Genomic DNA, 288,358 nt, shown 5'->3' with positions numbered 1-288,358 from the left:
TGCAGATCTTATTCAGGTGAGTGATTTTTTTTAAAGTAAGAGAGTTAAAGGATAATATGTTAAATGCAAGTCATTGCACATTTAAAATGGAAAATAGTGAGTGCATTACACACATCCACATATCAAGCATGTCTCAAAAAGCTTTAGAGTGTTGTGTTCCAACTAACTCAACATACCCTAGATTTTATGTTAACTTTTTTTTTTCGACTTCGTGTTTTCGAAAAAATTTGCCACATTCTATCATATTTGCAAATTGAATTTTTACATTAAAGATATATGTTTCAAATAGTTTCTTCTCATCGAGCATCATCGTGAAAAATAGCTTGTGTTTATTAAAAAAAAGTTACGAACAAAAACGTGTTGATGTCATACTAACCATATTTTGTAGACGTTAGTGGAAACAAATGACTTTGCCTTAATGGATTTAGTTGTTTTTATACGAGCGGATTGATCTAGCAATTAACGCGTTATGATTTGTAAAAGACTTTCGAATGTCCAAAAACGATTACGATAATCCTCTTACTAAATTGATTTAAATAACGTTGTTAAAGTGTTGTATTGCATTAACCTTAAATCACTCTTGACATAATGTTTAACAGCTAGCGGTGTTGCGTTTCGTCAATAAACGAAAAACATTGATATAACTCGGCATGCGTATTAAAATGAATGTTAATGGATTTGTGCAACATTAATATGCGTTTTTCCGTCAACTTGATGCTATAAAGCATATACAAAATGCACATGAAATCACACGACGCGAACATGTGGTTTGACAGACTTTATTTAATTTAAAACAAGTGCTCATTATTTTACCATGCGTCATTCAATTGCAGAACAGCAACAGTTTAGAAATCCTCATTCTTCGCGGGAACAAACTTAGCGAATCTGGTGTGCAGTTGGGGAAAGCAATAAGTGAGTCGCTACTTTGAGCAGGTTATTTGAATAAGGAGAGTTTTGAATATACGATATAAAATAATCCAGCCAATATCTAGCAGCGTCTGAACAAAAATCATAGTCCACATTCATGTAAACATGCCATAACATGCCTAAAAGCAGCTCATGTGAAAACTGCTCAAAACAATACGTGATATGATATCAAATTCAACCAAAGGTTTAGCGTGGCATTAATTGATACAATATGTGTTAATAATGCCGTACAATGGTCCCTTTCGACACTTTTCCATGCTGGAATTCATTATGTATTTAATTGTATGTATTTTTATTTCTCTTAATGTGGCCTTTTAATTGACAGGAAACATAAATACATGTTGTACTAGAACAAACATGTTTGTGTTACAGGTGAAAATACGATAATGAAATTTCTTGACCTCAGCTGGAACCATATTCGAGGAAATGGAGCAATCGGCATTGCCAAAGGGTTGGCGGTAGGTATGCGTAGGATTGATGACCAGTCCTTGACCAGTGGCCCCATGTCAATGACCCGGTAACATGGAATGTCTTTCAATTATATAACCTGAATAACGTCTGTACAGTTTATTAGACGGCGTTGTTTTTAAACGGCTTTGATGAAAACCAGTAAGAGACAATCTTAAATTTGGAAGCGTTGATACTGAATTAAATCTTATTCAGTTTCGTACCAATCTCATTTAACATGACTTGTGTGTCTATACATTTTACAACGACAATAGCTTTCTGTATTGTTTATTAAGAAATGACTGTCATACATTGTACAGAACAATGTTAGGCTAGAGACGCTGGTGCTGAGCTGGAACGGGTTTGGTTACGAAGGGTGTGTAGCCATGGGGAACGCCCTTGCAAATAACACAACTCTAAAGTCGCTCGACCTGGCTAACAACCGAATACATCAACAAGCTCTCTTTGAACTGATGAAGGGCCTAGAGAAGAACAAAACATTAGTGGTACTTAAGGTATGCAACCAATGCGTTGTTCGCATTATATCATTTAATGGCGTGCCATTAGCTGACGTATGTGCATATATTGACAAAAACAATGTCGTGAAAAAGAAACGATTATGAATCTCTATTCTTTTATCACTAACCATAATTGTTTTCAATTAACATACCCGCAAATTATTTTTTACACACCTAGTACGACGCTGTCAGTGTAAACTTTTATTTCATAAATTAAGCAAATGTGATGAAACTATGGTTTGTTGACTCTACATACATATAACGACAGCTTGGTGAAAACCCCATAACTGCTGCCATGACGAGCGTCTTGCTCGCCAAGATCCTGAAGGCGAAAGAGAGCAACCTGATGGAGCTTGACCTCCAGGTACGTGTGCCGTCTTGTGCCATCTTGCGTTAAAGATTGGAGTAAGAAAAAATGATAAACCTTAGATTTTGATCTCAGCTCTGTGGTTGTCGATGTTGTTTTTGTTGATTTTGGCTGCTGTTGTTTGTCTATTAAAAAAAATCTAATAAAATGTAATATAGTTGTTTCCATAAGACGATTTAGCAGTTTCGTTGTTGATTATCTATTAAGGATTAATAAATATATTTGTTGTCCCTATATATGTTTACATTTTGTATTGTCTTATGTAGTTATATATATGTATTCTAACTTTGAATTAGCATATTTATGAGATAACAATTCAAAATGTTTTCTAAATGACTTTCAACACCAAGCATAACAAAGTTTCATTTCAAGTTTAACCATAACAGTATTACACTAATTGAAAACGTAAAATGTTACCTTACCAACTGAATTTCTTCTTATAGTGGTGGATATAAGCCTCGCCTTGTGAACACGTTGCTTTATGCATATGCGTAAATTGTTGTTCTATATAAGCCTGCGCAGTCAACACAGGCTTATCAGAGTCGACTCTTTCCGATTTTATTTTACGTTTAAAAGGCTCTTCTTAATCAAATTTAAGCGGAAAAAGTCGTCCCTGATTAGCTACTTCATATTGTGACGAAATATAAGTACATGCATCTATATAATAAACGCGGATACAAACTGATATTTATTAAAGCTTTTCTTCGGTGGTGTACAGGGTGTAGTAGTAGACAAGGAGTTTGAAGGAATTCTGAAGCAAATACAGGACGAGCGACTGTTTTTCACGAACTACGAGAGATCCCTGCCTCTCCACAAGGGTCCGGTCAGAGAGATCGACCCCGAAAACGTGTTCAACGTGGATCCCATACGAATCCTGAAGTACATGAAGGAGCATCTGAAAACTATTCACCTCTTCCTAAAGGTGGGCATCGATGGAGAGCACAGGCTTAGCAAGGAGGAAATGAAATTCGCCTTTGAGGTACATTAATTGCGTACATTTGTTGAGATGTGAGTATAATGTGTGTAATTAATTTTAATTCGAAATCAATTGTTAGTACTATGCTTTATATGTTGAATAATAAATCGGCATAAGCATAACACATTATAAAAGTACAGGCATACACTCAGTTTCCTGTTTTTTTAAAGATGTAACAATTACATGATAGTTTTCTGATTTGCCCTATTAAACCTATAAAGGACAGACAGTAGAAGATTGGGTAATATTTAAGCTGTGTGATGTTGATCTCCGTTTGTAGCGAGACGGTTATCCCATAACTGACAGTGCTCTTCAGAAGGTTATGAAATACCTCACTGCGAACAAAGACAACCACGTAGAATTAATGTAAGTATTGTCTCACTGCGAACAAAGACAACCATGTAGATTCAATGTAAGTATTGTCTCACTGCGAACAAAGACAACCATGTAGAATTAATGTAAGTATTGTCTCACTGCGAACAAAGACAACCATGTAGAATTAATGTAAGTATTGTCTCACTGCGAACAAAGACAACCATGTAAAATTAATGTAAGTATTATTTGGCAATATTTAATATTTTCAATTTTCTGTTTAGCTAAGTATAGCAGGATACAATGAGACAATTTTAGTATTAATTTTAAAAACTTAACCATATGACTTCTTAAAATCAAAGTACTGACAGTACTGGTGTGACAATGCTTTTGAAGAGGATGGATATAAAACATCAATTTAAGTTTATCTATATCACCACAATTGTGTATTTTGATACGAACCTTTTGGGTACGATAAAAAATTTGGGTACGAAAATTTGGGTACCAAAAAAATTTGGTACGAACAAAGTTTGGGTACGAAACATTTTTGGTGCGAAAAAAAGTTTAGGGGTACGGTGAAGTAGTACCCGTAGGTAACTTGACCCATTGAGAGAAACTGGGGGGCGGGTCACATTCTTGTTCATTAAGTATGGCAATACCTTCATGATGATTCTCGAATGTAGGTATGAGCACATAGCCGGACCAGGTTAGCTCAATCGGAAGGGCACTTGACTATCCGAGTTCGCCCAGGAACATATGGATAATTTAACTAACCAAAGCGATATGACCTTATACATGTATATGCTGAAATCTAACAATCGAACGAAATATCAAACATGGTATGTACACTTCGGTGGTTGTGTAATTTCTGTTATAATATCGTATTCAATATGTAAATTTAAAATGATTGTGCCCGCACTTGAGTGTGTTGCATTGTTTGAGTCTATACGCGCCTAGGCTGCACCCAGTGTGTTATTTGTGTTTTTCCAAGGTTATGAGTTACCTCCGCGTTGAGGCTGCATAATGTTGGGACCCGGAGTGTGTCCAGCACTCCTACATAATAAGCTTAGATTGACGACAGTTGGGACGAATTTTGAATGATAGCTGCAATTGCCAACTATTTTTTGTACTGAAATACTTTTTAATTTTTGATATGGTCTTATGCTGCGGGGGGGGGGGGGGATAAGATTATCCGGAAAAAAACACATGTCCGGAATGGTGACCACAAAACAGACAAAAAATAACATTGCGCCGGGAGCGGGAATCGAACCGGTGTCGTAGAGGTGAAAAAAGCGAACGTGCTTACCACTGCGCTAGCGGAACGGACAACTACGCAAAAAAATGTTTTTTCATCTATATATATCAGAGCAGTGCAGCGTTTACAATTTGCAGGTTCGAAATTGTTCGCATTCTTTAGATTTGTGATCGCGTAAAAAGTTAATTTTACATGTTTTCATTCGCAATTTATTTACAAAATCGAGAACAAATATCAAACAAAATAGAGAAAATATATAGTTGTTTCAATGGTCCATAAAAATGTAATGGATGTAAAATTACTAATTTAAAATTAACGTTTTGATACACTTATTGAATCTGTTTTCCCATAATATGCTGTTCTATTAATATTTACCTTTATCAATGATAATCAGCGAGGTATGCCGATTAGAAAAATCGAGCTATCTCAATCGGACTGGCTCGGTCTTTTACATAGGTCGCCAATGTGAAGACTTTTTCAATGGTATGATAACTTAGACGATGCTTTGCAGCATCGTCAAAAACGTTGAGAAAAAAGTATCGAGGATGTACATTTGAATGTAATATACGTAGCACTTCACATTTAATTTGTTTTTCAGTGTGTTAATAACGTCTTTAGTTGTCAACATACAGTAAGATAAACAATATATATTTAAAATTAGACGCAAAAAATGTACAGAACAATCGTATCTATGTCAAATTAACCTTACATAATGCATCTAGGACTACACCCGGACAAGATGATATGACTCTATTGTAAGGGAGATTCCTCACTGTGCTCTATATTTTTGTCTGCTTCATACCTTAAGCTCACCTGATCCGAAGTGATCAAGGTAAGCTATTCTAATCAGTCGATGCACGGTGTTGTTATTGCTAATCATGTTAGTTACAAGAACAAGATGGTTGGGTGGGTTGTTTGTTCATTTTGCTGTTGCTGAGGATGGTGATTTTCTGTAGCTGAAGATGATGATTTTGAGAAAAATTAGGAAAATAAAAAAAAAAATGATTACAATAAATATGTACCAATTTATTTTATAATCATTAACAACAAATATATAACACAATGCACGGTGTGCAGTAACAACGTCTTGTTGCAAGCAAAGTGGTAACGAGCTTTGCGGTAGAAAAACAATTAAGGCTTCAAACCAAACTTTACAACAAACTGCAAATTCAAGGATCTCGGGTTCTATCTCCGATCACATACTTTTCTATGGTCGTATTCATCTACCTGCGAAGTAATCGGCAGTTACTAGTACACGTATGTGCACTTAGAACGTGTAAATTAGTTATCACAGGAAACGTGTGAATAGGTCAACTTATCGCATTTATATGACTGACTTACTGATAACAACGGCAAAACACCCAACTAAGCAAACAAAATAATTTTCAATACCGTATTTACGAAGTATGGACCGAATTTTGATTTCAAGTCATGTGAGGTAATACAAAATATTTCATCATATCATATCTTAGAAAGATATTATTATTACCATACACGTTATATTATAGTTATTGAATCATCCTAAAACCTGGTCATAATATTCATCTTTTCATCAAACGTTGGTGAAACCAGAATGTGTTTTAAACCAGATGACAAGTTTGAGCTTTAGACATTTTTTTTAAATTCTAAATGTGTCATCTTTTTACGATAAAACTAGGTCATTAAAATGAACTTGAATACATCTCTCGCAGTTCAAAACTGATTCATTTGAATAAAAAAACTTCTATGTTACCAGTTTAAAGTGATATTATGCGCATCTAACAGTAAATGCCATGTTTATAGGTGTCTATTGCAACCGTTGTTTATTTTTTGTGTTTTCACTTCATATACACTTATATTTGTTAGTGCAGCATCAACATACTAAAGCAATATCCCGGAAAGAAAAAAATAATGCATTTGAATATCAACCGTAGTTTCGTTTTGACAGCTGACGACAGAAATGATTCGATGTATATTGTGAATCTAAATTTAGTTTAAGTGCAGATTCGTTCACACGCAACATGAACACTAACTCCGATCCTAATTAAAAGACAGTTCCGCTCGAGTTAGAGGACTGTACAGTCATGTACAATATCGAATATAATGTTAGTCAATGCCGTAGCCAGACCCAAATTTAAGCCGAGGCAGTATCTTAGGTCCTTCTAGGGGGGTCCGGAGGCATGCCCCCCCACCCCCCGTAAATTTTTTTTATACCTAGAACGTCTCTGGTGCGTTTTAAAGGCCATTTAAACTACATTTTATACCTAAATTATCGGAATTGTGGACGCTACATATTACCGTTCGGTATCAATAAAGTTCATTGTCAATTTTATAGTCTAGTACCATAAACGGTGTTTGAAGTGACAATGATATAAAAACTTTACTACAGATAAAATAGTCATATACTTCATTCGAAGTCAGATAGAAGAAAGAAAAAATTGAGACGCAGCTCTCTCATACAAGCCATAGTATGTATATTGATAATAGAATTTTCTTTACATATTTATTATTGAAATACTAAATAAAATAGATCTACCTTATAATATGAAGGAACAGATCTATCAAACATTTTAGCGAATAATGTTTCATGAACATGTTTTATTATTCGTCAACTTTTAAATATCAATCTTATTGAACGCTTATTCAACTCTCCTGTCTCCAGTCGAATCCCACATTTGAAGATGTTTTTCGATCAACTGGAATGTGTTTATGCACAAACATTACAGCGATGCCATTTAGCCATTCCTCTTTCATAGTAGAACGTGTCCACGTTTTAAGCCTTCGCAATGTGCTAAAACTCCGCTCACATGTACAAGAACCAATACAAAATATTATTTCTTAAGTTAACATCAAATCAGCTTCCGCAAACTTGCTGTTGTAGTTCAAACAAATTCACCGTGAAAAAAATTCGTGGACGATTTGTTTTTCCATTTAGAGCTTGAAAGCACAAAAGGGCTCTTTAAAGAAATATTTAAAAGCATTAAATCAAACTCGTTTTCAATCATAAACACATAAAAAGGATCATTGATGGAATTTACTTAAACACGGACCTACTGGGATTCGAACCAACAATATAATAGTGACCAATGGATACAGAGTCTGACGCCTTGCCGATTGCGTCACAGGGGCATATTGCTTATCATGAGGAGTACAAATATTTAACTTAAATCAGTAAAGTTTTTCGCCATTTTTTTCAATTTTCTTGTGCAACATTTTGTTTTAGCATTGCGTCATCATTTTCTGTCAGTTGACATTTCTATCATCAACGTTCTATCATCAACTTCATTGACTATTAAAAAGAAAAGACTTGAACTTTATACCAAAAAAGTTTAATACGCGGGATATCATAATTTGAAAATTCGAATGTAAACAAAGATTCTTACCACCTGAAACGGTCCCGGATTAAACTCGACGCAAGCCATAAAGAGGAGAATTCCAATAAAGGCGAAAACGCCAATCACCCGAAGTGTGTCTAGGTCTAAAATAGACCCAGACCTGGCCGTAAAACACCCGATCCACGCTCGGTATGTTCCGATATCCACAATGATTGTAACATCGAAGTTTACACAATCGGGACTCCTCGGACAATTCCGCCATATCGGCGATCGTCTCTCGGGTGTATTTGGTGGAAGGATATGTCTAACGCCTCTAGGCGGAAGATATTACACCGAAAATATAGTTCGGGTTACACACAAACAAATTTGCACTAAATCAACCGATAATATAGATATATAAGGACTAATATCTTTAAGGAGTAATATAATAGTAAATTTATTAATGTTATTGTTTAAAATTAGATATTATTGCATGCAAAATATTCAAATTTTAATGAATTTTAAGAAAGCCAATTAGTTGTTTATTGAAGTGAAAACAACAACATTATTCAAACTTAAAAGAATCAGTATTTCTTAAATTATATTCATTGCAACATTGCTGATGTTCGGCTGCAGGCGACAAACTTTGAGATTTAATCAATATGTTTATGTTCTATACCATTAACAATCGTACAACACTGGACAGTGTTACAGAGAAAACTCTTCGGTGTAATATAAGAAATAGTAAACTCCACATTGGTCCCAATGGCATTATAGTGACCAGCCAGGCAGTCACAAACTGTATATGGACCATAGCCATACGGCCCTCAGTGGGGCTATTATCAGTATTTAAACACCTGAAAGATTTCATGGAATGGAATGTCTGGGGCTTGATTGAATTTGAAAAACGATTCTTTCTGTGCATTTGATGATGGTAACCCTACAGTACTTCTTGCAGATATTGTTTATATTTTATCCTAGGCATTTTAATTCCAGATGTTGTTATCCTGGCCAGGCAACTAGCTTTTCAAAGCCTTAAATAATCCAGTGCCATTAAAATTAGGGACAGTGTAACAATGTTCAGTTTGGTAATATTAATATATTAAAGCATAACTTTGCCCTTGGAAATGAACTCAATTCAGAATGGCCCCTCAAAATAAGACATACTGTATTGGAAATGTTAAAACTGAGCAGTGGTGTTGTTAAAATTTATATTATTTATCTTTTAAGAAACTTTAAGAAACATATCACAGGCATGCCCATGGTTTTGGGTCGGTACTCTTAAGATGGGAAACAAAAACACTAAATATGGTCGACAGTGCAGGCAACAATTGTAAAAAGATATTTTCCATCCCTGACTGCCATTACTGACATGAAGTAATTTAACTGTAATATGTCTGGAAACAGTGTCAGTCACACTTTTCTAAATATTGATTTATTCATACAAATGTATATATATGTCATACAAGTACAGATCATACAATACAGTCAATTTACAACATTTAACAATTGGAAAACAATTATCACAGGTTTTGGATCACAATGCAGTGATAGATCACATTTTGAATATCACAGTCAAAGTTAATCAGTTAAATTCAGTTACAAGTAACTAGTCAGTGTATTTAGCAGAGATCTGAAATAACAAGTAGTTACAAGATGTTGAAATCAAGACATGATATATATATACCACAGGATGTCCCATGAAAGTTTTGCAACTTATTTCCAATAGGGTCCTATATATGGGTGGCAAATGTACACAAATGGTGGCATTAATACACATAAACATATCATTCATTTAAATTTGAGATCAAATAGTAAATAGCATATATTATTAGAGAGCACTGGTTATACTATTATCTTGTTATCACATTTAGATGTATGTTTTCATGTAACATATTCGGGCCTACAGCTCAAAAAATGCTAGCTATGCCCCTGAAGAATCTTATTCTTGAGTTCACCTTTTTAATAATATTATTAACAATAGATGAAGCAGATAGGTCAGTGTCGAATATTGAACCAAGGTGTTCAACAGATGATTGAGAAACAATAGTGTGATCATTACATTTTACAGTAAAATTATAAAGTTTAGATATTTTCCTTTTGGAACCAAACACTATACATTCAGTTTTTCCAAGGTGTAAAGACAGTGTTGTTATCAACTAACCATTTAATACAATTTTCAAGTTCTTTACAAAAATCACTACTGATGATACTAGGATCTTTGTAAAAATAAAGGATGACACTTTTATCAGCATATAGAATAAGTTTACATAAATACAATAATCAAAAATCACTAATATGCTATATCAGTGTTAAGGCATTATGAAATGGAAATGGGTGTGACAAGTAACAAGAACCCTACACATTTACATAACAAAACATCTGATATCTACAATTACTGGATATAATATATATATGTTGAAAGTTAATATAAAGAGGGCAATACAAAAAAAATGTACAAAAGTAGTAATAAAGACAAAACAACCAGTTTACAATGTTAAGATTTATGCAGTTGTTGGCAATAAGAAAACAATTACCATTCTTAACTTTGAATTTTTCAAGTGTAAATACATGTATGTAAATCAGAACACAAGAATTTGTTTCCCGGTCACTTTGAGCAATGTAAGTGCCCAATGTTTACACTCAGTGAATTTGTAAAACCAACTTATATGTGCGAACTGTCTGTCCGAAAACTTAAACATTTCCTATAACTTTTGCAATATTGAAAGTAGCAACTTGGTATTTGGTATACATGTGTATCTCATGGAGCTGCACATTTTGAGTTCTGAAAGGTCAAGGTCATCCTTAAAGGTCAAATATATGGCTTCAAAGCAGCGCAATAGGGGGCATTATGTTTCTGACAAACACATCTCTCATTTTTACATGAAAAACCACAGACATTGTTGGAATTTGCCACATATTAGGCATTGTGTATACATTTTTAAACTCAATTTTCCACACAATGAAACAACTTTTTAAAAAGGCACCAACAAATGTTCCTCCATCCCCTTTGCACGCTAAACAAAGAATCAGTTTTTAGCTCCACTGGCCAAATTTGTTCAAATTATGCCCCTGGGTAAAATTTAACCCTGCCCCGGGGGTCACAAAATTGAACATATGCGTATATAAGGCCTATTTTCTGAAAACTTTAAAAACTTTTTGTCCATAACCATTGGGCCTAGGGCTACCAAATTTGGTATGTAGTGGCATCTTATAGTCCTCTACCAAGTTTGTCCAAATTATGCCCCTGGGGTCAAGTTTGACCCTGCCCCGAGGGTCACAACATTGCACATATGCTTATATAAGGCCTATTTTGTAAAAACTTAAAAAATTTCTTGTCCATATCCATTGGGCCTAGGGCTACCAAATTTGGTATGTAGTGGCATATAAAGTCCTCTACCAAGTTTGTTTAAATTATGCCCCTGGGGTCAAGTTTGACCCTGTTCCGGGGTTCACAAAATTGAATATACACTGTATGATTATAAAGTGCTTATTTTGTGAAAACTTTAAAAATCTTTTGTCCATATCCATTGGGCCTAGGGCTACCAAATTTGGTATGTAGTGACATCTTATAGTCCTCTACAAAGTTTGTTCAAATTATGCCCCTGGGGTCAAGTTTGACTCTGTCCCGAGTTTCACAAAATTGAACATATGCTTATATAAGGCCTATTTTGTGAAAACTTTAAAACTTCTTGTCCATAACTGTATGGCACAGGGCTACCAAATTTAGTATGAAGTGACATGTAATAGTTCTCTTCTTAATTTGTTCAAAGAATTCCCCTGGGTCAAATTTGAAACTGCCCCGGGGGTCACAAAATTGAATATATGCTTATAAAGTGCTTATTTTGTGAAAACTTCAAATATATTCTTGTCCATAGCCATTGGACCTAGGGCTACCAAATTTGGTATGTAATGACATCTCATAATCCTCTACCAAATTTGTTCAAATTATGCCCCTTGAGTCAAGTTTGACCCTGCGCCGAGGGTCACAACATTGAACATATGCTTATATAAGGCCTATTTTGTGAAAACTTTAAAAACTTCTTGTCCATAACTGTATAGCATAGGGCTACCATTTGGTATGTAGTGACATGTAATAGTTTAGTTTGTGCACATTATGCCCCTGGGGTCAAATTTGAAACTGCCCCGGGGGTCACAAAATTGAATGTATGCTTATAAAGGGCTAATTTTTTGTGAAATTTTAAAACCTTCTTGTCCATAACCATTGGGCCTAAGGCTACCAAATTTGGTATGTAGTGACATCTTATAGTTCTCTACCAAATTTGTTCAAATTTTATCCCTGGGGTCAAATTTGACCCTGCCCCGGGGGGTCACAAAATTGAACATATGCTTATATAAGGCCTATTTTGTGAAAACTTAAAAGAAAATTCTTGTCCATAACCATTAGGTCTAGGGCTACACAATTTGGTATGTAGTGACATGGTATAGTCCTATACTTAGTATGTTCAAATTATGCCACAGGGGTCAAATTTGACCCTGCCCTGGGGGCCACAAAATCGATTATATGCTAATATTAGGCCTATTTTGTGAAAAATTTAAATATCTTCTTGTCCTTAACCATAAGGCATAGGGCTACCAAATTTGGTATGTAGTAACGTCTAATAGTTTTCTACCAAGTTTGTTCAAATTATGCCCCTTGGGTCAAATTTGACCCTGCCCGGGGGGTCACAAAACTGAACATATGCTTATATAAGGCCTATTTTGTGAAAACTTAAAAGAAAATTCTTGTCCATAACCATTAGGTCTAGGGCTACACAATTTGGTATGTAGTGACATGGTATAGTCCTATACTATACCCTTATATGGGGCCTATTTTGTGAAAACTTTAAAAATCTTTTTGTTCATAACCATTGGGCTTAGGGCTCCCAAATTTGGTATGTAGTGGCATCTAATAAACCTCTACCAAATTTGTTCAAATAATGCCTCTGGGGTCAAATTTGACCCTGCCCCGGAGGTCACAAAATTGAATAAACGCTTATAAAGCGCCCATTTTGTGAAATCTTTAAAAAATCTTCTTGTCGAAAACCATTCGGACTACAGCCACCAAATTTGGTTTGCAGTAACATCTTATAGTCCTTTACCAAGTTTGTTCAAATTATGCCCTTTCGGTCAAATTTGACCCTGACCGGCGGTCACAAAATTGAACATTATATACGCTTATATCTTGCTTATTTTGTGAAAACTGTTAACATATTCTTATCATTAACTCTAGGACCTAGGGCTACCACATTTTGTATGTAGTGAGGTATAGTAGTCCTCTACAAAGTTTGCTCAAATTATGCTCCTGGGGTTAAATTTGACCCAGCCCAGGGGGTCACAAAAGTGTACATGTGCTTAAATAGGGCCTATATTTAAGTATTTGCACATGCCGAGAATACCGGTATTTGATTCAGCCTTTTTTTCAGCAGTTGAGCGATACAGGGCCATCGCGGCCCTCTTGTTTATAAGAATATGTCAAAATGGGCAAAAGTCAGGAACAATACTGTCAAAATGCCCTTTTAACAACTCTGGTGACATGCGGCTGTAGTATATTTTCTCTGTAAATTTACAGCGAAACACAAAATGTCATTATCATAAATGTATAGCTTACATGTATATAAATATGATACGAGGTCTTACCCGGTATTTATACAAATAAACCTGGATATTTATAAAAAACACCATCTCCCTTTAAAGTGTAAAGAGAGAAGGCATTTGTTCACCAGTAACATTATGTTCAGTACTGGTAAATTGCAAGCAACGAACATAAAAATTTAGTCCCCAATTCATCAAGTTTTTAAAAAGTTCCACTTTGCTTAAGTAATAATGCATCAATGTTGATTCTAAAGAAAAAGAGTAATCATTTATGCCTAAACTGTTCTGTTGTCCAGAAGCAAGGACGTCATACACAAGCTTTGCAACATTTATAGTTTTAGTTACTTAACAATCTAAAATGAATGTCCATTCTAAGTTTGCTGTTGTATTCTTCCCTCAAATCATACATGTTTGTTGCATAATTGAATGTTCATGTCCATGGATCACAATGTATATAGAAACAAACATTATTTTGAATTATCTTTCACAGTTATATAAAATATTAGGTTAATTTTGGGATACACTCAAGCAAATATTAACATTTGTCTCAAAATGAATCATCCTCTGAAGCCCCCGATGGGATTCAAACCCATACCTCTTTCCTCTGGAGAGGAAAGTATTCTATCTTAAAATACAAGGGCATGTAAGAGGAAAACGAGCAATTTCAAAGGGACGTTTTCACAAATAAGGCATGTATTGAAGTTTGTTATTAAATACTTTAAATTGATAAGTAAATATTTGAGCAAAATACCTCAATAAAAAAAAATTTAAAAAAAGAAAGGAAGTCTTCCTTAACTGGGCTCGATCCACTGACCCTTGGAGTAAAAGCTTAAACCAATGGGCCATCAGTGCTCCCATATAGTCAGTGGTTTATTTTATACTTTATATAAGCAATCCTTGTAATGTTACAAAATCTAACTATAACCACAGGGATCGTTAGGTAAAAAATACTCTATTATACTATATACATATATACAAGGGATACAACTGTCAAATTTCCTGCACAACATCATGGTCTGAACAAAAAATCGCTTCCAAAAGCAATAATTACACCAAAAAAACTGTATAACAATAGCTCAGACATTTATCTATCAGATAATAACTATGTTTATAGCAGTAAAAGTGTTCATAGTTGTGTTTGAAACGAAAGTTTCATGAAAAACGGTAAAATTTTCGAAATGCGACACAGGTGTGCACACCCACTTTTACACATTTTGTTTCATAATTTAATAATTACAGAGAAGTTGAGCAAATTTTACCTTGTTTTATTATCCATAGACACTTTATTAATCAAAGTAGACACCTTCCATAATTGCATGTAACTGCATATATGTAAAACAACGTAAATATTGCATTTGTTTACATTTCTACTATCTTCAAGGATTTGTATGCAATTTGTCAGGTAATGTCACGTGGAACGTGAATTGCTGGATTTATTACTGCAGTGGAATTTCAATCAATCAAATCGCATGTTAGAAATGAATGTGAACTATCCAAAATGAAAGTTAAACATTGTCATTGTGAAATTGAAGCAGATTGATATGAATTTCTTGCAAAATATGCTCACTTAATAGTAATAATGTTCTATTTTACTATGAAGAAAAACTATCCAAGGAATATGTACCAGCAAAAGAGCTTTATAACAAAGGAATACGAAAATTACTTCTAGAATTCTCAGTTTTCAGCTGTGCACACCTGTGTCCAAGTACGGATTTTGGAGCATTTTGAATGAAACTTTCTCTCTTAGTTCAATGAAAAGCTTGTACTTTATTGCCAAGTGTATTATTTTCTGAAAGATAAATGTCTTGGCTGTTGAAATACAGTTTAATTGGTGTATTTATTGCGTTTGGAAGCAAATTTTTCTCTATTGTTTACACCATGGTTGTGTGCAGGAATTTTCACAGTTGTATCCCTTGTATATATATTTAGTATAATAGAATATTTTTACTTAACGGTCCCTATGACTATAACATAAGAACTCTCCAAATTATTTTTTTCATTATACTCTATGCTATATTGATAATAGCTAAAGAAACTTCAGCGTACAGTTTACATAGTATTGACAGACCTATAAAGTCGCGCCATTCAAAAATGATAAAAAGCGACATTTAAAGTTATGGTAGCCAGAACTATATTGATAAATGCAAACATTGGATCTAAAAAGCTGCAATAAAAAAAAGAATAAAATTGAATACAAATATAAAAGTAACCCTCAAATGGGCTCGAGCCATTGACCCCATGGAGTAAAAGTCTATCAAGTTTATGTAAGCAATCCTCGTATCTCACAAAATATAACGAAAACAGTCGATTTAATTTTTAAATTTACTCGATGTCAATACTATAAGTACTCCTATCAGTATGTCAGTAATGGCATCTTTTAATTTTAACAAGTTTTTAAGTACGTTGTGGGAATTCACAGATCTACATTAAATTATTACTTAAAGAATGTTTTCTTAAAAAAGACGAGCTAAAACACACATTTAAATTTTTCCTCTTTACGAAGGGTCCGCCATCTTGTTTTCTAAAGTAGTTCCAAATCCAATATGACGGCCGCCTACGTACATCAGAGAGACGGTGTGGTGTAGCCCACTGTCCGATGCGTTCAGATTGAAGTTTACAGTGCGACGCTTTGTTTAATATACGGATTTTACTAATTATTTGCTGAGCCATTTGGCATCAATTGAAGTTATTAAAATGAAATAATTATCTGCCTCAACATGAACCAATTGTATTTAATGATAATATTTGTTTGTGAATATCATAGTGCATTAAATTCATTAAATTGCCTCAATTTCTTAAAATATAGATTTGATTCTTAGACATTAATTTTCCTTTTTTTCCTTGCTATCTCAACATTGCTCTGCAAATTTTAGCCTCGGTGTGCCTCAGCGTGGCTACGGCGCTGTTAGTAGCAAGATGAGTTGCAGATAATTTGTCAATACCACATTTTAACTTACCCTTTTGACCTGTTAATTCTTTTCAGCTAAATTCAACAGTGAAAAATGCCCATACCTTTAAATATTCGACGAGTGTTGTTTTTTAAACTCACGTGAGCGCAGTTATAGGGTTTGTTTTTCCTTGGTGCTGTGGTTAAGCTTATGCTTCATATGAGAATTTATAACTTCGCTTGTTAAATTTATACAGTCTTGTTTTGCTTTATATGTCGATGCAATAAGATTTCCTCTCTTAAAACGTATTTCGTTCCTTTTACTGTTGTGAAGATGATCGACCAGGCTTCCTTACTCTATGCTGTTATATTTCGTGCTGATATATTTAGATCATATTCCTATACTTGACAATTTCATATTAAGTGAACCATTTTACAAATTCTTGTAAGACATACAATGGACCTAGAACTTGCACTCTGCATATTTAAATATTGCAGGTATGTTTTCTTTAAAACAGTATGATAATGGTTATCATTAAATCTTATTGATTTGTAACATCGTTATGATCATCAGACATTTTAGCGAAGTACACTGCGTCCCTTGTCATTTGTTTCCTATATATGTCAAAATATATATTGTGCTGCATATAGAAATGTATCTGCCTATATTACTAATTAACATATGCAAAATGACATGGCTAAAAGTATTGTTTATTTTCAAAACAATATATACGTCGCTTTGTAAATACAAATTTAAATTAATAAAACTGTCAGTAAAAGTCATGTCATTGCGTTCAAGACAAAGCTTAATTAGTTTACTTTCTTCATTTAATTGTTTTCTGTTTATCAGGGAAGTTATTAAAGGCAAGCGACGGTTAAAACAAAGCCTGTTTAAAGATCAAGAAGAAGCCTTATTAGGAGAACAAGAAAAAGACAAGAAATCATCTCAACCGCTTGCGGTCGCGGATATCATTCCGCGAGAAGAGAAAATAACGCGGAAATTACCTCCTTTGAATGGACCTAAGATGAAATGAATTTGTCAAGTAAACATTTAATGTGAAAATATCAGTTAATCCATGGTCCCCGAATTTGAATTCGCAAAGGCTGGTCAGACTCTACACTGACCGCTGATGACACCACTAAACATAACGTGTTTAGATAGCGAACATTGTAGTCTACACTGACCGCTGATGACACCACTAAACATAACGTGTTTAGATAGCGAACATTGTAGTCTACACTGACCGCTGATGACACCGCTAAACATAACGTGTTTAGATAGCGAACATTGTAGTCTACACTGACCGCTGATGACACCGCTAAACATAACGTGTTTAGATAGCGAACATTGTAGTCTACACTGACCGCTGATGACACCACTAAACATAACGTGTTTAGATAGCGAACATTGTAGTCTACACTGACCGCTGATGACACCGCTAAACATAACGTGTTTAGATAGCGAACATTGTAGTCTACACTGACCGCTGATGACACCGCTAAACATAACGTGTTTAGATAGCGAACATTGTAGTCTACACTGACCGCTGATGACACCACTAAACATAACGTGTTTAGATAGCGAACATTGTAGTCTACACTGACCGCTGATGACACCGCTAAACATAACGTGTTTAGATAGCGAACATTGTAGTCTACACTGACCGCTGATGACACCGCTAAACATAACGTGTTTAGATAGCGAACATTGTAGTCTACACTGACCGCTGATGACACCGCTAAACATAACGTGTTTAGATAGCGAACATTGTAGTCTACACTGACCGCTGATGACACCACTAAACATAACGTGTTTAGATAGCGAACATTGTAGTCTACACTGACCGCTGATGACATCACTAAACATAACGTGTTTAGATAGCGAACATTGTAGTCTACACTGACCGCTGATGACACCGCTAAACATAACGTGTTTAGATAGCGAACATTGTAGTCTACACTGACCGCTGATGACACCGCTAAACATAACGTGTTTAGATAGCGAACATTGTAGTCTACACTGACCGCTGATGACATCACTAAACATAACGTGTTTAGATAGCGAACATTGTAGTCTACACTGACCGCTGATGACACCGCTAAACATAACGTGTTTAGATAGCGAACATTGTAGTCTACACTGACCGCTGATGACACCACTAAACATAACGTGTTTAGATAGCGAACATTGTAGTCTACACTGACCGCTGATGACATCACTAAACATAACGTGTTTAGATAGCGAACATTGTAGTCTACACTGACCGCTGATGACATCACTAAACATAACGTGTTTAGATAGCGAACATTGTAGTCTACACTGACCGCTGATGACATCACTAAACATAACGTGTTTAGATAGCGAACATTGTAGTCTACACTGACCGCTGATGACATCACTAAACATAACGTGTTTAGATAGCGAACATTGTAGTCTACACTGACCGCTGATGACATCACTAAACATAACGTGTTTAGATAGCGAACATTGTAGTCTACACTGACCGCTGATGACATCACTAAACATAACGTGTTTAGATAGCGAACATTGTAGTCTACACTGACCGCTGATGACATCACTAAACATAACGTGTTTAGATAGCGAACATTGTAGTCTACACTGACCGCTGATGACACCACTAAACATAACGTGTTTAGATAGCGAACAATGTAGCTCCTGACCAAACTGCGCGAAGGCAGAACGCATTTATAGATGACGCGGGTCATCTCTGATGATAATGATTGAATTGCTGTAACTACAGAAACAACCAAATAGAAGATTATCAACTTTAAATTCGCTGAAGTTGATATAAGTACAAATCGATTGTTATGCTTATCGTTGGAAAAAAACGTGTTTCGTTATTATGTGAAATTGTTGATTCTAATACATTTCGCGTTTTGTTTTCCTTCATTTGTTATATGGACATGAACAACTTCGACAACACCTGCTTCCTATCAACTTTATTCTGTCATAGACGTCCAGAAACGTTGTTTACAATAAGAACATCAACAAACAGTTTGCTTAATTTCATTTGTGTGCACATGTTTTCTTCAATTTTCAAATCGTGTTGTTTCATTTGAATGAAATATTACTGTTTAAGTATATACTTTTTTTAAACAAATATATAAAGTCACATTATTTTTCAGTGTCATGGCTTTCAATTTTACACTTATTCTAGTCGTTTAGCCTTTTATATGAATTTTTATGTCTCTATAATAATGCATATTGTATTGTTATTGTTCTTCACTTTCATATTGAGATCTATCGTTACATGATATCCACAATGAATCTGTTTCGTCGATTTTACACCATGTACAACATAGTTTGTTTATTTGTTGTATAAACAATGCATGCCCACCATTTTGTTTTCACCATTTAATGATTTCTCTGATATGCGATTTATAACTAAAATATGTTTCTATATGCGTTGTATGTGTGCAGTATACACAAATAAAAACGTGTAACAAAAAAAAATAGCATCGAACAGAGTTTCCTCTCATTATGTTGGTGGTGGTAATGATGGATCCAGTAACCCCATCTGTTCCAAAAGTAATTTTGACTGACCTGAAACAAAAATAATCTAAGTTTATTTTAAAATACCAGGGTGAACTGTAAATTAAACGCTTCTCTTATTTTCTTACTTATATAGTTAATCCGATAAATTATTTCTATGCACTGCAATTCTTTGCAAGCGATCTACGGACCAGACATTTTCTACTGCGTGTGCAGGTTAATTTTTTTTTAATTTTTCCTTACATACAAGTAAGTCAGAATGTCTGAATGCGTCAAGGTGTAATGTGTGTGACATTTTATTATTATATTTGTTATAATTAATCAACTAGCTCCATACTAGTACTTAGACTTATACACGTATCAGAAGCCTCGTAGTTGAAAACTGTTTTTGCTGCGAATATGTGTGTACTATGAACATTAAACGTTTGACCGATTATGGGAAACTAAACATGTGTGCCTCGTTCTGAAAACCCGGGCATGATGCATGTGCGAAAAAGTGGTCCCAGATTAGCCTGTGCAGTCCGCATAGGCTTATAAGGCATGATAATGTCCACTTGTATGGTATTTTTCGTTTAAAGGAAGTCTCTTCATAGTAAAAATCCAGATTAAGCTGAAAGCGTCGTCGCCGTATAACCTCTGCGGATTGCAGAGACTTATCTGGGCCGACGCTTTACTCACATACATTAAGCTCTAGTTTCCCAGAACCATGCTCCAATGTCGCCAAGCACCCTTACGATTGTTTTATTGGCTACTTTACAATTATATAGGCATTAGCGGATATTTTTTATTTCAGCACGATTTTTAACAAACAAGATTATTGTTAATTTATTATTGACATTAACTCACAACAGTATTAAAACTTAATTGTAGAATGAAATGTGAAGCAAACACATCACAGTATTAATAAAAGAAATACACTTGTTATTCGGTTATAACATTTAACTTCTACAGCTGAAGCCATTCACCAAAGGGTGAAAAAAAAGATGTATAAAAATAAATGATCGGTCCATTTCCATTAGATTGTGTATTTTAACAATAAAAGCAGTGGAAGTATCTCACAGAGATATGAAGCAGAACTATGAAATACTATTTAATGTATGCTTAATTTAAACAGGTTGAGACCCCAATAGCAAAGATATGCATTCTGATCAACGGACAAAATGGTGTCGTTTTATTTCGGAATTCTGCCCGAAGCTGTTTTTAAAATGAAAACCATACCTTTTTCGGCTTTTGTAGTGTATATGCATATGCGTATGGGTGATTTTGCAACAGTGTGCCTTTTTTCTCTTTCCGCGTTGAAATCCTGGCATAAACCATTTGAAGTGAAGTGCCTACTTTGAAGTGCAAACCATAATTATATGTATAATGCTTAATGCATTCTACATAGTATACATGCAAATACCTACCACTTTTTAAATGATGTCTCTTCTTCCATATTAAAGCACTCAACACGCTGGACAAATGTTGTAACGACTTTGAAAATAACACATGTATGTTATGAGAACTCTAAAAGCGTGTAAATTGCATTAATGTTATCAAGCACAACAAGCAATTAACAAGTCATTTTACACAAAAGCTCGAGGCCCATATATATCCTAAAGCACATACATTATTATTCAAAAGCACTCACATTAATATCCAAAAGCACTCTTATAAATATCCAAAAGCACTTATGTCCACTAGTCTGAACTACGTACATGCAAACAAAATCCATGTTCAAACTATACAGGGCGGAAAATTTAGCATATCAGGAATTTCCTATGGCGAATGTAATCCAAGATCTCATGCACTTAAGCTTAAATAAAAAAGTGTTTTTGTCTAGTCCCTAAATGCAGAACATTTGAGTTTCTACAAATATGTCGTCAATTAAATTATACAAAGTTTGACATAGAACAATCTTTAAGAGAACGTATGCACATGCTGGCTTATAAAAAAACATAAAAATATGAGTCGTGTTCTGAGAAAACTGGGCATAATGCATGTGCGTAAAATATCGTCCCAGATTAGCATGTGCAATCCGCACATGCTAATCAGGGACGACACTTTCCGCTTTAATGACATTTTTCGTTAAAATGAAGTCTCTTCTTAGCAAAATCCATTTAAGGCGGAAAGTGTCGTCCCTGATAAGCCTTATCGGACTGTACAGGCTAATCTGGGACGACACTTCATGCACATGCATTATGTCAAGTTTTCTCAGAACGCGACTCATATAATGGCATGTTTCTGACTGCCGTTGTGAAACAACGTCTATAAATTGAGTCTCCTTCTTCGAAAAATGGGTTTAACTCATGCGCGTAGTGTCATCCTAGATAAGCTTTGCAGTGGGTATAAGCTAATGATGGACAAATGTTCCGTTCTAATCGAATTAAAAGATGTCTATTTTAAAAAAGAATCAAGTTTATGCGGGAAGTGTTGTCTCTGATTAGCCTGTTCGGACTTCACATAATAATCTAGAATGGCACTTTACGCAAATGCATTAAGACCCGTTTTCTCAGAACGAGGCTCATTCAATCACGGTATCAGCTCAACTAATTTCTTTAATTCATCTATGAGTTCAAGTATTCATTGGCTGCCACTTTTTTAAGTTGTCCTGAATATGAGAAACGGCGGCAGTGGATCGCATTTCCTTGCGATGCTCTAGACTAATCGATAATTTCTGAGCTAGTTTCGACTCCCCGCCCTGTTTAACCAACTCTTGCATCATTTTTACGCTACGTTTGAAAGCCGGATTTCCTGACATCTTTTTCGCCATGAGTCGCGAGAGCTTGATGCGCACTCGGCCAATCTCCGTGTCCTCTATGTCAACATCGCCTTCTTGGGCCGCGTAGAACTTGCTCATCTTCTTTCTGTGTTCTGTCTGCGCAGCCATCAGTTCTCTTAAGAAAATCATATTGCATGCTACACAATGGTCGATAGTCTGAGATTATAGTTGAGCCTCGAATTGGGAAAACGGGGCTTAACGCTATACGTAGAGTGTCGTCCCAGATTAGCCTGTTCAGTCTGCACAGGCATATCAGGGACGACACTTCCCGCCTATACTTGATTATGGTTTAAAACTAACAAAACACAAAATTCCATACAAGCGAAAAGTGTCGTCTCTGATAAGCCTGTGCGGACTGCACAGGCGTATCTGGAAGGATAATATACGCACATGCATTTACCCCACTTTTGATATAGACTCATACTATAATTAACGAACTTGAGATGTCTCTGATAACCTTGCTGAGTGGAGTATTGCAGTATTAAAATGTTTACTATTTGTCTTAAATGAATACTGAAACAGCAAAACAGGTATTTCTTAGTTTTGAAACAAGTTTCATAGTGCTATTTTTTTAATGCTTTATAGTGCAACACGTTTTAACTAACTATTTAATACCTAATTTCAAACGACAACAAGCTCAATATCATCAATTAAACAGAAATTGTGTGTGCTTAAGTTTGTATTACGCTCAAATAATCAGTGGCTAACAGGACATCATTTTTATTTTTTACAAGTGCAATATCTGCTTCTTCACTGATGATGAAATAGTTGATACAAATAAATACTCTGCGAGTAACCAAAGTCGATTTCTCCATCACCATCGACGTCTAGTTTGTTAATGAGCATCTCGATACACTTGTCGCTGAGAGGAATGTTCACCATCTGCAATGAAAACAGTCATGTGTTGGCGGACGGTACACGGCGGCTGCACTGAGTAGTTGAAGAGAATTTGCAACGGACAATTCTAAGGAAATTAAAAAAAACTTCAAAGTATATACACATTTAGCTGTATATTGTTCATATATGGGTGAATAAATGGGTATGAGGGTGTATGACTTATACTCTGTACATACTATTTGAAGAAATAGATCTGTTCGAAAAACCGCCCAAGTATCTCTACGCAAATGATAAAAATTGGTCTTGACACTACGATTATTATTGAAATTAATAGTAGTTGTTCTATATATTACGTATGTATGAAAAATAGCCCAGCTAATACTTCTAAGATTTGTAAACGTCACCGAGATATTAGGGTTATTATATATGTTAATATACTCATAGGTACCTTTTCACGAACCACACCTCATTTTAACATTTTATTTTTCTACATTTCAGCACATGAAAAGAATGAATCAAAATCATAAGTCCAGTTCTTTATGAGCAATCAACTGACTATGAGCTTCTTGTACAACAGTTGTTAGTTTAAAATGCGTCTTGCAAAGTTGGAGTGCCACAATATACCATCCGTGACCGCGATACGATGTTTTCGAATGTCCATGTACAACAAGTCATAGTAAAGCGAAGAATAAATGATACGCACAACAGCACTGCTATATACCAAGTTTTCATATTATTTTCAACAAACTGAATACATGTGCACAAGGTATTCGGATCTGAACTGTAAAAAAGGGCAAGGAGTAACGTTTTGTTTTGGCGGCCATGACAGTTCTACATGATGTATTGTTGTAGGATACTTACGCAAATCAGCTTAATGTTGAATTTCGTTTTAATTCTATTGCATTTCAGCATGTTTCAGCATGTTTCATTAGTTCAAAAAGTATATTTGACAAGTCAAAGCTCATGAGTTCGAAAAATTGTTCGTCTGGCATAGAGTATTTTCGAGTTAATTCTTTATTATGACGTCGGGGTTTATGCAAATCAAATAAAAAGTATGTTCATAAAGTACATTCGAAAGCAAATGGTTCTTATCTTTTACAAAGCACGTGTAATAATCTCGTAACGGCTAAAAGACAAAACGTAGAACACGGTTTATTACAACACAATTGTTTAAGCGTTTTGAAAGACATATATATATACGACTAAACATTCTTTCAATGTCTCATTTTTTAATTGATTTGGGTGGCAGTATTGTTGCCGTAAAATACGCCGGTGTCAAAGGTGTCTTGTTCTGACAAAACTGGGCATAATGCATGTGCGTAAAGTGCCGTCCCAGATTAGCCTGTGCAGTCCGCACAGGCTAATCAGGGACGACACTTTCCGCTTAAACTTGATTTTCGGTAAGAAGGGACTTCCTTCAAACTAAAAATACCATAAAAGCGGAAAGTGTCGTCCCTGATTAGCCTGTGCGGACTGCACAGGCTAATCTGGGACGGCACTTTACGCACAAGCATTAAGCCCAGTTTTCTCAGAACAAGACACAAAAAATACTACACAAAACTCGTTCGTTAGCCATGTACGCACAGTCAATTCACGTACACCACTTTAAGCTGTTATCGTTCAAATGAAGTAGCTTCTTAACAATCAAGTCAGGGCGGAAACTTTCTTACGTGATTAACCTTTGTGTACTGCAACGGATAGCCTAAGAAGCAACTTTACGCACATGTATTTAACCAAGTTTTTCCAGATCTCGCTTTGATTAAACGTGTTACCCGGAGTCCATTGCGGATCTCTTCGTGATCGAGAGACTTGCTGCCGTCCTTGTCGAGCGCGGCAAAGAGGTCCATGAGCCGGAAACCCATCAGCTTGCCGAACTCAATGAGGACGATGATCGGATTCTCGTCCATTAACTGCTTCTCGTCGTCGTCGTCACCCCGCTTGTCTTGGCCCAGCACCTGAAGGGGTCACGGTTAATACCACAACCTTAGCGTAACAAAACAAATCTGCATCTTTTCAAGAAACGCTTGTCGTGGCCAAGCGCTGTCAGGGTCACATAAAAGGTCGCCGACTAAGTTATACAGGGGCAATTTTCCTGCAATCACGAGAACGCCTTACGACAGTACGGTGGACTGTACTGAGAGGTCATGTGACCTTCTGTAAGAGTCATCGTACATGTACTTAATATTGTCATTAAATCATGAAAGGTGCTTGCACTTTCCCTTGCATAAAACTTCCTAAATTATCACTCTGTTGTGGCAAGAGAGGCCCATGCCACGTGATGGAATTTAGAAAACTGTATGCAGAAGAAAGTTCTTACCATATTTTATTCCAATAGAATTTGAAAAGAGTTTGCCTTAGTTTGTACAGTAATCAAGTAATCACATAGACGCAAACGGATTCAGCGATTGTTTAGCAAATCGGATATTAAGAGTTTCGATTACTGTCAATAGGGTTTTAGTAGGTCCGGAAGAATGGGCATGGTGATCAAATAGCGTACACCAACCTCCGCGCAGAGATTTGAATGGAACCAGCATAGCTGGATCCAACCCCTGCCTTCATTACCAATCACATGATGATAGCCTAACCCCGTGGTACGATAATTTCACCGTTGTTTATTGGACTTTGTTTATTTAGGTAATGTATTTTAATTATGAACCTTAACTTATACACTATTTTCAAAATATAAAAGAAAATAATTCTGTTTTTTATCATGTTATACTCAAAACACAAAAATAAAATCTTATTAGAATTGTCTTGTGATGGCAGAGATTGAATGTGAGAGCAAGGAACGACAACAATGCATGCAGATTGAGCGTACGCAATCAATAAAGGCCGATTCGCCCAATATCTAGTCAACATTAAACTTGAAGCAGTAAATATTTCTTCAAAAATAAAAACTTTTTTCAAGTGCTTCAATGTCATATACTTGTACTTCATTTATCGGTACAATTACTCTTACGTTTAAAAATACTAGATGTTATAGTGGAAGTTTTGTTCTATTGATATATTCCGTAATTTGCACGTCGATAGAAAAACAGAAAATAAATCATTAATAAAAGCTGTTATAACTCACCTGTCCATAAACCACTTTGATTTCCTTCATAACCTCTAGCTCCCCAAGGAGAGCAATAAATGCGGGCTCGACTAGTTGGTCCTTCAAACAAACAGGTGTAGTTATATATGCATCTTACCATATAAATTGGGATGTAATTGTAAACATAATATATGTACACAATTATTTTAACGTAAAAAGGGACTTCGTAGATTTAAGTATATTTTATTAAAAGTCATTTTTACTTAACATGTAAAGTTTTGGGGGAAAATCCTATCATGTAGGATCGATAGGTACTTATGCAATATGATGTACATACTGTGAGATCCAGCTCTTTGATGGCAAGATTTTTCGTGTCTTTAATGAACTGTAGTAACATCATGGCACCGGCTGGAGTTATAGGATTCCAGCCTAACTGATATAAAAACGAGTTTATTATTTTTAATAATGTAAGAGAAATGAAGCTGATTTGTTCTCTGGTAAAACTGGGCTTAATGCATGCGCTTCAAGTGTCATAACAGATCAGCCCGTGCTGGGACGACACTTAGCGCTAAGGAAATAAGTCATGTTCTACCACAGCACGGTTTAAATGTATGTTTCAAATACAAAAACACAAACATACCTCTATATTAAATAATGCAAATAGTTTTGCACAAAATTTGATAGCCTACATAGGATTTTGAACAAGGTAAAATAATTCGACGAGAAAAAACTTATTTTTATCGCGTAAAACATCTTTTAGATTAGTTATTATTTTCATTCAGACTTTCTCTTTTTACAAGAATCACTTAAGAAAACATTTAATTTACCTTGCATATATCAACTTTTCTAAAACGCTGTAATAAATGTAATACAATGCCATATCTAAAATATCGTAATGAACAATTTTAAACTTGATCTTATTACACTTGTGTCAACCACCACGTCTACAACTGTATACACCACGTATGTCAACCACCACTTGTACAACTGTATCCAACACGTGTGTCAACCACCACGTCTACAACTGTATACACCACGTGGGTCAACCACCACCTCTACAACTGTATACACCACGTGGGTCAACCACCACGTGTACAACTGTATCCACCACGTGTGTCAACCACCACGTCTACAACTGTTTACACGACACCTACTCTGAGTATTTCCAGCGTGGAGTTCTTCCTCAAGCCTCCCATCAGTTTCTCCAGGCACTCCTTACTGATTCGATTGCACGTGAGGTCGAGCTCGATCAAAGTCTTGTTTTCCTCGAGCGCACGTGCAAGCGCCTTACATCCGTCCAGGTAGAAACCATTCCAGGCGAGATTAAGCTTCTTTAAACACGTGTTTTCCTGCAAGAGGCATTTGGTCGCACGAAGGAATAATAACGAATAAATGTAGTTTTCATTATGTATTTATTTTAATGTCGATTATTTCAATGGAAGGAAATTTCGAAGAATGGATAAAACCCATAATTAATTAATAAGTTAATTAATGATTTTAGTGATGCTTAGAAACAATTAAAAATACAACGATTATACCATTAAACTGTAGTAATCACTTGTGTTATTGGCTGCTAATATGTTTTCCTCATTCAAAAGAAACGTATACAAGTAATTGTACTACCTTTAAACTAAAATTGTATATTACTCATTCAAAATTTCAAATGGAAAGAATATACAATTTCTACGCAAAATCGCTTGCGTTAAGGTCAATTGCAATGATAAACACCGCATACATGTAACACAAAACTGACACTTCCTCCAATCAGATGTTACTCACCGCGAGCCCGTCGGCCACAAAGACGGCTCCTTCCCGCCGGAGGTGATTCCATGAGAGGTCAAGCGTCTCCATGGTGTCGTTCCATACAAGCGCCTCCCCGATCACCTCGCCGCCGGCCTCCCGCAACTGGTTGTGCGCTAGACTCAGGTGCTTCAGGTTCAACGTGTCCTGTGTAAACTTATTAACTTTAGCTCGAGTTCATCAAAAACCTAAGGCTAATTGAAACGTTCTCGTTTCCGATTCCTGGGTAGAACCAGTACTTGATGTCTTTTGGAGGAGATCTGATCCAAAGAACGTCCCACAATGGATATCAAATCCGTGAACTCCGGTCGATAGGCGGACACCACATCCACTACGCGACTAAGACCTCAAAAACATGCCCTGTGCGTGGCAATATTGGAAAAAATGATAAAAGGTAAGTTTATAATTCATTGTTTCAAACGTTTAACATTTGAACTTCTTAATTTATAATAGAGACATTAAAATTTTAAAGGATGTCCTTAATTTATGGTGTGCCGCGATACATATCTAATTTGATTCGTTACCAGTACTCCCATAACTAGTGTACATTTTGATTAAGTTAATAGTATGATGAACGTGGCAATATAAAGTGAAAAAAGACAAAATAACCATAACACGACGAAGGATTTAATAACACCTTATTTATTCGTGTATTTATTTCTAAGCTAATCGGGAATTATAAGTAGAATATTAACCGTGTTATCGACACTTCGGGTCTCAAAGATAAAGTTATTTACTAGCTTTGCTCTGGGAAAACCGGGTTTAATATGTGTGCGTAAAGTGTCGTCCCAGGTAAGCCTGTTTTAAGGTAGTCTGTTCTTAGTGAAAATCCAGTTTATGCGGAAAGTGTCATCCCTGACTAGCATGTGTGGAATGCAAGGATAATCTGGGACGACAATTGACGCACATGCATTAAATTGAGTTTTCAAAAAACGAAATTAATTTATAAGCATCATGTTATAATCTTCCATGGTCGTCTGATACACGAGTCATTACAATCGTTAAATAATATAAAGAAGTATTGATGCAAAGCATTAAAGGGCGTCGGGAATTTCAGTGTAAAAGGCACTCAATGAAGTTACATGGAACGATTTTTTTTGTACTGTAAATATTAATATATTGGCCGATTATTTTAAACAAAATAGAAAAAGATACTGGTATAACCATTATCTATGATTTTGTGTTATAACCCCCAAATAACTATTATCTATGATGTTGTGTTATAACCCACAAATAACAGTTATCTATGATTTTGTGTTGTAATCCCCAAATTATTCATAGTTCATTTTATTGACATTGGTTTCCTTTTTTACTGGCATCCGTGTGCAGTTTTCATTAATGGAACAGAACTGTGAAGGTCTTAAAAAATCTGCTTCATCTTGTAAGCGTAATTTCATATTTTTCTCAACTTCAAGGGGAGATGATTCTGAACTTATTCTTACGTTGCTCATTTACGCTAGGGGTTGAGTACTCATTGATATGAAAACACTGTAAAAGTTTTAATGTGTTTACGAACCCCCCACCCTCTCACACATATATTTCATGAGCATAATAAAAACAAAAAATGGTTACAATAAAACAGCATATTTATTTAAACTAAAATACATCAAAACAAAAAGTTAATATAGAACACAAATAAAATAATTTGATTCTACTGGAGCTCGAACCTTTGGCCTCTCACATGTGAATCGAGCGTGTAACCACTACACTACAAACCGCTTGAAAAATCACCTTCTAACTAAGATATTAATAAGCTATTAATAGTCGGTTTAAATGTAAACCCGGAAGTTTAAACGCTGGATAGTGAGCGGGGATAAAGATCCATACCTATGGGTCCATACCACTGGCAAGATACGGGTCAGGCCTTATATGTGGTTCTTAAAAAAAACTGTAGGAGAACTTGATAGTAATGAAACTGGGGTTGTGTGATGGTGCTCCTCATTGATAAGCGGCTGCTTCCTTTATCAAGACTCATTATTACAATTAATTACGCCTTTATTAGTAACTAGGTGGTTGTTAGGATAGTGAAACAAAGAACTTTTGTTTTTATACAAAACCACAAAGGTTCACCGGTTCGCGTATTTGCCCAGTCCCTATGATCTTTTATCATTGCCCAGTCCCTGTGATCAGTTAATAATTAAGAAAGAATTAGCTCTGCATTATTGGCAATAAATGTGGTTGTAAATGTAATAGTCACAAATGCAATACTTATTTACACTAATTTACACAAAAAATCACCACTATGCAAGATATTCTGACAACAAAAATATATACATTGATCCGTAAAATAACTTCTCCTCCCATAAGCGAAAAAAAAACGTAAATTACATACTAGTCTCCGCGCTTCAGTGCGACGCAAATAAAACTGCCTGCTTACCTCAATCAGTGGGCGGATAACTTCAGCGTCACACTCTCGCAAGCCGTTTCCTGCAAGAATTGCTTCCCATTACAATGCGGACAGTGGACCTTTCATGCAGTAGGTGACAGCAATATAAACAGACATGTTCACACATTGTTGAAATGACAGTGTTCCAACTTTTTGTAACAGGTTCAAAATGAAAAGACCACTTGGGAAACTGTAATTATTAATGACGTGGACACATGTTGAATCAACATAATATGATTGTTTTAGTTATTAAACGTTACACACGCGAAACGAGAATAATTTGAAATGCTTCTATTGTTTTCTTTAAGTTTTGTTCCAGCACGTGGAATAGTTATTTTAAATATCGACTTCATTGCAACGTATATCAGTTCGGATAGCTAAGTGGTTAATATCTATGTTATGGTGAAATTACTATGTCGATAAAGCGATGTCTGATTCGTTTTATTAAGCGTTACTAAATAAATATACAAATGTCATCAAATAGATAAGATTCACTTTAATTAATTTTGTCATAAAATATTTTTGTATCAGAAGCTGTATTTTCCGTTGATTTGACATATGCAAACCGCGGATGTATGCAACCATATATTTTTAGAAGTAAGACCTTGTTGCAGATAGATTTTGCCTGAAACACATGTATAAGTTAAAAATAATAAAATATATAGTGTTGATTGTATCGTTAATGACTTATCTACAAAAACATAAGGTTACTGTGCTTTAATATGTTTGTGTTTGTTGTGCCACTCTCCTGCAAAAGTTTAACCGATATAATTAATGGCTTAAAATGCTTATTGCTAATTGCTTATTTTGCCATTTTAATATATAATCATGCTTTCTCCCATGTTCTTCTTAAAATTTATTTACCATGTAAATAACACAATTATGTGTAAGCAATAAAAAAATAAACAGAGTGTATTCATCTGAAATATGCGTAAATGACTGATTACCTGAGATATTAAGACTGGTCACCGAGTCCTGCTGTTTTATGAGATCCACTAGATGTTTTACGCCATGAATCCCTAGATTGTTGAACTCCGTATTCTAAAAGCATACACGCTTGACAAGTCTACCAACATGGTTAGAAATAAATCATTTCAATGTCAGAAAGTGTCCATTATTGTGCCGTTATGTTTTGTAATGTTTTAACAACAATACTAGAAGTGAATTTTGTTGTTGCTGTTTTTGTTTAAAACGCGTAAAGCTAACCGGCCTAATACATTCTATCTGAAAAAAAGTTCGTTGTTAGACCGGCAACAAAAACTAAGATGTTGAATATGATAGATATATTTACATGAGAAATGTGTGAAAATGAAAAACTAACAATGTGTTTGACGAAATTGTTTTCCTGGAGCATGTCTGCAATGTACTCGGCACCTTTGGGCCCCATGTCGTTGTCACCTAGGTCGAGCGTCTCTAAAGAGGAATTGCCCTTAAATGGAAATATATTTAAAATCACATATACTTGATTAGTAGTTTATATATATAATCTACGATCAAAATGTGATAAAAAAAAAAAATACATTTTTTATTGGTGACCTCTGTTCTATTTATTCGTGTGTGTCTTTGTTATGCGCTTTTGAGTAAAAGCAGATTGAGGAGTTCTTCACTTTCCATTTAAGAGGAGTGCTGATAGCACGGGTTCACTCTCCTGATGGAGTTGTATTTATGTCCTTTTTGTTATAAATCATTCGTTTTATATAGTAAGTATATTAGTCTATTTTAATATCATAGTAAAAGGATGGCTTAATCACCAGTGAGAAGCCTAGCGGTTCGAATATAGTAGAATACGGGGCGAAAGTAAGCCTCTAAAATTTTAGAAAACGGAGCGGCGAAAGTAAGTGTCAAAAAGTATAGAAGAGCGAAAGGTTAATTAAAAGTGAACAGAAGTATCGAAAAAGTGGAGTACTGAGCGAAAGAAAGGGTATAAAACACAGAAACGTAACACAAAACTAAAAAGGAAAACATTGAAAAAACTGATCGCCGACACAAATTGATATTCATTATCATTCAAAATTTACAGTTAGAAAGATTCAACAAGTTATTACCACCAGAGCTACGTGCTTTTACTGAATCACTGGTCATTTGCCGGTGTCGCAAGACGCACTTGTCATTCCTCAGCGCGTTGTAAAAGTAGGCTACCGGATGTACGTTGTACTGGCGACATGCGCGCGAATACATTTCCTGGCAGTGTTCCAAAGGGTTATCGTGATGGGCCTCTTCTTCAGCTGTAAAAAAAAACACATCGTACATGAAGTCATATATGCTTATTACATCATTTGTATATGAAATGTTTATGAATGAGGTACAAATATGTGCCCTTGCGTAAAAACAAACATTACATTTGTGAAAATGTTATATGCTCGGATATACATTTACCAGTTGTCATTTTGTACTTGATTAATGATTATAAACGATCATACATTTTATTTAATAATCACACATTCTATACAAAATCATACGTTTTAGAGCAAAAGAATTAATTAGTTTATTCGAACAGCAATAATACAAAAACGGAGTGATGCAATATATTAAACTAAGAGAGTTTTAATGAAGCATTCAAAATTTTAGATATATTGGTCCACTTCGAGAGAAGAGTATGATTAAATGGAAAGGACTGATAATTCATGCATTAAAGAAAAAAGAGGAAATGTGAAATGTGATGCAAAACCCAGGCACCAAATAGAGTTTTGTGACTTACGTAACGTTGTCTTTTCTGCAAGTAAAAACTTGTCAATAAATTGTTTTAACTTCATAAGCATTTCAGGAATCAAATGTTTAACATACAATCAATTTTAGAAAAAAAGTTAATTCGCATTAAAAGATGCATGCACGTGTGCTTACAACGTATAATAATTATAAAGACCTCAAGTATCAGATCTCTTATAAATGGCAAAGTACTGTCAGTACAAAATCGTTGAACACAATTGATGAATGAGTTTTAAAACATAAACAACCAACTTTAAGGGTTGTTGTGAATTGTTTTTATAAACGATTTCAGATATTATGAACTGGGGTATTAATCATGGTCACGATCACTGAACATAGTTGTAAACTTATTATTATGCCGTGTAAAAACAGATCTTTATACAAAGAAGACATTATGTTACAGACACTTGTTGCAACAGAAGAACATCTATTCGAAGGGTGCTGTTTGATATTTAATAACAACAATAAAAAAAAGTATAAACATTTGTCTTTCCGATTAAATTATACTTCTATGAATAAAGGCGATATCGTTTACCCATTTTTATTTAAAAAGCACATGTACAATGTTTCTTCCCAGAAAAAGGTACTTAGTCATCAAAGAAACAAACTATTAATTTCCATATGTTATTTAATTATCAGACGAAACATTCGTAAACATACTCTCCCCATACCTCTTTAGAATCTAGCTCGTGCATAATCTCTGACAGTCTTCTCTCATCATTAGAAACCATATTTGTTACATCCACTACTTACTAAACAAAACATATCACGTAAAATATATTTGAGCCGCGCTCTGTGAAAAGGGGGTTGAATGCATTTGCGTGTTACAGGTCGATAATTGAATCATTTATAAATAAAATGTATAAATGCTTGAAATGATTTTGTTTTACTTTACATCACCTAATTTGTACAGTTCAGGTCCGGCTGTCAAGTTCATCGTATTCGTAGATGTACTTAGGTAGGTAGACATATACAGTATCAGGTAAACTAACATCTATATTTATCTTCACCTGTCCACCTGTCCACTCTCCTTTTGTTATGCTAATTTCCCTCTAGCGCTGACCAATCGTATGTATATAACATCAATCGTTGATGCTATGCCTTGTTGATGTTGTATACGTACGATGAACGGCCTTCTTGATATCCATTAAATATATATTATTTAAATATATATTTGTAGGTAAATTGCTTTAGTAACATTGTTTTATGTTTATGTATGTTTTTAGCCATTTTCATATTGTATTTTATGTAACATGTAAGTAAGATTGATTTACCTGTGCGACCTATATTCAAGTATTCATAACATCCATCGTCGCCATTGTTATTTATGTTTACATTGTCGTCAGGTATAGTATATAACATGAATCGTTGATGCTATGTCTTGTTGATGTTGTATACGTACGATGAACGGCCTTCTTGATATCCATTTAATATATAGTATTTAAATTTATCCTGTCACATGCCTTTAAATCAGCCCGATAACCAGGTAACCTAATATCCCAAAAGATATTAGGCTAGATGACCATGTGACCTCGAATATCCGTCAGTTACTATCCGCGCATGCGCACGCATTTACTATTTTCTATTAATAAAATATACTTTTTTTTCTATTAATATAATACCAAATACATGTAAAGAACTGTATGTTTAAACATTATTATTTAAACAGCATAATTACGCCTTTGTGTATTGAATTAATAACGAGTAACTCGATTTCTGTTTGTCTTAACAAGATGGAAGCTAACCTAAGCGCTTTGCCTGGCGTGACGTCACCATGTTTTTTTTCGCGCGTGATGTTTACCATATTTAATATTTAAACAAAAAATACTCGAAAACTAGATATTTTAGAAACATTTCAACGAATGTTGCAAATGTGACAGGATAAATAGAATAATAGGTTGGTGACGTGGATGGAGAATGGTTATCTGGCTCGTCGGTGTATCTTATCGGCTCACCTGATAAATTCCTCCGACCTACCAGATAACCATTCTCCATCCACGTCACCAACCTATTATTCTCTATATATATTTGCAGTTAGTTGTATTTTAGCTGCCGTCAGACCAGCCTAAAAGAACCACATACTGTAACACTGGCACCCAACGTAGTAAAGCTGGCAGGGGTAACGATACACAAGCATAGATGAATACAGACGCTGTATGGATATGAATACAGACGCACAGATCGGTACCGAGGTATTTTGTAGAAATACAACATGTACATGTACACATATGAACTGGAAGACAAGTGGGCCCTACATACCTTTATTCTGTCATAAACTGTGTGCACACGAGATCTAGTATAGCTAGCTAGCAGGATTGTCAGGATACCCAACGTTAACCCCGGGGATAGGATCGTTTTCGCATACTCACTATTCTACGGATGTTCTAAGGGATCAAAACTTTGGTGTGACACTACTTAAATCATAACAATTGAGTTATTTTATATAAACTCTATTTAGTTATTGGAGTTATTTCATATAAACTCTATTTAGTGTGTCATTGTGTTTATCATACACATAGTGATTAGTGTTATTCATATAGAAGTGGTAATATTGTTTTATTTGTGTGCATAATTGTCATTGTTTAAACTTATATGCAACCAACTCACTGACAGGTATATGCTCAGATTATATACACATGTAGATTAGTCATAAATTTTAAACTCCGTATAACAATAGATACCTGGCGGTCAGTCGGCTGTTTATAGGTCAGTGATCAACTGTCTGTCATAACATAGGAAGGTGTATTGTTGTGTGAATTACCCATTTTACCTTTGCACTTGTATTTATTTATTTTTTGTGTAGAACTATTACTTAATTATAGAACCATCAGCCACCAAATATCCCACTCTTTATTCTAGCCTATATCTATACGTCTTACACTCTTTATACTAACACTTTTCTAGAAAAAAACGATCTAGTAGAAATGTGTAGGAGTTACACCTAGCTTCATATATTATTTTATACAGATCACAGTATAGTTTTGCCTAGATTAGTCTGTAATCTAATATTAACCCATTGAAGAAAATAAATTATCTGAAAAAGGCCTGAGAAATAGAAACTGTACGCATGTAAATGCACATTATTTCATACAGTATTCATGCGTGAAACTTTTCATTTTTACACAGTATTCATTAGTTTGTAATTATGAAAGTGGTAGAGTAAATTAAAACAAAACGCTGTCAATGATTGGAATTCCATCGCGACGTTTGCACGGAGTTTTCGCGTATCGGTATACATTTTATAAATCGTTAAGTGACGTTTGCGATTTATAGATGTAAAGAAATTTCTTAGTCGGAAAAATTTCTTGGATTGAATCATTCTATACATAGATGGTGACGTCACTACGTTATTGTCACCTCTATACTTAGACGCATCACACACCTCCATTTGGAGGCATTTATGACTACGACACAAAGAAGTTCGCGGATGTATGAACAATTTGCTTTATAAGTAAACATTCATGTTATGATTTAAAAGTTAAGTATTATTTTGTTCATTCTTACGGTCTTATGTTAGTATCAATTAAAATTTTCGTTAGTTTTCAACAATTTCGCTCTTTATTCATTTTTTTTAAACTGTACTTTCACTTTCGGTTGTATAACAACATGTATCCTTTATTGACGAAAGTTTGCAATGAAAAAGCGTTTTCAAAACCGCCTAAAAAGTTTCAGAAGGTGTGTCTGATGCATGTTTTGAATAGACACAATGTCATAGCTATATTGCCGACTAGTATGGGAACAATTTGATATTTCAAGTGGCTCCATTTGCATTGCAAACGAAGTTCAAATTGACTTGTTCAGTTTGTTAAATTTTGACACCCTAATTATATATTTTTTTATAAGTTAGTACCTAATTTTTTTTTAATAATTGAGATCAATGAAAAATTTAGTAAAAGCACAGCATTGATGTTCTATGATGGTCATTTTTAGTGGAATAGTATGTTACAATAAAACAATTATAACTATTGTATTAATGAATTTAGATTAGGTGTCATCTTTAAATGGGGTAGTAATTTCATTATATGAGATTGGCACAGTATATAGTTAAAAAATAAATAACACTTTAATGACTTACCATAGTAAAATAAACTAGGATAGAATATGTTGCAGGTCATAAAATGTAAAACTGAAGTTGAAGAAGCTTCACAAATATTTAACACTGACAACACTGTTGAATTCCCCCCAAAAAAATCCTTCATATCTACCTGCCCTTGTTTTTTGGGGCAAATTTCAATATTATTAATATCATTGAGTTAAATTATTAAAGTATCAATACATTTTATTCCATTAGCTAATTATATTATTATATTATTAAATATCAATACATTTTGATTACATTAGCTAATTATATTATTAATAATGAAATACTTTGCAAGAAAAGTCCAATTCTGTTTTAATTAGTCTTAATAAGCTACTAGTAAAATTGAAAATATCAGTCACATCCAATAATTGGATTATATGCGTATGAATGCATATTTTTTTTTGACAGTTACATAGTACCCTATTTAATTGGATTAAAAACAACAAATTACTATAGTTCCACAACCCAGCCCAAGTTTACTCAGACTGAACTAATTCATCAATTGATCCTATTTAATTATATTAAAAACAACATGTGTAAGATTTTGAGAATATTTCCCATGTATTCCTCTAGTATTCCTCTAGGACACCAACATGCACTAACTAATAATTAACATGCACTCCTTAAACAGTTTAACAAAAATCATGAATGATTAATCCAAAGAAAACAACAAACAAGCTGCTTCATATAAAAAGTTAATTACATAAGATTACATAAGCAAAATAATCATTTCGATAATAAATCAAGATTATTCTTCAACCAAACCATTATAAATTTATTTAAAACTTAAATTTAAAACTAAAATGGGGGGAAATGTCTGGGGAGGGAACATCTTAGGATTGGGGGGGGGGGGGGGGCGTCCGGAAATACCTGCTAAGGGCGACAGTGTTGTTATTGTGTCTTTAGAAGAAAAATTACTCTTTGGTGTATACACATCCAGAAGCATTTCTGAGCATATCAATTGGAACAGCAATATTGAGTGCATTTGAAAGAGATATAACTGTGTCATGCATTGCTTTTGATGAAGCCCACATGGTCCTTTAATGGTAGCTTTCCTTTTAGGGAATTTTATACTTATTTTTTACTCTACAATCTAGCTCTCCTGTCCTAAAATGAGAAGTTTTATTATCCATCAGGTTTTGTGTTTGAACCTCACAAATTTTATAATACCGAAGTCCCATCATATACTAGTAATCATCATCACAATCAGCAGCAGCATTATCATATTCATCATCATCATCATCGTTAGCAGCAGCATCATTGTGTTGTATGATCAGAATTCAATACAAATACAAACACAACCATTACAACTCTTACTACTACTACAACTAATTAATTAAATATCTACTACAACAAGAACAACAACTACAACTACTACTGATATTACTTCTACTTCTACTAGTCTACTACTACTACTACTATTACTACTACTACTACTACTACTACTACTACTACTACTACTACTACTACTACTACTTCTGCTACTACTACTACTTCTTCTACTACTACTACTTCTACTACTACTACTACTACTACTACTACTTCTACTACTACTACTACTACTACTACTACTACTACTACTACTACTACTACTACTACTACTACTACAACTACAACAACTACTACTACTACTACTACTACTACTACTATTACTACTACTATTACTACTACTACTACTACTACTACTACCACCACCACCACCACTACTACTACAACTACTTCTTGGTACACCAGTACTTGTTGTCCATGGAGACGATAACGAGAACTCTCCCAGAGTATGGATCGAACCCACGCCCAGTGGACAACATTCTCTACACCACAGCGACCATGAATTAATATTTGACGCCATGTGCAATATAATTCACCTTATTACAAAAAACATGGAATTCACAAAATGACTGAAAATGCTTTAAAATAAATGCAAATTTGAAATTTGAAACAAAACAACCTAAGCAATACATAATAAGAAACACTATATTATTGAACACTGATACCATGAACATTTTAGGGTGTAACACCTTATGTACATGTACCAGACCTTTTATGTACTACCTGTACTTTGAAACTTTACGTACCTCCTACATAAAATATAGGTGTTATTGTCCATTCATTCACAGCAGTCCTAATGAATCAAGGTCATTCTCTTAACATGATTAAAGTCTTAAGATGGAAATAATTTGATTTTTTTACAGTTTGAACATTAAGGTCATTCTCTCTTCTCTTCAAAGTATCATATTATAATTTTACAATATAATACAAACATTTTAGACTTTATAATCCTTAGTCAGAATAAGATAAGAGACAAATGATTTTTTATAATTTACTTCAATTTCAGGTAAATCATTTATTAAGTACTACATGTACTTGGGCTAATAAATTATACTAAGACACTCAGTGACACTTAGACAATCTGACAAAAAATAAAATCTATGGCCAATATATAAGTCTAAATTCATAAATACTATCACACAAAATACATTTCATCAATAACACACATTCATATTAAATGAATTATCTCTATATATTATAAATATGGTACATAAAGTGTCAGATAGTGGTACATAAAGTGTTGGTACATAAACGGAGTGGTACGTGAGGTGTTACATTCAACATTTTTAAAATCAGTAAGCAATTTATGGACTTCATTGTTTTGCATATACGCAAAGCATATTTATTAAAAATTAAAACACACTGTTCATGGCTGTATCTTTTAATTTATACATGCATCAACTATTCTGGTTAGTAATACATTTTTAAAATTATATATAAACAAGAGCACCACATAATGGGTGCCAAGCTAGGCTGCGGTGCAGTTTTGAATAAATGATTTTTTATTTTATTTTTAAATTGAAGTTAGTGACCTTGACCTTTGACCTAGTGACCCCAAAATGGGTGTGGTGTGTAGAAATCATCAAGGTGCATATACATATAAAGTTTCAAAGTTATAGGTGGAAGCACTTTGATTTTAGAGCCGATGTAAAGGTTTTAGCACGACCCGGCCATCTGACGACGAGCTGTCCATGACAATACCTAGGGTTTTCCCTGAAAACAGCCGAGCTAAAATTGAGCATACAGTGTTTTTTTTCGTTCAAATATGGGTCCGGTAAGAGGACCCATTCCCAATTGAAAAATAGTATATTTTTTCCGCAAATGGGACATAAAAATTCCTAATGGAAGGTTTCCACACAAAAAAAATATTTTAATAATTATATAAACATGTAAATTATCTCAAAGTCAAGCTAAAAAAGTTGAACCTTAAAATATATCTTATTAAAATCACTATAATTATCAATTTCAAAGTATTTTTAATCATAAAAGCAACAATCTAAATCTCCCAAATTAACTCAAAAGAACACGTTATTTTCCAATTTAAAGGGACCCGGCCCCATTCCCCGCAATGGTGAAAAAAAAACACTGGCATATAAATTTAATGGAAAACATACAATATTATGTCAAGAAAAATAAAGCTGTAAAAATCTCACCTGCTTGTCTTTGATGTTGCAATTAGCACATTCAGCATTTTCAGTATCTACTAAATAAATATATGAAAGTGCCAAATGTGCAAGATACATTGCAAGGACGTCCTCCTCAAAATGTTAGATCCTATGGAGGTTTCGGCGAAACCCCAGTTCGGCGAATTGATTATAAATAGTAGGTGTTAAACCGGTTCGGCGAAATGATTTATAGTTGATCACGCCTTTACATAACTACTTAATAGGTGTGAATAGATCGATGTACGGCATTGCTATCACATTCAAATTGTATATTTTAATTAGCGATATTGTTTCACACTTATTATAAAGAACGCTTGGCTCAAGTGAGGCTGTCAAATTTCAACACCTGAAAACAGCTCACAGTTTGGTATCTAGTGATGAATATCATATTATGCTGACTACTATAAATGGTCGACATGGTCACTTATGTTTTATTCTAGCTATCACGGCGAATGAATACCCTTGTATAGAATGCTTGAAAAATGTGACTCGGCGTATGCACGCCGTAAGTTGTGACGGTTGTGGTCGGTGGCAGCATCGTAAATGCGACACCGGTATTACATCTGAGCAGTACCGCTTGATGTCAAGTGAACAACTGACCATGGAGTGGTCTTGTGTGGATTGTAATTTGGACAGTGAGGTTCGTCAATTGTCGTCAACGACAGTGTGTGACGAAATACCCCCTGATACAAGTATCCCTAATTCTCCAATCCGGGAACTGTCCCAAACATACACTGTCCGATCTGATGGTGACTTAGACGTAGTAGAACCAGAAGAGGATAGGATGGAAGAAGCGTCAAATACCATAGATGACCGGTCGTACGATATATCGAACCGAAATATTGAGCGACCACATGTGTTGCTTGATGAATCACTACCCGATCGACCACTTGATGATGTCATTCCCAACGCGGTACCAAAAACGTACGAAGTAGTGGAAAGTGGCAGTAAGCGTGGTGGTCGACTACTCGTGAGCAGTGACGGCTACACATACAACGCAAGGAAGACACAAAGTGGAAGAACGTACTGGACATGTAGTGTGAGAAATAAACAAGTAACATGCTTCGCTAGTGTAAAACAGTTTGGCGACATGTTTACAGCCAGTCTAAATGGACATACACATCCCGCAGATCCAGGGGCATATAAAAAAATCTAAGATCAGAACAACTGATGCCATCCAAGACGAAGATTGTTAAAAGCTATGCTCTCATGTATATTGAATTGTCTGTGTTGTATCATTTGCGAATTGATTGCCTTAGTACATGATTGCCTTAGTACATGTGTATGTGTAAATATATATAAATATTGTGTATTCCAAGTGTTTCATGTGTAATGTCTTTGCATATATAATGGTGAAACGTATAAGTAAATAAGGTAATTATGACTATTTTTTATGTATAGTCACTTGCAAGTAAATTTGTGTTAATGATGAACAATCGTTAAAAGGTATTTCAATAAAATATTACACTAAACACTGTTTTTCCTTTGGTTTATTCAACGATTAAATACTCATGCATACTGTTTAATTGCTCCTCGTGCGCTGATTTGAGCAATCAACTACAATAGTAATTGATCTGCTAATGGGCAACACAATAGTGTTTGCTAACACTTCGCCGACAATTTGAATGTGATAGCAATGTTGTACATCGATCTATTCACACCTATTTAGTAGTTATGTAAATATTCATAATCAACCATAAATCATTTCGCCGAACCGGTTTAACACCTACTATTTATAATCAATTCGCCGAACTTGTTTTTCGCCGAAACCTCCAGTAACCTTCGAACTCCATTTTATTTTATCCCTGATTATTCCTCTCACACAGTAGGCCTACATGTACGATTCCTTGTTATCTTCACAGCGTTTATTTTAAATCGTTTACGTTCTCAAATTTCAGCAGGTACTTATGAGACATGAGCAGACAAAATACTCAAGGCACAGGGCCAAATTTATGCAACAGAAATCCGAGCCCACCTATAAATACATCTGTTAGTGATCAGCTTGATTGCGCTTTTGACGTCTCATTAGATGATGTTTTTCGGAGCGTGAGAGATAGGTTACAGGGTTTGTCAAGTAGTATGTTCAACACTTCAGATGAGGATGAAAGTAACAAGCAGAGTAGCGCGGTACAAAGAGATGTAGAACACACTTGGAGGAAAGAGTTGGAGGAAAATGAGGTAACACTTCATGATAGTCGCGGTAGAGGACGAGATGTAGAACACAATTGGAGGAATGAGTTAGAGGAAAAAGAAGTTACACTTCAAGATAGAGAGAGGTTCTTAATGAATAGGGACCAATATATGCAAGCGAAAAAGAGGAAGCTAGAAGATTTTGAGAAAGCTATGCTCGACAGAATGAATAAGATAGAACAAGAATACACAATAAAGGAAGGAGAGATGAATGAGAAGGAATCAGAAATACATCTGCATATGAGAGATACAGAGAAAAGATTAAATGAAAGACTACAAGAGATGGAAATGAAACATAAGCGTAAAGAACAGGAATTGATAGACAAAGAAAGAAATATAGAGAGATTAAAGAACGAATGGCACGAGAAATTCCGACGCCTAAACCTTCTTCAGAGAATACAGGAAAATGTGATAAGAGATAGAGATACGCCATTACAACGGCATGACTACTCTTGCCACGAGCAGGAAAGCAAAAAAGAGAGTCCAAAGGACATGAATCATGAGACCTTCTTGAAAGAAGTCACAACAGAGAAGAAAGTTAAAATAGGTGGTGCCTATAGTAAGGAAGCAGATGCACACCGAGGTAAAGATATAGAAATCAAGCAACCGAAAGAGGCTACTGAAATAAAAGGTGTAGAAAGTGCAGATGAAACAAGAAAGAAATATGATGATAGAAATGACTTAAGATGTCGTGAGAAGTCAGAGGATCTAAAAAGCAAGTTGAATTTGACATCATTTTCGGGTATGGAGCCAGTACCTCGATATGAAGCCACTTTTGAAGAATGGAAGCAAGAAGTGGAATGTGTGAAGGCAATATATTCTGAGATGGATGTGTTGCAGGCTATAAGAAAAGCCTTAAAAGGACAAGTGAAACGAATTATGCTTCACCTTGGTCTTAATGCTTCGGTGCAGATGATAGAAATGAAACTAGAAGATGCATATGGAAACATAGCAAGTAGAGATAGCATCTTGTCCCATTTCTTTTTGGCAGAGCAGAAGGAGACCGAGTCGATAGTTGAGTGGGGTCTTTGGCTAGAAGAGAGATGCTTTTACAAGCAAGTAGAAAGACAGCAATAAATGCAAGCGAGAAAGAGGATATGCTGAAAAGGAAATTTTAGAGAGGGCTTCATAATGAAGAATTGAAGAATGCAACAAGAGTGCACTTTGAGGCAGACATTAGCTATGCAGATTTACAGAAGAAAGTAAGAGCTGAAGAGTTTGAAATAAAGATACAGAGAGAGAAGAAAATGAAAGGTATAGAGAAGCCGTCATACAAAGCTCGACAGTCTGTTATCAGTTCTTCTGATGACAATAGTGAAGAAACGATGAAACTGCTTATACAGAATATTGAGCAGTTGGATAAGAAGGTAGATGCACTCCAGAAAGAAAACGAGGAATTCAAGAGCAAAACAACTACTCCAGGAAATAGAGACAAATACTACAGACATTTTAGAGGCCGAGGGTATGCTAGAGGCAGAAACAATCGTGGTAGAGGAAGAGGAAGTGTTCAGTCTGAAAAGGAGCAAAAGAGTGAGGATACGAAGCCCGAAAAGTTCTCCACAAAAGGGGGCCTGGAGAACGTAGAGAGAAGACCTCCACCAAAGATTAACAGTTTTGACAGACTAATCGGACATTCAAATGAGAGCGAAGTAATTATAAATAGAAAACAATCATCTTGCCTGGTTGACACAGGATCTATGATCACCACAGTTAGTGAAGATTGGTACAAGCAACTAGACCCGTTACCAGAAATACACACCATAGAGGAATTCATAGTCCAAGGTCCTAATGGAAATAGTTTACCTTATATTGGTTATATCGAGGCAGTTGTCAATGTACCAGGAGTTTCCAATCATTATATTCTTGTACCTGTATGTGTTGTTCCGAATACATACTATAATTTGGAAGTCCCTGTTATTGTCGGAACCAATGTCCTGAAGTTCATACCACAGTCCGCTGAAGGAAACTAAAGGAGTAGTTGGAGAACAGCTGTTTCTTTTATCAATCACAGAAAGCCGATTGGAACAGTCCGCTCTACGAATGATAAAGAAATCAGCATACAACCCTTTGAATCAATTGTTTTATCGGGGTTTGTAAGGAAATCCGATACAGTGGATTCTGCAATAACGGAGCCATCTGAAAATGTATCCAGCCGGATCGGAATTTGTCCGCGAGTTGTTAAGCTTAACAATCCGCGTAAATCTTCGAATGTACCGGTTAAGATTTTTTAACATGTCGGCTAAACTGGTGAAGATTCTGCCGAAGTCTGTATTGTGTGAACTTCAAGAGGTAAAGGTGTTGCGAAAATGGGAACCTGGAGTGAATTCAGATGGAGTTCAAAGAGAACCCAACAAGCCTGAAAGTGAGGATCAGAAACAAGACTTCATTGAAAATCTTAACCTTAAGATAGATCATTTAGATCCTGATCAGCAGAGACAATTACAAGACCTGTGCTACAAGTGGAAAGATGTGTTTTCACAAGGTCCTTTGGATTTGGGAAACACGGATCTGGTTAAAAATGAAATTAAACTGGAAGACGAACGTCCATTTAAAGATCCGTATAGGAGGATTCCACCAGCTCTGTTTAACGAGGTCCGTTAACATCTGCAAGAGATGTTGAACATGGGAGCCATTCGTCCATCTTACAGTCCGTTCTCGTCAAATGTCGTGATTGTCAGAAAGATGGATGGATCAATACGATTCTGTATTGACTACCGGAAGCTTAACAATCGAACACACAAGGATGCATACGTAATCCCCAGGATTGACGACACACTCCATCTTCTTTCTGGCTCACAATATTTCACGACGCTCGACTTGAAAGCGGGATATTGGCAAGTGGATTTGGCGGAGGATGATAAAGAAAAGACTGCATTCCAGGTCGGCAATCTTGGCTTCTTTGAGTGCAACCGGATTCCGTTTGGTCTATGTAATGCCCCCGCGACCTTTCAAAGGTTGATGGAGCGTTGCATGGGCAAAATGAATCTCAAAGTATGCCTCATATATCTTGACGATAATATTATCTTCTCCTCGTCATTTTCGCAGCATTCGGAACGTTTGGAAGCTGTGTTCAGTCGACTCCATGCTGATAATTTGAAGCTTAAGGGTTCAAAGTGTGAGTTCCTCCAAAGCGAAGTCACCTACCTAGGGCACGTTGTGTCCAAGGACGGCATCAAGACCGACCCAGACAAGATAGATGCGGTTCGCAAATGGCCTGTCCCAACTAGTGTTAAGGAGGTACGGAGTTTCCTTGGATTCGCCGGCTATTTCCGTAAATTTGTCCCAGGGTTTGCCAGTATCGCATGGCCACTCAATGACCTGCTTGGTGGACCAATGACTGAGAAAACAAAAAAAAAACACCTAAAGTTTCAATTGTGTGGGGAGAGAAACAGCAGGCAGCGTTTGAGACCATCATTGAGAAGCTCTACACAGCACCAGTATTGGCATACGCGGATTACTCCAAGGCATTCATTTTGCATACTGATGCATCTATCAGTGGTCTTGGAGCAGTCTTAATACAGAGGCAAGATGACGGCACAGAGAGACCCATCGCATACGCCAGCAGGAGTCTCAAGCCCTCCGAACGGAACTACCATTCAGGTAGACTGGACTTTCTTGCACTTAAATGGGCAGTAACGGAGAAATTCCATGACTACTTGTATGGAGCGAAGTTCGAGGTGCTTTCGGATAATAATCACCTCACCTACGTCAAGACAACTGCCAAGCTCGATGCCACTGGTCACCGCTGGGAAGCTGCCTTAGCTAACTACAACTACGATATCAGCTATCGCAGTGGTAGGAAGAACACCGATGCAGATTTTTTGTCTCGTCAGAGGAGCAGTAGTGAAGACAAGCCAGATGACTTCAAGCAGGTTGATAGCGATGTGGTAAAGGCGATGCTCTGTGCCAGACATTGTTCTTATGCCTTATGCTTCGTCCGGATGCCAGCGAAGAGATGGATGATGATGATGACGAACCTGGAGATCTTCCTGTGGACGCCATTGAAACACATGCACTAAAATCACATGATTTGATCAAAGGGCAGGATGCGGATCCCACCATTTCGACAGTGAAGACTTGTGTTTCTCTGGGTACACGACCCAACCAAGTTCAGATGAAAAACTACTCTGTAGAGGCAAGGAAGTACCTCAGGAACTAGAAGCACCTGACTTTGAAGGAGGCAGTATTGTTCCACAGGACATCTATCCGAGGAGAGCCAGTGGATCAAGTTGTCCTTCCAAGGTCTGCAAGAGAGATCGTATTCAAGTCGTTGCATGACGACATGGGCCATCAATGACGGGATAGGACGCTTAGCCTATTCAAGGAGCGGTTCTATTGGCCGGGTATGGATGCTGACATTGCGTTGTGAGTGAGCCGCAAGGTGGCTCCGACTGTAGCGACTGGTTTGGTGAACATCACTTCTTCGGCCCCGATGGAATTAGTGTCTATTGACTACCTATCACTTGAGCCATCTAAGGGTGGGCATGAAAATGTACTAGTCATAATGGACCATTTCACACGTTTCGCTCAGGCCATACCCACCAAGAACAGCCCGAACCACAGCCTGAGTCCTTTACGATCACTTTTTCATGTATTACGGTTTCCCTGTTAGATTTCACAGCGACAGAGGCCAAAATTTTCTGTCCAAAGTGATACAGAGGTTGTGCAAGATCACAGGGATTAAAAGGTCAAGGACGACACCTTACCATGCCTAAGGAAATGGTCAGGTGGAGAGATACAACCAGACTCTTCTTCAGGTGCTTGGAACCCTATCAGATGAGAAGAAGAATGACTGGAAGTCATTTGTACCGAGCCTTGTCAACGCCTACATTGCGACGCGACATGAAAGCACAGGCTATTCATCGTATCAACTCATGTTTGATCGTCCACCTAGGTTGGCTGTAGATGCGTTCTTGGGGCTTAAATGACAGCACTGCAGCGGGACGTCACCGACCTACTACAATGCAGAAGTTGGAGAAGGTACTCTCGGAGGCATACAGTAAAGCTACTGATGCTGCACTCAGAAGTGGACACAGGGGGGAGAAGCACTATGATCGGAAAGTTCGGGAATATAAGCTACTACCTGGCGACCGTGTACTTGTGAGAAACGTCGGTCTGAAGGGAAAACACAAGTTAGCTAACATCTGGGAAGAGATGCCCTATGTGATTATCGCTCAACCGGATTCAGACCTTCCTGTTTTCGAAGTGCAGAAGGAAGATGGTCAAGGAAGAAAACGGCTTCTTCATAGAAACAATCTTCTACCATTTATCAACCTGCCTATTGAAGACATTGTAAGTGCCACGTCCAGCAAAGCAAATTCGAATATTGAGTCAGCTGAACAGGTCACAGATTGCGATGACTCCGAAGCAGTTTCTGTTAGTGACCATGCTTATTCTGATTCGTCTTCTTCGTCTGGGTCACGTGCACCGAGATATCGTCCTCCACATAGAAGACAGCCTGGTGAAACAGGGTTATTACCGCGTAGGACCTCACGACAGCGGAAACCAAGCAGAGTGATTACCTGTGGTGATTTTGTTGTTGGCCAGCAGAGAGGGTCAGTGACAGCAATAGGTGCAAGACAATGATAGTGTATTATATGTGATGATGTTTGGAGGAGATTACAACAGTACAGAACAGCAAAGTCACTTTTGGTTTATTTGTATTACCGTATTATTGAGCTGATTTATGTCAGTGTTGTAACATTTACATTTTGCAATTGTTATATGCACATTTTGACTTTTGTTTTATTTTTATTACCATAATATATTATTGAGCCGATTTATGTCAGTGTTGTAACATTTACATTTTGCAATTGTTATATGCACATTTTGACTTTTGTTTTATTTGTATTATCATAATATATTATTGAGCCGATTTATGTCAGTGTTGTAACATTTACATTTTGCAATTGTTGTATGCACATTTTGACTTATGTTTGTGTACTGTATTATTAAGATAGTATCTTGCAGTATTGTCAAATGAAATAGCGCATTTCTAGCTTGTCAGCTTCAGTTTAGATTGAAATTGTACCGTAAAGTAATGATATGCCGTTATGTTTGTGTGATTATTCATATGGAGTAATATAGCTGTAGTATTATAGCCAAGCATTAGTTTGATTGTAGCTATAGTATAGTGGTGTATGTTTGTAGGCATTTGACACTGCAGTACTGTATTGTAATGACACCTGGATGTTCAGGTTTCATTTGATGTATGCAAATGTGATTATGTATTTTGCTATTTTCATATGATAATTATCTGAATGCTTATTTGATCATGTTAGTATAACGCTTTTACTTGTGTACATTTATATATAGATGTCGAGGACACCATTTCTTCGGAGGAGGGAAATATGTTACAGGTCGAATCATGATTTTGTTTTACTTTACATCACCTAATGTATACAGTTCAGGTCCGTCCGTCAAGTTCATCGTATTCGTAGATGTACTTAGGCGTAGTAGACATATACAGTATCAGGTAAACTAACATCTATATTTATCTTCACCTGTCCACCTGTCCACTCTCCTTTGTTATGCTAATTCCCCTCTAGCGCTGACCAATCGTATGTATATAAGCCTTGTTGATGTTGTATACGTACGATGAACGGACTTCTTGATATCCATTAAATATATAGTTTTTAAATATATTTAAATATATATTTGCAGGTAAATTGCTTTAGTTACATTGTTTTATGTTTATGTATGTTTTTAGCCATTTTCATATTGTATTTTATGTAACATGTAAGTAAGATTGATTTACCTGTGCGACCTATATTCAAGTATTCATAACATCCATCGTCGCCATTGTTATTTATGTTTACATTGTTTACATTGTCGTCAGGTATAGTATATAACATGAATCGTTGATGCTAGGCCTTGTTGATGTTGTATACGTACGATGAACGGCCTTCTTGATATCAATTAAATATAGTATTTAAATATATATTTGCAGTTAGTTGTATTTTACCTGCCGTCAGACCAGCCTAAAAGAACCACATACTGTAACATGCGTATAGTGTCGTGTCAGATGTATGCAGTACGCACAGGCTAATCAGACACGGCAATTTCCGCCTTTCTGGTGTTTTTCGTTGTAAGAAAGTTTCGTCCGTGATCAGCCTGTGTGGACTCCCCAGGCTAATATTGGGCGACACTTTACGCACATGGATTAAACATCCTTTTCGCAGAACACGTCCATTTTGTTTGAACGCCGTTTTGGAAGACTAACAGTTCCTTGTGTGGATCTAAAACTGACAGCCCAGCAGACCATGCCTATGACGCAATGTTTTTGTCTTCATTACCGGTAATTACCGATCTGGCTGGGGTACTAAATGGCAAATATTTTGACATTCTTCCCACGATTGTGTGCCTGATAATAGAACTCGCAGTTGTACCATTATGCAAACTGTCTCGAAACCCCTGGATATCTCAAATCTTTTTCCACGATTACCTCATTACATGCAGCTCGTTCCTTTGTTAAGATTATCATATCTCTAATTATTTTTATTTACAGGTGAACCGTGTCTGATGTGCGATGAAGAATTATTTCTGTATGTTTCACATGCATTATGCCCAGTTTTCTCAGAACAAGACACACACACACACACACACACACACACACACACACACACACACACACACACACACACACACACACACACACACACACACACACACACACACACACACACACACACACACACACACACACACACACACACACACACACACACACACACACACACACACACACACACACACACACACACACACACACACACATATATGATAAATGGTAAAATAGTTTAAATACAGGTCACATATGATATGTGTGTGTGTGTGTCTTGTTCTGAGAAAACTGGGCATAATGCATGAGCGTAAAGTTTCGTTCCAGATTAGCCTGTGCAGTCTGTCAAATAATGATGAGAAATTGGGTGAAATATTTGGGTTTTCTTTATGTACGAAATATTGACAAGTATATCAGTAGCGAGTATGCATTAACAACAAAGGGGTTACAATGCTGTTGACACAAGCCTTAGGCTGTATTTGCATTATTTATTATTTGTACCACAACGCTCATTAACGTGTGCATACTTGAATAGTGACTTCTCCAGATTGTAATTCAGCCAATTAGAAATAAAGACACATAGAACACTGACCAATGGGATTCATAACTGAGTTTCACGGGCCAGATGTTAGAGGGAAACAAGACAGTTAGCGTTTAGACTTGGAGGTGTACGGATCAAGAAAGATACGATCATGTAGCTATCAGACTGTATTTGTATAACCGAAAATATTAAGTATGTTAGACATTAAATTGGACTAGAAACTGATACATGGTGTTGTTGAATATTTTATCCTGTATTATGCAGAGAAATTAACATAAATAGAGAGGGACCGACTTGTCCCATGCGCGGCACGAGAAAATGGGAGTTAATGCAAAACTCGTCATCTTGGCAATTCGCGCATGACGAGATATCGAATGATAGGCTACATACCGGTAATTTAAGAGTAATGAACATTGTTAGTAACTATGTGTCGTCTATGAACTATGAACGATTACGGGACACAGGACGTTAAATGGTGCTCGTGAACCAAGGATTCGAACAAAGAAATACTTCCACTTACGATTACGAAGCCATGAAAAACAACGCGAAGAAACTCCGTTTCGGCAACTTCTGTAACCAGTAACAACAACCGTGAGCCGGGAACAACGACATCAGACCGCACATATTCTGCAACTTCCGGTGAGTGACTGTTTTATTCCCTAACGCTTGTTTCAAAATGGCAAATCAAATAATTCCTGAGTTATTTCAAAATTTGAATGAACAAATTAAAGATGTTAAAACGGCCATAAGCACTCAGACTATTTCACAGGTTGTACAATCATTTGGAAATTCAAAAGAATTTAAAAATTGGATTAAAAATGTAGAAAAATATGGAACACTTACCAATTTAGATGAGAATAAATTAAAATTTGTTGCTTACCAATCTAGTAAAGGGCTTGTTAGTGATTACATACATCGTTTTTTGACTGACGATACGACAGGGACATGGACAGATTTAAAGGAACAGCTTAAATTAAGATTTGCAGAAATTCAAGACCCACAATACGCTTTCTCATTATTTAAGACGACTAAGCAAAGGACCGACGAAAATGTTCAAATATACGCTGAGCGACTTTTATCTCTTGCGACTGACGCATACGAAAATATTGAAGGAAATTTAGACTATAAAGAAAAACAGTTAGTAGAATTTTTTATCGACGGATTATCGCACGATTATTTGAGACTTAAATTAATGCGCGAAAATCATGCAACATTATCAAATGCTTTAAAAAGCGCTATACATGTGCAAAGTGTCAGAGCTAGGTTTGAGTTACGATCGCAAATAAATGGACTTGATAACATTACGACCGATAATATTCAGACAGATATCGATTATATTAGGTCATCTATTGTTTGCACATATTGCAAGAAACACGGTCATTCTATTGAAATCTGTCGCCGTAGGCAACGCGAGATAAGTGCATATACGGTAGGGCGGAAGGGTCATACGATAAATCAAAACGATAACAGGCGCAAGAACGAATATGACAAAAATTGGAAAGATAAAATTGATTGTTGGAATTGTGGTAAATAAGGACACTTTAGTAGAGAATGTACTCAAAGAAAAACGTACATTAAGCGAAAAAACTAGGAAATTCTTACCAAAAAGGGGTCTATGGTAAGAATGAAAAAGTCGAGACATATAATATCGCTTTGTGTGGTAGTCCAAATTCTTGTGTTATTTCAACAGGTGGTTATCAATTTAGGAGCTTGATAGACTCGGGCGCTGAAGTCAGCATCGTGAGTAAACGTACTTATGATATGTTAAAACACAAACCAGCACTGATAATAAAAAAAGTAAATCTAAAGTCGGTAAATGGAAATTTATTACATGTCCACGGAAGTGTAAAATTGAGATTCAAAATAGGGGGCATATATAAAGAGCACATGTTTTTTGTAGTAAGTAACATAAATAGAAATGTTATTTTAGGAAGAGACTTTTTACAAAATAATGGTGTCCGTTTATACTTTGATTTAGGATGTTTGAGGATTGATAACTGTTATGTACCTCTAGAAGAAGATGTACATCTTTCAACGATAGCGAGATTAACTAGACATACTGTGTTAAAACCACAAACTGCATATAGACTCTTTGCTCAAGCTAAAAGAAACTGCATACGTTCAAATACAAATTATGAATTCAATGGAATAAGCAATTCTTTCTTTGATAATGAACCCGGTTTAACAATTGTTAATTCAGTCGTCAAGACAACGCGTGATAGACAATTTCCCATTTTAATTATAAACAATACGCACAAAACAATAAGGCTTAGACGACACTGTGCCATAGGGCGAATAACTTCGGTAAATGATAATGAAATATGCTCAGTACAAGAAGTTATTAAAAATAATCAGCCGAAATCAGGTTTATCTAAAGATGAAATCTTATCAGATTTACGTGTAGATGAAAATCAAAAAGAAAATATTCTACCGATACTCTTAAAACACAGAACTCTCTTCACAAGGAATAATTTAGAATTAACACAAACTTCAGCGATAGAATTTACCATAGATACAGGGGATCATCCGCCCATTAAATTAAGGCCGTATCGAACACCATTAAACAATAAGGTATTCATAGATAAAGCCATCGACGAAATGCTAGACGCAAACATAATAAGTCCATCAAGAAGTCCGTGGAGCTTCCCTATTGTTTTAGTAGATAAAAAGAAAAAAAACCATGACTCAAACAAAGATAATAGAGACGAGAAAAGGTTTTGTGTTGATTTTAGACAATTAAACAAAATTACAAAACCAATTTCCTATCCATTACCATTAATAGATGATATATTGGCGTTATTAGGTAAAAGTAAATATTTCACCAGTTTAGATTTGATATCGGGATATTGGCAAATACCTATAAAGGAAGAGGACAGAGAAAAAACGGCTTTCGCTTCGGGATTCAGGGGTCTATTTCAATTTAATGTTATGCCCTTCGGTGCCTCCTCTGCCGGTGCTATATTTCAAGTATTGGCTAATAAAGTACTCAAAGGTTGTGAGAGCTTCGCTGTGGCGTATCTAGACGATATTCTAATATTTTCACCTGACTTGCAATCTCATTTATCACACGTAGATACAGTACTACAGAGTCTCAGTAAACATAACCTAAAGCTAAAACTATCAAAATGTCAATTCTTACAAAGAGAGACTAGATACCTAGGCTTCATCATAGATCAAAATGGTATAAGGCCGGATCCGTTAAAGGTAGAAGCGATCCGACAATTCCCTAGGCCAAAGTGCGTGCGCGATGTACGATCTATCTTAGGTGCTGCAGGATTTTATAGGAGATTCTGTCCGTCGTATTCAGAAGTAGTCGAGCCTCTCATTAATCTCACGAGAAAGAATGTCCCATTTAAATGGTCAAAACAATGCGAAGATAGTTTCCTACAATTAAAAGACTCATTTACGCAAATCCCTTATCTTTCATACCCTGATCCAAAAAAAGGTTATATTCTGTATACGGATGCATCTGATAAATGCGTCGGAGCCTGTTTGACTCAAAAATGCGACAGTAACGAGACCGGGGATTATGTGGGCGAAAAGCCGATATTTTTCATATCGCACAGATTAAGCCCCACGCAATGCAAATATAGTACTATTGAAAAAGAATGTTACAGCATATTTTACAGTCTAAGTAAATTGCACCATTATTTACACAATGCTGAATTTGTTATAAAGAGTGATCACAAGCCGCTTAAGTATTTATTAGAAAGTCCGATGCAAAACAAGAAAATACAATTATGGGCCTTAAGTATAGCGGGTTACAACTGCAAAATTGAATATATACCGGGAAAAAAGAATATTATTGCTGACTTTCTAAGCCGACCTCCAAAAACCAAAATAAAGAATAATCAATGCGATCAAACAGAACTAGAATTAGATATTAACGATAAACATTTGACGATTAGTTCGGAAATAAATGGACAAAACCAGACGCGCGAAATTAATGTAATTGACTCTACGCATATCGATCACAGGCAAATAATTGATAATATTATTACCCCGCGGCCACTTCCAGTCGACGACACAGCGTCGAATGATAACATATCAGGGCTTAATATGCAAATAGAACAAGGAAAAGACCCTCATATATCTGAGATTAAAGCGAGATTAAGATTAGGGAAACAGAACAAGAGTGAAGATGATAGATATTTAACGGTTGATGACATACTGTACTACATATCAAACGTAGATGAGGAACCTACTCTCAGGCTGTTTGTACCTAAACACCTGACTGATTCAGTTGTCAAGCAATACCATGATGAAAACGGACATCCTGGGTCTCAAAGGCTTTTCCAGACACTAAAAGAGAAATATTACTGGCCTAAAATGTTCAAAGAATTGAATGATTATGTATCTAAGTGCATTATATGTCAAAGTAGAAATTTAAAAGCAATTAAAGCTCCCATATCGTCAGATACCTCAATACCGCCGTTTCCGTTTTCAGTTGTTTCCATAGATATATGCGGTCCATACCCAACAACGCTTTCCGGAAATAGATATATAATATGTTTCGTAGATCAATTCTCAGGATACATAGAAGCTTTCGCATCGCCTGATAAATCTTCTGATAGCGTAATACACCTGTTAATGAACGAGATTTATTGCCGTCATAGTTGTCCTATAAGAATTATAACTGATAACGGAAAAGAATTCACAAGCACAGCTTTCACTGAAACATTAAATCAATGAACATTGACCACGTAAAGACGACAATATATCATCCCGCGTCTAATGGCATGAACGAGCGTTCACATGGGACTATGAACAATATACTATCAAAACGGGTTCAAGAAAATGTACAACAATGGGACGTACATTTAAACATGTCTTTAGCGGCAATGAGATTTTGTACATCCGAGACTTCGAAGCACACACCGTTCTTCTTACTTTTTAATAGAGACCCTATTCTTCCAATAGACAACTTGTTAAAGCCTAGACGTAAATATCACGGTGAAGATTATCATAAAATAATATTAGAAGAACAACACAAATCATTTAAAAAGGTATGTGCCCAAATTCAAAAATCGAAACGTAGACAAGCTGATTATGCGAATAAAAATACGAAAGATATTAAATTCGAAATCAATGACCCCGTTTACTACAAAAACTTTCAACGTACGAATAAATTAGACAGTAAATGGAGGCCATATTATCGTATAATCGAACAAAAGTCGCCGTTAACATACGTAATAAAAAATCAGTTAGACAACTCAACTATTAAAGTTCACGCTGATCAAATAAGACACGCAAATATCGATGAATGGCCAGTGATAAATCAACCGTTAACGCGCCCGATTAGAAAAGCAAATTTAGCCTTTGCGGACGACACATTATCTTCTGATAGCGATTCAAATAACTCAGTACATGGGTTACCTGTCATTACGCAACAGACCCGACAGATTAGAGATAATACGGACAACGAGGAAAATATTCCACTTGCGGAACTGCAAAAACATTTGAGAAACAAACAATTCGCGGATATACAGTAAAGCTCCAGTGAATCAGATACGATGCATTACAATAACGGTAATTCACAAAACTCACCTGTACGTAGGTTTGAAAATGATTCTTCAGACGATCAGATGCAAATTGACGCGGTAGCGTTAAAACACAAAAAACGAAAATTGACAAAAAAGACTTCACGTTCAAATAACGCAATGAAGAAAGCAATTTTCACGTGCCTTCAGACAATGGCTGAACACATGTAAATGAATGGACTACAAAATAAAGCGAGATAGATGTCGAGACTTAAAGACCCCAAAAAGTTTGTATATAGAGAAATATGTTTTGAATGTATATGTAGTATATATGTAAAAACAGGATTATAGAGGACGGTATCGTCCGATTTTGATAATGTATCGTCATTAGCATTGATTTACGGGTTTAGAATGAAATGAAAATGTCATATTTAAGTCTACGGGTGATATAATAGATATATTTCAGTAATATGTAACAAACAGAAAATATAAGAATCGTGACTCGCAAAATGCACATAAACAATAAGTAGGTACATTAAGTGAGAAAGAGCGACATTCCGATACGTTTTCCAGACGTGAATACAAATTGGCTTGTCAAATTAAATGGAGACCCGCGAATACAGAAGGCGTACAATCCGTAGGGATCGTCTGTCATCTGTCTATCAACGACAAGATACACACGTTTGACGCCCATTACTTGATGACAGGCGTGGGTCACGAATTAGACGAGTACGTAACGAAATTGGTATAAATAACCCTCAAAATAGGCGGACTCACTAAGTACGTTCGATTACATGACAAGCTTATGACAACGCAGTTGACAACGACATTAACCAACGCTAGCTTATGCCCTACAGCGCTCAGGTAAACAACATTTTAGGCATAAATAACATTTTAATACAGTTTGTAAATATCCTTAAAAGCAAAGCAGTGTACCTTTTATTAGTATAATGTAAAAGATACAACTATATTGCTATGATTCATTACAAATTTGATACTGATCGAATATGTAGTTTATTCTTTTCGTTTCTTTATAAGAATACCTACATTAAGACAAGGGATTTTGTTTGTAAATTTTTGTTCTCAAGTAAATAAAACATAATAAAGCACAATGCATTTCATTGAATAGACAAACGCGTATAGTTAAAATAAAACATCATAAATTTGCGTCATGAGAATCGCGTTCCTTTAGCACATTAATTTTATTTGGGTATATCTTATCATAGGTGTTAATAGTAATCTGAATGCTTATATAGCAAATTCCATTAATATGTAAATAAAAGGCCCGTTTATCATTTCATGTAATTGACCCTATAAGATTTGCCAATACGATACAAGTTAAGGAGAAAAGCAGCGCTCCTGACATCGTTGGCGTGGTTTGCCTGCAGCAACATGCGTTCATAACGCATTTGAGATCGTGATCAGATCTTAACACCCCGACAAAGAAGAAGAATATGTCATCGACATACCGATATCTTCGACGACGATGTATCCGTCGAGAATCAGATGACGTAACAGACGACTTCAATTAGGATCCAACATTGTCGACATGGATCCAAATTGTGAACCAGCATCAGTACCATACAACGAGTGGACTGTTAATGGACATTTCACGCGTCGTCGAAAATGATTTTTAAAGATACGATGATATGAATGGACTTGATGATGAAAAATCGCGCGTACTTTGTACATATATTAGGTGAACATTTTATCGTCTATGAACTTATATATATATGTGTGTTACCTTTATTACATGTACATAAACACTAATTATAATACTACAGTCATGAATGCAGACATTCTCCAGAACTATATATAATAAACGTTTGAAGTATTCTAAATCGTGCAACAGCCGAGGACCAACAACTTCTCCGACCGACCATCATCGTCTTCATTCGGAAGCCGTCGTTTCAATCGACTGCATGTTACCATCTACAACCAGATGTCAAATACTCTCCAACCGGACGTCTCATCTCTTCACCTAGACGCCACATCGCCTCCAGCGAAGATGTCAAAAAATGGACACTATTCGTATTGGATTTCCCAAACCAGTGACACATTCCACTTCATTGTGATTGACATTGACTTTTTAAATATTCCGACGTTTTATTATTTCAGCAGAAACATTCGATAAAAATTTCATTAATAATATGCAGATTTTCATCATATATATGTTTTAGTCACTGATGTTTTCATGTTTGCGTGTTTGATTTTCTACATCGTATGTATTAATATGTTTTCGTTTACTTCCATGCTTAAATTCTTAAAGATTTTTCTGTATCCTAAAATACATAAAAATCAAATTGAGAGGATAAGTTGTGTCAAATAATGATGAGAAATTGGGTGAAATATTTGGGTTTTCTTTATGTACGAAATATTGACAAGTATATCAGTAGCGAGTATGCATTAACAACAAAGGGGTTACAATGCTGTTGACACAAGCCTTAGGCTGTATTTGCATTATTTATTATTTGTACCACAACGCTCATTAACGTGTGCATACTTGAATAGTGACTTCTCCAGATTGTAATTCAGCCAATTAGAAATAAAGACACATAGAACACTCACCAATGGGATTCATAACTGAGTTTCACGGGCCAGATGTTAGAGGGAAACAAGACAGTTAGCGTTTAGACTTGGAGGTGTACGGATCGAGAAAGATACGATCATGTAGCTATCAGACTGTATTTGTATAACCGAAAATATTAAGTATGTTAGACATTAAATTGGACTAGAAACTGATACATGGTGTTGTTGAATATTTTATCCTGTATTATGCAGAGAAATTAACATAAATAGAGAGGGACCGACTTGTCCCATGCGCGGCACGAGAAAATGGGAGTTAATGCAAAACTCGTCATCTTGGCAATTCGCGCATGACGAGATATCGAATGATAGGCTACATACCGGTAATTTAAGAGTAATGAACATTGTTAGTAACTATGTGTCGTCTATGAACTATGAACGATTACGGGACAAGTCCTCACAGACTAATCAGGGACGACACTTTCCGCCTAAATTGGATTTTTGCTAAGAAGAGACTTCATTTAAACGAAAAATGTCATAAAAGCGGAAAGTGGCGTCCCTGATAAGCCTGTGCGAACTGCACAGGCTAGTCTTGGCCGACACTTTACGCACATGCATTATGCCCAGTTTTCTCAGAACACGACTCCATTTGTACTCATTCTTCCTGAGAGCGTTTATGCATCAACCGGTCACAATGTCGTTATGAAGTAAGCTATTTCAAACGTCTATGTTATTTTATATCCGTTATGAAAAATGTGATCCAACACATGTTCGAAACGCCGAAACATACAAAATTGCTGAATTTTGATGTTGAAAACGAATAACTTCTTTCGCAAAACATAAGAACTCGTAAAACAGTAATGTGATATGTGCAACGCTGATCATTTTATATCTTTTGACATTAAGACATATTCCTCATATAGGTTGTCAAAAGAACAATAAACTAACTGACATGTACCCTGTGCATGGACCGTGTATCCGTTTACAGCTAAATGGCATATAACTTGCGGATCTTTCGATAGCCAAAGATTATACGTATCATACCATCTAACAAAACAAGGGAACAACATATGAAAATACAGTCCCTATTTCTATTTATCAAATATTTGCAATGGTATATACATATTGCATTCTGGACTGAGATCATCATATAAGCGAAGATAGTTTTACGTTATCGTTGGGTATATTGTCGTTCGGTCGCCTCTTGATGTTTCATTCTAATAAACATTGTATATGGTTTTAGCATCAATATTTAGGTGTTTAAAGTAAAATTGTACGATTTTTATTTTTGTGAAATTGTAATACATTGATAAAAATATGTTACAATAACACAAAATAGGCAAGACAATTTATACATTGAAGACGAATTTCATAAAAAGCAGCAAAAACAAATTAGCGACCCGAGCCAATTGTAGCGAAGATATTTCGTACATATTTTCCTACAATAACCGAAGCATTCGTCTTTTTATTAGGATCGGGGTAAGTGTTCGTGTGTCATATGCATAGATATCGTTGCAGGAAATTAAAATGATCCGTAAAACTAAATTTAGATTCACATCGTACATGCATGATATACATGCCGGCGAATTCGACTGTACATACATTTTCGATTTCAGAAGTAAATATCTGGCTAATTTTGCATTTTTCGACACATGTTCTTCTTAACTTTTATTTTAATTAATATTGAAATATATGTATAATAAGTTTTTACACATTTTATATAAATTCATAAATATTTGACAAAATCGTACAGTCTCACTTTAATGCAACTAATCAATATTTTACTCCATTCAATGAATCAATCGTTAAAGCGTACACGCTGTGCAAACGCAGTATACGTAGGCAACAATAATTTCCAAAGAAAACTTTATTGTCCGTCCTACGGCGTCAAGAGATCTTCAAACGTTTGTCTATCAAACAAGAAGAACAGGTTTGAGTCTAGTGTTTTTAGTGTTTTATTTTTAACGAAGCACAATAAATCCATAAATCGTGAAACGTTTTTAATTAAACATATTGCGTTAACATTTTATCAACCGTTCTGCTGTATTGGTAAAAGTACAGATAAGTTCAAATTTCACTCTAACTTTACATACCAAATTTATCGATATGTACATGAAACAAAATAGTAAAATAAAAACGTAAAATATTAATGCACTCTTTAAAAAGTGTATAGGAAAAAAATGGCAAAAATGCAAATGTGTCGTGCTCTGTGAAAAAGGGGTTTACAGTATGTGCGAAAAGTGTCGTCCCAGATGAACATGTGCAGTCCACACAGGCCTATTAGGGACGGCACTGCGCCTTAACTGGATTTTTGCTTAGAAGAGACTTTCTTTAAACGAAAAATATCGTAAAGCGGAAAGTGTTAAAAATTAAAAAAAAGAGTTTGACTTATTTTTTTTGGTTTTGATATTTGGTTAACGAATGGACAATATTTAAGGGTTTGGGAAGGGATAACAGCTGGGGGAGAGGGGTAGCAGAGGTGTGGTAGCAACTAATGCCGAGTGCCTGTGTTTTGTTGTTCCCCTATCACAATGTCTGGTATGATTCGCATATTTAACTATGTAAATTATCGTAAAAAACACATTATCTAAATCATATTAATGAGGTGGTTAATATAAAACTGTGTTTGCTTACATTTCTAATGTTTCATTTTCCTATTTAAAGGCTTATAATGTAAAATAATAAATTGCATATGTATCGACACCAATCCATTTGAGAGATTTTTCTATTATGCCGGCGGATTGACCATTTTAAAAATGAAATAATCGTTCGTCAAACGCCAATGAAAATCCATGTGATGAATGGAACAGCGATATTTATTCTGTGGATAATTATAATCTCAAACTCTTGATTTTGTCCTAATTAATGGACAAAGTGGATTTGAAAAGCATTCTATACTTAAAATAACATTTTAGTGTGTAGGTTGATCTACAAGCCGTGGCTATTGGATAAGTTAATGATAAATTAATCATTATTTCAAATATTTTAACTGGACTAAAAAAATTAAATGAAAATCAATTTGGTCTTTATGTACAAACAATCACCGCCTTTTACGGAAACGGTCATAGCTATTTGTATCCATAAAATATCGTGGTTTCGGGATTTTCGAAATGCCTGGTATCCAAGAAACAACAGAACAGAACAGAACAGAATTTTTAAATAAAAAGCAGATGTGCAAAATGCATGACTTAATTATAAGGAAAGTGTTAAGTAAAACAGCTAAGGACTTTTCATACTGTAACTAACACAATGTTCTTAATATCACGTCAATGATGTAATCAGAAATAAATTAATTATTACAAATATTAGACAAGAAACTTCTTGCACCCTCCCAATGTTCCTAATCATTTCAAGACCTTAATCTGCAATGACCATGGAAAACATAATCAGTTCATCGTGTTCTACTTTGATTAACCTAGCTTGCTGGCTATCAGCAATCAGAATTTTTCTATCATTTCAACACCGGATCCATATTTGCAATAAAACATAAAGATAGGAAATATTTATACTATTTTGGGGGGTTGAGTTGTATTTTAAACAATCACCTATTGTGATATTTGGATAATATACAATAAAATTCTATTTCATATGCTGCAAAGCAATAAAATATACCCATGTTTACACCTATGTCTGATTATTTTGCGTTAAACTTTTATTTGAATACATCCGTATCCGAATATTTTCTATCCGGATTCTACACTTACAAATGTTTTTCAAGATATGCGTGATATGAGTATTTAACTAAATACGCTTACATGTTCCAATTTCAAATTACCTTTTTTTCTTTCACAGAAGATCACAAATATTCACACAAACTATCCAAAATAGGACTTTTATTCGTTGTTTGGTTGTTCATTCTAAATATACGCTATCAATGTAAGTTTGCTCTAGAAGTATTTCGACGTTATCAACACTGTGTCATTTGTTGCAGTGTACTATTACAAGGCTATTACATCTGTTCATTTAATCTTTGATGAAATCGGAAGGTAGCATTCAAATAAATGTTTTGTTTGTAATCTAAACGTTTGCGCCGATCGAACACTCCATTGTTGTTCATGCGTGACGTCATATAATTCTCGATACAAACCATAGTTTACCATTGGTCAATTTTCGATACATTTCGATACAAAAGCTGACGCTCATTGGATGAAATGTATCGAAATGTATCGAAATATTGACGTTAACCGGACAGCATAAAAAATTTATATGGTTCACACGCTTCCGTGTTACAGAGCGGACTTCATAACCACAGTATCACGTTTCACATAGTCATGGATGAGTGATTGCAACCATTTTAAGCAACTTTGTGTAAAATCTTAAGCTGTTCGTGAGAATAAAAAGAATACATATGTTGCGATTTAAATGGCTTTGAGTGTATACACAAATGACAATGGACGGTTATGTATTGTGTATAATCAACTAATTAAGTTTAGAATGAACCTCAAATGATTGCATGTGTGGTTCTAATTTAATACATTTGAATTTACTTCACAGAGCAGCGTTTTTCATCCCAGACAATCGACACATAATTCGACAAATCCGATTGATATTGATATTTTCTAACAACGACATTTACAATGCTAACCTTTAATAGGCATACAAACCAGGATGTAAAAGTACGTCTTACTGATTAGCGATACGAGTAAGCTGGCCCTCATGTATTGTCGCGTATGCGTCGAGAGTACTTGCAAAGAAAACACTTCACTGATAACAGTATCACCCGTAAAATAGATAAACATAAGCAATGACGTAAATTAAACACGTTAAGCAACTGGTTTAATAAAAGCTTGAAAGCGAAGTTCCATGACTCGATAACAACCTGTTATTCCTCTTGTTTAAAAAAGTAGTGTGAAACAACTCTTAAACTACTGTAAGAAAATAAAAGGTTTGAATGTCATTGCATCTGGTTATCCATTCTCACCTGTGACATGAAGTAAAATTCCAATTACTGGTCAGAACGATGTATTTGATCAACAACAAAAATCGTTCAATAATCTACGACAAACATTCAATCCACAATCTTTAAAATTCGCCAGAACTTGATTTATAAAATAAGTTTTATATTAATTTTCTGCATAGAGCAACTACTTAAAAAACGCTATCCGAGAGTCTTGCTTAAACTGATGTGTTACGTCGCTATTACAATTACGCCAATAATCATACGTCATAAATTTCGTTATTATTTTCATGAAAATCCAAAGGCAATTGTGATTTCTAGTGAACTATATTATAGGGATAATACACGTTTTCGAGGGCATGATCATCTGCGGGCGCTCGAAAAATCCGCTCCTGCCCGAGTGTGCAATAAATGTTAAAATGTGGTTACTGACCGATTATCTGCGACTCATCTTGCTACCAGTTGTTTATAAAAATATATTTTATATTCGATATTCTTACGTGACTCACCCAGTCCTCTAAGCCGAAATGATCCGTAAAACAAAATTATGTCTTTGTGTCGAATGAACGAATCTGCACTTAAACTAAATTTCGTATCACATCGTACATGCATGATCAGTTGTCAAACGAAAGTACGGTTGATATTCAAAAGCATTATTTTTCTCTTTCCGGGATATTGTTTTAGTATGTTGATGCTGCATTAACAAATATAAGAGTATATGAAGTGAAAACACCAAAAATAAACAACGGTTGCGATAGACACCTATAAACTGTAAGATGCCCATATCACTTTAAATGGCACGCATATTCTTTTTGAGAATAAGATTTGTTTGTTATGCACATTTCGAGTAAGAAGTGTTGCTCAGTAAGTATTGTTAACTTGACAAGGACGACATTTTAAATTAAATTTAAATGTATTTGTTTGCATGTATAGGTCCAATATTGTGGAAACGCATGCACTAAACAAAATATAATATTTACAGCACAAGGATAAAAAATATGACTATCATTCGCGTCCGCTATAAAACGAAGCTCTAGATCAAATAATAGAGATAAGACGAGACGTTTTTATTAAATGCAATCCCCGGTATGTTTACCTTTTGTCAAAAAGAACAAAAGATGAAACGTTTGACCTCCTTGAGACTGGATTGGCGTTTTCATCAAATATAAGTATAAAGGAAAAATCTATTACATGTGATATTTAACTTACCGTATCCATATGTTTCAGGTTCGTCTGTATCTCTTTACATTTAACACGATACTCTGCTTCCAATTGTTCGAGAATTTTACTGGTATGACCGCTCTCTCTCCGCTTGTGTTTGTCGTGAATTTTCTTTTGGTGAGCACTTACAATCTTCAGTGCATCGGAAATTGCATCTACGTGAACCTTTAGTTCCTATGTGTTCAGTGCGTATTTCCATCCACATCTCTGTACGCTATTGTTTAACATTGTTTTATTAAGTAATTAATGTCAATGGCAAAGTACCGTAAACACTGTTCTACAATTGAACAGTTACATCAACAACGCTAGTTCTACCCATTCAACTAAGCACTGGAACTACAACTATGCCTTTGTCAGTGATTTGTCTCATTAAAATGTAGTATAATTGATGATAATTTTTAAATTAAATATTGTTTTAAGCCTTTTAATTCTTTGAACATACGGACTAATTTGATTAAGAAAAACTGTAATGCCACTGAACATAAAGTATGTATGAGCAGGATGTCTACTGTAATAATTTTTAAAGCAACGTTGTTTTTAATGAATATGTTATTCTACTCACCTGCGAATACACATATTATACTACTTACAATTATATGTTTGGGATTTTAATGCGAAACTAATAATAAGTATAATCTTATAGCAGTGTATGACGTGTATGGCACATAATCAGTTTCAACATTCATTACTAGAGTTTTTGTTACATAAAAGGGATCTTTTCGCGGTTTGGTAAATTGACAAAATTGGAAAAAGTTGTCTCAGATTCGCAAATTTTCCGTTTAGTTATGATATTTGTGAGGAAACAGTATTACTGAACATTTGCCATGGTCTAATATAGCCATTATATGCATCTTTTGACGATATAAAAACCAAAAAATTATAAAGCGTTGCAACGCAAAACGATTGAATAATTTGGAGAGTTCTGTTGATGTCGTTTTAATTTGTGAAACTACGAAGATTGCTTATATGACGTATAAAATACGCATCTTATGTATGTTTGGCAGGATAGCTCAGTTGTCTAATGCGTTTTTACTTCAGGATTCCGAGGGTCACTGGTTCGAGCCCTGCTGCGGGCTACTTTTTTTCCTTTTTAAAATTTTATTTTTGATTTTTACTGGACCTTTTAAAATTCAGTGTTTACATTTATCAATATAAAGCATTAAATGACAAACTTCTAAACATGACAAAATCTGTGAAAAGGCCCCATTAATCATTAAAATAGCTTAAGGTTCATGGGGGGGGGGGGATAAAATTCATTAAAACTTCGCTTTGGTTTTTCTTCATTCAATGTGGTACAATATGGTCAAACTATATTAAGACGGATAGAACAACATAAACACATTTTTGACATTCAATATTTGTGTGCTTTATTCATATTTTGGTTTAAAACCAATACATTTTTACACTAATTTACAAAATCTCAATCTAAAGTTAGGAAGGATATGCACTACCTTAAGTTGAATAAATACAAAGCTATATACATATACAAGGTCAAGTTAGCAACATTTCACAGAAAATTATTGTCATAAAACAACAAATGAGTTTTTATTCAACTGACTTTTTTGAATAAATTTCCTAAACAAAGTTCTAAAAATAACTAAATCGTAACTACTTTTTAATATACAGGAATGGTGGATAATAAGAGTCACAATTCTATTTCAAAGGCTTAACAATTTAGTTATTTACCTGTCAACCAAATTGCAAATTTTAAACCATCTCAAATTGAAATAGATTGCAGACGACATATAAAATTGTAAAGGAATATAAAGAAAAAATTGGCAAACCGATTGATTTTATATTTCGATTCCTTCTACCCATTTTGAAAGCGTGGCCATCGCTGTGCTCCGTAGAAAAACGTGCAAAACAAATCGTTCGAAACCACGTGCAATGGTGAGAAAACCGGGTATGTGTATACACATACCTGAGATAACACATGCTTATTTTGACAGTTGTGTGGCAACTAGTAAAACAACTATTAACATCTATCAGCAAAAGATCGCACTAAATAACAGAAATGACCACGTAGAGATATCATCACTTACCCTATTTCAAATATTTTCCAGCTGAAAAATGTCCCCCACACGTCTTTTTTAGTTTATTTGTATTGTTTTTCTGGAGCCGAAGTGCATCTCACAGAATATCCATCCAACTTCCGTTGTTTTCACTTTCGTTATTAAAAACTCCGTTTAAAAGAATTATTTCTACCTTTAGATTGTTAAAACGATGTATTATTATATATTGTCAATAGAATAGTATACCGTGATGAATTTAAAGGAGTTACGTATTGATCTTTCTGTCAGTCTGTAAGCGTACTATTTTATGCGCAATAATATCTACATGTGATTCGACAACGATTGTAAACATTGGTGAAATGCTTTTTACATAGTTATTCTTTTGAGTGTTTATGAGGTCTGATCTCGCAGTTTGCAAACATCAACGGAAAGATTACAATCCAATGCATTTGTCATCGTCAACCGTTTGGAATGTCAATTAGGCGATGAGTGAGTTTTTAGCATGTTTTTTAATATTTTATTAATTTAAAAATGGTTGCCCCCATGGTGATGAAATGACATGTGTTCGAGTTTTGATATTTCTAGATATGTAAACTTTTTTTTACTATTTAAGCGTAACTTGCCCTCGTCAATGTCGATATTAATTACAAGTTATATAATTTTCCGCCGAAATACGTGGAATAAACATGATTCAGATTTTTGAAAATAATGTATATTTTATTGTTAAAATCGCTTTGTATTTTGATTGATTTTGTGGATGTTATGATACGTTGATGTACAAAATTGGTAGCAGTTTGAAGGAAAAACATCCTTTAAAGCATATATGTATACATTTTCAATGTGGCACTCTTCCTTTAGTCAAATTTGAGTTCAATGCTAGGGGTCCCAAATTTTTCAAAATGAAGCCTCTACATGAACCTTAACGTGTGTTATAGCTACATTATTTACAGCCATTAACTATTAAAATGTAACGTGTAATTCCATAAAGAAACTTACTTGATGCAAATGCCTTAGTGTATATGTAAAACAAACAAAACCTAATTCAATACTGTTTCTGTGTAGTAATTGTTAGAAATGCATGTTATTCCATGCAAGTTAGTTAGCCATTTTCTGAATTACATTCACAATAAATGTTTACTTTGGAACAAAAAATGACACTTTCCTCGCTCTATGTCTAATAAAAGTAGGTCACTGTGGTGTAATGGATATGGTGTCCGCCTAGCGACCGGGAGGTCACGGGTTCGATCCCCCATGGTAGCGTTCTTGAGATCTTCCTCAAAGACACCAAGTACTGGTTCTAGGCCCAGGAAACGGACTCGAGAGCGTTTATATAAGCCTTAGGCTTTCGATGCAATCGAGCTAAAATAAATAGGTTTAAACTAAACTAATAAAAGTAGTTTTTATATATTGCATAGATGTGAAATTGTATTCCCTTATCTCAATACTCTACAAATAGAAATGGCAATGTGTGTCGTGTTATCTTGTGACCCGACAAATGTAGACTGGAAATATTGCAATACTTGAATAAAATAAATACACTCACTGCGTTTGCAATATCTTCACACCATTGTCAATGTTATAAAGGTTTAAAATGCAAAGATGCTACTGCTCAGAAAACATATGTAGTTCATTTGTTAGAAAATTGTTTTTAACATTCAATTTGATTGGTTTAAATTATAAGAATGGCCAGTGGCTTATAGTAAGAATTATAGAAATAAGCATGTATTTTCTTTCTTAAAGATTGTGTTACAGTTTATTTGGTGTGTGTATGCTTTATGATGTAAACTTGTTCTATGTGGAGACCATGATGATTTATAGCATTTTTGACTGTTCTCGACCATGATGTTTATGTATTTGATATAATGATGTTCTGTTTAGATACCCGCATTGTACAGATCTGATTGGCAATACCATATTGAGGTACAGGTAAACTGTGATCAAAGTTTCACTTACATACCACATATTTAAGCGACCACACGTGTGCTCGGCAGTTTTCATGCGCCGATAAAGCATTTGAATAATCAATTCCTTTATATTTTAAAGTAAATGCTTAAAGCAGAGATGTGGATAGTTTATTGCATTTTCTATTTGTATGCTAAACACAGGATTATTCGTATTTAAGTGTAATGCATAAACCAAAGTATTTGAAGCATAGTCTCTCTATTGCTTTACCTACTGCATAACTATTTTTTTTATTCTATTATAAAATATATTTGACAGTCGTGTCTTTACTAGCATTGATGGACAACATTTGGATGGGACAGTGGGGTGTGTGGAAAGCATAGTAACATGTCCTGTTAAAGATATATAACAAACGAATGTATCATGTATAATAACATGAATGTGATTTTATCTATTTTAATTAAGGATTGTTCGTAGAAGGAAAAATACATAACCTAGTCTTTTTCTTGTGCAACTATTATTGTTACAAACAAAATGAACACACTTGATAATATACAAGTTCAGACCATGTCGTTTGTTTTGCCTCCGATCGCGTGATGATGAAACGAATACTTTATAAATAAAGAGTTGATTATGTTTACAGTTAATCAAATGTCCCTACGAAAACATCCAAAAGGAATTAAGATCGTGGTTATCCATATTACATGAAACCATTCCTACATTTATAATCCAATATTGAGATGACTAGAAACAGATGATTGAAGTAAGTCATTATTCAAATTAGAATATAAAAAAGCTCGCTTTAGTAATATAGCTTCTGAATGCGTTAGTTTAATACAATTTGTTTATTATTGCCTTAAGAACTGTCGGTACGTGCGTTCTTCATGCATTCGTGTCAAAGGTAACACTTAGAGGAGCCTTTTCACGTTTGGGTAAATTGACAAAATCGAAAAAAGTTGTTTCAGATTCGCAAATTTTCGTTTTAGTTATGATATTAGTGAGGAAGCAGTAATACTGAACATTTACCATGCTCTAAAATAGCCATTATATGCATCTTTTGACGATTTAAAAACCTGAAAATTATAAAGCGTTGCAACGCGAAACGAATTAATAATTTGGAGAGTTCTGTTGTTGTCGTTATATTTCGTGAAACTACGAGGATTGCTTATATAAAGTATCAAATACATCTAATAATGTATTAGGAAGGATGGCCGAGTGGTCCAAGTCGTTTTTACTTCATGACTCCAGGAGTCAGTGGTTCGAGCCCTGCTGAGGTTACCCTTTTTAAATTTTATTCTTGATTTTTTTATGACAAACTTCAAAACATGCCAAAATCTGTGAGACGGCCCCTTTAAAGGTTCCGGCAGGTAAGATACGATTGAAGAGCTCTAGACTCAATATCTGGGTATAATGGGTTCGATACCGAGCTCTGCTGAACAGTTTATACTGGATTGTTAAGGATAATATTTTCTCCTGATCTCAAATCTTATTTAAAATGATAAAATGTCATTTCTTGCATAAGCGTGTTTACCTAGTATTTATAAACCAACCTAAGTAACAAAATCACGTAAACACTGATTGCATATTGTTTATTTAAATAAAAGTACCCCAAGGTAGCATAAATCGAAATCTTTTGTCACTAGACAACACATTGTATTCTCAGTATCGATGATAGATAAATGCATACATGACACACAAAAACATTAAAATATATAAAACGTAAAGCAAGGCCACAACCGCGGTTTTAATAACGTTGATTCTTTATCGCATAATTGTTGCGCATATTAATACACATATAAAAGGGAAAAAACATGCTAAATATTTGTAAACAACCAGTTGCAAAATTATAATGAACAATAACACACTAACCTTAACCTCGTAGAAAAACGTTCGCCGGACATCGTGCAAATAAGCTGGACCAACATTGCAATTTATGTGTAGGCAGGAATTGTATTATTAACCTTTCATTCGATACAAATATGTCGTATTCCCACCAAATATTTGTAAAAAAAACAATGGGTTAAAACTGTAATTATCCACTTATCTCGTTCCGATATTGTTAACTTACATATAAGGTAAATACATGCGCATTCTTAACGGACAAAATTTGTTTAATTACTTAATACTTCAACTGTTAAAAAAATTCAATTGATTCAAAATAAAATGAAAACACATTTAGGTTAACACAAGAAAAGTAAATTACTTACATACTTCTACAACAAAAAAATATAAATATTACAAGCGAAGTATATGAATATGTTCAAGTTTATAAATACAGGGAAGGTAAACACAACACTGAATCTTGCACGTATACTTTTGAACACTGCAGTAACTGAAATCTAAAACGTAAAAAGGAAACACACCGTATTTGTTCGGGGTTTTTAACAATACAATATAAAAATATATAATTAGCTGGCATGACTAGCATGTAGTCGATGTAGACAGCGATTTTCTAATATAATATATTTTGTTATATTAATGAACAAAAATATTTGTCATAATACTTTACAGATTTACGTGACGATATATCTCAATATATCTTTCCCAATAATTTCTGCACACATCAAAGCTAAAGTATAGCGAAAGCATAATATTAACGCAATAAAACATCTGATTATATGTAGATAACGTTATTTTCGTTTTCAAATTACTTTTCTGTTGAATGCCTTTCGCCTGTGATTAACATGTTGTGTTGCTGTTAGACCGGTTTACATGTCGGGGCTTTTTGGGGACACGTAATGATCTTCTTTCATCCTTCATATGAGGTTGTGAACGTTCCAGATGTCCTAAAGACGACTGTTCTTTAAAATTTGGTTTAAATCCTTGCGGTTGAGTTACTGCATGACTACCTTGTGCAACTCCTTTGCTTAGCAGAGGACCTTTATCATGCAGATGGAGGGCAGGCCACACCTGTATGTTTTTTACTTACTTAGATTAAAGCAATTTTTATTTCAATTACCTGGAGTTAGATGATATAGGTTTATATTCGTTATTTGTTCGGTTGTAAACATAAACAATTTCACGAGTGATCAATACAATTCATAAAAAGAGGTTTAACAAGAAATGTGTCCACAGGACACGGTTGCCCCCAACTGTATCTTTGTCACTACATAAAAGTATAACTGTGTAAACGCTTGGTAGAAGTTATTAGCTTTTTTCAAATCCTAAACGCAGATTTCGAACCTAAACGCGGACCCTAAGTTCAAGGTCAAGGTCACAGGGGTCAAAATTTGTGTGCGTATGGAAAGGCCTTGTCCATATACACAAGCATGCCAAATATGAAATTGCTATCTGAAGCGACATAGAAGTTATGAGCATTTTTCGAAATCTTATGGCAAAGGCTTACGGACAGACGGACGGACAGACGAACGGACAGTCCGATCACTATATGCCCTCCTTCGGGGGCATAAAAATGTCTTAGAATATCAAAATAAATCAGAAAGCCACATAAACTAGAGAGCAAACAACATGCTTAATCCTTGAAATGCACTAAGTGACCCCGTGACCTAGTTTTTGACCCGGCATGACCCATATTCAAACTTGACCTAGATATTGTCTTAATACAACTTCTTACCAAGTGTAGTTAAGATCAGATGAAAACTACTTCAATTAGAGAGCGGACACCATGCTAAATCCTTGAAATGCACTAAGTGACCCAGTGACCTAGTTTTTGACCCGGCATGACCCATATTCGAACTTGACCTAGATAATGTCTTGATACAACTCCTGACCAAGTTTAGTAAAGATCAGATGAAAACTACTTCAATTAGAGAGCGGACACCATGCTAAATCCTTGAAATGCACTAAGTGACCCCGTGACCTAGTTTTTGACCCGGCATGACCCATATTCGAACTTGACCTAGATATTGTCTGGATACAACTTCTGACCAAGTTTGGTAAAGATCGGATGAAAACTATTTGAATTAGAGAGCGGACATGAAGTGTGACCGACCGACCGACCGACTGACCGACCGACCGACTGACCGACCGACCGACCGACCGACCGACAGACAGTGCAAAAACTATATACCCCCTTTTCTTCGAAATGGGGGCATAAAAATAAACATAGCAAAATTAATATAATGATCAGTATATATTTATTTGATATACATCGTCGTTAAGAAAGACAAAAACTTAATATTTAGCAAACGCAAGTTGTCAGTTCTGATCAATAAGTTAAATATGCTAATAAACGTACCGGTAGATACCATTATCAAATACAAGAGCACCGCCTTGCGGGTGCAGACCGCTCATCTATTTTCTTTTTAAAGGTGAAGGGACTCTCAATTTCAATCACAAAGGACGGAGGGGTGGATTGAAGAGGGGTGTATAGTGTGGGGGTGTGGACATTTATTACATTATTTTCCAAAAATGCGGAAAAAAAAATGCAAAAAAATAAAATAAAATTTTTCGGGGGTGGGGGGGTGTGTGGGGGAGGGGATTCTTGGGTGCGATGGTTGAACGGTTTTTAAAAAAATAAAATAATAAAAATAAATATTTGTGTTTTTTAACCGTTTAAAAAAAAACATTGGGGGTGGGTGGCGTGGGTGGGAGGGGGGGATAAAGTGTGAGGGTGTGGTGGTCATTTGTGAGATGATCTTAAAAAAAATATATAGGGGGGGATTCGGGGGGGAGGGCGAGGGGGATGGTTTGGGTGGAGTCTATTGTGGTATGTCAGGTAAGAGTAGTTTTGTCAAAGTATCAATCAAATCTAATCATAAATAAAGAAGCTATGGCAATTTTAGCAAAATTTTATAATTTAAGGTCATTCAAAGGTCTAGGTAAAATTCAACTTGCCAGATACAGTAACCTCATGATAGCATGAAAGTATTTGAAGTTTGAAAGCAATAGCCTTGATACTTTAGAAGTAAAGTGGATCGAAACACAAAATTTAACCATATATTCAAAGTTACTAAGTCAAAAAAGGGCCATAATTCCGTAAAAATGACAACCAGAGTTATGCAACTTGTCCTTTTACTGTACCCTTATGATAGTTTGCGAGTGTTCCAAGTATGAAAGCAATATCTATGATACTTTAGGGGTAAAGTGGACCAAAACACAAAACTTAACCAAATTTTCAATTTTATAAATATAAAGGGCCCATAATTCCGTCCAAATGCCAGTCAGAGTTACATAACTTTGCCTGCACAGTCTCCTTATGATAGTTAATAAGTGTTGCAAGTATGAAAGCAATCGCTTTGATACTGTAGGAATAAAGTGGACCTAAACACAAAACTAAACCAAATTTTCAATTTTCTAAGTATAAAAAGGGCACATAATTCTGTCAAAATGCCAGTCAGAGTTACATTACTTTGCCTGTACAGTCCCCTTATGATAGTTAGTAAGTGTTGCAAGTATGAAAGCAATAGCTTTGATACTTAAGGAATAAAATGGACCTAAACACAAAACTTAACCAAAATTTTCAATTTTCTAAGTATAAAAAGGGCACATAATTCTGTCAAAATACACGCAAGATTTATCTAACTTTGCCTGCCCAGTCCCCTCATGATAGTAAGTAAGTGTACCAAGTTTGAATGCAATAGCATTGATACTTTCTGAGAAAAGTGGACCTAAACGCAAAACTTAACCGGACGCCGACGCCAACGCCGACGCCAAGGTGATGACAATAGCTCATAATTTTTTTTCAAAAAATAGATGAGCTAATAAGATAAATTTAGCATATCAAACTCAGAGGCTCTCAACCAAACTCGTTAACACTTCAATGTGCCTTTCCATACAACTTACCAAGAACTCCACGTAAGGGCCTTTGGCGGTGTAGTCTTTGAACAGTGTTGTGTCAAACTTCTCTCCCGCGTTGAAGTTCATGAACAGAGGCGGATCCTGGACCGCGGCAAGCCAGCACACCTCCACACACCTGTTGTAGTAGGCACGCAGCTCATCGGAGTCTACATCTTTGGGCAACAGTTCCTAAATATATTGACCATGCGGATACAGTGAAAAAAGTATATTGATCAAACAAAGTTTTATCATGTGTGGCCAAATTTGCCTTTGTACCCATGAATTTAACATCAGGAAGGGCTACAATTGTTACTCACACAATGGCGTCTCTTTATTAGTGTCATTTATGAAAAATAATATTTAAAATTATGATCAATTACAATTTTTTCATTATTAACAAGCTGTTTTACGGCCAATTTGATATTAAAACGCTTACAACACTTAAGTTTGACATTGACCTTTGTGGTAGGGAGGAAACTTCTATATTTTAAGTTCAGGCAGTGACAGGCATTATCGAACAATCATAAGGCAAAATTGGACTTTGACCTTTACGCGTAACTTTGAACTCTGTGGTTGGCAGCGACATGTCGCCATATGATGGATTACATTTGTGCCAATGTATACAAAATCCATCCAAATATAGTAAAATTATGGCTGAGACATATATTTTCAAGATATTTCAAGAACATGTTGTAACATTTAATCACCGTTTTATGATGGTGGACATATGTGCATATGTTTTATAAAACATTTAGTCCATAACCATATATATTGCAAAGTTCTGTTTGAAACAAGTAATGTCCAACAGACAAGTTTACATACGGACAGACAGTGCCATAGTTATATACCAGCCTCTTCGAAAGAGGGCATAATAATAATCAAACCTCGAATAACACAATCTCAACAATTATACGCATAAGTCAACTGGACTATCATGTATAACAGCTACGTAAAAATGGGTAACATTAGTCCTTCTCATATTAATAAGCGTTGTCCCACATAATACAAGGGCTTAACTCATGACTAGAATGGAATTTATATTTTTCTAAGATTAAACTAAAAGTCATATTGTTTGAGCGCATGTGATTAAGATTTCAAGTCGGTTAAGTTCTGCCCAAATCTCATCTAGCTTGAGTCATATGTTTGGCTTTTAGACTGTTAACACGGTTTTCTAAGTTGCGCCTTGGTGACACAGTTTCAGGATGCACGTGACCCAGATTCAAACTCCGCATAGAAAATGTCAAGATAAAAATTCTTACTAAGTTTCATCAAGAGTGAGGTATTCATATAACATCTTCAGTGGAAACATTGACCTTGATTTGGGACGCACTTGACCTTGATTTTTACTTGATTTCGATACTTTCCAAATAAACATTTCAACCAAGAAACGGACTCCAGAGCGTTTATATAAGCCTAAGGTTTTCGATGCAATCGAGCTAAAATAAATAGGTTTTAACTAAGTTTCCTCAAGATTGAGTCATGAATGTTGCAATTTGATTGGTAACAAAGTTTTTCTGAGATTAGACCTGGGGTTTGGATGCGCGCGACCCAGATTAAAACTCGGTCGAATTAGTCTTTAGATAAATATTCGGACCTAAAACCAAAGCATACTAAACTTAAATTAACTTTGAATGGCACTGCTGCGTGCAACGTCAGTAACAAGAGCACCGCTTAGCGGGTGCAGACCGCGCATCTATTTTTCTTTTTAAAGGTGAAGGGACCTATCTCAATACTTCAATCAAAAAGGAAGGAGGCGTGGGGGTGGAGAGGGATGTATAGTGTGGGGGTTGGGTCATTTATAACATTATCTACCAAAAATATGAAAAAAAGTGGTTGGGATTCTTGGGTGGGATGGTTGGACGGTCTTTCAAAAATAAATATTTGTTTTTTAACCATGTTTAAAAAACAAATATTTTTTTATTTGGGTGGGGGGGGTCTGGGTCGGTGGAGGTATATAGTGAGGGTTTGGTCATTTATTAGATGATCTTTCAAAAATAAGACAAAATAGAAATTTTTTATTTTATTTATTATGGGGAAGGGGATTCTGGGGTGGCGCTTGGGGATGGTTTGGATGGAGTCTATTGTGAAATGTAAGGTAAGTGTGATCATAAATAAAGAAGTAATGGCAATTTAAGCAAAATGTAATCAGTTGACCTTGACCTTTTACCACTCAAAATGTGCAGCTCTATGAGATAAACATGCATGCCAAATATCAAGTTGCTATCTTCAACATTGCAAAAGTTATGGCCAATATTAAAGTTTGACGCAAACAAACCAACAAACCAACAAACAAACAGGGCAAAAACAATATGTCCCCCAGTATAGACTTGGGGACATAAAAATACAAACTATACTTTATGGTAATATGTAGTAAATATGTAAATATATAGGTGTTATCTTTTTAGAGCCAACATGCATTTCTATCACTTTAACTGGTTTGATAAATGAGGAATGACATTTTTATCGTCTGAAAATTTTGGGACCAATAACGGCTCTTTACTTGTATTTTCTATATCTAATAAAGAGGAATTGGGTCAACTCTAACCATCAATTTTCTTGGGTCAACTCTAACTATCAATTTTCGTAGTGTGTTACCCAGAAACAATTAACGCCCATAGTATGTTGAAATGACCTTAAGTGAAGTAAAATATCTCAGGCAAATGAGCGCATCACATTCGTACCATTATGCTGGAGACACAATCTTCACCACACAAAATTGAATTTTTTCATTTACGAGCACACTATTTCAAAGGTAACGGATTGTAAAACCGGTATCTATATAATCCAAGTTGGACTTATCTACTTTCCTAACATCTCATTTAGAGGCTATTCGGGATCTAGTGACAGTAACGTATGAATATTTATAAGGTATTTAATGAGATGGAGTTCGACAATGTATCTCGTCAATATAGACAAGACATGTCATTAAATAACCCAGCACAAATTCCCCTTTCTAAAGGAGTAAATAATGACCCCCCAGTGGCTTTTGTCAAGACCACAAAGTGTTGCGACAGCAAATGTGCCTCATTAGTGATTGTTGGTGAAATGAATAAACATGAAAGGAACTGACGACGACATCTATAAATCAGACACATTCATATTGTTTTGCATATAATTAAATTATTTTTGTAATGATTTCTTAATTTGTGAATGATAACTATGATAACTTTTTAATGTCTCAATGTATGACTTGCTATGCATTTATAAATTGTACCGTGTCATTCTTCGAAACAAATCAATTTGAATGACAAACTTGTTTTTAAAATACATACTGATTGTATGATATGTAAAACAAAGGGAGCTTTTAATTTCCTAAGGTGTTTTATCATCTGCTGTAGATCTTCCGGTAGGTAAACGTTGTTGGACCAAACATCGGGTTTTGTTTTCTGGAAGCACAAACAAACATGAGGACCATAGTGGACCTCTACCTGATTTGAAGGTAAACTAAATGTTGAAGAATTGGTTCTCTTTGATACAGATTCAAAGATTGCCTTGATACTTTCAACATAAACATTCTGCAAAAGTTTTACACAATTAAACCTAGCATTCAAACACACAATTAATCCAGATTCATAAAAATTCTGATCAAATTTATCACGATGACGGACGCCGAAAATAGACCACTTAAATTAGCTCACCTTCAGCACTTCAATTTAAGATGAGATAAAAAGTACATTTATATAATGTAGATGTAAAGTTGAATCATGCAGGTTGTCACAACAAGCAAGACCAACGTAAATCGGGTGCTGCTTATTAGACTAACGTTCATAATAATCAATTCAAAAGCTATATATTTATGAGTACGTTATACAATTTTGCATACAAATCGAAACAACAGCTGTGATGTTATGTTTTAAAGAGCGGGATATTTATGGGCTCGATGTGCAATTATCAAACAAAGAAACGTTTTGTACTTTATATGGCATACACAGACACCATCATAATACAACGTCCTGTAAAAATAAATGTACTCATAATGACAAATGTTTACAATGAAGACAAGTCTCATATCCAATTGTTAACTATACTAAAACATATTAGAGCTTTATGCTTTGCACGACACGTGTTCGTACCTAAACGTGTGCTTATATACACTGTAGAGAATGTTTCATAATAGATCTACACATAAATTCTTGTTTTTATGCTAAACTTTATTGACTTAAAACACACTATATGATCACAGATAAAGTTCGTCCTAACTTGTACAAAACAGTATACAAATAACCATGTGTTATTTTATATAAAAAACAACAGACGTCTACCCGATGTAAAAAAGTGTTTTTGAAGCAATTCAGTTTAGCCATTTGTTTCAATTACATTTATAATAAATTCTCCTTGCTCAAAACATCAAGTAAATATAAATTACGTGAAACAGTTTTACATCTCTGAAAAACACATGCATTTGAATGCAATATTGCTTCGTAGGCGATCCCGCAAGAGCGGAATACGAACACTTATTACTTCTCTACAAGGTATTTTAAAATAAAACCCATCCACAAATCCCGAAAAACCTGTGCGTTTTTCTCACTTAATTAATGGACACACAACTGCACAATATGATGTAACGCGGTATATTTATAGTGTCAGGTATCTGTTATAAATTCAACAAGTGTATTATTTTGATTTTGCATTTTAATATTTTTAAAGTATTACCTTTAAAACTTTGGCTGGAAGCTCAATTGCCGATTGAACTTGTTGAATGAAAACCTGCCAGCGGCTCATCTCTTGGCACTTTGAATTGATAGTCTGAATTCAAACAATTTTATTAGTTTGCATTTGATATCCATTATTAATAATTAGAATCATGTATCATGGTTTTCAATCGACTGTTTTTGGACATGATATTTCACGCATTGATACATTCACAGGAATTGTTCATTACTTTTAAGATATCCAGCAGGGTCTTTACTACATCCAATCCAGGATTACTCTTTTCCAAACTGTCAAACGCATCTGTCCACTCGTTGTCATACAGTTCGCTCATTTTCTCAGCAATCTTGGTTGGTCTGTTCACGTCACTCAGGTCAGCAATGTTCGGATTATTGTCGCGGATTTTGCTCGACTTAACGGCACTAAACAGATATTCACAAGCTATTTTCCACCTTTACATCTGCATAAAGATTTGATTAGAAAGTGCTAGGGCATTATCCTCATACTACTTATCTAATACCCTAGCACTTTCGACAATACGTTATCTCAGGGGCGTATACATATATGTGCTTACGATTCATCAGCGCGAATTCGCAATCAGGCAATTTTCTTGTTAAAAATATATAGTGTTCTATAAAAGGATGTATAATTAGTTAAATTAATTAACACTTTATATCATTAGAGCTAATGGTTTATTTAATGAAGTGTGCAGTACATACATTCAAGCTGCGTTAGGAATTATTTTATCCACGCACACTGTTTAGAATAGATATGCCTTTTTAATATTGGCATAAGTTCACATCCAGATAGTGAAATATCTATCATTTAACTCTTTTTTTTTGTTTTTTAGGAGTGGGGGTGGGGACCATTTTAAATTATATATCGACTTTATGTGTTATTTTCGTCATCAATATTCAATGTTAATGGACGTTTATATTAATAACTTAGCAATCATAAATAATTGTCCTTTGCACAAAAAAACATACAAAAAATCTCGCAGAAAAGTTCTTTGCATTTTATTTTATCATGATCATGACGTGTTTCTAGTCCAAACATTATTTCAAAGTAACTAATAACATTCCCAGGATATGACAAGATCAGCCAAAACAGATCCCCACCACCATACGGGGTTCTAAAGATAATCCTCAACAGAGTTGTTGTTTTTTTACACAATTTTGGGAATGGGGTCGGGTCTCTTTTGGATTGGAAAAAAATCGCGGCGTTTAGACTGAAATTTGGAAATAAGTTTTGTTGTAGTTTTGCTAAAAAAGCTCTAAATTGAAAATAAAAGTATAATATTTACTGAGGTTAAACTTATAAAGCTGCATAGAAGATGAACAAAATGTTGAGATCTAAATATTTATTTTTGTTATTTTATTTTCAAACCTTAAATTGGTAATGTTGAGGTCCTGTTTTGGACAAATGTATACTTTTATTTATTGGAAACGGGTCAAAATAGGGTTGGATCCTTATACTGTCGTGCCCATGTAGTGCTCTTAAATATATGTACCGTTCCATTAAGATAGATTCAGAATTGTCAAATTGATGGGGTCACACTTATTTGCTTAATAACATATACGGACATATACACCCATCTGATAAATGCCTTGTGTCACCCAATACGAAATCAAACACCATATAACTATGTAATTTTATTACAATATCTTTTGCATTCTTATGTTCTATGTGACATGTCAATCTGTAGGTGCAAAGACCCGTGTAAATTGATGATTAGCACTTAGCATAACCCATTAACTGATGTGAATTTGCATATATAATTATATATAAACTAACAATTAACTAACCTATATATATATATATATATATATTATATACAGAGAGAGAGAGGGGTTGGTTAATTGTTAATTTAATGAAGCAAAGTACTGCTACTCAACACTGTTGCTGGTCGATCAGCAGCTCTTCTTCCACCGACACTATCTCGTCTAGTGTATACTTGAACGCCTCGAGATTGCCGTGTTCCCTGTGCTACACCTTTGCTCAGAAGTGGTCCATCTTTGTGGAGATTGAGTGCAGGCCACACCTGAGAACGTTTGGTATTGAAAACTTTAGTTTATGCTTAAACCGGTTCTAATTGGCCTCAGTGGTACGTATAATTATCAGTGATAAGCAGCTTCAATCCGCCTCAAAAAGACAATGGGAGAGAGAATTTGAATTCTCTTATAAACAAACTTGAACTCGACAATGTGCTTACCAAGAACTCCACAAAAGGGCCTCTTGCGGTGTAGTCTTTGAACAGCGTTGTGTCAAAATTCACTCCCGGATTGAAGTTCATGAACATAGGCGGGTCCTGGACCGCAGCCAGCCAGCACACCTCGACACACCTATTGTAGTAGGCACGCAACTCATCGGAGTCAAAATCTTTGGGAACCAGTGCCTTAAAAATGATCACAGCATGAATACATTTATAATTCAGATAGTACCAAGTCATCCCAATTTCGAACGTTTATACTAGAATACATATTGATTTAAACTTACTTCGTTAAAAAGTTAACAAAAACGTAGGTTTCTGTTATTTTTGAAATGTGGAGAAATATATTAATCATCATATCCTTTGACCCTATATCATTGATTTCAATTTTAGCAATCAGCATGTCATACTAGCAAAGATATTATTATACCAAATCAATACTACACACTTAAACCAAAACTAAACCACTGATCAAAATCCACGAACAACATCTTTCTAGAATGTAATGCATATTAGACAGTACAAAGCTAACAGAAGAGAAACATAATATATATCGCTACAAAACCATAATCTTATTTCGTTCTCAAACTGTTCAACATGTGCATGAGCATATTATTTTTCTCTTTTGATTATTGTTTTTTCTCTAATTCAATAAGCTTTGGCATGTTTTTTCGTTAAGTGCGGCAATAATTTCATGATGATTCCCGAAAGTAGGTATGAGCACATGGTCGAATACGAATTGAATACGTGAGTTCGCCCATGAACACATGGTAAGGTTAACTAAATCTCCGCGATATGACCTAATATGTGTTTAAAACAGAAAACAATATCCAACAGACGAATGAATTAATAAACATAGTGTGTGCACTGATGTGGCTCTGTAATTTCTGTTTTAAAAGTTTATTATTAAAATATGCAAAATGAAAGAGCACGCACAAGATAGAGTTTAATAGTTATCGCACGACTATTATGCTGTTTATATACCATACTCGCTTTAACGTTTACAAATGGCAGGTTCGAAATAATTTGTTTTCTTTACGCTCATGATCGCGTTAAACGTTAATTATACACGTTTTCATTCGCAATTTATTTACAGAATCACGACAAATGTCAAATAGAATACAGAAAATGCAAAGTTGTTTCATTGATCTATACACATATAATGAATTGAATATAACTGATTTAAAATTAACGTTTTCAAACTATTATTAAATCATTTTCCCAGAATATGCTGTCCTATTTATAGCTGAGCTTCCTTTACCTTTATCAATGATAATCAGCGAGGTAAGCCGATTAGAAAAATCGAGCTATCTCAATCGGACTGGCTCGGTCTTTTAAATAGGTCGCCATTGTGAAGAATTTTTTCATGGTATGATAACTTAGACGAGCTGCTTCGCAGCATCGTCAAAAACAAAATATTGACGATATAACTGGTCTGCGGAAAAAAATCATATCATAGATGTGTAACATAGTCCGATAGGATGACAATTCATACACAAGTCCGATTAAATGTTCTTTTCTATTTTACTCAGCTAATTAAAAAGTCCGCAAAATATTTTGATTAATAAAATACATTCATTTCATTTCGAGATCGTAAAATATTAAAGTCCATTAGTTTAAATTACGGCGGGCGGCCAGACTCTAAGGGCCTTCCCCGCGATTCACAATTCAAATGAATCCTATGTACATGTGCATACGCTAGTTTAACTCTAGCTGCACTTTTTTGTACATACAGCATTGCTCTTTTTTATATTCAAAAAGACAAAAACCTATATTTCTACTAAATATATTAAGTTGGGATCCACACCATATGTATAATACCTTATTACATAAAAACTGTCATCTTCGAAGTCAAAATTTATCTACACAACCCATGTCGATTTCCCATTCTTGCATTTCATACGGCTGTTATTTAACCTTAGTCCGAATTTCATAACCATCAGCCGAGTCACAGCAGCTTTAATTATGTGTTTATCAATGTGTTTTTTAAACATGACCACTATACTACATAAATGCTCTTTTTTAACTGATTATTTATCGGATTAAGTTTATATTGAAACAAATGCAAACGATCATTATTTACGTGTATTATAAACCTTTGAAGGCACGCATTGTTTAACTTACTTTTAACTTAGTTGGTAACATTTTTATCACTTTCGATAAATTATTGTAACTAACACGCCCCTTAACCTGTTCACCATAATATGGTCTTGTAAAGTACTTACTGTTTGTATAATAGGCAGAGTAGTAGGGGCTCTGAGTTTTCTAAATTCTTTTATCTGTTGTTGAAATTCTTTCGTAAGGCGAATTTCATTGACTGGATGTGTCGATGGTTTGAGTTCCTGCATAAAGATGCGCTAAATAAATGAATATGATTTAGCCATGGCATTTGTAAGATATCACAAATTGTGCATAAAGATTGTGTGTTTTTCGAACTGTTAAATTGAAGTGAACTATGCATTCGTTCGGACGTGTATATTGACTGTCGGTATAAGTATACATGCTTTCATATTGTTTTTGCTTAGTATTAATCGATTTTGGTCAACCATCCCATGTAAGTCTTACCTGTAAAATCTTAGCTGGTAATTCGATTGCAGATTGAACGTGTCGAAAATAATCCTGCCAGGCCATCTCAATGCATTGTTCATTGATATTCTAAATAAAAATGTATACAAAACTTCATGAGTATTATTAATGTTTATAAATACCAATAATACTACTATTGCTTAAGTTTTTTAAACAATCGATACACAGGGTATTTGTTGGTTTCGTTATTGCTTTTGTACGTATTTATATGCACGCATTATCGTATAAAATATACATTACTTTAAATAAAATTATGTGTAAGGTTTAACATTTTTACACGTGTATTATCATACGGGGTTCAATTCAATCAATAATTATGTATGTTTTTGTCTTTTGTCAACCTTTTGGTTATATAAAGCGATCTTAAAATCCTGTCTGTAAGTCAATAGTGTTGTACGCACAATTGAGTTCACATCGGGTGCTCTCACACAAGGTTATTCGAGTACAAGGTTTTATAGCGCATGCGTTTTATTCAATTAACGCGAAAATTATTCAAAAACATAATTCAAACTACTCTAAAGAATGATACAATATTTCTTTAATTATTATGCATCAAAAACATCACACAATCGTAAAATATGCTATGATGGACGATGTTATCCATTTTTGTTTATCATACTTATTATGGTATAATATGCACTTTAATATTTACCGGGACAAGCAGAAACGTTACTATGGTAAATTGATAACCCATAACATAAATGTATATGTAGCTGTGTAATAAACTAAAATAATTTAAAGTGATTCTTATATTCATAAATGTTTAGTCTACTTCGACATGTAGCGTGCACTGAGCAAAGCAGTCTCTTCAAGATAGATTTCTGAACATCACTACTTAAAATGATAGCTTTCCTACGCATTCAAACCACTGCGGATCACATAATGTGACAAATTATCTTGAAGTATACGCTTGGCAGGGTTTGGGAGTTCTCTAAACATGTACTATGAACATTAAGAAAAAATGTCAATGCTAGATGTGATCTGGTAACATAGACTTAAGGAGATACAAAACGCTCTTTTAATTTTGTGTGACAAAATATTCCCTGTGAATTTTCCGAGACGATACCCGAGAACATTTACAAGCGAACGTGGGATTGGCTTCGGAAGTACGACGCAGTTCTCTTGAATAATCATTATGTTATTAATAAGCGGTGCTCGAGCGAAGATGTCCTGCTTTTATCGATTTAGCAAGGAAAAAAAGAAAAGAGAGCGTGCACTAATGCAAGTGTATGCGGTTCAATACTTAACTGTGTTATGCGTGCACAGATGCAAGTGTATGCGGTTCAATACCGTCCTGTGTAATGGATCTTCAATCTTTATCTTTAATTTGGATCGCACTTATCTGTGCATTTAATAAGGTCCGCGCGTTCGCTCGTAAATTGTCGCCGGAAATTCACATTGAATATATTGTCAAACAAACAATAAATTCGAACATCTTTCATCTCGTTAAATCTTTGATACCGTCTAACATCTAGCTTTGAAATTTTGGCGTTTGCTATAGGAAACACTGTGTTGTATGGATTTACTTCATTTTTTTTAATATTTAAAAAAAAAATTATGTTAATTTTGAGTGTTAATGTGGTTTAATCCTTCTAAGATTGTTTCAATTTTGTAATTAATTGGAAACCGGAAAGAGTATTTTCAGTGCAATAGTAGGCATAGACGGTAATGTGCAATGTTATTTTAAAGTAAAATCATATCAATGCGACAATAAATGCATAGTTATGAATTGAACATTACCTTTAATATGTTTACAAGAATCTGTACAACATCTATGTCAGGGTGACTTTTTTCCAAATTGTCAAACGCATCTGTCCACTCGTTGTCATACAGTTCGCTCATTTTCTCAGCAATCTTGGTTGGTCTGTTCACGTCAGCCAGGTCAGCAATGTTCGGATTATTATCACGGATTTTGCTTGATGCAACCACACTTATCCTAAAGGTATACAAATATCATATTTAATAAAAGTAATATTAAATTAATATTGCAAATGTATTTACTGATCAAAAATGTGCCGAAAACCAATGGATTAATATGAGGAAATATGCAACTATTGTGCGTTTTTTTAATAATTATATATCTTAAATCCACCATCCAGTAAAATAAAAATGAATCAAGAATGTCTAACCACTGCACATAAAAAAACATACTAAGCCCATGAAGTCAAATATAAAAGGTAGAATTAACCTGGTCAATACGTCATCTTTCTCAGCTTTTTCTTGTCTATTATTTCGTAACAGACGCGTATTTTCTCTCTCTCTCTCAAGCTCTGACAGTCTCTCTTTCAACCTATATATGTATAAACAGTAATGTATATTTAACAAAAAAAAAACAGTGATCACTATTTATATTTACTCTATTGAAACAAAAAATGCCTCTTTTGATGGAATGCCTGTATAGCAGGATGGCTCGGATATTTGTTTCTATATCTGCAAAACAACATTTTGAAGCGTGGTTACTTAATGTACAGGTTAAATAAAAACAAGAAATATATATTTTTTTTAAATATGGCGTTGATTGTGGTAGGTGTTTATTAACGATCAAAAGTTATATCTATGAGATCAAAATTAGCGAATGCCTTTTTTTCTGCGCAGTTCTTAGCTGCATCACACGCAAACCAATAACAACATGTTGAGCCAGATTTCGTGGCTTTTTTCGCCTTATAAGATATTATTACTCAGGTATATATATATTTACCGAATAGAAAATTACAAGAAGCATGAAAATAAATGAAAGCATATAGGTCAGCCGGCAACACTCGAATCTTATTCGAACGTTTTCTACTGCAATAAGTTTCAGGCCTACCGGAGGGAAATTTTATATTCCAATTGATTGGTCGCTTAAAAAGGTCAGGCTAAGGTGATAAGCTGGGGTAGACAGCTACGCCGAAAATATATCGATACACATAAAATTACCACGGGCCTTTTCTCGGTGTAACGGTTCTATGTTTTGTTCAATCAGGTGGACCATCGCAAATGGCGTTGATTTGTAAATCTGTGCAGCATAGTCATGGTGATTAAATGCTCCTAACAATCCTAGTATTGACGTCTCGCAAAGGAGGTTATTACAAATTGTTAACAACTGTCAGTGTGTTTATAAAAACTAATTTTGCGAGTATAGTTAAAGGGGCCTTTTCACAGATTTTGGCATTTTTTTAACTTATTCATTAAATGCTTTATATTGATAAATGTAAACATTGGATCGTAAAAGCTCCAGTAAAAAATCAAGAAAAAAGATTAAAAAAGGAAAAGAACATTGCCCGGAGCAGGTTTCGAACCAGTGACCCCTGGAGTCCTGCCAGAGTCCTGAAGTAAAAACGCTTTAGCCTACTGAGCTATTCCGCCGAGTACACCTTCTGGACGTATTTTATACCTTATATAAGCAATCTTCGTAGTTTCACAAAATTTAACGACAAAAACAGAACTCTCCAAATTATTCAATCGTTTCGCGTTGCAACGCTTTATAATTTTTAGGTTTTAAAATCGTCAAAAGATGCATATAATGGCTATATTAGAGCATGGTTAATGTTCAGTATTACTGTTTCCTCACAAATATCATAACTAAAACGAAAACTTACGAATCTGAAACAACTTTTTTCAATTTTGTCAATTTACCAAAGCGTGAAAAGATCCCTTTAATTCAAATCGAATTTAGACCAAAAACGCATGATAGAATACAGACATGAGGAAAGTTTAGTGACTTTCCAAAGTGTATGATATGTCGGGTTAGTGAAAAATAACAACGTTTCCTTGTACCCTTTGAGATTGTGTATGCAAATAAATAATGTTATTTTGATATTGATATGTCTTCGCTGTTTCTTAATTGGCTGCTATGGCACTCACGTTTAGGCTGATAATGTGACTTCTGTCTTGTAATGCCTGCTTTTACCTATTTCGTGCACATGCGTTATTTATTGCGAAACGTATTCAATACAAGTTGTTATTGAGATAAGCGTGTCGTTGAGTACAGTTTTTCTTTTCATAATCAATTTATTTTCTCCTACATTTAGATTTTTTGGATTAAAGTTGATATCGGAAAACACATGTAAGTTGAATGCCGCTTTCTACAATGCACCGTATAATTGGTCTCGATCGAAACGGGGTAAACTTGGTTTATGGTTTTGTTGCAAAAAATAGTAATACCTCTACATGTATTTAAAACACACTGCAGATGTGTCCGAGGTTATAATATGAGGTCACAGAGTAACTGATATTACTCTCACCTGCCATTAATTAGTAATTATGCCCTATTTGTATTCATAAATTACGGGTAAACGTTTTTGTGCAACGCCTGAAATGCTCTTTATCTTGCACAGTTATTATACATACTTAATAAACATATTTTCAACATTATACGGTGTTACCCAGTTACACTGTTCCTGTGTTAGCTGGTTGACTTATAACAAGTGCATATACATACGCCGGTAACTTAAAACTGACCAACTTTAATCCGAGAGAGCTGGCTGGGGCAGTGAATGGACGAAAAAATAATTGCATAACCAATCCGAATTTTGCCGGTCGGGAATCAATCACCCGATCGTCGAATTTGTAGCCCAGCGCCTAACCAACTAAGTTATTTTGTTATCAATTACACAATACACTAAATATGCATAAGAACCATGTCTTAAAACACCAAATATTGTAACGGTGATACAAATATGCCGTAACATTTCCAAAGTAAAAAATACCTGGTGAGTGCATAGTCTTTTTCAGCTTTTTCTTGTTTATAATTTCGCAAAAGATTTGCATTTTCGATTTGCAAATCTTTGATATCCTTTTCACGTTCTGACAGTTCCTTTCGCAACCTGTACATGAAAATTCAAAAATACTAGAGTGCATTATACTTTGAAAATACATGTTATTTTGATTCAATGTAATTATCCCCTTTTTGAAAAGCGTGGGGATATTGTGCTTATATCCGCCGTCCGTCTGTCTGTCTGTCTGTCCGTCCTGGCCAATATCTCCTCATACACTATAATCACTAGAACCTTGAAACGTACACACATGGTAGCTATGAGCACATGTGCGACCCTGCACTATTTGGAATTTTGAACTGACCCCTGGGTCAAAAGTTATGGGGGGTTGGGGTGGGGCCGGGTCAGAGATATTCACTCATTTTTATGCCCCCAGTAATGTGCATTGGCCATAACTTTTACAATATTGAAGATAGCAACTTGATATTTCGCGTGCATGTGTATCTCATGGAGCTGCACATTTTTAGTGATGAAAGGTCAAGGTCATCCTTCAAGTTCAAAAGTTAAAAAAACGAATCCAAGGGAAGTAACACGCTTTAAAGGGAGGTAAGTAATGAACCTGTCAAATGATATAAACAATTTAAATAAATCAAAGCGGCGCAGGAAGGGGCATTGTGTTTCTGAAAAACCCAAAGGTCAAAATACCAAATCCAAGGAAAGTAATAAGCTTTAAAGGGAGGTAAGTAATGAACCTGCCAAATGACATTTTTTTATAATTCAAAGCGGCGCAGGAGAGGGCATTGCGTTTCTGGCAAACACATCTATTGTTATATGTTATTTTACATAAACTTCTTCATTTCTACACCGATTCACTTCCAACTGATACTGAACATCTCTTATGACAATACGGTCAATCTCAATTATGCATGGCCCCATTACCAACCCTGGGGTGCCCCCTGGGTCAAACATGCGGCGTGGGGATATGCGTCGGCCTCTACCGCACCATTTCTAGTTACAACATGCGTTTAGAAACATAGCAAAATAAATTATATATACTTAGCATTTTCTCCCTTTAGCTCATCTTGGTGGTGTTGCCAACGTTCAACTTGATCTTTCAAACTGACGTACCTATAATTGGATTGACATTTCTAAATGCTATAAAGTATTACTTATTTATCAAAATTAATGCAATACATTTTACGTTTTAGTTTAACCTGTTATTTTCGATGTTCATGGCTTATTATTAGTTTTATATTCTCTAAAATAACAAAATCTGTATCATAACATTACTTGTAAAATTATACTTAACACATTTTAATCTGATGAAGTTTGCATAACATCAAAATTTATTGACTTCACAACTTATCATTTTGTATGAACTGTTCGATTCGCAAAAATTTACAATGTCATGATTGTATCCCTGTCTTCTTCAGCTTTTTTATGCTTTTCTCTCCACATTGTCACTTCCCAAGAACGATCTCCAGAATCTCTGAAAAAAACAACTATCGATTACGGTAGCACTTACAAATTGTGAAACAATACCTTCTTTACATTATCGATATTTTCTATTTGTGTGTGTGTTAGTAGAAGAAATATGTATTAATTTGACCTGGTGACCATAATTGGAACCCGACGTAGACACTGTCAAAAATAACACTATTGCCATGTTAAATCAAACCGAAAATTATGGCGTCTTGAGTGATAACGATATAAAACGACATGCGATGCAGAGCGCCAGACGGCAAACATACACTGACCACAACAATGTTTAAAACATTATTATGGAAAGAGAATGTACATTAATTAAAGGAATACAATTGAAACGACCCTGTGGTAAAACAGACAGAAGTTAAACGATCTCTAAAATAGCTAACTCAGTCTATACAGAATAAAAACAGTGCCTCTGTTTCTAATATCATATTATTAAAGATTTGTATGTTGAGATGTCGTTCGAGCCTATTGCAAAGGTTAATTCAGTTGAATCTAAAAAGTGTATGGTGCTCTTTCTTTTTGGCTTCTATGGGTACGACTTGAATGTTTACACATATTCTTGACGTCAAATTTAGTTTAATAAACATATCAGAACAATATAACATGAATTTTGTTTACAAGTGCGATTTTAACAAGTGGAAGATGCTTACGTTTTAAAGTACACAAATGCGTGCATTGTTTGTTTTGTGTTCAGCTTAAATATTAAAATGTTGTTAATTATTTTACAAAGCTACATCTGATTTGGATCAAATTCGTACGTTCTCATCAGGAAATGAAAACAAGGCAAACACAGTTAATGGTGCGGGCGGAACTAGAAATATACGCATGTTATAAGAATGCGGCATGCATGCGTTTTATAAGGACCGGGCATGTTATTCTTGTTTAAACCTTAAACCAAAATTTTAAAAAGCACCCTGACAAGAATTTAGGAATCAGACAAGAAGTTAGGAATAATAGTTATCGCTGTGTGGTGCTGAACATAAAATGTGCCGAAAATTGACGTTTTCACAAAGCCAATCGAGTTGAAAATGCATGCTTACCTTTGATCTTAATGACTTAATTAATATGTTTGGTAAAAACATGTATTTCCTGACTGATCCGTTCTCGAAAAGTTTGTTTATAGATACTTCCATTATGAAGTGTAGGCGTAATGGGTCGCTGCTTAATCAACAAGGACCTACACGATTTTAGAGTGAAAATAACGTACATATGCATTAAATCGATATACATATTGTGCATTAAAGCAATACACCTATTGTTGTGAATGGTTATGTTGGTTCATAAAAAAACAACAGTATAGTCAATTTAAAAGCGCACATTTGAAAGTAATTCAATTTCTATACCACCTCTTGCAACATTAATCTAATGACGTACTGTTCAGTGTATTACAATGGTCAAATTATAGAGATATTTTGAATGAGCATATGGTCTAGAACTGCTGTTGTCCGATATATACTCGTGATCCGTGGTAAAATATTTATCACTAAAAAGCAATATTCCTTACTGGTTTACTATACAAGATCTACAACAAATTGTATTTATTATGTACTACAAAAATACGTAGGTTTGTGTTCAGTAGGTTTTGTTTCATTGTAAGTATATTTTAACAACGATTCATAACAGGATCATATTTGTTAAACTGTGAAACAAAACAATTCATAATGAGAACTGTTTTGCAAGATACGAATTTACTTACTGTGAGGGTTTAGGTTTCTTTTCTTTTTTTATTTCAGATCTAAAGAAAGCTTGGCCTCTAAAAGATAATTTTAAAAAATCGCACATTTAAATGTATGTATGTGATTATGATCATCGTTCATTTATTCACTCTTCCAATATACAGTTTTGATAGTTTTATACTTTATTATTAAAGCAAAAATCTTTTTTTGTCTTGTTCACAAAAACACATATGCGTTTTCCATTTCTGACACGGACCAGTTAACTTTGTCTTAAAGGGACTGTCAACCACGACGACGAAGAAAAGAAAAGTTGTAAAATACCGTATTTTTTGCAATTATTAGTTTATAATGATTAAAAAATCACGACTGGTATATTACATTACTTGAAAAAAGTTCATATTTTCAGTATATTCAGTTATAAAATTTCGCGACGTGAATTCGAAAGTACATCGCGAAAATAGGTGACATAACGATGTACACACTACAAATAACGCAAGTAGATTTATCATTTTATATATAAAATATATACAATTCACTACGCATGCACAATTTGCATGCCTGGGTTTACCACGTGGCGATTATGATCAATCTACTGACGTTATTTATTGTTAACTGGTAGTTACCTGGTAGACATACGCAGTAAAATTTATTACCGAATACACTGAAAATATGAAAACTTAGCGACTTTTTTCAAGTTATGTAATATACAAGTCGTGATATTTTAATCAATATAAACTAATAATTGTAAAAAATACGGTATTTTACAACTTTTCTTTTCTTCGTCGTCGTGGTTGACAGTCCCTTTAATTAATTATTAATTGATTCGGTTTAATTTAAGCCGAGTAAAACCAAAAGGGCCATGCTTATTGTTGGCAAAGAATAAGACTCAACAAATGACATGTGGCAAATATCCATTGAAATTAAACACGGCGCTGGAATATCGATTTATTCATATACTAATGCCATAAAAACGTCTTAGAATTTATGATATGAAATATAAAATCAAAATAATTAAATAAAAAAGAAAACGCATTTGCTGTCGGGAAAATGCCGCGCAATATGTTCGCAGTAAAGTTAAACATGTTACATGTTTTTACTCGCGCATGCCCTCGAGAATAAATTTATTTTCTCAATTTACTTAGAAAAATAGTTAACGTTATTTCCCTGAGAGCAAACACATATCCTCTATATAGTTTAGGATGTCAACATCACAAAACTTCCTAACACCTGAAGAATATTTGGTGCAGAAATGACACCAACATTAATTTAAGCTCGCAAAAATCAAGGTTATTCGAAATTCAAAATTCATATGAACATAAACCACGAACATTGAATGGCAGCGTCTAACCCGTTATACTAATTATGATATAAGGACGCCATATAGACGGTCTTCATACCAAATTAAGGAGTTTAACCGCATCGAATAATTGATATCACGATTGAAATAATCCAACATTCATTCCAATATCTTACAAAATGCAAAAAACAACAACATATTAAACATACCTTTGCAGTTTTCCAGTTTCAGGTGCATCACGGTGTATAAGCTATAATAGAAAAATATTATAAATATAATAGAAAAATAATAGAAAAATATGTGAACACACAATGCCGCACCATAACCAAAAAAGCTCATACTAAAAATGAGTAAAATGTCGAACAGGCGTACATAATGATTGGGTAAACTAATGTCATGATATTATAAGTAAGCAATTAGTGAATCAAAGTTTTGAAAACAAATTAATATGGAAGAGTTAAGTTAAATAAACTATGTTATTAAAATTTTACTTGCACCAAAAATCAAACAATGTTTACTCTGAGAAATTCACAATGACCAAGTTAATCTACGCACCACGCCGATAACGACACGTTTACTCGTATATTGACACATTCATTTTCATCAGATATATTATGTGTATTTTTCTTTTAACTTTGTTCCTAGTAATTCTGATACAAGTACTGTTGCATTGATATTTATTGATATTGTATTAATACAAGAGGAATTCAAAATGGGCTTTCCACGGTTTACACTGTCTCAAGAAAATAGGATTTGGTTCTTTGGAACTATAAACCTGCTTTTCTTCCTTTGAATTTTATGTTTCAGCATTAAATTTTGGGTACTTAAATACGCATAGTTTTATTGGTGTCTATAACAGAACCATTAACATGTCTATGTGTCGTATGAGCAACTCTTCAATCATGCGTGCACATTCCATTATAACACGAATAAGTATTTGACTGCATAAAAAATGATATTCCATTGCATAAAGCTCTGACATCGATAATCTTCTGGTACCATTCTTCTGAGCTAATATCATTGGGGGTTTTCACGTGACAAACAAGCTCACCAATTGTTTGTCGATATGGCTTGAAAGTGAGTGGTATTTTAACAGCTAATACAAGTATTAAGGGTTATTTAACGGCGAAAAATAACTGTCTCGGTATGAACGTCGCCAGCGTGTTTGTCACGTGATTACCCCCTCGAAGTATACTCGTTTGTTATTCATCAACGCTTTATATGAGTTGAAAAATAATTATATCGACTTTACACACATAAAACGTAAGGCTGTTTTCAGGAAAATTATTGTTACGGCCATTCTACCCTCTACCTGTGTTTTTCAGTTACTGACACTTGTATTAGTAAACCAGCTTATCAATGAAAAAAGGACCGATTTGATAGCACTCAGATACTATAAAAAAGATGAAAACATCCACCTAAATAACGTTTTTTAATGTGCTTTGTCAATTGATGTCAATGACTTACGAGAGTTGAAGAGAGTTTAAAAGAAAATCAATAAAACCTTTACGTTTAACAAACAGTGAAACGTACATTTGTAATGGCCATACTAGCATCTTCCGCTTCCCTTATTTCTGATTGATAAGTTTCCTGGTACCTCCCGAGTCGCTTGCTTGTGTAGTTCTGACTACTATTTTGCCTAGTCTGCTTTTTTATCATCTCTGGATGAATCTTAGACAGTTGTTTGCTCGCATTATTCAGTCGGGCTGCGAGTAACTTAAACTTGTCTACATCTAAATCGTAATCGAATTCTGACCGTGTTCCAGTGTCTTGCTCCTGACGACTGAAATTAAAAAAAGATAACATACTATACGCATTTTACAAAATTATATAAAATGCATTCCAGAAAATGTTGTTCTCGCCTAAAATATTTCCACCACGTTACTTTAAGTTACGTCTAAACACCAATAACTTCATGCAAGGCATATAACTTTGAGTATGGCAAATAAAACATGCTGTATATATTCTGTTAAATTAATATAAAATTGAAACTGATTATATGCCATCAGATCAAATTAAGCACTAACTTTAAATCGAAAAACATAAAAATACTGTGAATAAAAATATATAAATCGAGACACTAAAGAACCATTCAATCGTGTGCTTGAACACAAACAATAATTTGCTATAGTGTAGTGCATATGTTGTCACTTCGATCCTGTAAACCATGGGCAGATCCTATACAATTTATACTGGATGTGCTGCTCTTTTAAAATCTACCCAGTTTCGATTGTGCTGATTTAAACTCAGTGTAGGTTTTGTTTCCGAAATAACAAGGCAATACGCTAGAAGGATATAATGGTATCCTTTTAACCAGTTTCCAGACCCAAAATATCGCAATATCATAACGGTACATTACTTCAGTTTCTTGTATACCTTATGATAAAATATGACATTTCTGCAGTGAAATAACAGCAGTGAAAATAAACAAATTGTTATTTTCACCGGTGAAAATAATCAATTTTCGGAACTGCTTTTAACCCTGTTTTCCTAGAGCAAGTCCAACAACACAGACATGTGCATCATGATTCCAGCCCTGATATCGTGCGGCAACCGTTCAAAAGGATTAGAATGATCCCCAGTGACAGTTATAGCGATTAATCTTGCTCATCAACACTTAAAACCAGTTAAAATAATCCTGTTTGTTGTTAATCCACGGGTTTAAACACTAAATTACGCAGTTGACAGATTGTAAAAATGGCGCACTGTATGAATAAAAATATGTCAAAATTTGCGCATTCCTACGACATCACGGACATGTACTGTTCAGTAAATGTTGTTACACTAGCAGTATTTTATGCGTAAATTTGTTTGCTTATTTTAGCAAGAGGCTGAGCAATAAAATGTTACAACCTTTCAGCTTTGTTTACTCGTAAACCATCAAATATTGGACTTTTTCTTTCTGCAGAGGATGATGCAAACACTACTGACATTTTGTGTATTGAAATGTATTGAGGCACGCCACAGGAGAAAGGGTGTTTTCTCAGCGAAATGGAAACAGCTGTCTATTATTTTCTTGAAAAAGGGGCATAATAGAAACAGAAAATGAGTCCATGTAAGTGTAAGATCGTTTTTTTATTTAACTCGTGATCATAGAAAAATAATATTTTCTATGATCACTCGTGAAATAACAAACGATCTTACAATGAAATGAACACATATCCTCTATATATTCATGAGTAAATGTGAGTGTTGTTAAAATATATCGGCAATTATTATCGATGACCTGTTTGTTTCATATTGAATGCTATAAGTTAAAAGCGGAATTCGATTCTTTTTTGTTCGTAAATGACCTTTTGATAACGATAATGTGGCATGTCGTCGGGTTTCGCCATAAATATAAGCAACTATTAAAACAATTCAATTTCCCTCTTTTTCGGGTGAATAGTTATTAAGTTACATTGTTACTGTTTATCCAGTATTTTCCGGACAGTAGTACCAGTATTTTCGATCCGTTTTGATATATTCGTATTTGTTACCTCTAACTGAATCGGGTCATTCGCTTTAAGTAGATTTCATTAAAATGCAACATAATAGGAATGCAATTTTTCTTTATCCAATATGATGTTTATGTTAATCGTCTTAAATGCAAGTAACGGATCGTCTGGTGAATAAACAATGCGTACACTAGCGCAATAAAACCCCAATGCAGGACCCACTCTTTAAGCTATCTGTAAAACCTAACGCAATCTGAGAGAAAACATTTATAAACCGCATCGATGTTAAAAAACGATTTTTATTGGCTTTCATTTATTATTACGTAACGCCCATGATAACGTCTTAAAATGTCAAGTATTTATTTTTCCGACGTCTTACTATTTCTATTACGTATTCAATATTGTTATAAATTGCCATCATTTTAATATAAAATGATTGCAGATTATTTATTTGATTTCTTGTCAAAAATTAAATAAGTGTTCAAAACACTTTGTTCGTTTTTTCCACCGTTTAAAAAATGTATGGAAAATACTTCTGTAATCGTGACAAAGACAGTGCTTGATGTATCCAATAGTTGAACTCTTTTTTACACATGCATGCTCACGTCACACTCGCGTTGTACATAAAAGCAAACAATTGATATGCAAACTTATGAAATCCGGCTAAAACAAAGGGATATTACGTCCATAAAATCGCGCAAACAAATATATTCATATATTCACATTATATATTCATACTGCCAAAAGTTTTTATATCGATCGTGCCTTAATTGCGATTCGAACTCACGTCTACAAAAATAGATTACCGGTACTTCCTAGTCTACTTTCGATTTCAGTCAACGTATTAATATATAAATACCTAAATTGCATTACATGTTTGTATACACGCTGAAGTTCATTCCAATGACAAACAAAAGAAACGATCTTAAGTTAAATTATACTCACGTTATCATTTGTATCGATCTGTGTTTTAAATAATTTTAACAAGACTAACAATACCTAAATCGAAAGTACGTTCTTTTTTTTAATTGCATCGTTATGCTGTTAAAATTTAAATACATCATAATAAAGAGCTTAACAGTGTGACCTGAATCCTCCTGTACGATCTTCATCAACCGAATGCTCATGTACTAATCGCATTTTTCCTTTAAAAGACATTACGTATCAAAAATAGTAATGTTCACACGTTAAAGCAAAATACGAATAGCCACTCAGTTATCAGACGACGGATTAGCTCCCCGGAACGGCTACACTACACTTACATCTCTTAGTTACGTTGGAATTCGCTAACTACTGGACATATTTACCTCCTCGTACGGGTAAACGGTAGAGACTGAATTTTCTTTAAAATTATTTTAGATAACTTTTGTTCATTCTTTTTTGTAATTCAATGTTATTTTCTAAAGATACATATTTAAAGGGTTCACAGATGTTTCTTTTTTTTGCAAAAAGTCATACACGTAATAAATAAACAAAACTGTAATATTTAGAATAGTTTTAATAATTATTATAACACATAAAATGATGAATTAAAATATGCGCTTGCCCTGGGTATCGAAACCGGGACCTCTAGAGAGTCAAAAGTAAATCGTTACGGTAGTATTATTAAACAGTCTTTTAACATGTGCGGCGAAGTTAGAACCCTACTCGTTTTATATGCTAAATTATCGACGAAAAGAATGTATTTATAATTTTTACTATTTTCATCAATAATTTTCATTAAGGAAAATTTATTTTAAGCATTTTTCTCATGCAGTATTGTTAATTTTCTTGTTTGAACATATTGCATACAACCTTTTATGAATATATGACATTTTTTTAAAAGTTATCTTTTTTTTTCTAAACTCGGGACCTGTTGACTTTGGCTTTTGGCGATTTCTTAAATTGGCTCAATTTAAACGACATTTATAAATGCTCTGTATATTAAACCAATTTTTTTCTGAAATGTACATGTATAAATAACTTAAACAATATTAACATCGATATGATCTGTAAGTTTAAATGTCATATTGATGTATTAAATCATTATTGAAATGCTAAATATTGTTTTGGTGTTAGTTTATCTTTGTTAATGTCGTGCTTAGCACAATATTAAAGCGAGAATAAACGATCTGTATAAATCAATTAAAATAAGATGAAACCATTAGAAATAACAACTATAATATACGTTAACACGAAGTAATTTAAAAATATCAACATAATTAGAGATTCATACGATTGCCAATAATTTCCGTTTTAACAGTCGCCCAAAACAAATTCACTTGGGAAATTTCCGTGTTAAAATTCGTTTTTACAATACGTAAACACAATTTCCGGTTATGCAAAAATACAAGTACATTTATTGTAATTGATTTTGTAGTATAATATGTCAAGTTTGTTATATTAAACATTCTTCGTTCAAGAAGTGTTTTTGTACGTTGCAATCTTTTTTATTGAAATTGTATATACTCGCATTTAAATTAAATATCACACATCTTGTTCAAGATAAGATCAAACTTGTTTCATTAAAATCAAAATTCGAAATACAAAACCATCACATTATATTAGAAGGATTTTATATGTTTTAAAGCAATAAGTCATATTTAAGACTAGTGCAGCATAACCAACAAATATTATATGTAATAGAAAAAGCTATATTATACGCATACATGCGATAACAGCGGTAAATTTAAAGTATTTAAATACTTAAGCTACGGTCTTGAATAATGACTTCTACCTTGGGGCTTGGATCTTGCGCATGGCACTTCAGATCATCATGCCTATTAATCATGTGCAGATTCATCTATGCTGGGGCACTTTATGTTCAAGACCAATTGTCAGGGGCTGATATACAGGCCTTGAACTTGGGCATAGGAACCTAAGGCGTTTGAACATTACCAAAACATGTGATATAACAGAAAGTATTCGTATAATTATGTATAAATATCAATGGTAGTCATTGTAACCTATGTTAACCCATTTATGCATAGCGTCTAGAAAAAAAGGCCTTGATGCGGCGTCTCATCAGGGTCTGCGCTGTTTGCTTAAAGGAATTTCTGCAAGAAATATTCTAAATATAGAAATAAATATACTAGACATACCTAACTTTGGAAATAAATTTATCCAATTTAGAAGGATGGGAGAGTCCACTAGGCATAAATGGGAGAACACGGTCAACAAAATATTTTCGCATATTAATTGTTTCGAAATTCGCGTTGCTTTAGCTGTAGCTTTCGAATAAATTTATTGTCCGAATAAGGGGGTGTACTTATGTGTGTAATTGATTGTATTACATATTCATGCATTTATAGGATTTAACTTAATGCAGTTTTTATTGAAACTACACAGATAGTTTGCTTTCCTAAAAGACACCTACAAAAAAATTAAATATCATCACTACGAAACGCCTCCCGAATTTAACTGCTGCCATGCACATGTTTGATGCGTGAAATACATAACAACATTTAAAGCAAATACCTACCTATAATATAAAAAAGATATTAAATAACGATTATGTTGTATTGATCACGCTCTGCTTAGAATAAGCGCAACTCTTGTGTATTAAGTTTCGCTCGATAAATACTATGTAGAAAATAACCTTCTCACGCTACTCTTCTCGGGTCCACGGGCGTTGTAGGATAATCAATTAATGAATTTGTGTACACTTTGTTTGGGATTCTAATCGATTTGTTTCCTTTACAGCTTATAGTACATCCTACCAAGTTGGTATCTTTTCGTTGAACAGGGAATAAAGCGGTGTAACTTAAATAATCGTTAAGTTTCCACGGGGCTCATGAAAGTATGGGTTTGAGTTTCCAGTAGACACTTACAGTATGTCCCCTCTTGTGTACATGTTAGATGTCCAGTTTTTCTTCGCTGATATGAGATCAAAGGGAAGAGATAGCTAGAATGTTGGTCTCCTTCATTTGACCCTTTTATCTGCTTTCGATTGATCCAAGCTCGCATTCGATTGATTTAGATCATCTGCCGTCCTGTTTGTTTTGCATAGCTAACTTGTCGCATGTTTCTCAGCAAAACCAAACCTCCATGAGCCTACTGAATAACAGATCGCTTGAAGAGCTCTGGTGGACTAAACTATATCTATACTGTACAGCAAGATCACCTGAAGAGTGGTTTTTAGGGAATCTGTATTTAGAACTAAACCAAAAGGTCGCGGCGGTTTGGTGAAAACTTTGTATTGTAATGGTGTGAAAAGCTCTTTCTGCCAAAGTTAATATGTCAATTCAAAGGCCGGAATGTTTGCCATAAAGGTATTTATATTAATTATATGATAAGAAGGAACACATTTTAACTGACACGTGTAGTTACACAGACCTCTACAATTGGAAACTATTCTGTTCCAATATTTATATTAGTGCATTGATCAATTATAGCAGAGTATTGAAATGAGCTGTTTGGTAATGAAAAGAGATCTGGCTTTTAAGTCACGTTAAGTCACTGCTGTTGTTATCTCGCAGTTATTAAGGAATACATACACGTGTTAACACAAGGACAATTACATCAATACATCGATCATTACAAGAAAATACACAGCTCACGCTCAAACTTGCAATTAGTGGTTTCATTCCAGACAATAATTGCATTTGAAATTAATGTATAATAATTATGCATTTTAAGCTGTTTTTCACGGTTCACACAACATTTATTTATACTATTTTATTCGAATATGTTCTATTCATTTCTTATTATTTCAGATTCAGTACCGTGTATTGTTGATGTTCCGTACCATAACTGTGGGACTATGCCCAGCAGTGTTCAAATTACCACATCATGCGCATAAAGTAGGACCGATCGTCCCCAAGACACTTCAGAAATGCCTATTTATATATTATATATATATATGATTCTTTTGGAAAACATCCGAAATCCAGGCGTTTGATAAATGTCGCGAGGACGATTGCACGAGTATATGTTTATATACAATTGTTTTTAAAATCTCAACTTGCTTTTGAAGCCATATTGATAAATGCCGTACCTTAGTACGTAACCGAAAAAGAAAACGCGTTATATGTTATGTTTTGATCGTTGAGTTAACCCGCAACTAACACATTATCATAGCGAAGAAATAAAGTGAAATCTCAGAACGAACACAAAAATAGTTCCTAATTTAGATTAGTTTCAGTCATATCACAGCGACCATTTAATCTAAACTAACATTTCTTTGGTAAGCCTGTCGGCCGGTCCGCATTCTAACGTTACTGACAACTGCGCTACTTAGGTCAGAGATGGTGGATGAAAACCACGAATGAAATGATAATTCGATCGTTTCATTAAATCAACTTAATTTCTGTTTATTTTTCGCGTTTAATGATTCAAACTAAAATACGCAAGCTTTAGTGTGCGCCTTAAGATGTCGTGTATTGTGACTTTATAAATATTAATTCATATGATTGCACCATTGTCGCTTATACCTCCGTACACTTCTTTACTTTCAAAACAGTCAGTTATTGCAAAACCCCGATATACGTTGTAAGATTGTACATGTGTTTTCCTCAAATAATTCAAAAAGACGTCATCCGTCAGGGAGAGGGTCCTGCTATCTGTTATGTGTGTCTATTTTTGTTCTATAAAATTGCATTTATAACTAAGCTTCAAGTTGTAAAGATATCATATGATTTCATTAATATCAACAGTTGAGCGTTATGCTATAAGATAAGTTTAACGGTCGTGGGCAAGGAAGAGCAGTGGAAGCAACACTGCGATTGCTTAAGCGGCATTGGGTCGTGAACACAGTCTACTGAAGACTAAAACTCCCAATTAAAGCACAACATTAAAGTAAATCAGAAGCGACTTGAAAAAGACAGGAGGAAGAAAATACGGTTGCGTTGCTCAGATATAACCCACATACATTGTCCGTTCTTGGCGTTCCGATACCATCTTCACACGTTCTAACCACGATCCTACGGCGTCAGTGGCAATGTTATCGCGTCTTGGATGACGGTAATAACGAGGTGTCAACGCAAGATCGATGTGTATTGCTGCTGTGAAAATTGTGCTGTAACTTTGCTTTACTATATAATTTTATTTAATTGTGTCATTGGTTTCTATTGATAAACCGGATGATTGAAACACGGACAAATATGAACCTTTAATTAACCTATTTGGTTAAAAAAAATTAATAACGATTCCCCCAAAGTTTGTCACTAGGCCATAGTGAACTGATTTAACTGTATCGTTTCACTGAGATTGAAATGACCGAGTTGTCGTCGAATTGTTTTCTCGTCTCCATCACTGCATTGCATGAAATAAAAAGTACATTTACTCAACAGAAACTAAAATATCCGGTTATGATCATTTATTCTATACGCTTGTATACAGTATACACGAATATATTTGTGATATGTTTTCATAATATTAAACGACTAAAAACGTACATTACAAAATAAAAAATATATCCCTCACAAACGTTTTGTTACATGCATGTATGAAGCGAAACTATAATTTGACATGATATTTTGTTTTGCAGGGGTTGCAAGTGATAGTAAGTTTACAAAAAGAAATAGTAATATTTGTTTTACTTAATAATACGTTTGTGAATACTTTACCGTTAAGTATTTTAAATGATTGTTTGTGAAAAGTTAACGTAAATACTGAAAACGATTCGAAACTTACATCAAATAGTTATGGTTGGTGGTAACATTTACAATTTTCTTTAAACAGTAAAACAATGCATTTACAGAATACAGGAGTCAAAACTTGAATATGTATGTCCCCATTTTTATAAAGCAAGAACAACTATTGCTTGTCACTATTAAACACAAGTAAAATTAGTAGTACCAACACTTGATTAAATGAATCATGTATCGCAGTCATTTTTTTTTAATAAGCTTATGTATGGCATTTCGCAAATTAGGTAATGCTGATTGAAAGACAGCTTATTCAAACTTGTACAGCAGTACATGGTCTTCATACTCAAATATACAAATTATTTTCTCTCACGTGTATGTGAATAACGACATAACATTATGCAACATAAAATTCAATTAAAAATATAGATACAAATCAACACAATCTATGACAAGAACACATATGTTCTATCGATGGGGTGATTAATATATATTAAACAGTATTAGAAGGGATCGTATTTCTTATAAATAAAGCTTTTTTATACATTTAAAAACATTTAAGATTACTTAAATATCACATGAAACTAATAACTAGTGGAATTAATATGCAAATGGGTTAGGATTAGATATTCGGATAATATATTTTTTTCTTAAATCAGTGTTACATCGGCATATTTGTAAATATAAAATGGTTTTCGTCTACTAAATCAACGGAATTAAAACATAAACAAGAACGTTCATTTCGTGCAATGTTGCTATGAGCATACCTGCAAGTGTGGATTCTCAACGGATGTGCAGAGAAATAAACGCAGACGTCTAGGAAGTAAGTCTTAATGTACTTCATATTCCAAAGAGGTTTTATAAAGTTCAAACATAAATTTATAATACAGAAATGTTATTTAGACACAACACACGGCAGAGCTAGGTCGGACGTCTATAATCGGCCCGCTGCCGACATAACGGCCCGAGGGCAATTATGCGGCTAGGACCGAATAAAGACATCCGGCCAAGCACTGCCGTGTGTTATTGTTTACATTACATATCATCCTATTTTGTTCCTTCACTTAAATTTAATTCAGAACCAGCCTTCATTTTCATTCAATTGATAACGCATTGTATTACGTATCTCATGTGACGTAATTTCTGTGACGAAACCCATCAGTTTTAGCGATACTGTCTGGATTTAAGAGACAACAAATCGGACATGGTGGTATGTTATTAAACAAAAATATTTTTTTAGCATTTAGCGAATCCAAAATGTTTTTCGGATTGTGTGTTTGTCATGCATTATTGGAAGCTTCGATAGATTTGTTTCATTGTAATCGCTCTGACAAATCATCGGATTCCGATTTCTGACAGTGGTTAGCATTCGATACAATCGTTTAAAAAATTATGATTTAAACTCAATATAGATAAACGGATGGAAACACAGAAATCGTAGTAGCACATGGTTGTTATTTCATTATAATCAGCATCGCATTAAAATTGTCGTCGCAATAAGCACCACACAGGAGAAAGTCTGTAAACCAACATCGGTTTCAATGTAGTACGTATTTAACACTGTTTTTGTGTGGTGTAATTCGCCAGACTTTTCTGTGGAATGCCTTGTGCGAGTGTTTAACATGTTGAGCTGCTGTTGGATCGTTCTACCTTTCGGGCCTGTTTGGGGACACGGAAAGAGCTAATTGCATCATATATTTGTGGTTGCGAAAAGACCCGTTGCCCTAAAGACGAACGTTCTTTAACTTTCATGATAAATCCCTGCTCTTCAGACACTGGACTTTCAACGCTCCCTTGCGCCACGCCTTTGCTCAACAGAGGGCCTTTATCATGCAGATGTAGGGAAGGCCACACCTTATTTAAAACATGAACATATTTTTAAGCTTAAAACGGTACATATGTATATACCTTTAATCAATGCCGATATTCATATTTAATGTCATGCGACGGTTATCCCCAAGTATATCATTTTTTTACAGTTGCTTAGAACTTGAATGTATTTGTTAATCGTTGTACATTCGCTTACAATTGATCAACCCAAACTCACGATAATAATAACACAAAAACGTATCAAAAAACTAAAAGCAAAATCTTTAAAAATGATTATACAGTGTAATGCTAAAATTGGAAAACATAAAAAATATATTGTGAAACGTCTTAAGTCAAATTTAAATACAATAGGTATGTCTCCCCTGATCCATAACATGTCTATGTTATGAAACTTAGCGAATATTAGATTTGCTAGTACCGTTTTCATGCAGGAATATTCTCACAGTAACTAATGTGCCTATCAACATTGCTTATATCCAAGCTTACCAAGAACTCCACAAAAGGGCCTCTTTCGGTGTAGTCCTTGAACAGCGTTGTGTCAAACTTGTCTCCCGGATTGAAGTTCATGAACAGAGGCGGATCCTGGACCGCGGCCAGCCAGCACACCTCCACACACCTGTTGTAGTAGGCACGCAACTTGTCGGACTCAACATTGTATGGAACCAGTGTCTGTAGGCGATAAAATTTTCAAATCGCAAAACTTTGTATCTCTTTCTAGATAGTACAAAACCCAATGCACTCACTGTGTTCGCGTAATTTCATCTATAAATCGATTTTATTACGAAATATTCCTATTTTTTTATTGAAGTCTACGTGAGTATACACACTATGTGTAATTTTGTAATGAGGTGATATTGACAAAGGTCAGTTAAATATTTCCATTAGCACTCACATTAGGGGACACTATATTTAATTAAATTCATTTGATATGACGATTAGTTTGTGTTCCTTATGCCATCGTTTATTATACTGTACCATATACAAAAGGCGAGTAGCGAACAAAACTAAACATACAATCTTAACTACCTATCATTCCGGAGTACGCTTCATTTTAATTTGAAGAAATACCAAGAAATATCTTCCATAAAAATGTAAATGGCATGTACTGAATTTAGCATAAAAACACGGAGAACGATAATGATACTCCTATCAAATACTATCAGCAAAATGTTACTGAAGAAGGTTCAACTTCATCCAACAAGAGGATGGGAGATTGCAAAACACCACTCGTTTATTCAAGCAGTGCAAACAAAAAGGTAATGTATCGACATGAAAGGAACTTAACATGATATCTATACATTAAACATATTCAAGTTGTTTTGCATATAATAACACTATTTTTGTAATGATTTCTTTTTTTTATGATAACTATGACAATTTTTGAGTGTCTCAATGTATGACTTCCTATACATTTATAAATCGTACCGTGGTATTCTTCGAAATAAATAAATGACAGTAACAAACTAGTTTTTAAAATACATACTGATTGTATAATATGTAAAACAGAGGGAGCTTTTAATTTCCTAAGGTGTTTTATCGTCTGCTGCAGATCTGTCGGTAGGTAAACGGTGTTGGACCAAACATCGGGTTTTGTTTTCTGGAAACACAACCAAACATTATGGCCATGGTGGACCTATATCTTTTTCCTGATTTGAAGCTAGACTAAATGTTGAAGAATTGGTGCTCTTTGACACAGATTCAAAGATTGCATTGATATTTTCAACATGAACATTCTGACCAAGTTTTAGCACAGTAAAACCTAGCATTTAAACACACATTTGATCCAGATTCAAACATGAAAACATAAACATTTTGATCAAATTTAGCACGATGACGGACGCCGAACATAGACCAACCAAATTAGCTCACCTTCAACACTTCGTTTTCTGATGAGCTTATGTATAGTTGCATCATGCCAGTTGTCACAACAAGCAAGACAAATGTAAATCGAATCTGAACAACAGCTATGATGATATGTTTTAAAAAGAGGGATATTTACTGCGTCGATTTGCACTTATCAGACAAAGAAACGTTTTGCATTTTATAAGGCATACACAGACACAATCCTAATGCACAGTTCTGTAAAAAAAATTAATGCACTCAAACTGGCAAATGTTTACAATGAAGAACATTCTCATATCTAAAAGTTATCAGTACTAAATAAATGTTAAAGCTTTATGCTTTGCACGACACGTTTCGTACCTCAACGTGTGCTTATATACAGTGTGTAGTTAATGTATTTTAATAGATCTACATCTAAATTGTTGCTTTTATGCTAAACATGATCAGCAGACAAAGTTCGTTTTGGCTTGTACAAAACTGTATACACATTACCATGTGTTCTTCACACAAAAAAACAGACGTCTACCCGATGTTGAAAAAGAGTGTTCGCAGCAATTCAGTTTTATCCATTTTTCCAATAACGGTTATTATAAATTCTCCATGCTCAAAACATAAACTTAATATTAATTACTTGAAACAGGTTTACATCTCTGAAAATCAACAACATGCATTTGAATGCAATATTGCCACGTAGGCGATCCCTGTGCGTTTTTGTCACGTAATTATGGACACACAACTCCACAATATGATGTAATGCGGTAAACTAATAGTATCAGTTATCTCTTATTAATTCAACATGTATATCATGTTCATTTTGCATTTTGATCTTTTAAAAGTATTACCTTTAAAACTTTGGCTGGTAGCTCTATTGCCGATTGAACTTGTTGAATGAAAACCTGCCAGCGGCTCATCTCTTGGCACTTTGAATTGATTGTCTGAAATAATAACAAATACATCAGTTTGCATTTAATATTTATAATTAATAATTAGAATCATGTATCATGGTTTTCAATTGACTGTTTTTGGACATGATATTTCACGCATTGATACATTCTCAGGAATTGTTCATTACTTTTAAGATATCCAGCAGGGTCTTTTCTATATCCAATCCAGGATTACTCTTCTCCAAACTGTCAAATGCATCAGTCCACTCGTTGTCATACAGTTCGCTCATCTTCTCAGCAATCTTGGTTGGCCTATTCACGTCACTCAGGTCAGGGATGTTCGGATTATTATCACGGGTTTTCATTGTTGAAACGGAGCATAATCTAAATTCATATAGCTGCAGGTCTATACGCACATATATTTAGAACTTGTATTTATATTCAAATATCACGTACAATATTTTAGATCTTAAATTCATCGAAACGTTCGACATTTCGACTCACCTGTTCGTCGTGGTCGGCTTATTTCAATTCTTTAATGTTTTCTTGCAAAAAATAGTAATACTTCTGCATGTATTTATAACAAATTACAGTCCGGGGTTATAATATGAGGTCACAGAGTAACTGATATTACTCTCACCTGCCATTAATTAGTAATTATGCCCTCTTTGTATTTATAAATTACCGGTTAACGTTCTTGTGCAACGCCTTAAAAGCTCTATTTCTTGCACAGTTATACAAAATACTTCATGAACATATTTTCAACATTATACGGTGTTGCCCAGTTACAATTTTCAAGGGTTAGCTGGTTTACTAATAGCAAGTACATATACATATGCCAGTAATTTACAACTGACCAGCTTTAATCTGAGATAGCGGGATTGGGGCAGTAAATAGACGAAGAAATACTTTTATAACCAATCCGAATGTTTCCGGTCGGGAATCGAACCCCAGATACACGCATTTGTAGCCCAGCTCTCTACCAACTTAGCTAGTGTCATGTTATCAATTACATAAGACAATTAAACAAATACCCAAGAATCAGGTCTTAAAACACCAAATAGTGTGTGGGTGATTCAAATATGACGTACAATTAACAAAGTAGAATATACCTGGTGAGTGCATCGTCTTTGTCAGCTTTTTCTTGTTTATAATTTTGCAAAAGACTTGCATTTTCACTTTGCAAATATTTGATTTCCTTTTCCCGCTCTGACAGTTCCTGTCGCAACCTGTACATGCACAATTATGAATACTTAAGTACATTTTACTTTGAAAATATATGTTATTTTGATGCAATTTAATGATAACATGCGTTTAGAAACATAGCAAAATAAATTATACATACTTAGCTTTTTCTCCCTTTAGATCATCCTGGCCTTTTTGCAAACGTTCAACTTGATCTTTCAAACTGAGGTACCTATAATTTGATTTAAATGTCTAAATGCTATAACGCATTACTTATTTATCAAAATTTATTAAATACATTTTTACGTTGTTTTACCTGTTTTTTCGGTGTTCATGGCTTATTATTATTTTTATTTTCTCTAAATTAACAATAACTGTATAATAATATAAATTGTGAAATTATACTAATTACAGATTAATCTGCTGAAATTTGCATAACATAAATATTTTTTAACTTAACAACTTATCATTTTGTATAAACTGTTCGAATCGCCAACATTTACAATGTCATGTTTCTATCCCTGTCCTCTTCCGCTTTTTTATGCCTTTCTCTCCATATTGTCACCTCCCATGAATGATCTCTAGAATCTCTGAATAAAACAACTATCGATTATGGAAGCACTTACAAAATGTGAAACAATGTCTTCGTTACAGTATCGATATTTCCTATTTACAATGTTAGTAGTAGAAAACGCCGTTATTTATTTGACCTGGTGGCCTTAATTGGAACTCGTCGTAGACCCGGTCAAAAATAACACTATTGCAAAGTTAAATCAAAATCAAAATTATTGCGCATTGAGTGAAAACGATATAAAACAAAACGCGATGCACAGCGCCAGACGGCAAACATACACTGACCACAACAATGTTTATAACATTATTATAGAAATAGAATGCACAGTCAAGGAATACAATTGAAACGACCCTGTGGTAAAACAGCCAGAAGTTAAACGATCTCTTGAATAGCAAACTCAGTCTATAAAGTATAAAAACAGTGCTTTTGTTTATAATTATAATATTATTGACGATTTGCATGTTGAGATGTCGTTTGAGCCAACTGCAAAGGTTAATTCGGATGAATCTTTAAACGTATGGTATTCTTTCTTTTTGGCTGCTATGAGTACGACTTGCATGTTTACACATATTCTTAACGTCAAATTGATTTTAAGAAATTAATCACAGCAATGTAACATAAATTTTGTTTCAAGGTGCGATTTTTACAAGTTGAAGAAGCTTACGCTTTAAAGTACACAAATGCGTGCATTGTTTGTTTTGTGTTCAGCTTGGATGTTAAAATGTTGTTTTGTAAAGGGCCACATGTGTGCTTAATTAATATAATTTGTTTTTAAATTATAATGCGCCCTATATTCCGTTTACTTATTTATTTAAATGTACACATTGTTATTTAATGACATGATAATAACTCCTCAACAAAAGTATCAGTAAAACTATTGTATGCTCCCAAACAGTGCGCTCTTTCCATGTACCGTACTGTTTAATTAAACGCTGTTTACAAAATCATATGAGTGTGTCAGATAATCAATCAAAGGGCACTTACGTTCTGAAAAAAGTTGTCGATGTTTGACCTGACATTGTGCATATCTACATTAAAGGGGTGTTTCAAGAAAACAATTATATAATGTAATTCATGCATGTACGAGATTTGAAGAGAAAACAAGTTATCGTTTAAAGAGCTTTAAATTATCCTCAGAAATTTTCAGATGAGCACAACAAAAAGACAATATGCTCATGTCCATCTTGTACGAAAAATCTTATATTTAGCATAATTATAATATATTATAATATTAATATTAAGTTTCATTAAAGTTCGTAACATTAGTTTGAAAATGTCATGTTGTTGTTTTTTTCAAAGGGATGCTTCGTATAAAAATTACATCCTTTAAGAATCATTTGTGAAAGAGGTAAAACGTGGACAGAAATCGTTTCTTAAAAACTCCTAGAAACGTCACTGGAGGGAATGACCTGGCAATATTAACATATCTACGATTAAAGGAGTCTGCAAACAAAGCAACATCTTATTTGGATCAAATTCTTACGTTCTCATGCGAAAATGAAAACAAGGCAAAAAATTGAGCGGGCGGAACTAGAAATATACGCATGTTCTACGAATGATGCATGTTACGTTCTTTAAAATTTATTTAGTAAGAACATTTTATAAGGACAGAACACGTTGCTCTTGTTTAATTCTTAAACCACAATTTAAAAAAAAAGCACCCAGACACGACCTTAGGAATCAGACAATAATATAAGGAACAATAGTTATTGATGCGTTGTACTTAACATAAAATGTGCCGAAAATTGACGTTTTCACGAAGCTAATCGAGTTGAAAATGCATGCTTACATTTGATCTTAATGACTTAATATGTTTGGTAAATAGTTCATGACTGATCCGTATTCGAAAAAAAGTTTTTTATAGATACTTCCGTTACAAAGTGTATGCGTAATGGGTGGCTGCTAAATCAACAAGGACCTACACTATTTCAGAGTGAAAATAGAGAGAGAGAGATTGGTTAATTGTTGATTTAATAAAGTACTGCTACTCAACACTGATTCTGGTCGATCAGCAGCTCTTCTTCCACCGACACTATCTTGTGTAGTGTAACCTTGAACGCCTCGAGATTGCAGTGTTCCTTGTGCTACCCCTTTGCTCAGAAGTGGTCCATCTTTGTGGAGATAGAGTGCAGGCCATACCTGAGGAGGTTTGGTATTGAAATCTCTTGTATATGCTAAAACCGGTTCTAGTTGGCCTCAGCGGTACTTATAAATATCAGTGATTAACAGCTTCAACCCGTCACAGAAAGAGAATGGGAGAGAGAATTTGAATTCTCTTATAAACAAATTTGAACTTGACAATGTGCTTACCAAGAACTCCACATACGGGCCTCTGGTGGTGTAGTCCTTGAACAGCGTTGTGTCAAACTTCGCTCCCGGGTTGAAGTTCATGAACAGAGGTGGATCCTGGACCGCGGCCAGCCAGCACACCTCTACACACTTGTTGTAGTAGGGACGCAGCTCATCAGAGTCACCATTTTTGGGCACTAGCAACTACAAATTTAATCAGTATATATACATGTATACATATATACAATTATAAAATACACACCGTAACCATTCATTCGCATTTTCATACAAGTATACATTTTAACTGCGACTTACTTAGATTAAAGTAACGAAACCGTATTTGTCTAATGTTAGTTAACGTTCGGATGTGGAGAAAACATAAATTAAGTGTTCATGAAGTTTTGGTACACGACCTTTAAATTAATATGCCTGTATTGCCGATAATTGGCTGCATAAATTTATATTTAACAAAAAGTGCAAACGATACATTTGTGATTGATGTATTCCCATTTGAGTGCTTGCACAATAGGTCCTACCTTTAAGTCATAACGCTAAATGTTGACCATATTACAATGATTCTTGTAACGGTAAAGTTATCTGTTTACTAAAATACACGTATGGGTTTAAATAATACTTACTCTTTGTATAATAGGAAGATTAATATGGACTCTGCGTTTCCTGAACTCTGTTATATACTGCTTCATTTCTTTCGTAAGGGCAACTTCATATTCTAAGCGCGTAAAAGGCTTGAATTCCTAGACAAAAAGAAATGATTGCATGTAAGTAATTCAATCATTGCATTTGAAGATTATCACAAAGTGTGCATATAAATGTGGTGTTTTTGTGCTGTACAATTACAGTCAAGCACGTATTACAGTAAAATGCATTCGTTCGGACATACATGTGCACAGTAAGATGGTTGATTAATGCTTTAACAAATATATGGCATATTATGAATCACCATTGTTGAACTCTATACGTAGCTCGTACCTGTAAAACTTTAGCTGGTAAATCTATTGCATATTGAACGCGTGGAAAGAAATCCTCCCATGCCATCTCAAGGCATTGTTCATAAATAACCTAGTATAAAATTTTTTATATACAAATCATATTTGTTGATTTCGGTATAAGCCGCATTTAATACAAAATAAAAAATATATATAATTTCAAAGATCACCATGTACACATAATTTATATAATAAATAACAGAGAGAAGAGCAAAAACAATAATTGACGATTTTTAACTTTGAATTGTAACGTAAATTGCTAGTTTCACAATGTCTATTCATGATGAATAATAATTGGAAATCATCAAAATATGTATAAGATAAAACAGCGCAGACAAAAATTAATTTACTTTATCCATGCACTTGCACTGTATTTTGACTATTTACCGACAACCAATGCATGGGACATAACGATCCGCAATTATATTTACATTCTCAAGGACTATAAACAATACAGAGCAAAAGCTAAAACTCTTGACCATTTACAACGATTTTTCAACTTAAACTTTGACCGAGAAGCTGATGTGTGAGAAAAGTAAACATACCCAGTAATTTTCACCGTTAATTTAAAATAAAACCATATCGGAAAGTAATTTTATAGAAAGCATGTCAACAAAAGAAAATCTAACCTTTAATATGTTAACAAGTTTCTGTACACTATCTATGCCAGGATGCCTTTTCTCTAAACTGTCAAACGCATCAGTCCACTCGTTGTCATAAAGCTCGCTCAATTGTTCAGCAATCTTGGTTGGCCTGTTCACGTCAATCAGGTAAGCGATGTTCGGTTTATCATCTAAGAATGTTTTCCTCACGGCACTTAAGCTAAAGTCAATTATAAACAAGTTGTTTTTTAAGTTTCATAAATTAATATTTCACTTTTTTTTACTAATTTGCTCATTTTCCGAATAATAATGGGTAACTAAGAGAAAATATGCATTTTGTGTGTATTTTTTTTTCAAAATTAAATAAAACTGATATCTACCGTCCAGTAAAATGACAATAAATCAACAGTGCATCGCTACATTCAAAGTATTAAGTCACTGAAGTTAACTATATATTGTAAAATTAACCTTGTCAATGCCTCATCTTTCTCTGCCTTTTCCTTCCGATAGTTTCGTAAGCGACTTGCGTTGTCGCTTTGCAAATCTCTAATTTCCTTTTCACGTTCGGACATTCTCATCCGTAACCTGTACAAGTGTGGATGTATGATGACATTTTACTTTGACATTTCATGTTATATAGACACAATTATACTGCTATATGAACATGAGGATAGATATGTAACAATCAAAATTACAAATACTTTGCATTGTCTTCCTTAAGTCGAGCCAGGTCTTGATTTAGACGTTCAACTTGATCTTTCAAACTGATGTACCTATAAAACAATGGAACGTTTAAAATGCAAAAATGCATTAATGATTTATCTAAATAAATGGAATAAATTAAACGTATTTACAGTGTCGTTTTACATGATATTTTTGTTTTATTTTGCCTTTTATAAGCTTATATGTTGCTTATATATCATCAAAAGAGTTATGAGGATTAATCTGCTGAAAACTGATTAACGACAATATCTATCAATTACAAGACTTATTATTTTGTATGAATTGTTCGATTCGCCAACGTTTACAATGCAACGTATTCATCCCTGTCCTCTTCCGCTTTTTTATGCTTTTCTCTCCACATTGTCACCTCCCATGAACGATCTCTAGAATCTCTGAAGCAAACAACAATCAAACCTTTACATACTGTTAATATTTAAAATCCCCCATAATTTATTTCTCTGTCTATCTACAGTGTATCTCGCTATGTACACGAGCAGAACTGCGTGTCCTTTTCGGCGTTTCTTAGTTGCACACCATTCAAGAAACAATTATACACAAATTAATGCAATAGTCCCTATAATAAGTAAATTAAAGGATATGTGTATTTTTGAAAGCAATTTTGTTAACCAATATTTGTACGAGACCGCTGCCTAATGTCACATACCAAGTATCAAGTAATTGGTCGTAAAGAAGAAAATTTTTAGTTATCTTGCTACACAAATCACATTGCTTATGGGGCATGTCAGGTTTTGACCCCAGGACATGATCGTAAAACAACTTGACAAATATCAAAGCTCTTTGACTTTGGGTTTTAGAGAAGAAGCATTTATTTATTATATTAACCAGATTTGTATGCTAACAGCACGTTACCCATGGCGCGTACGAAGACTTTACCCACGAGACACTAGAGGGCCACTTAACGATGCTTAGTACCAAGCTTTAAATCCCTGACCTTTGCGGTATTAGAGATGAATATTTTATACATTTATATACTCTAAAAGTCTATACGAATTTTGTGACCATTGTAACGAGACCTGTGTTAACCCCCAAGGCATAATTTGAACAAACTTAGTAAAGAACCACTAAATAATATTACACACAAAATATTCAACACCTGAACATGGCGGTTTTACCGCTATTAGTTTTAGGTATTTGTTATACAAGTCACTTTTGAGTTATACTCTTGTGAAAAGCATTTCGTTTCAATCTTGGTTAGCATGAATTGTTAAGATTCAAACTTCAAATTGTTGATAATAACATATTTTGAACCTTGAAGAGTAGTCTAGTCTAGCATGGACACATAATAGTATGTGCTAACAATCGAACTATATTTACTAGTGAAACTGATAACCGCACCTCAACAATTCGCTCGGGCAAATGTTCCTTATTTATTTAAATGATGGGAACAAGATATTGAAGAAAAATTCTGTTAAAGATAAACATTCTTTAAAAATAATGTTGCAAATATCATCCATATAAAAAGAAATCTAAAATTTAATCAAATTCAAATCATGGTTCGTGGTATCTTGCGCATATCTGGAAATAAACAAAAGCATAATTATGAATATTTCAGATCGTTAATTAACGGGAAGTAAGTTTCTATAAACCATGTTTGTCGATGATGGCCTGACCTGTTGCAAGTCTATCAATTGGAGTATTGCACATTTTAAATCATGTGGATCATTTGTGTATGAGATTTTTTGTTGAAACAAATTTTTATTTTAATACAGTAATATCTGGAAATTCCTTAAATAAAACGGCAAGACAATATGCCCATATCAATTTTGCTTTTATTAATGTTTATGGTATACATTTTGCAAAAGACTGATTTACATTCGTTATATTAAGATATTGTTTCAGATGTATCCTTTATTAGGTGTAAGCAAACTAGCATGCTGCTTATTATATATAAAATCCTAAATGACAGAGTTAAATAAAATATGTCCAAAGGTAAGTAAGATGTATGCTTGTAAGCAATAGAAATAGTGTTTTGAGTTTTATAATGGTCATCAGCAAACATAATTTAAACCTGAAAATCGTAAATTTAAGAGCATGTCTATAGCACCTATTTGAATGTAAATACGTTGTTGTACCATTGCTTGAATAAAATGGTCAACGTTTGAAGATATTTTGAATAAGCACATGCTGTATTATATATAATCATCCGTGTTTACAAAATTATAATTGGAAACAATATTCCTGACTTGTTTACTACAAATTCAGCTGCAACAAATGATTTTAATTCTGCATAACGAAAACAAGTTTTTTTTAAATGCAGACGTAATTGTTATTGTAACTATATTTCAATAAAGAATCATTCATAAACACATGCCATTTTTTTAAATATTAACAAAGTTAAGTAAGGAGAAATAATTTTGATTTAAAAAAAACTACGGTGGTATAAAAATTTACTTACTGTGCATGTTCACGTTTTTGTTTCTTCTCAGCCCGTTCTCGCGTGGGGCTATTAAGTATTTAAAAGATGTCATTTTTAGTCGCATGAATGGATGAAGATGGTTCTAGTTCTTATGTCAATTAACTTAAAATCATAATGATCCACATATTTGACCCATATTCATTTAATTCTAACAGATAAAGTATTTTAAAAAATATGGGAGGAGGGCAACGCACTGCAGGTTTCTGGTAGCCAAGAAGGAGTTTTTGTATTAATCAATTAATTTGAACTATAGTGTGTATGCATGTCATGTAACAGTTTAACAAATGAGACAATAAAACTCGAAAAATGTAATAGCAATACATTTTGATAGTACTGTTACAAGACATAAATACGCATTAACACTCAATAGTCAATAATCGGTATGATATTCATAAAATTCCTAATGTTTATTATCATTTCTTTGGGACTTCATCAGTATTATTAGGCCAAGTATAAATATACAAGCAGACATCATAGCAGGATCATTTCTATTTGATTCCATCTCATCGTTCTGTTCTAGTTTTATATTTTAAGAAGCGAAACATTGTTTTCCATCTTGGCAATAAAAACATGTGTTCTCTTCATTTGTGTGACCGTGACATTTTAACTTCATCCAAAACGTTTCAGCATTGTTAATAGTTGAAATTATGCGTTGTCTTTGCTCGTTTTAAGACGATTCAAACCATAAGGCCATATTCGTTTAGGGTTATGCCTATTGGTGGTACAGTAGAAACTCCAATAAATGACATTTGGTAAATATTCAATGAAATTCAATGCGGCGCTGAAATTTCAATTGCAATTACTACACATCAATCAGAAAATAGTGAAAGCATTAAACCTCTTACAAGTACCTAATATCCAAATGAATATTCTAAAATATTAACCAAACAGAAAATGCGTTTGCTCTATGCTTGTTACCATGAAATATGGTCTCAGTGTTCATACTAACACCTGCGGAAGAGTTGGTGAAAGAATGACATGAGCATTCATCAAAGCTTAGGACGACACACTGACTAATGAAAGTAATTCAACTAATTAAATTATATGATTTGAACGAATCGATAATAGATATTTCGATTGACTTAATGAAATCGATATCAAACGCATTCAAACATTCAATCATGTTTCCTATAAACTGCATAAAAATCAAATATTTACATACCTGTCAAGTTTTCCAGATTTCGGTGTATCCCGGTTTAAAAGCTATAATGGAAAAATACGTGAATCATTAATGAGTACACATTTGAAACCGTATTCATATTAAAATGGATATAAATACTGTTACTTACTTGCAAAATGTTCAAATAAAATAAGTGGTTTCTCGCAAGAAGAAATTTTACCTATATTCAAATGTTGTTAAAGTTTTACACAAATTTGAATTTTAGATCTAAAGCCATGCTTCAATTGAAAAGCATACACATTTAAATAAATTTCATGAAAGCAAGCTATACACACATATTTGAAAGAAAAAATTACATTCCGCCTTAATTCTTTGTTAGCACCTATCGTCATCTTGTTTTGGAAAAGGAAAGTTCAACGAGCATTGTATTAAGTGTCATGAAGCTTGACCAAGGAATAATGAAAATATGACAGTAATACTTTTTTAATTTCAATGTACGGTTTAAAACGCGTGCCTCCCAAATCGACCGGATTGAGTTTATTTTTAAACCTTGATTTCTATTGAAACAGCAGATACAAAGAACAGATTATACAGGACTTTTTATCAAAACATCGGTATTTTTTTTATTTTTCCTTTTAAGCGTGCATCCTATAGAATGAATGAGTCTTCAGATATGTTAATACTGGACCGGGTTAAAATAAATTAAATCATATTTATGATAATAATTTAATAAATCTTTGTTCTGCCTGATTGATACAAAATATACGAAATTTGAATACAATTGGCAGCTCATCAAATGAATCAGCCACATGTTTATCGAAAGGACATTTAAATATAAACCATGTGAGACATGTGGGAGGCGGAAAACTACAACGGGCGAGGCATGGTTAGGGGCGATAACCCCAAAAAAGGGTTAGAGTAAGGGTTAGGGTTAGGGGTCGGGTTAGGGTTAGGGTAGGGTTTAGGCTAACCCAAACCCTAACCCGACCCCTTACACTTACCCTAACCCTAACCCTCTAACCCCCCCTTGCGCAATACCATACCATGCCTCGCCCGTTGTCGTTTTCCGCCTCCCGAGACATGTGGGCAAACATAAATAAATCGATTGTCACTCTGCAAGCTTTATTTACTTGTAATCAAACATGATGGATTTTCTTATTCTTTTTGCAAATAATGTATATTCGTTTTCTGCTAGTTAACTTTGAGGACTTACGATAGGCGTGATCTAAACTATACTAAAATGAATTTTCAAACGAACATTAAAGCCATCACACTATTTCTCACGAGATAATCATTTGAAAACAATCAAACACACTATTAAATACTTTTCTACATACGCAAATATTCACTTTCTAAAATAGTTTCATTGCACTATCGGTTTAAGTAGCTACATTTTAACATCGCATATACATTTCATTAGTGCATTATAAGTATGAAGTTATCAAATGTATATATGTATATACGACCTTTATGTCAATTTTGCATGTTTCTATCTTAAAACAACACATCAATATCGGGGGGGGGGGGGGGGGGGGGGCGTTAACTGGAGCTTACTGGATTTAAGCGTGGTTTGTTGGAACTTAATTCCAAGATGGCGTCGTTTTCGTGTTTTTCGTGCAGGAGTAGTGGTGAATTTCTTTTAAACGAATACGCCCTTTCGACTCTACCATGTGTGTGATTTCCTCGTTTTTTTGTTTGTTTCAAGATCGTAGACGTCAGTATAAAAAAGGTAATTGAAGGAAACCGTCTACATATCTGTTGTCTACTTACGTGACGTTCGAGTTATTAGATGCACAAATATCTTGTTCTAGTATAATTCACAGTATTGACGCACGTGTACAGTAAAATATTAAATAAATCACGATTATTTTATTTTCCCAATGCCGTTTCATCTCTGATAACTAATTTATTGCCGACAAAATTGTTGTGACCCCCCTTTTTGGGACTGATTTCCTTTTAAGCATTTTTTGAGACCTGACTTTCAAATGACAAACACAGCTCATAACTATGTTAGAAGGTTTTACGGGAAAATGATGTAGTCGTGCTTTTAGTTAAACGTGACTGTAAGGCGTGCGCCAATGCTGTGTATTATAAGGGAAAATGATATGTGTACATCCAATTGCTCAATTTTTTTCTATTCCGACGTTATCTGTAAACAACACGAGAGAAGCACAAACATCGTAAAGCCGAAATGGCGTATTTATTTGAAAGAAATATAAATATTTAGTGGCACACCGGGTGAAAATATCTGCCACTCCTTCACGAAAAACGCGAAAAAATGCATTCATGGAAGTAAGTTCAAACTAACCTCACTTTAACCCAGTTAACTCCAGTATACGGATGTATTGTTTTCAGAGCAAATAAAGTTTTTGTTGGTGAACATACCGCTGCGATATGACTAAGATATTTTTGGAAACGGCAAAAACATCCAACTTAACAAATAAGCACAAACCTGGATATGTGCTTTGTCACTTCATGTGAATGAAAGTTGAAAAGAATTAAAAAGAGAAATAATAAAGTCTTAACGTTTATCCACCCTACGAACGTACATTTGTAATGGCCATACAGCTCTTTTCCGCTTCCTCTAACTCTGATTGATAAATATCCTTATATATCACGAGACGCTTACTGGTGTAGTTGTCAATATTTTGCTTTTTTTGTTTTTTGTGTATCTCTGGTTGATACTTAGACAGTTGTTTGCTTGCATTATATAGTCGGGCTGCTTGTTTTTCAAACTTGTCTACATCTAGGTCGTACAGGAATTGTAACCGTGTTCCAGTTTCTGGCTTCTGACGTCTGAAATTAAGACAAGAGAATACACTATTAGCAAGGTTACTAAATTATATTTAATGTCGTCGAGAAATGTTGTACTCGCTTTAAATATTTCCAACAAGTGTTCAAGATATTTTATGTCTCAACACGAGGTATGTAACTTTCAGTATGGCAAATAATACATTATGTATGGATTCTGTAAAATGAATATCGATATAAAACTGATTCTACATTATCCAATCAGTTTAAGTTATAAGATTAAATCAAAAAGTAAAAAAAACAAGGGCTGTTTGTAAAACACGCATGCCCTCCAAATGGGTTGTCAGTTGTAGTGGCAGCCATTGTGTGAATAGGATAGAAACTATTTTACTGCTACAGGTCACTGTGACTTTGACCTTTGACCTAGTGACCTGAACATAAATCGGGGTCATCTGCCAGCCATGATCAATGTACCTTTGAAGTTTCATGATCCTAGGCCTAAGCGTTCTTGAGTAATCATCCGGAAACCATTTTACTGTTTCCAGTCACTGTGACCTTGACCTTTGACCTAGTGACCGGAAAATAAATAGGGGTCATCTGCCATTCATGATCAATAAACCTATGAAGTTTCATGATTCTAGGCCTAAGCGTTCTTGAGTTATCATCCGGAAACCATTTTACAGTTTCGAGTCACTGTGACCTTGACCTTTGACCAAGTGACCTCAAAATGTATAGGGGTCCTCTGCCAGCCATGATCAATGTACCTACGAAGTTGTTTTGATCCTAGTTGCAATCATTCTTGAGTTATCATCTTGAAACTATTTTACTGTTTTGAGTCACTGTGACCTTCAACTTTGACCTAGTGACCAGAAAATCAATTGGGGTCATCTGCCAGTCATGATCAATGTGCCTATGAAGTTTCATGATCCTAGACCTAAGCGTTATTGAGTTATCATCTGGAAACCATTTTACTGTTTTGAGTCACTGTAGACCTTGACCTTTGACCTAGTGACCTGAAAATCTTTAAGGGTCATCAGCCAGTCATGATCAAGATACCTATGAAGTTTCATGATCCTAGGCCTAAGCGTTCTTGAGTTATCATCCGGAAACCATTTTACTGTTACGAGTCACTGTGACATGACCTTTGACCTAGTGATCTGAACATCAATAGGGTTCATCTGCTAGTCATGATCAATGTACCTATGAAGTTGCATGATCCTAGGTCTAAGCATTCTTGTGTTATCATCCGGAAACCATTTTACTGTTTCGAGTCACTGTGACCTTGACCTTTGACCTATTGACCTTGACCTTTGACCTAGTGACCGGAAAATCAAATAGGGGTCATCTGCCAGTCATGATCAATGTACCTATGAAGTTTCATGATCCTAGGCTTAAGCGTTCTTGAGTTATCATCCTGAAACCATTTTACTGTTTTGAGTCACTGTGACCTTGACCTTTGACCTAGTGAACAGAAAATCAACAGGGATCATCTGCCAGTCATGATCAATGTACCTATGAAGTTTCATGATCCTAGGCCTAAGTGTTCTTGAGTTATCATCCGGAAACCATTTAACTGTTTCGAGTCACTGTGACCTTGACCTTTGACCTAGTGACCTGAAAATCTATAGGGGTCATCTGCAAGTCATGATCAATGTACCTATGGAGTTTCATAATCCTAGGCTTTAGCATTCTTGAGTTATCATCCGGAAACCATTTGGTGGACGAACCGACCGACGGACCGACGGACGGACTGACATGTGAAAAACAATATACCCCCTCTTCTTCGATGGGTGGCATAAATATGAATGAAAATAAAACTTAATAAATCTACATAACCATTTAACCTTTTGATTGAACACAAACATTAATTTGAGTGACTGCTATGGATATGTTGACACTTTGATCCTGTAAACCTGTTAGCGACGAGTCCCGGGTTCGAGTCACGAACTGGCCGACAACTTTCCCCACTCTCTGACATTTGGCGCCCAACGGGGGACCGTGACGTTACCTGGGTATACTCCTACGGAGGCCAATGTTTAATTATATAACACCCCGAAACCTTGTATTCGATGACGAATAAAAAATCGAAAGGGGGTATGTCACGGTCTGAACTTAGGACTTCACGTAAGGGAAAAAATTGTAGGGCGGCCCGGTTAGCTCGGGAGAGCTCTCGCCCTGTTAGAGAGGTGTCCCGGATTCGAGTCCCGGACTTGCCTTACAATTTTCTAACCTTGTGATATTTGGCCCAAACGTGGGACCGTGACGTTACCTGAGTGTTCTCCTACGGAGACCCATGGTTAATTATATATCACCCCGATATTCATGGACGAAAACTTATTCAAGTGGGGTTGTATGTCATGGTCACGTTAGGGGTGAGGTTGTGTTGCCTACGCATTCAGTCTGGTCAGGAGATACATACTGAGCCCATAACACCTTGAGCGGTTTTATAGCGAACAGCATCGCCTCTGACCAGACTGCACAAATGCACAGATTGGGCTTGAGCTACGCTGGCCGAAACGTCATAAGACCCATTCTCGCATGACGCGGCTATGAAAGTGTGATTTAAATGTGTCGAAAGAAAACTGCGTGTTAATCAAATATTAACATACGATATATTTCGATGGTGAAGAAATAAAATCATAATAAGCAATGTGAGGACACATATGATGTGAATTCCCGTAGTTAAATTTTATCTACTTACACTTATGTGTGGTTTGACTATAATAACACACATTACATGCGGTGATTATGCGACTAACAAGTGGAAAAAAAAGGTAAACTTTTTTTTTTCAATTCAATAATTTAGAAACGTTAATTTCAAACTTTATTTATAAGTCAGCATTTACGCCGAATATCTTTTTAAAAGATATGTGCTGTTATATTTAGTTGTTTTTTATATTCGGTTTTAACGATTATAAAGAATTTTTGTCGATGTCTATAGTATTCCTGTAGTTATTGGTGAACTCATGTTCAACGTTTTATAAATTGAGAACTATAAATATAAACAAACTTAACCGTATACTATTGCGTTGCTATCACCCGAGCCATTGAGAATATATGAGATATCGCCGCTACATGTTGAGAACATAAGAACGCTTCCCAGACATATAGGATTTAACCTTGCTGTACTAGCGAGCACTATAAAAGAAGATACGTTACAGACGCGTGATGGTGTATTGGACTATCGATAGCCCACTATACTTGTTGATCAGCAGTAGTTTATTTTCCCGCATCATTCTATTCATAGCCTCATATTTTGAATGACCTTTGCTGCGCAAAAATTACACGTGATTAAGTCGCAGCAAATAGTGGACTACTTTAATCATTCATGAACATTCTCTTCCGCGAAATGTATAATTCAAAAATTGTTTATTAATTTATTTCTATTTACGCTCCTTTTGAAAATATTCCATTTAACACGATATTCACATTATGTGTCCATTTGTGAATGAATATAGTTGAAGAACTGAAACCTCTGGCATAAAGTAAACAACTCTTTCTCTGTGCTGATGCGGCAGTTATCAGATTTATCGTACCTAACAAAACTGGATTAAAAAACGTGGTATTAATCTTGAAAATTGAAATGTTCACTAACTTCGTCGCAGTAAAATGTGATCTACTCGCGGGGGATAGTCTAAGCAAAAGAAGTCATGTAAAAAGTCCTGATCTATGTTATGCTACAATACTGAAGATTTAAATTACTTTTATTGGAAGCTTATACTTAAACAGAAACTGATATGGTCAACAGACACACATCATTTACATTAAATTTAGTTTTTACGTGTGATGCTCGACACACTTTGTCGCGTACAGATATCGGAATTGCTTGCATAAAGTCATAAAAGGGAACAATTCAAATTCACCTGTAGAAATTCACTGTTTGGATTTTTTTTCCATCATTTTTTTATTAATGGCTGTGTTTTCAGTATCGACTTTAAAAAGACCACCGGTTTATTAATGCGATGAGCGTCATCAATTTACAAGAAGACATTGAATATGGATATTCTAGTAAACAAAGCTACTGGAAACAAACCGTAACCCTGTTTATACACGCATAAGAAGACAGGTTGCACCGTAAAGTAAATATATTCACGTCATTATTCCGTTTCAGATCAGAAAAGCATCATTTTATCTTTTAATTTGTATGTGCGGAAAATATTCCTGTACAATGTGAACTCGCCTCCCTTTACTGATCCCCAAATTCGGGCATCGCACATGCGCACATCAAACTTCTGTTTTGTTGACATCGACATGTAGACAACGAACTCAGGATACATTTGTATATCAGTACATTGTTCATGACATATTTCTTATCATTGACGAAAAATCCAAGAAAAATCCTATATTTCGTCGAACAAATACTATATAACCAGTAAAGAACGCCCCAACAGTAGGGATCAAACCCGTGACCTCCCGATCGCTTGACGGGCACCATAGCCATTACGTCACGGCGATCTGGTTTTGTCATAAATATACACAATTATTAAAACAATGAAATTTTCCTCTTTTCCGAAAGATATGTATTAAGTTACAATTTTACTGCTTAGCCTTCACTTCCCCGACATAAGCATTTTCCGGGAGGTTTGAAATATCCGTGTTTCGTAACGTCTTACCGCATTGTATTATTCGCTTCAAAATAACTAACGCATTATTAAGTACCGGTGAATTTTAATGATATTTAAAGAATATGAATGCAGTTTTTTGTAAAAAAACAACAACATAACATTGATAGTGATAGCCTTAATTGCATGCTACTGTCGTCTGGGGAATGTTCAAGGCGTACGAATGTGCAATAAAAACCCGATGCACGACCCACTTTTTAAGCCTTAAAGTCTTAAAGAAACCTTTTATAAGCCGCCACGATGTTCAAAAACGGCAACTGCATTGGTTTGCGTTAATTATTTCGTAACGTCCATCGTAACGTCTTTAAACGTTACCTTATTTTGTCCGACGTCTTACTTACTATTTCTATTTAGTATTTAATCTTTTGATAAATTGCTATAATTTTAATATGAACTGTTGGCACATTATTTATTTGATTTCTTGTACAAATTAAAGAAGCTTTTTTCACGCGTTGCATATTTTCAACCGATTCAAACATAACGTCCGGAAAATACTTCTGTATTCGTGAAATAGACAATGTGTTTATGTACTACTTTTTGACCTCTTCAATTACAAATGCGCTCGGGTGACACTAGCTGTCTACAGACGAGCATAATTGATTTCGCAAATGTATGAAATCCGGCTCAAAATGAAGAGACATTTTTTTCTGGAAAATGCTCGCAAATACATGACTTCATAGTCATAATGAAAAAGTGTACACTCTGCAAAAAAAAAATCGTGCCTTTATAGCTTATCGAGCTCAGGCCTACACAAATCGCTTGCTTCCTATTCTACTTTCGATTTCAATAAATATATTTATTTATAAATACCGATCTTGCATAACATGTTTGCATATGCGATCATTCCATTCAAAAACAATCCCATACCATAATCTTAAGTTATGAAAAAATATCCTTCAACCACTTTATAATGAGTATCGATCTTTTTTAAAATATTAACTAGCTTCTCACAATACCAACTTCGAAAGTACGTTTTAAAACTGTTTTTATAGTTGTATCGTTATGCATTTAAATACTTACGAAGCTGAAGAATGTGGCCTAGATCCCATTGCACGATCGTCGTTATTTGAAGGCTCATATGCAAACCGTCATTTTCGTTTAAAAGACATGACCTATAAAGAAAAGGCAATGTGCACGGTTAGAGGCAAAATACGAACAGCCACTCAGTAAGCTGACGATAGATTAGCAATCTTGAAACGGCTATCTCCGGATTACTCCGCAAGATTGGCAAAATTTATTATATAAATCGTCTCCTGACCCAGAGTGTATAGATAAGCTACCCGGAACGGCTACAGCACACTTACATCTTTTATTCGCGTTTGAAATTACAAACTACTAGCAATATATACCTTCTCGTACGGGTTAAAGGCAGACACTTGTGTTTTGTCTTTTGTGTTCTTTTTTGTAACTCATGCTATTTTCTATAAAAAATAAAAACTTTGAAGGGACTTATTCACTTATTCTCGTATTAAAACAAAATCAAAGTTATACAACTATTTCATCATCAAAAATGTAATATTTAGAATATGTTAACATTATAAAAATAACAAGAAAAATGATGAAATTAAAAATGCGTCTGTCTTGGGGATCAAACCCGGGACCTCTAGAGTGAAAAGATAAATTGCTGCCATTTTACAGTCTTTCAACATGTCCGGTGTATTTAGAAACATATATCGGTTATACACGTTTCACTTCAATTTTCGATGAAAAGCGTTACAAACTAGTTATTATTTGTACGCTTTTGATTGATGATTTTCAATAAATGACATTTTATTTAAAACATATGTTCATAATTTTTTCAACATATTGCATACACTCGTTTTGAATCGATGACAATTGTTTATGGAAACTGTCATTTTTGCCTAACTGCGAACAAATCATAGAAATAAAAAAAAATGAATCGACCTTCACCAAGTGTCGCGTAATGGCAGCAGTATATAGAATAATGCTCAGAACAATTCATATTTCTACGCGGAAATTGTGGAATTTGGGTGTTGGCAATATGTTTATTAGCTTTATTTGAACGACATTTATATATATCATATTTTTTTCTGCAATAAATAAAAATCTTAAAGAAAAGAAACATCGATGTGATCTGTAAGCTAAAGTGTTTTATTGATGTAGTACATCATAATTGAAAGGTTTAAATATTAAATATTATTCTGGCGTTCGTTTTACTTTGCTATTTGTCGTGTAAAACACGTTATTAAACCGAGGTTGCACGATTTTTATAAAGCAAATCAAATCAGATAAAACGTTGATGGATGAAAACGATAAAAGAAGAAATATAATATAACATCGACATAACCAGAGCTGTGAATAATTGCACGTGATTTCCGTTTTAGGAGTCGACAAAAGATATGAACACTGTTATAAAATCTCTATTTAGAAATTCGTTCTTCGATACAGAGACACAAATTTTAGTTATGCAATTCATAAAGGTACGAGTTTACATTGATAACATCAATATGTGGTCTTTAAGACTACTGCACCATACAACACAAACCATATGTTTAGTTGAATGCTTTCTTGTATCCGATAACAACGGACAATTTAAATTATGAAAATTAAAAGCTATGGACTTGAATCATATTTTTGACCTTGGGTTTGGATCTTGCGCATGGTACTCTGTAACATCTAATTCGGTCACGGTATGTGTAGAAGCATCTTTGCTGGCAAACGTTATGCATAAGACCAATGATTAGGGAGTGATATCCTAGCTCTGAATTGAAACCTTCAACTTAGAATTAGGGACCCGTTTCGTGTGCGGGTAAAATCCGTCCCATCATTCCAATCACTACCATCAAGTTATTTAAAAATTATTAATTGATGAAAAAAGTTATGATTGAGATTAAACTTTGTCGCCAAAAATATATATTTGAAGATAGAATATAATCTGAAATTAAGTTTGTTGATAAATAAACAAAGAATTAAAATGCTTAGGGTGAAAACCACGAAAATGTCAGTAAGAAATGTTGTTTTTTTTACAAATCAGATGCATTGTTTATAAGCCGATAAATACTGATCACATTATTGAAAACATATTTTTGCCATGGAAACAGGAAGTAGTTTTGCAATAGTGTGTTCCGTTTCATGACATCTTTCCTCGTTACAAGAAACATAACAACGCTGATTATCATATGTTTATGATGTTCAGTATGTATGTCGTGTTTTTTTAATTGTCATATAAAACAAAAATACGTATGCATAATACCAATAATTGTAACAATGCTATATTGTTTTTTTGTTTTATTTATTAGAAACAAATAGGGCCGATGCTTGCACATTATGTTGTGCTCATTACTAATAAACATTTATAAGCAATGTGTAAAAAATAATCGTCCGCAAACTATTCCATAAGCGTAGTAGCATTATCGAGCAATTAATAATTTCGTTTACACTTTGTTTAGAATTCAATAAGACGCAGGGGCAGTTATAACACTTGTAATCCTGATAACATTAAGTTCATGGACTGCTTCCAAGTGGGTATCTTGTCACAGAAAAGGGACAGTAGCTGTGACACATATTAAATAAGCGTTAAGTTTCCAAAGGGTACATTGCAGTTAGGGTTTGAGTTCCTTGTAGGCAATTTTATCCCCTTTGTCGTACATGCTAGATGTCAAGTTTCTCTGTGCTCAGCAGATGTGATGTAAACGAAAGAGATTACTGAAATGTTGCTCACTTCACTTGAACCTTTTGAGATGGATTCGATCTCGCATTGGAGATGCTTTATATCATATGTCGTCTTGTTTGTTTTTTTGCACGGCTTACTTGTCGCATGTGATCCTGCCCAAAGAGTGTCCCTAAGCCGATTCCGTAACTGATAGAATGAAAAGCTCTGATCGAGTTTAAGATCAATGCACTTAAGTCTTATAACTATAGAATCAACTAAACAATAAAATAGAATCACATTCAAAACAAAACATAAAACAATTTAACACCGACTTTTCATTCGGAAGCTAAGGTTAACGTTATATCTGTTTTTTTATTTCTTGGTCTGTTTGTAAATTCATGATACTGTTACGATCGCTTTATGTTCATTAAAGCAGAAAGGAACAATTCGTTGTTGTTGTTGTTGTTGTTTGTTCTTGTCATATTTACAGACTTAGTAACATACGCAGAATATTGCATGCACGCTGTTTTTGGAGCACACATGCTGAAGTTTTCAAAACTTATTCAAATAATTTCAAATAAAATGCAACATAATTTGAAGATTAATATCAACATAATGTAGTTTGACCCTCTTTACTTACCGCCCACAATAGCAAGGTAAATGTTTGCCGTCACAAAGTTTAAAGTTATTACAGCCCTAAAAACTCGAAGTCTTCTGCGAGACAATTATTTATCCGTTACAACTATTTAAGTAGCCTACCTCATTTATAAATACATTGAAAAAAGTATGTTTTCTCAAAATCAAGTACGACGACATTCACTTTGTACAAAAAAAATACATAACTGAGTATGCAAAAAGTTAGCAAAAGTGTAAGGTATATATAAATTGTATTTATTTGCATGATGGCATATATGAAACAAGTGGAACTACGATCATTTAATCAAAGTATCGTTCTCATCAACGTTTTTAAGTGAATTGTAAACAGATTTTTGAATGTCTACAAATGTCATTATATATGATTGCTTAAAAAACTTAAATGTTTTTATTACATTTAACTTATTTTTATAGTAAGAAAAAAAGCATACAAATCCGTGTCGTCTTGATCTCTAAGCGCTACCACTGCGCCACGCAAACTTTTATCTTTCGAAGCGAAACATAATATATATATATATATATATAATAAAACGCTTTTATTAAATTTGCCGTAGCTTTCGACCTCTCGGTCTTCTTCAGCGGCGTTTATTTGTGAATACGCATATCATCTTTAGCGGAAGTGACGTTATATTATCGCACGTTACATGGCGCGCCAATTTTAGTCTTTTGTGTTTAGTCCATATGGTTTGAACGTCCTCAGTTTGCGCTTCCAAAGTTGTTCGATGGTCTTCCGGTACTCGTCGGTTCCATTTAATTTTTCGAGACCCATGATCCGAAAGTCTGCGACGCTGTGGCCGTTTGTGTAGAAGTGCTCGGCTACCGGGTCGTTGTGTCGAGTCAGTATCCGGGACAGGTTAAGAAGATGTCGCTGGTACAGGGTATCTCCCGTTTCTCCTACGTATACGAAGGTCTTACACCGTTCGCAGTGTACAGCGTAGACTACATTGGTGGATTTGCAGGTGACCTCGTTCCGCACATTGTAGCTTTTGCCGGTGGTGCCGCTGAACTTTTCAGCCTCCATCATGTATGGACAGATTGCGCACCTCTGTGCCCCACAAGGTCCGCTCCTGTTGGGAACTCGGAAAAACATCCGGTTGTGTTTTTTATGAACCAATATGTCTTGAAGGTTGCAGTCTCTTCTGAATGCTGCTAACGGGGGTTCAGGAAATACGTTTTTCATATGATCTGAAGTGTGGAGTGTTGGCAGGTGTTTCCGGAGGATATGGCCGACATTTGGTAGCGCTCTGGAGAAAGTGATAACGAGCGGTACCCTGGAAGTACTTTTTGAAGGCACTTTCGTACGTAGCAGATCTTCTCGCTTCTTGCTATCAACTTTCTTCCGTTCTGTCTCGACGAATCGGCCATTGTATCCTCGCTTCTGTAGTTGCTCTTTTATCTCATCTCTGTGTTTTGTGTAGTCCGTCTCTTCCGAACATATTCTTTTCAGCCTTACACCTAAGCCGTACGGAATGGCCTTCTTCGTAGACTCGGTATCTGATGAGCCCATGTGCAGGTAGAGGTGCCGATCTGTTGGTTTGGTGTTTAGGTCTGAAACCAGCCTTCCTTTTCGAATAGACGTCATGGTGTCTAGGAATTCGAGCTGCTCTGTGGAGTAGCGGAGCTCTAGATGTATTCGTGGATGGATTTCATTTGCAAACGCATGGAATGTCTTAAGTGCCTCCAAACCATGTGTCCACAAGCCCCAAACATCATCAACGAACCGGAAATAGGCTATTGGATGTTTATTTGATTTTGAAAATAACTCTGTCTCCCAGGCTCCCATGTAGGTCGATGCATAATTTATACCTAAGTGCGATCCTATAGTAGTTCCTTCATTTTGCATGTAGTGGTCTCCATTGAATGAAATGGTGTTGTTATTTAGAACAGTGTCCATCATTGTGATCATGTCGTTGGTTGGTACTTCCGGTTGCACTCGCCGATTGAGAGCTTCAATTACTGCAGCATGGGCCTCTTCTCATGGTACCGTCTCGTAACGGCTGCTGTATCTGTGTTATTTTGTTTAGGAAGTCGGTTGTGTCTCTCACATACGACGGAAGTGACGTCACATGATCCCGCAATTCATTCTCCACTATTTCCGCCATCTTCTCTGTCGGGTGTTCGTGCGTGTGTGTGTGTGAGCGTATATATTATATCTATACACGTTACCGGTATATCTCGACTTTATTATATTATATATAACAAAAACAATGAGTATAAAATTGTGAAAAACGAGAAAGCGAAAAGTGATATTTGGCAACATTTTGGCCTGAAACTTAATACACAGTCAAATCAATTAGTTGAATATGTTGTATTCTGTTTCCATTGCAATCTGGACGTTAAAACGAGTGGTGGAGGTACCTCAAATCTGAAAACACACATAGAACGCCGTCATCCGACTCTCAGCAGGGCTATTAAATCAAGTGCGCCAAAGGCAAAAGATAAAGAGGATGAAACAAAACCTGTTGCTAAAAAGCAGAAAACCCTTGACGGTATATTTGGTTCCAAATATCCCTTTATTTCCACCTGAGCCATGTGCATCACTAGATCTATTAAACAAATATATCATTGATGACATGCGGAAAGACGTCAGTCCCGGAAATCCGCTTTAGGGTTTTTCCAATATTAAGGTCACGTGATCCCGGTACAAACAAACCTACGCGAGGCGCGAATTTTTGTGTGTTTTATACACTTAACTTTTTTCAAATCGCTGACTTATCCATTTTAATATGGTAACCAAACGGTGTAACTGGGGAAAATGCACAAGTGACACAATATACAAAGACCGGCCACATATGAAAGATGTATTTTTCTATCCATTTCCCAAACCAAAATCGTCAATCGAACGATGCAAACTGTGGGTCAAGAACTGCGGCAGACCACACGAAGATTTATCAGTGGACATGATTCGTCCGCATCACTTCGTATGTTTGAAGGTGATAGTTTAATTAGTTTTATTTGTGTAATTTGAATTTTAGCGGAATTTAAAATAAAATATTACAGCCTTCTGTATGTCTTTATTCGTACCAAGCGTTTTCGAACCTAGATATTTGTAAACCCTATTGTTGTGAAGAGTAAAGTTATGATTTGGGTAAAAAAAAAACAATTTTGAATACCAGTAGTAAAAGGATTTAAAAAATATATTTACATTTGTTTTAAATGAATAATAACTAACATGGCACTAACTGACATGTATGGTTCTTGTTCATAACCTTTATGTCACAAGTTATCAATTGTTGAACAAATCAACTGCAATCTGTACTGTACTGTATACTGAACTTAAACTGTACTTAAGTGGCCATTAATGCTAGTTGTTTTCCTGACCCTAAGTTAAAATTGGCACATGCTATGAGCATAAAAAGAAAATTTTATTTGCTAGATCTTGTTATGACCACTCATTTAATTTATGTTTCAGCATTTCCTGCCTGGTGCTACTGACCCTGTTCCAGCCATGTATGAATCTAATTCGACATCATCTTCACGCAAGCGCCCAGTTGAAAGAGCCTCTCCAATAATCAAGCGCGGGACCACCAAGAAGACAAAGTTAAATTTTGCTCAGCACTCACCATCAGCACCTTTGACTGACAGTAATGATCTGAACCAACTGGAAAATTAGCCGTTTTTCCATGATCTGGTTGCTTCTGATCAAGACCATTCACTAATCAAGACATTGGTAATAATACTATAGCTAATGATTTCATTAACAACATTTTAAAGAAAGATTCTAAACGTTTTCACTATACAGAATTACCTACTGTTGCCCTTTTGACATGGTTTTTGTTAATGGACTTTTCTAGCTGCACAACGCATAAAGCTTTGGGATGGAAAATATACGAACATACCCAGAAAAATGAAAACTCAAGGGAGGAAAAAAAACAAAGATGTGTTGTTTGTTGAATTATTAGTGCCTTGTTAAAATAAGAATGGGGTTTGGTTATGATCATTTACAATATCTTTTTGGTTTGTCAAAAAGTCACATTAGCAGGATTTTTATTTCTTGGACAAATCTGCTTCACCAATGTTTGAAACCCTTAATTGTGTGGCCCCACCGCGATATTGTTAAAGTAAACCTCCCTCTGCCCTTTTCTAGATACCCACGAACAAGAGCCATTATTGATTGTACAGAGTATTTTATACAAAAACCGATAAGACCTGCTGCACAGAAAGTAACTTGGTCCAGCTACAAACATTCAAATACTTTTAAACAGCGTATAGCTATTTCTCCATCTGGTACAATAATTTTCCTTTCAAAAATATATACAGACTCAGTTACTGATGCAAAAATTGTACAGGATAGTGAGTTTTTACAATATGTACAAGAAGGGGATGATATAATGGCAGACAGAGGTTTCAATATAAGACATTTGCTTTTGCCTAAACTAGCTACCCTCAATATCCCTGCCTTTACCCATGGCAAGTGCTTAAGCAGCAAAGCTGTTAATAGGTCCCGGTCAATAGAATCTGTAAGAATTCATGTAGAAAGAGCCATTAGAAGAATACAAACTTTTAAAATTCTTTCATGAATTGTTCCTTTTAATAAAATTCAGGTACTTATTGCACCAGATTACAACCATTGTTGCAGTTTTGTGTAACCTCCAACCTTGCCTTGCTTAACTACATACATAATATGTGGATTATGAGCTGTTTTTACAGAGCAGCATCCCTTAGAAGTATACAAACCTAATATATAGATAAGAGTGCTAACAGGTTCACCTTTCGATGAAAAAGGGCCCATTTAGTTAAAACCTATGTATTTACGCTCGATTGCATCGAAACCCTAAGGCTTATTTGAAACGCTCTCGAGTCCGTTTCCGCGGACTAGAACCAGAACTTGGTGTCTATTGGGGAAGATCTAGGCGGACACCATATCCACTACGCCACGGGCCCATTTGAGGGGAAGTGTTCGTAAAGTTATGCTCGGAACTATCCCATATTTTATGCGTTGTGCAGCGGGAAAACCCATTAAAAAAACATGTCAAAAAGGCAACAGTAGGTAATCCTGTATAGTGAAAACATTACATGCAACAGTTTTCGATATTATAAGTACATGTGCAATTTTTGGAAATTAAATTTCACACAAGATTGTTAGAAAAAATATTGTTAATTAATAGAGCAAGAATGTAACGTTTTATTTGAGTGAACCATCAGAAAAGATTGACTATAAGATTGATGTATTGTTTTATTTCATCTAGCCTGCACATTGATCTATTGTGCAGTGTTAACAAATATTCAATTAAGTTGTTTATGTATCGATGTTAAAATCAGTTCACAAGGTAACTTGCTGTTAGTAAATACTGTGAAACAGTGGAAACTCGAAAATAAAATGTTTTATTTTCATATGTATGTGTAAATAAATAAAGAATGAGTCTATACATAATACGAGTTGAGTATCCCTATCAATAATCAGATATTCATGTTTGACATTCATTTATCTATCTTTTAAATATGTATTTTTACTGCCATACACATTTGTTCTATTAAAATGGAAAATTAATTATAATTATGATTAATGATTGTTAACCTGTTTGGGAATCACTAAAAAGTATAAAGTAATAGAAGTACATAACAGTTTAAAATATTCTTATTTAGATCGGACAACTGAATATAAACTGACTGACTGGTAATTTTAACAGTATACAACAGTTGATGTAAGCAACAAACTCAAATCAAATCACATCAAATTTTATTTTAAGTCGGTATATGTGTAACAAAGAAACATTAGCTATGAAAAGCTATTAACCGACATTTACAATAATAGCATGCACATTTAAAACAAAAACATCAGCATTAAATGATGCATAATCAATCCTTTAGACTATTAAGACATGAGGTATTTAAAAACAAATATATTCACACAGAGACATAATTCTTGCATGTTCCCCAGATGGGGTTGTACATTGCAAACTAAAAAAACTCCATTTTAGATTTCTACGTTTATAGCATTACTTCTTTGAGTGCAAACTATTCAACATAACATGAAAGTATGACTCGTGATAAAACTTGTACAAAGAACACTTAGCTGCTTCTCAAAATGCAGAGTCAAATTCAACTTGCACACTATGTATACCTTTATGAGTATATCCAACTAATACACAGTTTTCTATACCAGTAACTCCCATCTGAAGGACTCATTTTTAAAATCTTGTTTTCACTTTCAATGCAAATTTTTGACAACTTAAGTGCAGTTTTTGGATGAAAATGTTTATATTTAAACAAGCATGTTATTTCCAAAAGAAATTTCTCACATAGTTTGCAATGTACAACACCATCTGGGGAACATGCAAGAATGGATCTACTTTTGAAATGACCAATCCTGGAACACTAACTTTGGGATTACCAAGGCGATGCTTAAAGCGGTGTGCCTTAATAAACATGTCACGAGCTTTGTAGTAAAAACGACGTCCAAAACTAATAGGATCAGGAACATATGTATTATCAAATTTAATTCCAAAAAGTACAGAATTGGCAGTTTTTTCCGGATCCTTAGAATGAATAATTTTATGAAAAATTAAGGCAGTCAATAGACCTTTCCTCATGTTATGCCAATTATCATTCTTGGATTGACCTCTTGCGGACTTCTCAATGTCATCACACTCCAAAGAAGAGTACATTAACGTGTAGTGTACAAATATGTTTGAACAATTACAAGAACTGTGAGCGCATTCATGATCCTGGACAAACTGTTGAGTTTTCTCTGTAAGAGTTGCACACTTAAGTGGTGGTGGTGGCCTGGAACTACTAGAGCAATCATATATGGCACGTTGTGCACATGCACTAGGTTGAAGTTCCTTGAGTTTGTTGAAGAATACATCAGGGTCAGGAATTTGGAAGTCGATAAGTAGCGGCAAGTAAATGGGAGCTGGAGTTCCTCGGCTGTAAAAATATATTATTTTGCTACAAGATGCTACAGCACTGTGCTAATAGACTTATCCCGGAAAAGCACGAGTTTAGAAAAACCGACTAATCACCCCGGTACAAACAACGCTGGTCCATTATATCAACCAATGATAGCTTACAGCTTACTTTAAATCATAACGGTTGATACAGTTTGTGATTTTGAAGGATTATAAATGGGTCAGCTTTATTTGTACCAGCAGATTAGTGTTTTTTTCCAAAAGTAGTTTTTTCCGGGATACACGTTTTATTACAGCTCAACCAACTCAAATTCTTATGACACATCCCTGGACTACAAAACTGAGGTGCACGTTGTTCATTGAATTATAAAGTCAGCAATGGACCAAGAATGTCACTGACATTTAATTCAATATTTCCTCCCAACTTCACAAAGCCTGGACAAAATGGGATAAACTGGGCTATATACACACTGTTGAATAAAGCAAACACTTGCAGTAAAATTATGTGATTTAGTTTTTTGTCGCAATCTCGTTTAATGATTTTCGACTTAAGTGTGTTTTATTATCTTTAATTGAACAAAAGCGTAGAAAATGATAAAAAGACTTCTTATTCTTAACGATAAGTGTTTAACATAGAGAAGTTTATCGAAGCATTGCAAGATAAACGTCCCTATATTCAACTCATACCGGGTATTCTTTATATTTCTTATGCATGCAATAAATTTCCATTACAATTTGTACATGAACACCCTAGTGAAAAAAATCATTCAAAACAACAGCCAAAAACATTAACATTTGGTCTTAATATTAAAGTTTGTGTAACCAGTCACAAATTCTATTTAAAAGTTGGCTCCCTTGTGTGCATAGTTGTTTTTAGCCTGTTTTCTTTCCTGTACATTGAATCTGTTGGGCAAGTTTTCTTTCCCGCTCTGGCAGTTGTATTACATGGGTTGAGCTGGAAGGACATGTTTTTTTCAAATGTAATTTAAGAGCCGTGCTTCTTTGAGGTGAGTATAAGTCTCTTGGTTGCAATAGTGTTTTTATAAAGATTGTTGCTAATTGATTTGTGTTGTACAAGTAATTATCTAATATATTGTGCATTTATATTAATTTGTAATGTGTTTCCGCGACTTGGCAAAATGGCAGCACTTCTCATAATTGCTCTTTCCTATCTTAGTCACTATTTCTGTATGCTTTATTAGCACATGCATTAAACTTGCAGAGCTTAACATCTTCACGGAGAATCCTGTGTGTAAGATCAGTGTGTGAGGGTAAAGCAGCCATTCCATAAATGGTAAGAATATTGAAATATTGTTAAAGTCATGAATGTATTATAAAAGCGGATATGTATGTTTTATATTGATCATTATATGGTTTTCTATGCAACTTTGTATAAAAGCCACTAGATGACCATCATAGTATTATGTATGTTATTTTACTATAATTTGTGTTATTATTAATTTCAGGTTGTCTTCATATCTGGAATTCAACATTGAATATTGAATATTTAATATGTAGCACTATAATAAAGTATAAAACAACCTTATAAAAGGTTTACATGTCTTAAATCTTCCTGAACATTAACGAACCCGCACTCGTGGAACAATATAATTAGGTATAATTAATATATAAATACCACCAGTGTTACATTTGGTCTTAGTATTTTTATGTAATTAATTAATAATTGCTTTATTTAATCAGCTTATGTCTTCTTTTGTAATACTCTTAATCAGAAATATTTATTTTAAACAGCATTTTTGATTTAATACCTTGAGTTAACAGTTACTGAAGTGTCCATCTCAACAGCAGATATAACTTTCCCAAGTTGATCCACCTGAGATGCACGGCGTACCCACAAACACGGCCCTGAAGTACAGCTGGTGCTTTTAAAATCTTCAATGAAGTCTAGTACTTCAAATAGGGTGGCTACGACATGTCTACAGCATCCGTCAATTCTGGAATAAATTAATTCGTATGCAATCATGTTATTTAAAAAAATGAGACATGAGCCAAAAATAAAATAAAACAGGTTGTGAATACAGTATAAAACATTTGTTTTAAGTATTTTGAGGCACTTGTCCTAAAACCAAACCAAGCAATTGTTCACTTTACTTTATGACATATAATAATAATTTCTGCTGTAATTTTTTGATTGGGAAAATGTTAAGCAAATTGGAAAAATTTTCTTGGGGAAAAGGGTAAAATATTTTGAGCCACAGAAACAGTATAAAAATGCTTGCATTTAACAAATGGTGATATTTTGTTTTCAGTAGTTTGCTGGGATAATTACATGTTTAAACACAGAATTTTCTGAATGCCCAATATTGTATATTAAACTATTAAATAGTTTGCAATTAATAATTATTCTGCGTATGTGCACTTTAATGCAAATACAGTCATTTGTATTTTTCTAAATTTAAATGTTACTATAACCCTTCTCAACTATTGTAAATAAATGATGTAGGAAAAGGCTGAAATACATTTTCTTACCCTCCTTTGCGTGTTCAGTATGCAGAATGAATGGATCCTTCATCACATGTTTTGAGGATTATCTAACATGCGTAATATCCCTTCTTACTAACAGGGTCCTTGTCAATGGTTAGGGGTTTCACATGTGCCTTGACGGCAACATAACCTATACCGAATGACATCACATGTGTAATGACAGCTCCACAATTTGTCAACATATTATTATTGGTAATGAAATGATCATTATTTACTAATAACATGCAGATATAAAATACTATTAAAACGGACATCCATTTTAATTGTGGTTTTAAGGAGTTAGGCATACAAATGATACATATACACTGATACATGATGTTTGTGCTACACAAGTTAAAGTGTACTGGATAACTCATTAAATGTGTACAACACCTGCAAAGAGACTGAAATGTCTCAGGTTCGAGTCCAAGGCAAAGATCGAGTGTTACAAAGTTACACACATAAATGTAAAATCTTAAGAAAAATATAATGTATGACATTACGCTACCTGTGTTTTATATACTGAACAGATTCCAAATACACAACGAAACCGTCCTTGGCCATGGTGTAACCCTCCATATGGTGATAGTCCCGCAGTTTTGCATGGTCGAACTCATTAAACGCAAGACGATGGTTATAAATGTCAAAAATAGAAAAATGTGGCACAAACGACAGGTTAGCTGTTCCAATAATCCGATACGGATTTCGTAGACACAGGCTTTCACACGTTAGTTTAGCAATGAACACTTCAGTTCGGTCTTCCTTCAAACCATCAGGGTCTAGCTCTAAACCCAAACTATTGGCAATCAAACACAGCTCAACTAGTGCGGGTTTTCTTGCTACACTAAACACAACATCCCTTTCCTGCAAAAACTTCTGTAAATTTGCCAGGCCGAACATACTTCTCTCAAAAACTGGCTCCCAATATTTATCAAGAAACAGCAGTCCGAGTTAAGTCTTGTCTCTCCAATGCGAAGACAGTTGCATCAACCACAGATGGATGGGCCAGCCGAACTCGCATGTCATACATTACCGTCACATCTGCCCACATTAAACCAGAGTGGGAACTTATGTTGATAACCTTTCGACAGGTTATAGTCAGAAAATGATTGTACTTATTCATAACAGTTTCGAGTCATACAATGATACCAGTGTTTTCAGATTATTGAGTTCAATTAAGTTGTAAAACCTGTCATTCTGTTGTTTTCTTCACAGACATACATTTTGTAAAATATCGCGATACATATCGCGATACAGTGTTGCCGTATCACGATATATCACGATACGCTTATGACGTATCGTGACATAATTAATTATTAACTTTACGTTTATCACCAAATATATGTAATTAGAAATTTGCATGGAAGATATTGTGACACAAAAATAAAACGAGCATTTTGTATCGCGTTAAATCTATGTTACCAGGCCACATCTAGCGTTTAAATTTTGGTTATTATAAGTACCATTGATTTTTTATGTGTTAACTTTATTTGTCGAAATATTGTACGAAATATTCGTAGATTCTGAGTGTTTATGGGCATTTAGAGACTCAGATTCAAATATCATGATTACTCTCAGTGTATGATAATATTGTTTCAATAGGTTATATTGTAATGTTCAAATAAAAGATGTTAAATATAAAAACTATTTTCTATATCGGTTACAATAGTAACAACTTTTTCAAACAATTTTTTTTCAAAGTAATGTATAGAAGAAAGACATGATTAGAAAAAGTTACGGTAATTGTGTTTCCATATTTGCAAAAATATTCCATATTTGCAAAAATATGGCGTTTTGTGTAATAAAGTGTAAGTGAGTTTTTGGCAATATCTCAGAGAATAAAAGCGATGAAAACAATATTTTTCAATATTGTATTTCTTAAAGACTAATCGTATTGCAAAAGAAAAACATGATATAACATCCAGAATACTTTTTTTCAGTTCGTCTGATATATTTTCAACGACCATATGCTGAATAATACCTTGGAGTGTTTTTTTTTTCAAATATACAATTCATTATTGAGTTCAATAATTTTCATTTTATAAAGGTGATAATAAGTATATGTCTTGAAACTTATTTTCCATACATGTCACGCAAAATATACATAACTCATGTCAACCGTATATAACGTACATAGAGCTTAAAACAATGCGAGTATATGAAGTTTGAAATGAGATTATGGAATTTAGATAATCCAGAGCCCGATTGCTTTATGCAATAAATGATCTCAAGGTGATAGGTCACACGCCACTGTTAAGACTTCCATTCGCAGTCGGTTAATCGAACTCAGATTAGGTGACCTTATTGAGTTTACTTATTTAGCCAGTTCGGCGTGGAGTAAAGACGATGTAGGGCATCGAAGAAATTGAATTATTAGACTGAGTTTGATTCTTTATCTAGTGCTCTGACACTTCAATTATATTATTGTTTATAATTTACAGTGCATAATATTGTATCCTGTGTTTAAATGCCACAAGGTTAAATACGGTCGAAGAAGTGCATGGAAGTGGTGTGATTTAAATAAAATATTGAGGAATAGCTTTTGTTGTTGTAATAGAAGCAACATCAAAAAGGTTAATTGTGTATTGTTTTATCGTATTTTATTTTATATTACTGTATTCTATGTTGTTAAATATTATAGTATTTTATTACATTTGTCATGTCATTGATTTTATTTAGTGCTTATTTTCACCTTAACATAATACTTATCTTATTTCACCGGTGTTCATAATATGGCCTTTAACGCTTAGGTATTGAACATGACGAACCGCCTCGCGCCACCACTTCTGTTGCCTCGTAGGACCGCGACGGTCTCCTTCGAGACGCACGGGGCCGGAAGTCGCCAACCATCTCGACTGTCGCACCTTGACCTGACAGTTCCGGTACGCCAGACTGGGTCGCGACTAAGTCAGATCCAAGGGAGGACGTCTCGATTGGATGACGACCACTTCTTTGACAGCAGTGATGGTAGATCCTTAAATTGATAACCTTTTCGAAACCAATCGGTGTGCAAAACTTTTTTTTTAAATCGTTTCAACAAAATTCTGATATGTGGCTTGAATTTTACTGAAAAAGAAAACGCACTTTACTTTTACATAAAGTACATGTATGTAGTCATAGATGATATGCGGACCTATACAATTAGCCCTACTACACGAACAAAAAGTATACAATGGTTCGTATTGCTTGTTTTCAAAAAAATGTTTCAAAGAACTCATTAGTTCGTACTAAAGCTTGTCCGTGTCGTTCAGATGAAAGCAGTTCGCCCTCTCGGCGCCCCGCCCCGTTGAGAGGGTCCAGTCCACGAGAGAACGCCGGAGTGAAAACATACAAGAAGATCTGCAAGAAGTACAAGCTGATACCAATACAGAAGCTGGCGAGACAGCTAGGAAAAGGGACCATCACGGCCAGCAACTTGAACATGAGTCCGAAGGAGATAAAGGCATTCTTTGTCGCGCTCGTGGTATGCTTTTTATGATCATTTTTTTTTCACTTTTTATATTGTTAATGTTTTTTTTTTTACATCTGAACGGTATACAATAAATCCTCAAAATATAAATATAACGGATAACATCGCTGTAACAAAGGCTTAAAGAACGTAAACGAAGACATCAATGGAGAGCCTTGTCATTTGTGAATCGTCTTTTACCGCGTCAAATACCGTAACTGAGACGACATTTAACCGCGACGTCTATGCATAGCTTTCAATTCTGACGTGTCTCTTTTGAGTTAACAATCATTTTCAATCCGAAAAACAATCATTTCGGATGTAATTTAACGTGAATAATTAATCAGTCGCAATCGAGCATTTGATGCTCCGTACTGATGGTCGCCATTGACATAACTATTAAATAATATTTCCAACTGATATTTGGCGTTGTTTGTCTGTGCTGTCGATATAAGATTAACTTGATAAGCTATGCGAACTGTGAGAAAGTGTAATTTATAAGGACCTCAAGATGTGCGACAGGATAAAATGCTTACCGCTTATTATCTCATTCAACAAATTTATTATCCGTTTCAGTGAAATGGCGATTTATCTGATATGATAATTCAAAAATAGGGTGAACATAGCTATCAATTAAATACGGCATAGTGTATACAATTTGAAACGTGTTATTTTTATGACAATAATTATTTACCGTAAGTTTTATAACATTGAAAATAAATAATCGAAAACAGGTATAGGAAAAGCGGTTTAACGTTATTGATTTTTGATAATTACAATTACTAAAACATACAGCAATACTTGACCGAGCATAAGATACTAGAATTTCTAAGTGCAGAGAAAGCTTTGTATGCACAACGATGATTATGCAAAGTGAATTCATGCATCATTTCAAAAGTTATCTTCCACAAACCTTAAAATCAGTTCAACAAAATGAAGAAGCTATTGGTTTAAAATATGCAATTATTTAAAGTACATAACAGCTCGATATTTACGTTTGAAATCCAGTAACTGTCCATTGAGTGTTTACTTGTTCAAAACACTCATTTTTGTGGTATAAAAGGGGATGTATTCGATTACATGTGAAGTGTTATTTCATGAAACGCGACCCTACCCATAGAACTTTGATTAAGGCAGTGTTATAAGGTGTATTGACACTTGTATACAATTTAATCAAAATTGTAAGACCTCTTATAATAATGCGCTATTAGCTGTTTCAATTTTTCATTTTGTAACCTAATCTATCCACAATTCACGGCATTGAAGCCTTCATTGTAAATCGTCTAATTATTTTGATGACAAAATGTAGATGTTATACCCGATTAATTTAAATAACTGGTTAGTGATAGATAAGTGATAGAATAAAAATAAAAATATCCGGAAATAATTCTCCTTGTCTTCCCACTGGCCCGACTAAGGTCGATTTTTTTAGAAATGTCATTTTAATTGAATTTTAATGATTTGTCACATTCATCAGAGCAACTCATCGAAAGAATATATGAAGATAAAAAGCTGTTATTATTAAAGGGACCTTTTCACGTTTTTGTAAATTGACAAAATTTAAAAAAGAACGTTTCCGATTCGCAAATGTTCGTTTTAGTTATCATATTTGTGAGGAAACAGTAATACTCAACATTTACCATGCTCTAAAATATCAATTATATGCTTGTTTGACGATTTAAAAACATGAACATTATAAAGTATTGAAACACGAAACAATTTAATAATTTAGATAGTTCTGTTGTTGCCGTTACATTTTGTAACACTGCGAGGATTGCTTATATAAAGTATAAAATTCATCATTTTTTACTCCGTGTGTCTGTGGTTCGATCCCAGTTGCGGGTTACTTTTTTTTCTTTCTTTAATTGTATTCTTGTTTTTTACATGAACTTTTTAAATCCATTTTTACAGTTTTCAATATAAAGCATTTGATGACAAACTTCAATACAAAAATCTGTGAAAAGGTCCCTTTCATAGTAACTTTAAGGCTTACATACTTTACTTTTACATTTGACTCAATCGTAAAACGTAACATTTAATTATGCTTTATTGTTTATGGTCAACAATATGTATCTCCATTGTTTAAATAGAGCGAACATGTACAGAACTACTAGTATATAACTTGACAATATATATATAACCATATGTAAACATAGACCATGAAATACTTGTCCTTATTTCTTATCATGGCCTGAAGTAATGTATGCCTTATTTTAGTTATTTATACATTTTCTTTTTACCACGTTTTGTGTTTCTTATTTATTTTCAGGAATACTATATCAACGACAGTAACCATAAACAGGTAACTGTAATCAGTAATATTTTATCAAACGTTTTTTTTATTGAAATCGCAGTAGTTTCGGAACAAAAACAACAACAACAACAACAAACCACCGACACAACTTATGACAGTTTTGCAGTCGGTTAGAAGTGAGGTTTATACATATATTTTCCAACGTACTAGTAAATCATTAACTGTGTGAAAATAGACTAAAGCTTGAATACTATAATAAGATGATTTAATTTTTTAGAAAAACATATGCAAAAGGAGCAACTACAATACTGCGGATAATGTTATCTTATCTTTCTGGATTTCGGATTTGATATCACTATAAAAATTACACTGTTAAAATAGCATACACATTGACGATATTGTTTTCGATGAATTTGTTTGATCGTTTAGCGTATCGATCTCTGGCATGAGCCTTCATAAAAGTATTTTTAAACACAAAGTAAAACTAAGTTTTCATACTTCTCTATGTCTGAAAATACTCTTTATTCTTAAGAGTTATGATGTGTTCGTAAATAAAGACAAGAGACCTTTAATATTAGATGATCCTACGACGTAGAATCCATGTTCATGGACTCTTATGTAAGACACATAATGTAACTTTTGTTTCCCATTCAGCATTTTGTTCAACACTATATGGCGTGTCAAACGTTGCAAAATTCAATGTTTCCATATGTATGTGGTATATTTGAATATGTATGTTCTATATTGCCATTTGTTTTTGGTATAGTTGCATATATATGTTGTATAAATTCATATATATGTCCGATATTTTCATATATATGTTCTAAAAGTTCATATATGTATGCAATATTTTGATATATATGTGGTATAATTCTGATATGTGTGTGGCATAATTTTCAAAATATTTGTGTGTTCTAAACTTTCATATGTGTGTGCAATAATTCCATATGTTTGTTGTACAATTTTCATATATATATGTCCTATAATTTGCATCATGGGAAAAATTTTAACGGGTATGACTAAAAAGCGGATATGGTTTTTTTCGAGCGTTAAGTGCGTCTATGTGTCTTCTTCACGAATGAACCGTCACGATGAGTTCTATTTTTCACATTAAACAGGCGCCCATTATCCCTAATACCTGGGTCTATTCGGCTTCAGCCTTATTCGAACCAAAATCTACCGGGCTTTTTCGACCCTATTTTTAATTTAACATGTTTTTTAACTTAAACACCTTATCGTTCTCCATCTCGAAGGCGCTCACATGATAAGCACTTTTTTACGAAATTCTAACAAATAAACTGATCGAACAAATTCCGATCGATTCTCGTAAAGTTTACTAAACCATATACCGCCATAAGATATGTTAAAATCGTTCTAAAATTGTTAATAACTTAAATATTAATTAAATTGTATTTGTTAAGTTTCCTGCAAAAACCTTCACCTCCGAGGTTACATTCCACGAGGATGATTGTGATTCCGTCCGATGAAATCCTTTTTTTCAAATCGGTATGATTGAATAGCGGGAAGTGCCCCTTTCCAATGACAGGGTTTTCTATAAACGGAAAGGGCCTTTTATTTTGAATATTTTCCAATAGATACAACAGAAATGTACTACTTATATAAATAAATAACCCATACAACATTATTGAAATTTCAGCTTTAATATTTATGAGTCCTTTTCCTTCCACATAAAGCCCTTTACGCGGGATTTAGCCATCTCCGCTTTTCAGCCTAGCCTGTTCAAAATATTTCCCATGATGCAAATTATAGAACATATATATGAAAATTTTACAACAAACATATGAAATTATTGCACACAAATATACAAGTTTATAACACACACATATTTTGAAAATTATACAACACAAATATCAGAATTATACCACATATATATCAATTATTCCATACATATATGAACTTAAAGAACATTTATATGAAAATATCGGACATAAATATGAAATTATACAATATATATTTGTTATGTAATACATATATCGGATTTTACCATATATATACGAATTTATACAACATATATATGCAATGATACCACACACAAATGGAAATATACAACATATATATACAAATATACAGCATACATATGAAAACATTGAATTGTGCAACGTTTGACACGCCATAACACTATTCGAATGGTTGTTGATTTGTTGCTTGATAACCATAGCTTTACTCAAATGATTTATATATTATATATTTTTATATCTTAAAGTTTTTTCTGGTAACATCTTTTTAGAACAGATTTGTTTGAATCAAAAACGACAACAGAGCGGAAATGTCGTCAATAAGTCGCATGTTCGGAGTTCAATGCTGATTTGTGAAACGTTTTCTCTCAGCCCGTTTTTCGCAATGCGCCTTTATTCAGTGCGCATTCGTTACGTAAGCCATTCGACTCAAAATACAGTTTACCCTAAAACCACAAGCTAGGTGTCGACTTTTTTTTTAAATCATTGTATTATGTTATGATCAGCAGGGGGAGAGTGACGCCCTGACGACGCTCGTGCTCGATGGCAACAACATGGCGACCACACAAATCATGTTTGTGGCTGACTTCGGGCAAACTCACTCGTTTCTGACAGACCTGGTAAGATGAAATACCATATGAAGCAATTAGCCTACCATTATGTGGGCATTGGCCAACCAATATGTCGCAATTGGTCAACCACAGATTGTTGATTTTAAGAATTATAATCAAATAGTTTTCCGAACCAAGGAAGCAATAAACAAGAAATAATTGCTTGAAAACGCATTCGTTTCTTTGGATGCAGATTCTGATGCAGGGGTCGTATTCCAGAAGCATTCAAGTTCAATTTTATTATTATCCTTAAATTGGAAATTTTTCTTAAGTGTTTAATTTCCTATTGCAATGGTTTCGCATCAAGAATATATCAAAATAACACCATTATGTCAATGTTATTTTAGGAATACCAAAAAGAAACATGTGATTCCTTACCTAGTAAAGAAATACAAAACATTGTAATTTTGAACTTCAGTGAAATTATTTAAGAAATCACTTAAGATGTTTATGGAATACCACCCAGATCATGTTTTCGATATTTCTGATTTCTGTTTTGCTGCAATTTTACTCGTTGTATAGTATTGTTATATTAGTATGATAAAGACTGTATTAGAAACAACATCGATGATACTTGTTAGAACGATCAACGTGATTGAGATTTGTATTTCTTATTTACAAATGAGCCGTGCTCTAAGAAAAGTGGGTGTAATAAATATGCGTAAAGTTCCGTCCCAGATAAGCCTGTGCAGTGCGCATAGGCTAATCAGGGAAGACACTTTTCGCCAAAATGGATGTTTGCTAAAAAGAGACTTTCTGTGAACGAAAAATACCATAAAGCCGATACTATCGTCCCTGATTAGCCTGCGCGGACTGCACGCACATGTATTAAAACCCCTTTTCACAGAGCACGATTCAAATGTATGTTACAGTCTCTCGGTGGATGCGGACTGTGTTCTCACGCTCTGACGGCTCTTACACGGTTCATCACCAAAGTACAAACCATACATAGACTAGACATAAGCAGTAAGTGAAATTAAGTTGTACATTTTATTGACGGCTATTAACCGCGCATACTGTTTTGTATCTCAGACATATTTTTATATTCTTATTCATGCCGTTTGCATTCTCTTGTATTTTAGTGAATGCTAAATGATTTGAAAAAAGTAAGTCTTGACAAATATTAACGGGTTATTATTTTTGCAGATAATAACATAGGTGACGTTGGTCATGAAGCCATTGCAGATCTTATTCAGGTGAGTGAATTTTTTTTTAAAGTAAGAGAGTTAAAGGATAATATGTTAAATGCAAGTCATTGCGCATTTAAAATGGAAAATAGTGAGTGCATTACACACATCCACATATCATGCATGTTTCAAAAAGCTTTAGAGTGTTGTGTTCCAACTAACTCAACATACCCTAGATTTTATGTTAACTTTTTTTTCTTTTCGACTTCGTGTTTTCGAAAAACATTGCCACATTCTATCATATTCGCAAATTGAATTTTTACATTAAAATATATGTTTCAAATAGTTTCTTCTCATCGAGCATCATCGTGAAAAATAACTTGTGTTTATTAAAGAAAAGTTACGAACAAAAACGTGTTGATGTCCTACTTACCATATTTTGTAGACGTTAGTGGAAACAAATTACTTTGCCTTAATGGATTTAGATGTTTTTAAACGAGCGGATTGATCTAGCAATTAACGCGTTATGATTTGTAAACGACTTTCGAATGTCCAAAAACGATTACGATAATCCTCTTACTAAATTGATTTAAATAACATTGTTAAAGTGTTTTATTGCATTAACCTTAAATCACTCTTGACATAATCATTAATAGCTAGCTGCGTTGCGTCAATAAACGAAAAACATTGATTTAACTCGGCATGCGTATTAAAATGAATGTTAATGGCTTTGTGCAACATTAATATGCGTGTTTCCGTCAACTTGATGCTATAAAGCATATACAAAATGTACATTAAATCACACGACGCGAACATGTGGTTTTACAGACTTTATTTAATTTAAAACAAGTGCTCATTATTTTACCATGCGTCATACAATTGCAGAACAGCAACAGTTTAGAAATCCTCATTCTTCGCGGGAACAAACTTAGCGAATCTGGTGTGCAGTTGGGGAAAGCAATAAGTGAGTCGCTACTTTGAGCAGGTTATTTGAATAAGGAGAGTTTTGAATATACGATATAAAATAATCCAGCCAATGTCTAGCAACGTCTGAACAAAAATCATAGTCCACATTCATGTAAACATGTCATGACATGCCTAAAGCAGCTCATGTGAAAACTGCTCAAAACAATACGTGATATGATATCAAATTCAACCAAAGGTTTAGCGTGGCATTAATTGATACAATATGTGTTAATAATGCCGTACAATGGTCTCTTTCGACACTTTTCCATGCTGGAATTAATTATGTATTTAATTGTATGTATTTTTATTTCTCTTAAATGTGGCCTTTTAATTGAAAGGAAACATAAATACATGATGCACTAGAACAAACATGTTTGTGTTACAGGTGAAAACACGATAATGAAATTTCTTGACCTCAGCTGGAACCATATTCGAGGAAATGGAGCAATCGGCATTGCCAAAGGGTTGGCGGTAGGTATGCGTAGGATTGATGACCAGTCCTTGACCAGTGGCCTCATGTCAATGATCCGGTAACATGGAATGTCTTTCAATTATATAACCTGAAGGACGTCTGTACAGTTTATTAGACGGCGTTGTTTTTAAACGGCTTTGATGAAAACCAGTAAGAGACAATCTTAAATTTGGAAGCGTTGATACTGAATAAAATCTTATTCAGTTTCGTACCAATCTCATTTAACATTACTTGTGTGTCTATACATTTAACAACGACAATAGCTTTCTGTATTGTTTATTAAGAAATGACTGTCATACATTGTACAGAACAATGTTAGGCTAGAGACGCTGGTGCTGAGCTGGAACGGGTTTGGTTACGAAGGGTGTGTAGCAATGGGGAACGCCCTCGCAAATAACACAACTCTAAAGTCGCTCGACCTGGCTAACAACCGAATACATCAACAAGCTCTCTTTGAACTGATGAAGGGCCTAGAGAAGAACAAAACATTAGTGGTACTTAAGGTATGCAACCAATGCGTTGTTTGCATTATATCATTTAATGGCAAAAACAATGTCGCGAAAAAGAAACGATTATGAATCTCTATTCTGTTATCACTAACCATACTTGTTTTCAATTAACATACCCGCAAATTATTTTTTACACACCTAGTACGACACTGTCAGTGTAAACTTTTATTTCATAAATTAAGCAAATGTGAAAAAACTATGGTTTGTTGACTCTACATACATATAACGACAGCTTGGTGAAAACCCCATAACTGCTGCCATGACGAGCGTCTTGCTCGCCAAGATCCTGAAGGCGAAAGAGAGCAACCTGATGGAGCTTGACCTCCAGGTACGTGTGCCGTCTTATGCCATCTTGCGTTAAAGATTGGAGTAAGAAAAAATGATAAACCTTGGATTTTGATCTCAGCTCTGTGGTTGTCGATGTTGTTTTTTTTTTGGCTGTTGTTGTTTGTCTATTTAAAACTATGTTTCTAATTAAATGTAATATAGTTGTTTCAATAAGACGATTTCGCATTTCCGTTGTTGATTATCTATTAAGGATTAATAAATATATTTGTTGTCCCTATTTATGTTTACATTTTATATTGTTTTATGTTGTTATATACATGTATTCTAACTTTGAATTAGCATATTTATGAGATAACAATTCAAAATGTTTTACTAAATGACTTTCAACACCAAGCATAACAAAGTTTCATTTCAAGTTTAACCATAACAGTATTACACTAATTGAAAACGTGAAATGTTACCTTACCAACTGAATTTCTTCTTATTAGTGGTGGATATAAGCATCGCCTTGTGAACACGTTGCTTTATGCATATCCGTAAATTGTTGTTATATATTAACCTGCGCAGTTAACACAGGCTTATCAGAGACGACTCTTTCCGATTTTATTTTACGTTTGAAGGGCTCTTCTCAATCAAATTTAAGCGGAAAAAGTGGTCCCTGATTAGCTCCTGCATATTGTGACGAAATTTAAGTACATGCATCTATATAATAAACGCGGATACAAACTGATATTTATTAAAGCTTTTCTTCGGTGGTGTACAGGGTCTAGTAGTAGACAAGGAGTTTGAAGGAATTCTGAAGCAAATACAGGACGAGCGACTGTTCTTCACGAACTACGAGAGATCCCTGCCTCTCCACAAGGGTCCGGTCAGAGAGATCGACCCCGAAAACGTGTTCAACGTGGATCCCTTACGAATCCTGAAGTACATGAAGGAGCATCTGAAAACTATTCACCTCTTCCTGAAGGTGGGCATCGATGGAGAGCACAGGCTTAGCAAGGAGGAAATGAAATTCGCCTTTGAGGTACATTAATTGCGTACATTTGTTGAGATGTGAGTATAAATGTGTAATCAATTTTAATTCGAAATCAATTGTTAGTACTATGCTTTTTATGTTGAATAATAAATCGGCATAAGCATAACACATTATAACAGTACAGCCATATTTTCGTATGCAAAATCTTTCAGAAGGTTGACATGAATAAAAATATCCTTCTTTTTATTGTCTTTCTCTTATTAAAACTTAGGTTTGAAAGATGTAACAATTATATGATACTTTTCTGATTTGCCCTATTGAACGTATAAAGGACAGACAGTAGAAGATTGGGTAATATTTAAGCTGTGTGATGTTGATCTCCGTTTGTAGCGAGACGGTTATCCCATAACTGACAGTGCTCTTGAGAAGGTTATGAAATACCTCACTGCGAACAAAGACAACCACGTAGAATTAATGTAAGTATTGTCTCACTGCGAACAAAGACAACCACGTAGAATTAATGTAAGTATTGTCTCACTGCGAACAAAGACAACCACGTAGAATTAATGTAAGTATTGTCTCACTGCGAACAAAGACAACCACGTAGAATTAATGTAAGTATTGTCTCACTGCGAACAAAGACAACCACGTAGAATTAATGTAAGTATTGTCTCACTGCGAACAAAGACAACCACGTAGAATTAATGTAAGTATTGTCTCACTGCGAACAAAGACAACCATGTAGAATTAATGTAAGTATTGTCTCACTGCGAACAAAGACAACCACGTAGAATTAATGTAAGTATTGTCTCACTGCGAACAAAGACAACCATGTAGAATTAATGTAAGTATTGTCTCACTGCGAACAAAGACAACCATGTAGAATTAATGTAAGTATTGTCTCACTGCGAACAAAGACAACCACGTAGAATTAATGTAAGTATTGTCTCACTGCGAACAAAGACAACCATGTAGAATTAATGTAAGTATTGTCTCACTGCGAACAAAGACAACCACGTAGAATTAATGTAAGTATTGTCTCACTGCGAACAAAGACAACCATGTAGAATTAATGTAAGTATTGTCTCACTGCGAACAAAGACAACCACGTAGAATTAATGTAAGTATTGTCTCACTGCGAACAAAGACAACCACGTAGAATTAATGTAAGTATTGTCTCACTGCGAACAAAGACAACCATGTAGAATTAATGTAAGTATTGTCTCACTGCGAACAAAGACAACCATGTAGAATTAATATAAGTATTGTCTCACTGCGAACAAAGACAACCATGTAGAATTAATATAAGTATTGTCTCACTGCGAACAAAGACAACCACGTAGAATTAATGTAAGTATTGTCTCACTGCGAACAAAGACAACCATGTAGAATTAATGTAAGTATTGTCTCACTGCGAACAAAGACAACCATGTAGAATTAATGTAAGTATTGTCTCACTGCGAACAAAGACAACCACGTAGAATTAATGTAAGTATTGTCTCACTGCGAACAAAGACAACCATGTAGAATTAATGTAAGTATTGTCTCACTGCGAACAAAGACAACCACGTAGAATTAATGTAAGTATTGTCTCACTGCGAACAAAGACAACCACGTAGAATTAATGTAAGTATTGTCTCACTGCGAACAAAGACAACCATGTAGAATTAATGTAAGTATTGTCTCACTGCGAACAAAGACAACCATGTAGAATTAATATAAGTATTGTCTCACTGCGAACAAAGACAACCATGTAGAATTAATATAAGTATTGTCTCACTGCGAACAAAGACAACCACGTAGAATTAATGTAAGTATTGTCTCACTGCGAACAAAGACAACCATGTAGAATTAATGTAAGTATTGTCTCACTGCGAACAAAGACAACCATGTAGAATTAATGTAAGTATTGTCTCACTGCGAACAAAGACAACCATGTAGAATTAATGTAAGTATTGTCTCACTGCGAACAAAGACAACCATGTAGAATTAATGTAAGTATTGTCTCACTGCGAACAAAGACAACCATGTAGAATTAATATAAGTATTGTCTCACTGCGAACAAAGACAACCATGTAGAATTAATGTAAGTATTGTCTCACTTCGAACAAAGACAACCATGTAGAATTAATGTAAGTATTATTTGGCAATATTTAATATTTTCAATTTTCCGTTTAGCTAAGTATAGCAGGATACAATGATACAATTTTAGTATTAATTTTAAAAACTTAGCCATATGACTTCTTAAAAAACGTTGAGAAAAAAGTATCGAGGATGTACATTTGAATGTTATATACGTAGCACTTCATATTTAATTTGTTTTTCAGTGTGTTAATAACGTCTTAAGTTGTCAACATACAATAAGATAAACAATATATATTTAAAATTTGACGCAAAAATTGTACAGAACAATCGTATTTATGTCAAACTAACCTTACATAATGCATCTAGGACTACACCCGGACAAGATGATATGACTCTATTGTAAGGAAGATTCCTCACTGGCTCTATATTTTTGTCTGCTTCATACCTTAAGCTCACCTGATCCGAAGTGATCAAGGTTAGCTATTCTAATCAGTCGATGCACGGTGTTGTTATTGCTAATCATGTTAATTACAAGAACAAGATGGTTGGGTGGGTTGTTTGTTCATTTTGCTGTTGCTGAGGATGGTGATTTTCTGTAGCTGAAGATGATGATTTTGAGAAAAATTAGGAAAAGATTAAAAAAGATCATTACAATAATTATGTACTAATTTATTTTATAATCCTTAACAACAAATATATAACACAATGCACGGTGTGCAGTAACAACGTCTTGTTGCAAGCAAAGTGGTAACGAGCTTTGCGGTAGAAAAACAATTAAGGCTTCAAACCAAAGTTTACAACAAACTGCAAATCCAAGGATCTCGGGTTGTATCTCCGATCACATACTTTTCTATGGTCATATTCATCTACCTGCGAAGTAATCGGCAGTTAGTAGTACACGTATGTGCACTTAGAATGTGTAAACCAGTTATCACAGGAAACATGTGAATTGGTCAACTTATCGCATTTATATGACTGACTAACTGATAACAACGGCAAAACACCCAACTAAGCAAACAAAATAATTTTCAATATATACGATATATGGACCGAATTTTGATTTCAAGTCATGTGAGGTAATACAAAATATTTCATTATATCATATCTAAGAAAGATATTATTATAACCATACACGTTATATTATAGTTATTGAATCATCCTTTAACCTGGTCATAATATTTATCTTTACATCAAACGTTGATGAAACCAGAATGTGTTTTAAACCAGATGACAAGTTTGAGCCTTAGACAAAACATTTTAAATTCTAAATGTGTCATCTTTGTACGATAAAACTAGGTCATAAAGTTGAACTTGAATACATCTCTCGAAGTTCAAAACTGATTCATTTGAATAAAACATCTTCTATGTTACCAGTTTAAAGTGATATGCGCATCTAACAATAAATGTCATGTTTATAGGTGTCTATCGCAACCGTTGTTTATTTTTGATGTTTTCACTTCATATACACATATATTTGTTAGTGCAGCATCAACATACTAAAGCAATATCCCGGAAAGAAAAAAATTATGCATTTGAATATCAACCGTAGTTTCGTTTTGACAGCTGACGACAGAAATGATTCGATGTACGATGTGAATCTAAATTTAGTTAGAGTGCAGTTGTTCACACGACACACGAACACTAACTCCGATCCTAATAAAAAGACAGTTCCGCTCGAGTTAGAGGACTGTACAGTCATGTACAATATCGAATATAATATTAGTAGCAAGATGAGTTGCAGATAATTTGTCAATACCACATTTTAACTTACCCTTTTGACCTGTTAAATTCAACGGTGAAAAATGCCCATAACTATAAATATTTGACGATTGTTGTTTTTTAAACTCACGTGAGCGCAGTTATATTGGTTTTTTTTCTTGGTGCTGTGGTTGAGCTTATGCTTCATATGAGATTTTATAACTTCGCTTGTTAAATTTATACAGTCTTGTTTTGCTTTATATGTCGATGCACTAAGTGTTCCTCTCTTAAAACGTATTTCGTTCCTTTTACTGTTGTGAAGATGATCGACCAGGCTTCCTTACTATATGCTGTTATATTTAGTGCTGATATATTTAGATCATATTCCTATACTTGACAATTTCATCTTAAGTGAACCATTTTACAAATTCTTGTAAGACATACAATGGACCTAGAACTTGCACTCTGCATATTTAAATATTGCATGTATGTTTTCTTTAAAACAGTATGATAATCTTATTGATTTGTAACATCGTTATGATCATCAGACATTTTAGCGAAGTACACTGCGTCCCTTGTGATTTGTTTCCTATATATGTCAAAATATATATTGTGCTGCATATAGAAATGTATCTGCCTATATTACTAATTAACATATGCAAAATGACATGGCTAATAGTATTGTTGATTTTCAAAACAGTATATACGTCGCTTTGTAAATACTAATTTAAATTAATAAAACTGTCAGTAAAAGTCATGTCATTGCGTTCAAGACAAAGCTTAATTAGTTTACTTTTTTCATTTCATTGTTTTCTGTTTATCAGGGAAGTTATTAAAGGCAAGCGACGGTTAAAACAAAGCCTTTTTAATGAACAAGAAGAAGCCTTATTAGGAGAACAAGAAAAAGACAAGAAATCATCTCAACCGCTTGCGGTCGCGGATAGCATTCCGCGAGAAGAGAAAATACCGCGGAAATTACCTCCTTTGAATGGACCTAAGATGAAATGAATTTGTCAAGTAAACCTTTAATGTGGAAATACCAGTTTATTCATGGCCCCCGAATTTGCATTCGCACAGTCTGGTCAGTGTCTACACTGACCGCTGATGACATCACTAAACATGACGTGTTTAGATAGCGAACATTGTAGCTCCTGACCAAACTGCGCGAAGGCAGAACGCATTTATAGATGACGCGGGTCTAATTATCTGCACTCATACCGACGGGATCATCTCTCATGATAATGATTGAATTGCTGTTACTACAGAAACAACCAAATAGAAGATTATCAACTTTAAATTCGCTGAAGTTGATATAAGTACATATCGATTGTTATGCTTATCGTTGGAAAAACGTGTTTCGTTATTATGTGAAATTGTTGATTCTAATACAGTTCGCGTTTTGTTTTACTTTATTTGTTATATGGACATGAGCAACTTCAACAACTCCTGCTTCCTATCAACTTTATTCTGTCATAGACGTCCAGAAACGTTGTTTACAATAAAAACATCAACAAACAGTTTGCTTAATTTCATTTGTGTGCACATGTTTTCTTCAATTTTCAAATCGTGTAATTTCATTTGAATGAAATATTACTGTTTAAGTATATACTTTTTTTTAAACAAATATATAAAGTCACATTATTTTTTAGTGTCATGGCTTTCAATTGTACACTCATTCTAGTCGTTTAGCCTTTTATATGAATTTTTCTGTCTCTATAATAATGCATATTGTATTGTTATTGTTCTGCACTTTGATAGCGTCGTTAATCTATTGAGATCTATCGTTACACGATATCCACAATGAATCTGTTTCGTCGATTTTACACCATGTACAACATGGTTTGTTTATTTGTTGTATAAACAATGCATGTCCACCATTTTGTTTTCACCATTTAATGATTTCTCTGATATGCGATTTATAACTAAAATGTGTTTCTATATGCGTTGTATGTGTGCAGTATACACAAATAAAAACGTGTAACAAAAAAATTTAGCATCGAACAGAGTTTCCTCTCATTATGTTGGTGGTGGTAATGATGGATCCAGTAACCCCATCTGTTCCAAAAGTAATTTTGACTGACCTGAAACAAAAACAATCTAAGTTTATTTTAAAATACTAGGGTGAACTGTAAATTAAACGCTTTTCTTATTTTCTTACTTGTATAGTTAATCCGATAAATTATTTCTATGCACTGCAATTCTTTGCAAGCGATCTACGGACCAGACATTTTCAACTGCGTGTGCAGGTTAATTTTTTTTTAATTTTTCCTTATATACAAGTAAGTCAGAATGTCTGAATGCGTCAAGGTGTAATGTGTGTGACATTTTATTATTATATTTGTTATAATTAATCAACTAGATCCATACTAGTACTTAGACTTAAACACGTATCAGAAGCTTGTTGTTAAAAAATGTTTTCGCTGCGAATATGTGTGTACTATGAACATTAAACGTTTGACCGATTATGGGAAACTAAGCATGTGTGCCTCGTTCTGGAAACCTGGGCATGATGCATGTGCGAAAAAGTGGTCCCAGATTAGCCTGTGCAGTCCGCATAGGCTTATAAGGCAGGATAATGTCCACTTGTATGGTATTTTTCGTTTAAAGGAAGTCTCTTCATAGTAAAAATCCAGATTAAGCTGAAAGCGTCGTCCCAGTATAACCTCTGCGGATTGCAGAGACCTATCTGGGCCGACGCTTTACTCACATACATTAAGCCCTAGTTTCCCAGAACCATGCTCCAATGTCGCCAAGCACCCTTACGATTGTTTTATTGGCTACTTTACAATTATATAGGCCTTAGCGGATATTTTTTTATTTCTGCACCATTTTTAACAAACAAGATTATTGTTAATTTATTATTAACATCAACTCACAACAGTATTAAAACTAAATTGTAGAATGAAATGTGAAGCAAGCACATCATAGTATTTATAAAAGAAATACGCTTGTTATTCGGTTATAACATTTAACTACTACAGCTGAAGCCATTCACCAAAGGGTGAAAAAAGAGATGTATAAAAATAAATGATCGGTTCCATTTCCATTAGATTGTGTATTTTAACAATAAAAGCAGTGGAAGTATCCCACAGAGATATGAAGCAGAACTATGAAATATTCAATTTAATGTATGCTTAACATAATTTAAACAGGTTGAGACCCCAATAGCAAAGATATGCATTCTGATCAACGGACAAAATGGTGTCGTTTTATTTCGGAATTCTGCCCCAAGCTGTTTTTAAAATGAAAACCATACCTTTTTCGGCTATTGTAGTGTATATGCATATGCGTATGGGTGATTTTGCAACAGTGTGCCTTTTTTCTCTTTCCGCGTTGAAATCCTGGCATAAACCATTTGAAGTGAAGTGCCTACTTTGAAGTGCAAACCATAATTATATGTATAATGCTTAATGTATTCTACATAGTATACATGCAAATACCTACCACTTTTTAAATGATGTCTCTTCTTCCATATTAAAGAACTCAACACGCTGGACAAATGTTGTAACGCCTTTGCAAATAACGCATGTATGTTATGAGAACTCTAAAAGCGTGTAAATTGCATTAATGTTATCAATCACAACAAGCAATTAACAAGTCATTTTACACAAAAGCTCGAGGCCCATATATATCCTAAAGCACATACACTATTATTCAAAAGCACTCACATTAATATCCAAAAGCACTCATATAAATATCCAAAAGCACTTATGTCCACTAGTCTGAGCTACGTACATGCAAACAAAATCCATGTTCAAACTATACAGGGCGGAAAATTTAGCATATCAGAAATTTCCTCTGGCGAATGTAATCTAAGATCTCGTGCACTTAAGCTTAAATAAAACGTGTTTCGTCTAGTCCCTAATACAGAACATTTGAGTTTTACAAATATTTCGTCAATTAAATTATACAAAGTTTGACATAGAACAATCTTTAAGAGAACATAGGCACATGCTGGCTTATAAAAAACCATAAAAATATGAGTCAAGTTCTGAGGAAACTGGGCATAATGCATGTGCGTAAAATGTCGTCCCAGATTAGCATGTGCAATCAGCACATGCTAATCAGGGACGACACTTTCCGCTTTAATGACATTTTTCGTTAAAATGAATTTTCTTCATAGCAAAATTCATTTAAGGCGGAAAGTGTCGTCCCTGATTAGCCTTATCGGACTGTACAGGCTTATCTGGGACGACACTTTATGCACATGCATTTTGCCAAGTTTTCTCCGAACGCGACTCATATAATGGCATGTTTCTGACTGCCGTTGTGAAACAACGTCTATAAATTGAGTCTCGTTCTTCGAAAATTGGGGTTAACTCATGCGCGTAGTGTCATCCTAGATAAGCTTTGCAGTGCGTATAAGCTAATGATGGACAAATGTTCCGTTCTAATCGAATTAAAAGATGTCTATTTAAAAAAAGAATCAAGTTTATGCGGGAAGTGTTGTCTCTGATTAGCCTGTTCGGACTTCACAGAATAATCTAGAATGGCACTTTACGCAAATGCATTTAGACCCGTTTTCTCAGAACGAGGCTCATTCAATCACGGTATCAGCTCAACTGATTTCTTTTATTCATCTATGAGTTCAAGTATTCATTGGCTGCCACTTTTTTAATTTGTCCTGAATATGAGAAACGGCGGCAGAGGATTGCATTTCTTTGCGATGCTCTAGACTAATCGATAATTTCTGAGCTAGTTTCGACTCTCCGCCCTGTTCAATCAACTCTTGCATCATTTTTACGCTACGTTTGAAAGCCGGATTTCCGGACATCTTTTTCGCCATGAGTCGCGAGAGCTTGATGCGCACTCGGCCAATCTCCGTGTCCTCTATGTCAACATCGCCTTCTTGGGCCGCGTAGAACTTGCTCATCTTCTTTCTGTGTTCTGTCTGCGCAGCCATCAGTTCTCTAAAGAAAATCATATTGCATGCTACACAATGGTCGATAGTCTGAGATTATAGTTGAGCCTCGAATTGGGAAAACGGGGCTTAACGCTATACGTAAAGTGTCGTCCCAGATTAGCCTGTTCAGCCTGCACAGGCATATCAGGGACGACACTTCCAGCCTATACTTGATTATGGTTTAAAACTAACAAAACACAAAATTCCATAAAAGCGAAAAGTGTCGTCTCTGATAAGCCTGTGCGGACTGCACAGGCGTATCTGGAAGGATAATATACGCACATGCATTTACCCCACTTTTGATATAGACTCATACTTTAATTAACGAACTTGAGATGTCTCTGATTACCTTGCTGAGTGGAGTATTGCAGTATTAAAATGTTTACAATTTGTCTTAAATTAAATACTGAAACAACAAAACAGGTATTTCTTAGTTTTGAAACAAGTTTCATAGTGCTATTTTTTTAATGCTTTATAGTGCAACACGTTTTAACTAACTCTTTAATACCTATTTTCAAACGACAACAAGCTCAATATCATTAATTAAACAAAAATTGTGTGTGTTTAAGTTTGCATTACGCTCAATTAATCAGTGGCTAACAGGACATCATTTTTATTTTTTACAAGCGCAATATCTGCTTCTTCACTGATGATGAAATAGTTGGTACAAATAAATACTCTGCGAGTACCCAAAGTCGATTTCTCCATCACCATCGACGTCTAGTTTGTTTATGAGCATCTCGATACACTTGTCGCTGAGAGGAATGTTCACCATCTGCAATGAAAACAGCTATGTGTTTGTGGACGGTACACGGCGGCTGCACTGAGTAGTTGAAGAGAATTTGCAACGGACAATTCAAAGGAAATAAAAAAAAACAACTTCAAAGTATATACACATTTAGCTGTAAATTGTTCATATATGGGTGAATAAATGGGTATAAGAGTGTACGACTTATACTCTGTACATACGATACTATTTAAAGAAATAGATCTGTTCGAAAAACCGCCCAACTATCTCTACGCAAATGATAAAAAAGTGGTAGTTGTTCTATATATAACGTATGTATGAAAAATAGCCCACCTAATACTTCTAAGATTTGTAAACGTCACCGACATATTAGGGTTATTATATATGTTAATATACTCATAGGTACCTTTTCACGAACCACACTTCATTTTAACATTTTATTTCTCTACATTTCAGCACATGAAAAGAATGAAACAAAATCTTAAGTCCAGTTCTTTATGAGCAATCAAATGACTATGAGCTTCTTATAAAACAGTTGTGCCAGTTTAAAATGCGTCTTGCAAAGTTGGAGTGCCACAATATACCATCCGTGACCGCGATACGATGTTTTCGAATGTCCATGTACAACGAGTCATAGAAAAGCGAAGAATAAATGATACGCACAACAGAACTGCTATATACCAAGTGTTCATATTATTTTCAACAAACTGAATACATGTGCACAAGGTATTTGGATATGAACTGTAAAAAAAGGGCAAAGAGTAACGTTTTGTTTTGGCGGCCATGACAGTTCTACATGATGTATTGTTGCAGGATACTTACGCAAATCAGCTTAATGTTGAATTTCGTTTTAATTCTATTGCATTTCAGCATGTTTCAGCATCTTTCATTAGTTCAAAAAGTATATTTGACAAGTCAAAGCTCATGAGTTCGAAAAATTGTTCGTCTGGCATAGAGTATTTTCGAGTTAATTCTTTATTATGACGTCGGGGTTTATGCAAATCAAATTAAAAGTATGTTCATAAAGTACATTTGAAAGCAAATGGTTCTTATCTTTTACAAAGCACGTGTATTAATCTCGTAACGGCTAAAAGACAAAACGTAGAACACGGTTTATTACAACACTATTGTTTAAGCGTTTTGAAAGACATATATATATACGACTAAACATTCTTTCAATGTCTCATTTTCTAATTGATTTGGGTGGCAGTATTGTTGCCGTAAAATACGCCGGTGTCAAAGGTGTCCTGTTCTGACAAAACTGGGCATAATGCATGTGCGTAAAGTGCCGTCCCAGATTAGACTGTGCAGTCCGCACAGGCTAATCAGGGACGACACTTTCCGCTGAAACTTGATTTTCGGTTAGAAGGGACTTCCTTCAAACTAAAAATATCATAAAAGCGGAAAGTGTCGTCCCTGATTAGCCTGTGCGGACTGCACAGGCTAATCTGGGACGGCACTTTACGCACAAGCATTAAGACCAGTTTTCTCAGAACAAGACACAAAGGATACTACACAAAACTCGTTCGTTAGCCATGTACGAACAGTCAATTCATGTACACCACTTTAAGCTGTTATCGTTTAAATGAAGTAGCTTCTTAACAATCAAGTCAGGGCGGAAACTTTCTTCCATGATTAACCTCTGTGTACTGCAACGGATAGCCTTAGAAGCAACTTTACGCGCATGTATTTCACCAAGTTTTTCCAGAACTCGCTTCGATTAAACGTGTTACCCGGAGTCCATTGCGGATCTCCTCGTGGTCGAGAGACTTGCTGCCGTCCTTGTCGAGCGCTGCAAAGAGGTCCATGAGCCGGAAACCCATCAGCTTGCCGAACTCCATGAGGACGATGATCGGATTCTCGTCCATTAACTGCTTCTCGTCGTCGTCGTCACCCCGCTTGTCTTGGCCCAGCACCTGAAAGGGTCACGGTAAATACCACAACCTTAGCGTAACAAAACAAATCTGCATCTTTTCAAGAAACGCTTGTCGTGGCCAAGCGCTGTCAGGGTCACAGAAAAGGTCGCCGACTAAGTTATACAGGGGCAATTTTCCTGCAATCACGAGAACGCTTTACGACAGTACGGTGTACTGCACTGAGAGGTCGTGTGACCTTCTGTAAGAGTCATCGTACATGTACTTAATATGGTTGTTAAATCATGAAAGGTGCTTGCACTTTCCCTTGCATAAAACTTCCTAAATTATCACTCTGTTGTGGCAAGAGAGGCCCATGCCACGTGATGGAATTTAGAAAACTGTATGCGAAGAAGGTTCTTATGGCGTCCTGTTATGCCAAATAACTGTTTGATTTACCTACGATGTTTTCTCAGCTTACCATATTTTATTCCAATAGAATTTGAAAAGAGTTTGTCTTAGTTTGTACAGTAATCAAGTAATCACATAGACACAAACGGATTCAGCGATTGTTTAGCAAATCGGATATTAGGAGTTTCGATTACTGTCAATAGGGTTTTAGTAGGTCCGGAAGAATGGGCATGGTAATCAAATAGCGTACACCAACCTCCGCGCAGAGATTTGAATGGAACCAGCATAGCTGGATCAAACCCCTGCCTTCATTACCAATCACGTGATGATAGCCTAACCCCGTGGTACGATAATTTCACCGTTGTTAATTAGACTTTTTTTATTTAGGTAATGTATTTTAATTATGAACCTTAACTTATACACTATTTTCAAAATATAAAAGAATATAATTCTGTTTTTTATCATGTTATACTCAAAACACACAAATAAAATCTTATTAATTCTGGTAGAATTGTCTTGTGATGGCAGAGATTGAATGTGAGAGCAAGGAACGACAACAATGCATGCAGATTGAGCGTACGCAATCAATAAAGGCCGATTCGCCCAATATCTAGTCAACATTAAACTTGAAGCAGTAAATATTTCTTCAAAAATAAAAACTTTTTTGAAGTGCTTCAATGTCATATACTTCATTTATCGGTACAATTACTCTGGCGTTTAAAAATACTAAATGTTATAGTGGAAGTTTTGTTCTATTGATATATTCCGTAATTTGCACGTCGATAGAAAACAGAAAAAAAAATCATTAATAAAGGCTGTTATAACTCACCTGTCCATAAACCACTTTGATTTCCCTCATAACCTCTAGCTCCCCAAGGAGAGCAATAAATGCGGGCTCGACTAGTTGGTCCTTCAAACAAACAGGTGTAGTTATATATGCATCTTACCATATAAATTGGGATGTAATTGTAAACATTATATATGTACACAATTATTTTAACGTAAAAAGGGACTTCGTTGATTTAAGTATATTTTATTAAAAGTCATTTTTACTTAAAATGTAAGTTTTTTGGGGAAAGTCTTATCATGTATTTAATAAAGGATCGATAGGTTCTTATGCAATATGATGTACATACTGTGAGATCCAGCTCTTTGATGGCAAGATTTTTCGTGTCTTTAATGAACTGTAGTAACATCATGGCACCGGCTGGAGTTATAGGATTCCAGCCTAACTAATATAAAAACGAGTTTATTATTTTAAATAATGTAAGAGAAATGAAGCTGATGTGTTCTCTGGTAAAACTGGGCTTAATGCACGCGCTTCAAGTGTCATAGCAGATCAGCCCGTGCTGGGACGACACTTAGCGCACAGGAAATAAGTCATGTTCTACCACAGCACGGTTTAAATGTATGTTTCAAATACAAAAACACAAACATACCTCTATATTAAATAACGCAAATAGTTTTGCACAAAATTTGATAGCCTAAATAGGATTTTGAACAAGGTAAGATAATTCGACGAGAAAATACTTATTTTTATCGCGTAAAACATCTTCTAGATTAGTTATTATTTTCATTCAGACTTTCTTTTTTACAAGAATCACTTAACAAAACATTTAATTTACCTTGCATATATCAACTTTTCTAAAACGCTGTAATAAATGTAAAACAATGCCATATCTAAAATATCGTAATGAACAATTTTAAAGTTGATCTTATTACACTTGTGTCAACCACCACGTCTACAACTGTAAACACCACGTATGTCAACCACCACGTGTACAACTGTATCCAACACGTGTGTCAACCACCACGTCTACAACTGTATACACCACGTGGGTCAACCACCACCTCTTCAACTGTAAACACCACGTGGGTCAACCACCACGTCTACAACTGTATACACCACGTGGGTCAACCACCACGTTTACAACTGTATCCACCACGTGTGTCAACCACCACGTCTACAACTGTTTACACGACACCTACTCTGAGTATTTCCAGCGTGGAGTTCTTCCTCAAGCCTCCCGTCAGTTTCTCCAGGCACTCCTTACTGATTCGATTGCACGTGAGGTCAAGCTCGATCAGAGTCTTGTTTTCCTCGAGCGCACGTGCTAGCGCCTTACATCCGTCCAGGTAGAAACCATTCCAGGCGAGATTAAGCTTCTTTAAACACGTGTTTTCCTGCAAGAGGCATTTGGTCGCACGAAGGAATAATAACGAATAAATGTAGTTTTCATTATGTATTTATTTTAATGTCGATTATTTCAATGGAAGGAAATTTCGAAGAATGGACTAAATCCATAATTAATTAATAAGTTAATTAATGATTTTAGTGATGCTTAGAAACAATTAAAAATACAACGATTATACCATTAAACTGTAGTAATCACTTGTGTTTTTGGCTGCTAATATGCTTTCCTCATTCAAAAGAAAGGTATAAAAGTAATTTTACTACCTTTAAACTAAAATTGCATATTACTCATTCAAAATTTCAAATGGAAAGAATATACAATTTCTACGAAAAATCGCTTGCGTTAAGGTCAATTGCAGTGATCAACACCGCATACATGTAACACAAAACTGACACTTCGTCCGTTCAGATGTTACTCACCGCGAGCCCGTCGGCCACAAAGACGGCGCCGTCCCGCCGGAGGTGATTCCATGAGAGGTCAAGCGTCTCCATGGTGTCGTTCCATACAAGCGCCTCCCCGATCACCTCGCCGCCGGCCTCCCGTAGCTGGTTGTGCGCTAGACTCAGGTGCTTCAGGTTCAATGTGTCCTGTGTAAACTTATTAACTTAAGCTCGAGTTCATCAAAAATCTAAAGCTTATTGAAACGTTCTCGTTTCCGTTTCCTGGGTAGAACCAGTACTTGATGTCTTTTGGAGGAGATCTGATCCAAAGAACGCTCCCATAATGGATATCGAATCCGTGACCTCCCGTCAATAGGCGGACACCACATCCACTACGCGACTAAGACCTCAAAAACATGCCCTGTGCGTGGCAATATTGGAAAAAATGATAAAAGGTACGTTTATAACTCATTGTTTCAAAAGTTTAACATTTGAACTTCTTAATTTATAATTGAGACATTAAAATTTGTAAGGATGTCCTTAATTTATGGTGAGCCGCGATACATATCTAATTTGATTCGTTACCAGTACTCCCATAACTAGTGTACATTTTGATTAAGTGAAAAGTATGATGAACGTGGCAATATAAAGTGAAAAAAGACAAAATAACCATAACACGACGAAGGATTTAATAACACCTTATTTATTCGTGTATTTATTTCTAAGCTAATCGGGAATTATAAGTAGAATATTAACCGTGTTATCGACACTTCGGGTCTCAAAGATAAAGTTTTTTACTAGCTTTGCTCTGGGAAAACCGGGTTTAATATGTGTGCGTAAAGTGTCGTCCCAGGTAAGCCTGTTAAAAGGTAGTCTGTTCTTAGTGAAAATCCAGTTTATGCGGAAAGCGTCATCCCTGTCTAGCATGTGTGGAATGCAAGGATAATCTGGGACGACAATTTACGCACATGCATTAAGCTGAGTTTTCCAAAAACGCAATTAATTTATAAGCATCATGTTATAATCTTCCATGGTCAGCTGATACACGAGTCATTACAATCGTTAAATAATATAGACAAGATAAGTATTGATGCAAAGCATCAAAGGGCGTCGGGAATTGAGTGTAAAAGGCACTCAATGAATTTACACGGAACAATTTTTTTCTACTGTAAACATTAATTTATTGGCCGATTATTGTAAACAAAATAGAAAAAGATACTGGTATAACCATTATCTATGATTTTGTGTCATAACCCCCAATCAACTATTATCTATGATGTTGTGTTATAACCCCCAAATAACCATTATCTATGATTTTGTGTTGTAACCCCCAAATATTTCATAGTTAATTTTATTTACATTGGTTTCCATTTTTTACTGGCATCCGTGTGCAGTTTTCATTAATGGAACAGAACTGTGTAGGTTTTAAAAAATCTGCTTCATCTTGTAAGCGTTATTTCATATTTTTCTCAACTTCAAGGGGAGATGATTCTGAACTCATTCTTACGTTGCTCATTTACGATAGGGGTTGAGTACTCATTGATATGAAAACACTGTAAAAGTTTTAATGTGTTTACGAACCCCCCACCCTCTCACACATACATTTCATGAGCATAATTATCCTTGCATAAAAACAAAAAATGGTTACAATAAAACAGCATATTTATTTAAACTAAAATGTCTACATCAAAACAAAAAGTTAACATAGAACACAAATAAAATAATTTGATTCTACTGGGGCTCGAACCTTTGGCCTCTTACTTGTGATTCGAGCGTGTAACCACTACACTACGGAACCACTTGAAAAATAACCTTCTAACTAAGATATTAATAAGCTATTAATAGTCGGTTTAAATGTTAACCCGGAAGTTTAAACGCTGGATAGTGATAAAGGTCTATACCAAAGGGTCCATATCACTGGCAAGATACGGGTCAGGCTTTATATGTGGTTCTTAAAAAAAATGTAAGACGACTTGATAGCAATGAGACTGGGGTTCTGTGATGGTGCTCCTCATTGATAAGCGGCTGCTTCCTTTATCAAGACTCATAATAACAATTAATTACGCCTTTATTAGTAACTAGGTGGTTGCTAGGATAGTGGAACAAAGAACTTTTGTTTTTATACAAAACCACAAAGTTTCACCGGTTCGCGTATTTGCCCAGTCCCTATGATCTTTTATCATTGCCCAGTCCTGTGATCAGTTATTAATTAAGAAAGAATTAGCTTTGCGTTATTGGCAATAAATGTGGTAGTAAATGTAATAGGCACAAATGCAATACTTATTTACACTAATTTACACAAAAAATCACCACTATGCAAGATATTCTGACAACAAAAATATATACATTGATTCGTAAAATAACTTCTCCTCCCATAAGCGAAAAAAACGTTAATTACATACTAGTCTCAGCACTTCAGTGCGACGCCAATAAAACTGCCTGCTTACCTCAATCAGTGGGCGGATAACTTCAGCGTCACACTCTCGCAAGCCGTTTCCTGCAAGAATTGCTTCCCATTACAATGCGGACAGTGGACCTTTCATGCAGTAGGTGACAGCAATATAAACAGGCATGTTCACACATTGTTGAAATGACAGTGTTCCAACTTTTTGTAACAGGTTCAAAATGAAAAGACCACTTTGGAAACTGTAAACATTAATGACGTGGACACATGTTGAATCAACATAATATGATTTTTTTAGTTATTAAAGTTACACACGCGAAACGAGAATAATTTGAAATGCTTCTGTTGTTTTCTTTAAGTTTTGTTTCAGCGCGTGGAATAGTTATTTTAAATATCGACTTCATTGCAACGTATATCAGTTCGGATAGCTAAGTGGTTAATATCTATGTTATGGTGAAGTTACTATGTCGATAAAGCGATGTCTGATTCGTTTTATTAAGCGTTACTAAATAAATATACAAATGTCATCAAATAGATAAGATTCACTTTAATTAATTTTGTCATAAAATATTTTTGTATCAGAAGCTGTATTTTCCGTTGATTTGAAAGATGCAAACCGCAGATGTATACAACCATATATTTTTAGAAGTAAGACCATGTTTCAGATAGATTTTCCCTGAAACACATGTATAAGTTAAAAATAATAAAATATATAGTGTTGATTGGATCGTTAATGACTTATCTACAAAACATCAGGTTACTGTGCTTTAATATGTTTGTGTTTGTTGTGCCACTGTCCTGAAAAAATTTAACCGATATAATAAAAGGCTTGAAATGCTTACTGCTAATTGCTTTTTTTGCCATTTTAATATATAATTACGATATCTCCCATGTTCTTCTTAAGATTTATTGACCATGTAAATAACACAATTATGTGCAAGCAATAAAAACTTATACAGAGTTTATTCATCTGAAATGTGCGTAAATGACTGATTACCTGAGATATTTAGACTGGTCACCGAGTCCTGCTGTTTTATGAGATCCACTAGATGTTTTACGCCATGAATCCCTAGATTGTTGAACTCCATATTCTGAAAGCATACACGCTTGACAAGTCTGTCAACATGGTTAGAAATAAATCATTTCAATGTCAGAAAGTGTCCATTATTGTGCCGTTATGTTTTGTAATGTAGTAACAACAATACTAGAAGTGAATTTTGTGGTTGCTGTTTTTATTTAAAACGCATAGAGCTAACCGGCCTTATAAATTCTATCTGAAAAAACGTTCGTTGTTAGACCGGCAACAAAAACTAAGATGTTGAATATGATAGATATATTTACATGAGAAATGTGTGAAAATGAAAAACTAACAATGTGTTTGACGAAATTGTTTTCCCGGAGCATGTCTGCAATGTACTCGGCACCTTTGGGTCCCATGTCGTTGTCACCTAGGTCGAGAGTCTCTAAAGAAGAATTGCCCTTAAATGGAAATATTTTTAATATCACATATACTTGATTAGGAGTTTATATATATAATCCACGATCAAAATGTGATAAAAAAATAATAATACATTTCTTATTGGTGACCTCTGTTCTATTTATTCGTGTGTGTCTTTGTTATGCGCTTTTGAGTAAAAGCAGATTGATGAGTTCTTCACTTTCCATTTAAAAGGACCTCGAGTGCTGATAACACGGGTTCACTCTCCTGATGCAGTTGTATTTATGTCCTTTTTGTTAATCATTCGAGTTATATAGTAAGTATATTAATCTATTTTAATATCATAGTAAAAGGATGGCTTAATCACCAGTGAGAAGCCTAGCGTTTCGAATATAGTAGAATACGCGGCGAAAGTAAGCCTCTAAAATTTTAGAAAACGGAGCGGCGAAAGTAAGTGTCAAAAAGTATAGAAGAGCGAAAGGTTAATTAAAAGTGAACAGAAGTATCGAAAAAGTGGAGTACTGAGCGAAAGAAAGCGTATAAAACACAGAAACGTAACACAAAACTAAAAAGGAAAACATTGAAAAAAGTCACATTTAACTGATCGCCGACACAAATTGATATTCATTATCATTCAAAATCTACAGTTAAAAAGATTCAACAAGTTGTTACCACCAGAGCTACGGCAAGTGCTTTTACTGAATCACTGGTCATTTGCCGGTGTCGCAAGACGCACTTGTCATTCCTCAGCGCGTTGTAAAAGTAGGCTACCGGATGTACGTTGTACTGGCGACATGCGCGCGAATACATTTCCTGGCAGTGTTCCAAAGGGTTATCATGATGGGCCTCTTCTTCAGCTGTAAAAAAACAAACATCGTACATGATGTCATATATGCTTATTATATCATTTGTATATGGAATGTTTATGAATGAGGTACAAATATGTGCCCTTGCGTAAAAACAAACATTACATTTGTGAAAATGTTATATGCTCGGATAAACATTTACCAGTTATCATTTTGTACTTGATTAATGATAATAAACGATCATACATTTTATTTAATAATCACACATTGTATACAAAATCATACGTTTTAGAGCAAAATAATTAATTAGTTTATTCGAAAGTAAATATTTATATTTCCCTTCAGTCTGAAATAGAGCAATTGTCTTCAGTCTGATAACTGATTGCAAGTTTGTACTAGGTTAGAAGTATGTATTATCACCACTAATCAGCTTATCATGGTATGCCTTGATGGTGGAATGTTTTCTCTTGGTGGCTAACTATTTGTGAAATAATGTCACAATTTACAGTGTTGGATATTTTTCGGTAACAAATTTAAATGACAAATTGAATTTAAATTGATTGGTGGTGGCAATATAGCTTTTAACATGCATACTGATTGTCATGTTAAGTACATTGATAAGCAGTAAAAGTCTCTTATAACTCATTTTATGAGTGGCCAATGTTTTATCTTATTGTTTTATATGTGCAAAACTGTGATAAATGTAAATATTGGATGAGACTATAATAAACAAATAAACTTCGAACAGCAATAATACAAAAACGGAGGGATACAATATATTGAACTAAGAGAGTTTTAATGAAGCATTCAACATTTTAGATATATTGGTCCACTTCGAGAAAAGAGTATGATTAAATGGAAAGGACTGATAATTCATGCATTAAAGAAAAAAGAGGAAATGTGAAATGTGATGCAAAACCCAGGCACCAAATAGAGTTTTGTGACTTACGTAACGTTGTCTTTTCTGCAAGTAAAAACTTGTCAATAAATTGTTTTAGCTTCATAAGCATTTCCGGAATCAAAGTTTTAACATACAATCAATTTTAGAAAAAACGATTATTCGCATTAAAGAGATGCATGCACATGTGCTTACAACGTATAATAATTATAAAAACCTCAAGTATCAGATCTCTTATAAATGGCAAAGAACTGTCAGTACAAAAACATTGAACACAATAGATGAATGAGTTTTAAAACATAAACAACCAACTTTAAGGGTTGTTGTGAATAGTTTGTATAAATGATTTCCGATATTATGATCTGGGGTATTAATCATGGTCACGATCACTGAACATAGTTGTCAATTTATTATTATGCCGTGTAAAAACAGATCTTTATACAAAGTAGACATTATGTTACAGACACTTGTTACAATAGAAGAACACCTATTCGAAGGGTGCTGTTTGATATTTAATAACAACAATAAAAAAAAGTATAAACATAAGTCTTTCCGATTAAATTATACTTCTATGAACTTCGTTTACCAATTTTTATTTAAAAAGCACATGTACAATGTTTCTTCCCTGAAAAAAAGTACTTAGTCATCAAAGAACAAACTATTAATTTCCATATGTTATTTCATCTTAAAAATATCACAAAAATATAATTTATTTCTAATCACCGACCGTCAAAATCAAACTCCTCTTCATCGTCGTACATCTCCGTACTTGTGTGGCTCCGGGTACTCTCATGCTGGACGCTGTCGGCGGTCGAAGTCCGGCGCTTCCGGCGCCCAATCACCCGCCCGGCCGTCCGCGCCCTCCGCTGGACGCTCTTGTTCATCCGGTGCTTGGCCATGAGGATGTACGGATCTGTGGTGTTTGCGCGCTTTATGAGATTCCATATATCGAACTAAAAATCGAAGTCATTCATCATTATCATAATTAACTCAAAGCGGCAAAACAACTTTGCAGAAAACATTTATAATAACCATTTAATATGAAATAATAACGTGTTGTTAATGTTTTCTTTAACTGGAATACAAAGTGTTTATAGTGAAATAAATAGCAATCTATTTATAAATAACCTTTTGTTAGATTAATACATATTCAAAATGTGCAGATTTGAGTTCGAAGAATATAATAAAAAATGTACCTGTATGTCACATTATTAAAAACACTATACTCAATTAATAAGTAAATAAAGTCCGTTGTAAATCACCTAACATCAGCGTAAAGAACATATTGCTATGTACCGCAATCAGCGAGGTTGTTGTGACGTGCAACACATACATGAACAGAACAGAACAGGAGAGAACTTGTGTTTTATTATGAACTTGTGTTTTATTATGACTTGCACAATGTACATCGTTAGTATAACAAAACAAAGCATGATTAAGAAGAATCATGTCACGTTTATCATATATTTTCAGTATATAATACACTTGTTGCATATGTAATCTAAAATAAAAATAATAGTAATAATAATTATATGAATTATATTACAACTTCTACTAATAATGATTTGACTAATTAGTTCATGAATTGACATTAGTTTACGACTGCGAACATGGTATCATTTATTCAAAGTAAAAAATGTAGTTAAATATTTTTGTCTCATTCCACATAAGGATGTATCAATAATCGATGTCTTATAACACACTTTATTGATGATATATTTGGTTATTTTTTATTCGACTGTATTCTACTATAAACACGGTGGGATGAAGGACGCGCCTCGTTATCTTGATAACAATCTATATGGGCCGTGCTCTGCGAAAAAGGGGTTAAATGCACGTGCGTCAAGTGTCGTTCCAGATAAGCCTGTGCAGTCCGCACATGCTAATCAGGGACGAAACTTCCCGCCTAAACTGGAATTTTGCAAAGAAGAGACTTTCTGTAAACGAAAAAAAAAATTAAAGGGCGGAAAGTGTCATCACTGATTAGCCTGGGCGGAATGCACAGGCTAATCTGGGACGGCACTTTACGCAAATGCATTAAACCCGTCACATAGCACGGCTTAAAGTTGTTAGATACATTTCATCAGAAGTACATGCATACATCCCATTAAACATACCAGCAGTCATCCCATATTAATACAAGCTAATATTGTGTTGCTTTCATTGATAGATGAAATGAAGCGGTTGGCAATCAACGATTATGTCTTAGGTTTTAATGAGAATTTCCGATTGGATGATAATTCAATAATTTCATTTTGAAATCAATACAGATCTATCCTATGTTTCGTTTCGTGGAAGCAAAGCAGAATGGCCGCATGCAAATATATGGAAGAACGTTCAGTCCTTTACAAATCCACAACTCATAGATCCCTGTAAGTTCTCGTTTGTATTATACGCTTTGTGTTTTCAGGTGTGCGTTATGATCTAGTGTTTTTTGCGTTGCTTCTATGGTTTTATCTCTTATAGAAAAAAGTAAAGCAGTGTCAACATGACAAAACAATGGCGATCGAATCCTATACGCCCGAAAAAGTAGAAAAGAGAAGATTGCAACCCGTCCTTCAATCAAATATGGGCCGTGGCATGCAAAAATGGGTCTTATGCCAAATGCCGGAATTGTAGCCCCGAGTCAACTTGCGATTTACGCAGGGCCGTCTGGGGACAGATATACCGCATATGGTATAAGGCCCAGTTTTGAATGACGCGACTTATATATGTTTGTGATAAACTAAACAACAAATATGTTGACAAAACAAACATTCCTCCTGAATTACCCAAATTTATAAGTATATCTAGCATTAACCGATCAACTGACTGATCGGTGGAAATACTAAACAATATCTTTATAGCATTAATATCGACTTAGCGAAAAAGCCATTTTATATGCTTTTTCGTCACAGACCCGTATATTCACCAACAACGCCTACATTCTCTCAGATTAAGAAAAGCGAATGCTATATTCCGCTACCAGTGAAGAAAAAAACCATTTATATAAAAAAAATCAAAATGTGTGTAATCTCCGATCCTACTTTCTCTCTTTGAAGTCGATATACCACGGCCTGCCTGTTCCGATACTATTTTCTTTTACCTAAGTCTATTATATGATAATATTTGAATAAGTATAAACCTTATACATCTGGATATCAGTTCGTTAAGACTGTTACGCCTGAAATATACTTGACTCTACAAATAATTAAGCTCATTCAGCCACTTATTTCAGTAACGGTTTTGGAATGTATGTAATTTCATGAATGTTATTTATCTAACAACAATAGTTTATAGAAATATCAATGTAACTTGTAAAACATACGCAATAGCACCTGATATCGAAATGGTAAATGTTTTCGTTCCAACATTAACTGCTTTCATACATTTTAGTTTATTGTTTATAGACCCATGACCGATTGCGTAGGCTTATAAAGATCAAGTGTACTTAATTTTTTTTAGCCTAAGCGACCAGGCCAATTTAGATGAATGATACTTTATTCCGCACAATAGAAGTATTGTTAAATAAACCTGTCCTACTTATGGGACTAATGTGCAATAGTTTTAACTGTGAGAAATAATTTAGACGTATTGGTTTTGCTCTGTAATCTATATTTGTTCAGATCGCTATGCAGTGATTGTGCAATGTCACAAATATGCGATGATTTTCTTAAGTCTTTGCTGCTATCACGACAGTAGCAATAACAAACACAAATTGCTTACTGATTTAAGGATGGTGCTAAAATATTTTTATAAGTACAAACAAAAACGTAAATAAACGAAGCATAGAAATGTTTTTCGTTTCGATTGTCATTGAAAGGCCGATGCCTTTCGAAGTAAACATGAATCGTTAAATGATCCGTGAGGAAATTATGCGACCAGCTGATGTTTATATATAATCAATTACGCGATATAAACAGTTATTACTCCAACGTGGTTTATTTTAAAGTAAGTCAATTGTATCGACCGTCTCCACAGCAAACAAAATATAATGGGTTAAGTTTTAGATTTGACATTTCTGCAATTTAATTAAATGGAAAATAATTTGTGCTACGAAAGTGTTGAAATATTGAGAGGAAGGGGAAACAACTACACAATAATATGTTTTTGAATTCATATTTAAATAAATATCCTTATTTTTAAATGTTTCATCCATTCCAAAAGATTCCGCCACACAATATTTTGAAATATGTATGAAATTGCTGATAAAAAAGAAGTCCATTATCTGTTTTACTACATCTCTACCATATATATGTATTTTTTGTTTAAAACAGGTGCAGTTTAAATTTGTTTAAATAGATTTTGCAAAAATCTCTATAACAATTCTGTGAAACCCAATGACTAAATAAATACCTTGTAAACTGAGTGCCTATGTTAGTTAGACATATATGAAATCGATTAAAATAAATTTAGTACAATGTATATTGTTCAAAAGTTTAGTGTTTTCGTATCAAAATGACTAAAGAGATTGACGAGAGAGATGTAATCAAATTAGGGTTGCTCTGGTGTTTCCTAGAATTCACCTCTTACAAAGGCAATATACTATATGTAAAATATATTGCCTTTATTTTGTTGATAACACAAACATTTTTAAGATGAATGTTGAAATTAACTTCGTCAAATATAAAAATGCATTGCCACGCTAAAGTGACTAAATATACAGGAAATTAGACTGCCGGTTATTAAATCGGTGTATAATTTCGAAAATGTGAACATTATGAATTCATCCCATTGGTTCACAGTCCGTGTCGAAAAGTCAACAGGGTCCAAAATGTCGGTTCACCGTTTACATTATTTTATTCATGTATAAACATAAGGAAGTTAACTAAAAAATTCAATTAATGTCAAAGCAGTGTTAATGAACTGTTTAGCCAAAGAAACGAACATTCACACCATTTGAATTTTAAGTAACTGGCAGCATTTTAGTTAAAAGTGTAATGATCTTCGATATTATACATAGTTAGTGTTTTTATAGTTCTCCGTTCTCATTTCGAACTTGCATTCTTACCCCCAATCACGAAACTTACAAAGTACGTTTGTGTACAAACAAATCTCCATCTATATAACTAACTACCATCTTAAACATGACCTCGGCTGCTTGCACCGTAATGAGATCAAGAACATTGGCAGTTTTGGCATGTAGGTGGTAGTATAAGGGAACACCTTAACAAGTGTAATCAGTTTGTCCACAATTTTGCGGGAGTAGAAAATGTTCGTAATGAAGGTAACGATGTTTTAGATCTATAATTTGTTGTAATGGATGTATGGTTGATCCCACGACATGCATTAAGTAATATTAAACACGAACCAATAACCAATAAATAATGGAAAAACATAAGCAATTCTTCCCGTTTTTATACTAAATAATAGGATATGTAATTAACGACAGTTTATGAACAAGCATTTATCAAATGAAATGGGCTGTATACCCTCTTGCATTCAGCAGGGTATTGTATAAGCATTTTACTTTATTTATTAGAAACCGTTAAAGGGGCATTTTCACACATTTTGGCATGTTTTGAAGTTTGTCTATTTAATGATTTATATTGATAAATGCTTACATTAGATATAAATAGTTCCACTAATAAAAAATGAATAAAATTCAAGAAAAAAAAGTAACCCTCAACTGGGCTCGAACCACTGACCCCTGGAGTAAAAGTCTATCGCTTAGACCACTCGGCCATCCGTGCTCATACAATTAGATATGAATTTTATACTTTATATAAGCAATCGCCGTAGTATCACAAAATATAACGACAAAAACAGAACTCTCCAAAAAATTCAATCGTTTCGCGTTGCAACGCTTCCTAACTTTCATGTTTTTAAATCGTCAAAAGATGCATAATTATAATGGATATTTTAGAGCATGGTAAATGTTCAGTATAACTGTTTCCTCACAAATATCATAATTACAACAAAAATTTGCGCATCTGAAACATTTTTTTTTGTATTTTGTCAATTTACGTTAACGTGAAAAGGCCCCTTTCAGAAATAATTTACAGTGGCACTTAATGTAGAACAGGGTTTTAAGTACGTGTAAAATGTCGACGTATGCAATGTTTAAAACGACAAATTAATAACCACGATATTTAAAACATTAAGCTGAAATCGGAGTTTATAGCTTACATAAAATTCATTAAAAAAAGAACAAACCAATATTTTGTGGGTCAAAAAGAGAAACAACCACAAGCGTCATGAAATGTTTTCTTTTATCGCACAGCGGCTCCTCCGTATCGCTACAATAAGTAACAGATCCAACGTCACATTCGTAACAGTGCTCTCTCATACCTTTTTAGGATCTAGCTCGTCCATAATCTCAGACATTCTTCTCTCATCATTAGAAGCCATTTTTTGTGTACATCCACTACTTACTAAACAAAACATATCACGTAAAATATAATATTTGAGCCGCGCTCTGTGAAAAGGGGGTTAAATGCATGTGCGTAAAGTGTCTTCCCAGATTAGTCTGTGCAGTACGCACAGGCTAATCAGGGACGACATTTTCCGCTTTTATGATAATTGTCGTTTAAAAATAGCCTCTTCGTTGCAAAATCCAGTTTAGGCGGAAAGTGTCGTCCCTGATTAGCCTGTGCGTACTTCACAGACTATTCTGGGAAGACACTTTACGCACATGCATTAAACCCCCTTTTTCACAGAGCACGGTCCATTTCGTTTAAACGCCGTTTTGGAAGACTTAAAATCACCTGTGTGGATCTTAAACTGACAGCCACAGCAGACCAGGCCCATGGCGAAATGTTTTGTCTTCATTAATTACCAATCTTGTTTGGGTACTAAATGGCGAATATTTTGACATTCTTCCCACGATTGTTTGCCTGATATCAGAACTCGCAATTGTTAACCATTATGCAGTGTCTCGACACTCGTGTAATTCTTAAATTTTATACCGTGATTTGCACGTTTCGTGCAGCACGGTAATTTCTTAAGATGAATATATCTCTTAATAAAGTGATTGTCCAATGAACCGTGTTCGATGTGCGATGAAGAATGATTTCTATGTGTTTTGGAATGGAACGGTTTGTTATTAAGTAGACAAAAGATGTGCGTTTAATTTAAGTGATTAATTTAATATTATTTTTACACAATTAAGTTGCAGTGAATTAGGATATTATAAAATCGAACCACAATGCACAAACCAATAAGTACAACAATGGAAGTATATCAAATAAGAATTTGTTGACTTTGTGTCAATAATTTCATGTCGAAAACTCACAAAAACTTATAGCTGACTGACTTCTTCAGTAAATTGTATATATGAAAAACTGACCTTATTTTTACCGCTCATGGTTTCAAAGTCTGCTGCCATGAATGACATTGTACGACGCTGTGAAATTATCTAATCGTTATAAACAGAACGTGTCGAACAACAACACCAGAATCCACACCGCCTTAATTCTCCAGCGGTCACTACCGTTGATACTTTTTTCACGAATAGTTCAATTATAGCAATCATGACAAAATGTAAGGTTGAACGTTTCATGTACACGATGCCTAGTTCGGTCGATACTGGATTAACGATCTATTGTCGTATAGTGCGTGTATCTTATCATCTATTAAACAGCGTTGTATTCCACATGAATAGTCCTTTTTCTTCGTTTATAGAATAATCGTGAATAATAAATAGCATGTCCACTGATGCAAATTATTGTCAAAACGAGGTATTGTAATTCAAAAGCGATACTAGTAAATTGTGGGTCCGCTGTCTCAATCTGTTAATGCACGAGCTCATTTTGTCATGTTGACGATTAATTTATTGAATAACTTATGAAGTTAAGTAGATTAACACGATTAAACGCCAATCCGGGGATAATATATCACCATATCGCATAAACAAACCAGCTGAACCACTGAAGACGTTATATGAAACTGATACTCAAATATGATTTATTGATTTACAAAATGCGACTTTCGATTAACAAGGCAAACTCTTTTGCATCGACAATTCTAAGTCGCTGGTACTGTGGATGTCCTCTGATGCATGATTTTAATTTATCAATCATATTAACATTTGCAATACATTGTAATCGCTTCATTTGTTTTAAATATCCCTGCTTGCTATTCTGCATTAATCTTTCATTTTGCGGTATAAAATATGCTCTTTTTAATTGTTGTTGTTTAAGCTTTATGAAAAATATTAACCGCGACAAAATTGTTCGATACAACGACAAATGAATTTTCTGAGGACTATTTATGTTGAATATAATAACTGCTTACGCTTATCATAACAAACCCTCAATATGCAGCGTACATAGCTGATGATTTAATGTCTTTAGACCTAATTTAGTGAACAAAATCTGAGCATGTGACCTATTAAAGCTCCAAACTGTTGACACCACAGCAATAATCTAGTATCGTGTGACCCTATACGTGGAACGTGTACCGGTCATAACATATAACTTGCGGAGCTTTGAATGGACATAGATCATACGCATGTTAATAAAACATCATTAAAACAACATTAAAACGATCAAATAAAACAAAGTCACGATATATGTCACACAATCTTGTAATACAGTCCCCATTTATAAAAAAAAATCTTGGCAAATAAACATAATATTTAGTCTTGACATAAATGAAAGGTTTGCACTTGAGAATCTAACTTAGATTCACAAGATGTGTCGTGTTCTGAGAAAACTGGGCATAATGCATGTGCGTAAAGTGTCATCCAAAATTAACCTGTGCAGTCCGCACAGGCTAATCAAGGAAGACACTTTCCGCCTAAATTGGAATTTTGCTTAGAAAATACTTCATTTAAAACGGAAAGTTTCGTCCCTGATTAGCCTGTGCGGACTGCACAGGCTTATCTGGGACGACACTTTACGCACATGCATTATGCCCAGTTTTCTCAGAACGCGACTCATATTGTTGGTTTATATTGTTGTTCGGATGCCTAGTGATGCTTTATTTAAATGAATATCAATTTAGTATCAATATTTAGGTGTTAGATGGAACTAATAAAATGCTTATTCAAAACAATTTAGCCTAGTTCTGGGAAAAGGGACGACACTTTCCGCATGCATGAACATGTTCGTTTAAAGGAAGTCCTTTTAAAACGAAAGTTAGTTGAGGCGGAGAGTGTCGTCCTTAATGAGCCTGTCTAGAAGGACTAATTTCGGTAGAAACTGTTAAAGAACTTAGCTCAAATTATTAAATAGTTAAAGCTTGACTTGCGTAAAAACGTAAGATAAGTAAGTAGAGATAAAATCCAAAGACAACGATACTGGAAAGTGATGGTTACCAGAATTAAACTCCAAAAGTGCAGATCCTTCCAAATGCGTCAAGAGGTATTCAAACATGTGTCTATCTAATGAGTAGAACGGGGTCGATTCTAGTGCGTTTGTATTTTGTTTTTAAGAAACACATCTAGCATAGAATCATGATATTATTAGAAACTTGTTTAATTAAACCAGTTGATGTTCAGTCTGTCACCTTTGCGATATATACAAAAATTATATATATAGGATCTGGCACGAGTTGACATATCATACCATTTTTTATTAAACGAGTTCAGGAATTTTGTTGGTAGTAAGCGAGCCTTTGGCGAGCTTACTAACGAATTTCCTGGACGAGTTTATAAAATATGGTATGATATGACAACGAGTGTCAGATCTTTTTATCACATGCTTTAAAATGAGCAAATTAAATAATTATTCACGCAAACATAATGATAAATCCCGAATGTTTTTTACATTTTGTGACGTCATTTGACGTTGCAACGTCATTTCAGCGAAATAACAAAATGCGATTGGTCAATAAACGAAAACTAAGCCAATGAAAACGCTTACAAATGTTGTATTACACATTTGTAATATGAAACATATGTAATGTTATGTTACATGGGAAACAGGGTAAGGCATGTGATAAAAAGAAGTATTTACTCATGGCTTTATTATTTCAAAAAACAAATACAATTGTTTCGCCAATTTCCAAATGACCAAATGAAACAAGCCGTATTAGTAAAGCTTTAAATGTCCTTTTGTCATTTCGGGATTCATCACAATGGTAAATAATCTGTGCCAATGAAGTGTAAAATTATTGAATGGAAGGAGGAAATTAACTTAGCAATAATATTTCGTTCAAATCCTATTAATATATCATTATTTTCTGTTGTTTCATGCATTCTTTCAGTATTTAGACAACTAAATTACATAAATGTTATGTTTTGTTTAAAGCAAATGAAATATTTATTTTATTTGAAATAAAATACAATTTAGTAAACAATGACTTAACTGTTGTATAAAGGCCAATACATAAAATATATTATAAACAGAAAGCACGTGTTCATTAGTTAAATAAAATATAGGTTTTATCAATTGTATCAATATTATTACAAAATTTTAGAGTTTGCAGATTGACGGAGAAAAATAAACAAATCAGGGTTGCTATGGTTCTTTCCTTAAATTGGCATTTTTAAAAAACATCTTATATGCTTATTATATTATCTTTATTTGGTAGTAAAGACATACAATTTTAATAAAAAAAGTTGACATTGTGTTCATAAATATTAAAAAGGAATTGCAACTTTCAAGTGGTTTAAATAACAGGGCAACAGACTACTCATTGTTATATGAAAAAAGTAAATAATTGATTAATCCCAGAATATCGATTTATTACATAAATTTGACGATAAATGCTTAATTTATTATTGTGTCTCGCATGGAAGGTAATCAAAAACAGTGAAAATACCGGTCGACAACTTTGTAAGCAGTGATGCGAAAACTGGGAGTCAAACGATTATATCTGAACTATACAGGCTGTAAAACATGTTCGTAACTAAATGCAGTTGAACTTAAATTTACCCATTTATGCCTAGTGGACTCTCCCATCCTTCTAAATTGGATCAATTTATTTCCAAAATTAGGAATGTCTAGTATATTAATTTCTATATTGAGAATATTACTTACTGAAATTCCTTTAAGCAAACATTGTAGACCCTGATGAGACGCCGCATCATGCGGCGTCTCATCTGGGTCTACGCTGTTTGCAAAGTCCTTTTTTTCAGGACGCTAGGCATAAATGGGTTAACGCAAGCAGATTAGCCGCGTCGTGAAAACAAACGGGGCTTTTTGCATAAAGGGTTGTCCCATATTGGCCTTTGCAGTCCAAACAATCTAATCAGGGACGAAACTTTCCGCCTAAACTGAATTTTGGTTTAGAAGAAACTTCCTTTTAACAAAATATTCCATTAACGCGGAAAGTGTCGTCGCTGTTAATCATGTGTGGACTGCACAGGTAAATCTGGGAGACACTACGAAATTTTAATTAACGGCAAACAATGTATTCAAACACCACTTAAAGTCATCAATGAATCCAGATGCAACGCTTAAATGGGAGGACTAAGATATATTTAGTACCAGTTAGAAACGAAATTGTTTACGTGTCAGGGAAAACGGTTCATAATAAAGTATGCCACCTTTATCGGACCTGTGGGCCAATTGCTACATTTATATAAAGATGGAAAGTGCTTTTTAACACAGCTTTACCTTAAATGGCGATCCATCGTTGAATAAGCGCAAAAAAATACGGAGTCTTATAACTATTCGTGCATGAAAAATACATTTAATTCACAAATGGGATTATGTCGTTTGATGATAGATCATTTACCCACTTACAGAGAGATACGAAATTGATTTTTGATCTGGTAAACATTTTCTATACAGTAAGTGACGAAATGTCAACAGGTGGCAAAATGTTGGTTCACTGTAAGCATACGTTTCCACTGAATGACTTTGTCAATGAAAAAACCATATGAAACCCTATAAAATACGAAATGAAAATTAATGTCATTGCAATGTTTTTTAACTCCTGAGCATATAAAACGGACTTTCACATCATTTGAAGTGCATTATAGCATTTAAGTTACAAGTGAGAATGACATGATTCCTTTTGTTATCACCGCTCTTATTTATAACTTGAACTTAAACCTTTAAACGCGAAACTTTCAGACTGCGGTTGTATACAAACAAATCTTATTCATAATTAAATGCCATCATAAACATTAACCCGGCTGCATTAACCTTCATGATATCAAGAACGTTGGCAGTTTTGGCACGTAGATAGAATAGGGGAAACTGGAACAATTCTTTTTTTAACTTTTCGGGATAAGCAAATGCCCTTTATGAAGATCGCGGTGTTTTCCATATATGCATTATATATATATATTTAACGCATACGTATGCGATCACACAACATATATAAAGTAACATAAAACTAGAATCAATAATAAATCAATAAGGAAATAAACGTTAGCAATTCTTCCCGTAAAACTCAATAATTGGTTACGTAAGTAATGACGTTTAATTTCATGTACAATCAAACATCAAAGGAAATGGGTTTTATAACTTCTTACATTCAACAGGGTTTTATATACATATTTTACGGCGTTCATTAGAACCCGTTATCGATCATAATTAATTGGCAGCGGTCGTAAATTTGTAATTAGTAAACGCGTACAAATGTCGACATATCAAACGTTTAAAATGAAAAACAAAACAGTCACGATATTTAAAAAATAACACTGATATCGGAACTAACAGCTCACTTACAGTTCATTCCAAAAGAAGGCAAAACAGTTGTATTTTGGAAAAGGAAACAACCTCATGTGATATGTATTGTATCTATTAATCGCATAGTCGCACGTCCGTATTGCTAAAATAATTATCAGACGAAACATTCGTAAACATACTCTTCCCATACCTCTTTAGAATCTAGCTCGTGCAAAATCTCTGACAGTCTTCTCTCATCATTAGAAACCATATTTGTTACATCCACTACTTACTAAACAAAACACGCTCTGTGAAAAGGGGGTTAAATGCATGTGCGTATAGTGTCGTGTCAGATGTATGCAATACGCACAGGCTAATCAGGCACGGCAATTTCCGCCTTTTTGGTGTTTTTCGTTTTAAGAAAGTTTCGTCCCTGATCAGCCTGTGTGGACTGCCCAGGCTAATATTGGGCGACACCTTACGCACATGGATTAAACATCCTTTTCACAGAACACGGTCCATTTTGTTTGAACGCCGGTTTGGAAGACTTACAGTTCCTTGTGTGGATCTAAAACTGACAGCCCCAGCAGACCATGCCTATAACGCAATGTTTTTGTCTACATTACCGGTAGTGTCCGATCTGGTTGGGGTACTAAATGGCAAATATTTTGACATTCTTCCCACGATTTTTTGCCTGATATTAGAACTCGCAGTTGTACCATTCTGCAAACTGTCTCGAAACCCCTGTAATTCTCAAATCTTTTGCCACGATTACCTCATTACATGCAGCTCGTTCCTTTGTTAAGATTATTACATCTCTAATTATTTTTATTTACCGGTGAACCGTGTCTGATGTGTTATGAAGAATTATTTCTGTATGTTTCGGAATCGAGCATTTTGTTACAAGCGGTCAAGAGTTTAATTGTGCTTTTACACAAATAAGAAGCAGTAAAATTGTGATATAAGAGATCGATTAAATCTATCAAACACTAAGCAATCCATGCAACTATGGGTGTAAATGATATCAAATAAAATAAAAACTTTGATGAGAATGATTTAATCCTGCCGAAAACGTACATCAACGTATTAGTTAAATAACATTTTCCATAACTTGTATCTATGAGAAACTGACCTTATTTTTGCCGCTCATGGTTTCAAAGTCTGCTGCTATGGATGACATTGTGAGACGCTGTTCAAATCCCCAATCCGTATTTACTGAACGTCTCGAATAATTACACCAAAATCCAACCGGTTTACATCTCCAGCAGACACTTGCGTTGGTACTATTTCACATATAGACACACTATGGCAATCATGACATAATATAAATATACATGGTACGTATCATTTATACGATGCCAAGTTTAGTTGATACTGGGTTAATGATCTATTTTAGTGCATTTGCGTATCTCTTGTGTATCATATATTTATCAGCGATGTCCACTTCACGAATAGACGCTTTTTCATTTAGAGCACAAACGTGAACAAAAAAATTAAGGTCCAATGCTTAAAATAATTGTATATTGTATTGTTATACCAGAGCGATGCTATTCAATATTGCGTCCTTTGTCTAAATCTGTTAACGCACGAGCTCATTTTGATCACGTTGAAGGTAAATTCAATGAATAACTAGAGTTATAATAGAGTTAAGTAGATTAACACGATTAAACGCTAATCCAGGGATAAAGATATCACAATTTAAACAGCTGAACCACTGAAGACGCTATATGAAACTGATACTCGATCATGATTTATTGATCGTCATAATGCGGTCTTCGATTAACAAGGCAACGCTCTTTTACATCGACAAATGTTAAATCACGGATACAGCGGATGCCCTTTGATGCATGATTGCATGTTATCAACGATAATATATGAAACATATATATACTTTATATACTATATATATGAAACATATATATATATATACTTTCCGCTTTTATGGCATTTTTCGTTTAAATGGAGTCTATTCTTAGCAAATATCCAATTTAGGCGAAAAGTGTAGTCCCTGATTAGTCTGTACGGACTGCACAGGCTAATCTGGGACGACACATTACGCATATGCATTATGCCCAGTTTTCTCAGAACAAGGCTCCAGTTGTCTTCATTCTTCCTGAGAGCGTTTATGCATCAACCGGTCACAATGTCGTTAAATATGCTATTTCGAACGTCTATGTTATTTTATATCCTTTATGAAAAATGTGATCCAACACAAACGCCGAAACATACAAAATTGCTGAATTTTGATGTTGAAAACGAATAACTTCTTTTGCAAAACATAAGAACTCGTAAAACAGTTATGTGATATGTGCAACGCTGATGACTTTATGTCTTTTGACATTAAGACATATTCCTGAACAAAATGGTGATAATTTTATCAGTTTTAGCTCATAAAAGTTGTCAAAAGAACAATTAACTAGTTGACATGCACCCTGTGCATGGACCGTGTATCCGTTTACAACTAAATGGCATATGATTACATATAACTTGCGGATCTTTCTATAGCCAAAGATTATACGTATCATAGCATCTAACAAAACAAGGGAACAACATATGAAAATACAGTCCCTATTTCTATTTATTAAATATTTGCAATGGTACATACATATTGCATTCTGGACTGAGATCATCATATAAGCGAAGATAGTTTCACGTTATCGTTGGGTATATTGTCGTTTTGTCGCCTCTTGATGTTTCATTTTAATATACATTGTATATGGTTTTAGCATCAATATTTAGGTGTTTAATAAAACTAATCAATATTTTTTTCCAATCAATGAAGCAATCGTTAAAGCGTACACGCTGTGCAAACGCAGTATACGAAGGTAGCAATAATTTGCAAAGGCAGCGATATTGTCCGTCCTACGGCGTCAAAAGATCTTCACACGTTTGTCTGTCAAACAAGAAGAGCATGTCGGAGTCTAGTGTTTTGGTGTTTTATTTTTAACGAAGCACATTAAATCCTTAAATCGTGAAACGTTCTAATTAAATATATTGCGTTAACATTTTATCAACCGTTCTGCTGTATTGGTAAAAGTACAGATAAGTTCAAATTTCACTCTAACTTTAAATACCAAATTTATCGATATGTACATGAAACAAAATAGTAAAATAGAAACGTAAAAATAGTCCTCTTCAGTTTGTTATCGAATTCGTATAATTTCGGGAAGGATTATTGAAAATAATTGCTTCTTAACCCATTTATGCCTAGTGGACTCTTCCATCACTCTGAATTGGATCAATTTAGTTCCAAAATTAGGGATGTCTAGTATATTTATTTCTATATTTAGAATATTTCTTACAGAAATTCCTTTAAGCAACAGCGCAGACCCTGATGAGACGCCGCATCATGCGGCGTTTCATCTGGGTCTACGCTGTTTGCAAAGGCCTTTTTTCTAGACGCTATGCATAAATGGGTTAACTCTTCCGCATTCAAAAGCAAAGTTAAGGTGGCTATGTACAAACAGCATAACACTAGAACAGTGTGCGAGTAATTCGCCGTCAATTCAGGTTTTATGCTGTTTGCTGATCATCAGCATCTAAGGGTAATAAATGAAGCCTTAAAAACATGAATCCAGTAAGAAAGGTCTTAAATTCAATGCTACATTCTTAAACAAAACAAATGCGTCAAAATGCGTTTCTTAGTGGTAAAAATTTAAGATGTGTGCTATTGAAAAAAGCACGCATGGTCCTGACAAAAGTATTGAACTTGCACCGCGTCCACGGCATCTCAAATCATTCTTAGCGTTTAAAAGAGGATATTGCAGCAGTAGATGTTGTTGGTTTTTTTCCATTTATTAAGAAAACCGTTGCAAAAAATATTTGTTTGATGTGGCTCTTTTAACTTAAAAAAAATGCAAACCACATTCTCAAAAGCATTATCTTTATCCACGAACAAATACAAGCCGCCGCGTTGCTCCGAGAACAAGGTCGTCATTGCATAGTTTTTACACCCGTGAATCCTATTTGATGTATTCACGTCGACGTCCTCTTTATATGAACTTACTAAATACAAAATAGCCTATGACAATTTAAAGCAATAAGTTAATTTCACTCAACTTGGTATTTGGTAAATCTAAGCATCATCTCTATAAGCTAAGGCAGTGAAGGTTGTAATAGAAGTTGGAACTATATACAGACAAAGACGTATAAATCAGACTAAATGCATGTTTATATAATGTGTATAAAAATACAATAATAATAATTTAAATGATGCTGTTATCTTGTTTTGATTTTGACCGATTTGTGTAGCTTTACGCACATGCTCGGTAATTGTTCGTAGTGCAATCACTTGAGAAATAAGGCGAACACAGTCCATTACAGGTCAAAGCCTCAAAACAAAACACGCAACAGGAACCGGTAAAACGTGTCTCCAGTAAGTTCCAACAACGGTGGTTGGTAACATATTTTTCTCCAAAATAGCGCGACGGCGTCTTTGTTTTGTTATCTCGAAGAAACATTTACCTTATGCATTAAAACTCGCTCCGTTTTTCCCATGTCCAATTCGCCCTGTGTATACGGAAGTAAGCCTCAGTTAGATACAAGTCAGTATCTATCGACAACGCCCCTTTAATCTGCATGCATGCTTTCCCAAGACCCCGCGTTCTTGCGTGTCCAAGGAAACTTCATAAAGCCCCTTGTAAACCTGAAAAGTATGCGATAGAAGCTGCTACGGGGGAAACTGAGTAGCTGATAACGTTAGGTCAGCATGAGGAAAAGTAGCTCGCTGATTAATGACGAAGTTTGCCAACAATTAGCGGTTTATATTCGACTGAAGGACTTGTAATAACCTTGGCGTGGAGTTTGGTGTTTAATGTTTTGGTGTTTTCATATCTTGTGCAATAGATGCACCCTCTGAGGTTGTTTGAAGTTGTGTTGATATCTGAGCTCACATGGACGTTTTGAAGCCTCGAAACCTTTATCGAAACCGAATAGTCTAATATAGACTGTTCTTGAGATATATCTGGTGCGGTATTCACCAACAAGGACTAAACTTTATCAACGGGAAATTATTCGCTTGGCAGTTCGTATACCGATTCTTTCCATAGCCATAATGTAATTTATTGTTTCTTGTGCATATTTAAATGAACATATATCAACTATTAATTAATATCATTTTTAACTAAAATTACATCGGGTACGGTTACAATTGCAACAACATACTGTCTGATGAAAACTTAATGCATTCGTATGTTATAGAAAGTGTTTATGCTTTGAAAGCACGTCTTTGTTACTCGTCAAGGCGTATGTATGTGTTGCTTAAGCAACCGGAAGTTAAAATGGTGTCTGTAATGGAATTTATTAATCCCCTACCGGTGAAACCGGAGAGGACTTATGGTTTGCGCTCTGTGTGTCTGATTGTCACACTTTTCTGGATCCTGCGATAACTTTAAAAGTTGTTCATATTTTTCATGAAACTTGAAACATGGACAGATGGCAATATGGAGATTATGCTCGTCATTTCATTTTGTTCCTACAAAAAGAATTCTTGTTGCTATGGCAACAAAAAGACTAGAAATATTGCTGAAAATGGTCGAGTTTCACCGGTAGGGGACTTTTATTGCTTGGCAATAGTCTTGTTAAATTTGATAATCACTGAAACGCCTCTTACAAAAACATTAAACGATTTATATAAACACCTTATCATATTATATAGATAAACAGCTGATGAAATCTCGTATCGTATTTGTTTTAGCTGCCCAGGCGTCATGGTGTTACTCGCAAAAACCTTCTGGGCAGTACTTATTCTAAGTAAGTATAAACATATGTGTAGACATTTATTTTAATCTAATTCTATGACAGTTGATTCAGAATTAAACCGCTATTTAAAAAAAGCGCAAACACCAGTTCGATTATCCAATTAATGGCTTTCTATATACAGACCCAAACATCGATTCAGCATTTAGCATTTTATTAAACAACAATAATGATGTAGATCAATTTAAAACTTAAATAGTGATTTTATGTTTTGTATTGCACTTAAGTACTCTTACGCTTATCGCAAAAACTCTTAGTAAAACCTTAAAATGTTTTTTGTGACATCTTTTCTCAAAGTAGTAGTGTTTTTAAGAAAAGGACTTCTTCCATCCAACTGTTTTAGTTGAAGTGAATAACGCACTTAAAATCCATGAAGAATGTAAAGAAGGCGTTGAAAAATGCCCAGACAGATCCAGCTGTACGTGGATTGGTTGTTTAGGGCGAAGGTGCTCATGCAACGACGCATTGTTACCAAACGACAACAAAACGTCGTGCGTTGACGGTATGTAATTCTGGAAGCTTGAAATCATATTTAAAGCCATGGTCACAACAGGGTTCTGTCGCATTCACGTCGATCTCGCGGCCAGATTTTTGTCAAAACGCACAGATATAGTAAGCCATATCATTATGGCGCGATTATGGGTTTGAATGTCGACAACTAAAGAACACACCAAAACGACAAAAATGGATAATTCATGTCATAATTGTCGGTTTGGTACCCATTTTGTCGTTTAAAAGTGTATATTTTTCGTTTTCTTGAGTTGGCGTGTTGGTAGGTTTGAAAGTCGCCACCAAAATAACAGACAAGAACGACAAATACACCAGCCAGAACAAAACAGGTCGACAAAAGTAACAATTGTAGCATTTGCGCCTTTTGTGTCGTTTTGAGGGTATAATTGACTTTTTGTTTCGTGCTGGCATGTTGGCATATTGGCGGTTCGAAAATCGCAAACACGACAGAACGTTTAAACATCAAATATACCTGCCATAACCACAACAAGGACAACAAATGACAACTGTATTCTATCTTTTTTTTCGTTCTTACTGATATATATGTTGATCTCTTATGTTGGCGTATTGGCGGGACTGAATTGCCCAAGCTCGAATTAAAACAACAAATATAGTGGTCAGAACGGCTAGTAAGTTTAACCCATTTATGCCTAGCGTCTAGAAGAAATGCCTTGACAAACAGCGTAGACCCAGATGAGACGCCGCATGATTCGGCGTCTCATCAGGGTCTGCGCTGTTTGCTTAAAGGAATTTCTGTAAGAAATATTCTAAATATAGAAATAAATATACTAGACATCCATAACTTTGGAAATAAATTGGTCCAATTAAGAAGGATGGTAGAATCCACCAGGCATAAATGGGTTAAAAATATATAGCATGTCGTAGTTGTCGTTCTTTCGTGTGGGCGTGTTTGCGATCTTCTTCTTACCTGAAAAAAAACATTAAAACGATTTGGCAGAAATCAGACACTATATCAGATGAAGCATGCGCAGACTCACATGAATTGTTTTGAAAAATGTATAAACTTTCTTCAACCGTAATTTGTCATCAAATGCATGCGTTTTATTTCATAAAACGCATTCGTTTATCGCTTGAACTTATATTCTCGCAGCTGGTCTACTGACTGCGCCTGACGTATGAAGTTCTGACCTAGGCTTCACGGACGTTCATGAATTTTGTTGTGTTTTTTTTTCAATTAAAAAAATAGCGACGTTTATCTTGCTTTCAGGCTATTCAATGTTAGTACATGTCAACTTTGTGATTAACAATACATAATGCGTTTGATGGGTGCATCGTTTTTTAATATATGTGGATGCGCACGTCCATTTGAATGCACTTTGGTCATTTGAGGTAACATGATCTAACGGTTCCTTTTGATATGCAACTGTAACCAAATGTTGTGTTTTTCCTAATTTATAGTTGTTCCACTTGAAAGCACGTGTAACACTTCAACAGCCTGTGACGGTGGACCATTCAGCCAATGCGATTATTCGAGAACTGTTCCCATGTGTGTTTGTCTTTTTGGATACATTATATCCAATGACAAGACAATGTGTATACCGATATTACAAGGCAACACAACTGCTGTAGGAATCAATGGCAGTTGCCAAACCGACCCTCGTTTAACATGTGTCTATGATCTGCAATGCATCAGCGGTACATGCCAGTGTGGTAACGGAACACGGTTAGCTAATGTTACAGAACTTCGGGCAGTCCCAAAATCAACTGAGTTATGCAGACCTACTTCATTTCAACTCGGTATGGCTGTTCATAGTAATCTGATTGCTACATTACCTATTACAGTATATGCTCATACGATAATGTGTGTAGTACATGTATTATCATAAATAGTTAAATGACTTTAATTATAATGTCTTTTTGATATTGATATTGTATGTTTTAAGGTAAACTTGTAGACCTGTCAAGTAAGGAGTGCAAAAAAGCCCAAACTGAAACTAATACCACGGAAGCAATCGCATCTTCAACAACCACAACGTCGACAACTACATCAACAACCACACCTACGCCAACAACTACATCAACAACCACACCTACGCCAACAACTACATCAACAACCACAACTACGAAAACAACAACATCAACAACCACACCAACGCCAACAACAACATCAACAACTACACCTACGACAACAACAACATCAACAACCACATCTACGCAAACAACTACATCAACAACCACACCTTCGCCAACAACTACATCAACAACCACACCTACACCAACAACTACATCAACAACAACACCTACGCCAACAACAACAACAACAACAACCACACCTACGCCAACAACAACATCAACAACCACACCTACGCAAAAAACAACAACATCAACAACCACACCTACACCACCAACAACAACATCAACAACCACACCTACACCTACACCAACAACATCAACAACCACACCTACGCCAACAACTACATCAACAACAACACCTACGCCAACAACACCATCAACAACCACACCTATTCCAACAACAACATCAACAACCACACCTAAGCCAACAACAACATCAACAACCACACATACGCCAACAAATATATCTACAACAACTTCTACGCATACAACTTCAACAACATATGCAGAAACCACAACGTCGACAACTACATCAACAACCACATCTACGCCAACAATTACATCTACAGATACAGATACAACAACAACTACCGGTATGTCAACATCAAAAGGTACGCAAATACGTATACGTACGCGATAAAATATCGCTAAATCATTCGTATTCAAGACGTTGTATAACCTTTATTGCTCATAAAGTCAATGGCAATACATCTATAGTTCTATTGTTCTAATATTCATTCAATCCTTAAGCATATTTAGGTGATAAAACGCTCGATTTGAATAAATTAAGTAGACAGCTAAACGTTTAATAATTTGCTTTTTCATGCGTAATTATTTTTTATTTTAGTTTGCGAATGCGCTGAAAACAAAGAGTGCGAAATTGACACATGCAGAGAAAAACAATGTCGTTGTGTTCTTGGTTATGCAGAGAGTCCGGACGGAAAAACATGCAATAAATGTAAGTTTTAAAGGGATGGTCAACCAGATTGCAATTTATCACGAAAAAATGAAGTTTTAAAAAAAGTTCTAAAATACCGTCATTAAATGCTTCATATTGATAAATTAAAACATTGGATATAACAATCTCAAGTAAAAAAATCAAGAATTAAATTTATAAACAAAAAAGAAAAATTGTAACCCTCAACAGTGCTCGAACCACTGGCCCCTGGAATCCTGGACTAAAATGTCTCCCATGTAGACCGCTCGGCCATCCATGCTCATACAATGAGACTTGTATTTTATACTTTATATGAGCAATCCTCGTAGTTCCACAAAATATAACGACAACAATTAAACTCTCCAAATTACCTGTTAGACAAAATCAGTTAAACCGTCTTGCCGCATATACTGAATTATGAAAACTTAACAACATTTTTTAAGTAATGTAATATACCAGTCGTAATAGTTTAATCAATATAAACTTATAATTGTAAAAAATACGGTATTTTACAACTTTTCTTTTTTTCTTTATACATGTATATAGCAATCTGGTTGACCATACCTTTAACATTAACACTGTCCGAATATGCCAAACTTATTTGAAGAAGTTTTGAACATGTTAAAATGATTGTAGCTTTAGATAAAAATTGACATTGTTTGTGTTGTCACACGTCAATGTGAATGTTTGTTAAATCTATTTATAAATACCAATTGGCATAATTTTGTTTGGAGGATCATACTTCAATTATCACACCAAAGCCTTTTCCATTTCGGAGTTAGTCTTTTGCGACTACAGCAATGTTGATTTCAAGCTCAAAATATTCCAGTGGCCACGCTGGGAGAGACGTGTTCTAACCAAACCATATGCCAAGGCTTCAACACGCGATGTACAGACAGTGGCGTCTGCGACTGTGCAGACGGGTTCGAGCGCAGCGACAACGGAAGGTGGTGTCGTCTGCAATCGAAATTCGGCATCGATTTCCCGCTTCTTGGAGAGAAATGCAATGGCGGATTTTTCCAGGACTGCTACATGTTCTTTGAGCAAACGTGTATTCAGGGCAAGTGCAGGTGCAAGGGTAGTTTAAGAGATGCCAGTCCTGAGGATATCAATGCGACGTTTCCGGATGAAATCCAGTGCGTGGAAGAATCTTTCAGTAAGTTTTGGTAACGCAGGCCTTGGTAAAGCGCCTCCTAAGGCATTGGTAATTAAATGTATTCACACATTGTCAACATACCCAATAATGTTATTTGGCCTGAGAATACAGAAAAACTAGATAAGAAAAGTTAAATAACACTCTAGATGAGCATATATTTCGAGAATGTAGTGTATGAAAAGAAACATTCAATTTAATTGATGGTCAAATTATATGACGTTTTCTGGATGTTTTTTTTTTGGTAAAAATTGTTATACTTGTACGCATATTGGTCAGTTGAAACGTTTTCTTTTTTATATTTTTTTCCTTAGAACAAGGTCACCGCAAGCCCCAGCCATGTACAAACGGAACAGGCAGACGATCGCCTATAGACACAAAAATGGCCTACGAACGAGCGAAATCAAGTACGTTAAGGCATTACAAATAAGTAAAACTCAAGCTGCTGGAGCAGTATTGCATTCTTTTTATTTACAATTTGTTGGTCCTTTGTTTAAGGCAAGTGGCCAATTGCCAAAACAGTACGAAACAGCACAATACGAAACAACATAAACTGATATAAGAATAAAGCATGCTGGATGGTGACGTTATTTCATCCGAAAACGAACCGTTTCATTGGATGGTTATGGCATATCATTCACGTTGAGTCAGGCGATGATGGGCGATGCCGTCATTTCATACAAATTATAGGAAAAAATCTTTATCAGCAATATAAATTGAAACGATTGTAATGTCTTTAAATATATACCCCATAGTGTAAAAAGATTGCAAATGTCATTTACATATCAGCTTATATTTAATACGAGTATACAATTTAAAGCCACATAAATATTCAAAATCAACGCATATTTCGTAAAATATTTCAAAAATAAATTTCTCCAAAAAAGCAGTGTTCCTAATAGCAATAGCCAAAATTGCAACGCTAAATGATGTATGGTTACATAGATTTAACGAGATACAAAATGCTCTTTTTTTCACAATATATTCCATGTGAATTTTCCGCGACGATATCCGATAATTTACGAGAAGACGCGAGATTTGCTTCGGGCAGCGTCGGAAGCACGACGTAGTTCCACAAAACTGTTTGTCCACAAATCTATTTCCCCACAACACACCTAGCGTTGAAAGTTTGGCTATTGATACAACGAACGCTGATTTTTTTATGGGTTAACTTTATTTTATGAAATACTGTACGAAATATTCTTTGATTTTGAGTATAAATGTGGCTTTAAGGATACCTGTATGATGATACATGTATATAAATATTTGAAAGAACACAAACTTATCGGGGTTATATAGATACTGAAACGGCCTGTGTCTGTCGATTGTACTATTTCCAACATTTGCTCAGACTTATTAACATAGTTGTATCAATACAATTGTAATAATAACAAATCGATCAGAAGGAAGGAACATGATAATATCTTACCTGTTTCCAGAGATAAAAAGGATACAAGACATCATCATCGGTAGCTGTGTGGGCAGCGTGGCATTACTAGGCATCATCATCGGTATCGTTGCGCTCATCCGCTGGAAAAGGTAGGTACAGGTTCTATTTTGGATAGACAGATAATAAATTCCAATAGTGTTGTTTGTTTGTTTTTTGGATGGATACGATGTGAAAGGTATTTCTGTCACGCATGCTATGCATGTTATATACTTGCATGATACACAGACGACAATTACACACGTAGCAGTCGTTATGTGTTTCAGGAGGGGTCGGGAGAACTTCATGGACACTTCGTCGACGGCCTCGACTGACGGACAGGCCTCAAGGTACATGTAGGCTAGTACAACAGTTTTGTACGGAAAAAAACATGTTCATTACTATAAGTTCTTATAAGAAAAACGCGAACTATTTTTCTTATAGTAAATATATTTTACTTTTGACTGGAAACGTTAAAAGAGGTAATCAAGTTAAATATATATATATATATATATATATATATATATATATATATATATATATATATATATATATATATATATATATATATATATATATATAATAAAGTCGCTTTTAGCCGTTTATATAAAATAAAACGCTTTTATTAAATTTGCCGTAGCTTTCGACCTCTCGGTCTTCTTCAGCGGCGTTTATTTGTGAATAAGCATATCATCTTTAGCGGAAGTGACGTTATATTATCGCACGTTACATTGCGCGCCAATTTTAGTCTTTTATGTTTAGTCCATATGGTTTGAACGTCCTCAGTTTGCGCTTCCAAAGTTGTTCGATGGTCTTCCGGTACTCGTCGGATCCATTTAATTTTTCGAGTCCCAAGACCCGGAAGTCTGCGACGCTGTGGCCGTTTGTGTAGAAGTGCTCGGCTACCGGGTCGTTGTGTCGAGTCCGTATGCGGGACAGGTTAAGAAGATGTCGCTGGTACAAGGTATCTCCCGTTTCTCCTACGTATACGAAGGTCTTACACCGTTCGCAGTGTACAGCGTAGACTACATTGGTGGATTTGCAGGTGACCTCGTTCCGCACATTGTAGCTTTTTCCGGTGGTGTCGCTGAACTTTTCAGCCTCCATCATGTATGGACAGATTGCGCACCTCTGTGCCCCACAAGGTCCGCTCCTGTTGTGAACTCGGAAAAACATCCGGTTGTGCTTTTTATGAACCAATATGTCTTGAAGGTTGCAGTCTCTTCTGAATGCTGCTAACGGGGGTTCAGGAAAAACGTTTTTCATGTGATCTGAAATGTGGAGTGTTGGCAGGTGTTTCCGGAGGATATGGCCGACATTTGGTAGCGCTCTGGAGAAAGTGATAACGAGCGGTACCCTGGAATTACTTTTTGAAGGCACTTTTGTATGCAGCAGATTTTCTCGCTTCTTGTTATCAACTTTCTTCAGTTCTGTCTCGACGAATCGGCCATTGTATCCTCGCTTCTGTAGTTGCTCTTTTATCTCATCTCTGTGTTTTTTGTAGTCCGTCTCTTCCGAACATATTCTTTTTAGCCTCACACCTAAGCCGTACGGAATGGCCTTCTTCGTAGACTCGGTATGCGACGAGTCCATGTGCAGGTAGAGGTGCCGATCTGTTGGTTTGGTATATAGGTCTGAAACCAGCCTTCCTTTTCGAATAGACGTCATGGTGTCTAGAAATTCGAGCTGCTCTGTGGAGTAACGGAGCTCTAGCTGTATTCGTGGATGGATTTCATTTGCAACCGCATGGAATGTCTTTAGTGCCTCCAAACCATGTGTCCACAAGCCCCAAACATCATCAACAAACCGGAAGTAGGCTATTGGATGTTTGTTTGATTTTGAAAATAACTCTGTCTCCCAGGCTATATATATATATATAATCCCACATTCACAATACAAGAAGAAAGAACGATTTTTTACCAGTGATATACTTTTTTTCAGATATTCTTTCAAAATCCCTAGACCATTTGCTCAATCCATTGGTGCAAAGGAATATGATTCCACCCATATCAACTACCCAAATCCCATTTTCGCGCATCATCCTGACGTTGACGTCTCCAGTCAGCCACAACCCGACTTTGCCGTCGTAAATCGACAGCGTGACGTTGACGTCGACAGTGAAACACTCGCCGACAAGGATCATTACAGTGAAATCAGTGATTTAGTTAAGAAAACACCAGATGACGCAGACAGTGTAGAAACACTAGAGAGCACCCCAGGGAGCTCGGCGGTGTACGCCACAGTTATTAAACGCGATGAAAATATCCTATAATACGTAATAAATATTATTTGATTAAGGTGTATATATTACTATGTAGCAAGGTATGTTATCTAATTTTAACTATAAACCTCTTTGTCACTGTTTTGATAGTTCATGTTTCAGTTAATTATCAGAAACAGCAAATACATTCCTTTGTACACAATATGATCAAGTATACATAAAAATGACGACTTAAACGAAATACTTAACAGAACTGATTTTACGTTAATAGATAACTAATAGAATATGAGCCGCTGTCTGTGAAAAGGGCGTTTAATGCATGTGCGTAAAGTGGCGTCCCAGATTAGCCTGTTCAGTCCGCACAGGCTAATCAGGGACGACCCTTTCCGCCTACACTTGATTTTTGCTAACAAGAGACTGTCTTTAAACAAATAAATATCATTAAAGCAGATAGTGTCGTCCCTTATTAGCGGTGCGGACTACACAGGTTAATTTGGGACGACACTTAACGCTCATGCATTAAACCCCCATTTCACAGAGCAGCGAATATGTAAATACATAATTGTTTGATAACGTTAGAGCTATCATAAAGCAACACAATAACTAACTAGCAATGCTATGATTTCCGTTTTTAAATTGCATTGTACATAAATATATACATATTTGTCTAGTGTAAGTACAGTACATAATAGGTGAACTTGTAGACAGTGTAAAACTTATTTTTTCATTAAAACTGATTTCTTATATATCTATATCGCGTATATAAAAATAAAAATATATAATCTGATTCAACCATGTAAGTCCTACACAATTTACATCTCTTGTTTTCTCTAGCAGTACTATTATAACTTCCGGTTTCAATACCTAATGAATTAGCACAGAGTCAAAATCTTGTCAGAGCTTCTATTTGGCAACCGTTATCAACGTATGCGGTATATATTTGAAAGTTATAATATTGTTACAATTCTACATAATAATCTTATTCTTTTTGCGAATTAATGAACAATGATATCAGAACCTTTACTCGACTTATGTATTACTGTTCGAGGTTCGGATTATTGTCTGATATTATTAATGTTTTCATGGCATATATAACTAAAGCTGAATTGTCAATTATGTCTTTCATAGCTTGTGTCCAACATAATTTACGATAAGTGTTACCAAATGTATTATATGTGATATTTTTATTGTACATATATCGTATTAGTGAGTTGTTTTTAATTTTACATCTAACAATAATTTAATAAAAGGTTGTCTCCTTACTTATATCAGATAATGAAAACTCAAGTATTCCAGTAAGACGGCTGCATTTTGTGTATCACAAACCTGATATATATTGACCAAAAATTTGTTTAATTCGTTGTTCAAATAAATCCCCCGAAACTTGGCAAACCGTCTGTTATTACAGATACAACTAAAGTGTCTTACATTAAACGGACTAAAGTCAATGGAAATAATTGCTGTCACGAACATGATGTACAAATAAAAGCGAGTGTATAGGCTCTTCAAAAAAAGGTTAAACATTAATGACTAAAATAACTGGAATTAAGGGTTAGAACAAGCATTATAAAAAAACAAACGAAACTAGAATTGTATGCACTTACAAATAAATTTCTGCAGTGCATTCGAAATTATATACTATTTGATACTTTTACAAATGCGAGTATATGTGAAGGTTTGGCGTAAAATTGTCGTTATAAATTTAATTAAAGTTAACTAATTTTAATCTGCGTGTACCATTCAAAGATAGTATATTGATTTCATTTAAGATTGATTGTACATGTTCATGATTTTGTTTGAAATTGCGAAATTAAAATGTGGGTATGCAATCGTATATACTCGCTTTAAAGTTAACATTAAAATTGTGTTAAAGTATATCAGAAAGAAATAGTATAAATACTTTAACATGTATTTGCCATTTTTCAATGATCATCCTTTGATTTTTGGTAATGTGTCCTAAAATCCCTACAGGACTAGCAGTGGGAAAATCATGTATCTCCAAAAAGCTTAATTATAAAATCTGTGTCCATTATATTTACAATAATATTTTGCTTGCATCATTCATTTCATAGCACCATCATTTGATGTTTATTTAATTAGTTAACGTTATAGAAGTATTGATTACAAATCAATTGTAGTGTATACCGCGAATAGATTATATATATATATATATATATATATATATATATATATATATATATATATATATATATATATATATATATATATATATATATATATATATATATTCAGATTTGAATTTACATTCGTATATTCATTATGAAATATATTTATAAAGCTTTGAATATGTATAACTATAAAAAAGTTTATCATTGGTTATTTGCCGTCTTTTATAACTTAGATTTTATCCATCGACGAGGGTGTGCTTATTAAAAAATCCAACAAAATGTAACAATTATAAATTGCTAGTTCAAAAGAAATGGTCGCTAGTGTTAGATTTCACTATCGACGCCTAGCATGTCTCAACTTGGATAATTTACATGTACCAGTACTGAAGTGTTGAGCTGGACGGTTAAGAAATGAAGTAAAATTATTAAAATAATGAAGATCGCATTTCCAACGTTTTTATTTACAGATAACACCGTTAAAAATATGTAAACAAATTGTAAATATAGAAACGCACAATAATGACAGTGTATTCAATCCCGTCCAAATATTTATAACAGACAGAACTTGAATGATATACAAAAAAAATCAAATGAACTAGACTAAGACAAAGGATTAAGCCCAGAAGTACTAAGATGGCATCATAGAACTCGTCGACCACATGACACAACCGAATTAAAGTATAGGAAACAATTCAACAGCGATACTTATTAGAGTATCAGGTTCATGTTGGCATGCCGTTCCACATGCAAGTACGGTTAACATTATGTTCTGATTTTCTCCTTTCTGCACAGTTATATTACAACGGTATACTATGTATATTAAAAAAGTCTCACATGCAAAAGAAGTGATAACCTAAAAAATGTAATTATTTTTTCTTTATAAAAATTAAGTTAAAAGACGTGTTCTCAGTTTTCAATACTGAATCAAGGGAGACAAATCGTACATGATTCGGTGACCGAAAAGTGTCTTTTCATATTAGATTGATCACTCTATTATATTTTAAATACAAATAGGGTAATATAATATATTCGTTATGTATCATACGGGATGCTCTCTGAACTATCTATCAACAAAGAACTCGTTTATTGTTTAAAATAAGGTCAGCAACTATTGTAAATAGTACACGAGGAGGGCCCTTACTCGAGCACTGCATTTAAAATATCTTTTTAAATTAAGTTGCAACATATATTCAGACAATGTTAGAATAGGTATACCAGTCGAGTGTGTTTCGGCAAAAAAACTTTGCCCACAAAAAACTTCATTAACCGATAAACAACTATAAATATAATTATTTCTCAAAGCAAGCAGGCGGGCATTTTAGGTTGTTTTTCATGGCGGTTTTTATCAATTAATAAATAAATAGGTGGGTGAGTGAGAGTGAGTGAGTGAGTGAGTGAGTGAGTGAGTGAGTGAATGAGTGAGTGAGTGAGTGAGTGAGTGAGTGAGTGAGTGAGTGAGTGAGTGAGTGAGTGAGTGAGTGAGTGAGTGAGTGAGTTAGTGAGTGAGTGAGTGAGTGAGTGAGTGAGTGAGTGAGTGAGTGAGTGAGTGAGTGAGAAAGTGAGTGAGTGAGTGAGTGGAGAGCGAGCGAGCGAGCGAACGAACGAACGAACGAACGAACGAACGAACGAACGAACGAACGAACGAACGAACGAACGAACGAACGAACGAACGAACGAACCAACGAACGAACTAACGAACGAACGAACGAACGTACGAACGTACGAACGTACGAACGTACGAACGAACGCACGAACGAACGAGCGAGCGAGTGAGCGAGTGAGTTACCTCCTTTGTACACAGAATGTATACAGTATATTTAAGTAAGCAAAATAATAGTCCTGATTTAAAAGAAAATATATGTTAGTTTATTGAAAAGTAATTGATCGAGATCTGACAAAATAAAGCTTGTGAAACGCTTGTCATCGATATTTCAGCAACACATGTATAAGCTCGACTTCGAAAATGCTTATAATATATTTAATATATACGAATTAATGTCAATTTAATGAAGCGCGGAAGCGCGCATAAGAGTTTGATGTTACATTCATGTCGGTGTATTTATGGTTATGTATAAAGTATTGATAACTACAATCCATTATTTATAAAGCAGTTCGTTACAATAGAATAACTGTATGCAATATTCGATGGATTATGGTTTTAAATATCGCATGTCAATATTTGAATGTTTATAAATCTAAACGAGTGTACATTGCATTTAATATGTTTATCTGTTACTGCGAAGTTCACGCAATCCTCGTTCATAGTTTCGAGACAAGGAAGTGTATCGATAATCGTCTGTGTTGGGTACTACTTTCGATTTGAAAACAAAACTTGCCTTAAATTCAACAGTAGGGTTTTACTGATTAATTACTTATTACCAATTGGTAAGTTATTAAACTCATTTCTTTCATTTATATATTTAAACTTTATAAATAAACCGACGTTGTCACATATTTAATGAGTGAACGTTCATGTGAACGTATTGAAAGGTATGTTTTAATTCTTATATTTTGTTTCGACACGTATAATTGTTACTGCCAAGACGTGTGAACCACAAGCATGACTACGAACATTACCGGCAGTATTGCCTTTTCAAAAGTTTCATGCGTGATTTGTATGATTTGCAATTTCGTTGTTTATTTTTTACAGTTAATACGGAAAACAGACAGACACAAATATGGTAAGTCCTTAAACTTAACTATTGATATTTCGTTTCGTGTTTTATGATATGCAAAATCAGGGATATAAATTATCAGGAACCTACGAGCGTATGGCCCGTTAAATGTTGGTGGGTCCATGGACTTTCAGGGAGATGACCTACATAACATACACATTAAAAGAACAAATGTGGACAACTATGTTACTTTATATCACCGATTTATGTCTGGTTTCCTCCCAAGTAATGAATTGTAATATGTACTGTTATCAAACACACGCTGGGTATGCGGATACGTTGATAACAGATGGCACTTCGATACCAGATAACAACAAAAGCCACGCGCGAGAGGTGAGTTCATCAGGGTTTTTTAATTATATTATAAAGATTAGTTTTTTTAGACAAGGCGCATGGTCGAGTTTATAAATGGTGTATCCTTTTCTATTGCAAAGAAAAACATCACGGAAGAATGGTAGATTTTTCCCAAATAAATAGAAAATTCGGTCGGAAAACAGCATAAACTGGATGAACAGTAAACATTTCAACAAAATAAAACTACTTAGAACTATTGCAAGAAATTGTTTGATATTCCAGCATGTAGAGAAATCACTGTGCTTCAAATACTGAAATTTTGATAGTATTCAATGAAATACAAACGAAGATAGATCATGTTTTAATAGGTGGTATTCATGAAGTTGCGGGTACTTTGATTCCCGATATAGGACACTTCGGATAACAGAGACTTTTAACAAATTGAGCACTCTGATAACCGAGTTTTATCTTCTACCTGAAATGCATTTATGTATATTATGGCTATTTTTACCAAACATTTTGAAGTATGAATCAATTTGTATTGTCAAGCCCGGCACATGGGGAATCTATGCATAACGTAATTACATACACATGCAAAATATAACTAATGGCGTTGTTCGTTTTCAAAAATCTTATTACTATTATTTTATATAATTAATATTATAAGTGCAAATTTTAAATAAGATTCAAATGCTTATTTCTGAAGTAATATATTTCAAGTGACGACCGAAAATAATTGTCTAAATAATAAACTTGTTTGTAAGTTGTAAATTGAGATTAAGAGAATACAACGGATCATGTGGATCAATACGACTGTGTTCAATTGAACTTATAGCAGGACAGATAAGGGGAGCAAGGGGTCTTAAAGCGGCAAATACACCTCATAAAATTCTTTGTCAATGGTGCTGATTAGAATCGCATCATGAAGACGATACTAATGCGTAGCCACAAAATTAAAAAGAGATTTGAAAACTCCCTTTATATTGAGCTCTACTTATAGGAAGCACTTCCCTTTACACTTCCCTTCCCCTTTTATTATCATATTCCAAAGGGATAAGAACATGTTTCGGTAATTCGTTTTTAATTTACGTCAGTACATACATTTTTATTTATTGCCTGCCTTCTATAGCAGTATTCCACAGCGAATTCTGCATTTCTGATTCACTAAATAGAGCGTGTTATATCTGGTAAAAAATGTCGAGTTATCTGGAATCGAATTGCCATTGTCTTTGAGATGATCGGTAAAAGAAGTGTCCATGAAAATTTGGCATCCGACTCTTAAAACATTTGAATTTTCTCAAATACGTTATTCAACTAAAATGTAACATGTTGTAACATTAATGGACACATTGATCTTTTATTTCGATTGGTTGGCACGTTCGTGATTCATTTCCAAGTATTTTTATTTTGTTGAAATACGTACTGATCATCGAATTCATGACGATTATCGACGAAATTTTATCTCTTTTTTTATAATCCACTGATTTTTTTCACGACTTTCTTGCTCCGCAATACGAAGTAATATACCATTAATCGACCAAACAATGTTACATGTTTGAAAACCAAATAAACAGAACATAAATGCAAAAAGCTGAAGAACTCAACTCTCGCGCGTGGCTTTTGTTGTTATCGAAGTGCCATCCTTATCAAAGTATCCGCATACCCGGCGTGAAACACAAACTGTTACATTATTGAAGTAAGGGAGAACTTATTACAATGTTACTGCATACATGCTAGATTTCCTGATATGTTGAAATCTCCAATTAAATTTAATTTCTAAAATGTAATGTAGAAATGTCTAGACTCAACATAAATTTCTGTTTTTAAAAGGAACATTAAGATCATGACCTTTTATTTATTGCGTTTTTTAAAAATTATATTGAATAATATTATTATAATTACATACGAACAGATTCGTTAATTCAGCTCTATATCATGAATAGAACCCCTATTATGCGATGACATTTCTTGGTTTTATCTATTAATATCAACAAGAAGGGTCAGATCGCCAGAAGCCATTATTGTTTTATGCACGTTATTTTAAATATTAATTAGGATATGCAGCGAAAGAACTGTATAAAATCTCTTTGTAACACAATTTAGTTATGTACATTTAAAACAGATGCGAATATGATTGATTTTACCTGATCAAAAACACATAACTGTTAAAAATTTGTTTTGGGTGGGCACAACGATTAACAGGAGGACATGCGTATTTGGGATCTGACTGGGACTGAATGAGGTTACATGTAGTTGGAACTGACTTCCAAAATGGCGTCTTTTTGATGATTTTCGATAAGTAGTTACTTGTATTTTCACTCATATTTATATTTCCTTAAAATTAATACTACCTTTCGGTTCTACGGTGTTTTAGCTTCCCTTGGCTTTTTGTTTCAAGATTGTAACCATCGGGAATACAAACGTTATTAAAGGAAAACCATCAACCCATGTGTTGTTTACATACGTGACCTTCGAGTTATTTTATGTACTTATATAATTTTCTCTTATAATACAACGTATTTACGCATGTGTTTTGTAAAATATAAAGAAAAGCAAGATTCGGTATATTCCCGACGCGGTTTAATCTCTAAAAACATTAAAGTATTGCCAAAATATTTTTTTTCTTTTAGGCACATTTTGAAACCTAACTTTTAAAGGGCCTTTTAACGTTTTGGTAAATTGATTCACACATTTTAATTGCATTTATGATATTTGTGAGGAAACAATAATACTGAACATTAACCATACTCTAAAATATCCATTATATGCATCTTTTGACGATTAAAAAATCAGAAAATTATAAAGCGTTGCAACGCGAAACGATTGAATAATTCGGAGAGTTCTGGTGTTATATTTTGTGATACTACGAGGATTGCTTATATAAAGTATAAAAAAAATCGCTCATTTTAAGAGCACGGATGGTCAGTGGTTCGAACCCTGTTGAGGGTTACTTTTTTTCTTTCTTTAATTATATTCTTGTTTTGTACTGGAGCTTTTTAGAGCAAATGTTTCAATTTATCAATATAAAGCATTTAAGGGCAAACTTCAATGCATGCCAAAATCTGTGAAAAGACCCCTTTAAATTAAAAACAGCTCTTTCATATGCTGAAGGGTTTGACACGAATACCTTCCAGTCTTTAATAAACTGTATAAGCGTTCTTTGATATTTTAGTTTTATAGCTTGTTATGTGGTGCAATATTTGGGTTCTCTAAATCACGTTACTTACCGTAGCATTATGGTGATGCTGTACGAAACACCTGCCGACCAACTGAATAAAGTTACCTATTTTCAAGAGGATGGGTTGTATGCTGGCTGATATACGATATAATAGAATTTTTAATTTAATTTATTTTATGACGTGTCGATCGTATTCTAATATGAAGATTTGTTTAACCATATAATTAACATATAACTTCTACAAATGCTACTTAATTTCACTTTTCGTTCCGTATTTTTTTATGATGCTAGTAAATCAGCTTCTGTGTTCTAGCTGTCCAACATGCAATTAAGTGAATGTAAAATAAAAACTGTTGTACTTTTCCTCTAGAGTGGCGCAGTTGTAGTTGCGGCGATAGATTTCGGCACCACATACTCCGGCTGGGCTTTCTCGTTCAAACACGAGTTCGAATCTGACCCCTTAAAGATCTCGGCCAAACAGTGGATTGGGGGAAGTTTGCTTTCTTCAAAAGGTACGTCACGCATTGAAAGATTTTAGACACGTACGTTAAACATCGTTTATGTATACACACAGCTTCATATGTTGCAAGTTACGAGTATTTTATTTAGAACAGAAGTTCACCTTACAAAATATGTTTTCTAATATCTAAATTAAAGTAGTTAGTCTTCTGAGCCAAATTGACTATTTCTCTTTATGACATTTAAATTAACGTCAAGTGAAGGCAAATGGGCCGTGCTCTGTGAAAAAGGAGTTTAATCCATTTGCGTAAAGTGTCGTCCCAGATTAGCCTGTGCCAGGCTTATCAAGGACGACACTTTCCGCTTTTATGATATTTCTCTTTAAAAAAAGTATATTCGTAGCAAAAATCCCGTTTTTTGCGGGAATTTTCGTCTCTGATTAGACTGTGCGGACTGCACAGGCTAATCAGTGACGACACTTTACGCACCTGCATTTTAACACTTTTTACAGAGCACGGCCCAAATACAAACTATTATATGACGTAATATTTCCCAATTTCGGTCAGGGCCCACATGCGTGCTCATCAAACCGGACGGAAAGTCCCTGGAGGCGTTCGGGTACGACGCGGAATCCAAGTACGCCGACCTGGCTGAGACGCATGCGCACAAGCAGTGGTACTACTTTAAACGCTTCAAGATGGAGCTCTACAGCAAAGGAGGGGTGAGTATTGATGTGTCAGAGAAAAACGGCGGCGCTCTGGCCCTTTTAAGCAAAAAGTAGATTTCAATTGTGTAAAAATGTTTTGCTGTCACACTGATGAAACTGTGCACACATATTATCAATGACATGTTGGTGGTACTTTGGTGCTTTTTTTTCGAAATATCAGCATATAAGTAGAGTCCTTAACTGAATATTGAGGCATCCTAGCCTTATTGAACAAACCAGGCGCCTATGTCTGAAATAATGTCCAGAAATAAGACCAGTTTCATGTCAGAAATGCATCGCTTAATTGTGCCACGTATGCGTTATTAACGAGGTATTGTCTCAGAAAAAATACTCTTCAATTACATTAATGGCAAACAGGAAATACAGTGTCTAAGGATATAAAAACGAGGATGTTGTCCTAGTTAAAAACACGGAGAAGACATAAAACGGATTGTTTATGGTTAAAATGCATTATTATGTTTCAAACAATACAAAAAAATCTCTGTACATGTTAAATCGTGAGAAGTGAAACCAAAGCAGCGGTCAACTAATAGAACGTCCTTGACCACTTATAACAACAATCAAACTCAATTAATCAGATGTGACTGCATTGGACTTTATTCAATAAAAGCATTAATTGAGTAACGAATATTACACAAGTTTTAACATGCATACAAACTATATGATATTGTCGATTGATAATTGTTGTTATTATACTATTTGTAAGATTTGTATAATTTTCAGGGTGTCAAACGGGACGTAAAAATCAAAGACGCTACTGATAAGGAACTTTCGGCAATTATAGTTTTCAGTCTGGCAATACGATTTCTCGTGAGTAGGAATTTAATATAAGCGCTTTATGATTAAGCCAAAAGTAATTAATAACATAAATGCATGTCTTTGTCATCAAATTACGAGAAATTACCATTAAAAGGAATAATTGCATTTTGTAGTGTTCTTTACTTATAAACAAACAAAAAAGAGTTTAGATTAAATCACCGCGTCATGCGAAAATGGTTCTTATGCCATATGCGGTCAGCGTAGCACCAGAATGCACATTCGCGCAGTCACGAGCTACGACTTCGCGATTACGCAGACTGGGCTGGAGCTTCACTTGTCACACGTAGTATAAGACCCATTTTCACACGAAGCGGGTCAAATAATGTTGTGCGTAGCTTTCTGTATCTTTAGCGTATCATTTTAAAGATGTGCTTCTAGGCCTCTCTAGCTAGCAAATTATTTAAGTCTTCTATTTAACCCTTATAAATAATTTTGAAAAAAGTGCTACTTAACCTTAAAACACAAAACTCAATTAAAACTTGTATCAATTATACTCTAGAAAGATGACGTTATGAACATGTCCCGTCAGCGCCTGAAGGATGGCGGGGTGACGGACGCGGACGTGCACTGGGTGCTCACTGTGCCCGCCATCTGGGACGACGCCGCCAAGCAATTCATGCGGGAGGCAGCAGAGAAGGTGAACACAGTGATAATGTGCACTAAGTGATACATTAAGGGTTGAAATATTGAAATTCATCAACACACGATTTTATATCCGCACATTGGATTCAGTTTTAAGAAGAAAAAACTATTTGTGTGGAAACTTATTTTCCACAATAATGATTTTAAAAAACAGACAAAACAAACATGCATTCACGCAACCAATAGTGTTTCTTTCATTGCAACTTTACAATGAATAATGAAATAAGTAGTTCATTTAATTAATGTTAAATATATGTGTAATTAATATTGGCCTTGTTATTGGGCTTAGGAGAACCTATTGCGACTTTTAAAAGAGCAATACAAAAGAAAAGATGGCTCCATACCCGAAAATGCAAACTAATAAATATATTCATTGACTTCATACCATTTTACAGTATAATCAGTTAAAATACAATAAATCTTATTATATCTATACAAAAAACTCCATATTTTCCAACACTTTTCAGTTACAAAAAATCCTTGCAAGCCCAAGGATAGGCTCATTACATTGGAGGTTTGTCGATTATAACGAATCATTAATGAAATCGATTACTGAGAAGAGTATCTACTAGTCTTACTTTCCTTGTCATCAATGGCCAGATAAATGCTTTTTCAAGACTGCCCATGTTAAGATGGAATCGGCGAGTTGACAGAGCAACCGCTGAGCATGATCGCCAATTCTTTTTACTTTCATGTGTAGCGATCCGATCTAAATTCAGTTATGAAATAGTTATTTTTTGAAAATGTATTCAAACAAAAACGGAAACATTCATTAAATTTAAGAACATGTAAATGTAAGAAAATGTGTGATTCCTGTGTCGCTGTCGTCAGGATTTCACTTGGCACATCCGTCATTAGAGATTGATTATCTACAATCTTTATGTTTGAACCCGTTTTTAGGCATTGTTAATGAAATTTAATGAATTTTGTCTAGTAAAACTATGTAGTTTAAAATAAATTAAAAATTAGATATGTTATTTAAATCAGAGGATTTATTCATTTTATGATAGTTTAATAAATTTTTACATGGCGTTAATGCTTTAAATTATGTTATATTTAAGAATGAAAGTATTAAACCAGCTTTAGAAACACAAGATCGTTCTAAGCCACTGTCGCAATTTAAGACGTTAGTAAAAAAAAATTGTGTTGTGTCGTACAGTTGATTGTATTAATAAGAAATCGAATGCAAACTTTTTTATTTTCCAGGCTGGAATTGCAGGAAACCAACTTAGCATTGCCCTCGAACCGGAAGCAGCTTCACTATATTGTCGTCATCTGCCGGTGGAAAGGAACACGGGAGATAATTCTGTATCGCTTGCTTCTTTTAAGGCAGGCAAAAAGTACTTGGTCCTCGATTGCGGAGGTGATTTTTCTAGTTAATTTTGTGTAAAGCGTGATATAAAAATAATTAAATTTTCGCACTTTTACCGATAGCCACTTTTAACGGTCCAGGGTCAACAGTACATTAAAGAACATAAAGAAAGTATGGTATATATCTAACGATTAATGTAAGTCATATTGAAAACATTCGGAAAAGCATTAATTTTGGTAACTAAACCAAACTAAGGTATTGTCAATCGAAGTCGTAACAAGAACATAGTTTGATTAAGCAGTGTTATACATGGTCTCATATTTGTTGTAAACAAGACCAGTCGGAAGTAATCAGTTTTACTTTATCCCGTAAATATGCAAAGGTACAAGACGCAGTGTGAAATATCTTTAGTAACAGAACAACAGGAAAAACTAAAAACTAGAAAAACAATTAGTTTTACACCTTAAATTAAATCACATAGCGTAGAAATTATAATGAAATATGCACATTAAGCATTCAAAATTGTACATCGAGTGACTACTGAAAGATCAAAAAGCTTTTTAAGTAGTCATATAGGTACTTATTCCTGATTCTAAAACTGTGGGTACGAAACAAAACAAACAGAAACATCGAGCATGGCCACTTTTGCAGAAGAAGTTCTATGAATTACACTAGAAGAAGCATTATTAAAAAACGAACGAAGATCCATTTTTGTTAGAGTTCATTTACTGCTATTTAATAACTTAATTACAAACCGGAAATCATGCTTATTTACTCAGAAAAGAAGTCTCGTTTTCGTATCAATATGCCAAGAAAGCGCAATAGCGAGATTAATTACAAAAAGCGCAATTGAAACAAAATTACAGGCTGCATTACACTAAACATTTGTTAAAAAAGTTCAAATACAGCATGCGTATTCTTTAGGTGGCACTGTCGACGTCACTGTGCACGAGGTGACAGCAAGCGGTGACCTCAAGGAACTTCACAAAGCTAGTGGCGGCGGGTGGGGAGGGACAAAAGTGGACGATGAATACTTCAAATTCCTCCAGAAACTTATTGGTAAAATCATGCACATATACACCATACCGCAGCTTATGTGTCAGTTTGTAAAACGAATTTGAGTTGACCACCTTTGATCAATAAGCACATCTTTAAAATATATAATAACGTTATAGGTTATGAGGAATTTATAATGCAAGTCCGTTGAACGAATACTGGATTTAACTTGAAATTCAACTTAATCTACATCGAACAATCGATATCTTGCGTTCTTCAGGTGCGCCCGTGATGCGCAAGTTTATAGACAAGCATATGGAGGACTATATCGACATGTTCCGCGACTTTGAGATCAAAAAGCGGGACATAGCGCCCTCCAAGAAGGACCTCATCACAGTGCGCATGCCCGCTGCGCTGCTCGACGAGTATCAGGAGGAGACGGACGAGACGCTGAAAGACGCGCTGCCGTCAACGACGTACGCCGGGAAGATTACTATGACCGGTAGGGGCGTCGTTGGCTCAGTAATTGTATGGTTTCTTAAAATACCAATATACCGTTAAAGTTAGGTATGTTTATATTATACATGAGACCCGGTATTCCTTGCATTGTTCTGTAATAATCACATGTCGGTCTTTATGTCCGTCTGTTTTTAATAAAACTTCATTCATAGAACTATCCACACCTGTTTTATATTGAAACACCACTAGGATTTGTATAGTGGTGGGTTTAGTCTCGGTTAAAGTCAATGTTTATTAAAATGTTTCTCGAGAACAAATCGGTGTGTGTAACTTATCTCCATACATAGGTACGTTATGTCGGCTCCTTATCGAGGGATCAAGGTTGCCGTTGCTAAGCTATTATAAACGACCTTCATGCTCGATAATCATAATACAATGTTCTTTAAATGGATTAAATACATTAAACACAGAGAGACAATCTTACGAAACCACGTTTTAGATTGCATAACAATTTAATGATTATATCGATTCCTTCTCGAATGAGAACACCACATGGTAACCCAAACCCGCCCGGACAACGACACACCCAAGTCTGTTTGCCCTTTTTTCGTCCGCAACCGCGGTAAAATATTATTCGGAAGATCGTTGCCATTCCTTTGAAGATTCTTGAGTTGTAATAGTTCACAATATTAATGTATAGTTTTGTGTGTACAAATAATTTGTTTGATTTACAATGGATATATAATAAGTTGTGGCAGTGAGTTTTCGTTCCTTCTCACAGACATTTTTCTGATCTATTAAATATTTTTTGCATGTGTCCCAGAAATCACTTTGAACAGAATGTGATGCAATCAAACCAGCATAACCTTAACGTACATACGTTTATGATAATTCTAAAAATTCTTATTTACAAACGGCTAGTTTTAGAGTTGTTTGTCTAATGCCGTAACTGTAAAACTGTCAAGAACATAAAAAATATATGTTTCATGGAATATATTTATTCTTCAAATCGAATGTTTTATTATTAAAGTGATATTATGGGATTTTTTCACTGTTGAATGGAGCTGAAAAGAATTAACAGGTCAAAAGAGTTAGTTAAAATGTGGTTACTGACCAATTATCGACAACTCATCTTGCTACCAGTTGTTGTCTATTTTACATGACTGGTCAGTCCTCTAAGCCGAAATGTTCCGTAAAATAAAATAGTGTCTTTGTGTCGTATAAACGAATCTGCATAAAACTCAATTTAGATTCACTTGTAAATCGAATCAATTCTGTCGTCAGTTGTCAAAACGAAAGTACGGTTGATATTCAAAAGCATTATTTTCTCTTTCGGGGATATTTTTTAAATATGTTGATGCTGCATTAACACATATAAGTGTATATGAAGTGAAAACACCAAAAATAAACAACGGTTGCGATAGACACCTATAAACTGTTAGATGCCCATAACATCACTCTAAACGATCGACTTAATCCATAACGTTTAACACTCAGTAAAAATCATCTGTTTGTTTTTTCAAGGTGACAAGATGCGCGTGGATGTTTCTGTATTCAAGCTGTTCTTTAAGGACGCGCTCGAGCACATCGTCGAGCACATCGGAAATCTCATGAGGCGACCGGAAGTGCAGGGTTGCGCCGCCATCGTTATGGTCGGCGGCTTCTCCGAGTCCCCGATGCTGCAGGAAGAGGTACGCCGGAAGTTCCCAAGCACACAGGTCATCGTTCCCATGGATGCGGGCTTAGCGGTCCTTAAAGGCGCAGTAATATTTGGTCACCGTCCTAACATTATCACTCAGCGAGTCAGCAAGTATACGTACGGCGTTTCTTGTGCACAAGTATACTCGTCTGACCGCCATCCAGTACACAGAAAATACACTGATAAAGACGGCATTGATCATGTTGACAATGTATTTAGCGTTCATGTGAAAGCAGGTCAGGTCTTGGGCAACAACGAGGTCCAGTCGACAGAAAAATACAGCGTCCACCATTCTGACCAGGATGGTATGACGATTCAGTTCTACTACACGCCTAGTGAGAACCCAAAATATGTGGATGAGGGTGATTGTAAGAAACTGGGTCAGATGCAGGTTGATGTTCCGGGACACGGGAAGGACCGGAGCGCCGAGGTGAGCTTACAGTTCGGGAAGACCGAGATTGAGGCAAGCGTGAAGATTATACACACAGGCGTCGTTTCCAAGGCAAAGCTGAACTTCCTTGGTTGACGTTTGCTTCGAACATGAGAGTGTTTTAGTATAAACGTTTTGCGGTCAATGCAATTTTTAGAAAATACGGCGAAATGTTTTTGCATCCATTCAGTAGTCAGTTACACCGTTATTTTTTTATTTTCCGTTATAATGTAGGCACATTTTACATTTGACTCTGTTTAGTCCACAAAACAAACTTCCGAACCTGTGCATGAAAACAATGCCGATTAGTGTATTTATAGTATTATCGATTTTTTAACTGTATTGTCTTCTTGACTTGACCAATATCAAAATGAACAAATGATCTGGGGACCGTTTCAATAAACATCGTAATACACATTTACGGTACGATACATTTTTCGAAGAAACATAATTGCTTAAGTTCATATTATATGATTATAAATCTCAGTACTTAATTAATGACATTTTCATCTCAAGCGCCGTATATATTTTACGAGCATGGCGAGCTAGTTCGTCTACTTATTAAGATTACAAAATTCTCTTGTAAGTTAAAATTGTCGTACGATCGTTTATGAAACGCCCCCTGCATCTTATAGAAGAATTAAAGTTGGCGCAAAACATAAGCTTTCTAATGTTTAGCAAGAAAAAAAAGTATGGCTTGCCTGTCGTTTATAGTAAATATTTGCGCTACCCCTAATTGTGGTAGTCCATGTGTACATATGCGATGATTCGTTTCGTAGTTTTCTCTTTGGTACACATCAGATATTGTTTACATAGGTTATTTGTTGCCGTTAATGTTATTGTTGTTTGTGCTTTCTTTATGTTATAATCTACACATCTAAAATAATTATAATTGTTCCTCCATCACAAAACTACACTTCTATACTAAACGCTCGTACACGCTTAATCAGTTGTAAGTTTTGCTTAGTAGAATCGATCCTGTATATATCTCTCGGAAATCAGCAGCAACATGGCTTAATGATTTTAATAATATAACCGGGCAGTACCCGGCTCAAAACAACCCGAATATATGATTTCTTGTATATTTATACGATTTCCATGTCACTGAAACATATTATAAACATGGTATCAGACATTACGTCAATATATGCAAAGTAACATATATATAAAACATATCATGTTTGGCCTTTAACAAGTTACAATGAAATATAAATAAAAGATCTGGTAACATGTCAAAATGGTACATATACAACATAAACATACAAATACATTATATCTCAACTCTTTCTCGTTCTCGCTTACCATTCGAGGAATGTGTACAGAACTCTCTCTCTAAAATCAATCTCTGCGGATACTGTGCTTATGCTGCAAATAAGATTATAAATGTGAAGAGTATGGGAAACTGTGAATTATAGGACTCGTTAGCACGTTAGAATGACAATGCTGCTTTTCTGAATTTAACCTCATTACTTATCAAATTATATCAACTCACAACATAAATACAACTCAATGCAAATACAAGAAAGAGTAAATGCAAAAGGTAGAAATAGAACTAACCTTATTTACCTTATTTTGAAGTAATGGAAACTCTTGAAGGTAGATCTGAACAAGTCAGTGGCCAAGTGGAAAGTGACCAGAAGACAAAGGCAAGAGCGGAAAAACTCACTGGTCAAGCACGACTTAACATTTACCTAACCTTAACATAATCACATGCTTGACTGACTTTAAATAATTAGACTGGTCACAGGATAACAGCTTAATAAATAAACCATGTTAACATAATGAGATAAAGGGAAATAATTACATTAAAACAGAACGAAAGAACATAATAATTGAAATGAATGTTTTAACCCGGTTACAATAATACAACGATAATACAACAATGCCATATCTAGACAATGTTTCCTTTTCAACTGAATTTTATCCCATCTTCACCGCGACATTGACGGTATATCACCCCATGGAATAGACTAGCCTCTATCCCACCTTGTTGAATAAACCTTTCGCGTGCACGGACTACTTTTCAAATGAATAAACAAACACTCATTAGCTGTGTTTCATTGTTTTTGAAGTTTCCAAACATGCCACGTGTGTTTGTTATTTTTCTTGCTAAGTAAAAATGCGATGGGATAAATATAATACTAGGATTCGCGTTGAAAAGGCTTTCAAAGCCTCGCAACATAAACTTCTCTCTATTCAACGCTAACCTAGTATTATCTATATCCTGCTAAACATTCGTTGCAGCCTATATCCAAGACACTACTGTCAACTTTTGAAAGCGCGCGTATTTAAAATGACCATCGTGTAAAGAAGCATTTGACGACTAACTTGTCCAGCATTAGACGAGTCTCAAAAGGCTTTCAGATTAAATTTACGCAAGCTGAGACGTGTTGATGTTTTCTAAGACCATGTTCATGGAAGCACCTAAGATTCAAATTTCTTTTATACCTTATGATAAAATATGACATTTCTTTAGTGAAATTTTCGGAACTACTATTTCTATTTTATTATTATATCAAGATTTTTTATGATCACAAGTGAATTACAATCGATATTCTACCGAATTTATATATATATATATATATATATATATATATATATATATATATATATATATATATATATATATATATATATATTTATTTATTTATTTATTTATTTATTTATTTTATGCTTTTTTCATTGTTTATTTACATTGTTTAAGAGTTTAACTAAAGAATTTCGCTTGGATAATGACGTAATTTTGTGTATTGAAATGAGTTGAGGCACGCCATGGGAGAAAGGGTAACTTTCCAGCGAAAGGGAAACAGCTGTTAATTATTTTCTTGAACAAGATGTGTTTGTGAAACACTATGCCCCCAGTAGGTATCCTGGCTTACTTACCATTACTGGCATTGGAAATGTCATTGACTGTACTAAACTGTTGATGCAAAGGACAAAGATGACAATGACAATATTTTATGAAAGATTAAGGACCCCGGCCCAAAATACCAAGCATTTATAAGCAAAAGATACATTTTGTAATAATAAGCGCTACATAGCATATACTGCAATTATTTACACAATGTTTTTACACAAAAAGTACATTAATAAAATAATGTTAACCTACAGACGATTGCTCTAACAAAAGTAATGCAAATCAAGAAAAGACATCATATAAATAATGGTGCATGCTCTGCATTCTGATGGTTGTGACCAGCAATCTAGCATAAACGGTGTTAACTCGTTCAGCTCTGGTGACGACTTGGGGCGACTTTTGCAAATCAAGTCCATCCTGATTAGACAGTTCCTCAGGAGCTGTCTAATCAGGGTATACTTAAATCACCTATGGGTACCTCAAGAATTATCAGTTTACTTCATGGCAAGAAAAAAGGAAAGAAAATCGTATTTTTCATTTTGGCATTTTAGCTAATACATAAAAAATATGCACGAGGCATCTTTTTTGAAATCTTTTAGCATTGAATTTGTTAAAACCATGAAAACACATATCCGACACTGTTGTGAGACGTCCATTCAAGTACTTTGAGAGCATAATTAATGCTATAAATGTATATTTCTGCTTGATCTAATTATAGACCTTAACAGTGTACCAGTGAGCAGTTAAATCTCAGACCAGCTGCATCAATAGACCCCACATGATCCCCGCAACCAAACCATTTCGAGCATTTTGATAATTCAAAAGCATCCTTACCTATTATATTCGAATATAAACCATCAATATTACTTTTTTTCACAATGTAATATCAATGTACATCCAATATTAGCAAATCACCTTATGTCATTTGCTCACCATGGCCATTGCTAAATACAGTTTATGCTTCTGGCAAATATGCATGTACTTGTGTATAACCTGGGGGTAAATCTGGTTGCGATTGCTTGTATATCTTATGGCCTTCCAAAAACCTTTTGTCTCCTGTAACCCGCCCAGTCCTACTTTTTAACCCTTCCACCACCAAACCCTTTTTTATTGTCTTTCCGAAACAACAAATCATATAAGTGCAAAAAATATAAAGAAAAACGTGCTTTGCATATTTTTCCTCAAGCCACAATGCATAGCTTCATTCAAAATAGCACACATAGTGACGGGCAGCCGACAATCCAGCAGTTATTTGCTAGTCTGCCTCTATGTCAACATTTGTGCTATCTGGGATAGTTTATGCTTAAATATCACTTCCTTTTTATATTAATATGTACCATTCTGAGCTAAAAAAAAACAAATATAAAAGTTGCTTCCTACCAACATAACTTTTCTGCCATGTTATCGAAAACACAATTTCTTTTTTGCCTTAAGAGCACTGAGTACAGCACTGCAACTTATTAAATTGACAACTAGAATGGAATGGGAGTGGATCATTTTGAAATATTTTTATTACTTTCATCACAATTGCAAATAGTCTAGAGCCTGGTGCGACGCTGAGTAACTCGGCACTTCTCCTGGCTCTAAACTATTTGCCTCGACAGTTAGATTTTATGTCACAATACAATAAATTAATAATAGTATCAGCCATTTCAGATTGGAACGGATCTGATCGGGATTGGAAATTATGTCAATGCAGTAAGTTAAAGTACCGTATAATAACATTTACATAATATACATGTTATACGTTATACATATATCAAATGCTTATTTTCAACACACTATCATTTCCATGCAATGTTTAGATCTATGCAAAGTCAGATCAAAAAAATCTCTCAGACATCATCTCTGCACTATCAATAGGTCTAGACAACTCTTTCATAGTAATAATGCAAGCGACTGTGATATAAATAGTTACAAAACAGCAGAGTTACAACTAAGATAGGTAACACAAAGATGGAAGGACATACTTCAAACAGGTAATGCCAATTATCCATCTCTTATTTTGTAATATCTCTTTCCATTTATATGTCACTTAATCACTTGAAACCAATTAAAACTTCAAGTTGCATGAGGCCCAGTGATGGTCGCTATAGTAGGTTGCTGAGACACATGTGTCCATACAGTCAATCTTTCTTGTGTAAATGTGGTCTAGGCAGGCTCCAGATCTGTGGGTAGGTGACTGAACAACTTGCTGGAAGTGTAAACTCTTTAGAGCGGTTTGTATGGGTCCATGTGTAGTTGCCAGTGCATCCTCATTCATGTCGTCAAGGATCATACATGGCTCGTTGTGCGGTATTGTGGCCAGAATGGCTTCAATTTGCTGCAGAAGGGACTCTAGACTGTTATGTCGATCTGAGGAGTTGTAGACTGCCAGGACATACAACCCTTTTTGTTGAAGGGCAGTTATGTGTACCGTCATGATCTGGATATACTGGCTAGTGTATTTCTTGAACATAGTCATCTGTTATGGCATCTTCACTGCGACTAGGACACCGCTAGCACTTCTGTGGCAATTGGCCGCCGGAGACCGTCTGTCTACTAGCTGCACATTGAACTGTCCACTAGGCAATAAAGTGCAGAAGGCAATGGTTCCTGAAAGCCAGGTCTCGATCAAAACTATCACATCAGACATAAGAAATGTAGGGTCCTTCAATACGTCAGCGCTGTGGTTTGGAAGAGACCTAACATTGAGGACTAATATAACAGTTGCTTGGCTATCTTTAGAGAAGATGCTGTAAAGACATATTTTTTTCGTTTGTATGCCCATCTCAAGAACAGCATTGCTAGCACGAATCTTGGCAGGATCAAAGTCGAGTAGAAAAAGCACATCTGACTCTACTAAGAGCAACATAAGCTTGACCATCATTGAACCTATGTTTGAAACTCACTACAATCCTTGATACAGTGAGGCCTTGAACCTTGTGAATTGCGCAAGCCCGGGCCAATTTGAGTGGGAGCTGGTGTCTGGTTATAGTTAGTCCTCTATTATTCTTGTGTACAGTGAATGAAATCTCACTTCTTTCTATAGGTGTAGCCTGGGAAAATCTTTGGGTTTCCTTAACATGCTTTAAGTTAGCCCTAGTTTTTGCTCCAGCAACTGGATGATCAAACTGAACGAGGATGACAGAAACCTCTGATCCTGACCGAGTCATACCTACTACAGTGCCATGTGCCCCATTGACTAATCCACCCATCTCATCTATGTTGCGAATCAGCATTACCTTTGCATCAACGGCCACACGCATCACAGATTCAAGTCCTCCCGTAAATCTCGAATCTGAATTGACGTCAAAATTTGCCAAAGCTACTGGTTTCTTGTCAACTGCAACAATACACACCTTGGTTGTCTCCCATGCATCCAGCATGGAATCATTGTACTTATCAACAGCTGAGTTATGCGCAAAGACATGAAGAGTGTTTCTGGGATAGTTTTGGCTGTTTTTATAAATTTTTCTTTACTTCAGGAACTTTATATCTTTGTCAGTATGCTTTGCTTTCCTAACCCTGTTTAGTAGCAAGGCAAAGTCCATGTCATCCTTCTGTCTCATTATTTCTTCTAGCTCTTTGTAGTAGAAAAGTCTCCAAAGGGATCCTGACAAAATGCTATGATATCATGTTCAAGTTTGAATACAAATGGCTGCATAACAGGCGGCAGTTAATACAGGTCACCGAACACAACAACTGAAATTCCACCAAAAGGCTCTGTCGCTCCTTTAAAATCACATACTCTGTTGTGGATTTGGAGAAGGATGTTACAGCTGAGTGAGCTGACCATGGATATTTCATCAATGATGAGTAGCTGAAGCTTTCTTGCCTTGGCTCTTTTTCTCATCTTACAATCTTACATAATTCTTTGTTTGTCCCAGAGGAAGAAGAAAGGTAGAAGAAAGGCGGCATGTAGAGTGACACCAAAAATGTTGTGTGCGCACGACCCAGTTGGAGCAGCCCTTATAACTGTCACATAATCTTGGTTGTTTCCCACAACCTGCAGTGTCCTGACTGCCATTTGGTAGAGTGCTGAAATCAGGTGGGACTTCCCTGTGCCAGCACCACCTGATACAAAGAGACATAGCTGCTTAGGGGTGATGCCTGTTTCTTGGACATGCTGGAACACCCGTTTAAAGCGAGACTATACGATTTGGTAAAATATTTATGAATTTATATAAAATGTGTAAAAAAACTTATTATACAAATATTTTAATATCAATACAAATAAAAGTTAAGAAGAACATGTGTCGGAAAATGCAAAATCAGCCAGATATTTAATTCTGAAATTCCTAAATGTCTGTTCAGTCGAATTCGCCAGCATGTATATCATGCATGTACGATGTGAAGCTTAATTTATTTTTACAGATCACTTAAATTTACTGCAACGAAATCTATTCATACGACACATGAAAACTAACTCCGATCCTCATAGAAAGACGAACGTTTCGGTTATTAAAGGAAAATATGTACGAAATGTCTTCGTCACAATCGGCTCGGGGCGCTAATTTGTTGCATTTTATGACATTCGTCTTCAATGTATACTTGTTCTTGCATATTTTGAGTTATTGTAACATACTTCTATCAATATTTTATAAATTTAACACATATACAAATCGTATAGCCTTGCTTTAAAACATGCTGGTAGACATCTCTCTTCTTCTCATTTAATGACTGTACTAGAGTATGATAGTCATCATCAGGGAGGACATCAGGTCTCATTTCTATGCTGTAAAAAATGGCTTCCCAGACACAGCATCTATGGCAGAGTTACCTGATTTATTCTGTTCTTGAAGTGGCTGTAGAATTGCTGTCTCAGGATCCAACTGAACTCCTTCTTCGAACATCTCACTTTGATCTTGTTCTTCAGCTGGAGAGATCTCATCAAAGGCATGTCTTGGGCGCCATTTTCTTCAAAGTCTTGGATAGCTGCCTCAATAATGTCAGTATGATGCTCCAAGCTGCCTCTGTTTGCATCTATAGTACTTACGTGTTCCTGAAAATACTGTAGATATGATGGCAAACCGAGTAGTTTCTCTTCCTATGTCCATGGCAAGAACAGAAGAAGTTGACCATAATAATATGCTTCTGGAGCCTTTTGTTCAGACTTCTTATGGTACCTTAGAACTGCTGGAATAGAGGCCTTTTTCATGTAGCCTGCTTCATCTTTAAGAATTATTGTATTTGATACTTTGCCTTTTGGCTCATAGTCACTGTCACTTTTATCATTCCTATCTGGTCCCTTCTTGTACAGCGTAACAAACCACACTGCAAAGTAGGCGATGCAGGTGGTTGCCAGTGATGTTGGTCTAAAGGCATATTTATCAATAATGCTTTTCTGGAAGATTTCCTTTTCATCATCATCCATGGCATTGATGACTGAGAGAGGCTTCAGGAAGACAACCCGATTCTGTGGTAAGTCAGCAGGCACAAACACTGTTCTAAAACTGCACTTAAAGATAGGAAAACTCAATAGTCTGTACACTGCCTCTTGGGCACCTACTCTCGAGCATTCAAAAATGCTTTGGCACAATTCTTCTTGTTTCCAACAAAAACGTGAGCATTCCTTAGACACAGAATCTAGGATCTGACTCATTTCACTCCCATCCTTGGTGATATATATCACCATGTACTTAATGCAAGCGTATAGGTCTAGGCATAACTGAACGTCAATGTCGGCACCCTATGCTCTAAGGAAGTGTTCATTTTAGAAGTTGGTATGGGTCTCAGCTGGTGCACGTTGCTGTACTACAGAAGATCCTCTACTGGACATTTTCAAAGCACTGGTATAGTCTTCCATAGAAACGCCGAGTATTTCCACCAGCTCCTCACATGATGAGAGGGTTGTGTTTTTGTCCTCAAGTTTTTCATGAACCTTTCCTAGAACTTTCTTGTTCTTTTCTTGTAGCCTTTTTGCTTCTTCAAGGTCTTCAATTTCCAATTTTCTAGCAAGTACAGTTGTTTTTTTAGGGTAGTTTAGGTTAATTGAAACTACATAAAGTCCCTTTTTCCTACATGTTGTAGTTTGATGATGCTGCTGGACTGTTGTTACCAGCTTGTGCAGTTCTGGATCCTCTTCGTCATCTGGAATCGTGCATGTAACAAAGCGATCAATGTAGTCACAAATGACATCATCTTCATCATTGGGAGATGGCGAGTTTTCAACCCACAAAACAATGTGGGCATGAGAAGAGCCTCTCTGTTTGAACTCAATGCGGTATGAGTAGTGGGTTATTTTCCATAGAGGCTGTGCAGGTGATAGTAAGAACAACCTAAAGAAGCTCTGCAGCCTGTGGTCAAAGTGTCGGGCTGCAGTCACTTGATTGGATCTCAATCTATAGGGTGGCATTCTCCTCGTAGGACAGGCGGTCAACTTCATCATCAGTCAGAGGTCTGCCTTGTTGCCTGGAAATGGCCTGCAGGGTATCATGCCACTTGAACAATGACGATGAAAGTGTGACAGAAAAGTAAAGATTCCAAATTGCTTAACAGCAGCTAGAAGCATGTGCATTGCCTTCCTCCAGTATTAAGGAGAACCTCTCACTGTCAGTATGAACTGATATTCATGATCTTTTTTGATAAATAAGGCAAGTGTTTCTGTATTTTGAGCCATGCTTGAAGTAAGGCACTGGTCTGGTTCAGTACGACTGTAAGTCTTTCTTAGAGCAATTGAAATATTGTCCCAGACTTGTTTCTACTCTGTAATGTATTGGGCAAAAAGATACTCTGTTCTGCTTGCAAACTTCCCTGTCTGATTCAAGATCCTGGCATTGAAGTATTGTTTTGGTGTGATTTTAGTTTCCCTTTGTGTGCCGAAGCCAAATTTGCCAGTTGGAAATAGTTTTGGAAAGGATAATTCTTCACAACCGGAATCTGTCATGTGCCCAACCGGTGTATTCCCTTGCCCTGGAGAGATACTTATGGCCTTGCTCACATCTTAAGCTATGTCGCTGACTTGTATGCATGTATCAAGGGGATGGTCGGTCTTTGCTTCAAGTAGTTGTTCATGATCATGAAATGTATTTGCACTTTCATTCGTATCATCATTTTCCATGTTGGTGACAGCTTCTGATACCATATTGTCTGTTGTAGGTTGAGTGAGATGATTCCAAGTTCGCTGTCCTTCATAGTAAAAGTTTCTTCCCACGTGTCAGAAACACCAATCACTTCTGCATAGTGGTGATTGTTTTCTTTCAACCACTGTAATGATTCATGGACTACATTTGGCCTAACATGTTCAAATGGACATGACTTTTGTACTCTTGCTTCCTTTGAAGTTTCACAGGGATTATACCAGCTGATGTTGGCATACCCGTAGCCAGGGGGGGTGCGTTGGGTGCGTTCGCACCCAATGTTTTTTAACGAGTAAAAAAATATTTGAACTATATTAAAGATGCACCCAACTTTATCGACGCAAAAACGATTATTTATCTTTTCCCGGAATCCAATGAGTCTTCGTATTTAAGCGTTACAATAATGTTGAATTCAATATGCTACCGACAAGAAAGAGAGAACATTTTAGATCATTATTAACGGAATGTTATGCCAGCTTCCGAAAATGAGGGAAATCAAAAGACACCCGTCGACTATTGCCGAAGACTAATGAGTCACTGGTTAATAATTTTGCATTATACAACGTTTTATAACAATTAACGATTGTATACAGAATTTTCGACAGACTGCGTTGTCTTTTTGTTATATCCCCGTACAACCATTTTCGGATAACCTTAAGAGTTTTCAGACAAAAAATATCAGCTATGTTCAAGACAGGATAATTTTTTGTTGTTCTATGGCAAGAAAATAAATCATTTCTACAAAGCAATATAGCTTTTTTGTAGTTTACCAACACATTATGGCATCTGTTCTGCTCTACATACAGAACTGCCCACAATGTTTTAATTATGTCAAACTTGATATTAGTAAATATGCCATACTCTGAAACAGTTTTTATAATGAATTTAACACGTTAAAACAGATATGATCAGATGGACGTGAACGTTAAATGTGCATAAACTGTGACGGATCTTGAACATACGGGGAAAAAAGTCCATATTTTTTCTTCAACGTTCTGTGATACATTTATATGGGCTTTGAGACGATAGAACCAGTAGTTTGTGGTAAAATGGTCTTAATGAAACCTTAACTGTTGTATTCAGAACTTCGTTTGGAAAATGATAAGTAATTTGTTTAAATAATTAAAAAAAAATACAAGTAACCAGTTATGACATTTTTATTTCTGTTTAGTATTGATGCTGATTGGCGAAGACCCTGTCTTTTCTTTTGTCAGAAGTCTTATTTTCTTCTCAGTGTCAGATTCGTTTTCACTGATTGTTTCCTGTCTTTCCTTTTTTGTCAGTAGTCTTGTGTTTTTTCTCAGTGTCAGATTCCTTTTCTTTGATCTTTTCCCGTCTTTCCTTTTGTGTCAGTAGTCTTCCTTTCTTGTCAGTGTCAGATTCCTTTTCTCTAATCTTTTCTTGTCTTTCCTGTTTGTCAGCAGTCTTCTTTTTTTCTCATTGTCAGATTCCTTTTCTCTGATCTTTTCCTGTCTTTCCTTTTATGTCAGTAGTCTTTTTTTCTTCTCAGTGTCAGATTCCTTTTCTCTGATCTTTTTCTGTCTGTCCTTTTGGCATTTTAGTCTCTTATTACTAATCACCTCATATTCACATCTCCTTTTAACCTCCCTTACTTATTTCCTGACATTTACAACCAGATCTTTTGTTTCACATCCTCGTGACAAAGATTTTGCATTTTCGTGCTGAAATTGTTTCTGCCTTTCTATTTCATGTAAAATGTTCATAACTGACTTTGTTTCGTGTGTAATATGAGTGCTCATTCCCCTTGGCTGAGGGGGAAACATTGTCATTTCACTATCAATGATGCACTGTTTCAAATGTTGTCGCATTTCCATGTCTGATTTATAGCTGAAGCTTTCTGGAGGTTTGTGTTTTGCACAACACACTGCAAAAGCTGCAGCAAAGACCCCAAAGCAGCTTTCTATTGTTGGCTTACAGCAATGTATCTTTGGGTGTAAACCTTCATGTCATATACTGTTCGCAGAATTGGTAGCAGTCTCATAAATCTTTTGTTGTCCTGTTTTTAGTCATATATTTTAACAGTAATATCGCATGGGTCTTGCCATGATGCCACCCAGTGACTATCAAGGTAGTGTATGTTAACACTGTGTTTATTCACAGGCACTAACAACATGTCTGCTGTGGATACTTCTCTCCTTCGAACTTCTTCTGTTGGCAATCGAAATCCAATGATCAATTCAGGCCATTGATGTGCCATTAAGCGTAACACCTTGATAATTATATCATCTGATATTCAGCATCCATGAATCACTATTTCTTGAATTAGTTCCTTATCACTTTGTTTATTACTGGACAAAGTGGATGCCTATGTAGGTACAACTTTATTGCATTTATGGCTCTTATATATGTGATATATACTGCAAAGTTTTCCGCACTATGTACAGTACGAACACTTGTAGTTGATAAAGAGTTTTTCCGTGCTAAATTCCCTATTACACAGGTGGTACACAAATGGCATGTTTCCGTTGTTGCTGTGGGTGTCTTTATTACCGAGCAGAAAGTGGAGATATTCCGTCTTGTCTGATATAAGAGGCTGTAAGAAATTCACATGCATACACAATATCAAGTTGCTATCTACAATAATTACAAAGGTATATCCAATTTTAAGTATATAACGTTGAAGGGTGACCTTGACCTTGACATGTCACCGATGAATACGTTAAGGTGTATTAGTAACACATGCATGTAAAATATAAAGTATCTGTGTCAAAGATATAGACAATTTTAAGTATATGAATTTGAAAGATGACCTTGACCTTGACATGTCACCGATGAATACGTTCAGTTGTATGAGTAATACATGCATGTTTAATATGAAGTATCTGTAACAAGAGGTTATGACGTTAAGAAATTTACCTTAGAACTTGATGGGTGACCTTGACCTTTCTAAATCACTAATACAAACGTTCAGCTATATGAGATACATATGCAAATGAGAAGTTGTTGCAAAGTTATAGTGTCTATGAAATGCGATTTTGACCCATATATTTGACCTTTGACCTTGGATTATGACCTTGACCTTTCACCACAAAAATGTAAAGATCCATGAGATGCACATGCATATCAAATATCAAGTTGGTATTTTCAATATTGCAAATGTGTAAATTAAATGAGCGATTTTGACCCTTATATTTGACCTGTGTGACATTGAAGGATGATCCTGACGTTTCACCACTCAAAATGTGCAGCTCCATGAGATACACATGCATGCCAAATATCAAGTTGCTATCTTCAATATTGCAAAAGTTATTGCAAATGTTAAAGTTGGCGCAAACAAACACACTCACAAACAAACAAAGCAACAAACCAACAGACAGGGCAAAAGCAATATGTCCCCAGTATATACTGGTGGACATAAAAAGGGGCATAAATGAAACAGAAAATTTTCGCAACTGGTAAAAATATATTTTCTATGATCACTCGTGAAATAACAAACGATCTTACACTGGCATGAACAAATATTATATATATAATTAGCACATTGTAACATACACTTATTATAACGGCCGTATTGAGTATGTTAACATTTCCTGTTTGTGTCAATATTCTAGATTTAAAATGCTAGGGTGTCATTTCAAAATACCCAACAAAAGAAAATGACAGGTTAATATATATAGAAAGCATGTGCATCCTTAAAATTGCTTATGTATATAAAACAGTCCATTCTCGCGGAAATTGTGCATGTTTATTCTATCGAAATATTGATAAAGATGACGTCCTTTAGAAAAACGGCATATCAAATATTACAAATTAATGTCTTTAAACATGCCTTATTATTATACAGAAAAAGGAAGTCACTGTTAGCTCACAATCAATTCCTGTAATCTTAAAACAGAACATAAATTGTTGAGGGAAAGATAAATGCCATGTTTTCGAGATAATGTCTTATACAAGTGAACCATAGTTTAAAGCTGTATTTTACAGCAAGATTTCATTTTGTTTGCACAACGCAGTATAAACTAATTTTTTCAAATGTGAATTCTTAAAGTTTGCTTATGGCAACATTAAGCATGTCAAAATTTACAAAATAAATTACTAAGAAAGATTGATTGCTTTGTCGCCCTGTCAGTAGGGGATATTTGCATTGGCGTACCTGCAGAAATGTTGACGTAGTTTGCATGAGACCCATACAAAGCACTATGTTTTGTTTTACTTATCGCAGGTGCATAGCCTTTTCGATTGCACATTCAGCGTGCAGAAATAAATTAGACAGAGTTCTTGTTGCAACAAATATCAGAGTGTTATTCAATGCATAAATAGGGAACAATTTATCTAGCATGCCTGTCAAGCCGACTGATAAATACTCTATACCATTGTTATCACACGAGCTCCACTGCATCTTTATCTTAATACATATAAAAATAATAAAAAAAGAAGTCCGGTCGTGTTATACTATATATAGGGACAGCTCACTTGCGATTTCATAAGGACGTAAGTTTACAACAGTCGAAGGTATGTTGTTTCAGATTATGTGCCATATTTGTATTAAACATAAAAAATTGGTACAAAAATAATGTATGTAAATTATAAAATTAAGCAGAGGATTCGTAAATGTATGCAGTCAAAACATTTAATTTCATTGGCATATTTATTTCGTTTATATTTGCATACCTTAATGCTGACATATTGTTGTTGTGTTTTGTCGTTTGCAAACATCAGTGGTATAAGCGCAACACATTCCAAAATAAATGTTTATTATTTCGTATGCAAAGCCATAGAATAAATGTTGTTGTTGTTGTTTTACTGCAGATGAACTCCTTCCTTCTGATGTGTGTATTCCTGACGCTGAGTCTGCTTCGTAAGTGTTGTATTATTGTTCTTATCCCAAAAAATAAATGTAACTTAAATAACATTAATATGCCAACAAAGGGCTTATAAATACGTGTTTACGATTTGTAAACATTCGGTCTTCGATTCCATACATAACTATGGGTCTTAGACCTCTAATGAACTTGTGTATTATAGCTTTATTTCGTACATTTCCGTTTCCCCATTCAGTCTCCGAGTATGTGCGTAAATATAAGATAAATTAGTCAAAATCAAAACTGTTATTCACAAGTATATACCAATATGTCTGAGTGGTGTAGAGGTAAAGCATACGCTTTTGCACCCAATACCTTGTGTGTGATTCCCATCAGAAGCAAACTATTTTTTATCAGTTATTCTTATTTGAGACTATCCCCAAAAGTACAGTGTTGTAAATACATAAACTAAATGGCATTTTATACTATGTGGCATTTTTTTTGTAAACTGTAACATAACGCACATTTTGAGCATTATTGAATTTATATAATAATCAAAATTTGTACAAAATTTCATACAATCTTTGTGTTGTGTTAAGAAGCAGAAATAAAACGCATAGAAATCAGAATTGGACTCTGTCTACGTTTATCGTGTCATTATGTTCTCAGTCAACTATGCTACACAACCACAATTTAAATATCCCATGATTTTGTTTTCTAAAGAATCCAATCTAGATGGACGACAGCTCATGTCCTCATTATAAATCTTACACTCTTTGACTAAAACCATTGTATACTTTAAACTAGTAGAGAGACGTCAACAGTTGCTGTACAATTTTATGATCTATCACATACACAATTTATCAAAATATTGATCTCTTTGCAAAAGTTAATGACTTACAGTTAAGTATGCTCAGTATTATCCTGATTTATACACTATTTTATTTATGAGTCGACATTTGAGGGTTCATGAATACAATATATAATCATAAGTTTAGGTTACAACACGTCCAATTCATCCAAACGTGAGTGTGCTATTACAGGCCAAAGAGACACGATAGCCAAGTAGTAACCTATTTATTTCATTCTTTTAACGCGTCAACACTCCATAATTAAGCACATATCGTTTGAGTCGATTTATTTAGTGTTTATTAACGTTATTTGTATTTGAAAAGTTCGCCGAAAATAACCGCATGGCCCGTAATATGTACATGACTTAGTCATCTAATCCAAATAACACAATTTAAGCATACGATCCGCCACAGGAAGTTTGACTCTGAAGTCAATTTCAGTTAACGACGGCTCTTGAAATCGGTCGCGAACCGGATACCAACCGGTATTTGGCCCAAAAGGAAGTAGGAAAGAAACAACAACACATTGATGAATTGCTGGCCTTATATAATTCATATCATACAAATATACGTAATTGTGTTACTATTTATGGTAATATATGCAATAATATTAAGGTTTTTTTTATTTGCTAATTAGTTTCGACAACGTATACCCTTTACACTGTTTCAGTTATAACCACAGTAGCCGCTTCCACCACTCCAGGAGGTAGTATGAATGTCATGTGATGTTAGGGTAACATTGTAAGGGTTCCAATAAAATAAAATAAATATGTAATGGTTCAGCATATCGAACATTGTTGACTTCAATAACATTCATAACGACATTTTAATCTAAACGCTATATACCAATACAAGCATGTTAACTCGTATTTACTGCAGAACCAAAGCTTGTGTCTATGTATTCTATGAATAAGTCTGAACAAATAACTACGTGTATGATTTAATATTAATAGTTTTGTTTTTACTTTACAAACCTATACGGAGTTGCATATGACTTATAATTTGATGTAATTTTAATTTGTGTCTAGTTGGTTATTTGTCAATATTCATGAATGTTTTATTTTTTTTAATCACGCTCACGAACAGACATTTTGTATTTCGATAAAAAAGATTCATGGTTATCATTAACAACACATATCAACTTTTGATTAAAATAAACGCATTTGAAATATTTTATTCAAACAATTGTGATTTATGTCATTTCAAGGGAACACCGCAGCTGCGTTGTCAATGGATGTCGCCACATGTCTGGTAGCTGCTGTGCTTACCCTGTGGAGAACTCTCATGTAGAAGCCATCTCGTCATGAGAGATCAATCCGATTGATGTACCTGTATTACACGGGCCTATAAAACAGACAAACATTGATAGCATGGTACTGAAAAATAAATTGAATTTAAATAATTACAATATCTAGGACGGTTGAAGCCTAATTTTAAGGCGATGATGCCGAATGCGAAATATGAAAAAGTACTCGTATTCTTTATGACGAGAATTATAACTAAGATAAAGCATTCACATATTACATACCTGTTACTGTTTGAGTTTTGCTTTTAATATTTTTGCTGCTAATGTAGTTGTTTAGTTCCTTTTCAAACTCAGATTACTCAATACGACGATTTTCTTATGTGCCTATACTCGTCTGAATATGTCGACTTAAAAAACAGTTTCAGTAAGAAAAATATACAATGAACAAGGTATATTAAGACTTAACAATGCAATGAACACTCAAGATGACATTTCGATCGAACATGCATGACATGCCATTGTGTTAAAGCCTTAGTCAAGCTCAGAAAATGATTCTTTCTTTTGTATTAACGTTCTATGTACATTTTACTGTAAATATAACACGTGTTTACCAGCGGAAAAACTATTAACGTACAAATGCGTACATATTGCTCATTTCAGTTTCGAAACATATGGTAAAATATCAGAAAATACAGTACGTTCGAAAGGTTTTTGTTTTTGTTGTTTTTATTGCAAAATGGTCGGGCCCATTTATACTGAATAAAATATCATTATTGCCTTAGCGTAGTACCTTGGAAGATTGCGCGCTTGGGTACGATTTATATGATGCTTTAAATATTTTCTTGAAATAATCGGTTGGTGTCGTAATTGTTTGAATGAAGGCTTGAATGAAATTTTTAAGAATATTGAAAGTTGAAGATTCATTATTATTTATATAAGTATCAAAAAGAAATATCGGCTTCTGAATCGCCTATTAAAGACGCCAATTACGACAAACAGTTTAATTATGTGTGTTTCCTCGAAAACTCAATAGACCTTATGTAAACGAAAAAGCAAAGCAGCGTCCAGAGATCTTGATGTTGGAGACATTTCCTTCTGTTATATTAAACCAACGAACCAACCAACTTTGTACCATAACACTTAATTAAACAAACGTGTGACCTAAAGAGACCTTGTGTTACCAGCGTCGAATTTACGTAACTCGATAATTAAAGTTTAAAACAAAATATATAATTAAGATAAAAAAAGTGTATTATCCGTTATAAGCTCTGTTTCCAAATAGACGTGATTGTTTACATCATATCAAAGTTGTATGCCGATTAGATTGACGTTGTTTGCGTTAAACAAACAAAAAATATTTCAACAAACATTTATTCTTAAACGGAAAGTTTCCCTTCTTGAACCAGAGTACATGTTAAAATTTACTCAATACACTACCACAAAGGGTAAGTTAGCAGCTGACGCCCTATAGGCTAGGGATATCAACGAACCTAGCAGCAGTAGAAACTTCTATTGAATGGCATCCATGATAAGATATCGGTGTTTGGCTTTACTTGTCACAAGTGAGTACCTTGGACGATTATTAACATTCACTATATAAAGGAACTGTGTAGTGGTTCTTGTGTCTCAAATATCAGGGTGTGATTTATTTGATACTGTTGTTCGCTGGAGCCAATTTGTCAAGATTAACAGTCATGCCGACTGAGTGTACCCTTAACCTAACATGCCATCGTTATCGACGGTGTTTTGTCCACCGTTATCCACGTGAAATAAATCAAAGATAAAAACAAGATTGCGGCATATTGTATATAAAGAGTCATTGAACCGCAGACCGCAGATTCAGATCTTCAGCCATTAAAGGTAAGATTTTTAAAGTCATTTTGTACACAGGCAGCAATATACTTACTTTTAGACGAAGAATACTATGATCTTGACTAAATGAAACTGCACCGCGAATTGAAATAAGTTAACATTATGTGTGTCTTGTTCTGAGAAAACTGGGCATAATGCATGTGCGTAAAGTGTCGTCCCAGATTAGCCTGTGCAGTCCGCACAGGATAATCAGAGACGCCTCTTTCCGCTTAAACTAGATTTTCGGTCAAAAGGGACTTCTTTTAAACGAAAAATACCATTTAAGCGATGATGATACAAGATAGGAAAGTTCGACCGCGGTTTATTATTTCTGATAAACATATACATTCATATTAATTATTCAACCACATTTCAAAACATAAGTCTATGGCAATTAATTGGGATAGAAATCTACATTGAATGTGTTTTCAAATTATTAACTGATTTGCCATAAACCCCAATTTGAACTTTGCAGATGAAGCTGTACATTTTGCTTGTTGTCCTTCTGACTCTAAGTCTGCAGTGTATGTATTATTTATTTGTTTCCATATATATATATTTATATATATATATATATATATATATATATATATATATATATATTGTTATATATATATATATTGTTCTCAATTCATAAATTATATTAAAGATACAACATTGCTTGATATAACAATTGCTTGGAAGTAACTGTAGACGAGCATTACTATTGTATGCTTTCGCGTACACTAGATCTTTTTAAATGCTATTAGTACATAAGTACAACTAAACCCGGAGGGTCGATAGCTGGGAGTTGAATTATTGTAACTATCGCTTATGCTAACGCATGTTTAGATTCTTTTCATGATGCCATTAAGAGAGGCATTTATATGTGCGTGCATATTTTAAAGTGAGCGATTCCGACGCAGCTACAAGTGCCCCTAGCGGTGGCAGTGGCGGTGGCAGTGGCGGTGGCGGCGGCAGTGGCGGAAATGGCGGTTAGTCACTATCATTCATTAAAGTATATGCTTTATTATAATTGATTAAACATTTTTAAGCGTGTCCAGTTGTGCATAGCTTTACGAATGCAATGTGATAGCAAAAATAAAACAAATTAAGCTTTTTCTTTCATTACCCGATGTGTTCTTATGAAACATATAAATGTTCAACAGACTTAACAAAGAAAAGACCTTAGACGTAGCTAACAATAAATTAGCATAATGATTTATGTATAAAGTATATTTAATATGTATGCCTATAATACCCAAACGTTCGTATAGGGATAAGTTTCGGAAATATATGTATTTGCGATTATGCACAGTTGATATTGAATAATTGCATTTCTGTTGCAGGAAACTCCGTTTCTGCATCGACAGTGTCTTACCTTGCATGTCTCCTGACGGCCATGCTAACTACGGGGAAATTATACGTGTAAATTCTGGAACTTATGAGAGCGATCAAAATACTCAATGTGGTTTGCATAAACTGCTAATATATGAGTAATTTGTTCTATACATGTAACCTAGCTCTCGTTGTGTAAAAACAAAGCGTCATTTAAAGCAAAATCTGCCAAAAAATGAAGGCTGAAACCGGATATGCGGTGATGATGCCAGAGTACTGCAGAAAAAATGTACGAGTTTTTATAAAGATTAAAGGGTTGTTGTATCATTAAATTGTGTAATAGTATGACGAATAAAAATACGCATCATTCATTTATGTTCATGATCTCTGGTATAAAACAGGTATGCACATATAAGTTGACTCATAATTACACAAGCAACTGTTATACGTTTTTGCAACATGTGCAGATCTTTCGGACTGGTGGAAACTATGTGCCTGTTATAATGTATAGTACAAGTCATATTGCTATTTCGATCAGTTACTTCGTCCGGTTCAATCGGTCGCTATGATATATCTACACGAGAACAATCCGACACGCAGGTGATGTCATAATTAATTTTATTTTATCGATTTCAAAACTAAGTTAAATGTTCCAATGTCATCGAACGCCACCTTGAATATGTTATATGAAACTGTACATGTCTTGGTCAATTTAAAATGAAGGAAGCAGAAGCCAAAAGTGAAAAGCCTATCGCATTATTTTGGCCATGCGTAGGACAACGCTGTATGGCCAAATACTGATGATGTGGCAGTGACTATTGTAATTACTTTGTTGATGTTTTTCAATAATCCTTTTATGAAACGATTTTTGTGAAGCGTTCTCCATTATGATTGAAAATAGAAACAATCATATCATTCATTCTAGTCTTCGTATCTGATCATTCAATTCTGATGTATCGTGCTCTCAGCCTAATTACAGCTAAAATGCATGAAAATGTTGTTGTTTTTGCCCAGTATGAGCGCTGGATATGTTGATCATTGCAATAGAAGGTACATGTTTCGCGTGATATCACATTGAAGGAAATAGCATTCTTAAAACAGTGATCCAGTATAAGTAGTGTGATATATCAACATGCTTTTATAATTGTATTAGGTCTATTCATCTGTATGAATACGAAAAATAATCAAAATCAAGTACGCGTCAACAAAATATTAATCAGTAGAAATCGATTCCCGAGTCTTAAAGTAACATAAATACTCAATATCCACGAATATTTCGCAAACTATTTCGTAAATTAAAGTCATCCCCGCCCCCCCCCCCCAAAAAAAAAAAAAAATCTTAGAGCAATAGCCAAAATTTCATCGCTAGATGTGGTATGGTTATATAGATTAAACGAGATACAAAATGCTCGTTTTTATTTTTTGTGGCACAATATATGACATTTTAATTTCGCGCAATGATATCTATTCCAACGACATACGAACACTTACATGGTACATGAACATTAATTGAAAATATAAGACGCGTTCTGAGAAAACTGGGCTTAATGCATGTGCGTAAAGCGTCATCCCAGATTAGCATGTGCTAATCAGGGACGACACTTTCCGCCTTAATTGGATTTTTGCTAAGAAGACACTTCATTTAAACAAAAAAGTCATAAAAGCGGAAAGTGTCGTCCCTGATTAGTCTGTGCGGACTGCACAGGCTAATCTGGGACGACACTTTACGCACATGCATTATGCCCAATTTTCTCAGAACGCGACTCATATTGTCACACAAAAATACAAAGAAGAGCATGTTGTATCTTGTTACATCTATGTTACCAGACAACATCTGTTTGCGTTGAAAATTTGGCTATTGCCATCAAGAACATTAATTTTTTATGTGTTATCTTTATTTAACGAAATCTTATTCGAAAATGTTCGTTGATTTTGAGTTTTTATGGGCTTTTAATTAGAGTGCGGACAATGTCGTAATTCTAGAATGTGAATTTTTTTGTATTGAAACAAACCAAACCAACAAACAATCTACCTCCATACTTTAAGACCAGCAGTGACACAATGTAGTTTTTACAGCTCTGATTTCACAGTCGCCATGGTAGTTATGATAAAGCCCACAGGCGACATCGCTTGTGTTCTAACAGATTATATTTATTCTGGTCTTTATCATACTTGAAAAAATTACAAAAATGAAATCAATCCCACACACGCAGACTAAATAGAATTAAGTGTCCATCGGGGCTCTTGTTTCGGCCCTAGTGTCTTATATACCCGGTATATGACACCTGAGTTGGACGATTGTACGTATGTTCCTCACTATAATCTTTGTGTTGGTTGATGAAGCTGGAGATTTAGAAGGAAATAATGAGTCAAGCACATACCAATTTAGCGCATGAGTTAGTTGCACTCACTATATTTTGTATAGTTAACCATAAAATAAAAATATAATTGATGATATAGATTTTTATAAACTCTTACTTGTCAATAAAAAATCTATATTTAAAGATAGTGAGCATGGCATTGACAGATGGGTGTAATCACGTGACAAACATGATGGTGACACAAAATTACAGCTCCCGCTAAGAAAATTCGTAGCGAGTAAAGTCGATATATTTAACGAATATAAAGACGAAATAAACGATAATCACTTTCTTGCTGTTATGACTGAAAAGTGAGCGGCATTTAAAAGTTTTAAAAAAAAGTAATAAGGGTAAAAAACGGCGAAACATTCCTGTCCCGGAATGGACGTCGCCATCTTGTCTGTCATCCCCTATAATAAATTATCGTCACGAAGCATAAGTTAGGATAAAAGGAGCAAAAGGTTGGATAACACGTGCGATATGTTTCGCCTGCTTAAATGATTCATTTCATTTAGACTTAAAATTGTGTGTTGCATTTTAAGAGAAGTTGTTCGCGATAAAGGTTTTAACAATATTACCGGTACTCTTTAACAAACTGATGGTGTACGTTCAAAGTCTTAAAAACGATAAATAAAACAAAGTGCATCTATTGTATATCGTTGAAGGCATGTTCATTTCTCCTGTTCTCATTTCCGATTGTGGAAAATATGATTTGGTCCATATTAAGATCGTAAGTACTAGTCATAGTAAATTAACTGAAAGATTATATACTATTAACGACGAACGCAGTACTTCAAATGAGATAAGATGTGTAATTACTGCTAAAGCTATAGTTTCATTATTCATATAGATAAACTTTTAAAGTTAAAAAAAAACTTCAACAAAAGGTCTTCTTTAAATGTTTCGGTTTTTCTAAAGCCTGGCATCAAATTAACAACCACCCGTAAACATGTACATCTACAAAGAGCATATTAAAACAGTACAAATTATGTCATGTGCTAAGTTACTTTAATCAAGCCTGACATGGAGACAATAAAAAAATATACAATGTTATTCTTAAGAACATAATGTGTACATGTTTGTATTTCTTCTGTCATTGTATGTAAATGTAAAAAATGTGCTTATCGGAACAGAGCAAACAGTAGGTTACAATGCCCTTTTTTCACCGGTCAGTTTGAAATAAATTTGTTTAATGGATACGTGAGATATCCATACAATAACCCGTTTGGAGTTGCATGTGTAGTTACGTCTGTTGTGAAGTTTGAAGCAGACGTAATTTATGCCACTATAACAAGGGAAATGTTTGTATTTGATCAACTTAAAGGAAAACGAAAGCGTTCGTTTACTAAAGTTTTTATCTAAGTAAACCCATTCCATTTAATTTAGATAAAAGAGTTCAAATAATGTACGCTAGACAATCCCCTCTCTTTTCATCTACATTGATTTGGGCCGTGCTCTGTGAAAAGTTGGTTTAATGCATGTGCGTTAAGTGCCGTCCCAGATTAGCATGTGCAGTCCTCACAGGCTAATTAGGGAAGACTCTTTCCGCATAAACTGGATTTTTTTTTTGCTGAAACGCCATTTTCACAGAGCACAGCTCATGTAGAAATATAAATCGAAGAATATATAAGGGAGAGAACTTTTGTGTATTCACTCATCTACCCGAGCAAGGTATGTTTTTATTATGCTTTTACATAAAAATGCTTATTTTATGCTTACTGTTTAATTGTTGTTTTTTTTCATTTTTCAAAATGAATTTCTTTATCTGATAAATTTACAAACAAATCTTAGAGAGATTCAAAATCTTAAAAAGTTAAAATTACTTAGGTAATTAACAAATAGCTTAACTTAGTACAACTTGATTTTTTTTTCAGATAAAGCTTTACGTTTTGTGTAAATAGTATTGTGTTGTGTTAACAACTATTATATTGTGAAGAATTGAAAGATAATTGGTTTGTTGGTTAGAAGTTTAAAGTTACAAACACGTTTGAACCACTATATATGTATTCAGTCATATGTCCATAATATGCATTACCACAGTATACGTATAGGAAACAAGTGTATAACTTATTTTTTCTTTTATTAAACATACATACACTTAACTGAAACTGGGTTGGTTTCGACTCTACTATTATATTAAGGAATATACATCCTTAAAAGAGACATGTACGCATGTTTTGTAAATAAAGGGAACACGAGTGACTCTACCCAACTGCTCCTTTAAGTTCTGATGGAAGTGGTGGAGGTCGTTGCGTATGGTTCAACTTTCATTGTTTAGGATACGTGTATGAACATCACACCGAAGTTGTTTGCGTTCGGTCAATGTATGACCATTAATTGGTATTGTTTGGTGTAATTCAATTTATGGGAATTAATCTGTAACACTGAAATGTTGCGCAATGTCAAAGTATTCTGTATTTTCGTCAAGATAACTTAAATTACATTATTTTACCTTTAATGTATACCATATAACGTGAGTTTCATTGCATTCCATATGAATCATATAGATTTGTGAAATACAATTGTAATTATATTTTGATTGCAACATTTTTTGAAGCTAGTATTCGTAAATTTAGACTTTGGGTGGACAAAATACTATGTACTTGACTCGAATAAGAGAACAAAATATCGCTCGTCTTCACCTTGTGATGTTAATGGCGATTAAAAATGAGAAACCATTACAAAAGCCATTTCCCATGACGCAGCTCATGAGTCGTATGCCATACTATTATGCTGGATGCATATTTTCACCACTTTTTTATCTTTTAAGTTAACTTCTTTTGACCCATCTTTTAAAGATTCATAAGCATAACAAGAATGTAGTTTTGTCTTTGATTGAATTATACATTTGTTGAGTAAACAGTGTTGTAGAATAGCGTATTAACGCCAACACTTATGTATTAGACTGTTTCCTGTTACAAAGTTGTGTAGCATTAATAGACACATAATTTAGGTCTATCGTGTGTAGACACAAATGTAATTGTAATATAAAAGCAATGTCTCTTATGCAGGAAACAGCGACATACATCACTTGCTTCCTATCAACCATGATTGCAACGGGAAGAATGCTCGTGCAAATGTAGAGGACAAGACACTTTACAACGATATGGCAATATCCGGCGATTAAAACGAACTTTGTGATTTTATTGTACACTTATGTGCGAGTGAAACCCATATCATTGAGACATATAAAACGCATCTTGTTGGTAGTTTCATATTTTTACGAGCTAAAACCTGATATCCGGTGATGATGCCGGAAACGGCAGTGTGTCAACCATTGTAAACGCCGTTGATCCTTCACCCTGGAACTTATATAAATAAACGGAAAGAAGACTTAAACCACATCATTGTGTACATATATCATGCTAAATATGTTTCTTGCTAAATGTCTTTCATGTTTGATGTATGTCGTGTTCATTGTTTGTCGTGTTCAATGTCATTAATGTCATGTTTAATGTCACTCGTGCTCAATGTATAACGTTTAAAATCATTTCTTCATGGTAAGTGTCTTTCATGTTAAATGTATTTTCTGTTTCATTTCGTTCGTGTTAAAACTATATCGTGATTTATTTATTTCGTTTTTGATGTCCATGTTTAATGTTTTTCGTGTATAATCGCAACCTTTGTGTCTGAAGTGTTTCGTGTTTCAAGTTATCGTGTTTGACGCCTTTTGTATGTGATGCTTTTCGTAATTGATGTCTCTAGTGTTTCATGTATTCCGTGCATGACGTATAAAGGGGCGATACCTCCAAAATGTGACATATTTTGTAACATGCGTTTTCTCGTTTGACGTCATTCGCTCCATAAGCGACTACCCGTAAACATGTATCCGATAAAATTGCAGCAGAAACTACGACAATACTATAAGAAAATCGCAATAACATTTGCAAAAAAATGCGTGTTTCTTAATGCAAACCGTGCGTGATATCGTTTAAATTGTATTTATGATATGGATTTTCCTTGCTACCGTGGAAAGCATGGTTCCTTACACGTAATTAAACGAGTTCGGAGTAATGAGAAACAATTAGTTAAACTACGATAAAAAAAACTTTACTTTTAAACTATTTTAAAGTGCAATTGATATCAGTCATATATTACCTTTGTACTATATAGGATTAAGCAATAAATGTACACACAACAGGACATCAATATTTGACAGCACCCATATGACCACTGTACAAAAGGTAACAGAAAAATCATACGTGTATACCGTTAACCCCGAACAATGTATTTAAGAACAATGTCTCTTCTCATAACAAAACTTATAATGAAACTGACATTTGTTCATATGAATCCTCATACAGTTTTGCCAAAGCTTTCGAAATTTAATCATCATCAAAACCACTATGTAATATTCTTCTGAATTCACAGCCTCTATAGGGAGTTGAATGGTCTATTTCATAAAGGTTCAGCTCCTACTATTTCAAATCCACTGTCGCTACGACAAACGTCTGAATAAACATAACACAAATATTCCGTTGACAAAGTGTTTGGGATTAAGAGCCAGAACGCAAGTGTTTGACTTACATTTCATGATAAACATGTGTTTTCTGTCAACGGTGTATGCGGAAGTTTTGCATGCGGAGGCTTGATAATAACTCACATAGAAAAGCCTGAAGTAAAAAAGGAATGCCCTGTGATTTATGCACGTGTGGTCAAGAGTTAGTCGTTTTGCATGACTCTCTGTAACACAGCGTCTAATTTGTCCGTAGTTGAATTCGTTTTTGCAGCCAACTTACGGAGTCGCAAGTGCATCCTTCGCCGGAACTCTTTCTCAGCTTTGAGTAGCTCTCTAAAATAAAGTGAAAGATTCTCGTGTTACACCGTAATACAACACTACAACACTATCGAATACATATCTCCTTACAGAAACTTATTGGCGAATTGTAAAAAATACGCACTGTGAGAGTTTGCATCGTTAGAATGATGTGTTATATGTTATTCTATTCGTTGCAGTTTGAAATAATATAAGTAAAAATATTGACATCAAAGAAAGACGTTATATGTTATTTATCACTCTTCTGAACGAGCAATCAATGACAAGAATCAGCGCATATAACAAAAAAGTTCTAAGTATTTCAAGGACCAATACACAAGTATTTTTTAAGTCTCGTTAATGCTGTACAAGATACAAATGCAACCAGTTCTGTTAAGCTTAAGATCAGATGCTTAGATATTACAACGTTTATATATGAGCCGCGTTCTGAGAAAACTGGGCATAATGCATGTGCGTAAAGTGTCGTCCCAGATTAGACTGTGCAGTCCGCACAGGCTAATCAGGGACGACACTTTCCGCTTTTATGGTATTTTTAGTTTCAAGGAAGTCCCTCCTTACCGAAAATCAAGTTTAAGCGGAAAGTGTCGTCCCTGATAGGCCTGTGCGGACTGCACAGGCTAATCTGAGATGACACTTTACGCACATACATTAAGCCCAGTTTTCTCAGAACAAGGCTCATATATAGAGAGAGAGATCAAGTGTAATGTACTCAATGTCTGTCTGTTTAGTACAATGTAATACATGTCTCCTAAACGACGTCAAGTATAATATGACCCACGCTATGTGAAAAACGTGCTTAATACACGTGCTTCAAGTTTCGTCTCATATTATCCTGTGTAGTCCGCAAAGGCTTATAAGGGACGACCCTTTTACGCCTAGACAGTCTATTCGTCTAGAAGAGACTTCTTTTAAACGAAACATAACATACAGTAGAAAGCGACGTTCCTGATTAACCTATGCGGATTACAAAGCTTGTCTGGTAAGACACTTTATTCACATGCATTAACAACTTTTTTCAAGTAATGTAATATACCAGTCGTGATATTTGAATCAATATAAACTTATAATTATAAGAAAATACGGTATTTTAGAACTTTTCTTTTTTCGTCAATCTGGTTGACAGCCACTTTTATACATGTATTAAATATTATATATAATGGCATGTATTACTTTCAGCATTAAATGAACTGCTGATCTTACAAAATAAATCCTCGTGTAACAAAATCTCCTATTAACCATGCGGTAAACGAATTTGATCATCAATAAAAATAATAGGTATTTTGTTATTGAATATAATGATAAACCTGCATGTACATATAACGGTAAACCATTATGATTATTGGAAAGCTACGTTGCGTTTAGTTTTCAGACCTTTGTAACGAAAAAAAACGTGTATAAAAAAAAATATTTATTAGCAGTCATGTTTATAGTTGTAGTTTTTATCTTAATATAATTGCCATCTTACTCAATAAACGGCAATAATGAAAGAAGAATCAATGTTTTAAAAACAAAACAAAAATCGTAAGCGATTCTCAATAAAAATAAACATTTATTAACATGCACATGCTTAAATAAGTCGCGTTCTAAGAAAACTAGGCATAATGCATTTGCGTAAAGTGTCGTCCAAGATTAGCCTGTGCAGTCCCCATCGGCTTATCAGGGACGACATTTTCCGCTTTTATGACATTTTTCCATAAAAGGCGGAAAGTGTCGTCTCTGATTAGCCTGTGCGAATTGCACAGGCTAATCTGGGACGTCACTTTACGCATATGCATTATGCCCAGTTTTTTTCAGAAAACGACTCAAACACTGGCAAGTATTCAACTCCGCCACCAACTGGTCGTAATTTCCAAAAAGCAAAAATAGGTTGCAAAGAAAACACCGAAGTACAAAACATAATGCAATACTTGCTAAGCTTCACAGCAATTTATAATAAAACAAAATTGAAAATAAGCTCAACAAAATAAAAAATCATGCTACAAATGGTCTAACACTATTACAAATAAATGTATGACAGCCATGAAACGATACCCAATAACAGCCACATTGTATAAATACCAGACAACAATAAAAGAACTAGCCAAGGATTTAAAAAGAATTATCACTTACCTGTATCAATTTTCTAAATACTCTAAACATACGACAACAACGTGTGACATATAAACACATATGTAATATTAGTGGATATTAGTAACGTGAGTTGCTATTTGTGTACATGCGAAATTATATAAAGTCACAGAAGGTTTTACGGTCACGTTAACGCACAGGATAGCTCCTGACCAGACTACCTGGATGTGAAGGCTGGTGTGGACCTGCGCTGGCCGAATATGGCATTAGACTGTTTTGCCTTACTCGGCCAATATATTTGCATGCTTGAATGCATTATACACATATACACGACACATTTTCATGCACATATGCATGGGCAGTATTAATAAACTGCTGCCTTTGTAGTGTTACGTACACACATAATAAATGCAATGAAAAAGATTGCTATTAAAATGACATACAATCTTTAAGATGACTGGAATCATGGTGAAAAGGATAGGGAACGTATGGAAAGATTGATGTAACCTGTTTCAGTATTCACAATTCTGATTGACTTGTGCTTTATTTTAAGGACAATATCGTATAGATTGTTTATGCAAAATCTTGCCATTCTGATGACAAAATTGTTAAATACTATCATGCTTCGCAAAAATAGGTTTGTAAAATTAGTTCAATGAGGTAAAGGAGAAACCGTTAAAAACTTAAATGTTCATGATTGTCAATAGCCAGTATATCGGGGATGTCGGGTGCTTTATGAATGTGTTCACATGATTACCTGACATTTTACCATAAACGGATAAATTGGTTAAAAATATTGGTGTAACAGTAGTATTGTTAGTAACGGCACTAGTTCACATAAACTGTGCTAATTCACAGATTTACACATATTAAATATATTGTATAAGACTTATATTAAACATTGTAAACAAGTATGGACCTACCAATTCCAGGTTAAATTAAAAATAGTGTCTAAACTTACAGTCCCTCGAGTAGAGTTTAACAAAGATATCTCAATGAATGGTCACAGCAAATACGTATTTTGTCAATCGTTTTCATTCTTTAAAGAATTTAAATCATGTGTATAAAATTGTTTTCATAATATAACAAAACCCGTATGATGTTTCTAATGTCATCCACAATATTCTACAATGATTAACTGACTTTTATTTTATGTTAATGAAAATTTTCTTAAAATTATACCATCATACAAAATCAGTACGTATTTGTTCTGTGAATTAGCCGCCCCCCCCCCCCCTCCTTAAGTTATTGCTTCCTTTAGTTATTCACACAACCCACCATAAGTTACCCCGCCAGTCCTAACTTACCCGAGATCGACTTCCCCGTCTCCGTCCACGTCGAGACGGTCCATCACCTCGTCTAACTGCGCCTCCGTGAGCGAAGAGTTCTCAGCCTGTAAACAAGAGCACTTCGAGATAACTTTTGCATATGGCATATCCATGTTGATCGGGCGTGTGTTTTTGAAAATATTTAAATGGATCAGCTTGGTAACGAACTGATAAGATTTGTTTTTGAAATAGAGCTAAGTATGTCTGTTCACATGAGGTACACATATAAATGGATTGTGTATTTTCATTTCGAACTGAAGTGACTAGTAATCTTTTATCAATTCGCAAACATCAAGCGTTGCATATTTACTTAAATGCGTGTACATGTATGCTTTTCAGAGTGTATTTGATAGCTATATAGATATGGCATGTCAAACGTAGCAAAATTCAATGTTCCCATAATTATGTGGTATATTTGTATATATATGTTGTATATTTCCATTTTTGTGTGGTATAGTTGCATATATATGTTGAATAAATTCATATATATATGGTAAAATCGTATATATGTATTGTATAACAAATATATATTGTATTATTTCATATTGATGTTCGATATTTCCATAATATGTTCTAAAAGTTCATGTATGTATGCCATATTTTGATGTATTTGTGGTATAATTATGATATTTGTGTTGTATAATTTTCCAACTATGTGTGTGTTATAAACTTTCATATTTGTGTGCAATAATTCCATATGTTTGTTGTAAAATGTTCACATATATGTCCTATAATTTGCATCATGGGAAATATTTTGTTGGAAAATACTCAAAATAAAACATACGAGGCCCTTTCCGTTAATAGAAAGCCCTGTCCTTGGAAATGGGCACTTCCCGCTATTCAGTCATACCGATTTGAAACGAAGGATTTCATTTGATGGAATCCCAATCATCCTTCTGGAATTTAACCTCGGAGGTGAAGGTTTTTGCTTGCAGGAAACTTGACAGAAACAATTTAATGAATATTTAAGTTATTAACAATTTAGAACGATTTTAACATATCTTATGGCGGTATATGGTTAAGTAAACTTTACGAGAATCAATCGGACTTTGTGCGATCAGTTTAGTTGGTAGAATTTCGTAAAAAAAGTGCTTATCATGTGAGGGCCTTTGAGCTGGAGAAAACAACACAAGGTGTTTAAGTTAAAAGAACATGTTAAATTAAAAATAGGGTCGAATAAGCCCCATTGATTTTGGTCCGAATAAGGCTGAAGCCGAATAGACCCATGTATTAGGCATAGGCCGAATAAGCCTGCTACTGGAATAATGGACGCCTGTTTAATGTGAAAAATATAACTCATCGCGAAGGTTCACCCGTGAAGAAGACATATAGATGCACTTAACGCTCGAAATAGGCATATCTGCTTTTTAGTCATACCCGTTAAAAAAAATTCCCATGATGCAAATTATAGGACATATATATGAAAATTTTACAACAAATATATGGAATTATTGCACACACATATGAAAGTTTAGAACACACAAATATTTTGAAAATTATACCACACAAATATCAGAAATATACCACATATAAATCAAAATATTGAATACATATATGAACTTGTTTGGAACATATATATGCAAATATCGAACATAAATATGAAATTATACAACATATATTTGTTATGCAAAACATATATAGGATTTTACCATAAATATTTCAATTTATACAACATATATATGCAATTATACCACACACAAATGGAAATATAGAACATATATATTCAAATATACCACATAAATATGGAAACATTAAATTTTGCAACGTTTGACACGCCATATATAGACAATAACTTGAGTATATATTTGTATATTATATGAAATTCTATAACCAAAGGTATAAATTTCCTAATATCCATCTCGTACAAATATGCATGTAAAATTAAATGACTGTATGGATTTCAAATATAATTGTATCTATTGATAATGCTAGCTGACGGGTGAATATTAAGGGAAGATAACCTAAACGCGTGTAATAATAACATACTTTGCTTATTTATTACAACAGAAACGTTTTCCGCAGAAATGCATAGTCAGTAAATAACATAATATTAGCCTGTCGTTAGAGCTATCAGCCGATTAGGTACCTGAAGCACCTTGGAGGCCCATGTGCAGAAAAACATTTGGGGCCCACGCGTTGGTGTTGTTTTCGTTTTGACTACAGTCAATCATAAGAAGTAATTCTAAAATTAAGTAAAGTCAAATTTGATTGAATATTCAATTATTAATCTGATTTTAAAAAGGGATGTTTACACATGGTTGGTAATTCCACCCGATCGAAAACCTTGCTGCAGGTTAAGTAAGTTTTGTAATGTCGTCACGGTTTCATGGGGCCCAATATTACTCAGACGAGTTATCTTCCTTCTACCTTGTCTACTCAGTAGGTATTTATTTACCCATCACTAGAATCATGATGCAGAGAAGAAAATCGTACAATTTATTCTAGAGGATATATTAACTAAAATTAATTCAAATATTTTCGGAGAAGACTTCAGCCTCCCAGTTAGTCTAAAGCACTTTAAAAATAAATATTTCAATAATAATCAAATGAACATACGGGTATTTACTCGTTTTCAACGAAATATAACTTTGTTTAACTCTAAAAGTAAATGAATTATATGACTTTACTGTAAACATATACGCACACTCAAATAACATATTTCAATAATAATCACATGAACATACGGGTATTTAATCGTTTTCAACGAAATAGAACTTGTGTTAACTCTAAAGTTAAACGAATTATACGAATTTACAATAAACATATACGTACAATAAATTCAAAATTAACAATCAAACGACTATGTCCCACTTGAATAGCATACCAAGAGCTAGGGATTTAAAAGCCTATCTAAATTCCTGACTATAAAACACATGAAACATGTACACAAGGGTTATATAAACGAATATGCGGGACAATTACATCAGCCACTAATAAAACTAATCAATCGTGCAAAACCTAACCTGAATATCCTGCAATGAAATAAAGGTTTATAAAACTATTAAATAATGTAAGACAATATGTATTTAATGGTTGTCACATCGATATTAAATACATTTGGCCTGATTTAAGCAACCTGTTATTACAAGGCATTATGTGTTGGATAGTAATACTATATGAGCCACGCTAAGGGAAAACCGTGCTAAATGCACGGGAATACAGTGTCGTCTCAGATTAGCCTGTACAGTCTGCACATGTTAATCTGGGTCGATACTAACCGCCAATGCTGGATAATAATTTATAAGAGACTTCCTTTCAACGAAGATTTCCATAGAAGCGGACAAGAATCGTCATTAATCAGCCGGCGCAGACTGCGCAGGCTAATCTGGGACGATACTTGAATTAGCCCTGTTGCCGCAGATCGCGGCACATACATATAATGTCTCAATAAAACAAATGTGCTAAGATGTAAGATGTAATTGAGCTAAAACATATAGATTTAAAATAAACGAGTAATTATTATAATTAGTCACCGCAATCACCGAGTCTTCGAACGGTACAGACCTCAAACGTAACACACATAACATGAATTAACCGACATAAGCCACGTTTGAACTGAGTCCAATAAAGTTCCGTAGAATTGCATTTATTTTATTTCATTAATCCATTTCTGCCTAGCGTCTAGAAAAAAGGCATTTGCAAACAGCGTAAACCCAGATGAGATGATGCGGCGTCTCGCCAGGGTCTGCGCTTTGCTTAAAGAAATTTCTGTAAGAAATATTCTAAATATAGAAATAAATATACTAGACATCCCTAATTTTGGAAATAAATTGATCCAATTTTGAAGGATGGGAGAGTCCAGTAGGCATAAATGGGTTAAGTGTATAAACTAAGTTACAGCGAGTGCAAAGTATTATTCGTGCTGCCCCAACATACCATAAAGCCTTTTTTGAACTCGTGTCTATCAACGCTGAAACTACCGTCCTTGTCCCATTTCTTCAGTAAGTCTATCACCCTGTAGCCCTGGTCGTGCATGAACTTGAACATCCGGGTCACTGGGTCCCGCCAGTTGATGGCGTTAGGGTCCTTCGCAGGTTCCGTGCCGCTTTTAACAACGGCCCCAAACAGGATGCGCAACGGTAATGCTCGTTTCCGCTTGATTTCGTCCCAAGCTGTGATGAAGTCGGTACGAACAACGATATCCTTAAATAATTAATAGCAATTTGCGGAAGCGACTATAAGGTTACCGCTGTGCAGATTTAACTCGGCCGTAAAGCATAGTTAGGCGCATACTTCTATAGAGATCGAGTATGTTAATGTATATTTCGGTATCCTTTAATCAAAAGAAATTCAATTGGATTGTATATGGTTGCTACCTAATTATATAGAAAGCAATGTTTAAGTCGCGTTCTATTCATTCTTTATAGAACGTTTTAATGCAATAAGTTCTAATTTGCTTGTGATCACATATAATGCTATTAATGTTGATTGTATCTTACCGATATATCCAGAGTAGTCAAGACACACTTTTCACTCTCGCCGATAGCTTTCAGTATCATCATGGCCACCTCGGGGGAAAACGGGTTTTGACCGATCTGCGAAGGGAAGGACACATTCATCGTTAGTATAGATACCAAAAGATTATTTTTGTAATTTCTTCAAAACTCCTCCTGTTTATAATAATAAATTACGACTATACTAGTAGCATGCAGGATGAAATACTGTATTTTATCAATAACGGGATACAAATATCTATATTTCTCGCATTTCCTTTAATTAAATAGCGCAAGTAAACTTAAAAGATACTTGATATTATATATCATCAATATAATTCACGTGATTTGATAATCAAGAAGAACACATTTAGAAGAAGACTTTGAATTGTGTCATCCAAATATCAACAGTTGTTTAGTTATTTAACGCTATGCAATTGTGCAGTGCTCTTTTCTCGTCGAAGCGTTTTCCCTACAATACTACTTATGGTATGCATCAATATAAGCCTACTCTCAGCGTGGCTAGCCCGTCATTCTCCATGAGCCCCTTGAGAACAAGCGGAACGGCCTTGAGTCCTAGCCGGTTGTTAGAGACGTCCAGCTCCCGGAGCGTTCGGTTCTCTTCAAGCGCGTGCCACAGACCCTCCGCGCCATGTTTGGCAAACCCGTTCCATGAGACGTTTAATTTCTTTAGCGTGACGTTTTTCTGAAACCGTCAAAATACGTGTGCTGTTACCTTTTTTTTGTTTATTCGGTCTTATTGATACAGCAGCACTAAAAAACAAATAAAAGCAAATGCTTATATCAGTAACTGACGACTGGTTAACTTGAATAAGAGGTATTGGGAAAAGGGTCGAAGAAATAGATATATAAACAAAATTGAGCAGAAAGAGAGAAAGCTCGAATTCTTTGTTACAAAGCAAACTCCCGTCATTCATTCTTTCACGCCGTTTATTTAATAACAAGTGCACACGACAAATTAGTATTGAAAAACATCAACGTACATAACAGCTGGTTATGAACTTAAGTTTGTGTTCAATGTTAAAAAGCGTCGTTCACATAATTGTGCGTTTCTCATAGAAAAACAAAACAAAAAACACAATGTTTATATCGCTAACGCTAAACGTGTGTTATTAACAAGACGTTTTTTTAATCTGCAAAACAATTATTTTTGGATTATTAACGTAAACATTGCAACGGACGCATGGCGTCATCGATTCACGTGCTCACCTGCAGTCCAATCGCTATGGCGATACTTCCGATACCCCGGATGTGGTTCCAGCTGAGATCCAACTCTTGTAAAGTGTCGTTTATTGCTGGAAAACAAACATTCACTGAAGTATGTTTAGTCGTTATTTTGAAAATATTGTGTGTGTACATCCGCTTGCGTTTTAGTGGGTGGGGCGCATGTGTGGTAAAACTTTTAACATTTTTGACATCACTTAACGTTGATTATTAGACCTCAATATATATATTCGGCTCATTGCGATTAAGGTTTATAGAAAATAACTTTTTATCGTTTCAAATTATTAATTCCGAAATGGGAAAAAGTCAAGGTCACTCACCCATTGCCCGTCCTATATCTAATGACGCGTTTTCACCGAGACGATTATGACTTACGTTGAGCACTTTTAAATGGGAACTAAACTGAAAATACAGTAACACGTGGTCACATCAATATATATGGGACTTGCTCTGTGAAAAGGGGGTTTAATGCATGTGCGTACAGTGTCGTCCCGGATTAGTCTGTGCAGTCCGCACATGTTAATCAGGGACGACAGTTTCCGCTTTTATGATATTTTTCGTTTAAAGAATGTCTCTTCTTAGCAAAAATCCAGTTTAGGCGGAGAGTGTCGTCCCTGATTAGCCTATGCTTAAGCGTCATGAGTGTAACAGTTTGTGCTGAGATGACGAGCTTAAATGAGTCCATATTCTTTCGGTACAAATACATTCTAGTATGAATGATTGAACAGTTATTGACTATCCAAAAAGTCACCGAATACATTATCCAGAACAAAAATATTCGATTATATTCACTCACTTCTATCATATCGGCTATAAATTTCCCATCAGAGTCTTCTAAACCACTGCCTGGAAATGTATAATAGTAATGAAAGTAATAGGATACAAATCATTTTATCATTGTTAGATAATAATAATAAATAAGTGTTTCTCTTTACAAGAATGATTTATGATGAACGATTCCGGAATTCTTTCCAATTATATGTATAATCCAATATTAAATAATTTCAAATATGCATCCTGTCTTTATACATTTTTGTATTTACGAGGTTGATAAAATTGACAAATTGTCTGCGACAAATAAAAAGACATGTACATTTTCAAAACTAAATACTTTTTAACAGCGAGCGATTACCTGATATATTCAGCGTGTGTAAAAGTTTGCCATCTTTGAGAAGCTCTGTAAAAGCGAACGCCCCTCTTGAGCCTATCAAATTCTCTGAAATTTTCTGAAATAATATTAACCCATTTATGCCCAGTGGACTCTCCCATCCTTCAAAATAGGATCAATTTATTTCCAAAATTATGGATGTCTAGTATATTTATTTCTATATTCAGAATATTTCTTACAGAAATTCCTTTAAGCAAACAGCGCAGACCCTGATGAGACGCCGCATCACGCGGCGTCTCATCTGTGTCTACGCTGTTTGCCAAGGCCTTTTTTCTAGACGCTAAGCATAAATGGGTTTAACAAATGAAAAATATGAACGGCGATTATTTTAAATACATCAAATCATCATATATTCTATGAAACCATAGTTAAGACAAAACTGCGCGATGTCTGTTCGTAAACCTAATAACCGGCGGTAAAGCCCTGTTTATACACCGACGACATACACCTCAGAACTATAGAGCTTTAGCTAATCATGTGACTTCCGAAATCGTACTTACCACTTCCGTTATGACGTTATTTTCCCGCAGCATCTCCGCAACGCTTACAGCGCCATCTGTACCTAGATCGTTGTCCTCAAAGTCTATAGACTCCACAGATCTGTTGTTCTGAAATTACAGGATATAATACATACACATGTTAAATTGGGAACCATCCGTGATTGGGATGGTGTTCTTCAACATGATTTATCCAATAGCTAGGGAAAGACCCCCGATAATGTTGTAGAACTTAAGGTCCAAACCTTTTTCCATATTATATTTTGTGAATTGTAATTCATTTGTAATTGTCAATTTGGAAATAAAATATGTTTAAACTACAAAACTAATAGCTTGCAAAGGGCAAGTTAAAATAAGTTATAGATTCGACGAATAATGCAAAACTTATTTTGAAACAATCGAAATAGTATCATCAGTGTAAAAAAAGTTAAAATCAGCTCGTTTTTGGATAACCGTCAATAAAAATCGGAAAATGCACTTTCAAGGTTTTTCATTAACAATTTGCAGAATACGCTTATTATTTACATATCCAATGAAACACGCCGTTTAAATAAAAAGCTTGAATGGTCAAGTGGTAGCAACTTGGTAGTTTGCATCCGATGTCCTCGGTCAAAGCATTTTTTTGGTTCAAACTTTCATATTTTATTCATTGTTTGCTTGTATAAGTATTTAAGACTATTTCAAATGCTTAAGTTAAAGATGAGCACATTCAACATTCGGAAATCTGTTAATAAGTTCCTTAAATGGATGTAAAGATATTTAGAACAGTCGAACACCGAGTAAACATATCATCTATATCGGACTCACGGAAACTTTGCATGGTCACATACATCTGGCACGCGGACACTTACCACGAGCGCTATGCAGACGGCGCGAGCGCCTACGGGACCCAGAGGGTGACTCTTCATGACTAGATGCTTGTCGTTGATGTGGCGGGAAATGTAGTTGACGGGGATCAACCCCAGAACCTTGCACGCGTCTAGGTAACACTTCCGGTTTGCGCGTTCAGAGATCTCCTCCTCCGTTGTGGGTTTAGGGGTGCTGGGCTCATCTGAAAGGATCATTTATGGGCGCATGACGGTTCAGTCATTGAGTCATGTTAAGGTTATTCTTCCTTTAATTTCACTGAATTGGTTAGTTTTAACCCATTTATTCCTAGCGTCTAGAAAAAAGGCGAAGACCCAGATGAGACGCCGCAGGGTCTGCGCTGTTTGCTTAAAGGAATTTCAGTTAGAAATATTCTAAATATAGAAATAAATATACTAGACATCCCTAATTTTGGAAATAAATTGATCCAATTTAGAAGGATGAAAGAGTCCACTAGGCATAAATGGGTTAATATCCCAAGACTCTTGCAGGACATTTCTGGGGATTAGTCATGAAAACAGGTGCGTGAAGTTGGCTCGCCGAGCCAGCTCGACATTCGGTAATTTGAATGTTGAGCTAATGTCGAACGTCGAACGGCGAACCAACTTCACGCACCTTGAAAACCTATATATGTTCATTCTCCTCCTTCCCTTTGAATCAACTTGAGCCGTTGTCAGTAACCACCATAAGTATATGCAACAATGACTTAACACCTTAATACTAACTATTCCAAATAATTGTGTGCTCAGGTTAAGTGACCGCCGCTTTTATGAGTGAAATGATTTTGAAACCGGCAAATATTCAACTAAAGAAATTAAAGGGTATTTTTTCTGAAACTATAGGTTGTACGTAATTCCAATAATAATTGAGTGTTAATTAAAATAATTAATTATTTATAACGTATTCATGTGAAGACATTTATGTACTTGAATAATATACAAAATAGTCATTGAAAAAGCTTAATGCCTTTTTTGCATGTAGCAATTTAAAAGCGTATAACTTAAAGAAGTATATTATCAAATCTGAAAGCGAAAGGGCAAATTAAAAAAACGCATGATTATACTGTATTGTGTCTATGGAATCACATTGTACTGTTTGTCGTCTTGTGTCCCTATTCTCAAAGATATCTATACTCGACGTTAGTCATCAATTGTAGCCTGTACATGATCCATGTACTTGTTCCCTGATCAATAACCAATACCGATAACTTGTTAGTTTGTTAATTGACTGCACGATACCCACACACGTAAAAACACTTGAACAAGGTTTCGGTCAGGCCTACTAGATAGTCTTACTATCGGCTTTTTTAATCATTCAAAACAACGTACATACAGACACGAACTAATATGTGCAAGGTTTGATCAATCCCGTCGGCAATACTTTTTTAATTGTGTTTTTACCGGTCTTTGTGTTTATTTCAAACTTTATATCAATCATATGAAGAAACGTCATTTTAATTGTTAAAACACAAATATTGCGATTGAAATAAAGTTCATTTATGGCATATACTGTGACAACCAATGCCTGCATGCACTCCATAAATTGATATTATGTAATGATTTCTAGAGAAACACACACACGTATAACAAAATTGAAAAAGATTTTGGTCTGGCCTATTAGATAGTCTTAAAATCTGGAATTCTTAATATACAAATAACGTACATACAAACATGAATTAATTTACTCAAGGTTTGAACAATCCCGTGCAATCCGTATCTTGGTATTATTATGTCATGAATTCTAGAGAAAAAATTAGTGATAAATGTAATTACTACAAAGCGAAAAATAATTACCGTCTGCCATGATGTCATATCCAGTAAACGTAAATTCTCTCTTCAATGACGTAACTGACGTTTTCTTTGACGGCGAACTCTCTGCAACGCTGACCGCATCCTCTCCGTTCTGACTGCCTTTATCCGTCCCCCGCGTTTCACCGTCCCTCCTTCCTAGCGGCGCTCCACCCCCGGGCGCTCCACCCCCGGGCTGTATAAGCGACGTGGTGCGGCTCAGATAGAGCGATGCTGTCTTGGAACCCATACCGTGGCTCTGCACTTCCGTTACTGAGCGCTGCTTCTCCAATTTGGAACCGGAAAGACCGTTACTCACCGGTGACGCCATGCTTTCGTCCAACTCTGTGATAGGCGAATGTGAGGCATAAGTTCGGAGATTACGTTTTAGTGAGACTGCCATTCTTTGTAAGAGAAATGTTGATAAACCTCGGTAAATAATCAACACTCAAAGAAAAGCAGCCCTGATATTTATGATAAGCCTTTTAAACAGTTTTCGTTTACATAACCTTGCACACGATATGCCTTTTTATGTTCGCGTATTTAACAGTTTCCTTTAAGGCTCGACAAAGTAATTAAGATCGCACCGTCTCCGCTACAAATGAGGTATTAATTATTCACAAGATTCTTTTGTCGGATATATATAAGGTGTGCAGAATCAATCAATCTATCTCTTTTTAGGCGTTATCTTAAACATCAGAACTGCTTGTTTAAGTCCCCAATGAACCTAAGGGTAAGAAGTGTGGAACAATATTGTATTGTATGATTGACAAAAAAACTCGTATCCTCCATAATATCCGTTTATATATCGATATACTTTTATAATAACTTTCATGTTTACGTCATTTACTAATTTAAAACTATGATGCTCCAAATTATCAAAGTTATCAGAAGTTATAAAAAAAATAAACGCGTACTTTTGTTTGTGAAAATTACTTTGATGTTCAAATTCATTATTATGTTATCTCGTTTGATGCCGAAACCCTCTGAGTATAGGCTAATCACAAAACCTTCGTGTTTAAAGGGGCCTGTTCACAGACTTAAGGGGCCTGTTCACAGACTTAAGGGGCCTGTTCACAGACTTTGGCATGTAATAAAGTAAACATTGGAACTTAAAATCTCCAGTACAAAAATAGAATAAAATTAAAGAAAGAAAACAATATATTCAACTTGACTCGAACAACTGACCCTTGGAGTAAAAGTATAGTGCCTTAATCACTCGGCATTCGTATTCGCATTCTGATTGTTTTTCAATTGTGTCAATTAACCAAAACGTAATACAATTAAAATCCTCCCATTTTTAACCTTACCATATTGCAGTCAGCAAAGCTAATCAGGGACGTCGCTTTCCGCTTTTATGGGTTTTATTTGTTTCTCTTCTTAAGGAAAACCCACTTTAGGCGGACTGCACAGGCTTATCTAGGACGACACTATACGCACATGCATTAAGCCCCGTTTTTCCAGAGCGCGGCTCATTTTAAAGCGCGTGACAACAAACAAGTTAAAGTACATACCAATATTTAGCATCCTACAGATCATGTTTGTTTCACGGGTTAAATAATTATTAATGCAATTGTTCCTTTTCAGAGAGACTTCATTTGTTAAGTCACGTGCGGACTTACATTTGCGTTTAGAGACTTTGAATTGGCGGCATAATTTATTGCACGTTGTGCGAGTGTTTGCTTTGTAGCAATGAGTATCCACTAAAGTCTTTGCCAGTCAACCTACCGCTTGTTGACAAGATGTATCTTGTGACGAAACAGTCCGTGTGAAAGAGGTTGTTTCACAATATGTGGTAACACTTTCAACAATTCTTAACGAAGGTTTTTAATATTCTGAATGCTTCATACTTCAATTGTACAGTTTTCATTACGCAATATAACTTCAAAAATATATATTTGTATCGCGGTATGATTTTGTTGTATATAACTGTTGTACAAATAATATGCATACAGTACTCAATAAATCCACGATACAATGTCTAAGACGATGTTCAAAATATACAGGATAAAAAAGAGCAGATAACCTTAATCATGCTGGCCCCTTGTGGAGTAACATTGCTCCGCTAATTTTATGGCGTGCAGAGTTTAACCCTATGGGAAGAAAAGGGATACTATCCGCATGTATGGAGTTTTTCTTTTAAGGAAAGTCTCTTCTAAGCAAAAAATCCAGTACTGAACAGGTCATGTACGATATCAATGCGCCAAAAAGTTAATGAGAGACGCATAAAGAAATCTGATATTGTACTGCGTGATTTGTTTTTTAAATTTAATAATATATATTAAAGGTACAACTGATCTGATTTGTGGTAATGGTGATAATTAAGATACCATTTAGCTTTTCAGACATATCACTAAATAAAAAATTACGACTAAAAAGATATTTTAACTTTTCTTGAATAAATTGTGTTTACTTGTTTCTGATTTTCATTCGTATGTTTCATTTGAGCCGTGCTCTGTGAAAACGGGGTTTAATGTATTGGAAAAAAGGGCCGTCCCAGATTAGCCTGTTCAGTCCGCACAGGCGTATCAGGGACGACACTTTTCGCTTTTATGGTATTTTTCGTTTACAGAAAGTCTCTTCTTAGCGAAAATCCAGTTAAGGCGGAAAGTGTCGTCCCTGATTAGCCTCAGCTGCCTGCCTGTCTGGTACGACACATGCATTAAACCCCCTTTTCACAGAGCACGGCTCATGAATTTCACACGAGACAACTCGCTTTTAGTCGGTTGGTTTTATTGCAATAGATTTGTGTTTCGGAATAAACAATTGTATAGGCTATTTAAATAGCTGTGATCGTTATTGTCAAATACATTTGTGCACCTGGAAATCGGCTGTTACTTATAATTTGTAACGAACAATTGATACAAAGTATTCCTATATACTGTGAATTTCGTATTAGCCATGTTCTTTTGGTGTGTGTTTATTGCTGTTGTGTTTCTGAGTTGTTTTTAAAGCCTCTATAACGCTCAAAATCAACGAAAATTTCGTTAAAGTATTTCGTAAAATAAAGTTAACAACTAATTAATCAGTGTTCCTTATGGCAATAGCCACAATTTCAACGCTAGATGTGGTATGATTACATAAAGTTTTGTAGATACAAAATGCTCGTTTTTATTTATTTGTGACACAATGAATTCCCGCGAATATATCTATTCATACGACACACGAACTCTAAAATGGTACCATGTTAGTGTTCATGTGTCGTATGAATAGATATCGTTGCGGGAAATAAAAATTGAATTAAATATGCAAAACAATAATAAAAACGAGCATTTTGTATCTACAAACGTCCTTTTTACCAGACCACATCTGGCGTTGAAATTTCGGCATGTGATAGCAAAGTAGCTGGATACTCAAATGTTTGAATAACAGGCATTTGAAAAGTTGATTATTTGATATAATCTTGAAGTGTCCAATAAATGTTTCATGAATGATTTATGTTTGAAACACAATTGGCTAAAGCAATATGGGACGGTTTTAAAATGGGAGGATTCTAATTGAATTCATACAAGTAAAATATCCATGATCATTACTCGAACGTTGTTTTTACGATTTATAGATTAAATTTAAGATTGTGTGGGGGAATAGTTGTGACATAATATGGGGTTTTTATGATTAGTTTTGAACCGATTACAATCTTGAACATAAAGGACACTATTATGCAATATTTTTATTGAAAAGTCAAGTAAAGGTATACCTCCCAAAAAGTGGTTTGACCTATAATGGGTCAAATAGACAGGTAATATTTAAATGCAGAGAAGACTTCCGAAACCAATTGAAAAATATTCGATAAATATTCGAATGATACAAAAATTGAATTTAAATGAAAGTGCCTCAAGTGTTTTTATTTTTAACCGTGCTCTTTAAAAATGGGTTTAATGCATTTGTACATAGTTTCGTCCTAGATTAGCCTGTGCAGTACGCACAGGCTAATCAGGACGACACTTTCCGCCTTTCAGCCTTACCTAGATTTTTTTCTAAGAAGATACTTTCTTTAAACGAAAATTATAATACAGTAGGATCTGCGTGTAGTGACAACCAACGCTCAACACAATGTCCCACCTATTTCTATCTCAAATTAAAGAATATAAAACAAACATTTTTACGCTATTTGCTGTTTCAAAAAAAAGTTTTAGGGAAAACATTGCTTAGATTTCAATAATGTATTAACGTTTCATTGTGTGTTAGAAATAATAAACTTGAGGAAAATAAAATTTGTTTTGAAAGCGCATCCAAGTAAGTTAAATTAAATAATTGCAAATGTACTTAGTTATTCCTTTGAACATCAAGCAGTACACACGTTCACACAATTTCAAATTGCACTATACCATCGTATTCGGTACTCGATCTATTAAGAATTATCAAATACAATCTACAGTATTTAAAGGGGCCTTTTAACGTTTTGGTAAATTGACTCAATTGAAAAAAAATGTTGCAGATTTGCAAATTTTCGTTGTAGCTATGATATTTGTGAGGAAACAGTAATACTGAAAATGTACCATGCTCTTAAATATCCATTATATGCATCTTTTGACGATAAAAGACGTGAAAATTATAAAGCGTTGCAACGCGAAACGATTGAATAATTTGGAGATTTCCCTTGCTGTCGTTATATTTTGTGACACTAAGAGGATTGCTTTTATAAAGTAAACAATACAGAATATTTTCTATGAGCATTTGTCGAGTGGTCTAAGCGTTAGACTTTTACTCCAGGGGTCAGTGGTTCGAGCCCTGTTTATGGTTACTTTGTTTTCTTTGTTCAATTATATTTTTGTTTTTACTGGAGCTTTTTAGATACTATGTTCGCATTTATCAATATAAATCATTTAATGACAGACTTCAGCACATGCCAAAATCTTTGAAAACGTCCCTTTAAGATTTAAAGCATCTTTCTCTACAAAGCCTGGTTGGGTAACCTTTTCAAGATCATTTAATTCATCTAAAAGTCATATAAGTAGACCTTCATAATTAATATGTTTTGCATTCATTTCGATCGCTTATGGTGATTTAAAATGCACTCTTTTACTGGTCAATGTGATCAATTTATTTAATTGGCGCTATAAAATGCCATTAAGTCAAATATTACGTTCCTAATGTTTACTAAAATGTCAAAATTCACCATACACACGTCCATTGCAGTTTACTTTATTAAGTTAATGTTTGTTTATTCCCAAAATGAAATAATTATGTTAATGCCGAGGAGAAAGTACATTTTTGTTTGGCAATCAAATCGTATTGTTGAATGAGTAAGCATAAACGAATAACGGAGATTTCTTCTTTGATACATTTTTTTTGTAAACATGAAAATCGATCAGCGAGTAGAAGCATGGTATCAAGATATATATTTAGTTTAATACGAGTCAGTTGACTAGGATTGTTTTTCTTGATCTTCATGAGTTCAATAAAGGTATCACAAATAAGTTATATTTGAAAACAAATTGGAAAAGTCAATATTAGAATCGTCAAAATTGAATCGGAAGTGTTTCAAGCGCATTGAGACATGACCTATTCAAACTATTTTTTTTGTATAGAGGCCTGATTCATATAACAATGACTTAATTTGTTGCGTCAATGTTGCACTTTTGCAGTTCACCCGAGTCATACATTTGTGATTGGTGTTCGGTAGTAGTCTTTATGAGGATCAGTACAGATAATCAAGGAGACTATTGATGCAAAGTAAAATACAATTGTGCAGGGATTAACTCGGGTCTCAAAAACAACAATCATGTTGATAAATAGACCGATAGCATAATCACTAGAACTTTTAACTGTGTCATGTCCTGTGCGATATGTGTTTACCGTAGATTGAACACATACGAAACATATTTGTCACGAAGTGTCTCTTATGGAAGATTTTTTAAAAATGCGAGAGTTTTTGTAAAATAAACCAACTAATTTCAGGTTTATTATATAGCACATGTGCTTATTAAAAAAATTACAGCATTGTGCGTGCAAAAGTTATTTTCTTGTAAATGGTCGTTTAGGTAATCTTATCTTTTTTACTTGGGGATCACAAGTTACCTGTATTTATACATTTTTATTGAGCTTCTAATTAAAAATCGGTTCCTCATGACCATAGTACGGTTTCATTAGATAAATTACCTTTTTAAGGGTTCACACCCCATACAAATTACATCCACGTATGTGTGTCGTCCGCTTTTTGATGCAGATATTTTGGTTCAGTTTGACTATATTTATAAATAAGTTATAAATAAGCACGTCCTGCACTGGATGAAATAATCAACCGTTTACGAGAATAGCGCATTTCCATTCTATTTTGACAATTTAATTTTTTAATGTTTTTCTGCCTTTTCAACGTGCCTAATACCCCCGTCACACCGGCCTGGCGTCCTTACGGCGACCCAGATCGCAGTGAGGACGCCATAGACGCCGGAGGGACGCAGTGAGGACGCAAGAGGACGCAGTGAGGGCGCCGAAAATTGCTCAGGACGCGAGCCCACGGTGATCACTTTGAACATGTTCAAAGTAGTCGCCGAAGTCCGGCGTTTTAAGGCGTTCTGTTAAGGACGTCGTAAGGACGGGGTAGAGACGCAGTAGTCGTAGTAGGGACGTGGTAGGGTCGATGTAAGGTCGCCATGGACGTCTTGTGGTCGCCGCTCAAACCCACAGAAAAGGATCATTGACTGCAAGGCGACCTTATTGCGACATTAGAACGTCCTTTGTTCGTCTTTTGCGTCCTCAGAACGACTTCCATGATGTGCATGTTATTCTCTTGTAACTATGTACTTTTACTACTTCTTGTAAGTGTAAAATACCGTTATAGCATACGTATGTATGTCTTCATCGAATAAGTGCACCTTATACCATCCAATTATTGTGAATGACACTTAATTCTCCAACTGACCAGCTCATTTACAAAATGACCTCTTACCACCTGATTAACCTCTGTATTACCTTTTTTATTTGCTTTATTGTTTTTCTTTATTATTCTCAGGACGAAGGACTTGTTCATGGATCTTGGATTATTGTAAATCTTGTTAAAGTGCACTCACCTTTCTCAATGTTTAATGATGGCTACATATAACATTTTACCAAGATACAAACCATTCGGATTGTGGTTCGCAACTTTAAATGTATTAGTCTTAATCTCGTTGTACAATGACGAAATTTCTCTGGAATCGTCTATACAAAACATCAGAGGGCAATCCCAACTTTTCCGGCATATTAAACGTCCGTACACACGCGCTACAATAAGAGAACGCTACTAGTCTAATGTTATATTTGTTAGAAAAATACCTTTTGTCTTTTTAACAGTCTTGTTAGTTACATGGCTAATCACAATCATGTTGCTTTCTGGGGATATCGAACTAACCCTGGCCCTGTATCTATTAGTTCTCAAGCTTCCTCTGTCACGGAGATAAATACACTTACTGACTTATTGACAATGCCTAATAACTTTTCATTTATTCAGTATAATGTTCAGAGTATTTTGAACAAATTAGATATTCTTACAGCAGAACTATCGAATTTTGATGTATTATCCTTCACTGAGACTTGGCTTAATAATTCTATTGAAACTGACGATCTACTTATCCCTTCTTATTACCGCCCTGAGCGCAAAGATCGAACACATGATAGCCACGGTGGCGTCATACTATACGTAAAAGATTTTATCCACTATGAACGCAGACCTGATCTTGAGCCTATTTCATTAGAATGCATTTGGATTGAACTACACTTGCAGGGTAAAAAGCGTGTCTTACTTGGGTTATATTATAGACCACCAAATGCAAATGCGTCTTACACTAAACTCATTGATGACTCTATTGGTTTAGCAATTGACACCGGTATATCAGATATTATAATAACGGGTGATTTAAACATGAATAACAATATACCAACATTAGCAAGAAAACTTGATTCTTGGTTCCTTGAGTACAGCCTTGTCCAAGTTATTGACGAACAAACGCATTTCACAGAAAGGTCCTCGGCAATCCTTGACTTGTTGCTTCTTAGTAACCCAAACAGCTTGGTATTATCAGGTGTCGGTGATCCTTTTCTTGATAAAACAGTATCGCTACCATTGCCCTATTTTTGGTCTATTCAAATGTAACAATCCAAAAGCGAAAATATACGAGCGTCTTATATGGAAATATGAGGACGGTAACTACGATTTGTTACGCGAAACTTTCTCTACATTTAACTGGGAATCAATTGCAAGTATTGATGTTGACACATATTGCACTAATATCACTGATACTATTATTCGTAATGCTAAACTTTGTATTCCTCACCGGCTAATAAAGATCAAACCGCGTGAAGCCCCTTGGCTCAATATACATATACGTCGTATGATAAGAAAACGTAAACGAGCTTACAAACACGCGAATTTGAAAACACAGTATATATTATTGGTCGAAATTCCGTATGCTTCGAAACCAGACCACATCATTAATTAGACAAGCGAAAGATCATAACTACGACAGCCTATGCGAAAAACTCAAACCAGAATAACCACACAGCTAAGGACTGGTGGAGAACTCTTAAGCCATTTATCAATAAACCTTATAATAACTCTATGTCTGCTCTCATAAATCCCGCTGACGATTCGATTGTAACTGATTGCGTTGAAAAGGCGAACATTCTTTACAATTTCTTTCAAAGTCAGTCAAAAATTGACATTGATAACGAAAACTTACCGGATCTTACTTATGTTCCAATTTCTAACTTGCTAGAGTCCTTCATTATCACTCCGACTGATGTTCACGATATTCTCAAAACTCTCTCGGTAGACAAAGCATCAGGACCTGACGGTATAAGTAACCGTATCTTGAAAGAATGTAGACACAAATTGTCCCCCTCTTTATGTGACTTTTTTAATTTTTCACTCGACACATGTATAATGCCAAGCTGTTGGAAAGAAGCGAACGTCAGTGCAGTTTAAAAAAAGGTGACCCTAAATTGGCGATTAACTACCGTCCTATATCATTGCTTAATACAATGGAAAAAGTGTTTGAAAAAATAATATTTAAACACGTGTACAATCACCTTAGTAGCAACAAAATTCTGACCTCATTTCAGTCTGGCTTTCTGCCAGGCGATTCAACCACAAACCAACTAACCTATATTTACGATACGTTTTGCAAAGCCCTCTACAATGGATTAGAAGTAAAAGCAGTCTTTTTGACATTAGTAAAGCGTTTGATAAAGTCTGGCACCTGGGTCTTTTACATTAACTTAATAATATTGGCATCCGTGGAAAGTTACACTCTTGGTTTATAAACTATCGTAATGGAAGACGTCAACGCGTAGTACTTCCAGGCGCAGTTTCAAATTGGGCTTCTCTAGAGGCCGGTGTTCCACAGGGCTCTATATTAGGGCCCCTTTTATTTCTAATATTCATAAATGATATTGTAAACGATATCCAAAGTAACATTTGTCTATTTGCCGACGACACATCCCTATATATATTATCATAGGTCACCCAAACACGTCAAATGCAATTTTGCATAACGATATCAACCGAATATCTGACTGGGCCTTAAAATGGCATGTCTTATTTAATCCCTCCAAATCTGAAACACTAACATTCTCCAGAAAGCAACATCCGAATACCTATAATTTCACAATGTTGTCAACGCCAATACCGGAAGTAAGCTCTCACAAGCATCTAGCAGTTTTCCTTTCTAACGATTGTAAGTGGCACATCCATATTAAATATATATCAGATAAAGCATGGAGTCGAATCAATATTATGCGTAAATTGAAATTTAAACTTGACCGTAAATCACTCGAAATAATTTATACGTCATTAATTCGACAGTTGATAGAATATTCAGACGTAATATGGGATGATTGTACTCAAGCAGAAAAACATGAACTTGACAAAATTCAAACCGAAGCAGCGCGCATTGCATGTGGAGCATCCAAATTAGTATCCTTAAACGATTTGCAAAAAGAAATTAACTGGGAACCGCTTCAAGATCGACGCGACAAACATCAACTTATACTTTTTTACAAAATGCAAAATTCCCTCACCCCTCAGTACTTGAGCGACCTGGTACCTCAACATGTCGGAGCTGCTACTAGGTATAATCTCCGTAATGCAAATGCTTTACGCACATCCGAATCAAGATCAACCATTTATTATAATTCCTTTCTACCAGCAGTTATTCGAAAATGGAATATACTACCAGAAGAAGTAAAAAGTAGTGAATCGTTGAATGTATTTAAATCAAAGCTTAAAAGATGTTTGATTAAAACACCATCGTACTTTTATATAGGGAAACGGTATCTCCAAATACTTCATACGCGGTTAAGGACTAAATCAAGTGCGCTTAATGAACACCTTTACGCGAAAAACATCATCGAATCCCCACTATGTTCCTGTGGAGATATTGAAGCCAATTACCACTTCTTCTTCGTATGTCCTTACTTTAACGCAATACGTACTACATTAATGAACAGTATCTCAAGCTTAATCAGCGATGTTGAGCTTGGTAATCTACTTTTCGGCAAGACACATCTTACCGATAGTGAAAACTCTGACATTTTTCTACATGTTCAACAATTTATAAAAGAATCCCGGCGATTCTACTAACAATCCGGTAATGGTTAGTTGTTGTTGTTCCAAATCCATGTCCTCGCATCTACAATCCTTCGTCCTAATTTCCTTATTCTATCCAAGTCCTCGCATCTACAATCCTTCGTCTTCATTTTCCTTGTTGTTTTCCTTATGCTTTTCCTTTTTTTTCCCTTACTACTCTTATTTACTTTTCTTTCAAAACCTTTGTATACTTACCACTAATATTTCCTATGTCTAGCATAAACTAAGCTGTATTATTCCTAATACATTGCCAATTATGTGGAATATAATCGCAAGGAGAGAAACTCTATAAGAATTATTTCTTCCGTTTCAATCCTTTTCTGATAACTATTGTATTGTGTATTTTGATATATTGTACTTGCCAAAAAGAAATATATATGTTTGAACAAAAAAAGAACGACTATGGTCGCAATAAGAACGCAGGAAGAACGCCGTGGACGCCGCTCAGACGCCGTATGGTTGGCTTTGTTCGCCGTAAGGACGCAGTACGAACGCGGTAAGGTCACCAGGGACGTATTAAGGACGCCGTGAGGACGCGCAGAACGCCACAAACCAGGACGCTGGTGTGACGGGAAGGCGAAAAACAGCATTTGTACCGAAATAGTCATTGGCGTCCTTACTACGACAATCATAAATTTCCAGAAACACAGTCTATGGTCGCCGTAAGGACGCCAGTCCGGTGTGACGGGGCTATAATTCAGTTTCAATGCGTCTTTTTTACACGCTTTAACGAGTGTTTAGTTAGTACCTATATAGGCGCCCAATATGATTGACTAATGATCGATGTATTCGATTAATGATCGATCAAATTAGAACACATATCGCACTTTGAAATCAAAATATTCAAGATTTGCTTTGCTAATAAAAGTAACAAATCTCATGCGACATTCATAACGTCTCTTCATTAACTGTATTTATCGACTTAACTTAAAATACTTTATTACCCGTCATTCACACATTCGCTTGCTCTTTAATAGACCTTTGTATAAATAAATTCACCTTTTGCTGCTTCTCCTTTTGTGATGTCAGCGTAAAAAAATAAAAAATATAGAGTGTCTCGGATCTTATTATAAATAATAAATAGATAAATAAATTATAAATATTTTTGCATTTTACATGAATCACGAAATAGCAGTGGACCTATTTAATTCTTACCATGTTTTGTAAATATTTAATCCGAACTCATTCAATGCGAGACTATGTTTCCCGTACCTCAAGAACCGGTACAACACCACTTCTCATCTGTGTGTTGTTTCTTGGATACCAGGCATTTCGAAAATCCGGAAACCACGATATTTTATTGATACAAATAGTTATGACCGTTCCCGTAAAGGTGGTGGTTGTTTGTTCATAAAGATCAAATTGATTTTCATTCAATTCTTTTTGTCCAATTACAAGATTTGAAATAATGATTAATTTATCATTAACTAATCCAATAGCCACGGCTTGTCGATCAACCTACACACTTAAATGTTATTGTGCCTATAGTTTGTTTTTCAAATCCACGTTGACCATTAATAAGGGCAAAATCAAGAGTTTGAGAATATAATTATCCGCAGAACAAATATCGCTGTTCCATTCATCACATGGATTTTCATGGGCGTTTGACGAACGATTATCTCATTATTTAAATTGGTCAATCTGCCGACATAATGGAAAAATCCCTCAATTGGATTGGTGTCGATAAATATGCAATTTACGATTTTACATCATAAGTCTTTTAAATTTGAAAATGAAACATAATAATTGTAAGCAAACATAGTTTGTTGTTATTAACCGCCTCATTAATATGATATAGATTATTTGTTTTATACGGTTATTTACATAGTTGAGCATGCGAATCATACCAGACCGTGTCGTAGGGGAACAACAAAACACAGGCACTCAACATAAGTTGCTACCACCCCTCCCCCTCTGCTAACCATCTTCCCCAAGCTGCTACCCTTCCCAAAACCCTCAATATTGTACATTTCTTATACAAAATATCAAAACCAAACAAGTAAGTCAAACTTTTTTTACTATTTTTGCAACACTTTCCGACTTTTCGTTTAAAGAAAATCTCTTTTAAGCAAAAATCCAGTTTAAGCGGCACGTGTCGTCCCTGATAAGCTTGTGCGAACTGCACAGGCTTATCTTGGACGGCACTTTACGCACACACATAAAACCCGTTTTTAACAGAGCACGGCCCATTTGCATTCTTTTGCCGTTTTCTTCATATACAATTATTTGATGAGAGTTCATTCTACTTGAACGGATGTGTGACGTGGTTTACCAATAAAATTCAAATTGGATGGACTTCAAATTCTAATTTCATGTGAAACAAGTATTTGAACGTGTATTTCAAATCTTATGACAACAAACGAGTTAAAGTACATACCAGTCTTTATTATCCTTCAGATCATGTTTGTTTCACAGGTCAAATAATTATTAATGCAACTGTTCCTTTTCAGAGAGACTGGATTTGTATAGTCACGTGCGGCCTTACATTTGCGTTTTAGAGAATTTGAATTGGCGGCATAATTTATTGCACGTTGTACGAGTGTTTGCTTTTTAGCAATGTGTATCCCAATTAAATTATTTTCCAGTCAACATGCAGTAGAATAAGCACTCATCGCCTAGTTAAGTAATGAAGAACAATAAACTACCAAAATAGACTGCATAGGCTAATCTAGGACGACACTTAGCGCACATGCATTAAACCCCCTTTTCACAGAGCACGGCCCATATATAGAGAGTCTGTGAACTAGTAAGTTAAACGATGGGATTGGCATAAGAAACTATATCGGTACTGCATGATATATTTTTACATTTTCATAACATATATTAAAGGGAGATTATACGATTTTTATATGTGTTCAATTGCAATATATTGATAAAACTATGTTAGAGTAACACAAAATAGGCAAAAAAAGTTATACATTGAAGTCGAATTTCATAAAATGTGGCAAGACAAATTAGCGCCCCGAGTCGATTGTGACATATTTGAGTGATTTCGTACATATTTCCCTACAACAACCGAAGCATTCGTCTTTTTATAAGGATCGGAGTTAGTGTTCGTGTGGCGTATGAATAGATATCGTTGCAGGAAATTAAAATGATCCATAAAACTAAATTTAGATTGCCATCGTACATGCATGATATACATGCTGGCGAAATCGACTGTACAGACATGTTCGATTTCAGAATTAAATATCTGGCTTATTTCGCATTTTCGACACATGTTCTTCTTTACTTTTATTTTTATTTATATTGAAATATATGTATAATAAGTTTTTTACACATTTTATATAAATTCATAAATATTTGACAAAATCGTATAATATCGCTTTAAGGGGGACAAATAATCTTCTGCGGGCGAAGCCGGTCGGTTATTGTGAATACAATTCAGCTTTTCAGACATATCACATATCAAACATTATGACCGAGCAATTATTCTTGAAATGTATGATGTTTCACGTGTCACTATATAAGCCTAAATTTCATGTTTCATTTATTCACAGAGGTGTCAACACTGTATTATCTTCGAGTTTTATGACAATAGTAATGTAACCAATAACATGGTAAACATAAACATGACAAATAAATAGCTTTTATGTTTTTTCTTTAATTGAGTTGTGTACCTTTACAACGGCTTGTATTATAAGACTTACGTAATTAGTAATAGCATAATACACCGATATTACGTAAATTTTCGCGCATTTTATAAAGTAATACTTAAATAGATATTCATTATGTTCGTTGTTTTGTTTGCTTATTTGTTTCGTGTGTTCTGTTTGTTTTGAAAAGATTTCAATCACTAAGACTGTCACGTGGTCGCTTGGTAGTTGGATACCCAATGGTAGAACAACAGGAATTTGAAAAGTCGGTCCTCTAGAATGTTCTTTAGGTGTCCAATAAATGTGTCACCAATGATTTATAGTTGAAAAGCATTTGGAAAAGGCTCATTGTTAAAGGTCAAAATGAAGATCGTTACGCGAATGTTGTTTTTACGATTTATGGATATGATTTAAATACATATTTTCTTAAATAAATTGGGATAGGTTGGGCCATGATCGTGTTTGGTCTAGTTTTTAATGATGGTCATCCGTGTTTAAATCTGGAACCAAAATGATAATTATTGTGGTGAAAAGTCATGTACAAATATTACCCAAAAGGTGGCGTAAAATGCAATATGCAAAAAAGCTAGGTCATACTTAATGCAAAGCGAAACCAATTTAGAAAGTCAATATTCGAATGATCAAAACCATTAAGTCAAATGAATGTGTCTTAATGCGACCTTTTCACGGTTTGGTAAATTGAAAAAAAAATGTTTTAGATTCGCAAATTTTCTTTGCAGTTATTGTATTTTTTGAGAAAATCGTAATACTGAACATTTACCATGTTCTAAAATATAAATTATATGTATCTTTTGACGATTTAAAAATCTGACAATTATTAAGCGTTGCAACGCGAAACGGTTGAATAATTTGGAGAGTTCTGTTGTTGTTGTTATATTTTGTGACACTATGAAGATTGCTCATATAAAGTATGAAATAAACTGTTCAGTGTATAAAAACGGATGACCGAGTAGTCTATTCGTTAGATTTTTATTCCAGGGGTCAGTGGTTCGAGCCCAGTTGAGGGTTACTTTTTTTCTTTCTTAAATTTCATTCTTGTTTTTTACTGGAGCTTTTTAGATCCAGTGTCAACATTTATATATATAAAGCATTTAATGACAAACTTCAATACATGCCAAAATCTATGAAAAGGTCCCTTTAATGATATTCATTTAAGAAACATAATATATACTACTACAATTTATATGTATAATATAAATAATTATAAATATAATATATAATAGAATATTTATACTTTAATGCAGTTTAACTTGCTTATGCACTAATGCTTTTACTACAGGGGATTGGAAATTGTTCTTTTTGTAGATAATTTTCAGGGTTTAAGCACAAGTTGCATTTGGGCACGATCCGATCAGGATTCATAAATACCCTAATATATGTTAGAAACACCGCAGAAATCCGTTAGAAGATACAGTGAAATTATGAGTATTTGTGTTTTTGAAGGGAGATAATTATACTTCACAACAACGTCATTACCTTTTTCCGGGATCTATAAGATACTCGTTCACAGCCGATTATTTATATATAGGGAGAAACATATGTGTGAACAACCAGATACACAGACATACAAACTGACATATTTATTTATTTATTTATTTATTTATTTATTTATTTATTTATTTATTTATTTATTTATTTATTTATTTATTTATTAATTTATTAATTTATTTATTTATTTATTTATTTATCTATATATAAGTAAAATGTAATCATCCAGATTGTGTATATTAATAATAATAAATATATGGCCTAAAAGTAGTCTTTCTTATGCAAGTACAACATGATAAAAAATGATCGACATGATCAAACATTTAAACAAATTATAAGAGGTTTATTTGTGAAATCGGTACTTTATTTAAGAAGTGTTCAGTAAAATTAACCGATAATTTTAATGACCATTACGTATATACGAATTGGTACTATACACCGATTTGTGTATATATGTAATTTGTCATGGACTTGATAGCATTTGATATTATACATAGTCAATCCTAGGTAAGTGTTCAATACATAGAACTTTATTCTTCTTTCAGCTAGGCTTAACAAACCTGAATCACACGCCTTATCCAATCATATGTTAATTGTTCTGTATTTATTAAAGAAAAAAAAAAAAACTCAAATCAACTCAACAAAGGACAGAAACCACCATTAAAATTAAATCTTTTGGCATGCCGCGGCTCAAATAACATTAACAAACTGAGTCGAATTGATAATAGGTATTATCCGACCAGCCACCCAACACACCAACAAACTAACATACCGCATGAATGCTCAAACATACTCCCTTCAAACTAGTGGTTATTTTAACTAAATCTACGGTATCTAATATTTGACGCACCTTTCACGCTAACACCTGGTTGGGAAACCTTTTCAAGATCATTAAATAAATGAGTATATGCGTCTAAAAGTCATAGTAGTCATCAATGATAATAAAGATATTTTGCATTCCTCTCTCGAGAGAGACCTGGACGATGTCAAATGCGCTCAAACTGATCGAAGTGATCAATTTATTTAAATTGCACAGTTAAATGACATCGGCGTAAATACTACGTTCTTAATATTTCCAATATGTTATTCGAATTCACCATTAAAGTACATTACCATTGACTGCACTTAGTTAATGTTTTTTTGTTAATTTCTAAAGTAGAATAATTATATCATGACCGGTTTGATAAAGTCACTTCAGCAATTAGTTGTATTGTAATAATGAGAAAGCATAAAATAAAACCGGAGATTTTTTCTTTGATAAATATTTGTGTAAACATGAACATCGTTCATTGAGTAGTAGCATGGTAACTAGATATATAATGTGTTTAATAAGAGCCTGTTAAAAGGAGGATTGCTTTGAATGAACTTCAGAAGCTCAATAAATGTTTCACACATAATTTATATTTTAAACCCCAAAAGGAAAAGTCAATATTTGAATGGTCAAAATTAAACATAAATGCATTCCATCTAAGTCACACATTTGCTAATGAGGTTAGATGGCAAATCTTTTAGAATCAGTATCGACGTGAATTTGCAGATTGCAGTGTTAACAACTAGGATAAATTAATTTAATATATGAAAACATAAATACAGAAGTTTGGGAATATTGGAATTTGTGATCTATCCAATTCGTATACAGAAATGAGTTTAAAAAAACACATGGTAAAAACACAGCGACAGTACTCTTTTTGCGAAAACTGCGTCGTTATTTTTATAATTGTTACCTTAAAAAAACTCTTAATTTATCTTTAAACTAGAAATGGCGCGGCAGATGCCGACGCGTATCCCCACGCCGCATGTTTGACCCAAGGGCACCCAAGGTTGGAAATGAGGCCATGCATAGTTGAGATTTAGACCGTATTGTCATAAGAGATGTTCAGTATCAATTTGAAGTAAATCGGTGTAGAAATGAAGAAGTTAATGTAAAATAACATAAAAATATGAGTGAAAATCTCTGACCCGGCCCCACCCCAACCCCCATAACCTTTGACCCAGGGATCATATCAAAATTCCAAATAGTGCACTGTCGCACATATGCTCATAGCTAGCGTGTGTGTAAGTTTCAAGGTTCTAGTGCTAATAGTGTAGAAGATAGTGGCAGGACAGAAGGACGGACGGACAGACAGACGGCGGAGATAACCACATAAAAGATTTCAAAATCTAAACGCGGACCTTAAGTTCAAGGTCAAGATCACAGGGGTCAAAACTTGTATACGCATGAAAAGGTCTTGTCCAGATACACATGCGTACCAAATATGAAAGCAATATCTGAAGGGACACAGACGTTATGAGCTTTTTTTGAATCGCGGTCGCAGGTTTCGAAACCTGAGCGCGGACCCAAAGTTCAAAAATTTCATGGAAATGTGTTGTCTAGATATACATGCGTACCATATATGAAAGAAATATCTGAAGGGACACGGTAGTTATGAGCCGTTTTTAATCGCGGTCGCAGATTTAGAAACCTGAACGCTGACCTGAAGGTCAATGTCACAGGGGTAAAAAATTGTATGCGCATGGGACGGTGTTTTCTAGATACACATGCATACAAAATATGAAAGCAATATCTTAAGGGACACGGTAGTTATAAGCCTTTATAGAATCGCGGTCGCAGGAAAATCTCTGACCCGGCCCCACCCCAACCCCCATAACTTTTGACCCAGGCATCAGATCAAAATTCCAAATAGTGCACCGTCGCACATATGCTAATATCTACCAGGTGTGCAAGTTTCAAGGTTCTAGTGCTAATAGTGTAGGAGGAGATAGTGGCCAGGACGGACGGGCGGATAGACGGCGGAGATAACCACATAATCCCCACTGTTTCTCCGAAAAGCGTGGGGATAAAAACTGATTAACCTGTGACGTTAGCAAAAGCTAATCAGGGATGGCACTTTTTTATTTTATGGAGAGTCTCCGATTAAGGGAAACGCTTCTTAATGGAATCCATTCTAGGCGGAATCTGTTGCCCCAGATAACCATCTGCTGGGTGTAAACATTAAAGGGACCATTTGGACAACACTCTACGTTTTCCAAGGGACTGGCTCAATTCGAATAAATGAATTCTTTTTTTCATGGACTTTGACTTGGCAAGTTGTCAAATCCAAATAGATGGACTTCAAATATTGAAATGGTTTATCAGCATATTCCTTCCTAACAAGCCTTTCATTAAAACTCCGTCCGTAAATATGAAAAATAAATACGCAGAATATATTCAATAATTGCTTTTTAAATAAACCTGCCTCGTATGAGACAATGCAAGGCGACGTTCACAAAGTTGTCAATGCATACATAAGCATTTTAGACAATGCTCGATCATCGTGAACATCACGTGATTACGCAAGAAAAACTACCTAATTGTCAGAAAGTCCTATATGCGGCCAGCGTAGTTCCAGACCAGCCACTGCAATTTTTTGTCTGGTTAGGAGAAACCCTGGACGATATATAAAATAACGCACGGTTTCGTGGTATCATTGGTGCTGTTCGTTAAGCGGGTAGGCGCGCTTCTTGCCAAGGCGTCTCGGGTTCAGTCTCCGTTCCCGAAAGTCTGTGAATTTGGCCGTTACATAGTTTTCCATTTATGGCCTAAATGCGACCAGCGACTGCGTTTTAGGGATTAAGACATATTTTCGCATGATGCGACCCAAATGGCGTAAACGAAGTAAACCAAACGGAAACAACATTTCGACCAGCGATCCAACACACCAACATCCAACACACCAACATAATAACCACTCGCATGGTTACTTAACATAGTCCTTTATGATCTTCGTAAAAGCAACATTAACCACTGCCTTCCTACGCACCTATAGGGTCTCAACCTATGCCAAGATGGCCGCCGTTCATAGTTTAGTTTTTAAAATATAAACTTATTTCAACATTCATTAAAACAAATAAACAAATTCAATGAACAGCCAATACATTTGTGGAAGAATACTTTAAAATAAAACAAAGAGGTCAAGGTCAGTATCAAGGTCAAATAATCTTTCTTTGTACAATATCCTTTATTTATCATAAAAATCATATCCGTGTCATGACGATGTATTTGGTTCACAAAGTACATAAATAAACATAATAATAATAATAACAGTAAATTATATAACGACACTTTCTTGAACATGGTAAATTGTATTATGTACGATATCAATGCGCAAAACACGATGTGTGCGTGGCATTAAAAATGTATTACTGCACTGCGTGATTTCGTTTTGCGTTTTAATAAACTTATATTAAAAGGAAAAAATTATCTACTGTTGGTCATAGCGGTAATAGGAATTACATTAAGCTTTTCATACGTACATGTAAACTTTATCACAAATTATAGCAAAATAAAAACTATTGAATTTCTTAACATTAATTATGTTTAATAATGGTTAATACGATCTATAGATATGACTCAAGGGATAAAACTTTCCGCCTATATCATAAAAGCGGAAAGTGTCGTCCCTGATTAGCCTGTTCGGAATGCACAGGCTAATCTGGGACTACACTGTACGCACATGCATTAAACCCCCTTTTCACAGAGCACGGCCAATATGCTTTAACATGAGATTTTTTTTGAAAAAAGGGAGAGTGGATGTGAGATGAGTGTTGTTAGTTAGTGCTCGTTTTCATGGACTGTCATGGGTGTTAAAATCTGGAAAATAAATGATAAAACTTTTGAATCAGCTGATTAAAATGCTATCATTCAAAATTCGAAAGACACACATACACACGCACGCGCACGAACGCACGCGCATGCACGCACGCACGCACACACACACACAGAAGTGGCCTCAATGGCGAACATTGACCAATAAACTGTAAACATCTGTATTTTTCCTCATTTTTCAAGCACCTTTCAAGCTCTTAAAGCCTGTGTGCCTAGAAATCATAGAAATCAATCTTGATCATTCAGATATTTCGCATTCCTACCAAAAGATATTGGTGATTTCAAACCACTCTAACTGATCAATACGATTAATGTTTTTAAATTGCATTATATAATGACATGGGCTTGAACATTCAGTGATTAATATTTACCAATCTGTTTTTCAAATTCACCGCAAACACGTACATTACAATTAACTACACAAAGGTTATGTTTTTGAATTCCAAATTCGAATATAAATATATTTACTTTGACAAAAAATTCGTATTGTAAGAATGAGTAAGCATACAAGTATAGCGTCTCTTTGACAAATATTTGTGTAAACATGAAAATTGCTCATACTTTTGAGTAGTAGCATAAAGCCTAATAGCCAAATTAGTTTTATAAGAGCCAATTGGACTGAGGATTGTTTTGAATGATCTTCAGTAGTTCAATAAATTTGTCACAAATGATTTATAGTTAGACCCAATAGGAAAAGTCAATATTTGAATTGTCAAAATCATATGGGAAGCGTTGAATTATTTGTTTGTCTAGGTCCCTGATCTATACATCAATACAAAACTTTTTGCTTGAATGTTGTTGTTGCAGTTCAAATAAGTAACTTGTGATTGGAACTCGGTGGTAGTCTTTGAGGATCAGTATGGGAGTAAATTAACAGATCGCGGTGTTAAAACCTAGTTTGTTTAATATATATAAACATAAACAATGAATTATGGATATATCGAATAAGTGATATATCAAATTTTTATGCAGAAATCATTTTTAAAAATCAACGATTGTCCAATTATTCGACACTACTCATTCTGCGCTAAACTGCGTCGCTGTTTGATGTTGATTCCTTTTTCTTTAGAAACGTTTTATTGAGTCTCGTTCTAAGAAAACTGGGCAGAATGCATGTGCGTAAAGTGCAGTCCGCACAGGCTAATCAGGGACGACACTTTCCGTCTAAATTGGATTTTTGCTTAGAATAGACTTCATTTTAACGAAAAAAAGTCATAAAAGCGGAAAGTGTCGTCTCTGATTAGCCTGTGCGGATTGCACAGGCTAATCTGGGACGACACTTTAAGCACATGAATTATGCCCAGTTTCCTCAGAACGAGACTCAATTGCACCGCGCTCTTGGCAAACCAGGCTTAATGTTTGTTCGTAATGTATCGTCTCATAGTAGCCTGTGGAATTCACAGTCTATTCAAGGACGATACTTTTCGCTTCTATGGAATCCAGTCCAAGCGGAAACTGTCACAGAATAACGATGTGGGTACTCCATAGGCTGATTTTGGACTACATGCATTAAGTTCAGTTGTCAAGGAGACCGGATAAATTTGGTAAAAATGCATCCTTTTAACTCACGTAAGCCTCGTAATTTTTAATAACCAAATGGGTGTACTTCAAATGTTGTATGGGTGTTTCAGAATGTTATTTTTTAATTAGCGTTGCATTCCATTCCATCAGTTAACTTACACATATTAATGCTGAGATTATTCAGTAGACGGCTTAACCATCTGCATTGATGACATGTACATGCATTTTTTTAAAAAGAAAAAAAACATACCAAGAAGGCTATTGATGTTACTTAAAATAAAACTCTACGGGGATTAACTCTGTCTTAAAAGGAACATTAATCATATTGATACAAAGGTTGATACCATCGTATAGTAACTATATTTTTTCACGTTCTATGAAATTAATGTTTACCAAATATTTAATTAATGAGAAACATATAGGTAATGAAATATCTATTTAGGCATATACAATTGCAAGTTTAAATAAAATAAATTATTTGATTTTAGATATATTGAATATCACATATTGCTAATTGGACAGACTTGTGCGGGTAATAGTTATGTACTTTGCTATTTGTCGTTTTATGGAAGATGAATATGAGTATTAGATGGAATCTATAGCAAATAAAAAAAAATTTAGTTTTAAATCATCCTATTTTTCATCCTACGACACCTAAAGCAATTGCTTTCGTGTAACCTTATTATTGATGACAATTTTATCAAACAATTCTCTAACATTATGTGATTGATCAAAAGTTACAAGCATATTTATGTTCTTTGAAAGTTATAGTCAATGTAACATAAAGAACGATCTATCATGTCCTTACGAAACTTTACCTGTTAAGATGAAATTCTCTGGGGTCACTTCACATACCAATTACATCCGCGTTGTTTGTCCCGCCCTTTCACGCAGATTTGTGAGTCGAGTATTATTTTATTTTATATCATTCACAAACTGATTTATTCTTTCTATTGTGTTTTTTTCTGACCTATGTACACCACAAAAATTATAAGGAAATTTGTATTCTTTAATTAACATTAACACTAATTAAAGAGCCCATATCAACAAATTCCTCAGTCAATGTTTCAATATATGTATGGCAAATAGATTTTCGTAGTCCGTCGAATAACTTCAGTTCTAAGACGCACATCAACATTGAGCAGTTATTTATGGTTGGCGAATGTTTTATTCCTGCACTGGATGAAGTAATCAACCGTTTACGTGAATAAAGCATTTCCATTGCGTTTTCCTTACATCTTTACACGCTTTAACGAGTGTTTAGCTGGTTTTTATACAGGCGCTCAATATAATTGACTTAATGAACTATTTAGATATTTAGATCAAATAAGAACACGGTTCGATTTTTGAAATACCGATATCCGAGATTTGCTTTACTAATAAAAGTAACAATTGTCATTGAGCATTTATACCGTCATTAAATATATTCATCGATTAAACTTAGTTAATGTACTTGAGTACCAGTCTTTCACACATTCGCTAGCTCTTTCAATAGACATATGGATATGATACCGTCACTCTTTGCGGCTTAAGCGTAATTGATTAGAGCGTACAACTTTACACATATAGATCGCATCGGATCTTTTTAACGGTATAATTATATTTTACTATAATAAAATGTAATAATTTGCATGAATCCCCAAAAAGCTATTGACGTATTAAATTCTTTTAATATTTTATAAATATTTAACCCTAACTAAATTAATGCGACCTGATCTGTTTTCTGGACCTCACGAACACGGCTGTTTGTTGGTTTTTGGCTACCAGAATTTTTTTCATCCGGAAACCACGACATGTTATTTGTAAAAACTATAATGTCCCTTCCCGCAACGGTGGCAGATGTTTGTATATAAAGATCAAATTGCTGTTCACACAACACATTGTGGTCTATTGTAAAATAATAAAAAAATGTATTTGTCATGAACTAATCCAATAAACAATTCTTGTCGATCAACCTACACATTTTAATGTTATTGTACATATAATTTGCTTTTCAAATCCACTCTGTCAATTTATAAAAGAAATATCAAGAGTTTGAGAGTATAATTACCTACAAAACAAGTATTGATGTTCTATTTATCACAAGGATTTTAATTGGCGTTTGACGAACGATTATTTCATTATTTACCTTGGTTGATTTGGCTAAATAAAAGAACAATCCTTCAATTGGATTGGTGTCGATAAATATGCAATTTAAGTTTTTACATTATTAGTCTTTTAAATTAGACTAAAATGTGACATCGGAATTGTAAGCCAACATAGTTTTTTTCATTAACCGCGTCATATAATTTATATGATATAATTTATAGAGTAATTTTCAAAGATAAGCATGCGAATCATACCAGATCTTGTCTGAGTGGAAATTCGCAGCACTAGAAAGTGACGTTACGTGTAAATACAATGCCATTATACACGCACGTTATTGTTTTTTAAAAATTAGATATGATTATACAAGTAAATGTAAAACTGTAAAAAGGAGTTAAGCATTACATTAAAATCAAATCAGTATGTTCATGTGCAAAGTAAATGCATTTCGTTACTAGCATGCGTGTTTACCCCAACAGACCGGAGAGGCATTCGTACTTGATTTCTTACGGCGAGCCACAAATCATTATACGTAACGCCGAAGTAGGAAATACTCTGAACATATTCCATTTTTACAACGAGGTTTTGGTTTTATTCCGGCGTACTGCCGCCATTAAATAAGCAGCAACGCGAAGAACAGAAGGACGAAATTACATAATTAATGTCATTAATGAATATTCTTATTTCAAATCGGAATGTTGGCACCATGATGACGTCGTTGATCGCCTGAACACTCAGAGATCGCATCAACGCAGTGAACACTTTTGGACGTGGGGAAAAGGCGCCATACAACCGAATAACATTGATAACATTAATAAAACAATACACCTTTAGAGCGTGAATTTCGCGCATGTAATACGGAAATACTATATTTCTTATTCGTCGTGTGCGTTGGTGTGTTTTGTGTTGCTGTTGTGTGGCTTTTAATTGCATTCATAAAATCAAATATCTGAGATCTTTGTGCGAGTGTTGTTTTAAAGATTTATAGGAGTGGTTGTGACACGGATTTTTTTCAACCGATCGTCATGGGTATTAATATCTGGAACATGATAACTATTTGCATTATTTTAATGACGAGTACTGTAGAAGTATTCAACTCAAACGTTGCGTAACCTTCGATTTGTCAAAAACCCGTGTCATATTTAATCCAAATACGTGCACAACAAATTTAAAAAAAGCAAATATTCTAATGATAAACTGATTAAGTAAAATGAAAGTGCATCAATTGTATTTATTAAAGAAACGAATCAATTATGTTCATTCGTTTTTCCGGTTCGACTTAACTCTATACTGATGCTTCTACTAAAGAAGATTGGGGTGGCCTTTTGTGGATCATATACAGGGTGGAGCACAACATACAATTCATCACATAATTATAACTTAGAATACTAATGTTAATATGGTGAATGTTATTGTGTATTAAACACCGGAACATCGAATTCAACTAAATATTGTTTGGCAATAAGGCAATAAGGTGATACATATCAATATACCTTACTATATCATCTACCAGTACCTGCAGATCGTATAATCGGGAACAATGTACTTGATATTAATTACCGAAGAACCGCATGGTAACAAGTCAGTTTCTTACAAAAGTACAACACTATCATATAAAGTGTTTTGTTGGGAAAGTACCATAAAACTTGATCGACATGAAAAAAAACACAAATGTTCAGATGTCTTTATACGTACCTTTATACTCAGGGATCAGTAAAACCAACCGATACATTAAATACGAAAATGCATTTGTTCTATAAATCGATTTTTCTATATGTGATAACTCATGGAGTCGGTCGCATTTAATATTTTAGAGAAAGTTAGGTAGTAGATCATACAGATAAGTTTATTTAGCGAGGCTTAAAAATCCGAAACAAACATCCAATATACTCATATTTTCATGTTGCTGCCTTTATTAAAACAAAAACTCAAATTAAATGCAAAAAATACGATAAGCAAAATGGCGTCATTATACTGCAGGTGAAGGCTTTGCAAGATGACTGTCGTACGGAATACCGTTATTGCCATCGTGGTTAATTATTAAAATCCAGAGGGCGAGAATGCGAGAACGCGATAGTACGATGGCGACGATGCGACAATACGATGACGACAGTGCGACAATACGATGGCGACAATGCGATAGTACGATGGCGATAATGCGAGTATGAGACGGATTCAACAGCACACAAAAACAAGTTTAGTTATAAAAAGTTATAAATAGAGAGTCCCGCGTCACCTTAAGAAAGCGCTAACGTTAAACTTAATTATTTATGAGAATTTTATCAAACAATATTTGATATATTGCCTTGTAGATCACGATTTACATGCATATGCATGTTTATTGAATTTCATTATCAATATTACTTCAAAAATCGGGATCATCGTGACCACATTATGGTGTCATAACAAACTTTACCTGTTAAGACGCCTTTCTATGGCTTCACAGCTCGTACCAATTACATCCGCGTGTGTGTCATCACCACTTTCATTCAGATCTGTTTATCTGAATGTCACTTTATAGATAAATAAGATATTAATTAGTCATTTTGTATAACTGTCATAACCTGTTTAAATATTTATTTTGTGTGTTTTTTCTGACCTATGTTAAACATGAAAATGGAAAAGAAAGTTTGTAATTTTCAATAATCAAAATCATTTTTTAGTACGTATCAACTCTGCACTTAAACAATATTTCATTCTCCGTATAGCAAACTGATTTTCTTAGTCCAGTGAATAACTTCAGTTTCTTGGACAAAATCAACATTGAGCAGTTCTTTATGGATAGACGAACATTTTCAATTACTCCAGCGAATAACGCATTAATTTGTTCTTCTATTTATTCCAAGTCGCTTTATGCAGTTTCAATACATCTTTACACGCTTTATCGAATGTTTGGTTAGTTTCTTTCAGACGTTCATTCTGATTGACTGATGATCTATGTATTCAGATTGAATAAGAACACGGTCAGCCCTTGGAATTGCCGATATCCAAGATTTGCTTTACTTATAAAGTAACACATGTTAAGGGCATTCACAACGTCAGCTCATTAACTATATCATCGAGTTTACTTGAGTTAATGTACTTAAGTCACCTTCTTTCACACATCGCTGGCTCTTTCAATAGACATCTGTTTTTAATACATTCACCCTTTTCGGGTTCGTCAGTGTTGTGAAAATAAGAATGCAAACATTCCATGCGTATCGTATCTTGGCTGTACGGTAGAATTATATTGAAATATTATATTATTTTGTATTTTACATGAACGAAGAAATAGCTGTTAATCTTTTTTTCAAACTGTGTGTTTTGTAAATATTTAATCTGAACTGAATTAAGGCGACGCGATCTGTTTCTCGGACATCACTAATCGGAAAACGACTTATCATATGTTTGTTGTTACTTGGATCCCAAGCGTCAGAACACCACGATATTTAATTTATAGATAAAATACTTATGTTTGGTCCGGCAAAAGCGGCGGGTTATCCTATACATTAATATAAAATGGATTTTAACCAAAAACATTATAGCCCAATGTAAACTATTTGCAATTATGATTTATTTAACGTGACAATAATGAACTAATCCCACAGCCACGGCTCGTTTAACAACTCACACACGCAAGTGCTTTTGTATTTATCAGGTGCTTTACAAATCCACTTTGTCAATTGATTTAGGGAAAATCAAGCGTTTGCAATTATAAATACCTGCAAAACAAATATTGCTATTCCATTCATTACAACGACGTTAGACGACCGGTTATTTCAATATTTACCTTGGTCAATCTACCGACATAGAGGAAAATGTTATTCATATTGTCAATGCAATTTATGTTAATGAAACATTATTAGTGCCTAAAATCGAAATAAAGAGAGACGTTGACATTTTTAACTAAAAAGGTTGTTTTCATGTACCGCATCATCGGAGGTGATTTATAAGGTTATTTACAAAGAATAATACAAGACCTTGTATGAGGAGAACTAGGAAACAACCGAACGAAATGTAACAGGAAATTAAGAGTCAATTATACACGCACCTGTAATATCATTATGTGCAATTAAAAAGTCATTACACAATTACATGTAGCTTTATACTCTGTGCAACGTGAACATGAAATAATTCCGTTCCTTTACATGGTAAACGCATCTCGTCAATAGCACACATGTTATATGCCGTCACAGTAGTATTGCGTTCTTACTTTGCTTTTCAAGGTGACTCAATAACAAATAAAGACGGCGCCTAAACGCAAATTAAACGAAGAATGCGACCTTACGGCAACCCCTTTAGGCAAAGTTACCGCCGAGATCGGCATGCAAATAAATAAAATCGGTCCATAGTTATAGACTTCCGACTGACGGTTCTTATTACGACCGGTCGATTTCTTAGTCGTGGTGCTTTCGCGGTACAAGAGTCGCATCAGAGACATACTAGTAGTCTAGACATCAACTCTATAACGACAACAATGATTGCTACATGAACGGCGAGACATTGCATTAAAATGCATTGAAAACACTTAGGTACCGATATAAACACGCCGCGAACATGCAACGAAATTACATTGCATGATCCTGGTGCGATGGATTTGTAAGAAACAAAAGCTGATTGGCGTTCTAAGTAAATCTTTTGAAAGTGTAGTCATAAACTAAGAGAGTGATATTACTAATTGAAAGTTTTTTCAAAACATGTTAATAGTTTTTGATTTTTTTAGATATTTATTCACAGAAATTTACCAGATATATCATGACGCAGATATATTGCATGGACTGCGCTGAAAGTTTGGTTAAATTATGAAAGCCTTCTTCATGAATCAGTAATACTTGAGTGGAAGCTTAATAGCTGGATGCCAAATTAGTAAAATGAGAGGCTAATGGCGTATGAATGGCGGTTCAATTCAAATTATATTCATGCTTGCAATAAGTGTATAAAATGCATATAAATGCAATAAATAAGTCAAGTTTGAAAAGTCTATACCTTAATGGACATCGTGACATGAAACGTTTCTATTTAAATACATAATTATGAGGGTAATATCAAAGACTGTTGCGTGACTGTTGTTTTTGCGGTTTATACGTCTTTTAGTCCATTTGTCATTTTCATAACGAATAAGATCTCAAGTAGTCTATTTTTGGATCAGTATCGGGTTTAATTTGCAGATCGCGGTGTTAATATATAGATTAGTTATATTGTATATATTATTATGATTAATAATTAAAATAGTATACATGGAATGCACCAAATGCATAGGTAGAAAAAGAGTTAAATAAATTCACACATGGTCCGATCAAAGTTCCAGTTATCCGTCTGCACTAAACTTGGTAATGACATTTATTTTGTAATTATTTTATGCTATACCTGTTCTCTTTTTCAAACAAAAACTTTTATTATTATCAGGGTGAAAGATCAACGAGGTTTACACACGGGCTCGGCAGAGTGAAACACACCGTTAAGAACTTTATTTTTGCAAATATCGCAAGTTATTGAAATATGTTTTCAAAACTCTTTATTTCATAAAAGACAGTTTTTCTTGCAGTTTGTGCCGATATCTTAAGATTTTAGAATTTATTATTGAATACGCCTGAAATCGGTGCCAAAATTTCACGTTGCGTGCGGCAGAACCGTGTATATGAATGACTGTAAAATATATTATAGAAATTAAATCCATAGAAAAAAACGAGACAAAACTAGTTTAACGGTCCAATATTTCAAAAGCTATCTTCATCAATCCGCTAACATAAAGGGAAATTCAATAAATAATTTGTATTGTTTAAGTGCCGATAAATATGCAGTTATTCTTAATCTTGCATAAATTGAGTTTTAACAAAGATGAAAATGAGACATTGAAATTGTAAACACATACTGTTGATTTTATTTCCCAATTTTTTGGAGGTAAGGAGTAAAATGGATGTTATTTCCACTAACTTGACCGGTCCTAATATTTTGCCGACCATACACTGGTTTGATATTGCAGGTTGAGTGTTGAATCACGGTCAATTTACTGAAATAACTGCATGTACATGTATTAATTTTGCGATCATTTTTGCTACATTCCATTATATTTGCGACATTAGCTTTAGATCAAATAAAGCGGTCTTGATATAGGTTTGGAAGATCCATGTGTGCTATTGCATATTATTCTTAAATTGTTAATTGCGAAAAAATAAAATTTAATCGAAAAAGACCTACCCGCCCGTTTTGTTTGCGATATTACAGGAAACAAGTGACTTTTTTGCCCGATTTAAAAGGTAACTTAAATGATAATCCTGCTTATCATACCAGATGGAAAGCACCAAACAGAAAAACTAAATGTAACGTACAATTAAGATGACATATGCACGCTTGTAATATTGTAACGTGATTCTACCATCTCATGGTACAAGAACATGTTATAATCGCAGTTACGACCCTTGTCTAGGAGTGACAAACCATGAGAAGCATATAGTACACGTATTAAGTTTGTAGCCTGGAGTATCGAACATCAACATGCAGTGTAGAGTACCCATCTCAGAATAAAATAATAAACAGACGAAAGTTTGTTATTTCCCAAATCATTTTGAATACTTGTGAACATGTTGATTGTGTGTGTGTTGTAACACTTTCAAAGGCGGCTTATGATGCGGTGTGTTTTGTTGAATGCTTCTGATTTAAGGCACTTCATAACGCAATACATGCTCAAAAATCAATCTTGTTTGCATGGGTTTGTTCCTGCATCACTAGATTGATTTCGTGCATTTGATATTGACACATCAATCAAAGTGCCACGATATCTTAAAAACGGCAACCAAAATGTACAGGATCAAAGACTTCACGTAATTTTCATGTTGATCCCTTATGAATGAACCTTGATCCTTATGGGCTCAGATTCAAATCTATTTGGATTTTTATAAATATACCGTCTGCAGTACCGCAGTGATAAAGCCAGAGATATACCGGTTATCAATGTATTTAAATTAATTTCAAATTGTTACAATTGAGTGAACAAACTAATGTGTTTAATGTAGCGTGTTTATATATATATAAATGTCGCAAATCCATCATTATAAAGGTGTTTTACGATTTCCAGTTTCAATATGAAAAGCGAATATTAAAGGCACACACAGTGTTCTGCAATTCATTACGGCCATTGTGATTTATGTAAGCTTTTCAAAAACAAAACTTATCAAAAATTGTCACGCGAACAAATGTACACTTTCGTAAACGAGAAATGTCTTTAAAAGGCGATTGACATCGAATGATATATTAAGATTTTAGGTTTACCATAAAATCATGCATGGGACCAAATGAACAATTACGTGACTTTCCTGTTGAAGATTATTCGACCGTAGTTATAAAACCAACATATTCGACCCTTGATCCTTCAAACACCTAAGAACATTGTGACCCAACATAAATTCATCGTAATCTAAGTCATTTATATCTATACCGGGAAAGTGTATACTGCCCTTGTGTTGTTCTCATAAAAACCTTAATATTAGTAGTTTGTTGAAATATATGTTAGTGATTTAAGAGGAAAATTATTTTTTAAACAAAAACAGATTTATATTTATGTCAATTTACAAACTGTACTTTAGACGTGCTCGGCTGATGAAACTAAAGTGACATCGATAACATTTCGTTTCTTGTGTATTTGTAATTTTTCAGCTATTTAGAGAGCGCTTATGTATGCTAACTAAAAACGTGTTTCATTAATTTAATGTGAATAAATGCACCATTCTTTTTCAATCCGTAATAGTGTTCCATATTATCGAAAGTTATGTTGTTTTTGTAGAAAATATTTTCATAACTTAATTTTTGCAATTTATGCATTTTTTATGAAAATTTTAATGTCCAACTCTATGCAACAGTCATTGGTGAACAATTTAATAAGTCTGCATTCCCTAAACAAATATTGGCGCATTTCTATTGGACATGAAATTATTGACATTATCCCGCTGCAGAATTATCTCAATAAATCTATGTGAAAAATGATCTTTGTCAGATAAACCGAAAACAAGACTTTATTTCACGTAAAAGTTAACATTTTAATTATACACGTGGACAAACCGAATGCCATCCATTGTTATTCATAGTGATTAAATATTCGGATTAACGCTGCTTCGTAATGAAATTCTGTTTTGAAACAGATTACTGTGAGATTTATTGCTGTTTATTTTTAAATGTTAAGATACATTTTATTACAGAAGGTCAAACGTACAATAAGACAATTTTACCAGCGATTTCAGAGATACTTTGCCTTATTCTGAAAGCACACATTGTCAAGTTTAAAGCGTATGCAATGAAACAACATGCACATCAATTACTTTAATATCTAGATTGTTTCGCAAATGTTCTGTTTTCAGTTGAAAGTGTCGTCCGTGATAAGCCTCTGCGGTTTTAGGCCTACGCTTCAAGCACATACATTAGACCCTTTTTTTGCCAGAGCGAGGCTCGCTTTTTTCTTATGGGTATGGAGGATAGGGTGGTGGTCTGTTGTGGATCATTGCCAGCGGTTAAACATAGAGTAAAGAATGTCATAATTGTTGATATCTGGAATAGTATTCGTTAAAAATAAATAATTATAATGGTTGTGCGTGCCAAGACATGGGATTATTTAATATTAAAAGTAAATTTAAATGTCTATGCTGACTGTTTAACAAGGGGATGAACATAAACGCTGTATCAGTAGATTTTATGATTGCATGCCTATTTCGTCCATTTTTCAAACATATTGAAACTCCTTCTGACACTTATGATATGAATGTTAAACTTATCGATAAAAGAATGCTGCTGGTATTCCGGTATTTATTTATATCAACCGATTATTTGATTGACCGTTACGTGTAGACATTGTAATGTCATATATGCACACACAAATATACGTTTAAGTCAAAACATTATTATCAATAATCATTTATAAAACAAAAACTCCATTTTGGTATGTGTCAATTTTTTATTGTATGAACTTGTATGAAAACAGTTTTATGACCAACGACAAGGCCATTGAATTGAACTTATTGAACTTATTGCTAACCGTAACACGTGAACTGCTCGTGCAAGTATTCTTGAGTATCTAAGGAGCGGGATACCAAATTTATTGAATAAAAGCAGTTGATAGTGTATGATTTTTAAAGAAGTTTACTAGTCAAATAAGTGTTTTCATTTCAAAACAGATTTCCAAAAGTATATTAAGTACGGTCAAAAGTAAATGGGAAGTGTTATAATCGTATTCATGCATATGAATTATCCAAGATCGCTTCGCAATGACTGTTCAATAGTTTAAACGAGTTCTGCAGGTTGTGATTATTTTTATAATGGGCATTGATGGTTGTCTTTTTTTATCATGCAGAATCGGAGTAAGGTTAAAATGCATCGATATGTTAAAATATAGGATATTATAAAAGAACATATTGTAACAGAATTGGCTAAATCGCGTTGGTTTGAATGATTTTATGATGTTTCGATTGCAATGTCAGTACTCATTTTGCGCATTATTGGGTCTGGTTGTGGTTGCTTTTTATGCCCACGAAGGAGGGCATATAGTGATCGCACGGTCCGTCTGTCCGTCCGTCTGTCCGTCTTTTTGTCTGTCCGTCACACTTTGCGTTTAGGTTTCGAAAAATGCTCATAACTTCTATGTCGCTACAGATGCAACATTCATATTTGGTATGCATGTGTATATGGACAAGGCCTTTCCATACGCACACAAATTTTGACCCCTTTGACCTTGACCTTGAACTTAGGGTCCGCGTTTAGGTTTAGAAAAATGCGTTTAGGTTTCGAAAAATGCTCATAATTTCTATAAAAGCGTT

General features: G+C 34.8%; 9 protein-coding genes and 4 long non-coding RNA genes across 22 annotated transcripts in view; 7 read left to right on the top strand and 6 right to left on the bottom strand.

Moving 5' to 3' along the window:
• LOC127877053 (leucine-rich repeat-containing protein 74B-like) overlaps window positions 1-17,611 on the top strand; it is a 22,567-nt gene extending 4,956 nt beyond the window's left edge. Inside the window, exons 5-12 of the mRNA XM_052422656.1 lie at window positions 1-16; window positions 834-912; window positions 1,300-1,385; window positions 1,695-1,889; window positions 2,161-2,256; window positions 2,978-3,238; window positions 3,516-3,601; window positions 17,428-17,611. The exon at window positions 1-16 is cut by the window's left edge and continues 34 nt beyond it. Of these exons, the coding sequence (XP_052278616.1) occupies window positions 1-16; window positions 834-912; window positions 1,300-1,385; window positions 1,695-1,889; window positions 2,161-2,256; window positions 2,978-3,238; window positions 3,516-3,601; window positions 17,428-17,611 (1,003 nt within the window). The remainder of the gene's footprint in view (window positions 17-833; window positions 913-1,299; window positions 1,386-1,694; window positions 1,890-2,160; window positions 2,257-2,977; window positions 3,239-3,515; window positions 3,602-17,427) is intronic.
• Window positions 17,612-19,868: 2,257 nt separating this feature from the next.
• On the bottom strand, window positions 19,869-34,346 carry LOC127877052 (leucine-rich repeat-containing protein 74B-like). Its single transcript, XM_052422655.1, has 12 exons — window positions 34,287-34,346; window positions 32,231-32,338; window positions 31,857-31,950; window positions 30,901-30,950; window positions 28,503-28,670; window positions 27,878-28,072; window positions 27,061-27,156; window positions 26,763-26,843; window positions 25,462-25,644; window positions 23,628-23,734; window positions 22,807-22,967; window positions 19,869-20,142 (listed from the first exon to the last, which is right to left on the bottom strand). The coding sequence occupies exons 1-12, from the start codon at window positions 34,344-34,346 to the stop codon at window positions 20,078-20,080; spliced, it is 1,368 nt and encodes a 455-aa protein (XP_052278615.1). The 3' UTR covers window positions 19,869-20,077.
• A 16,943-nt stretch (window positions 34,347-51,289) lies between these two features.
• Window positions 51,290-59,704, top strand: LOC127877243 (uncharacterized). Its single transcript, XR_008048311.1, has 2 exons — window positions 51,290-51,607; window positions 59,605-59,704. It is a non-coding gene; the product is annotated as an uncharacterized LOC127877243 (long non-coding RNA).
• An 11,390-nt stretch (window positions 59,705-71,094) lies between these two features.
• LOC127877239 (uncharacterized) lies at window positions 71,095-126,948 on the bottom strand. 6 transcript variants are annotated; one of them, XM_052422921.1, is made up of 28 exons: window positions 126,752-126,947; window positions 123,023-123,129; window positions 120,908-121,154; window positions 118,401-118,441; window positions 117,218-117,265; window positions 115,107-115,193; window positions 114,780-114,851; window positions 114,547-114,663; window positions 114,106-114,298; window positions 113,460-113,549; window positions 113,108-113,224; window positions 112,491-112,673; window positions 112,174-112,319; window positions 110,110-110,196; window positions 109,767-109,838; window positions 109,534-109,650; window positions 86,893-86,994; window positions 86,445-86,640; window positions 84,684-84,773; window positions 84,344-84,475; window positions 82,122-82,304; window positions 81,805-81,950; window positions 80,142-80,331; window positions 79,913-80,005; window positions 78,532-78,645; window positions 75,266-75,448; window positions 72,172-72,430; window positions 71,095-71,859 (listed from the first exon to the last, which is right to left on the bottom strand). In XM_052422921.1, the coding sequence occupies exons 2-27, from the start codon at window positions 123,085-123,087 to the stop codon at window positions 72,200-72,202; spliced, it is 3,342 nt and encodes a 1,113-aa protein (XP_052278881.1). In that variant the 5' UTR covers window positions 123,088-123,129; window positions 126,752-126,947; the 3' UTR covers window positions 71,095-71,859; window positions 72,172-72,199. The 6 variants fall into 6 exon arrangements, with proteins under 6 accessions (XP_052278881.1, XP_052278882.1, XP_052278885.1 ...); XM_052422922.1 differs by lacking the exon at window positions 71,095-71,859 and having other exon boundaries at window positions 71,866-72,430; window positions 84,344-84,460; XM_052422925.1 differs by lacking the exons at window positions 71,095-71,859; window positions 113,460-113,549 and having other exon boundaries at window positions 71,866-72,430; window positions 126,752-126,948.
• LOC127877246 (uncharacterized) lies at window positions 72,689-73,812 on the bottom strand. The gene is made up of 2 exons (XR_008048313.1): window positions 73,380-73,812; window positions 72,689-73,222 (listed from the first exon to the last, which is right to left on the bottom strand). It is a non-coding gene; the product is annotated as an uncharacterized LOC127877246 (long non-coding RNA).
• LOC127877242 (uncharacterized) lies at window positions 90,894-98,538 on the bottom strand. Its single transcript, XM_052422928.1, has 5 exons — window positions 98,387-98,538; window positions 95,396-95,645; window positions 94,072-94,112; window positions 92,586-92,642; window positions 90,894-92,066 (listed from the first exon to the last, which is right to left on the bottom strand). The coding sequence occupies exons 1-5, from the start codon at window positions 98,455-98,457 to the stop codon at window positions 91,946-91,948; spliced, it is 540 nt and encodes a 179-aa protein (XP_052278888.1). The 5' UTR covers window positions 98,458-98,538; the 3' UTR covers window positions 90,894-91,945.
• A 10,815-nt stretch (window positions 126,949-137,763) lies between the features above and the next one.
• On the top strand, window positions 137,764-139,066 carry LOC127877245 (uncharacterized). Its single transcript, XR_008048312.1, has 3 exons — window positions 137,764-137,856; window positions 138,072-138,143; window positions 138,316-139,066. It is a non-coding gene; the product is annotated as an uncharacterized LOC127877245 (long non-coding RNA).
• Window positions 139,067-142,092: 3,026 nt separating this feature from the next.
• On the top strand, window positions 142,093-157,300 carry LOC127877049 (leucine-rich repeat-containing protein 74B-like). Its single transcript, XM_052422652.1, has 13 exons — window positions 142,093-142,300; window positions 142,585-142,796; window positions 145,051-145,083; window positions 147,518-147,631; window positions 148,495-148,588; window positions 148,769-148,818; window positions 149,635-149,713; window positions 150,101-150,186; window positions 150,496-150,690; window positions 150,929-151,024; window positions 151,748-152,008; window positions 152,351-152,436; window positions 156,568-157,300. The coding sequence occupies exons 1-13, from the start codon at window positions 142,093-142,095 to the stop codon at window positions 156,749-156,751; spliced, it is 1,698 nt and encodes a 565-aa protein (XP_052278612.1). The 3' UTR covers window positions 156,752-157,300.
• A 387-nt stretch (window positions 157,301-157,687) lies between these two features.
• LOC127877241 (leucine-rich repeat-containing protein 74B-like) lies at window positions 157,688-185,799 on the bottom strand. The gene is made up of 15 exons (XM_052422927.1): window positions 185,397-185,799; window positions 172,507-172,732; window positions 171,831-171,845; window positions 170,748-170,932; window positions 170,009-170,116; window positions 169,635-169,728; window positions 168,681-168,730; window positions 166,273-166,440; window positions 165,648-165,842; window positions 164,795-164,890; window positions 164,488-164,568; window positions 163,128-163,310; window positions 161,336-161,421; window positions 160,493-160,653; window positions 157,688-157,824 (listed from the first exon to the last, which is right to left on the bottom strand). The coding sequence occupies exons 1-15, from the start codon at window positions 185,442-185,444 to the stop codon at window positions 157,760-157,762; spliced, it is 1,761 nt and encodes a 586-aa protein (XP_052278887.1). The 5' UTR covers window positions 185,445-185,799; the 3' UTR covers window positions 157,688-157,759.
• A 3,142-nt stretch (window positions 185,800-188,941) lies between these two features.
• LOC127879730 (uncharacterized) lies at window positions 188,942-199,624 on the top strand. Of its 2 annotated transcripts, none has more exons than XM_052426747.1 (11): window positions 188,942-189,287; window positions 189,960-190,015; window positions 190,365-190,523; window positions 191,951-192,289; window positions 192,436-193,218; window positions 193,473-193,583; window positions 194,392-194,718; window positions 195,030-195,122; window positions 196,155-196,254; window positions 196,429-196,491; window positions 198,083-199,624. In XM_052426747.1, exons 2-11 carry the CDS (start codon window positions 189,973-189,975, stop codon window positions 198,411-198,413), a joined length of 2,349 nt encoding a protein of 782 aa, XP_052282707.1. In that variant the 5' UTR covers window positions 188,942-189,287; window positions 189,960-189,972; the 3' UTR covers window positions 198,414-199,624. The 2 variants fall into 2 exon arrangements, with proteins under 2 accessions (XP_052282707.1, XP_052282705.1); XM_052426745.1 differs by having other exon boundaries at window positions 188,942-189,319.
• Window positions 199,625-202,647: 3,023 nt separating this feature from the next.
• Window positions 202,648-216,230, top strand: LOC127878058 (heat shock 70 kDa protein 12A-like). The gene is made up of 10 exons (XM_052424460.1): window positions 202,648-202,876; window positions 203,142-203,172; window positions 207,009-207,150; window positions 207,664-207,818; window positions 208,548-208,634; window positions 209,143-209,280; window positions 210,492-210,648; window positions 211,522-211,656; window positions 211,874-212,095; window positions 213,577-216,230. The coding sequence occupies exons 2-10, from the start codon at window positions 203,170-203,172 to the stop codon at window positions 214,275-214,277; spliced, it is 1,740 nt and encodes a 579-aa protein (XP_052280420.1). The 5' UTR covers window positions 202,648-202,876; window positions 203,142-203,169; the 3' UTR covers window positions 214,278-216,230.
• A 12,260-nt stretch (window positions 216,231-228,490) lies between these two features.
• Window positions 228,491-235,044, top strand: LOC127879133 (uncharacterized). 2 transcript variants are annotated; one of them, XR_008048928.1, is made up of 7 exons: window positions 228,491-228,572; window positions 228,870-228,918; window positions 230,384-230,419; window positions 230,921-232,819; window positions 233,286-233,334; window positions 233,698-233,784; window positions 234,139-235,044. It is a non-coding gene; the product is annotated as an uncharacterized LOC127879133 (long non-coding RNA). The 2 variants fall into 2 exon arrangements; XR_008048927.1 differs by having other exon boundaries at window positions 230,921-233,334.
• Window positions 235,045-240,515: 5,471 nt separating this feature from the next.
• On the bottom strand, window positions 240,516-267,715 carry LOC127879668 (leucine-rich repeat-containing protein 74B-like). 3 transcript variants are annotated; one of them, XM_052426640.1, is made up of 14 exons: window positions 267,601-267,715; window positions 254,663-255,001; window positions 252,854-253,053; window positions 252,006-252,113; window positions 251,470-251,563; window positions 251,134-251,183; window positions 250,658-250,739; window positions 250,323-250,408; window positions 249,604-249,798; window positions 249,099-249,194; window positions 248,536-248,802; window positions 244,639-244,724; window positions 243,374-243,395; window positions 241,129-241,279 (listed from the first exon to the last, which is right to left on the bottom strand). In XM_052426640.1, the coding sequence occupies exons 2-14, from the start codon at window positions 254,985-254,987 to the stop codon at window positions 241,262-241,264; spliced, it is 1,629 nt and encodes a 542-aa protein (XP_052282600.1). In that variant the 5' UTR covers window positions 254,988-255,001; window positions 267,601-267,715; the 3' UTR covers window positions 241,129-241,261. The 3 variants fall into 3 exon arrangements, with proteins under 3 accessions (XP_052282599.1, XP_052282600.1, XP_052282601.1); XM_052426639.1 differs by lacking the exon at window positions 243,374-243,395 and having other exon boundaries at window positions 240,516-241,279; XM_052426641.1 differs by lacking the exons at window positions 241,129-241,279; window positions 243,374-243,395; window positions 244,639-244,724 and adding an exon at window positions 246,788-246,841.
• Between the last annotated feature and the right edge of the window lie 20,643 nt (window positions 267,716-288,358).

This window comes from Dreissena polymorpha, chromosome 4, assembly GCF_020536995.1.
Source record: "Dreissena polymorpha isolate Duluth1 chromosome 4, UMN_Dpol_1.0, whole genome shotgun sequence".
Taxonomy (NCBI): domain Eukaryota; kingdom Metazoa; phylum Mollusca; class Bivalvia; order Myida; family Dreissenidae; genus Dreissena; species Dreissena polymorpha.
The sequence above is the reverse complement of the archived record's forward strand: the minus strand, read 5'-3'. Positions and strand labels throughout refer to the sequence as shown.

Coding starts and splice junctions, on each gene's coding strand:
- LOC127877052 (XM_052422655.1), bottom strand. CDS start 34,346: ATGGTTTCTAATGATGAGAGAAGACTGTCAGAGATTATGCACGAGCTA. Junction 25,645..26,762: donor TCAAAGTGGTTTATGGACAG/GTGAGTTATAAC, acceptor TGACCCCTTCAG/GTGCTGGGCCAAGACAAGCG. Junction 20,143..22,806: donor AGGAAATCCGGCTTTCAAAC/GTAGCGTAAAAA, acceptor TTTTTGTTTCAG/GTCAGTCAAAATTACTTTTG.
- LOC127877242 (XM_052422928.1), bottom strand. CDS start 98,457: ATGTCTTTTAAAGGAAAAATGCGATTAGTACATGAGCATTCGGTTGAT. Junction 94,113..95,395: donor CTAGTATGGCCATTACAAAT/GTACGTTTCACT, acceptor TTTCTATTATAG/CTTATACACCGTGATGCACC. Junction 92,067..92,585: donor AAGAAACCTAAACCCTCACA/GTAAGTAAATTC, acceptor AAAATCGTGTAG/GTCCTTGTTGATTAAGCAGC.
- LOC127877239 (XM_052422921.1), bottom strand. CDS start 123,087: ATGTCAGAGAGTGGGGAAAGTTGTCGGCCAGTTCGTGACTCGAACCCG. Junction 118,442..120,907: donor GCTGTATGGCCATTACAAAT/GTACGTTCGTAG, acceptor TTTCCATTATAG/CTTTTAAACCGGGATACACC. Junction 81,951..82,121: donor GCCCTTTTGTGGAGTTCTTG/GTAAGCACATTG, acceptor AAACGTTCTCAG/GTGTGGCCTGCACTCAATCT.
- LOC127877049 (XM_052422652.1), top strand. CDS start 142,093: ATGACGAACCGCCTCGCGCCACCACTTCTGTTGCCTCGTAGGACCGCG. Junction 145,084..147,517: donor ACGACAGTAACCATAAACAG/GTAACTGTAATC, acceptor TGTTATGATCAG/CAGGGGGAGAGTGACGCCCT. Junction 149,714..150,100: donor GCAGTTGGGGAAAGCAATAA/GTGAGTCGCTAC, acceptor TTTGTGTTACAG/GTGAAAACACGATAATGAAA.
- LOC127877241 (XM_052422927.1), bottom strand. CDS start 185,444: ATGTCATCCATAGCAGCAGACTTTGAAACCATGAGCGGCAAAAATAAG. Junction 170,117..170,747: donor CACTTGCCGTAGCTCTGGTG/GTAACAACTTGT, acceptor TTTCCATTTAAG/GGCAATTCTTCTTTAGAGAC. Junction 160,654..161,335: donor GATGGAGAAATCGACTTTGG/GTACTCGCAGAG, acceptor GATTTTCTTTAG/AGAACTGATGGCTGCGCAGA.
- LOC127879730 (XM_052426747.1), top strand. CDS start 189,973: ATGGTGTTACTCGCAAAAACCTTCTGGGCAGTACTTATTCTAA. Junction 192,290..192,435: donor ACCTACTTCATTTCAACTCG/GTATGGCTGTTC, acceptor GTATGTTTTAAG/GTAAACTTGTAGACCTGTCA. Junction 194,719..195,029: donor GTGCGTGGAAGAATCTTTCA/GTAAGTTTTGGT, acceptor TTTTTTCCTTAG/AACAAGGTCACCGCAAGCCC.
- LOC127878058 (XM_052424460.1), top strand. Junction 208,635..209,142: donor GTCTGGCAATACGATTTCTC/GTGAGTAGGAAT, acceptor ATTATACTCTAG/AAAGATGACGTTATGAACAT. Junction 211,657..211,873: donor ATTCCTCCAGAAACTTATTG/GTAAAATCATGC, acceptor TGCGTTCTTCAG/GTGCGCCCGTGATGCGCAAG.
- LOC127879668 (XM_052426639.1), bottom strand. CDS start 254,987: ATGGCGTCACCGGTGAGTAACGGTCTTTCCGGTTCCAAATTGGAGAAG. Junction 249,195..249,603: donor ACGGGCTAGCCACGCTGAGA/GTAGGCTTATAT, acceptor TTCCCTTCGCAG/ATCGGTCAAAACCCGTTTTC. Junction 244,725..248,535: donor AGTTCAAAAAAGGCTTTATG/GTATGTTGGGGC, acceptor TCTTGTTTACAG/GCTGAGAACTCTTCGCTCAC.